The sequence below is a fragment of the Nomascus leucogenys genome, chromosome 1a (genome assembly GCF_006542625.1).
Source record: "Nomascus leucogenys isolate Asia chromosome 1a, Asia_NLE_v1, whole genome shotgun sequence".
Taxonomy (NCBI): domain Eukaryota; kingdom Metazoa; phylum Chordata; class Mammalia; order Primates; family Hylobatidae; genus Nomascus; species Nomascus leucogenys.
The window spans coordinates 58,835,926-59,068,930 of record NC_044381.1 but is presented as its reverse complement, the minus strand read 5'-3'; the positions used below and the strand labels follow the sequence as shown (position 1 = coordinate 59,068,930).

Below are 233,005 nucleotides of genomic sequence, written 5' to 3'. Positions count from 1 at the left end.
CAACTTAATAAACCAAGTTGACTCCCGCTTCCTTCTCCTAGGCATTTTCACTGTCCACAAAGCAGTTCTTTTACTTAGCAGCAGGGACGTGTAAAATGTTAATCATCAATCTGTGGGCCATTAAAGAAGTTGCTTTCCCTTTCTCAAGTTGAAAACCAAGGGGGAAAGATAATAGGTTTGGTTAACAGAGCTGTTCACATAATGGAGACGTGCACAGAAAAGCTTTGATGAAGTCAGCGTGGGAGCCCTTGAGCACTAATCCATTCTGCTCTCGGGACCATGAGTTCAAATCCTAGCTGGGGCTGGGAGGCTCAGGATGGAGGCTGGGGTGAGTGTCTTGATCACAGCTGGACCAGCAGGAGGTTACTGTACCTAAGTGAGGCCAAACATAAGATGAGAAGGCACAGAAGCTTTCTGTGTTAGCAGACAGGGCAAGAGCTTGCTGGTACTGCCTTAACCTTACATGGCCTTCTTCCTCCCAAAGAATGCCAAAGCATTCCTCCCAGGTAGGCAAGTGGCCGTGAGCAGAGCCCTGGGCAGTTAAATCCTGCCTCACCCAGAGAACAGTGCAGAGTTTTTGGCTAATTCACCAAAGCCTATTGAAATATTTTCTCTGGGGACTCAAAAGTACATCAGTCGGAGATACACAATTTTATAATTTAGGAATTGCTTTGAGCAGGATCAGGGGTCAGAGACCTGAGGAAATTCCACTTCCCTGCTTAGAACTTTTAACATTTAGTTGTCTTTCCTTACTCTAAAAAGTATATAGGGGCAAGGCCATTTTCTGTCTTTTAAAATCATGCACACCTGAAGGCCATTGTTTGTTTGTTTGTTTGTTTGTTTGTGAGACAGAGTTTCCCTCTGTCAACCAGGCTGGAGTGCAGTGGTGCAATTTTGGCTCACTGCAGCCTCCGCCTCCGCCTCCCAAGCTTGACTGATTCTCATGCCTCAGCCTCCCGAGTAGCTGGGATTACAGGCATGCACCACCACAACCAGCTAATTTTTGTATTTTTAGTAGAGACGGGGTTTCACTACGTTGGCCAGGCTGGTCTCGAACTCCTTGACCTCAAGTGATCTGCCTACCTCGGCCTCCCAAAGTGCTGGGATTACAGCCGCGAGCCACCACATGTGGCCCTGCAGTCCTTTTTACGTGTTTTTTTCTCAGCATGCTTCTCCTGAATGCTCAGGTTCAGGCCCTATGGTCCAATGAAAATCTGTCACTAATCCAGGCAGTTCATTAAGTCCAAGGGAAACCAAGCAAAGTCAAATATGTGACACTCAAAATCTCAGAAAAGACACAGGTCATATAAGAATTGCCAACAACCTTAAAAAGTAGACTATGGCAGAAGAAATGTTTGGTAGTTTATACTAGGGCCATGATTTTCATTGTTTTATGAGATTTTTTGAAGCAAGAATATGAACTTATGGGAGAGATTTGTTGAGTCAATAAGGGTGTTTCCTTTTTCCCTCTCACATCTCACTTGAATTCACTGGATGGCCATAAAGGAAGAGATGTTGGTCAAATGAGCCTGAGCACTATCTTTAAAACCTTGTATTTATTAAGATGACCACATCATTCTCCCACTCTCAGGCTCTAATCTCTCCTCCATGAAGCAAACAAAACAGTCGTTCCGAAACACTTGATGCTCCAGTCAAAGCAAACCACTCTTTTTTCCCAGACATACCTTCCGCTCAAAATGCCCTTTTCCTATCTTCTTCCACAATATCTTCTCCAGGAAGCCTCCACATGCCACTACCCCCAACCCTGGCTGCACATACTACGTACCTACAGAATAGCTTCTGATGTACCTTGTCTCTCTCTCTGCACTTACCACCTTGTGCCGGAACAATTAATTTGGAGCTGTGTATCTCTCAGTGCACACATAGTTATAGCAACTTGTCTCAGAGTACAGTGAAATCTGTCACTGTTGGCTACTCTAGGCTTCCTTTACGGGACAGGTGTGAGGAGGGGACAATCAGATTGAAAGGGTGGATGAGGGATTTTTTTCCTGCTTGTACATGAAGCACATTGTTTTCACACAGGGTTTACATTATAAATCAATAAGATAGCAGTATTTTCAAAAACGCACTTGACAAAGATTGAGGAAACTTCCATTAGCCACATAAAAGTTAATAATGAGATTAATGGTGAAATGAAATGAATTTGGAAGAGGTTGATGATATGAGCAATTAATCCTCTTCCCAAAAAACCTTAGAACCATCTCTACTGGTTGTAATCATTCACCAAACTATAAGTTCCCATGGGAAGAGTCCCCATCTTATTCACTATTACACTTCTAAGGCCAAGTAGTTTGCACTCAGTGGATGATTCATAAATGTTTGCAGAAGTAATTAATTAGTAAATTGACCTAGAATTGATTATGCTTAAAACATTTGCTAATTTCTCTAACCTGCATGGTAAAACTTAACTCCTTATAATTACATAAAAGGCTTTTAACACATTTACCCATTCTTTCCACCTTCATCTTTTGCTATCTTCTCTACCTTATCCCAATGGAGGCCCCGTGAACTAGCCACACAATTATTCACCATTCCCTAAACATCTCCCCCAGATGTTTCCTCTACCAGGTAAACTGCTTATCATTCTTTGTGAAGCCCTCCCTTCCCACTCGAAAAAGAAAGTCTCTCCTTAGCTAAACTCCAATAGCATTTTGCAAATGCCTCAACTGTAGCTCTTGGTGCAAGGAGATTATTTTATGTCTGTCTTCTCATGAACCTATGAGTGCCCACCTTACTAATCGGGGCACAGTGCCTTGCAAATACTAGGCACGAAATTGATCTTAGTTAAATCATAAGTCAATGATTGAACAAATAAAAACCAAGCAGCCGGTTTCAAAACTGGGGAGTTATGAAAAGATCACATGCTCTGTCTTAGCTATGTTCTGTCATCTGTGGTTCTTGGGGCTTAAAAAAAAGGTAGATCATAAATTTTCACAATAGTACTCTAGAAATGTCTTCAATTTTAAAATTTGATGAATTATAACATTTCATTACAAGATTTCAATTCCCCACCCATTGTCCTTCAAGAAATAATCCAAGGTTAAAAATCATTTTCAAGCTATAAATACAGCCTTTAAAGTTGGAGCACTCTTTAAGGTCTTCTACTGTGTGGAAAAGGTACATGATAATTAACTCTCTTTGGCAGGGTGTGATGGCTCACACCTGTAATCCCAGCACTTTGAGGGGACGAGGCAGGCAGATCACCTGAGGTCAGGAGTTCAAGACCAGCCTGGCCAACATGGTGAAACCCCGTCTCTACTAAAAATACAAAAATTAGCTGGGTATGGTGGCGTATACCTGTGATTCCAACTACTTGGGAGGCTGAGGCAGGAGGATCACTTGAACCCAGGAAGCAGAGGTTGAAGTGAGCTGAGATGACACTACTGCACTCCAGCCTGGGCAAGAGAGTGAGACTCCATCTCAAAAAAACCTCAAAAAACAAAAAAACTCTCTTTATAAAATTTAGTCAATTCCCATCTCTTATGTATATCCAAGCTTTCCACTTCCATATTAGGTCTTGCCATGGTGAAAATTTACAGGGATCATGGCCATTCAACATAGGAAATGAATTAACATTCTCCATGGGACCCTCATTTGTATGGTATATTAATAGGATCCTTATGTAAATTTCTGCTTTTACCTCACTGCCTATTTGCCTGCTAGCTGGTTGTATGCAATTTAGAAAGGAGGACAAGAAATGTTTGATTTCACATGATGTTGCTTAGAGGAATGGGGAGGCAGAGGGAACAGATAGGGGTCAAGCAGCAACAGGAGAGTTACGATGGGAATATTTTATAGCTGTCAAAAACCAACAGTGCTCAATAAAGCCACTCTCATTACAATTAGATTTTACTTCCTGGATGCAACAGATTTGGCCATTATAAATGAATTATGAGAAAATAAAAGGGAATATGTCTGATGAGATTTTGAAGATGCCTGGTCCAAGAAGACACGGAGAGCTAGTCGAAAAGTTACCATGTTCTAAATAAAAAAAACTCTGTATTAGGTACTTCTGTATAAAGAAAAAACCCACTTGGAAAAGCCATACCAAAGAACACTCCAACTTCCAGGGCCACACACAATTAAATGAAGAATTAGACCAAGATAGATAATCCTTAATTTGACAGAGATTGCCAACTGTTCATTGAAATTATTTTTCTCTTTTTCTTGGACATACTGCTAGACTGCATTTTTTGTGGGTGGACATGGCCTTGAGTTCTAGCCAGTGGTATGTGAACAAAAGGATGTGTACCACTTCTAGGGCTGGCCCCGAAAATTTCCCGTGTGTGTTCCTCATGTTCTTTTCCTCTTCAGATGACTGGGCTGAGAAACCCCAGGGCTACTTTGAGATCCATCTGTTGAAGATGACAGAACCCTGTCAGCCTGGATCCCAGAAAGACTGTGTGGAGCAGAGAACCCAATGACTTGCCACTGCCCTGGACTTTTCAGTAGGCAAGAAATAACTATTCACTGTGTTAAGTCTTCACATTTTGGTGCCTATTTACTATTGTTGCCTAGCCCACATCATAGAGAACCATTTCAATACTGACATTCTAATATCTATGTCATGAAATATTTAGTCTTTGAAAAAAAGAAGCAGCTCCAGCTTTACCAATCTTGGATTTGAGATAGCTTTGGTGATTAAAAAATAACTTAAATAATAATTCATAATTTGGAAATAAAATTATTCATAATATGACATTTTAATAATTTCCCATCATGCCTATTTGTGTGCCAGACACTGTACCAAGTGCCTTATGTACATCATCTCTAATTCTAGCAATAATCCTGCTTGTTAGACATTAGGTTACAGAGATGAATTTGCTTTATAACACTCGGTCACAAGAAATGGCACACTACCCTATTTTTCTAAATCTAGACATAGGTCCCCTCTCTAAATGATGAGAGAGTTACTGCCAGTCAAACTTGGGTATTCTAAAATATGTGAGGACAAAGGTAGTTCACAGGAGGCCTGAAAGATATGGGAGGGCTTCTCACCTTTAAGTCATCAGGTCCACGGTTCAGGGCTCTGTAGTTGATTCCCAGGCAAGTGACTCCATCTGCTCCATGATTGGCATGGACATTATTGCTTGCTATGACTTCTTAGGCTATAACTATAGTCAGTCCTCCTGATATCTATGAACTATCCTACACTTCTTACCAAAAACATCACCATCTTCCCTATCTCCGTAAATGAATCTCTCTTCTCTTTCCCACAGGAAGGCACCTTCTGCCTCAGCAACTCCAATAACAGCTGCCATTCATTTCCAGAAGTCTTGGAGGGAGGTTGCCATACTGGGGTCTTGCCACCTCTGTGGTGTGCCATTAACGTCCTGAGGCATGACCATCCACCTACCTTGTTGGGAGAGAAAACAGCAAGAAGGAATAACAATTCGGTATATTTACAGATTTTCCTGCCATGTTCAGATAACAGATTGAGGTTCAGAAAGGTCAAACGAGTTGCCCAAGGCCACAAACTACTCAGCGGCAGAGCTTCATTTCAAACCCAAATCCATCTGGCTCCAAGGCCTAGAGAATTTTCTATAATCCCAGTTTTTCCCTAGAAAAACCCAAGGCACCACAGGCCTAAGAGGTTTTTTTTAATGACAATGGAAAATGATTATAAATGATTTAAATGAGATGAAATATTTGAAATCCAAATCTTACAGGGTTTTTTCACTTCAAAAATCACCCAAATAGCTTACCTTTTATTTACACACCACACATACACACACACACACACACGCAGACACAGAGGCACATACAAATAAGTGAAAAGAATTGGTAAAAATCATTAATTTGTAATATCATTTTGCAACTAGAGTTCTGAAATCACGTATCTAATTAATTATCTTCACTAAAACACACAGACAATTAAAATCTCACTTGGCCCATCTTAATGACAGTCTTACAAAGATTTCCAAGTTTAAAATTTAACTATATACGTATCTGGATATTTTTCAGGAAAACAAAAATTTTAACACAACAAGAGAAAATTATTTGCTTTAACATACAAATGAGGCCATTATTAGACTAAATAAGGGTGACTTAGGAGGCCTGAGTTATAGTCTCTCTTCTAACAATAGTTACACAAATTAACTTCGGGTGAAGCACAATTTCTTTGGATTTAATTGTTCTTATTTATCCTTTTAGCTCTCACATTTTCTAATTTTACATTTCTCGGAAAATTGGTATCTCTTAAAATCAGTGATGTTTATTGATCCACATTTGTAGCCAATGTAGTGTAAAAAGAGGTAACATAAACAGGGCATCAGAGAAAGAAAAAAGGAATAAAGAAAGAAGGAGGAGAAAGAGACAAAAAACAGAGAGAAAGAGTGAGAGAGAGGGAGAAAGGTGAGAGAGGGTAGAAAAAGAGAAAATAAATATTTTCTCATCATGGTCCATGTTTCTCAAGGCTGGTCTAAGAGTTGCTTGAAATTCTGTTGCATCCTTTGGAATCAGTCTGAAGCATTTCAAACTTTGAGTATTCCACTCCCACTGGCAGGCCTATCCCTCCAGAGAAGATGAGATGAAACAGGATGTCTTAGCCTGACACCATTAAAAATTTGCTTTATCTACCTCTCTTTGTTCTGATTCCATGCACTTCAAGCAACCTCTTGATTATAATCCAGCTTCCGTGGTCTCCAGGGACACCGTGTGATGGTCAGGCTGATAAAAGTTTTGCAACTTGCATAGGTTCTATTTCTCACTACTAAATGCTTTCAAATGGTAAGTATTGTTGTGTTGACCAGCAAATTGTCTAAGGAGCCAAAAAAAGGAGGGGAGGGGCAGACATGCAAATGGAGGCACAGATATTCACCGGCTGACAGTGTCAGACTCAAAAGGACCCACCCATTCCCTCATGACATGCCAAGAGGAGCTGGCTTTCCTAGGGACTCACGGGGTCCACAGATGGCCATTAACTGTGCAAGAAAGATTTTCCTGACATGACAGGAGCAGAGAAGACATCGGGAAACATTCTATAGACTTCATTTTGGTTTTTCTCTTCTGATGGCCTAAGTTAGGTCCCGATTTTCAAATCTATCTTTGAAACCATCATAGGGATTCATGTTCTAGTACTTTTAAGTGTGCTGGCTAGCATTGCATAGAATTCTACGTCATTGATTTGATCTAGCTTCAAATCCCAGCTCTCCCTTTGGTAGCTGATTTAGTCAAGTTACTTGATTCATAAGCAGTATTTTAAAATATTTATAATGGGAATAATAGACCTAGCCCATTAAGTCATTATTCAGATTAAATGAAATTATGCACAATGCCTAAGACATAATGACTGCTCGATACGTATTACCTACAGTCATAACAAGTTATCATTATAATGATCATGGCTGAGCAATGCTGAATCAGCATGTTGTAAACTCCTTATTTGTTTTAGAGATCCTTAAAGACAGAAATGGATCTTATCTAATAAATTTAATCTTAGTGTCAGTGCATAACATGTGGTAATGCTCTAAAAATATGTCTTAAGTAGGATATACAGTGAACAGTTGCACAAAACTAAAGACCCAACCACAACTTTCTTTCCACTCTACCTTCTAAGACATCCCCAGAAGCCCTTTCGTGGTAGGCAAACATCCCATCCCATGAAGCCCAGCCCATATTTGTTTTCATCTGCAAGATACATGTGATCTTCCAGAACACACCACTCCCTACTTTCTCAGTAAAATAATTCACCAATCCTGCCACCATCCAGGACATTCTGTAACCTCACCCATAGCAGACATACACATCTGATGATCGTTTCTCCTCCTCCTCTCCATTGTTTTTACCAGCACTTCTGCTCCCCAAGTCCTTATCAACAAAATTTCCAGGGTGACTAGGGAATTCTAAAACACGGCAACATACCAAGGATTTCTTTTGGTTACCAAAGCATCCTGAAGTCCTGTGACCTGTTGGGGGATGACCATTAGGATACAGAGCAAAAGATTTATTCAAAGCCAAAGTGCAGTCACATGACATCATTGGTGATTTCCCCAAATCCTTCCAACCAAAGGCAATTATTATGTCCATATTGGGATAGCCATTAGCAAAAGAGTCTTCCATAATATTTCGAAGAACTTTGTGACTAATTTAGCAGATGGAATTTTTTAAAGTTACAATAAAAAAATTCACTATAAGACAAAAATCCTAAAGAAAGTCAGTTGCTAAAAGCAGATGCTGGCAAGTTATAGGCCAGAATTTTCTTATTCCTAAACAGCCCAATACTGACAAAATTTAAATCATCATTAATTAATTTTTTTTTTTTTTTTTTTTTTAGAGAGAGTCTCACTCTGTCGCCCAGGCTGGAGTGCAGTGGTGCAATCTCGGCTCACTGCAACCTCCACCTCCTGGGTTCAAGCAATTCTCCCACCTCAGCCTCCCAAGTAGCTGGGATTACAGGCGCCCGCCACCACATCCAGCTAATTTTTGTATTTTTGGTGGAGACCAGGTTTCACCGTGTTGGCCAGGATGGTCTCAATCTGACCTCGTGATCTGCCCACCTCGGCCTCCCAAAGTGGTGTGTGCCACCACACCCAGCCAAATTTTTTTAAACCTTCAAGTTTTATAAGTATCAAGATTCTAAACCTACTCTCTTTTCATGCCTTAAAATGCCACCAATGATGGTGCCAGCTTGGCGCTTTACTTTTTCTCCTGGAACCCTTTCTTTGGGCAAAGGATGGCAAAATAAATTAGCTGAGTAAACCCAAATCCATCAAAAAGCAAAATAAATAAGACAAACTGTGAAATAGTGAGTTTTCTCATCTTGAACTATTTAATTAAGTTTTAAAACAAAAAGGCAGCAATGAGCTCTTTCCCCTTGGAAAGGGAGAAATAGCAGAAATCACTTGTGTTCATGCTGAAACAGGTCCACTGAGCATCCTCTGTAAACATTAAATAACTATCACATAATATCAAAAATGAATACCCCTGGCCGTGCGCGGTGGCTCAAGCTTGTAATCCCAGCACTTTGGGAGGCCGAGGCGGGCGGATCACAAGGTCAGAAGATCGAGACCATCCTGGCTAACATGGTGAAACCCTGTCTCTACTAAAAATACAAAAAAAAAAAATTAGCCGGGCGTGGTGGCGGACGCCTGTAGTCCCAGCTACTCGGGAGGCTGAGGCAGGAGAATGGCATGAACCCGGGAGGCGGAGCTTGCAGTGAGCCGAGATTGCGCCACTGCACTCCAGCCTGGGGGACAGAGCAAGACTCCGTCTCAAAAAAACAAAACAAAAAAAAAAAAAAAAAAATGAATACCCCTTATTATTTATTTATTCAACTGAATTCCATGCTCACAAGAAGCCTTTTAAATGAGAGTCTCAGAGAATATCATAAATAATCTCTCATTATCACTCACCTTCATTTGAAAAGGTAAGTATTTTCATCCTCGTTTCAGCATTAGGGGTTAACAGAAAGGTTAAATGAATTATATAAAGTTGTATTAAATGCCTGCGAACAATAGAGACCAAGGTTTATTATCCCTTGAGAACTAAAAGTCTTTCTTTGAAAAATTAAGCAACTTATCTAATTATTTTTAGGAGGGTGTTTCACAAAAATACAATATTTTATGTCTACATCACGGTCTATAAAGAAAAGTCACAAAATAATAACCATGCTAAATAAAACATCAGTGTGGTTTCCAGAACCCTTTCTGTTCTGTGTACCCACCCATGTGGCTGGAGATTTGAAATGCTATTTAAGTCTCATTTTCCTTCAGAAGCTAACCTCTGTGGAATAAAATGCTGTTAAGGGGAAAAAATCTTTTCTGTCATTTGACTTTAACTTATGATAAATTAGCTTCAACTAGTTTCTTAGAAAATTGCCCAAGAAATGACTACAGAAAATTAAATACCAAGACTTCAAAGAGGCAAACACACAGCCTTCAAATTCCGACCTTAGAGAATAATCCTCCCTTTCTCATGCTTTAGAGAGATGTGAGTAAAGAAATCGTACTAGGGCATGGTAATGAACCATCTTTCAAATGACTTTTCTATCAATCTTCTTTTCAAAGGGTAATAAAGTGATGATTATTTCTAGGCAGTTTCTGGGAAGTTATCATCTCATTTCAATAGTCACCAGTGAAGGACTGCACTCTGGTATTCTCACCAATGGTGATAAGGGCAAGAACTGGGTGAGAATTCAATAGACAAGGTATAGGTTGTTAAAAGCTATTTCCTAGAAAATTAAAACAGAGAAAGATCAAAAGAATTGTGTTGGGTCTTAAGGAATTGGTAATTATTTCCTTCTAGATTAAAAGTTCAAATCTGATTTATTACCTAGTGAATGAAATCCACTATTATGTGAAGATTTTTTTCTTTCAACAAATATTGTTGAAAACATATTATGTGCCTTCCTTTGTGTCAGATGTTGGTGACTAATTGAGAAGGACAACGAGAGACAACAAGGGAATCTGTGTCATGATTTCCAGAACCAGAGCAATAGGTCTCATCTAAAACAACAGTAACAAACAACAACTCAAAAAAACTCTTTGAAAGCATTGACTAAATGTTTGCTGGGAATTCTTAGTCACCCGGTATTTGTTTTGCAAAACTGCAGAAAATAACAAGAGGGCAAAAATATCCAAAATTATATCTGATTCCATTCCCCAGAGCTCTAAGAAGCTTTAAGATAGCATAGGGCAGGAGTCACTCCAGGATCATATGGCCTTGAGCAAAGAAAATCCTATGCACTGGATGCCTTGCAGGAGAGGTCTCTCTGGAATGTGGCTGCTTCTCTGGTTGCCAAAGTCAAATTCAGATCCCGTCTGTGATATGGTCTTTGTGCTCAGACAAGGATTATGCGGTCTGCTTTTCCTCAGTAGATCCTAAAACCAGCCCCAGCCATGGCTTCTTATTTGTCCTAATTCTCTTACCCAGTCCAAACCTACTGCCCACTGGCAGATAGGATATGAAACACATTTCTTTATTTGACATTTGGCCAGAAGTTAAATTTCTTTAGCATTAGCTAGAAATCCAAATGTGGAACAAAACAAACAAACAAAAAGAAACATGAGACAAAGCTTTCTGAGGGCAAAAATATGCCATGTGCACCACTACATCCTCATCACTAACACAGTTCAGAGAAGGCACTTAATATCTGTTGAATAAAATCAACCGACTGAATGAACACCCCACCCTTTTGTGGTCATGGATCACTCAAAGTCAAGACTGCCACACTGGTATTTGCATGCAAGTATTCCCACAATGACTTTTGCTCAGCAGTTCATCTTTTTAAAATGTTATTCTGTTGATTTTTCTTAAAACAAACAAAAGAAAAGGCACACCACAGAAATTTGAAATCCAAATGTATTTGCTTTCAAGTTCCATTCCAGGTAACAAATATTTGACCAATGAACTGATGTCTTTAGTTTGGCCATTGGGCAAGCAAATTCTGCCTCTTTCCATAGTTGACTGCAGCACTGAGGTGAGTACCAATTGCTCCTTTACTGATTTGTAGAATAGGATAAAGTTGTTAAGCCCCCAAAAAAGTATTAACATTTTATCCTCATTGCCAATCAACAAATCACCCAAATTTCCCACCTTCCACCATCCCAAAACCCAAAGGGGTATAAATTAGCCCTTGTGGAACTCAAACTTACAAGAATCAGAGGCAATCATTGGCAAACTAAATTCTTGGTTTTCCACCTTCCTATTCAACATTTCCCCTGTATACCTAAGAATGCGAGGGTGTAGGTTTTTAAAGCAAGCTCAGTAGCAAGTCAGTTAATGTCAGGATTAAAGATAAAAATAAGTTGGAATTTTTCAAACCCAAGAGGTTTGCTGCCAGTGAACTGGAGCACCTTATAATAAGAAAGGGGATGCAATAGCACGGGGAGAGGACTCCCAGCCCCCCATCTCTCCTTGTGTGAAAACCTGGTGCTTGTTCGAGGTAGGGCGACCAGGCCCAGCATACAAGAGGGATGACTGATCCCTCAAATACACTACACAGTGTGGCTTCCAGGAGTCCTTCACCTTAGGCCTCACAAACCAATGACATGTTCTCAGCCATATTTCAAAATATATATACATTCTTTATGCCAGGGGAATAGGGAACTCTGCCCTGAAAGGAAGCAAACACCTGTGAAACATGTTTTCAGTCTGAAACCATATCTTTCTTCATAGGACCTGACATAAAGTAATTTAACCTGCAATATTATATATACAACTTTGGAAAGAGGAGTGGTGTTTTACAGGCTGAGTTAGTCAACTCCTAACTAATAGTACCCCTGAGCTTTAAGGAAGGGAAACCCTTTCTTAATGATTTCCAGTTCTTCATATCTTGTTCTCTTGTTAAAAAAAAAAAAAAAAGGCCAGGCGCAGTGGCTCACACCTGTAATCCCAGCACTTTGGGAAGCCAAGGCAGGTGGATCACCTGAGGTCAGGAGTTTGAGACCAGCCTGGCCAACATGGTGAAACCCCATCTCTACTAAAAATACAAAATTAGCCAGGCACAGTGGTGCACACCTGTAGTCCCAGCTACCTGGGAGGCTGAGATACAAGAATCGCTCAAGCCTGGGAGGCAGAGGTTGCAGTGAGCCAGGATCGCATCATTGCACTCCAGCCTGGGCAAAAAGAGTGAAACTCCACCTCTATATATATTCCATATATACTGCATATATTATATATGGAAGGGTATTTGTTTTAGATTTCCCTTTCTTTTACAGAAACCTGAAATATCCAGGCATCATATGATTCACTGACAATATCTGAAACCCATCTAGATTTCGCCAATATACTTGGTAGTTTGTGCAGGAATGTGCTCCAATCTGTGCAAATCCACCCTCATTCCATTGTTTCTCCTATCATTGCTATTCAAGGTCCTATGCTGTGGAAAAGACAGAGGAAGAAATCACATAACTTTTTATGAACATATATATAGACATAAATATAATCTGTGGGTGATAGTAGTAGGGGGTCCAGTCTGCACACATAGTGAGAAAATAAAATAAATGTATCCCCCCCAACCCCATCCTTTAATGTGCAGGATTCTGCTCCAAGGTTCCAAGTGAGCAGCTAAAGCAATGAGGTATACAAGAACAATATTCCCAGCTGACTCATCCAAGTGTCTTCATGTGGAACTTGAAGATGGAGCTGCAAAGTGCCCTGGACAGAGGTCAGTGTCTAGGAGAACCCATTGATCATATACCAATGAGGCCTTTGAACAGAAGGAGATGTGAGGCTCAGAAGGCGTGTCCCAAGGAGATGCTGATGTAATCAACATCACGTTGACCAATCTATGTTATCACAGAGTTCCTGGCAGGCAGGGCAAGCACTGGGATCTTCTTGCTCCTCCCTTTTTATAGTTGCATATCATCTTCTGGGGAATTTCTACCCCTCTCCCTTGCTGGAGGCTCCTCAGCTGATTCTATTTTTATCTCAAGTCCAAAGGTGGAATTTATCCTTTCAGGGGAATAGTCATTTCTTTTTAAATCTGCAAGGAGGACAAGTAAAAAGGTTATAGTGGATCCCCAAGAACCTACTGTTCATGAAGGCAAATGGGACTTTAGGCTTTGCCAAGTGTTCAGAGAGATCTCCTCTTCCTCAGACCATAGATATGTGGAACTCAAACCCTCAACCATGTCTAAATTAAGCCTCCTTTCCCACCCCAATACCCCCTCTCCCTTCCCTATGCTGTTTGGGTGCTGTTTATGGGGGCAGGGAAGAAAGACTTGGTTGCTTGCTTCAATACACAGTGCCCTATAAAGCACAATCTGGCCAGAGTTAAGTAAGACCAAATGGGAAATGGGGCATTTTACTGTTGAATGACAAGCAGAGGCAGAGAGGTCAGTCAAGAAGGCTGACTCTTCATCTCAGTGGTCAGTTTTCTGTGACAAAAGCTCCACCTCAGGTTTGGTACAGCCAATAAAAGCTCCATCCAGTTATCAGATCTTATGCTTCCTAAGCCCTCCTTCCATTTGAAAAGAAAAAAGTTAAAAGAAAATATTAATAGGCATAACCTTTGTAAGACACGTATGGAGGAAAATGGAGTTAAAATGTTTGTGAACTTTTTGTGCTGTACTGATTGCATTTGCTAGCCTAAAACATGTATTTCTTATTTTTTTAATGCTAAATGAGGATTATGTGGAAATAAAACTAACACATTATATATTAATAATAAAACAATCAACATTTATTGAACATGTAAATTTATATGGTTTGGCTGTGTCTCCACCCCAAATTTCATCTTGACTTATAACTCCCACAATTTCCACGTGTCATGGGGGGAATCCAGTGGGAGGTGACTGAATTATGGGGGTGGATCTTTCCTGCACTGTTCTTGTGACCGTGAATGAGTCTCACAAGATCTGATAGTTTTAAAAACGAGAGTTTCCCTACACAAGCTCTCTCTTTGCCTGCTGCCATCCAGGTAAGACGTGACTTGCTCCTCTTTGCCTTTTGCCATGATTGTGAGGCCTCCCCAGCCATGTGGAACTGTAAGCTCATTAAACCTCTTTTTTTAATAAATTGCCCAGCCTCAGGTATTTTCTTTATCAGCAGCATGAAAACAGACTAATGCATATACTACATAATTCCATCTTCACACAAACTTTATGAAACAGGTGCTATTATGCCTGGTTTACAGACAAGGAAACTGAAGCCCAAGGTCATATAGCTGGTAAAAAGCAGAATTGAAATGTGAATTCAGCCTCTCTGGCTACAGAGCCTATGCCCTTTATATTATCCTAAACTGCCTCTCATATAAAAAAAATGAAGGGAAACATAATCAAACAAAAATGAAAAATCACCTCTAATCCTATTTTCCAGACAAAACTCTTTTTTTATTTAGATTACCAAATGTCTGAATAAACAAGGATATTTCTTATTTCCACTTAAATGTTGGTCAAAAACTAAGGTTTTGAAAGAAAACATGAATTAGGACTAGAGATGGTGGAATTATTGAATTACTCAAAACCTACCAGTGTATCACGCCTGTAATCCCAGCACTTTGGGAGACCAAGGCAGGTGGATAACCTGAGGTCAAGAGTTCGAGACCAGGCTGGCAGATGTGGTGAAACCCCATCTCTACTAAAAATACAAAAATTAGCTGGGTGTGGTGGCAGGCGCCTGTAATCCCAGCTACTAGGGAGGCTGAGGCAGGAGAATCACTTGAACCAAGGAGACGGAGGTTGCAGTGAGCCAAGATTGCCCCACTACACTCCAGCCTGGGTGACAAGAGCAAAACTCTGTCTCAAAAAAACAAACAAACAAACACCTACCAGTGTAGTGTAAAAAAATTATCTCACCCTTAATCACACAGGACCACTAACTGAGCTCAAGGATTGGAAGCAGTGAGTTCTGTCTCAAGTCTCCCTGTGTCCTGGCTCCTTAGATGTAGTCCTTGTATCTTCAAGAATGCAGGCTGCCCTTCCAGGGTAAGAATGAATCAGACCTGGGAAAAGGACAGTATCGGAGGATGTTGAGTGAATGAGCCGGACTCCAGCCTGCCATCATGGAATGACTCTGATCGTTGTCAGCTCCTGCCTTCCAGAGGGCACTTACCTGGAGGTCTTGATGACTCTCAGTCCAGTCCCAGCCCCTTCCTGAGCTCCTTTTGACCAGAGAAGCCAGTGGGCAGCTTGGCTGTGCACTAATCTCTTTGCTTACATCAGGTATGTGATTTGTGACAGTGAGTCCTGGCCAGTTGTAAGAGTTATGGCCCTCCCCTCTCTGACTGCTGCATTTTGATCTCCCCACCCCTGGCTGACCACTATACTCCCAGTGGAACTGGAAGCCTGCTCCAACTCTGTCTTTCTATGCCTTCACCACAAGAGCTCCCCCTACCTCTAACTCCAACCTGTAATCCCAGCACTTTGGGGAGGCCGAGGTGGGTGGATCACGAGGTCAGGAGATCAAGACCATCCTGGCCAACATGGTGAAACCCCGTCTCTACAAAAAATACAAAAAATTAGCTGGGCGTGGTGGTGAGCACCTGTAATCCCAGCTACTCAGGAGGCTGAGGCAGGAGAATCGCTTGAACCCGGCAGGCGGAGGTTGTAGTGAGCCGAAATTGCACCACTGCACTCCAGCCTGGGCAACAGAGTGAGACTTCGTCTCAAAAAAAAAAAAAAAAGAAATCTCCTTCATTTGTTATAAATTTACACCTGTCCCATCCCAGGTAACAATGGATGGTGCTCTTTTACTGACTTCAAATTCAGGGTATGATCATTTATTATAAGGCAAGAAGAGCTACTCAGCTTAAGATATGTGAAATCCCACTGTAAGGACAAGTTCGGTGTGACCAAAAGTAGTGGGCAAGCTGAGGCACACACGATGCTTCCCTTCTGGGACAAAAGAAAGGAACGAAACAGAGCCAGGACTGCCCATTTGGAGGGCACAGGCCTCCAGCTGCTTGCTTTTATAGTAGGAATTTTTAAGTATGTCATATTATCAAATCAGATTTAAAAAATATATGTTGCAATGTGTGTTTAAAGTAGCAGATTTTTACAGTGAAAAGCACTACTTTAATTGAGGGTGTCATTTGTCTCCATACCACACTCTCCCAAGTACCCAATGGGGAAATTAGAATAGAATAGAAATGCTGTGGGCAACACCCTGTGGCCATCAGCAGCTGGCAGGACCCAAATGTGGGGGGTGGGGCAGGGGCAAAGACCTGCCTCGGTCAGATTTCATCCCATTTAAGTCGGTGGAACTTTTCCTTTGGAGTGACTGTGACAAGTATTGGGCCCCATGTTGTTTTATCACATTTTGGCAGAACCTAAAGTAAATCCCTGTCCTTTTAATCCCTTTAGAGACTTGAAAATTTTGCAGTCAGAAAGTCAGTCTCTGCGAATGACTGTGAATGAGATAAAAATGTGATTACGATTTTCTACTTTATCCCAGGTTACAAAGGATGTTGTTCTATGAGAGATTTACTTAGAGAAAAATAGAACTGTTAGTGGCATACCCGGGAGTTTGAGCTTCCGGCAGCAGGAGTTACAATGATGTTTTGCAATGAAGTTTCTAATTGCATCTTCCCCCAAATTGGCCGGTCCAAACACCATTCCTCTTGATCTAGAGGAAATATCAGAATATCAATTAGATCACAGCTAAGAAAAAGGAGCTCAACTAGGATTCTCCAAGATACCGAACAGTATCCCATAGTAACCCAGTAAACTTGAAGGAGCCAACAAAGAACAGAGCACTTTGGGGAAACAACAATGGTAGGTTTGCAAATTTAAAATTCAAATGCACTTAAATCTTTGTTCCCAACTCCAAGACCTACTGTGAAACGCATTTCAACGCTAATCTGATAGAGGAGTGAATTTTCTATGTACCACATTAAAACAAAATACAGCAAAATCCTTTTTAATACATATGGGGTGAAAGAGTGACATTCATCACCAAATGTTCTACTGGAATACCCCAAAGGTAAGATATAAAGTAAAATACATTTGCTTTTGGGACACGCCTTCTAAAACGATGCATAGACATTGTTTCAAACCCAAATACTTTTCTGAAAATAACCGTCCTCAAAAACAAATTCCTGACTAAACCCTAGATCCTTACTCATGGCTCTTTCAAAGCCACTTGCTCTCCTGCAAACTGCTAGAGCTGGGCTTTTTGTGGAAAGACAAGACTATGACACAATGTGTTGGTGGAAGTAAAGTACATATGCTCGATGTAGGTGACAGAGTTACAAATAGAATCAGTATATATAAGGCACCTTTTGAATACTCTATAATCATAACAAATCCCTAGCAGATTCTAAGATCAGTGTTCATCCGTTATCATATCAAAGGCGACCATCATTCTTTGGATTTTGACACTGCACACCACAGAGCAGAGCACACCAGAAACATTTCCCAAGAAACTTTATGAAAGCTAATATTTTATTTTAATGACATGCAGAGTGGAAACAGCACATTTTAAAATCTGAACTCAATTACCGCTCTTAAATACAACGTCTTAAGAAAAAAGAAAAGCAAACTATCACAAAAGGAAACAATAAACTTCGCTTCTAAGGAATGCGGTTTTTCAAAAGGGACGTGGTGTAAAAATGGACTTTTTTCCATCCAGGGATTGAAACATTTATCTCAATTTCCACTTCCTTTTGGCAGAATAACAGTAGCTGCTCTGAAGATGTGCCAAGCTCAGAATGAGGGCTGATGTCAGTTTGATCTCAGATTGCCTCTTTGCTCCGAGGCGAGTAGGTGGAGGAAATCTCTTGGGAAGACAAAGTGAACAGACACCCAGGATTAACTTTCCTGGTCACTCAATCGCTCTTACAGAGTACAGCTCTGGGGGTATTTACCCGGCTGCATAAGCTGCCTCTTGTTAACTATTCCTCTCTCTCTGTCCATCTGGTAAGGAACCACTTCAATAAGGTGAAACTGAAGGTGGCAAAAAAAGGTCGAAGCACTCAGCATTTAGACCAGGATTCTACGATGCCAATAAAGTGAAACACAGTGTTATTTTAGTCGTTTAAATTGAAGAATGCCTTTTCATAGTCTCTCCAACATGACCCTGTTAGAATATTTCACTCATTTGCTTTCCATACCTGCCATGTCTTTCTCCCAGTAAAACATAAAAACCCCCAACTTAGAGATGCAACACTGAATCTCAGATAAAACCTGTAAGTTAAATAATTTCCCTCTATGAGCTTTGGGAAAGTTAAGACAAAAGAATCAAAATTAATACCAAATGCATATAGCAGGAGTTCGACCACTCCCAGTGTAGGGGAGAATGAAGGAGAGTTGTAGGGAAATTCATTTGCATCTACCCCCTACAGCACGCCTAGAGCCTTGCAGTCTTAGATAACCAGGTTTTAAAAAACATACAAGTAGCTGTTTTCCAGATTTTTCACAACACAGGAAAAGCAGGTGGTAGCTTGGTTCCACATGCGAGGAAACGCTAATTAGTGCCATCTATACATAGATTTACTAAAGAACATCTCATCATCATTTCATACTTGTCAAATGCCCAAAACTATCAAAGCAGCAAGCTAAAAAACTGTAATCCCAAATGACCAATAACCAAGGCAGAAAGTTAGGGAAAGTTAAGAGACAACAAGCATTAGAAACAATATGAGAATTTATACCACAAGAATATCTTTTCTTTTGATAAAGGGTTATCCTTTCATTGACCCCTTCTCCTCATAGGAAAGTTACCATCTTCACTGAGCCTAAGTTTTCTCATTTTTGAACTGGGATTGAAAATGCTTCCTTTCATTGTTGTTGCAAAGGCTAAAGTAAATAACCCGTGAAAGCACTTGCTTAAATCAGTGCTTCCCAAACTTTAGTTTACACTGGATCACCTGAGGATCCTGTGGAAATTCAGATTTTGGTTCAGTATTTCTGGGGAGGGTCCTGAGATTTTGCATGTCTAACCATCTTCCCAGTGATGCTGACCTTGTTGGTCCATGTCCCATGCTTCGTGTAGCAAGTGCTTCAGACACGTAAGGCATTCGAAATGTGAGCCCCATTGAACTAATCAGACGTAATTCCCCATGATCATGAGAAAATAGTGCTTCTTGTTATCTTGACCATGAAGGCCAACTGCATCCAAAATTGGGTAACCCCACAAAACCAGGAAGGCCACAATGAAGCCATCCTATCAGTTTCCAGAGCTCCTGTCCTTAAGTCATAAAAAAATAAAGTTGCCATAAGACAGTTCCTCAACCCTGGTTGCCCATAGAATCACATGAGGAACTTCTAAAAAATACAGATATCAGGGCCCTATCTTCAGAGATTCTAATTTGATGCCAATCCTTGGCATTTTTTTTTAAGTTCCCTAGGTGACTTTAATAGAAATTGAGGCCCACTGGCCTACAGCATGCAATTTAATACCTACCTGTCAAGTGGGATAATATAATATTAGAATTCTAAATGATAGAATATTCAGGTCATATTAAGTGACATATGCCAAGGTCAAAATTTAATAAATGATAGATGGGATATACATAAACTTGGTTCATTATATATGCAAAAAATTTCCACTGCAAAATTATAAAGTACTTTTAGTACAAGATTCCTACTACTAACCCTTAGGTACACAGGGCTACTGAAGAAATAATATTCTTAGCTAAAAATACTATAGCAGAGCTAAAGTGAAAAATAGTAAAGTCTTTATGTATACGAGAGTGGTAACATGGACTCCACAGTCAAATAAATATCATAGGAATTAGATGTGTATGTTCAATATGGATCACCTTTATTTTCTCTAGTTCACCTAGTCCATATATATCTAACTACCACCCAGGTGCCAAGTATAGACAATTATGACAATTAAGAAGTAAAAATGTATGCTGGCAGTTCTCAAGAGTGGTCTCTGGACCAGCAGCATCATAATTCCCTGGGAACTTGTAAGAAATGCAGATTATCTGGCCCTACCCCAAACCTAATGAAGCAGAAACTCTGGCAGTGGGGCCCAGCAATCTGTGTTTTAACAGGCTCTCCTGATGATTGTGATGTAAGCTCTTATTTGAGAACCATTGTTGCCTGCCATATTGATCAGTGTTTAACCCTCACCATCACTTCTTTCTACTCCACCTTTAATAGAAGAATATAACCTGAGATCCTTTACTGCCAAGTCTTCCCAAAAGCCTGCTTCTGGGACAAAATATCCATGGGAATTCAAGGGACAGGTTGATGAGTCATCTCTCTATAGAATTTAAACTTCAGCTCTTATTTAAGTCAGATAATCTGATGCTTCATATTTAAGCTCCATTGTTTTGTCCTCTCATAAGATTTGCTGTTACTAAATAGCACACTTTATGCCCCTAGCTTTCATTTTATCAGCATATGATGGAAGATGCTGCCCATGATAAGATGCAATGACTTCATTGTGAAGACAACAAAGGAAACTGTGCTTCTCCTATGACATTGTTCTCATATCAAAGCCACCGAGGCTAAATTACACATTGGAAACTCAGTCAAATTTGCATTAGTCCTTATAATTTCCATTTATGTGTACAAATCTAACTGCAGATTTAATATCATTTTACATATTTCCATATTTTTCCCCCCATTTCCTAACCTATGCTTTTTTATAATCTTATTGTTTTTGGTCTATATACATAAGCTACCTAAAAACCTTTCTAGGATCTAGGCAGGGAACATATATGTTTATAAATTATTTTTAAAACCATTTACTATGTGTTAAATGCAATTTTCTAAATGATAACACATAAATTAACTTACTGTTTGACTTCGGGTTTTATAACAGATGGATCTGTCAAATTTTCTCCAACACCTCAAAAAAAGAAACAAAATTCGTTTAGCAAATGGAGATTTCATTTTCTTAGAAATTCAAGAAAATAATAATTAAATTCTAATTTCTTAATTTAAAACTCACAGTCACTCTGTAGTAAATTAAACGTCATGAGCCCATACTTCACCATTAAGCAATACTGGCAAGTAAAAAATCTGGCTGGGTGCTGTGGCTCACGCCTGTAATCCTAGCTCTTTGGGAGGTGGAGGTGGGCAGATGACCTGAGATTAAGAGTTCGAGACCAGCCTGGCCAACACAGTGAAACCCCATCTCTACTAAAAATACGAAAATTAGCCGGGTTTGGTGGCGCATGCCTGTAATCTCAGCTACTCGGGAGGCTGAGGCAGAAGAATCATTTGAACCTGAGAGGCAGAGGTTGCAGTGAGCCGAGATCACACCACTGCACTCAAGCCTGGGCAACAGAGCTTAACTCCATCTCAAAGAAAAGGAAAAAAAGGCATGTAAAAAAAATCTATACTTGTACCCCCAAATATATAAAGATATATAAAAACCAAATATAAAAAAATTAAATATTTTAATTCTCAAAAAATCATGTAAATTAAATGCACTATAAAAATTGTTCAGAAATGTTTGAAAATTTTAGTTAATGCACTGTTTCCCACAAACCCTCTGTTATAATAAACTTCTAGGCCTCAAATGATTGTTTTAGTGGTGTGTTCACAGTTACTGATAGTGGCATCTGTCATTCATTTACCACTTGTATATACCAGATATTCTAATTTTATTTTCTGTAATTCTCAGCAATTATAAAAGAAAAGTGTTATCCTTGTAGCCTCATTTTACATTTTATCCTCATTTACATCAATGAGTACACTGATGTTCAAACCAATTATGTCATCTATCAGAGTTTGCACAGTCCATACATGGTCAAAACAGGATTAATGCTGAGCCAAAGTTTGTGTTCCTAGTAGCTGGACTACAGGCATGTGCCAACACACCCGGCTAATTTTGCACTTTTAGTAGAGACTGGGTTTCCCCATGTTGGTCAGGCTGGTCTCGATCTCCCGACCTTAGATGATCTGCCCACCTCGGCCTCCCAAAGTGCTGGGATTACAGGCGTCAGCCACCACACCCAGCCACATACTTATACTTTTATTCTACTTATAAACAGTAGAATAGAAACCACCAAATTCTTGATCTGGGTGATGGTTACACCTGTGTATTCAGTTGTGAAAATTCTTTGAGATGTATGCTTATGCTATGTAAATTTTCTAAATGTATATAAGTCTTCAATAAAATTTACCTTTGAAAAAAAGATGACACTAAAGCCTAAAAAGGTAACATAGGTGCAATGTAAAGCTAAAATTTATCAAAACAGGAATCAGCACCTAAAGTGAATCTCTTTTAAAATACAAGCGGTGAGGAGGCTGACTTCCATTGGTGGAAATGTTCCAGGCCAGCCAGTAAGATTTGGGCACAATCCAGCAATTTCTGAGATCATTCTCTAATCAACCCTGCTTCTCTTTGCTTGAAAGCAACAAACCTTGTGGGAAGATTATTTTAAAATTATACAAAATTTGTAAATTTTAGTGTATTTCTACTTGTTGAGAAAACTCATGTTTTCCAGCCAGTATGTTTTAAAAAGATTTTTGCTATCGTCTGTAGGTTTTACAATATGCTAAACCTTTCATAAGAAAATGTAATCCTTATAGACTTTCACCCTATGAAACTGACTTCCTTAGAAAAATAACCTAGAGCTTGAAATTGGGTGACCTGGATACCTCCCTTAATCTCTTTGAAACTCAGTTTTATCATCTGCAATTGTGAATAATAATGGGCCTAATCTTACAGGGTTACTGGGAGGATTAAATTAACTACTGGACACAAACCACTTAGCAAAGTGTCTGCCCCCTAGGAAGCTGAAAAAAATGTTCACTGTTACTTGTATTATTTTTCTTCTATCAAGAACTTCTTGTGAAGTGAAATTTTATTTCCTTACCACTAGTAAAATCATGTTTCTGATTGATTATCTCATTTCCCTAAAGTACTATGTTCCCTAAGGAACAGAACTCCTTATAAGAATGAGGGTAAAGAGTATCCACAAAACTTTATACCCCTAAACCCAATCTGACAGTCCAAAGATTAATAAATACATATTTTGGGGCACACAAATGGCAGAAGGACCTTTCAATGTGTGAAAATAGAGAATAGGCCAGGAACGGTGGCTCACACCTGTAATCCCAGCACTTTGGGAGGCCGAGGCAGGCAGATCTCTTGAGTCCAGGAGTTTGAGACTGGCCTGGCCAACATGGTAAAACCCCATCACTACAGACAAATACAAAAATTAGCCAGGTGTGGTGGTGTGTGCCTGTGGTCCCAGTTAACTCAGGAAGCTGAGGTAGGAGGATCGTTAGAGCCCAGGAGGTTGAAGCTGCAGTGAGCCATTACTGTGCTACTGCACTCCAGCCAGCCTTGGCTACACAGTGAGACCTCATCTCAAAAAAAAACCAAAAAAGAAAGAAGAGGAGAGGAGAGGAATGGAGAGCAGAGGAGAGGGAAAAGAAAAGAAAAGAAAAGGAGAAAAGAGCAGCCCCAAGTACTAATCTGACTTCAAGAGAGTAAATGCTCATGTCAGGTAATATGCAGCATGCCTTTATGAGGAACTCAAGATTGACATTCTGATCCCAACCACCGGTGAGTACATCAATGAACTTGTACATTGGTGGAAAGAAGCTACCTTTTTTGGCGTAGCAGAATTTATGATGATGATGATGTCGATGCCAATGCTGACATTCTGGAAACTGCTTTGTTGAATAAAAAAATTAGTATCTCTAAAAATTAATATTAATATCTCCAAATTAATGTTGAAAAATACAATGAGCTAAAAAAATGCTATAAACCACTGTAATTTGAAATATAATTGTTTTTAATTTCTGTTGCTGGGAACTAAAGGTTGGATTTTAATGATGATGATTCAGGCCCTCACATGTAGGATTTTTTAAGTGGAAAGAGAGCAAAAAACTTCAGCATAATTACAAGTGATTGGAAATTGATCAAGTCTCTCCTTAGAGTACAGTTTCTGACCTGGTGTGGCAGCTTCTGGGGTTAGTTATTGGCACTCCCTTGGAAGAAAGCAAAGAGGAGAAGAAAAGAAACTGAAAGAATAAACTGCTCGAGTGTTTCACACTCCTTTCTCTCAAAGCAGTAGGGAACCACAGCACACTGAGCAGGGCCTTCTTCTATAGAAGCTGAAGCTGCAGTCTCTCTGCAGCACCAACAGGACCACACAGCTGAGGGTGGACTCCCTGCAACTGCAGATTAAACTCCATATTAAAGAGTCACACAGAGATTAATGCTTACAGCAACAATTACTAACATTTACTGAAGGCGGTGTATCAGGAACTTGCCTCAATTCTTGCCCTTAACAACTCTATGGCTTAAGTGCCTAATACTATTTTCCCCATTTACAAATGAGGGAAGTGGGACTCAAGGTGGTTGCTCCTCCATCTTATGCAGCTAATTCACAGTGGAGCCAGAAGTCAGACTCCGGCATTGCAACTCCAGAGCTCCTCCTCCTAACTGCTGCTGGTGAGCCTCTGTCTCCACTTCCACCACCCAGACAATGTGCATTATCTCTCCAAAGACTAGAAATACAAATAAATTAAATACAATATAAAACTGAACCAAAAACCATTAAGAGATTTTAAAAATACATTCTATTTTCCCTTTCCAACATGGTTTGGATTAAATATAATAATGCACATAAACCTTTAGCCAAGTGCCTGGCACAAACGTAGTAAATGTCAGCTAGTAGTAGTAGTGTAACTGTTCATAATTACTATTATAGGATTCACATTCTTCCATAAATCCAGGTCTAACCAATTGGCCAAAACTCTCTGATAAGTATCTCAAATTTCATCACATTCATTCTATGATGTCCACTCTTCCCTTCTTTGAAGGTCAATGTTTTGACATTGTTTATTTGGAGTGGCCTATTTCTGCAATTCACATAATTGCCCATTAAAAGAATAAAGTTAATTCTCTTTTTCCCTCAAGACTGTCAACGCAGCATTTGTCCTGTTTAATGTTACTTTGGATTACTAAGGGACATAAAAATCCCCAAACATAAACATCATTAAACAAAAACCTATTCAAGTGGAATACAAAACACACTGAAGAGTCATCATTAATTCCTTAAAGTTTTTCTTTGGTTGTTTTTTTGTGTGTGTGTGTTTCTGTTTTTCCTTTTTAAACAACTCCACCCAAAACTCAAAGCACAGTCAAATACAGATGAAAACAATCAACCTCTCTCCAATTTGAGCTACAAAAATAGATGCCTTGGGCATCGATGCTCTGGGTTTATATGGATCAGGTACTTGCTGGTTTAAAAGCTGAATCAACTTGGTCATTTTAACTTTGTTTATATTGCTTCCTAAAATATTGAGTTTGAATTGAATTAGAAATATAATTTAACTCTGTGAGCAGCATAAATCTGAAAGGACAGAAGCACCTATATGTCATTTAAAAAATGCACTTACATGTAGTTTAAAAATTTGTGTCACATCCTTGAGCATGTGACACAAGTTTCAATCAAAGTGACTTTGCAGTCTTACCGGACATTGCTCATGATGCCCCAGGACTGTCTGCTTATCTCTACATTCTCCAACCTCCAAGCCTGGCTTTCAGCATAGACTCCCAGAACCAGAGAGTTGGGAAAGTCAGACAGGACAAGAAAAAGGCCCAAGTTGTTTAAACAAACCGTAAGATGGTTATACCCTCTACATATGAAACTCTTAAAAGAAATAAAAGAACAGTGAAAAGAGAAGAACAGGGATGTCTTAAGAACAGCTTAAGTCTGCATCCTGGCACCCCTTAAGTAGCTGTGCAACTCTGGGCAAGTTACTAAACTTTCTGGGCCTAAATTCCCATAATATTTACCTCAAGGTGCTGCTTCTAGGATTAAATGAGGTAACTTCTATGAACTTCCTGGACTAAATCTCTTCTTTAAAACCAAAGCCCTAGTCAGTGAGCCTAAGGACTAAACGTTGACCTCAATACATATTTTGTTCTGTCCCTGCAAGGAAAGCCTGCTGGAGATACTCTGTTTTGTGCCGCAGGATTATAAGTCACACGTGAGGTGTTGATAGCCAGGAGATGTGTTGATCAAAGGCTTCCATTAAATAAGAGTGTGCTGCGTTGCCTCTCTCAGTCTGTGTATTTTCATGAACAGTTATAACAAGGGACACAGCAAAGAGAGCAAGCTAAATTATAAATTGCTAAAGCAATGAGCTCAAAATCATGAAAAACACCCAGAATTTAAATGTTCCTATGCGTATAAATGCATGCCTAAGTATTAACATAAGGCTAAGGTGAAGTCATAAAACTGAAAAATTTGTTACAAAAATCATTCCCCATTTTGCTCAAAAATTTAGATGTCTTTACATTTTAAATAAATAATCATCTGCCTACATTTTTCCCTCTACCTAAGTGGGTAATAACATAGCAGATTCCATGATTATCACTGTACAATGTCTCTGAAATAAATATGCCCACCTCCCTTCAAAGCTAAACAGAGGAACTCCATATATTACCCATCCTGGTTCTTGCAAGATCTCTGTATACTTTGCCTCATGCTTGTTTTATCAAATCCTACATCATCAATCACCTTGCAAATCTAAAACCAGCAGCTCTCCCCGAGTGTACTCATAGGTCCAGTGAGAGAAAGCCAACATCAGCTCCTCCAAGGTGTTGGTGGGGGTGATTTCATCACCATTGTTGTTGTTGTACTTCCGGAACTCCCCTGTCATATACTTCTCAATGGTCAACCACTGGTTGGCTGAATGGCAGTAGATTAAGAAAACTTCCAGGAACCTGTTAGGGAAAAAGAGGCCATTGATCCCCCACAATACAGCAAAAGTGGGACTTACCTTACTGAACGGTCATCAGCAGGAAAGATTACCTAATTCTGGTATGATGCAGCCTCAATGCACATGCCCTTGCCCTTTCTATGGAAGTGATAGGATGCAAATATTGGGAATTTTTCTTTCCATGCTTACCCACCTCCCTTTGCTTTGAGGCAACTTTTCAACTCTTTTATGAGTACCAGACCCAACTCTTCGTGCTGTGCTCTATAAAGTTCCTTGTAAATGAAAGAATGAAGCTTTACTCTAAGTCCAGCACCAAATTATGATCTGTGTCTCAATAAATGAATGCAAGTGTTCATGAAGACACTGAAGTGAAAGTAACAAGAGTTTATTCTTACAATATTCCTACTTTCTATAAGATATTGGGGGGAAGAGACCATGCTTACAATAAGAATAATTTTTCTACCATAATGCCCCTGGACATTAATAACACCCAAGATCTGTCTGTTTCCCATAACTGAAATCGTAGTTACACAGCCTCTGAACCTCTTTTTTCCACTCATGTTTAAGTCCAGTGATCAACACCAAGGTATCTCTGGGGTCTCTAATTCTCCTTTTGCCAGTCTCCGAAATTATGGAAGGAAGAATCCGAAAATAAGATCATGGGGAATTTCCCCATGGATAAGATTTCTCATGAGTAATGGGCTGAGAAGACATAGATAGAAATTCCTACTTGAAATAAAGGGCCAAGGTGTGAAGATTTTCTTACCTTGGTGTGTAGGGAATGGTTTGTGGTTTCACTTGGTTGAAGGTATAGATCAATTTTTGAGCAGCTCTTTGTTGTTGAATTTCCTACAAAATAGGGAGCACTGATAAAAATACTGATTTACTGTTGTACAGCTATGATCATGAAATTACTATAGGCTACCCGAATGTGATTTTTAGCCTTATTCAACTCCCACCACTGCCTGCCCCAAAAGCAAAAGTCCTACAAAGCAATACTACCTCTAAAAAATAATAGGCTCCCCTTTGGGTTGAAGATGGGCCTTAGATAAGGATGTAGCCAGATCTCTTTTCTTTGACTTGTCCCTCTGGGCTATGGGTCTCTGAGTTTCCGACTTACCCTGAGGCAAAGATGAAGCACAGTGCTCTCCTGGAAGATTTTATGCCATGTCAGCACAACCTCAGGAAGAAAGGACTTGACAATGAAAACTTGTCCCGGCTTGAGAATGTCATCCTCTGACCAAGTGCTGACGACTCTCATAGCTTTACGGAGGCCCCCATCCATCTCCTCTCGGGACAATACCTGGATCATTGCCGCTCTCCCACGCTGAGACCAAGAGGACATGCTTTTATCAAGGTTTAAAGGGGAACTCTCCTCCAACCTGTAGACAGTTATTTCTTCTCCTGCTGCAAAGAGAAGTGAAGGCTAGGAATTCAATAAGATCCCCATGTCTGTGATATGGATAGTATCCTAAATATCAATGCAGAATCAGTTCAGTTACCCAAATGACCAGAGGAGAATGGGATTAGCAGGGAACAGAACAGAATAAGGACATGTATCTGGCCATGTTTCCATGTTATTTATTGTCTAGTAGATGTGGGGAAGGGGAGAAGGGACAAGTATCAGAGGATACAAAAGAATTAAGCTGTTCTTACTGTAGACTATAACTGGACAAAAACAAAGTGGTAAGGATATGCTTCTTTTGTTAAAGACAAATACTTCTAAAGAGACGGTTTAACCTGATGGTGTTGTTCATTATCATCCTCCTAAGGAGCCTAATTAGACATTCTTTTCTAATTGTTCTTCTCATGACGTATTAATACAGGTTGCATATCCCTTATCCAAAATGCTTAGGACCAGAAGTGTTTCAAACTTTAGATTTTTTCAGATATTTTGAATATATGCATATACATAATGACATATCTCGGGGATGGGACCCAAGCCCAAACACAAAATTCATTTGTTTCATATACACCTTATACATATAGCCTCACAGTAATTGTATACAATATTTTTAATAATCTTGTGCACAAAACAAAGTTTTGAAAGTGTCTTGACTCTGACCTGTCACATGAGGTCAGGTGTGGGAGTTTTCCACTTGTGGCATCACATTAGCACTCAAAAAGTTTCAGACTTTGGAGCATTTTGGATTTCAGATGGATTTCAGCTTGAATTTAATACAAGCTCAACTTGTATTAAAAATATTCTGTATATCTGCTTATGTGTACTCTATGTAGATCTGTGCTTTATATCATTAAAAAAACTTATTTTTTTTTAGGGGTGATATTACTTCATTGAAAATGCATGGTCTAACTCAGCTGGAGTCAAACAGTACCAATGTCATATCCCAGAGCCTCTCCTTCCTTCCTTTGTGCCTTTGGACAAGTTACTTAAAGCCTCAATTTCCCCATCAGAAAAATGGGGATGAAAATACTGTTTTCACTGGGCTGTTGTAAAGGTTAAATAGGCTAACATGTCTAAAGTGAATTACAACCTCAGATACAAACTCAATCCCACTTAAAGGATTTTAGACACAAAATACTACTTAACTGCTACATAGCTTCCACTTTTAGGCTGCTGAAGTGGAAAAAATTCCTGTTGAACCTAAACACTACCAAGTCAGTGTTTAATGTTTCCTAACAGAGCAACATAATTTATATACAACTTCTGTCCAGCCCCAGCTGGTGTTTCATTTCCCCCTTATACCTTTGCTTCATTATATATATATATATATATAATATCTATATAATATATATATAATATCTATATAATATATATATATAATATAGATATTATATATATATATATAAACATGGTACTGGTTTACCAAGAAAAGGAATCCATTCTCTCACTCTTGCATCTAATTCCTCACCAATAAACACATCTAGGTAATGCTCAGTAACAACTTTTCAAACCTTTCAAATATTTATTCTTGGTGCCCAGATAAATGCCACTGAAGATCTCTTTGGAGTTCTAAATCCCTAGAGGCTTTAAAGCAGAGCTATTGATTTACAAAGCCAGCCATGGGGCCAAATGGAAGGGGAAGGCATCTGCATTAACAATCAGAAGCCCGGCCCGTGCGGTGACTCACGCCTGTAATCCCAGCACTTTGGGAGGCTGGGGCGGTTAGACCACCTGAGGTTAGGGGTTTGAGACCAGCCTTACTAACATGGTGAAACCCCTCCTCTACTAAAAATACAAAAATTAGCCAGGCATGGTGGTGCACGCCTGTAATCCCAGCTGCATGGGAGGCTGAGGCAAGAGAATCACTTGAACCCAGGAGGCAGAGGTTACAGTGAGCCCAGATCCCGCCATTGCACTCCAGCCTGGGCAATGAGAGCAAAACTCCATCTCAGAAAAATATAAAAATAAAAATAAAAATAAATAAATAAAAACAATCAGAAGCCAATCTGGTCTGTTCCCATGTGAACAGTGTGAGAAGAATCAAGATCAAGGACAGTTTGGGGACCCTTGCTATATTGTCAACTTGCTCATGCCTTATCCTGCCAGACAGAGAAATTTTGGTAGCTTTAGCCAGGGTGAGATTGTTTTTCTTTACTACTCCAGACTTTTAAAATGACATTTGCAGTCTGAGGTAAGAGCAATTAGTGTACACAAAACAAAACAAACAAAAAACAATACACAAAGCATTTCTCTTCAGATGCCTGTTGGCTTTCACCATATTGACATTTATCGCTTTCTCCTGTGCTTATTATAAATGGTTGGTTTGTTCTTTTCTTTCCTACTTACTTCCAGCCTTGAGTCAGTGAATGCCAGGTGCAATATTATTGCTTTCTTCCCAACTGCTGCTCATTACAGGTCTTATTCCCATAGTATTAGCTTTTGTCACTGAATGCTGGCCATGACAGTTCACAAGAATTTCCATTTTAGGAAATGAATCTCACTAAACTACAACTATCAACAAAACAAAATTTTCAACTAAAATAATGCAATGTGGTTTCTCCTTTGATTCACTCAGATTTTATGCCTCTGTCCTGGCATAAACTCAAGAAGGTAGAAATGCTACTCACCAAACAGTTGGATTGGTGTAAACGGTATGGTCTGAGAAAGCCTCATTAAATTATTCCTTTCAATGGCTGCAAACAAAAACAGATTTTCTATTTTAAGTATGCATCAGTGGGCTGAATTTACAGAAAGCCTCTCCACATCAATATATTCATATAATGCTATTTAATTTCAAAGACCTCTTACTTTTGCCATTATCAAAAATATAATCTATAATACAGTCTTAAAAATAAATTATGCCTTAAACAGGAAAGAAATCCCAATTTTAGAGGCATTTAATATGAGATTATGTCACACGGTCTGAGGTAGGACTATCACCTCCACTCTCCTGAATACCAAATCACATCCTAATCCATACATATGTGGAACTTTCTTTTAAATGGCATTTTAATCTGTGGACTTTGGTTTTCCTTTCCAAAGCAAATCCAAAGCACAGTGGACTGTGGGGACACCTACTGTTCACTTTGCACAGTTCATCTTCTTTTTCCAGAGAGAGCTGAAGACCGATTTTAATTAGAAGCAAGTGATCTGCGTTTTCCTGTTAAGAGCTATAGCCTAAAAGATCAGAGTCAAAATGAGTTACAGTATTCCTCACTAGAGACTTTCTTAAGTTGACAGCTGGAGTCAAAATAATAGATTACTGCCGAGCTGAAAAACTCAGTTGTAAGAGCCTGGATTGAGGAGTCTGGAATCCACTGCAACTCTATTCACTACCAAGGAGAATTCAGGATAAGGCAATCTATTACTAGACCCTGAACAAACAACCTCATATAATTATAATGGTAATTATCGCACCAATAAGCTCTTGCTCATGTATTGAGCTTTAGATTTGTAAAAGGCTTGCCCATGTATTATCTCATCCAACGCTGAGAGCAATGACTCCCAAGAAACCATCCAACGGCACAAGTCCAGTTGGTTTTTATATTGCTTTGCATTTCAAAGTGTTTTCCTCTTAATTCTCAACTAGCCCTTTGGCAGACTGTTCCTCAGGAAGGGCAAGTACAATTATTCCCACTTTGAAAGAAAGACAACTGAAGTACTGTGAAGTGATGTTGCTTAAGAGAGTCAAGACCCTTGACATCTTTGTTTAATAACATCTCTGTTGAACTCACTCTGTGGGGTTGGCCTTCATTCAGTGATCATACTCACTGAGGCCCCATTGAGGGTACAAAACCCTCCCTCAAGGAACTACTTTCAGGTCTGCCTTTTCCCCAGTCCAAAACATTGAGATCTCTGGTTTGGGGCTGCTTTGAGCTTGCAAAGAATTTTTAGATCTCAAAGTCATCTTTCTACTTTGCTATCTGGAACTTGAGAATGCAAACATTTTGCAAAAATCCAAATTCTCTTAAATTCTGAAAACTTGTTTTCCCAAGTCAATGGCAAAGTTAGAAATTGGAATGTTCTTCCCATCAAAGTGAACAATAACTTTTCAAGTTGCGAGCCATGTCAGTAACACGGAATTTGTCAATGTTTCTGTTTACAAATGCAGAAGCACAGACGTTTAGTTCAGCTGACATGTCTATGTGCACGTGCATCCTACCTGAATAATGATGGTGAGGCTCTTGAGGGCTTTTTAAGGAGGCTGAGATCTCTGAAATTAGATAGGAGATTGGCATTTTAATTACATGGCTGGAGATAAATACATGCTTATGAATATATTGCCTTCAAAGTTATTATTGAACAGGTTAATCTGAATGGCTTCTCAGTATTCGAAAAAGCTTGCCTAATATTTTTTAACCACATTATTGCGCATGGTATCCTGACAGCTTCCAATCATCAATGTAATATCTCCAAACATATTTATATAGGGAATTGAAGAAAGGCAGGTAATATTAGCCTCAAAGATGTATTTCCTCTGAACCAATTACACCTCTGGGTTGCAGAAGGCACTCAGCTGCCCATCATACTTCACGACATCCCAGAAGCATGATTCTCCGAGCTCCCTACCAAGATGCAGTACCCGTAGAAAGACAGTATTAATACCAAGTTATTAACAGACTACTTTGCTGACCTAAAATAACAACAAAATGCTGAAAACACATTAAGAGCTATATACTGGAAACAAAGAAGAGGGTGGATAATATAGCACCAAGAGATTTGTTTGGTTACACAAGGACTATGTGTTGGGAACACCTCTTCCAAGTTTAACTCATTCTCTTCTGTCTGCTCCAGTCCTAAATTACAAGGCTCTAGAGAAACCCCTTGCAAAAGTTTTGCTATTTCATAAAATCAAAATTAAAGTGGAGAACTTTGGTCTCATGATGGCAACTGCTTTATACCTCGTACAGTAAGCAGCATAATGAGCCCAATTTCGCAGATCTCTCTGGGTTTCTGTTGCTGGATAAGGAGAGGAACGAGAATCACTTCCTTTAGGGAGTGTTGGCAAAAAAGTAAGATCAGCAGAAAAGACTGTTTCTTTCTGAAGTCATCAATAAAAACAAAAAGTATTCCTCTCCCACTATGGATCATACTAGGCATGAGAGATATGGGTAAGACGTGGTTCCCACCCTACCGAAAAGCAAATGTATTAGGAGAGAGAGACAGGTAACTATAATCACAATACAGTTAAAGTAATATACGTAATAAAGGTATGTACAGAGGTATATGGAACACATTAATTCCACCTGGAAGGTAGGGCCTTCATAAACAGTGTGAAATGCTTAAAGTGTATGGGCATCTGAGTCTGATAAAACTGAGTTTCAGTCCTGGCTTCACTGCTTAAGGAGCTGTGAGACCATATTCGTATTTATTCAATATACATTTATTGAGTACCTACTATGTGCCAGGCACTGGTCTATGCTCAAGAGGAAGAGCAGTAATCAAAACAGATAAAGTCTCTAGTTACATTCTAGTAAAAGGAAGTAGAAAATAAATATATAGTGGATATAGTATAGTGTGTGTGTGTGTGTGTGTGTGTGTGTGTGTGTGTGTGTGTATGTGTGTATGCATCAACTTAAGAGAGTTAGAAAGCATGGGGATAGCAAAGTTGCTGTTTTATACAGGGTGGTTAGGCAAAGCCTCTCTCATAAGGTGAAATTTGAGCACAGAGTTGAAGGAAGAGAGGGGCAGCAATATGAATAAATGAAGAATATTCCATTGATAAGTAACAGCAAGTGCGAATGCCCTGGGGCAGGTCCATGCTTGTCATGTTTAAGGAGAGTCTAGTAGCCACAGTGAAATGCACTGACAGAAATGAGGTTGGGGAGTGGCTGGAAAGCAGACAGGGTATTGTAGACTCCGCTTGGACTTTGCTTTTGCAAAGTGAGGAGGAATGCCATTTGAGCAAGAGTGACTCAGTTCAACTTTCAGTTTAAAAGGATTATTCTGGCTGTTTCTGGAAAAAGACTACTAGAGAGCAATAGTTTGGAGGCCATACTATAATCCAAGGAAGAGATTATGATTGCTTAAAAATGGTGTTATGGCCGGGCGCCGTGGCTCACACCTGTAATCTCAGCACACTGGGAGGCCGAGGCAGGTGGATCACGAGGTCAGGAGATTGAGACCATCCTAGCTAACACAGTGAAACCCTATCTCCACTAAAAATACAAAAAATTAGCCGGGCTTGGTGGGCGCCTGTAGTCCCAGCTACTCAGGAGGCTGAGGTGGGAGAATGGCATGAACCCAGGAGGCAGAGCTTGCAGTGAGCCGAGATCGCGCCACTGCACTGCAGCCTGGGCGACAAAGCAAGACTCTGTCTCAAAAAAAAAAATGGTGTTATGTGGAAATAGCAAAACGTGATCAGAGTCTTGATATATTTTGAAAGATTTAGTGATAGATGGAATGTAAGGATGTGAAAAAATGGAAGACAAGTATTGCAAGACTTTGGCCTCAGGAACTGGGAGGATGGAGTTGCCATTTCCTGAGATGAGAGAGGACAGTGTTGGAACATTTTGTTTGAGACACCTTTTAGACCTCCACATGGAGGTGTTACTATGTGGTCAGTCATATTCTGCAAGGCAGAAGTAATGAATGAAAGGGATCATGCCTATGGGCCTGGAAATTTGAATTGAGATCCAGCTTTCAAGAGCATTGAGGAAAAACTCAGGGGTTTGCAGTCTACCTTTGGGTAACAGGGAGTCATTGAAGGCTTCTACCCGAGTGATGATTTAGCATTCATAAAGATAATTCTGATAGAAACATAGGAAAGTTTAAAAGGAGACAAACCAATCAGACTGCTAAGACAAACTCAAGGGCAAATGAAAGTATACACTTTTGTTTTGGAAAATAAATAATGGTGGTTTTAAGGCAGGAGCAGTAGGGTAGACCAAACAGATCATTTTGAAGATGTGGGGGTGGGGAGTGGCAGGGGAGGGACAGAGTTAGAAGGCAAGGTTAATAGCTAAGAGCAATGGGGTAGGAAGGAGATTGTAAATGACTAAGATTTCCAGCTTGCATGAAGGAACAAGAGACTCTCAGAAAGATCAAAATAAGTCGACAAAGAAGTAGAACAGCCAAAGAAGAAGAGCCTCAAGGAAACACAGAAAAGAGAGGGTGCCATGAAGGAAAAATGGTCAATATCAAATGCCACGAGTTCAACAAGAACTGAGAAGAGTCAAGTGAGTTAGCAGCTGTAGTGGAGTTTCAGGAAAGTGATGGGGCACACCCCATGGGCTGAAGATCAAATGTTAATTGCTCTTTCAATTAATTTGGAGGTGAAGGGTTGGAGTGGCAGCTTGAAAGCTAGGTAAACCAAGAAAAAGACTATTTGTTTCTTTTGTATAGAAAACAACCTAAATTTTTTAGTAGGCTGAGGAGAGGGAATCAACTGTAAAGGAGATGGGGGAGTACTGGAAACCCAAGAAAGTGTGATGGAACAAGAAGACAGAAGACGAAGGTGCCTTTACATCAAGGAGTCAAGAATATGGAAAGGAGTTTGTAAATTGTAGTCAAGTTTGAGAGTAGCTGTAGTGGCTTTACCAGGGAGCTGTCTCACATGACCTAATCCTATTTAGCCATTTGGGGCCCCGGATCTTACTAAAACCCTACAGGAAAAGGCACCCATATAACAATGGCTCTTAATGAGTAATGTGTGAAAAAACAAAAGGACAGTAAGAGTTGGTGAGCAAAATGAGCTCAGTGGTTATACTCTCATTCACGCAGAAAATGGGGAAATAACAGTCAGAAACAGTCATTCAAAAAGTTTTAAACCAGACATCAATCCCAATTTGTCTGAAGAAAGATATTCAACTTTCTACTCTTCTACTGAACTTTCTACATTGCATGACAGACAAAAATCACAAATACAATTTCAAGAATGACAAAAATATCAGCAGGACAGTGAACCTCATTATTAAAAAGATGAAAAAATAAAAAAAGAAAATGTTTAAATAGAAAAACTTACTGTCAACTCCATTTGAACTTTTCAGCCTGTTTGAAAAAAAAATGAAGTTGTTTAGATAATGCTGCCTTAAATCTTACAGTTATCAAAAAAAAGGAAACAGCACGTGAAACAGTGACATCACAAAGTATATATTTTATATACATGTGAAATACATATACAGTCATGCACTGCCTAATGATGTTTTGCTCAACGACAGACAGCATATATTACAATGGTCCCATAGATTATAACAGAGCTGAAAAACTCCCAACACCTAGTGATGTCTTAGCCATCATAATGTCACAGCGCAATGCATTACTTATGTGTTTGTAATTATGCTGGCATAAGTAAGCCTACTGTGCTGCCAGTCATATAAAAATATAGTACATACAACTATGTACAGCACCTAATACTTGATGATCATGATGAATGATTATGTTACTGGTTTATGTATTTATTATATTATGCTCTTTTTCATTCTTTTAGCATGTACTCCTTATGTTTTCTTTTAAGTTAACTGTAAACAGCCTCTGGCAGGTCATTCAGGAGGTATCCGGAAGAAGGCATTGTTATCATAGGAGGTGATAGCTCCATGCGTGTTATTGCCCTTGAAGACCTTCCAGTCGGACAAGATGAGGAGGCAGGAGACAGTGATATTGATGATCCCGATCCTGTGTAGGTCTAGGCTAATGAGTGTATTTGTGTCTTCATATTTTTAAAAAGTTTAAGAAGTGAAAATAAATAAATAATTTAAAAACAGAAAATGGCTTCTAGAATAAGGATATAAAGAAAGAACATATTTTTGTACAGCCATACAATGTATTTGTGTTTTAAGTGTCATTGTAAAAGAGTCAAAAAGATTTTTAAATGTTTTACAGTTTATCAAGTTAAAAAGTTACAGTAAAGCTAAGGTTAATTGATTATTTAAAAAAGAAAAAAATTATATAAATTTAGTGTAGCCTAAATGTACACATAAAGTCTCCAGTCGTGTAGAGTAATGTCCTGGGCCTTCACATTCTTTCACCACTCACTCACTCTGACACCCAGAGCAAGCTTCCAGTCCGGCAAGCTCCATTCATTGTAAGCATCCTATACAGGTGTACCATTTTTTATCTTTTATACTGTATTTATACGGTACTTTTTGTGTGTTTAGATACACAAATACCATAGCTTACAGTAGTCAGTACAGTAACATACTGTACAGGTTTGTAGCTTAGGAACAATAAGCTAGACCATATAGCCTAGGTGTGTAGTAGGTTAGACCATCTAGGTGTGTGTAAATGCACTCTACGATGCTTGTACAACGATGAAATCACCTAATGACACATTTCTCAGAATGTATCCTGTCGTTAATTGATGCATGACTGTATATATATTTGAAAGAGAAGTATTAGTTACATCTAATCCCTATCGTATCAATAAAGAAGTAACTTTCCAGCGCTGCAAGTGTTTTTATAGAAAAATGAGCACCAGATATGTATGTAAGTCATTTATTGTGTACATCTGAAGCTAATTGAAAAGCAGTTGTTGTTTTTTAATTAGCTTTGTGATCACACAATATATATAAGATGTAACTGTGTTTGTGTTCTTCTGGATCAGTTCAACTAAAGGGTGCCTGAACTATGCAAAGCAGATGGCTACAAATGAGTCTGTGAATGTCTCTGGACAAGCCTACAAATCAGTTTCATTAGCCCACGTGGCCCCTAAATGTTCACAGGCTGAAATTAGTTCTCTTTAAACTGTTACTTGCCCTGCTCAAATGCACAAGTGGCCACAGGCAAGTCTGAATAAATACATTCAAATAATATCTTCAGTATTTAAGGTCCTTAAGAAAGAAAGTACAATTAAGATTATTGTTCAATTTCATGCTGCAATAAACCCCTACTCTGCATGAGCACAAACTACTGAACCTTTGGGAGAAGAAAGTCATGTGTCCTTTAAGTCTGGAGGCAGGCTTGCACAAGGTCCATGATGGGAGCCCTAGAGAAAGACCATCTCTAAACAGAGCTGACTGCAAACTGAAAGTCACCTTCTACCTGCTGGGTATCAACTGGCACTTCCATAGAGTAGATGGTTTTGAATTCTACCTGCATGAATAGTTAATGTGATGATGCAACTAGGAAAGTCCAGAAAATACTACAAATAAAATAGGATAATCTTTGCTTGGTTGATTTACAACTTTTATTTCTCTAGATATATACTAATAAAATTCCAGGAAGATACTCAAGTGAGTTCTCTATCTTCTTTCTCTCTCCAACCCGTCTTCCTCTCCCTCTCTGTCTCAATATTTCTCAGTTATTGCTTTGATGATTAGGATGCGACTGAGAAACCAAAAACAAAAAAGATACACCTTATAAACTAAAAGGAAAAAATAATTATTTTTAAAATTAAAGAACAAACGTAATCAGGTGTTCAGTCTAAGTCTGTTTCTTTAAGCAAGACAGATTTATTTCTACTCTTTTATGCAAATTCACAATCTTATCTATCCAAAAAGATATGATAATCATTATTCCATGTGTGTTTTGACACTGAAAAGGCAAATGTTTAATTTGTTGTAGGAGTATGGGTTTCGTTATATTCTTAAAAGGAACTCAGGTGAGATCTTGTTGCCAGAAACAGGAAAACTTGGAGAAGAAATCATTTGCATTCTGCTAACAAGAGAAAAATACTGTCATTTGACACACACTTCTTTTTTCTCCCTTTCTGACTAAATTAAACCTTTGTTTCTAACCAAGTTAAAAAAAATAGAAGCCAAAGACTCTTAAAGATAAACATTTAGAAATACTCACAGGGAGTTCCTATTGAGGTTGGTGCTCCTGGAATTCCACAAAGAGTTTTTGCTGAGATCCTGAGCAGAAGGGAAAGGCCGTTACACGTGTGCTCAACATAGTCCCACTCTAAGTTTCTAGGAATGATCTGCCAAACACGCTCCTTGGAGAATCTTTCTTTTCTCTTCATCTACCTGAATATTTTTCTTTTAAAAAACATACTAAACTCAAGCTAGAAAGATGCATAATGTTAGGGCAATGTCAGAGTAACTCAGTGTGTTGATGGACTTTAAAAGGATGAAATTACCTTTAAGGAGATCTCAAACAGAAAATGTAATATATGAAATTTTTTACAGACTGAACATAGAAAATCAGGACTAAACATACACAATCAGTTAATCAGGACTGAGCATACACAATCAGCTAATGACATGGAGAGAAATGAAAGTACAAGTTGACAGACAACACGGATCATCACATTGTTACGTCTTATGAAAAGATTCTCATCTCAGGTCATGATGATTATTTAAAATAACATTACCTTGGATTTACCTCATTTGATTTCCTACTCAAATTCAATTATTTCCTGAGACTTAGTATACTCCAGGCATTAGTCTAGGTAGGCCTTTTCATAGTTGTTATTTTTGCTGTCCATTAGCAATAATCTTATAAGGATGGCATTAGTCCCACTTTAGGGATACAGCTAATGAAGTGCGTAGGTTAACTGATGTACATAGCTTTGAAACGTAGAAAGTGGCAGAGCCAGAATTTGAACACACGTCCCTGCTTCCAATTACCCTCAAGTAGTCTGACACTTTACTTTGAAAATCTTTCACAGATCCTATTCCTACAAGAATATCTAAGGTTGTTAGCCATAAAGGTCATGTCTCAACACTTCTCAAGTTCAAACAGGTAATATTCAAACAAAGATTTAAAATTAGGTTTCTTGGGTTAAGCTAACTATTCACACTTCCCACATGGCGGATGGCACAAAACAAGGCCCATATTTTTAGACAGCAAGAAAAACAGACCGCAAAACCAGAGAATCTCAGCATTGAAGAAACACTAAGGGTCTTTACCCTGCAAGGCTTGAATCCCCTCCATCATGCCTGCAAAGAGGTTTGTTCAGCCTATGCTTGACTGATTGCACTAGTGAGGGACTCACTACTTCCAGAAATAAATCATTCCATGCTTGGAAAGCTCCAATTGCTAAAAATTTCTCCTCAGATTGGGCTGAAATCTGTCTCCCAGTAGCTTCTATATGTTGATTCTAGATCTACCTCTTAAAAGTGTATAGAAAATAGCTTATTTTTCTTCCACATGACAACTTTCATATATTTGAAAACAATTACAAAAACTCCTGAATTCTTTCTCTCTCATGCTGAACATCCCCAGGATAAATTATTGAGTGGATAGGTAAATTGCATAAAGAAGAATATCAAAGAAAGAATAATGTGGAGGGGATTGAAAAAATAGAACAGGAATTCAACTGAGCATAGCTTCAAAACAAAAGATTAAACAGACTGTCAATAAAAAGTAGAAGCCAATTAAGGGACATAAAGGTAAAATGGGCATAGTCAAGAGTAGCACTGCATGCTCGAATGTTTTTTTTTTTTAACTCCTAAAATATTTTTACCTCTTGAGACTGCTTTAGGTAATCACTGACTTGTACAGCACATTGTCCAATTTCTTTAGTTTTCATTTTCTGATGTATATAAGGTTCTACACCTTGTAAAGAGGAAGAGAAAGATTAGAAAATACATGAAAATGTGTTACATTCAAATCACAGTTCCCAAATAGAAAAATCTGAACACAGTACATTCATTTAAACTTGGATATCGTTTTCCCTTTCTGTTTTTAGCAAGTTTTACCAAGTTTCCTTTATCCTTTTTTTCTCAAGAGGTTGAAAACTATATATTCTATTTCTATTCTTCTATACTTTCACATTTATAACAACTTACACTTCTCTATTAAAGTCAAGAATTAAATGATCTATAAACTGTCCTCTTACAAGACAACACCTTTAGTAATTTTTTATATCTACCTTATCCTGCACACTATTGCACATGCTTTATTTAAAATATGTGAAATTTAATTCCATTCCTAGTCTAGTTAGGAATCCTTCCTTAGCAACTGCATCAAACATCATAGTAGACTACTTAAAAAGAACAACAACAAAAGAATGATAGAGGCCGGGCGCCGTGGCTCACATCTGTAATCCCAACACTTTGGGAGGCCAAGGCGGGTGGATAACCCAAGGTCAGGAGTTCAAAACCAACCTGACCAACATGGAGAAACTGTGTCTCTACTAAAAATATAAAAATGAGCCAGGTGTGGTGGCGCATACCTGTAATCCCAGCTACTCAGGAAGCTGAGGCAAGAGAATCGCTTGAAACCCGGAGGCAGAGGTTGCAGTGAGCCAAGATTGTGCCACTGCACTCCAGCCTGGGCAACAGAGTGAGACTGTCTCAAAAAAAAAAAAAGAAAAGAAAAGAAAGGAATGCCATCAAATAAATAGATTTAATTTTTAGCCTTTTATTAAAAAGGATGATGAGGCTCATTACTGTTATTCTTTTTGTAGCTGGTACCTACAGAGTTGCTACATATAGTAGATGCATAATAAATATTTAATGAATACTTGGTTGGATTAATTCTGAGAATAATACTTATTAGGAGTCCTGACTAAAAATAGGAGATAATGGTTGCATTTTTCCCTAATGATTTTGTGCTGGAAAAAGAAAAAGTACACAAGAAGTATAAAAGATACTATTGGAAGGCCAAGTGGAGTAGCTGGCTCATGCCTGTAATCCTAGCACTTTAGGAGGCCGAGACAGGAGCATCACTTGAGGACAGGAGTTTGAGACCAGCCTGGGTAACATAGTGAGACCCCCGTCTCTACAAAAAATAAACAAAATTAGCCAAGCATGGTGGCACATGCTATAGTCCCAGCTACTCAGGAGGCTGAGGTGGAAGGATCACTTGAGCCCAGGAGGTCAAGGCTGCAGTGAGCTGTGATCACGTAACTATACTCCAGCTTGGGTGATGGAGCCAGATGCTGTATTTAAAAAAAAAAAAAATACAGAGAGAGAGAATGCTACCTGACAGGGCATCTGCCTATCCACAGACTTTTATTTTTTTAATTTTTTTTCAATTAATTATTAACTCAGACACATTTCATAAAAACAAGCTTCTCAACTCTGGATGTGGTTCAAGGAAGACAGTGGGCCTCATTACTCACTCAGATTAGCCGGGCACTCGGATCAACCTATTTCCCTAGCCTTACCTCCCCCTCTGATCATCTGACTTAATGAGATTCTTTCCCAGAAAACTCCTGCCACTTGCATCTCTCGATGTTTGAAATTCATTGGAAAGAACTTAAATGATTTAAGAATTATATATAATATCCTAAACATAAATTATACTATTTATAAAAAATATAATACCTAATATATAATATAAATATATGACATTTATAAATAAAATGAATCTATTTATAATTGGTCCTGGAGTCATGTCTTTAGGTGTGGGATTTAATTTATTCAAATTTATGGTCTCTAGTAAATGGTATGATTAAAGTCAAGGCAAATTAAGCTCTCAAGCTATATCTATAAATTGAGGAGGTGCTGACTAATTTAATTGCTAAATGTCTCTTTCAGCTTAGAGACCACTTGATTCTCAGTGATTTAACAGACAACTGAGTATTTTTAAACATAAAGTCAGGGTTTCTCCACCTTAGCAATGACATTTTGGTCTGGATAATTGTCATGAGGATCTAGCTATCCCGTTCATTTTAAGATGTTTAACAGCATCCCTGGCCTCTACTCACTAGGTGGCAAGAGCATTCCCCCCACTTTAGTTATGACAACAAAAATATCTCCAGATATTCCCAAGTGTCCCATTGGGAAAGTGAGGGGAACGTGTAAAATCACCCCTTGGTTGAGAACCATTTACCATATGAACAAGCAGATTTTTAGAAAAGTCTGACAGCATAAATTTCAATACAATGTCTACTTGTACCTTAAACTTAGTATTTTAAATATTTTTAAAACCTTATGACTACTTAATCACTTAGTCCTTTCTGTTTAAAAATTGGTAAATGTCTCTTATCTAATACAAGAAGTCCAAAGTTCTTATCATTGCTATCTTTTCTGCTCACAATCTGCCCTCATCTTACCTGTCCGGACCTATTTCACCATCCAGGACTAGCCCATAGTCATTCCTAGCTGGTTGATCCATCTTCTCTCCTCTACAAACACCATTATTAAGCTTATTAAGAGATAATTGCCCACAGAATAAACACTAAATGTAGACAGTAGTAAATAACCAAATATAACTTAACCCACTGAATCCTGTGTAGCGGTCCATATCAATGTCACATGTACTTTAAGAATTTATAAAATTAGACAATCCCCTATCCATAAATCAGACTAAATGAATGCTGTCTGGATAAAACATTCTGAGTCAGGTTCAACAGCTTTGAATACAAGAGACTATCTAAATCTTAATTTTTCTTTCCTGGAGTCCTTTAGACAAACAAAATTTTGTCCCTTTCATAAAAATGAGAAATAGAAAAATGCTATTTTCCTTACAGAGTGTAGCCACCTTCTCTTTCCCTTATCTCCATGTGAAAGAACAGGAGGGACTGCCAATGGTCTAAAGACTGTACCCTGAGAAAACTCCACCAGGGTTTTTGGGATCCAAGACTGCAGATGTTACATACCTGTGTGACTAAATTTGGACACTGTGAACCAGTTCTTGCTGTACTCCTCTTCAGAGATGCTGTTTCCTCCTGGCTCTGGATTCAATTGGTCACTCTGAGAGCAGGCATTGACCGTTATGATCTGGAGAGAAAGACACTTGTTGGAACACAGTGACATTAATTCAAAAGCACTGTGAGTCACACTAATAGAAGCACCATGGTGAGGGGCAGTGTCTGTTAACACTGGCTGCATATGACAATTGCCTGGGAGGTGCTGACAAATCCCATCACTTAGGCTGGCAGGACACAAGCATCCATGTGATTTCTCTTTGCAGTCATGACTGAGAACCCCTGCTCCACACCTCGGTTCTTAATCTTGAGTGCACATCAGAATCACCAAGGGCTTGGGGGCTGGTTTAAGCCACAGGTCACTGGGTCCCACCTCTGGAATCTCTAATGCAGCAGGTCTGGAAGGAGGAAGAATTTGAATCGCTAATAAGTTCCCAGGTGATGCTCATGCTGCTAATAGGAGATCATATTTTGAGAAAACATTAGAATCCAAGGAATTTGTGTTGGAATTCTAGCTCTGTCATTTAGAAGCCATGTGAATTTGGGAAAAATCACTTAATGTCTCTGAGCCCCTTTTCCTTCATTACTAAAATAATAGCCAATAATATGACTGTCCTATATACTTCCGAGCTGCAGAACAAATGCGGTAACTCAAGTGCTGGGATTACAAGGGTGAGCCACCATGCCCGGCTGGCCCGTTCCTAACATTTTAAATTTGGATTTTCCCCTTCTCTTCCCCTCCTTTTTTTTTTTTTTTTTTTTTTTTTTGACAGGGTCTCTCTCTGTCGCCCAGGCTGGAGTGCAGTGGTGCAATCTCAACTCACTGCAAACTCTACTTCCCAGGGTCATGTGATTCTCCTTACTCAAATTGGTAACTCAAAAGCAATAAATAAATGCAAGCTTGAATTATTGAACCCAGTTGCAACTTCTAGTTGAACTCTGGACATTTGAACTATTCCAAAAATAAATCTACTTAAGTGCATATTTCTTGGGATTCCAGAAACTCATGGCATTTTTCCTGAAAGAACAGCTTTCCGTATCTCTCCCCTAAAAGGTTCTTTTACATAATTGTCTCAATACTAATCTCTTTGCTTCTGCTTCTCATTCTAAAAAAAAAGGCTGAGGTTTTTTTTTTAATTCATCCAGATTATTATTTGGAAAAATAAGTGTAAAAATTTTTTAAATAAGGCAGAGCATTAGATCATGAAAGGTGAATTCTTACAGAATTGCTACTTGAGATATAAAACTTCCTAATGAAATATAAAAAGTCTCACTGAATGAAAATAAAAACAACATATCAAAATTTGTAGGAAAGAGCTAAAACAGTGCTTAGAGGGAATTTTATAGCACTAAATGGCTACATTAGAAAAGAAGGCCGGGCACAGTGGTTCACACTTGTAATCCCAGCACTTTGGGGAGTCTGAGGCAGGTGAATTGCTTGAGCTTAGGAGTTTAAGAACCAGCCTGGGCAACATGAAGAAACCCCATCTCTACAAAAAAAAAAAAAAATACAAAATACAAAAATTAGCCAGGTGTGGTGGCACACCTGTGGTCCCAGGTACTCAAGGGGCTGAGGTGGGAGGATCACTTGAGACTGGGAGACAGAGGTTGCAATAAGTTGAAATGACAACTGCACTCCAGCCTGTGTGACAGAGTGAAACCCTGTCTCAAGAAAAAAAAAAATTAAGAAGGAAGTCTGAAATCAATGACCAAAGTTTCTACCTTAACAAACTAGAGGCTGGGTGCGGTGGTTCACACCTGTAATCTCAGTACTTTGGGAGGCCGAGGTGGGCAGATCACCTGAGGTCAGGAGTTCAAGACTAGCCTGGCCAAAACTGAAAATACAAAAGTTAGCTGGGTGTGGTGGCATGTGCCTATAGTCCCAGCTACTTGGGAGGCTGAGGCAGGAGAATCACTTGAACCCAGGAGGCGGAGGATGCAGTGAGCCAACATCGTGCCACTGCACTCCAGCCAACACGACAGAGAGAGACTTTGTCTAAAAAAACAAACAAACAAACAAACAAACAAAAAAACCTAGAAAGAGAAGAGCAAAGTTAAACCCAAAGTAAATAGAAGAAAAGAAATAATAAAGATAAGAGCAAGCATGAACGAAACAGAAATCAGAGGCTGGGCGTGGTGGCTCATGCCTGTAATCCCAGCACTTTGGGAGGCTGAGGCAGGCAGATCAATTGAGGCCAGCCTGGCCAACATATCGAAACCCTGTCTCTACTAAAAATACAAAAATCAACTGGACGGGGTGGCACAGGCCTGTAATCCTAGCTACTCAGGAGGCTGAGGCAGGAGAATCACTTGACCCTGGGAAGTAGAGTTTGCAGTGAGCTGAGATTGCACCACTGCACTCCAGCCTGGGCGACAGAGAGAGACCTTGTCAAAAAAAAAAAAAAAAAGGAGGGGAAGAGAAGGGGAAAATCCAAATTTAAAATGTTAGGAACGGGCCAGCCGGGCATGGTGGCTCACCCCTGTAATCCCAGCACCTGGGAAACCGAGGTGGGTGGGTCACCTGAGGTCAGGAGTTCGAGATCAGCCTGGTCAACATGGTCAAACTCCATCTCTATTAAAAATACAAAAATTAGCCAGGCATGGTGGTGGGCGCCTGTAATCCCAGCTACTCGGGAGGCTGAGGTGGGAGAATCGCTTGAACCTGGGAGGCAGAGGTTGCAGTGATCCAAGATCAAGCCACTGCACTCCAGCCTAGGTGACAGAGCAACAATCCATCTCAAAAATAAATAAGTGAATAAATAAAATAAAATGTTAGGAACAAAAGTAGTGATGTCACTAACCACAGATCTCAAAGACAATAAATGAATAATAAAAGATTATGAACATTATGCCAATAAATTAAACAACTTAAACAAAATGAAGGCTGGGCGCGGTGGCTCACGCTTGTAATCCCAGCACTTTGGGAGGCCGAGGCGGGCGGATCACGAGGTCAGGAGATCGAGACCACGGTGAAACCCCATCTCTACTAAAAATACAAAAAATTAGCCGGGTGCGGTGGCGGGCGCCTGTAGTCCCAGCTACTCAGAGAGGCTGAGGCAGGAGAATGGCGTGAACCCGGGAGGCGGAGCTTGCAGTGAGCCGAGATAGCGCCACTGCACTCCAGCCTGGGCGACAGAGCGAGACTCCGTCTCAAAAAAAAAAAAAAAAAAAGAATAAATTCTTTGACATACACAAAAAAAGCTCATTCAAGACGAATTACATAACCTAAATAGCTCTATATCTATTACAGAAATTGAAAAGCTTTCCCACAAAGATGGTTTCATTGGTTAATTCTTCCGAATACTTCAGACTGAAATAATATCAATTCCTTACAAATTCACCCAGAAAACTGAAGAGGAGGGAATACTTCCCAGCTCACTAAATAAACCAAGCATCATCCTGATACCAAAACCAGACAAAGATATTACAATAAAAGTGAACTAAAGACAACTATCCCTCGATAATTCTGATGCAAAAAAACTAATGAAAAGTTTAGCAAAATGAATACAATATGAAAAAAAATACATCATGACCAAGTGGGGTTCATCCCAGCAAGGTAATTTAATATTCTAAGAATTCTAACATTATAAAATTAACGAATGAAATTCACTGTAGAATAACAAAATCAAAAGGAGAAATATCTGATCACCTACGTAGATACAGAAAAAGCATTTGACAGAGGCTAATATCCATGAATGATAAAAATTCTCTGAAAACTAAAAACAGAAGGAAAGTTTTCACCCTGATAAAGGGCATCTATAGAAAAACCTATAGCTAATCTCATTCTTAATGGTAAAGGATTAAATGCTTTTCCCCTAAGAACGGACACAGGAAGAGATATCTGCTTTTATCACTTCTAGTCAATATTATACCAGAAGTTCTGTTCAGTGTAATCAGGCAAGAAAAGGAAATACAACATGTCCAGATTGAAAGGAAGAAGTAAAACTATCTATGTTTGTAGATGACATGGTCATGTATATAGAAAATTCTTAAAAAGCTACACAAAATCTACTCAAGTAAAGAAGTTTAGCAAGGTTGCAAAATATAGGACCAGTATCAAAAAACTTCTATATACCATAAACAAATAATCAGATATTAAAATTGTTAACTAATGGCAGTTATAATAAAATTCAAAAATATGAAGTAGGGATACATTTAACAAAATATGTGCAAGATCAGTACTACTCTAAAAGCTATAAAACATTACTTCAAGAAGTCAAAGAAGACCTAAATGGAGAAATACATCATGTTCGTGAATCCGAAGACTCATTATTGTTAAGATGTCAACTTTCCCCACATCGACATATAGATCTATGGCAATTCCATTCATAATCCTAGTCCACTTCTCTGTAAAAATTGACAAGCTGATTCAAAATTTATATGGAAATGCAAAGAACACAAAACAGCCAAACTTTTTGAAAAAGAAAGAAAATTGACCTTTAATATATGACTCAAAATTTATTATAAAGTTGTATTCAAGATCGCATAATATTGGCATAGAGATAGAAACTGATCCATACATATTGTGATCTATATGGTCAATTAATTTTTCACAAAGATGTCAAGGCAACAACAGAAAAAAGATATCTTCTATTATTGTTAATATGGTCAAGAATAGAATCGAAAAAGATATCTTTTTACCAAAAAATGGTAGAAAATTTTGATATTCATATTCAAGAAAGAAAGAGAAGGGCAGAAGAAACTCAATTCTTAGCTATCTTCATATACAAAAATTACCTCAAAATGGATTATAGACCTACATGCAAGAGCTAAAACTATAAAATTCCTAGAAGAAAACATGGGCTTAGTGATCTTGACAAAAATATTTTAAATGTGATACAAAAAATCATAGACTATAAAAGAATCAAACACTTCATCAAAAAAAATTATGGTTTCAAAGGACATTCATGAAAATTAAAAGGCAAACCACTGAGACAAAATATTTGCAAAAACATCTACTCAAAAAAGGATTTATATCTAACATATATTTTTAAACGCTCACAACTTTATAACAAGACAACAACCAATTTTTTAAATGGGCAAAGATCTGAACAAACATGTCACCAAAAAAGATATACCGTCATGCACCGCATAACACTATTTCAGTCAATGACAGACCACTAATACAACGGTGGTCCCATAAGATTATAACGGAACTGAAAAATGCCTGTCACCTAGTGACATTACAGCTGTGATAACATCGTAGCACATTTTGTTTTTTATAAATTTAGTGTAGCCTAAGTGTGCAGTGTTTATAAAGTCTACAGTAGTATACAGTAATGTCCTAGGCCTTTGCATTCACTCACTGCTCACTCACTGACACTCCCAGAACAACTTCCAAGTCCTGCAAATAAGTGCCCTACACAGATGTACCAATTTTTATCTTTTATACTGTACTTTTACTGACCCTTTCTATGTTTAGATATGCTTAGATACACAAATGCCATTGTGTTACAATTACCTAAAGTGTTCAGTACAGTAACATGCTGTACAAGTTTATAGCCTAGGAGCAACAGGCTACATCATACAGACTAGGGATGTGGTAGGTTAGACCATCTAGGTTTGTGTAAGTATATTCCATGATGTTTGTGCCATGATGAAATCACCTAATGACACATTTCTCAGAAAGTATCCCCATCATTAAGCAATGCATGACTGTACAGATGGCAAATAAACATATGAAAAGATGCCTAGTAGCATTCGTCACTATGGAAATACAAACGAAATTGTACCATGAGATACCACTACACATTCACTAATATGGCTAAAATTTAAAAGATTGAGTATACTGAATTGGTGAGTGCTATGATTTGAATGTTTGTTCCTTCCAAAACTCATGTTAAAACTTAATTCTCAGTGCAATCATATTAAGAGATGGAGCCTTTAAGAGGTGACTGGATCATGAGGGCTCTGGCTCATGAATAGATTAATTCGTTCATGAGTTAACGGACTAATGGATTATGGAGGGGATAGTTATTTATCATGAGAGTGGATCTGTTATAAAAGCCTGTTTGGCTCTCTCAGGAGCCTCCCTTGCCATGTGACGCCCTGTGCCACCTAGGATTCTGCAGAGAGTCTCTACCAGCAAGAAGTCCCTATCAGATATGTTCCCTCCACCCTGGACTTCCCAGCCTCCAGAACTGTAAGAAATAAACTTCTTTTCTTTATTAATCACCAAGTCTTAGGTTTCTATTACAGCAACACAAAACAAACTAAGACAGTGAGGATGTGGCACAGCTGAAATGCTCATAAATTACTGATGGGCATGTAAAATGTTACGACTACCTTGGAAAGCAGTTTGGAAGTTTCTTCAAAAATTAAAAAACACTTACCATATGACTCTGACATTCCATTCCTAAGTATTTACCAAGGAGAAATTAAAACATATGTCCACAAAAAGACTTGTTCATAACAGCTTTTTTGGAATAGCCAAAAACTGAAAACAACCCAAATGTCCTTCAACATGTTAGCAGATAAATAAATTGCAGTATATCCACTCTAATGAGTCTTAAATTTATATCTGGGTGTGGTTGTGTATGCCTGTAGTCCCAGCTACTTGGGAGGCTGAGGTGGTAGGACTACATGTGCCCAGAGGTTCAAGATCAGCCTGAACAACATAGCAAGACCCCATCTCTTAAAAAGAGGAACAAATTATATCTTCAGTCCTTTCAATACAATGATATTTTGTGCAGATGGCACTTTACAATAAAGATAAATCAAACTAAGATAGGCCACTATCTTGACTGCTCAAAACCTAAAAGACAGAATAACAGTACACTTACTGGCACCTGGAGTCCTTGAGTATTCTTCTTTTTCTTTGACAGTCTCCTGTCTTTGGTTAGCATTTTTGCTTTGACCCATGCTCCCTGCCCTACTTCTGAAGAGCCTGAAAGATCTGTAAGGGAAATGGTCTACATGAGAAAGTTGACAACAGTAAGGGGGGACCATTTTGTTTTACAGAAAAAGCTGAGAGAATGGGGAGAATGACAATGTGGTTAAGAGTCATAGATTTAAAAAAAAAAAAAAAAAAACAAAACCAGTAGCAATGCAAAGGACTTAATGTTGATTTTTTAAATGTTTATTCCTTACTTTTAATCTTACAGATCTTCATCAATTTCTCCTCCTTATGGAATCTAAAACTATGACTCCTAGCAAACGGCCTGTTTCCGCGGAGAGGATTGATCCAAAAGGATGTGTTTGGCTGAAGCCATGGTCCCATCTCTGAGCATTCACTACTCTGGGCCGATCTTGTTGAGTTATCAGATAGGGAGCTATCCTGGGCCTGCTTCTGGTGCTGTTCACTCCGAGTGGAATCACTGTCACAAGTGGAGGGCAAGCAGGTTTGCCATTTTTTCTTGATGCTAAACACACCAGTTTCATCACCTTCTGAAAATGCCCAGTTTATATATCCACCTCCAGTTTGCATGATCTTGGCTTGGGAAAGAGGGGAGGTCATTGTCATGGGTTCAGGTGTGCAACTCAAAGTGGGTAGCACTTGCTCCGCCTTGCCTTGTCCATCCGGTAAGTGAGCAATTGGCTCGTGCTGTTCCTTGGTTTCATCCACTGATGCCCGGTCAGAGACAATTGGGGTCTGCCCAGTCAGATGAACAAGAACCTCAGTCTGGATGTCCTGTTCAGTTGCCAGCACATCTGGCATAGAGGGTCTGGACAGAGGCAAGACAGTTTCTGCTGAAAAAGGAACTCGCTTTAGATTAGAAGGGACCAGAAGAAACCGGCCATACTTTGAGTGTGCTTGCCTGTTAGGAGACACCCCAGAAACCACTATACTACTTTCTGTTTGTTGCTTTTCCTGGTCATTTCTTACATTTGTAGCCTCTCTTTTACTGTCTGTAATCTCAAGAAGCGCCCCCCTCTGCACTCTTGGGGGATGCCGGCCTCCAGCCAGGCTCCTCAGCAAAGAAGAGGGCATGCTATAATACTGGTATTTCTTCTCTCCAGCGATCTCCATGCTGCCTAGAACCTCTGCACAGATGACATTGCTCCAGCTGTGGGGAAGTTTTTTGCAAGTAGAATGCTTTCTCTTGGCCAGGAGAGCCTCATCCTCTTGCAAGGTGTCAACAGCAGAAAGGACTTTTAGGGTATCCACAGTCAGGGCAGAGAGATCCTGCAGGTGTCCCACCTGGCTGTCCAAAGACAGTAAGGAGTCCTTTATAAAAGACACCTTTTCATTCATTTCTTTCAGCTGGAAGTACATCTCTGTAACCCTAGTGGCGAAGGAAGGGAGAAAACCAACAAGCACATTAAGCCAGTGAGAATTTGCTCTCTTCCTACCCTACTTCCATCCTTAAATGGCTCCTGAGCCTCAGCTGCTTCCCTAGGTTAATCTGTCTTTTGCCTTCTTCTTCGCCCAATACATAACTCTCAACTCAGGTGATCTCATCCACTCCTATAATGCCCACTACTACCCATAGGAGAGGAAAAACTTATAAATCTACATTTCTAGCCCTTATTTCTTTTTAATATTTCAGAACCACATTTCCAGTTCCAGCTAATGATTCCTTCAATTGTGTGATCAATCATCCCATTTTCATTCATTAATATATTTCTTCATTTACATGACAAACACTTGAATACTTCCTAATAGCAAGCACTGTACAATTTTAATGCATGTAGGAGATCCTGAGGAAGAAATAAGAATGACAGAAATGGAATCAATAATCAAATACGTAATTAAGAAAAAGAAAAAAACACAGATCTTTAAAATTAAAAAAAAAATCTCTAACTCTACTGTTCAAACATGCTTCCCAAGTTTCAAACAAAATCCATTTTAGAAGACTTATATTCAGAAAAAGCCTAATGCAAATTTTTTAAGTTGTTTTGAATACTTTAACCCAAGATTATGATGTTCAGTCATTGATTCATGTAAAAGCAACACAACACATGTTCACCTATTCAAATGTAAATGTAAGTTGCAAGTAAATTGAATTAAATGTAACAATTAGTCCAGGTGCAATGGCTCAGGCCTGTAATCCCAGCACTGTGGGAGGCAGGTGGATCACTTGAAGTCAAGAGTTTGTGACCAACCTGGCCAACATGGTGAAACCCCATCTCTACTAAAAAATACAAAAATTAGCTGGGCATAGTGGCAGGCACCTGTAATCCCTGCTACTCAGGAGACTGAGGCAGAGGTTGCAGTGAGCCAAGATCACACCACTGCACTCCAGCCTGGGCAACAGAGTAAGACTCCATGTCAAAAAAAAAAAAAATAAAAAAAATAAAAATTAATTTAATTGAGAGATGGTTACTATTTGTCTGTACATTTCTTTGTAATTATCTCTGTATGTGGATGAGGTTGGTTTTGTATCCCCCAAAAAGGATACGTTGAAGCCTTAACCCCAGAACCATAGAATGTGACCTGATTTGGAAATCAGATATTGATAGAGTAATCAAGTTAAAATGTGATCATCAGGCTGAACTCTAATCCAATATGACTGGTGTCCTTATAATGTGAAATCCTGACACAGACACAAAGAGGGAAGACGATGTGAAGACACACAGGGACAAAATGGCCATTGGCTAGAATGATGCATCTACAAGCCAAGGAACACCGACGGTTGCCAGCAAACACCAGAAGCTAGACCAGAAGCTAGAAGAGGCAAGGAAGGATAGCAACATCGAAGAAAGCATGGCCCTGCCAACACCTTGATTTTGGACTTCTAGCTTCCAGAAGTGTGAGACAATGAAGTACTGTTAGAAGACACACAGTTTTTGGTATTTTGCTGCAGCAGCCCTGGGAAACTAATGCAGCTATCTAAACTTCATGAGCGATGGAATAAATTACAACATGTATGAGTTGATTACACAAAAAGAAACTTGTATGCAAAAATAGAATACAAAGGTTTAAAACAAAAGTAAATTGGAAAACTAGTATTCTAATAAATTTGATGAGGCATTGATATCTCTTGATTAAGCAAAAACTTTCACAACTTATTGAGGAAAAAAAATTACAAAGACTCCCAAAGACATGAACAGATGAAAAGATACAATACAAAAGGTAAGGAAACCCAGTAAAATAGCCTCATTAGGTAATCAGAGATGAAAATTAAGATAATAATGAGTTCATCTATATCATAACGGCATTTGTTTTAACCTAGCAAATTAAAAAAAGAAAAAGTGAAACAACTCGGTAGCAAGGATGGAACATAGGGACACAATAATTGTAAAGGAAACATAATCTCACTATGCTAAAGCAGACAGATATGCTAAATTATGAGATAGAATATTATGCATCCATTAAAAATCATACTCGCATTGTTGATAATTATTTTCTTGGGCTATTTCTGATGGTAGAGGCAGGGCTGGGGATGTCTATTATGTTTGGCATTATGTTTTTAAATTTGGTATAAAATTTTAAGTTCAGAAACAATAGTTAAAATATATTTACAAAGTATATGTAATTAATTGGAGAAAATATTTTTGATGCGTAAGAGCAAAAAAAAAAAAAAACAGGATACAAAATAGTATCATTTTAACTGGAAATATGTAGAAGACTAAATTTTAAAAAGCCAAAATTTTCACATGAACTCTGGCATATCACATTGTTTTTTCTTTCTTTTCTTCCCTTGTTTTGTTCTATTATTTGGGGGAGAGGAGATATAGTTTCAGTTTCTCAATAATGAAAATCTTCAATAAACAAGATTCAGATAAAAAAAAACAGCATGGGAGAGAACCTAACCGATTGTGTCATGGCTGACGTGACCATTGCAGAAATGAAAAATGATTCCCGCTCTTATCTGGGGACAGGGAGAAGTCGTGATTATGCCTTGAAGAGTTTAACACTCAGCTGTAACAAGTACTTCCCAAAATAGTGTTAGACTTCCCATCTTTAGAACACATCTCAAGTCACAGGGATTGAAAGAAAGATCTTCCACTTCCTTTTTCTGGGACCTTTGTCAATAGAAATTAAAGATAAAAAGAGTGGCACCTTCCATCTTTATTATATTCTATGTGAGTAGAAACGTCTCTTTCTTGCTTCTGCTATAGAATTCAACTTCTATAACTCAACAGAGGCTTAACAAATGCTTCCTGACCTTCTGGAATCTGCAAAATTAGAACTGGCAAGGATGATGTGGGAAACAGCACAAAATATATGTATACTCCCTTCCAAATATGCTTAATTAGAGCCTCTCCATCCAGTGCACTGTTTCATCTAATTCAAAAACAGTACAGTCTGAACACCAGTAATGGAGCCTCATTAAGTTCCATTAGCAGCAGTCACATCGAATGGATACAATAGAAACCAGCAACTATTCACAGCCACAGGTAACATGCTACAATAGAAACCTGTTAGATAAACAACCTGGTCACCCTCAAATCAGGTCCCTTGCTTTTATAGACTTATTTTCTAAAACTTGATGTCCAGTGAAACATATTTTAATTATATTGCTGGACCACTGATATTAATTTAGCCTTTCAGTCATTCTGACACATAAAATTTATAATTTTAGTTTCCTCCACGCAAGATACGAGGATGGAAGAAAGATGAGAATGGTAATTGTTTTATTATGGGCCTTTAGGCAAGATGCCTTAAAATGAGATAACAGCAAGTATAATTACAATCACCATGAAAATCACCATATTCACTGAGTGTCACTATGTGCCAAGCATTTTATAAAGGTTCTACCTGTACTATTTTATTTAATCCATGTAACAACCCTATAAGGTAGGCATTACTATTATCCTTTCATAGAAAAGAGCCTGGGTTGGCCGTGCATGGTGGCTCATGCCTGTAATCCCAGCACTTTTTGGGAGGCTGAGGCAGGTGGATCATCTAAGGTCAGGAGTTCAAGACCAGCATGGCCAATATGGTGAAACCCCAACTCTACTAAAAAAAAAAAAAAAAAAAAAATAGCTGGAGGTGGTGGCAGGCACCTGTAATCCCAGCTACTGGGAAGGCTGAGGCAGGGGAATCACCTGAACCCAGGGAGCGGAGGTTGCAGTGAGCTGACACCATGCCATTGCACTCTAGCCTAGGCAACAAGAGCGACACTCCATCTCAAAAAAAAAGAGAGGTTAGGTCACATAGCCAGAGTCACATGGCCCGTGAAAACGTCAGGCATCAAACCTAGACAGGCTGACTCCATATTGAGTGGCATTGACCACTGCCTTCTGGTACCCCTCAGCAACTCACCTAGGATCTAGGCAATTTCTTTTGGGGGTTCCTGGAGTACCATGAAGTACTACATGAACTACACCAACAATTCTCATGCTGGGAGGTGTCACAGATGTTCCTCAGTAAGGTTTCATGGTCAAATAGTGGTGGGACCTGCTTAAGCTATAACAGTACTGATGAATTACAATGCACATTATGTTAAATATTTTTTAAAACCACAGTATTTCCCAAATACAATGTACCAAAACATGCTTAATGTGGAAAAATACCTAAAAGCATCTTACTCCACAGAACAGAGAAGGGAAAAGCTGACTTACACTACTAGAATCAAAAAAGAAGTTAGAGTCCCAAATAGGGAAAGTAAGATTTAAAACAGCCTTGCTATGTTTTCTTTTTCCACTGTCACAACTCACTTGATTTGAGAAGGATATAGCAATCTCTTCTTCAGAAGTAGGCTAACGTGCAAAATCCTCTGAATCTCCTTCCCTTCCCTCTTCAAACTATTGCTCAGTTACCTCAGGAAATATTCTCCTCTCTTTCCCATACCTCATTTATGAGGTCCCCACAAATGACCTCAACAAAGATGACAGTATAAGAACAGTGCCACTGAGATAGCTCCATCAAGAGGGAAAATAGATTCTATTTTGAAGTTTAATTAGAGCTGCAGGCTCAGATGCGGTAACTCATGCCTGTAATCCCAGCACTTTGGGAGACTGAGGCAGAAGGGTTGCTTGAGGCCAGGAGTCCAAGACCAGCCTGGGCAACATTAGCAAGACCCTGCCTCTACAAAAATGAAAAAAATAAAAGTTAGCTCAGCATGGTAGCATGTGCCTGTAGTCCTAGCTACTTGGAAGGCTGAGGCAAGAGGATCGCTTGAGCCCAGGATTTCAAGGGTGCATGAGCCCTGATCACTCTATCTAAATAATAATAATAATAAATTAGAGCTTCATAACCAAATTCTAAACCTCTTGGAAGTCCCCATAATTTTCAGAAGGTACATATCCATTTAATTTCTAACCCTCTACTCAAATCCCAAGAAAAGAATCCAAGAGAAACACAATGCTTTATGATGGTTAATGTTTTTAGGATTTTATCATTGAATTACTTGTTTATAAATGTCTGGTTCTCAATTTTCACTCTATGTTCCCTTAGTTTATGATACTGCCTTCTTCTAGTTCTCTTTATACTCCTCTGAATGGTTATTTATGGTCTTCTCCATGAGTTTCTCTTTCTTTGCCCATTACAGGTGTTGGCACCTCGCAGGATTTAACTCTCAGCTCACTAGTTTCCCTCACTCTTGCTTCCTGGGCATAATCGCTTCCTCTGTCATACTTTTAGTTTCCTACAATAGGCAGATGACTCCTACAGTTGACTGTCCCAATAAGCAGATGATCTCCTCCACCAGTTCAAATGCTCCCTGGGGGCTTCAGATGCACACATCCAAAGCCTCCTGAACATCTCTGGCTAAATATACTACAAGAATCTCAATCTCAAGAAATCTAAAACTTATTGCTTTCTCTTCACACCTCTTGTGCCTTCTTTATTTCGGTGGTGCCACCTTTCACCTGATTACCCCACTCTTTTCTGAAAGTCGTGCTGGACTCTATGCTCTCCCTTAGCTCCACATCTGATCCTTAACATGCCTAATGAATTGTTCTTTCTAAATGTCATATTCACCCCTTCCTTTCAATCCCACCACCACCAACCTTGGCAAGGCTGTGGTCACATCAGTGCTCTGCACTATTCTCTCAAATGGTCTTCCTGGTTCTTATTCTGACCCCCTCAAATCCACACCATTACTGAAGGTAAATCTGTCCATATCTTTGGCCACCTAAAATCCTTCCTTCTTTTATAGTTTAGAGTAAACGGCTCTTCATAAACTTATCCCAGGTCATAATCTTGGGGAGGCAGGGAGGCTATCCTGTCCGCATCTCATCTGTTCATTCCCCTTTCCTTAAGGGTTGGAGGGGAATTTGTATTTAAAAAGAAATTATACTAACAATTTTGAGGGGCCCGTTTTTACTTAGTAATAGATAACTTTCATTGTACTCTTACTGTGAGTCAGCACTCTGCCACACAGTTCATCTATATTATGTCATTTAATCCTCACAACACCTCTAAGAGGTAGGGCTATTTCCAGGGTTTTGTTTGTTTGTTTGTTTGTTTGTTTGAGACACAGTCTCATTCTCTTGCCCAGGCTGGAGTGCAGTGGTGCGATTTCAGCTCACTGCAACCTCCGCCTCCTGGATTCAGGCGATTCTTCTGCCTCAGCATCCTGAGTAGCTGGGACTACAGGCATGTGCCACCACACCCAGCTAATTTTCTTGGTATTTTTAGTAGAGACGGAGTTTTGCCATGTTGGCCAGGCTAGTATTGAGCTCCTGATGTCAAGTGATCCACCTGCCTCGGCCTCCAAAAGTGTTGGGATTACAGGAGTGAGCCACCTTGCCCGGCCTCCATGTTTATTTTACAAATAAGAAAACAGCCTGGCATGGTGGCTCACGCCTGTAATCCCAGCATTGTGGGAGGTCGAGGGGGCCAGATCACGAGATCAGGAGATCCAGAGCATCCTGGCTAACACGGTGAAACCCCGTCTCTACTAAAATTACAAAAAATTAGCCAGGTGTGGTGGCACACACCTGTAATCCCAGCTACTCAGGAGGCTGAGGCAGGAGAATCACTTGAACCCGGGAGGCAGAAGCTGCAGTGAGCCGAGATCACGCTGTGGCACTCCAGCCTGGTGACAGAGTGAGACTCCATCAAAAGGAAGGAAAGAAGGAAGAAAAGAAGGAAGGAAGGAAGGAAGGAAGGAAGGAAGGAAGGAAGGAAGGAAGGAAGGAAACCAAGGAGGTTCAGTAAATTTGCCCATGTCCATATAACTAGTAAGTGCCTGAAGCAGGACTTCATCCCAGCTCCGTAAGCTCCTAATATGGGTCTATGCTTCATACAAAACAGAGAACCACGCTTGCCCGTCAGACTCAATGAGCATAGCTATAAAGGGGGGCAGAATGCGTAGAAGAAGGAAACAGAAATTCATATAACTATAGACTAAAGATATTATGTAGGTGAAATCAATTTTTGTGGACTCAATCTTCGATATTCGATTTTTTCTCCATATTAAATTTGATCTGAAATTCAATCAGGCACAGAAACACAGATTTATATAAATATGGTACCAATAGAGATTTATATAAACATGACTTATGCCCATAGTGAACCATTTAGAAAGTTCTTCATGTGATTCAGTTTAAGTAAAGCCATATTTAAGGATTCACATCTCTCTATCTGATATTTGCACATCAGAAAAAAAATGCATAATTAGATATAATACATCATAGTTCCATGTATGTTCAAAAATAAAGGAACACATTTAACGTCTGTCAATTTGCTTCCATTTACAAGAACAATTCTGTGTTTTAAACAAATGCATTTCATCACATATAGCCTTCCATATGTTCACACGATGCCATGCACCCACCATGAGTAATAAATCCACAGTAACTCAGACCACATTATAGCTTCCTAATATGTTCAATCTCTCCAATACGTCTCCTCCTCTTTCCTCAAACCTCTGAATGTCCCCCATACCGCCTGCCTCCCTCAAAATCCCACACACAGGCACACCTAGCCGACGACTTTGCCTCAAGATCTGGGTCCCCCCCCCAACCCCGTCTGCCTTCCCATCTACTCTGGCCATATCCTGTCCCGTTCCCCTGCTTCGGGGAAAAGGTCAGACCCTCCATTTTCCCAGCTTCTCAGGGACTTCTCTTCAGCAAATGGCCTCCTCCCTCCCGCTCCTGAGTTTCTCCCTTGCTGGTGGATCATTTCCAGGACCATGCTGTTTTATTTATCGCCACATGAAGCAAAATCCAACAAAAAAACTTCACCGTGTCCCCATACCTCATCATGCTTCCCTGCACAGTAACACTTCTCCCAAAAGCCACCTGTAATTGCAGTCTCTGCTTCTCCTATGCTCTCTTCACCCACTTCAGTGAAGCAGCCGCCAACTCCACTGCACAACAACCACCGGTCAGACGCCCTGAGAACCCCACGACTCCCCATCCAACCAGCACCCTCCATCTACCTCTTCCTCCCCTCTGGCTGCTGCCAGACACACTGTGTGGCCTCAGGTGGCTGCGCTTGCTGTTCCTTCCGCCAGGGGCGCTATTCCACCAGACGCCCCTGCCTCGCCCACTGCCTCACTTCCTTCAGGCCTCCACTCAATGCCCTCAGAGCGACCTTCTAGGACCAGACCATCTAAACAGTCCACTCAACCCCCAGCTCCGCTAGATTTCACGCCACCATCATTTCCTATTCTCTCCAACTACTTTATTTTTCTTCATAGCTCTTTTACTGCCTGATATTAAATTACAAATCTATTTGTGTGGTTCCTTGCTTAGGTTTTGTTCTCCATCCACTTCATTTCTCTCACCACCTACACCCATGCACACACACACACACACACACACACACACACACACACGTGCGCGCATGAATGTAAGTCCCATGAGGACAAGGATTCTTATGTCTTATTAACCACTTACTCCTAGTAACTAAAAGAGTTACTTTTAGATGCTTAATAAATATACTTTCATTACATGAATATTATATGTTATTAAATGTTTCAAATTATAAAGAACTCAAACTTCTGGGATTTGAAAGTAGATCTTTCTACTCCTTTAGATATTCTAGTAGAATCACGTTTTGTTAGTGGTTTCAGAATGGAAAAGATTTATATCTTTTACCTTTCTGATGTCACTCGGATTCGTTCCTCACAACTACAATTCACATCTTCCATCTTCTCATGGAAGTATTTTTCCACGCACTGCTCCTCAAAATCATGAAGCTTTTTCAGATCCTCCTTACTCAGGTAGAGTTCTATAGAAATAAGTATGAAACACAGAAAGAATCATTATTCACCTCAGGGCATGAGTGGCTTTTCTTCCACTTGTATTGAAAATGAGAAACCGTAGCCTGTTGTGATAAGTTTGTCACCTTATCAAACTATTTCTAATATTAATGCAGAAACAGCACCAAAAAACAACTGGAAGCCAGGTGCAGTGGCTCACGCTTGTAATCCCAGCACTTTTGGAGGCTGACAGGGGGTGGATCGCTTGAGCTCAGGAATTAGAAACCAGCCTGGGAAACATAGGCAGACCTTCTCTCTACAAAAAAAATTTAAAAATTAGCTAGGCGCCTGTGGTCCCAGCTATGCAGGAAACTGAGGCAGAAGGATGGCTTGAGTCTGGGAGGTCAAGGCTGCAGGAGCCGTGATCACGCCACTACACTCCAGCATGGGCTACAAAGGGAGAACCTGTGTCAAAAAAGGAAAAGAAAAGAAAAGAAAGAACTGGAAACACCCGCCTGGGTCTCTCCTACTCACTCTCTGAAAATGACTCATATATAGAATTCTTTCTCTTTAATATTTTTACAGGTTAGAATGCTTTCACATTTAACAAAAATTCACTGCGTTTATATGAAAATGGGGAATCTGATTGTCTTTTCTCTCTGCCAACACTTTCTAAAATTAATTAAATTTTAATTGATTCATATTAGATTCACATATTTTTGAGATACATGTGATACTTTGATACATTCATATAATCAAATCCGGGCAATTGGTGGCTCAAGCCTGTAGTCACAGCTACTCAGGAGGCTGAGGTAGATCACCTTAAATATTTACCTGTCCTATAAGATAGAAACATTTGAATTATTCTCTTCTAGCTATTTTGAAATGTATAATCAATTAATTTTAACTGTAGTCAACCTACTGACGGCAGGGCATGGTGGCTCACACCTGTAATCCCAGCACTTTGGGAGGCCGAGGCAGGTGGATAACCTGAGATCAGGAGTTCAAGACCACCCTGGCCAACATGGTGAAACCCCACCTCTAGTAAAAATACAAAAATTGGGGGCTTCCTCTCTCGACTTTGGAGCCCCCCTCCCTCTGTCTCTGTATGAGGGAGCTTCTTCTTTCTTATTTGCCTATTAAACTCTCCACTCCTTAAAACAAACAAATAACAAAATTAGCTGGGTGTGGTGGTCCATGCCTATAATCCCAGCTACTCAGGAGGCTAAGGTAGGAGAAACATTCGAACCCAGGAGGCAGAGGTTACAGTGAGCCGAGATCACTCCACTGCACTCCAGCCTGGGCAACAGAGCGAGACTCCATCTCAAACAACAACAACAAAAACCCTACCGATCTATTGAACACTAGGTCTTATTTCTTCTACCAAAGTGTATATTTGTACTCATTAATCAACCACTCTTCCAACTCTTTTAGCTATTACAATGACAGTAAATAACCAATAGGTTAAATGCAAGATTAGAAGAAGGCAGTCTGTTGAAATTAATCCAGTAAGTATAAGAAAGTTTTACCTTGTTACACAGAGTTTGTGCATACTAAGTCCTTCTACTGAAGAATGAGATGTTATTATTACCATTCAATGGCCAGTCATGGCTGTATACCTTCTCTGACACAATTATAAATAATTCATTAAATAGACACATCACTAAGTAATATTATAAGGCTAACACAATTCTTCATCAAACTCCAGCATTCACATTTGGTCTATTACCTTGGCTTTCACTCCTGCCTAATAGAATAATATACTATCTTTTAAGCAAGTTTATAATACTTAGAAAATATATAAATGAAGTGATGCTGCTAAAAGGATTAAATTGGAAAGTTCTCTTTCTTGAATGATTTTGCTTACATTAGGAGAAAAAGAACTAACACGGTTCTCCAGAATTTATTTAAAATGCAATTGTTACATTATTTTCTGATAAAATTAATGATAAAAAATCTTAATTTTAAATTGAAAACATGGCTAAAAGGATTATTCAGCTGTAAAATGTATTCACAACTCAGGTATACAGTGCTTTCTGATTTAAATGGCAGGAAAAAATTTTTCAGACACTGAAAAGATTCGGTATCTCCCATCCCCTACCCAACTCTAATGTCTTCTTTCACTAAAGAATCTCCTATGAGCAAGAAACTTTACAGGTGTCATCATGTGAACCTTAGGTGGATCCCTGAGAGCAAACAATCCAGAGTTAATTCCAATGACAGGTGCAGCTTGCAGTATGTGGCGCTTTCCTGTAATTGTCCGCAAGGTGGCACTGCTGCCCCTTTTGTAAATGTCTTTCTCCTCAATATAAAGGATCAGAAGCAATGTTATGAAAATTCAAGAACGTTCCAGAAAGCTCCGGGTGAATTCATTTTAAACTTTACTTGAGTTTTATATGAATCATCCTATAAGCACAGACCAAGGTGAACCCAGGAAACGTTCTTTCATGTGGTACTAGGAAGTCTGGGCAAATCCTAGTCAATTCCAGGATTTATCAAGCGATTCACACTCTGCTATTAGGTTGCAATGGTTCTGCAGCCAAAGCCTGGGACGTCTCTCTATTAGCAGCCTGAAATTTACAGTATAATTATAAGCCTTCAAGTTAACTTCAGTTATGCTTTGGCTTTCGTACAGGCTGAATCTCTTGGTCAGGGAGCGGGGTATGAAAAAGAAAAAAAAATCTTCAAAGTGACTTAGGAGGAGAAAAAATACTTCACAGAGTCACCTACCACCAGCAAAAGCATATCACCCTGTCAACCCCATAATATACTGCAGGGGATGATCTGTCCCCCTAAGGACCTACCTAAACACATAAATAGCCCACTGTCCCTTAGCTGAAACTCCCAGAGTCCAGAGTATTTTAGAATTCAGAACTGTTCTTTTGTAGTTTCAGAAAGTTAATATAGTGAATATATCGTAAATGAAGGGAAATCCCTAATTAAGATTAAAGCCATCCCTAAAATCAAACATATTACTATTTTCTGCAGCAACATCAATGAATATTCATACTACAAGAAATAAAGAGAATAAATGGCTTCACATCAATTCTCATCAGCCTTTTTTGGCCAAATGAGCCTTTCCCCAAATTTTTGATGAAAAAAGGCTTTCAGTTTTCAGAGGTATTTTAGATTTAGGAATTGGGAAAAGGATTGTGCATTTATGCCCCCTGCTTCCTGTATTTCTGGGAACTATCTAGAAATGGGCCTGGTACCAATTGTGGAATTGCTTGACAGGAACTACAGAAGATCTGTAAAACCACCAAACGCAATGTTCTCTGACAACAATTAGTACGATAGTCATATCATGCAGTGAAGATCTGGCTAAACAAGATGAATTAGGAAAACCTCAAAATATATAAGCTTATGCTTTGAAAAAACACAAGTGAGAATCCCTATTTCCGCATCCTGACTCACAGTGTTGCCCAGGCTGAAGTGGCTATTCACAGGCATGATCATGGTGCACCCCAGCTTTAATCTTCTGAGCTCAAGCAATTCTTGTGCCTCAGCCTCCTGAGCTAGGACTACAGGCATGCACTACCGCACCCAGTTTCTGAGTTGAAGTTCTTGAAAATAAGAAACATCCATTTCAGAATCACCTCCATGCTCAGTAGATTAGAGAACCAGAGGATCGTGACTCTGGTTAATAAGCCCAGCTTTGCTTATCTTTTCTCTTAGACCCCAAGGCCTTCTGTAACTCCATTCTGTCTGAATTCCATCTTCCACAACAAGGAGAACAGTACAGGTCACATGACTACTCTAGGAGTTATTCTGATGAGTTCTCCGGTCAGCAGAGAAAACACAGGTTTTCCATGTGACATAAAGCCTTTACACAATCAAGCAGAGACTCTCTTCCTACCTATTCCTTTCTAAGTATCCGTTCATCTTGGCAAAAGGCATTGCGACCTCATAATGAGGTCAATATATTTACTGAGACCCAGAACATCAGCTGATAGTCTATTGTCAGGGAACTCCTAGAGCCCCACAGCGCCCTGAACTTCTGATACTCCAGTGCATCTTTGCCTTGAATCCTACTTTTTGCTCTCTTTCTCCTGCCTCACATAGAACAACTTACTTAATCCAACGTCACCATCTTCTTGGTCGTGAGGAGCTCGATGACTGCACAGGCGGCGGAGGAGAAGGCCCACGTGGCTCAGCAGGATGAGAGGTGGGGGCAGCCAGGGCTTCTCGTGGTAGGTCATGATGTAGCGATAGCGGTTGTATTTCCACAGGTTATTTGAAATGGATTCCATATCTAAGTAAACGTTGCTGTAAGATGAAGTAAGAGAGGGACAATGTTTTAATAAGAAATCCTGAAAGGTAACAGATTCTATATCTTCCAACATTTATGACTGGCTCACCTGACATTACCGGCAGTTACCCAATACAAATACTATCCATGTGTTTATGATTTTTCTTCCACCAAACAAAATATATTAGCTACCTTCTACAATGAAACATGCTAATCAGAATAACAAGCAAAAGGCAGACATTACAATCAGAGAAAATAAAATGCCAACATTTTCAGTGCAACGAACAGAAAATCCATTCTGGAACTCAACACTATTCTCAAGTCACCATCTCTTCTCACGTAAGAAGGTCTTTTTCAGTCCATAATTCATCGTTTATGGGAAACAGCTTTAATGTTCCTCTGTATCATCTACCTAATGTCAAATGGGAGAACTGCTAGAAAAATCCCAGTTAAAACGTGCAAACAGAACAGTGTTAATGGAGAAATGGAAGAAGAATCAATTCATCTTAAATCAAAAAGCAGAGCTTCTATTAAAATCCAGACAAATTATTTAGATTAACTTTACAATAAAAGTAACTCCTTATTGGTAGGTCACTTTGTAGTTGTAACATGGAGATAGGATGGTGAATGTTGATACTATAGAACTTGCCATGGGGGTAATGATTGGAAGTACAGTTATTCTGAAACAATATATCATCCTTAACTACTTAGCTTTAAGTATATAATATGATATAAGAGGAACACAATAAAATGTCCATCTTAATATTTTGCATAGACTAACAAAATTTAGTTTCTTTTTAAAACAATTCTTCTTCTTGGAGTGTCAAAATTTTAGTTTCTTTAGAGGAAGATGGCAGAGTAGAACTTGAGGAAGGTAGCCAAATTTAGCAAATAAAAACACAGATAACCCTAAACCTGAACAGTGATAAAGAAAAGGAATCAGGATTATCCTGGAGAAAGCCATCTTTGGGTAAGAATAGAAGTTTCTCAGAATCCATACAGAAGGTGATTGAAACATAGATGACTTGGTTATATCAGTAGTTCTCAAGCATGTTTTCTGAACCAGCAGCAGCAACATCACCTGAGAACATGTCAGAAACGCACATTTTTGGGGCCTGGTCAATGAGTGAGAAACTCTAGGGTTGCACATGCTATTAATAGTAGTTTCACTCCAACGTGACAACAGCCTTCCACCAGCAGGTGGCGACCTTCACAGTGTATTTAATTTTTTTTGGTTGGTTGGTTTTTGTTTTTTTCAATTATTTTATAAAGAGTTGTCTGTAACCGGCTCCTGGACAAGTAGTCAGATCTGGGGTTTGTCAGTTTGTATGGTCTTCAGCGTGTTCACCTCTAACATGAGAAATTTGTCCTACGCGAGGATTTCTCAACTTCTTTTTTGACACTGGACATTTGTTGCTGTTGTTGTTGTTGTTGTTTTTGGCCAGGAGGCTCACAAAGAGGCCTTTATTTATCTAGCTCAAAGTATACACTATCACAGTCTTGTCTGTTACTCCTTCTACTAAAATAGTTCAAATCAATGTTTCTACCACACTATCAAAAAGTTATAGTTCTTTTTGTCTCCCCACATCAGAGTGGTTGAATAGAAGGTAGAAACAGGCTGAGAGTCCATAGGCTCCCAGCTCTAAACAGTGCCAGGGCAGGAAGGGGTGGCTCCGGATCTCACTGTGACACCTTCTACAGAAAATAGACGTAGCTGCCAGGCCTGGGGACAGAAACCAGACATCCCAGTCCATCTCCAAAAAGGCAGCACAAATACTTTCCCCCCACAGTAGGAAAAATACACACCTCTAGCACTCAGCAGTCATGCATTTAGTTTTCTTTAAGAAAAAACAAATCAGTAGTTATGTATCCTGTTTCCTCAAGTTTCAAGAAAAAAAAATGAAAGGTCACTTTTTTCTCTTTAAACACTGATGTGTAGCTAGTAACTTGGATAAAAAGGTGCCACTCTACAAAATGTGCTCAGCATGTTCTGATGCCAGGATGGGCTTGGCCTAGAAAGGAGACCTCCATCTGTCCCAGTGGAAACTGAAGCCGAGTGTTCGTGCCGCATTTGGCTTCAAGATCGAGAATCAGAGCCTTTGAAATGGAAAGGGGGCATCGAAAGGGCACCTCCACCAGGGGCTTTCAGAGCTAAGGCTCCAGAAGGAAGGGGTCGCTCTGCTAGTGACAGAGCTGGGAGTCACTCTGAGCTGCAGCCCCCACAGGATCCCCCTGTGGGAGGCCCCATCTGACCCTCTCCAGCCCATGGCTCTCCGCAACTGCCACCTGTACTCAGGTATGTGGCTTTGCTGCTGCTGGCTTTTAAAATCAGTTACTATGTTTGAGATGTGACTGTCACCTACAGAATTGTCCTAAAATGCCATCCCAGTGCCATGTTGGCTCAGGGGGCACCAGCTTTGTACTGCCTCCATAACAGGCAGGAGAGTTCTCAAAGCAACGTTCCACTGATCCTTAGATGCCACTGCAGCATTAGGGCAGGGTCAGTCCCCTGGAGGGGAAAGGTGGCTTCAAGCCTGTTCTCTGGGCCATTTGCAGGAGATCTGCAGGTACCAGGAGCCCGTACTTATCTCTTCTTTCAGTGGTGGCCAAGCCAACCAGACCCAAACATGACGCACATGGGCTCCCAGACTTGGCTCCCATTCAAAATTGACCCACACCTTGGGCTGCTCTGCAGTTCTTTGGATTCCAAGACCCAGAAGGGCCTCTGCCCAGCTGCCTGCTTGGGCAAGACTCACTGGGTACCATGACCAGCAGGTGTTCACCCAACCTCGAGTGTACACCCCTAGTGATGGGGAGCGCACCACCTGACTGAGAGACACTCCTTCCCAAAGAGTCCAAAGAGCCCACAGCAGGAGCATCACGCCATCCCATCACCAGCCCCCACTTACCTTCCTGGGGCTAAGATGCGGGGTGTGAGCCTTTCCCTTGAGAGCAAACGGGCAGTGAGACACTGGACATTTTTAATAAACAAAAATCTCAGACTACCATCCTGGGCAACATGGCGAAACCCCATCTCTACCAAAAATACAAAATTTAGCTGGGCATGGTGGCATGCACCTGTAGTCCCAGCTACTCGGGAGGCTGAGGTGGGCTGACCACTTGAACCAGGGAGGCGGAGGTTGCAGTGAACTGAGATCACACCACTGCACCACTCCAGCCTGAGTGACAGAGCGAATCCCTGTCTCCCCCAAAGCCCCCCCCAAAAAACTCAGACCCTTTTATTATTTGATATATAAAAATAGCTATTATAACTAAACACCAGCAAATATTCCAAGTTCCTAAAATGGTTGGGCTAAGAGAGATGATGACTATCATATAAGAAGCAGGAAGGTATGTCTTCCCCATATATAGGTAACAACAAAGCAGTCACTTTTTTTTTTTAAGAATTTTGATTTACTTTGCTGACTCTCAACCCGTCTTCCCTACTTTCGTTACTTATACTGCACAAATTGATTTTCCCTTTTCTTATCTTTTCCTCTTCAGTAAGATAAGCAAGGAATCAAATACCTAGCACAGTGCCTGATAGTTAAAAGGCATCTAGAAAATATGAGTTTCTTCCTATTACTTCACTTGGTTTCTTTTGTCTAGGAAACAAATACGTGTCAGGCACTCTTTTCAGTGTTTGAGGTAAATTGCTTGCTTCTGAGCAAGAAGAGAAGAGGTGAGGAAGTGGGCCATACTGGTAGCTGCAGGAAGAGCATTCTAGGCAGAGGGAATAGCAAGTGCAAAGGCACCTGTGTGGTCTGAAAAACTGAGGGGCCAACGTGGTTGGAGAGGAATGGGTCAGGGAAGAGTAGTGTGATGCATGATTTAAGAAGTGACGGCTGAGCGCAGTGGCTCACACCTGTAATCCCAGCACTTTGGGAGGCCAAGGCAGGCGGATCACGAAGTCAGGAGTTCAAGACGAGCCTGGCCAATATGGTGAAACCCTGTCTCAACTAAAAATACAAAAATTAGCTGGGTGTGGTGGCACGCACCTGTAGTCCCAGCTACTCGGGAGGCTGAGGCAGAAGAATCACTTGAACCGGGGAGGCAAAGGTTGTAGTGAGCCGAGATCACACCACTGCATTCCAGCCTGGGCAACAGAGACAGACTCAAAAAAAAAAAAAAAAAGTGACAGGGGCCAGGCATGGTGGCTCACACCTGTAATCCCAGCACTTTGGGAGGCCAAGGCGGGTGCAGGAATTTGAGACCAGCCTGGCCAACAGGGTGAAACCCTGTCTCTACTAAAAATACAAAAATTAGCCAAGTGTGTGGCACACACCTGCAATGCCAGCTACTCGGGAGGCTGAGGTAGGACACCTGCTTGAACCTGGGAGGCAGAGGTTGCAGTGAGCTGAGATCGCGCCATTGCACTCTAGCCTGGGTGACAAAAGTGAAACTCCGTCTCAAAAAAAAAAAAAAAAAAAAAAGAAGTGACAGGAAAGCCAACTCACATGGGGCCATATAAGTCATTGTAGCGACTTACCCAGAAGTAAAATGGGAGCCACTGAAGAGTTTGGAGCAGTAGAGTAATATCCTCTGATGTCTGCTTTTAAAGGGTCATTTGGACTACTGTGTTGAGAAAAGATTATAGGGAGTCAAAGACAGAAGCAGAGAGATAAATTAGAGGCTCTGTGGTAACAGTGGGGTAGTGAGAGGTCGTTAAATCAGTTACCTATTTGAAGGTTGAGTTAACAGAAGTGCCTGAGAGTTTAGAGGTAGAGGTTCAAGAGACCTTAAGAATGACTCCATGTACAGAATCACGGTGTAGAGTAGAGAAAATGTAAGAATGACTACTTAGTTTTTGGTGTAAACAACTGAAAAGCTGGAACATCAACAAAAACTCATGTTCTTCCTCGCAGATTTGGGAAAGACTACATTAAACAGCATAAATAGGCCGGGCGCGGTGGCTCACGCTTGTAATCCCAGCACTTTGGGAGGCCGAGGCGGGCGGATCACGAGGTCAGGAGATTGAGACCACGGTGAAACCCCGTCTCTAGTAAAAATACAAAAAATTAGCCGGGCATGGTGGCGGGCGCCTGTAGTCCCAGCTACTCGGAGAGGCTGAGGCAGGAGAATGGCGTGAACCCGGGAGGCGGAGCTTGCAGTGAGCCGAGATTGCGCCACTGCACTCCAGCCTGGGCGACAGAGCGAGACTCCGTCTCAAAAAAAAAAAAAAAAAAAAAAAAAAAAGAAAGGAAGCGTGGCTGGAGATATAAATTGGGTGTGCTCAGGATATACAGGAAACTGAAAGAGATCACAAAAAAACATAAATAAAGAGGCAGGTCCGGGCTCAGGGACATTCCAATGTTAAAAGGTTGGGGAGAAGATGATCCAGAACAGAAGACTGAGAAGTAGTGAGAAGTGACAGAGAAGAAAACAGAGGGTCTGGCACAGTGGCTTATTCCTATAATCCCAGCACTTAGGGAGGCAGAGGCAGGTGGATCACTTGCAGTCAGGAGTTTGAGACCAGCCTGGTCAACATGGTGAAACCCCATTTCTACTAAAAATACAAAAATTAGCCAGGCGTGGTGGCAGGCGCCTGTAATCCCATCTACTTGGGAGGCTGAGGCAGGAGAATTGCTTGAACCCAGGAGGCAGAGGTTGCGGTGAGCCGGGATCACACCCACTGCACTCCAGCCTGGGTAACACAGCGAGACTCTATCTCAAAAAAAAAAAAAAAGAAAAAGAAAGAAAGAAAGGAAAAGAAAAGAAGAGGAAAGGAGAGGAGAGGAGAGGAGAGGAAAGGAAAGGAAAGGAAAAGAAAAGAAAGGAGAGGAGAGGAGAGGAAAGGAAGAAAGAGAGAGAGAGAGAAAGAGAGAGAACAGAACAGGGGAAGCTGGGAGCAAGTGAAGAAAGCATATCAAGAACTCCTTAGCCAACTTGCAATTCCATCACTTGCTATCCTTTCATAATTCGAACTTACTGCCTAATCAAAACTCAAGATCTCCTTGCATTCTGATGTTGTTACATTGTACTTTCCCTCCACAGTCAGTCCTCCATATCTGTGGGTTCTGCATCTGTGGATTCAAACAACCACAGATTGAAAATATTTGGGGAAAAGAAAAGGATGATTGTGTCTGTGCTGAACATGCAGGGAAAAGAAAAGGATGATTGTGTCTGTGCTGAACATGCAAAGACATTTTATCTTTGTCATTATTCCCTCAACAACACAGTATAGCAACCATTTACATTGCATTAATACTATATTAGGTATTATAGAGAATTTAGAGATGTTTTAAAGTATACAGGAGGATGTGCACAGGTTATATGAAATACTACACCATTTTCTATAAGGGACTGGAGCATCCACAGAGTTTGGTATCTGCAGGGTGTCCTAGAACAAGTCCTCCGCAGATAACGATGGATGACTACATTTATTATTTCACTGTTTCCCATGCTCCACATCCTTCTTACCAGTAGTTTTATGAGCATATTTCAAAACAATAATAATAAAACATAGAACACACAAATATCAAAGGTTACATACTCAAAGTACATGTGAATCTACTCAACATATCTGCCCACATTTCTTATTTAAATAAAATAATCATACTTAATTGAAATAACCTACTTGAAGAAAGCAATCAACAGGTTCACCATGATGATATATTGCACGAAGAGGTAGACAGCTTGCAAGAATGGAGTAAGAAAAGAACCAGGAGGGCAGGATGGCTGGCTTGAACAAACTACAAATAAAGAATTTTAAAAGAATGAAAGATAAGATGAATCACAGTCCTGCCACTCTAGACAAACATTTAGCAAATTAACTGCACAGAATACCATAAATTCAAACATTCTTAAGATTTAGATGATTGTTTTTCAGATTTATTTTACTCTTGTTAACTATGAAGGCACAATTTCTGCATGATGGTAAAATCCCATACACACCATCTATGTCTCCAGCATAGACTTCTCCGTATATCATCCAGTATGGCTCAAATACAATATCTCGAGCTAGACTCCAAGATGGTGGTTCCTTTGGCGAAAGGATGGCCTTGCGTGCCACTCCAAAGCTCAGCAGGACTATGGCCATGATGATCACAATATAGAACATGTTTGCTGTCTGCAAAAGAGCATAGCGCAACCAGAATTTTACCACAGATTTGAAGTTCAAAAGAAACCAAACACCAGCAGCCATCATAATTATACCTGCAAATAATAAGATTGTCTAGTCATTGACTAAAACACCCTTGTCCATGAACAGCTAGATTTTCTTTGGCTAAACTCTTTTGTTTTCTCACACAGTATGCATTTCAAGTCAACGTGGTCTATGGAATAATATAAATGTGCTGAGAGGAGAGAATTTGTGCTTCTTTGTTTAAGCAGTAATGAATTGTGGACACTTTTTGATTAGCTAATATCCAACTTTGCCCCCAGTTGGACCAGAAGTTAGGAAAATAAAAAATAAAAAAATAGGGTATTGTTGAATTAGTCCAATGGCACCTTATTCCCATAATTGTCTTCAGGAATTGATTAGGGTCTAAGAAACTGATCAAGCCAGTTTAATTCCATCTACTAAATGTACATCAACTCAATCCATTAGTTTACTGTAACAGAGAGAGCATTCACCACAATTCCCATCAGTATTTCAAGAGCTACTCTACATCTCTTAGCTTTCCTTCCACTAGGCTGGGGCTGTGAAACCTATTCCAGCCAGTGGGCTGTGGTTTGATGGTGACTTGGGCACTTCTTGTCCAGAGCAATTAAAAGCCATTAGACTTTCTCCATCCCACTCACTCTCTGCCATAGACCTTAGGAGCTAAATGTTCACATAGCTATGTCACAAGACAAAGGGATCCCAGATCCCTGAGTCACTGCATAGAGGACAGCCGCCATGAGCACTCACCAAACCTTGCACTAGGCAGAAATACCCTTGTGCTAAGTCACTGAAATATATTGGTTATCTCGGCATAGCCTATCTCATAAATACTAACGTCACCAAGACAAGAGAAAACATTTCTGGTCTAAGAGAAAAATGTCAAATAGGAAAAACCTTTGGAGTCTTGGAGGCTGTCTCTTTTCTGTCCCCTTTGTTTGTCTTAGCACTACCCTTCATTCTCCAGAACTTGCCCCTTCACTGCCAGTAAGTATTCTAGAAAGAAAAGCCGAAGATGATCTTGAGACACTGTACTTATTAAAGCGTAGGTCTTAGGTCCTTCTGAACAGCTAGATGGAAAAAGCTGGCCGCGCTCAGTAGCTCACGCCTGTAATGCCAGCACTTTGGGAGGCTGAGGCAAGCAGATCACTTGAGGTCAAGAGTTTGAGACTAGCCTGGCCAACATGGTGAAACCCTGTCTCTACTAAAATATAAAAAAATTAGCCGGGCATAGTGGCAAGCACCTGTAGTCCCTACTATAGGCTACTCGGGAAGCTGAGGCAGGAGAATCGCTTGAATGCAGGAAGCAGAGGCTGCAGTGAGTGGAGATCGTGCCACTGCACTCCAGCCTGGACAACAGAGCAAGACTCCATCTCAGAAAAAAAAAAAAAAAGAAAGAAAAAGAAAAAAAGAAAAAGCTGACACAACTGTACGGCAAGCTCAGATGACAGACTAGAGCTAGGTGGCCCAATTTTGAATCCTGCCTCCCCTTATATTCCTTTGAGGAATTTACTTAACCTCCATTTCCTTGTATGTAAATGTGTGTAACACTACCTATCTCCTGAAGTTGTTGCTAAGATTAAACGAGTTAATATATACCAAGTACCTAGAACAGTGTGTGGCCTATAGTAAGCACACTTTAAGAGTGTGCTGGTAGGGGAGAGTCAGTGAGTGATATAAAAATAAACGGATATTTTAGCAGAAAATATCATTGGTGGTAGCCTCACATGAATCTGGTCCTCGGAAATTACTGTGCTCAGAGAGAGATTTGACTCAATCCCATAACATCTGGTCCTAATCAAAAGGGTAAGCTGAGTGTCCCAATCAACTAACTATGCAATATACTATCCAAGGTCATTTGCTAATACTAGTTTGTGGTTATATGGAAGGCAGTGGTGACATGATCTTGCTCGCTGTGCTTCTATAAATAATTCCAAAATGGCAAGGCACAATGGCTCATGCCTGTAATCCCAGCACTTTGGGAGGCTGAGGCAGGAGGATCATTTGAGGTCAGGAGTTTCAGACCAGCCTGGGCAACCTAGTGGGACCCTGTCTATATAAATAACAAAAAATAATTAGCTTGGCATAATGGTGTGTGCCTGTGGTCCCAGTTACTCAGGTGGTTGAAGATTTCTTGAGCCTGGGAGGGTGAGGCTGCAGTGAGCCGTGATCGCACCACTGCACTCCAGCCTAGGTGACAGAGCGAGACCCTGTCTCACATAATGATGATAATAATAATAATAATAATTTCAAAGTTAAACTATTGGATATAAACCACGAAGAACCATTAAAAAGAAGCCAGGCATGGTGGTGCATGCCTATAGTCCCAGCTACTCAGGAGGCTGAGATGGGAGGATCCCTTGAGCCCAACAGTTCAGATCTAGCCTGCACAACATAGCATCTTTACAAAGAACACTAGAACAACAGGGTTACTATAGTTAATAATAATTAATTGTACATTTAAAAATAACTGAAAGAGTATAAGTGAGTTGTGTGTAACACAAAAGATTAATGCTCAAGGTGATGAATACCCCATTTACCCTGATGTGATTATTATGCATTGTACGCCTGTATCAAAATATTCCATATACCCCATAAATACATACACTTACTTATGTACCCACAAGAATTATTTTTTTTTTTTGAGACAGAGTCTCACTCTGTCGCCCAGGCTGGAGTGCAGTGGCGCGATCTCAGCTCACTGCAAGCTCCGCCTTCTGGGTTCACACTATTCTCCCGCCTCAGCCTCCCAAGTAGCTGGGACTACAGGTGCCCACCACCACGCCCGGCTAATTTTTTGTATTTTTAATAGAGACGGGGTTTCACCGTGTTAGCCAGGATGGTCTTGATCTCCTGACCTTGTGATCCGCCCGCCTCGGCCTCCCGAAGTGCTGGGATTACATGTGTGAGCCACCACGCCCGGCTAAAAATAATTTTAAAAAAGAATACCAGGATATAAAACTAGACTGTACTCACCATTTTTGCAATCATGGTCACATATGGACCTGCATGTTGATTCACAGCAAAGAAGTCCAGGAGCCGTGAGAACCAGAATATGATGTCTATGCAGTAGATCAGTCTTCCCGCTGTGTGAAAAGGAGGGTCACCCCATCGAAGGACGAAGCCAACTGAAAACAGGCCAATGGCCACAGTTTCTGTTAAGTTCCAGTACTCACTAATCCATACCTTCACCTTTTGAGTAAACTTCCCAGGTTCTGAAATACAGATCTAAAAGATGGAAGAAGGAAACTTTAAAAAGGAGGTACAACCAAAGAATTCCATCAATATGATCTTCTTAAATACACAAACCATTCACTGAAAGAGTAATCTAAAACCAGCCAAACCTTAAATCACTCGCAGATTTCAGAGACTTAAGTTATCATCAGTAATGAACTATTTAAACAATGCTGTAAAGATATAATTTAATTCATTTGATAATACTAGATTGTCACTTGAAACTCCAACTAGAAGTCAAAAAAAATAGAAAGCACTTTTTCTAGCTTTCAATAATCCTGAAATAGCATGAGAAAACACCAAGACATTTTAAAACTCAATACTGCAGTGGATCTGTATAGCTACGATTTCATTTCAGGAGGCACAGCAGGGTGCAAAGAACACTGGATGGAGCAAGGAATCCTGTAATCCAGTCCGACTACTGCTATTTAGTGAGTTGTTGACAAACTACTAAGAATATGATATCAGGCCGGGTGCAGTGGCTCACGCCTGTAATCCCAACACTTTGGGAGGCTGAGGCAGGCAGATCACTTGAGGTCAGGAGTTCGAGACCAGCCTGGCCAACATGGTGAAACCCCGTCTCTACTAAAAATACAAAAATTAGGCCGGGTGCAATGGCTCAAGCCTGTAATCCCAACACTTTGGGAGGCCGAGGCAGGTGGATCACTTGAGATCAGGAGTTCAAGACCAGCCTGGCCAACATGGTGAAAACCTGTCTTTGCTAAAAATACAAAAATTAGCTGGGTGTGGTGGCGGGCACCTGTAATCCCAGCTACTCCGGAGGCTAAGGCAGGAGAATTGCCTGAACCTGGGAGGCAGAGGTTGCAGTGAGCCAAGATCTCACCACTGCACTCCAGCCTGGGTGACAGAGCAAGACTCCATCTCAAAAGAAAAAAAAAAAGAAAAAAAAGAATGTGATATTGGAACTCACTAAAATAAGAAAATACCCCTGAAACACCACATCAGACAAACAGAAATGTAAAATAGTACACTAATTTTCCCTGAAGCATTAAAAAAAAAATGGTACAATTCAGATAACTATCTGTTTCTCTCCTGAGTTACTTTCTATAATCTATAAACTCCACATAGGAATTAGCAGGCAACATAGATATAATTACAAAGAATATAAGTATATAATGTTGGTTATATTACCTCTAGGACAAAATAAATATAGGTAAATACACAGACACAGAGACATACATTGACATCTAAAACAGTCTGAGTCACAAATATTTATGATTGCAGTTATAACTGATAGGAATGCTAGTTTTTGTTTTTGTTTTTGTTTGAGATGGAGTCTCGCTCTGTCACACAGGCTGGAGTGCAGTGGCACGATCTTGGCTCACTGCAACCTCCACCGCCTGGATTCAAGCAATTCTCCTGCTTTAACCTCCCAAGTAGCTGGGATTACAGGTGCGTGCCACCATGTCTGGCTAATTTTTTGTATTTTTAGTAGAGACAGGTTTTCACCATGTTAGCCAAGATGGTCTTGATCTCCTGACCTCGTGATCTGCCTGCCTCGGCCTCCCAAAGTGCTGGGATTACAAGCATAAGCCACCATGCCCGGCCCCCTTTTTTTTTTTAAAGTAACTCATTATGAACTAGAAATTTTTTAAAAGTTTTGTTTTTTTGCTTCTTGGATTATTTGCCTCAGAGAGATTTCCAGCTTCAATTTTCAAAGTGTTTGGTAGGAGCTTTCAAAAGCTATAAACGTATTCCTTACATATTGCACAACTTTGCCATTTATGCCACTCATTAGATGAAACTGATAATATGAAAATAATGCAAGGCAACAAAAATCAACCCCACCAAAAAAAAAAAAAAAAAAACACTCAGGGAAATCAAATAGTTGGAGGGTTTAATACAATTCTATGGCATCATCTATCCTTTAGGATTGGTAAACACACCAAGACATCCAATTCAAAGATAACTGCTTCCAAAGTGCACCAACCAGCAGAAAGCAGCTGATAAGGATAAAGGGCTGGAATCAAGGATTCTCCCCCAAATAACCTTTATGCAGCATGTAAGTCAAGGTCAGTGTGTCCTGTCTTCCCCCGCCCTTGATATGTCCATTTTCATCACCAGAGCCAAGGAGTCTTTTAGTGGATACCTACAGAAGCTGAGGACATATGCAGAAGATAAAGGTAGATGGCATAACTCACCTCCCTGACCACCTCAATAGCACTGGTGAAGATGTAAATGCTAACAAGCCACTCCTGCACGCTGGGCTGGGGCTGCATCTCCACCAACACGGTGTAAGTGAACAGCATGAGGAATGCCAAATACGCCATCTGTGAAGGGGACACACATTCCCCAGATGTGAGTGAGAGCAAGCATGCAGCATGCCAAGGAGACGCAGATGGAGCAGAAACCCAGGCATGAACTTCAACACGATAACACGAACACAGAACTAGGACCACCTTCGGGTTATTGATGACCTACTATTAAGGAAAGCACAACAATCCATGGTGTTCTAGTCTAGGATTTAGAGGCAGGAATGAAATCACTGTTCTCAGATGCATGGAAGGACACATTGTGTCGTTCTGCTGGCTCGTGACTGGCATTTCCAGGACCCTGCACAACCAACAGGGGCACTGGCAAGCTAACAGCAAGCCCAGGAGGAATCACAGGTCTTCCCCTCCATCTTAAACACAGAAAGAAAACATGTGTGAAGCATGCCAGATCCGCAGTGGCAGTAGATGCTTATTTTCAAATACAATGAACTGTGGCCTTTACCACTGCTGGGAGTTCTATTTTATGTTGATTAAAATAATCTGTTTAATAGAAAAGTTGTGTCCAACTGTGAGCCCTTTTAATTAAGGACTGTTTGTCAATATTTATATCTTCAGCACTCAGCACTCAGCACTCTGCCTGACACATGATAGACATTCAATAAATGTTTGTCTAATTACTGTGTATATATATGTATGCCTAGATTTCCAAAGTCTTGAAAGAATTAAGACATAGTAATCACACATATAGATACATAGTGATTAATAGCTTTGTAATCTTATGTAATATTCTTATCTTCTTAAGATATAGTCCCAGAAGCAGAATATCTGTCCACGCACATTGAAAACTGTGACAAATATTACTAAATTTTCTGACAGAAAGGTTTTACCAATTTACACTACTATCAACAATGTATGAGACTGCAGTCCTCTAAATCGCTTCAGAGACAACATGCTCACTGATCAATACTTGCATTTAAAAGCCTTGTATCGGCTGGATGCGGTGGCTCATGCCTATAATCCCAGCCCTTTGGGAGGCCAGGTCAGGCGGATCACCTGAGGTTAGGAGTTCGAGACCGACCTGGCCAACATGGTGAAACCCCGTCTCTACTAAAAATACAAAAAATTAGCTGGGCATGGTGGTGTGCACCTGTAATCCCAGTTACTCAGGAGGATAAGGCAAGAGAATCTCTTGAACCCAGAAGGCCGAGGTTGCAGTGAGCTGAGATCGCACCATTGCACCCCAGCCTGGGTGACAGAGCAAGACTCCATTTCAAAAAAAAAAAAAAAAAAATCAGTTGAGAGAAAAATGTGTGTGTGTGTGTGTGTGTGTGTATGTTCATTCTCACAAAAGTCATATTATTTTAACCTTGATCCCTATTTCTCATATATTTTTATCTACCTAAATGGATAAGTCTGCTTCTAACTTTAGTTCTGCACAGATAACATAGAGAATAGCTTAAACCATTTCTAACTATATAAGAATGGTATTACTGACAATAGGTGGTCTTTTAGGCAGTCATAATGGATATTACTGCCTATGATTTAAGGAGGTGTAGAAGAGAAGCATATAAGAAAGTAAACGTAAATTTCAATAATTCTATACTTCTCTTGGTCTATATCTCAAAGTCTGAGTTTTTTTGATGACTCCTTAGGGACACACTTTAACTTAATTTGTTCTATCAAGCATTTAAGTTTTTTGTCATTGGTTTCAGCAAGGCTAGACAATTTACTCCTTAACTTTTACTCTGAGGTTCAGACCTTAGCCCATTTGTCTGTATATATTTTATTATTTGTATTTTGTTATCTCCTTATACTGATTCCTTATACTGGACTCATTTACATACATTAATGGTCTCCCCTACATAACTGTAAGCTGTTTGAGGTCAATATTGGTGTTTGGCAATGTCTTCTTCTCACTGCCCCCTCTGCTGCCTAGTATACTATGTCTTAAAGACAGCAGTTAGCTCTCAGTAAAATTGAATTGAATGACCTGAACCTTAGGTTACCCTCAGCCATAACTTTCTTTCTAATATGTATAGTGTACGACTATACGAATCTGGAAGATTTATAAGCAAAAGACTACAAACATATTCGATAAGTAGATATTCAGATTGAGAAAGCAGCACAATTCCTCTACTTGAGAACAGGTTGGATTCCTAAAGGCTATGTTAAGTCCACTTACTCTTTAGTCCAAAGTGGCATCACACAAAGGCTACAAGCAACAAAAGTACTCACACCTAGGTAAAATTAGGCACTAAACACTCTGGACATTGGCAGTATTGCTTCTGACTCTTTTTGTTTCGTTCCAATTATTAAAAACACATGGTGGGCAGATCTAGCTGGTTTTGTGCTACTGCTTAGCTTTGTTCCTGTTTCTTAAAGCTCCTGAGCTAGAAATTTCCAAGGGAAGAAATGCCTAAATACACTTTTCCCAATGGTATGACGATGGTTAAAACTCTCCCAGCACTCCTGTCAAAGTCTTTCGTATATGTTGTTGCACATTACAAAAATAGCAAAACCTCATTGTTTGAAAGCAGATGTGATTTTTGGAAACAGATAAAAATCATACACAGCTGTGTACTTATTCAATAAGTATAGGAAATAAGTGTGTGGTTGGCCAGGTAAATATTTGGAAATACAACACATTTAGATAAATATCCTTTTATAGTCACACTTCAAATGTTTTAGACATACAAACTCTTGGCCATGAGCTATTTAAGTATAGATAAGCATTAGAAAAATAAATGCTATGGGAGCACATGTTCTCAGATCTCCTGAGGGCTGTGTCATGGAAAAAAATATTAAAAAAAAAAAGAAAAGAAAATTCTATGAAATAAATGTGAAAAGCACCAAACACATCTAAAGCACAGTTCATGCTTTCTCTGTAGCTCTGACATCCATAATAGATTTAGTATTTGTTCACACAGTTCAGCTTCTAAAGTTTTTCATTTTCTCTCTGTATTTATAAACATATACTACTGAAGGCAAAAAAAAAAAAACTTACATCATTTTCTATCTATATAACACATTCTTACAAAGAAAAAGCTGATTCAATTGCTGATTTTCTAAGAAGAATCCACCCACCTATTGCTTAATTCTACAAACACTGCTATTAATTTGGTTGTTCCACAAATCTTTGAACGCTTAGCCTCCCTTCAAATGGTGAGGTTTTACCACTTTTGTGAATGTGCAACAACATACTTGAGGGACTCTGATAGGAGCACCGAGAGAGTTTTAACCACAGTCACACTGTTAAGAAAAGAATATTCCAGTGTTTCTTTCTGTGGAAATTTCTAGCTCAGGAGTTTTTAGAGACAGGAGCAAAGCTAAGCAACAGGGCAAAGCCAGTTAGATCTTCCCACAATAACAGTGCTAACTCTTAGCACTCAAAGAGAGAAGAAAATGCTTGTTCTCAAACTCCAAACAGTAGGCGAGCTCCACCCTAACCTCTCCCTGCCTTCCTCCAGTCCTCTTTGCTACCTACTTTGTCATGCCCTCACTTTTTTTTAACTAGGTTTCTACATTTTTATTGCAAAGTGGCACATCAGGCATATTATCAACATCATCACTAGCTATCAACCATCATTAATCCGACATATATTGTTGTAATGAGACCAACCGTATAAAACCAAAACTTGACAATTGGAGCACTGTAGAACTCATAGACTTTCCTGGTCCATGGAAGGTGTTGGTGGCCACTTTCCAAACCAAAATGCTGATTTTCATCCAGTTTCTCATCATGGCCCTTTTCCAAATCATACTCTTTCTGTAAAACAAACAATCATTTTCTTGTCAGCAGCTTAACTAAAATAGTGACAAGCATGAACATCCAAAAAATATCATAAATAATATATTAGAAATTAATTAGCCGTAATCCCAGCACTTTGGGAGGCCAAGGTGGGCAGATCACCTGAGGTCAAGAGTTCAAGACCAGCCTGGCCAACATGGAGAAACCCTGCCTCTACTAAAAATACAAAAATGAGTAGAGTGTGGTGGCACATACCTGTAATCCCAACTACTTGGGAGGCTGAGGCAAAAGAATCGCTTGAACCCGGGAGGCAGAGGTTACAGTGAGCCGATATCATGCCACCGCACTCCAGCCTGGGTGACAGAGTGAGACTCTGTCTCAAAAAATAATAATAATAATAATAATAATTGGGCACCTACATGCCAAATTATAATCTTACCTTTGAAGGGAGAGAAAACTGCATGTATTGTATAAATTATTGACCAGGTAAAACGCATGAGGTATTTCTGAAATGCAAGCTGTCTCTGTAGTAATCAAACCCAAAGTAAGAATAGTTTCAAGGATTTAAAAATTGATCTCTTTCCCAATATCCTTTTTTTTTTTTTTTTGAGATGAAGTCTTGCTCTTGTCGCCCAGGCTGGAGTGCACTGGCCCGGTCTCTGCTCACTGCAACCAACCTCCGCCTCCGAGGTTCAAGAGATTCTCATACCTCAGCCTCCCAAGTAGCTGGGCTCACAGTCACCTGCCACCACACCTGGCTAATTTTTGTACGTTTTTAAATTTTGGAACCTAAGGATACTCATAAAATCCCTGTGAAATCAGTAATGAACAATACAATTATTTCCTTAACACATAAGAAATTGAGCATACATTGATGATGCATGGCCATTCCTTGTCATAGGAAATTCAGACACTGCATTAGTTTTAGGATTCTGACCTTCGATAGCATCCCCACTGATTTATAGCAGAGGGTCTGTTTGTCTGCAGTTCATGTGCTCTCTGAGCTTCTAGAGTTCCTTGAACACCCTGCAACCATGTGCAAGTATTTGTGTTGTACATGCATTTTTCTGGGGAAAGGATCAGATTTTCATCAACTACCAAAAAGGTATGTGTCAGTCCAAGGGAATTAACTCATGTAGAGAATTAGCAATGAGTATATGTAAGGCAGAGCAGGAGTTGCCTGAATGTGACTACACAAACACCCACACAGAACGAACTTTGAAAAGAGGAAGGAAAGAAAGAGAAAAGAAAAGAGAGAAAGGAAAAGAAAAGACAAGACAAGACAAGAAAAGAAAAGAAAAGAAGCACTTATAGCCTGGCTACCTTTAAGAAGCAGCAATACAAGGGTAGCGAAAGGAAAGCAAAAGCGATGTCACTCTACTGTGTAGATTTCTAGGTGGTTTTAGTTTTTTAATAGGAAACACATGTAATTTTTAATTTTTTTAAGTAATATTGAAAGAAAGGAATGTTCTCTGCTGCCTCTCAACCTAGTCCATTCTTGCAACCTAGCCACAAAAGTTATCTCTTTAATGTCAGACCTGCAAGATTAGCAAAATTTTTTAAGCCAAGGAATGAGTCAAATTTTGCTTGAGTTGTCCATATAATTGCAGAAAAAATGTGATGTTTAAGGCCTCGGGCATCTAGATGGGTTATCATCAGTGCCTGATTAATTATTCAGTCATTTATTTCACTTTGGGCAGTGGGGTTAGGATTATGACTTAGAAATGTAGGAATTGGCCCAATTCCTAGCAGGTTTGAACCAGCCTAGAATTAAAATGGCGTAAAACCAATTAGAAAAGTGATCATTTATGAGCTTTTAATGACGTCAATACCACATCAGAAAGACCCCAGAAAGCAATTTAAGTAATGACTTTATTATTAAATAACTTCTCTTATTATTTTTCTAGGAGTGTTTCATTAGCTCTTAATTGCTCTTGACAGTTTGGAGTGGATTATAAAGTGCTGATCGGGCCTGTCTCTGAGTTGAATGCAAAGACACCAATTGCTATGATGAAGACAACCTGAGAATGTAAATTCAGATTTTTTTTTTTTTACTGAGAAGAAGGTAAAGACAAAAACATTTGGCTTGAAAAACTTTTATTACATATATATAGCTCCCCTCACCCCCCACACCCCCTGACCACCCCACACTCCTTTTTTCTCTCTAATTGTAATCTGATACCAGCAGGTACACAGATTAAAATTATAACTACAACAATAAGTCTTCCCCCATATCTGTTTTGCAGTCATCATTCCCACTTAATGATGTTCTGATAGAATAGATTTTGTTATACAACTTTCTTAGTATTATTTCACTGTGTCTAAGACCGAGCTCATCTTTCCCCTTCTGAACCCATTCCTTCTCCAGTTATCCTTGTGTCCCTTCAATATGGCCTTGTTTAAAAGGCCCTCTTCCTCTCCATGTCCATTGCTACTGACTCTCAATAAAGGATTTATCATTTCTCACCTGGATGGCTATGCTACCCTGGCCTATGTTCACCCTGCTTCCAGCCAGTCTTCTTGATAAACCATCCTATGCCCTGGAGGCAGAATAATTTCTCTAATAGTCAGATCATCTCACTACTCTGGCATACACATTCACTGGCTGTCCGTAACTTACACAATAAAAATCATACTCCTTCACAGGATATACAAGAATCTACATGATCTAGCCTCAATCTACTTTCCAGCCATTCCTACAAGTACTCCCAGCTTGTCACCTAACCCTCATAACTTCGATTCCAGCCAAACCATACCATTTGCGATGCTTTACATATGCCTTGCCACTTCCCAACTCCATGACCCTGCTTATTGTCCCCTTCCCACTGACATGCTCTTTTCCCTCTCCACATCCTCAAGTCAAGCTCAAACACCACCTCAATCATAAAACTGTCACCAACCCCTAATCCTCACCTACTGACTCCTAATGGGAAGGGTCTTCTTCTGCTGTTGGTTAACCCATTCTGCCATCTTACTATAATTTAGTCCTAAGAAAACTCATGTCATCAGAGGTCAAGTTTTTAAGAGGTTATCAGCTAAAAAGATCTAAATTTCACATGGCAAAGTTATTTTGCCTGTAGGAATTTCAATAAGGAGTTTTATAAAACCTCAGTGAGCAAATGCAGTATTTGATGCTATACAGCTTCAGCTCCAGAATAATGGCTTTCCTTCTCCAATTACCAGAAGTGCCTTCTTTATATTCATTATTACCCACTATTACCACAAGATACAACACAGTGATACTCTAAAGAGCATCTATGTATCACCTGCCTTCAGTTTCCTGCCACAATACATAATGCAAATTATGTTCCTCAACTAATAAATTGCATTACTTAGTGTTATGAAATCTTATCTACCCCATCAAAAGTGCTGCCTCCACCCCTTACACCATGCCTAGCAAAATTCTAAAAACATAGCAGCTTATTAATAATTACTGCTTAAGTTAAATTCAAAGGCAAAAGAATGATTGTGGTTATGATTATAAGCCATTTATAGTGAACAGACTTGAAACACTTTTTCAATACCTGTTTTAATTGAACAATGGTGAGATATTGTGGATATTCTGTCTGATAAGCCCCACAGTGGAAAAGGCTGCATCTGTCTTAATTAATTCAGAGTCCACAGAACCTCTAGCACATGTAAAGTGGCCACTAACGAGTCATTGAATTAATAAATTGGTATATGGCTATGTCCAAACCACGTCTTTGATTTTGGCTTTGAAGTAGAAATAGGATATTTTGCTTAACTGTATATGGGGGTTAATTAGGTCTATTGTACATAGTATACCTGACCATAGCATAATATGATTAAGATTATACAAAAGAACTAAATGCTTGACTGATTAGTCAGAGGCATTTTAAAATAATGTATAACCCCAGGAACATCTGTCATCACGGGCCTGAAATAGAGGCAACATAACTTTTGTTTAATAGATGGCTATATAAATAAACATTAAGGATGTGTATGTTTGCGTGCAGTCAATACAATGAAAATTCAGGTCCTTATGATTTTGCACTAACCACAGAAGCACTTTCTTTGGAACTGCTGGCATTCTGGTCACTGTAATACCACATAAATTGGTAGTCCTGGGACTGGGGAACATGTGACATCTCAGCTTTGCTTTTAAATTCCAATGTAAAAATGGTGGGTGGTAAAATAATGCTTATAATAATCTGTAAAAGAAAAAGAAAGCAAAACAAAGTATTAGGGACTACAAAAGCACATACTAGACAAATAACGAAATTAAGAATTTCAGTGTATATAAAATGCCATCCCCATCCCAGTTCAATTTTCATCCCGTTTCTATAAATAATTTTTTGACTCAGCAACTTCAGTTCTAGTGTCTCGCTCAGAAATATTCATGAGTACAAGCATTTGCGGATAAGAATGTTCATTGCAGGACTATTTGTAAAAGCAAAGCACTGGTGTCAACCTAAATGTCTATCTAGAGAGGGACAGCTGGTCTGGAATAACCTAATAGTGGAATACTGTGCAACCATTAAAAAGACAAAGGCAATGTTGAATATAATGAAAAGGTAGCTACGCTATATTGTGAAGGGAAAAAATCAAATTACAGTTATCTCTTGGTATCCAAGAGGGATTGGTGCCAGGACACCCCTGACCCCCGACCCCAAGGATACCAAAATCTGAGCCTGCTCAAGTCCCTGATATAAAATGGTGTTGTATTTCCATATAACCTATGCACATCCTACCCTTACTTTAAACCACCTCTAAATTACTTATAATACCTAATACAATGTAAATGCTATATAAATAGTTGTTCTGTACTGATTTTTCATTTGTATGACTTTTATTGTATTGTTATTTATTTGGGGCTGGTTTTCCAAATATTTTTTATCTGAAGTTGATTAAATCGGCAGATGTGGAACCCATGGATATGAAGAGCCAACTGTATAGAACACAGAGTGATCCCATTTTTGTTAAAAAACAAAATTAAAAATCTTAGCTATTTAAATGCATATACATATGCATTTAAAAGTTTGAAAATATGTATACCACCCTGTAATTATTTATCTCTAGGAATAGCAGGACAGGGCAGTGACAAGTATTATTTTTCAATGAGCACACTGCTTTAATAATATTTTAAAGCCATTAAGTAGCTATTACCACATAAAACACATTAAAATTTGTTGATATTATAAAATCAAGAATCTAAAAGTATACCGTCACCTTCTGTTAGATCCATCTCCCATCCTACACGTATCTTTTCTCTACTAGTAAAACTCAAGGAGGGTATATATCCAGACATCCACAAGTTTTTTTCATTATACTGCTATTATTTATTAATTACTAACAGTCTTTTCAAAAAAAAATTTTAAATTCAACTTGTATGACCTTCCAAGGTAAAGAGTTTAAAAGATTTACTAAATGCTCTGATATCAACTTGATGAACACCACCTCTTTCAAGCTAAAAGTAGGCCTTAATATTCTGGTATTCAGTGACCAAAAAGAGGATTTAAATTGACTATTTGACATTCATTATTAAGTATGGTAAACTGAAGTCATATCCTTGTCAACCTTCTTTTTTTTTCATGATGAAATTATCTTTTGTCATCCTGTTTTAAAGCTTGATCTCCTATGAAGACTCTCTGGACTTTCTACAGTTCTAATAGGATTTTATTTGTGTGTTTGTTTTTTGTCCAGATGTAGAATCCAAAATACATGTGATCTTCTAGGTCTGGAAAAATCGCAGTTACCATACCCAGTGGTAATATTGTACTAATTAATCTCCAGTCAACTTCCTGAAGAGGCCCCACATTCTGTTGCCCTTGTGCATTGCAGAACAACTGGCTTATGAAATAGTATTTGACAACATCAGTATCCCATCTCTAAGGGATAGGATGGAGAATTACAATGAGTTTTCCCATCCACATCTCCCTACATGGTTTTCCTACAGTCTTTTTCTACTTGGAATTAGCCTAGCCAGGACATCTCACAATTATTTGCAAATGTGTTTCTAAAATTCACCAACTAAGCACTGATAAAGTAAGATCTAAACACTGGAGAAGAATGTTTACTGCAGCTTAGAGACTTTAAGTAGCTAACTCAGCCTTTTTTATTAAGTCACTCTATGTTTTGGGGCAAAACATTTAGTCTTACTTCACAAGTCTCCTTTTTGGTATGAAGTATATGAAGAACAAGAATTCATTAAGTTCTCAGAAATAAGGATTTCTAGTAAACTAGAGTATATACAGGACACAAACATGAGGAAAATTATTTCTCAAACTACCAGCTATCTATATCTTATCTCACTCCCTGAACGTTGAACTTATGTAGCTACAGTTGAACCCATTCACGTCACTTATTCCTCAGTTCCAAGGGTGCAGTCAAAGCAGATCATTGGAGAACTTCTGAAAACAATTACTGTTTCTGGTATTTTCTTTAAAAGGATTTATGTTGAGATCCTTTTTGGTTGACATTTCTCTTATTTCTATAATTTCATCAGTGGAAAAATAGTCATGTTTGGGATGCATCATATTTTTAAGAACTCTAGGAAAAATAAAATTAAAATATAAAATACAGACTTATGTAGTTCTTAATACTCACTCTTTGTCTCCTTTTATTTATTTGGTTTCATAAGTATATGTACTCTTTAAGCTTGGCCATAACCTAAAGCCTTTAGACTTAGGTTTGATGTCAAAAGTTAAATGTCCTTAGCAGTCAACTAAATTAGTCTTGATAATTTAAGATAATAGATGAGGCTGAGAATTTTGAGATGGTTAGTTATATGAACAAATGTATTGGAGGGTAGCCTTATGAAAGAGTCACTTATTCTCTCAAAAAAAAAACACACACATACACACACACACACACACACACACACACATTGGGTGAGCAGAACAACAGAAGTTATTAATTTTATTTAGTTTATTATCTGTTAGTATTCTTACACTGAGAAAAAAATTCACTAAAAAGTCTCATTTACTTTTGTTGTAAGTATTGGAGGCAATAGCAACTAATAATAATGAAATCTTGCATGTTTGTCTATGCTTTTAACTTCTAACCACCCTCACCTTTGTGGTGGACAGGGCAGGTAAAATTATACCCATTTTTCAAAAGGAAACTGTGGCCATGGGAGATAAAAGTCGTCTTCACAGATTCCTCTGGGAAGACCCCAGATCTTCTGTGAGAATCAGTTATATTAACTGGGATGTGAGGGCGATCTGGCTGTGACATCTGTCACTCCATTGATTGCTAGTGTTGATTCAGCTGATCTGGCCGGCTAGGCGGGTGTCCCCTTCTTCCCTCACCACTCCATGTGCATCCCTCCCAAAGCTGCGCGCTCTGTCGCTCAGTCGCAGAAGATGACCATCCCCGATAGAGGAGGACCAATCTTCCATCAAGGGTATATGAGTAGCTGCACTCCCCTGCTAGAACCTCGAAATGAGCTCTCAAAGATATTAACTGGTTTTCCTGAAGACACAATTCTGGAACAAAATGTAACTCGAGTACAGAATTTTATACAAAACTAACATTAAACTCCATAAGACAAGTAAAGTAAATTTACCTTTAACCAAGAGTTTTTCCTCATTTTCAGCCGCCCCATCCACATGTCCGTCAGTAGCATCTGGGTACAAGTATGTGAAACAAAGGGTCGTAATCCTCCCGACACGGCCAGTTTCAGGCAGGTCGAATTGCTCCAGTTCCTGAGTTCATACGTCAACAGCGTCATGGCCATGCGCTCATTCTGCTTGAATGCCTTCTCCAACAAGTCCAGAGCCAGCTGGCCAAACTGTCTGCCATGACGGTGGCCAATTAAGAAAACAAAGGCAGGTGAGAGAGCTGCATTATTAGAAACATTTTAGAACATTTAGAAACATTGTAAAAGATTGGATGTGAGGCTCAGAAAATATCAATTCATAAGGCTTCCTTTAAAAAAAAAAAAAAAAAGCCAACAACACCAAACAGCAACTTAATAATCTTAGTTTCCAGAAACTATTTGAAAGGAATTACTGCTCAGGAAAGGGATTTTTCTCCCTTTCCTGAAGGAACGCAACTAGGAGGTTTACACTGTAGCATACAGAATTTAATTTACACCTGAGCTATTCATGGGGAGTAGCCACTCCACACTATTGGACAGAGCTTGGTTTGTTTGGGACTCCCTGATAAGACCTAATAAAGTGGTTGGTTTTTTTTTTTGGACAAAAAAGACTATTCAGAGCCCAACTAGCAAGTAAGGAAAGATGTGGAGTCACTTTTTTTTTTTTTAAGATTTTATAAAATATCTACATGACTTAAGAAAGCTATAGACCTAGACCTAGAGATACCCTCATGTGATTTTCGAGGAGAATGTTTCCTCTGAAAGGTAGACATTGTCATTCTCTGGAATTTGTCTTTTAGGTAGAGACAGGGTCTTGCTATGTTGCCCAGGCTGGTCTTGAACTCCTGGCCTCAATCAATCCTCCAACCTTGGTGTCCCAAAGTGCTGAGATTAAAGGTGTGAGCCACTGCACCCAGCCTGGGAATTTTTTATTTATTTTTTTGACGGAGTCTCGCTCTGTCACCAGGCTAGAGTGCAGTGGCACGATCTCGGTTCACTGCAACCTCTGCCTCCAGCCTGGGAATTTTTAAATCAAAATTATAAATTAGTTTCCACTGATTCTAGCTTTCATTCTTTCCTCACTACTATAACACTTTAGTAACTTAAAAACCAAAAGCATTTTTAACTTCTATTTTCCACCATTACTCTCTGGCTCTTTAAGACAATGCATTTATTTGTTTTCCCACCTAAGAGATACTTAATGAAAACAATGTCTTAATTTAATTTAGCATCAAAGAGTTCTAGAGTTAGGGGGAACTTTCAAAATCATTAATTAACATTTCACAGTTAGGAAACTAAAGCCCCAAAATCTGGTCAACTGTCTTGTCTAATTAGTCAACAGCTGGACTAGAACCCAAGTCCCCTGACTTGAAGGCCACTTCTCTTTCCTTTACTTCACAAAGCTCCTTAGAATACCTGAAGACCCTTTTAATAGGAGAGTCCATAAAATGCATGGCAGTAAGTCCATTTGTCCTACAAGTTAAAGATGAGAGAGATAAAAGTGTCTAACCATTCTAAGTGTTGATGTTTAGTATGAAGTGAAGAGAGAACACTTACTTTGAGTAATTCTTCAACTCTTCTGAGGCATCATCCACCATGTGACTCTCCTTAGCTTCATGGGCCATTGCCTGGTAGAGGATACACGCAATCACGGCTTTAACCGTGGCCTCCTCTCCATGCTGCCAGAAGAACATGGCCATCTTCTGCCTTTTCATCAGCACAGCCCAAACCAGCAGGTCATTGTAAGGGTAAAGAAAGCCAGTAGACTCAGGGTCATCTGATACATTTTGTTCTTTTGACTTCTTCCTTGATTTATGAAGGACTATAGACTTTTCCTGTTGGAAAATAAAATAGGAATGAGTTTTCAAATACTCAGATGCATGATGTTTTACCTAATTCAACACAGCAGATGTCCTAGAGATTTTTTGTAATCACTACTAAAAAAAAGATGGAAATAATAAGATTTTATAAGCCAACAAGCAAAATTTAGACCATAAAAGGTAATCTACGTCTTGTTGCATTTAACAGATCCAGAGTCCCTGAACTGATATATCTTAAGGTCATTTAGCATAACTTAAAGCAGTGCCTCTTTAGGATATACCCAGAGTGCTTAATTGAATTTGAAAGATGGGTGGGTAGGGGAAGATATAACAATGCCTGAGAAATGGTTCCATCTTCCTCAAAGTAATAACCACAGAGCAGTATGATGAGTGCTGAAATAGAGACTACATGACAACTTTTAATTTCTCAAGGAAATGGGTCGAAATAGCATATTGGATACATGAGAGTGACGTATTTTTAAAAAGCTCTAACCTCACTTAGCAAATAGATTCATTATCTTCCCTTTGGGAAAACATCCCTAGTGTAGCCAACATGCATCCAAATAGATTGATTTGAAGTTTCTTTTCCTTTATTCTGATTATATTTATCAGCAAAGGTAATAGGTGATCATGAAATACCATTCTCCACCTGATACATCCCCATTCATCATGCCACCCTACCTCCTCACGTACTCCTGTATCACTTTGTGTGTCTCTATCTCTGGGCTCATCATACTGCACTACAGTTATGACTTTGAGGAAGATGAGACGATTTCTCAGACACGATTATATCCTCCCCTCCCCACCCACCTTCCAAGTTCAACCAAGCACTCAGTATAATGCCTGGCAAATACTAAAGATTCAATAATTACTCCTTTTAATTTGAGAGGTCATAGCAAAAAACTATAATCCATTTCCTCTATTTCTATAAATAAAAGGAATTCATGTTCATTGATTATGACCAAGGGTAATTTTATAAAATACCTCTTTCATACCAGGAGCTATGGAAAGCAAACCTCTTTCAGCTAACATAATAACCATTTGCATGGAAATTCTTGAGCAAAAGCATTTATTCTCAGAGTAAAGTAGGACTGGAGGAGTATGAGACTAGGAGGAATAACAATGTTGCGCGCACACACACACACACACACACTCATCATCATTGTCATACTGTAATATTAGATTCATATTAATTTCAAGAAAGCCTCAAAAAGGAAAAAATAAAAAAAAAAAGAAGATGCAAAAAGTCAGTGCGACAGAGAAGTGAAGGAAAAGAAGGAAACAGACTTCACATCCAACTGGCCTTAGGGAACAGGATATAAGAGTATGGTGTTGGGTTAATGATCACATTTTTTAAGTACCATCCCATAGATCACCTGACTGAGTCACTGTCTAGACACAGCAGGGATAGCAGCAAGGAAGAGAGGCTAAAGTGCGAGTCCAGAGAATCACTGTGCCTTTGCTCACTGTTGTTACCAGACAGCTGTGATATGCTTTTGACTTGTACCATCTGTTTATGGCACTTACAAATGGTCCCTCCATTTGCACCTCCCTTTCTTTGATATAAATGAAGAAACAGTCTCAAGCTGCAAAAAACATTTTCCTTTTAAGTTTAAAAACAAGTAAATGGTACCTTGAATTTGTATGGCTGTGCAGTTCTAATGAACTGGGAGTGCAACGTACTTTCTGCAGACTCATTTCTATTCCCTGAGGAGTGTCTCTGGTGCTGGGAAAGGTTTTGAACAAAGCTGGTCACTCTCTGGCACATGTTATTATTTTATTTTTAAAACAAAACAAAAGGAGGGTAGATTATAGTGGTAACAATATTTTATTTCTAGACAATAATGAAAACCAAATATAATGTTGTGTCCTACCAAATATCCATGCCTCTGTCTCTCATTCATGATTAGCACCCAACAAGAGCCTCTAATGATCTCATTGTGCATTTTGTTATTTCCTAACATCTTAGAGAACACACTTTTTCGTTCCCTATTATATATCTGCATTCCTTCACTATGTGGAAATTCCATTAGAATGAATGGGTGTTCTCTACCTGGAACAAGTTCAGAATAGGCAATAAAGATTTACAGTTCTGATAAGAAAAAATTCCCATTCACAAGCAGTTCCAAGGTTACGTCAGAAAGTTATGGAATTTCTCAGGTATTATATAACATCTCCACTGGAACTCCAGTGGCCAGGCCCAATAACAACACAACTCATTGCCATTAGCATGAAGTTTTCATCAACGAGAAACAAAAACAAAAAGAAGCATTCTTAAAGGGACTAACATAAAACATGATAAAAATCATAGGCTTGCCTGATCTCTACTTCTACAGAGATCCTGAAGAGATTGAAAAAGAAGAGTAGGCTGCTGCTGAAAAGGCTGTGACCAAGGAGGAATTTCAGGGTGAATGGACTGCTTCAGCTCCTGAGTTCACTGCTACTCAGCCTGAGGTTACAGACGTCTGAAAGCATGCAGGTGCCCTCTGTGACTATTCAGCAGTTCCCTACTGAAGACTGGAGTGCTCAGCCTGCCACAGAAGACTGGTCTGCAGCTTCCAGTCTCAGGCCACTGAATGGGTAGAAGCAACCACTGAATGGTCTTAAGCTGCCCTTGCACAGGCTCGTAAGCAACACGGAAATAAGGTTAATGTAAAATAAACATCAGTTTCTGAAAAAAGAAAAGTCTGAAGCACAAAAAATCCCAAAATATGCACATAGCAAATGAATGATTATAAATATTTACGGAAATAAAGTTTAAAGAGGGATAACTTTTTAATAGAAAAATAATAAAAATTTTGTTTGAAATGTCATCTTAAACAATTAAAAACTAACTAAAATTAGTTTAATTTTACATTAGCTATAATAAAGGTCAGATGATCATTGCAACTGAGCACAACTCCTTCAACTGAGCAAAGACTGAATCAAGTAATTTTTTCACATAATTGGATAAAATCTCCGATCCTAATTTCTGGTTAACTTTAGTGGCAAAACCATAAACAGGATGCTTTTGGCATGAACGTTTCCATTTTTCCAAAGGCCTCTGTTAGTTTTTGATACTTAAATCATTCTCCTAGGAAGAAATATAGATTCATTTTCACCGTGCTACTGATTTGGAAGATCATCCGCAAACCTATGCTCCCTAATGCAATTTCTTAAAAAGGAATGTCTTCACTTGTTGAGGGAGAACATTTACCGCTAGATAATCCGCCCACACTAAGAGCCCACAGGTTCAGTAAAGAGTGGATCTGGCCACTAATCCCAGAAATTACTCCCTCATTACTGAGGAAACTTATAAAGAAAATAGAAACAATCTTCAGACAATGCTACTCCAGAACCAAATGAGGAGGCCGCAGAACTGAGATATTGCTTAAGTAACATGTCTCAGAATGTGACAAATACGTGCTATCTGTGAATGTGAATTTTTCACATTTTCACCTGGACGCAAATTCGAAAGTTGTTTAAAATCACTGGTGTTCTTAAAGCAAACTATACATGGGTGACTGTGGCAGGGATGCCCAGGAGCCCTAGGCAGGCAGGTGGTATAATGACTTGGGGATGAGGAGGAGGTGAGGAGAGCCCTAGTTGGTTTTTCTTAAGTATCGAAAAGACGACTGGAAAAAAAACAAGTGCCTGCCTATTTTGAGGTTGGAAATCTTAATACAGAAAACACAGAGTCAAATGCAAGCAAACGCTAGTTAGATCAGTTCAGAAAAGCTGGAACTGCTTAAATTGAAACCCTCACAGCTGAATCAGAAAGCATAGTGAATATTGACTGGATATTTGATTATATTAAGGAATTATTCATTTTTTATGTATGATAATGGCATCATAATTACATTTTCCTAAGTACATTTCATTTAGAGATATTCACAAGAATTTATGAATGAAATGATATGATGCATAAGATTTGATCTTAAATAATCTGGGGGCAGGAGGTTGGCCATTGTTGCTATTACTGAAACTGAGTGATAGGTACATGTGGATTCATTATACTATTCTCTATTTTTGTATGTTTAAAATTTTCCATTAAAAAATACAACTGAGAAAAAAAAATAGGCTTTGTTTTTTAAAATTTATTTATTTATTTATTTATTTATTTAGTGACTGGATCTCACTGTGTTGCCCAGGCTGGTCTCGAATTCCTGGGCTCAAGCAATCCTCCTGCCTTGGCCTCCCAAAGTCTAGGGATTACAGGCATGAGCCACCATGCCCAGCCCAAACTACAGGCTTTGAACTGCTGTATTTAAGTTTCTGTTTTGTTGATAAAAATTGAACATAGAAATGATGAGGTGAAGACTTTTTAAAGGCAACACCCAAATTATTATTACTCTTGTAATATAGAATAGTGTCATTATAGTAATTATCATAATGACCATTATTACTAACGATAACTGCACCCTCTGTGTACCAGGAACATGGATTTTTCATATATTATTTTATTTAATCCTTCTGACAAATTTATAAAAGGGGCATTACTATTCCCATTTATAGATGAGAAAACATGCACAGAGAAGTTAAGCTTATTGTTCAAGATTACACAGCTACTAAAGAGCAAAATTGGAGGCAGTCCTAGCCAGACGTCTCTGACTCCAAAATCATGTGCTTGTAACTACTACAATTTAGTTTTGTATGACACACAATAAACTCTGCACTCCACTGGAAGGCAATCCAAGAAACAGGTGACTTCATACTGGCAGGCCATTTAAAGAAAGGGCACTAAGGGAACTTCCCTACCAAGCTCCACACTGGGCTGCACCAGCGCCACAGTCAGTCCTCCTACTTGCCACTGGGAACCTCACAGCAATGTCTGTTCTGTTTAAATGAAGTAGCTGATACCTCCTTAAGTGTATCCTTATGCCTTTGAAATCTTAATAAAGAACATTTTTCTGTGTCGGATTTGGCTTTCCTGTTTTGCTTTTTCATTTCTGAAAGCCAAGCTGGGCTTTCACGTCACTTGATTCTTTATAAAGGATCCCAAGTAGCTTCATATTCTAGGCTGTTTATGGAATCTTACCCCAAACTGCCTTTCCAGTCTCCTCCCTTAAAACCATATGACACTGATTCTCCAGCAACAAAGGTCTCCTTGTCACAGCAGAAACATACCTGAATATCCAAAGGCTGTGCCCTTTACTGCTCCTTCTCTTCTCTCAACAAAAATACCCAAAACTACATTTTCTAATCCTCCCTCATCTTCTAATAAGAATAAGTCTCCTCAGGTTGCTAATCCATAATGGCAATTTCAAGAAATAGGCAATGTTTCCCCTGCTAACTACTAACCAACAACTCTAATTTTACATTCCTAGACTCTCAAAACTATCATGGAAAATAAAATATGTGTCACTTGTGTTTTTAAGGATATTCTACACGCATCTTTCAATATAATCACTACATGCTTATATCAAGTTTGTTATCTCCAGACTATGGACTATGATGAGTTTACATATCTAATCTGATTAAGCTTTTGATATCAGTATTTTCGGAAGAACAAAAAGAAAAGAAAAGAACTAGTCATCTCTCACTCTAACCTGCCTCATCACATTACTTCTATGTCACTATAGCATGTATTATATACTGTTTTGTATTATGGCTAGTTACTCATAAATCTGTTTAAGAGTTTCTACACTTCTGATCCTTATGCATCCCAAGCCAACACTGCAACACTTAGTACAGTATACTTCACATACAGCAGATAACAAATGTCCATAAATAAAATGATCATTTTAGGAGCTATTTTTGTCTGAACTTCCAAGGCCATTTTTCTAAAACAACAATTCCTAATCATTCTCAATTTTACTTGGGCACTTTTCAATTACTCTACCTTGGGTTTTCTGTAGAGGTTGTTGTAGAGGGCTCTGAAATGTTTTCTAGTGTAGTTGCTGCGATATGCTCTACCAATGAGGTATTCTACTACTAATCCAATGTCAATCAAGGTTATTCGGTAGCCTGAGAGAAGAGTATGCTGCAACAAAAACATGCAACGACTTTTAACTTTTAGTTATCTTCTTCCATTTCTCTTGCCATGCCATTAGAACATAATCAAATTAATCGCAAAGAGGTAGACATACCTTTTAAATATCTTTACAACCTGATTAATTTAAGTGACCAGCCATTGATACAATCCGCTAGTTCAGAAGGAAAAATATCTTAGCCTTAATATGTTTTCTCATTTCATAGACATTAAATGTGTGCTTCCATCTATGCGTGCTCTCTCTCTCTTACTCTTGCTCTCACTCTCCTTATCATGCACACAAACATATATACACACAAGTTTGAGTAAAATACATTTAAATATTTTTTATTCTATATTGAGTTCCTAATTGGAAGTAAGATAAAAATATTAAACAAGTAGAAGAACAAACAAATATGTATATAATACAGCTACTCCAACAGAAGTGAAATCATAAAGTCTACACTGAATGTGTGTGATCCAAAATTAACATTGGGTTAGCTTTTCAGCTTCTCTCTTTGTTGAAATGGATATAACACTTTGCACTGCGTTGACTACATCATATTTAAAACAAGAATATGGGAGGAAGTAGAACAAATGAAAACAAGGAATATAGAATGACAGAGTCAAATTCGATACCAAAACATGAGGCTTATGCAGCCACGTTCTTCCTTGAATTGAACTTAATCCAGTATAGACAGTATAGTGTTTTCTATATTTCCGGGCATATTTGGGGGTCTTTGTTTCTATAATCCATTTTCCCTATGGTCCAAAATCCCACAGGATATATTACAAGGGTATTGAAGTTGTCAGCTTGCATGTCTGTCTTCCTTTACAGACTGTATCAAAGGGTCTGTCTTTCTCTACCCAGAGTTTAGCATATGCACTTGGCCAAGCTGAGTAACTATCTGAAACTCTATACAGGCATACCTTAGAGACATTGTGAGTTCAGTTTGAGAAAACCACAATAAAGAGAATATTGCAATAAAGCAAAACAAACAAACGAACAAACAAAACCATGAGGCTGTGCCAAGACAAGTGTTATGGTTGGTTGGCAGGAGGGCTGAGTGGTAGATTTCCAAGTATGTGGGTCTTAGTCTAAATGAAAATTATTTTGACTCCTTAAATCGCACCTTACTACCTCTTCATAACTGTTCACTTTTAAACTGCCCATTTATAGTAAATTTTTAAAGGCACACAGAGTGTTGAACAAGGTCTCTGAAATGAAGATTGTGACTAATATTCACAAAGCTTGGAACAATAAATAAGGTTATATATGAATGAATGTAAATAATTTAATTTTTCTTTTTCACATTCATAATTTACTTTTTTCAAGGAATGCCAAAAGTAATGCTCTTATTGCTGCTAGTTAGAACATATTTAACCTAGTCCATCACTTTTTTTCAGTTTACTGTGGCAGAGTTTAAGAAAAAAAATAAAGAAAATCATTTTTATATTGCATAAATCAATACAAACTAAATTTACATGAGCATGGACACTTTTGCTTACTGCTAATTTGCCAAGGAATAGGCGGGGCACAGTGGCTCACGCCTGTAATCCCAGCACTTTGGGAGACCAAAGCAGGTGGATCACCTGAGGTCAGGAGTTCGAGACCAGCCTGACCAACATGGTGAAACCCCATCTCTACCAAAAATACAAAAAAGTAGCCGGGTGTGGTGGCAGGCACCTGTAGTCCCAGCTATTCAGGAGGGTGAGGCAGGAGAATCACTTGAACCAAGAGGCGGAGGTTGCAGTGAGCCAAGATCGTGTCATTGCACTCCAGCGTGGGCAAGAGCAAAACCATCTCAAAAAAAAAAAAAAAAAAAGAAAAAAAAAAAACAAGGATATATCTTCCTTTCACTCTGGCTCTCTCTCCACGTCAACATAACCTGAAAGCTCACATTCCTTCTAACAAGATATCAGACTTTGGAAAAACAGGAGAATTTTAAAAATCTGCCTTGGATTTTAACCATAGTGACAAATAAATAAAAAGTACTCCCAATTTTCAGGTGATGTGGATAAAAGTCATTGGTAATGGAAAGAGAAGAAACTGAGGCATAAATGTTTGTTAAAGTTGGAAGGTTTTGGTAACTAATGAGAAATCAAATACTTTAAGTTTGACCTAACTCACAGTTCAGTGAGAACACCATGAGCAAAACATGACCAAGAGTATAGAACAGGGAGGGGAGCCACCTGACTGCCGAGAACAATGCAGACTCACAAAAGCAGCAAGAGAGTGTCGGAACTATCACTGATACCAAAAACAATGGAAATCACATATTAGTCCTCCAATAAGGATAACACAACCACAAAGGTCTTTATTTCCAGCTGGTATCATCATCATAGGCACCACCATGTTATCGTGGTAAGCTGAAGTTCTGATTAGAAGCATTGCATGTCTCTGATTCATGGCTTTTTATTAGCAAATATCACCTAACTGGTGGATCAAGTCTTTTAAAACATAAAGTAAATTAAGGAAAAAAGTGTACGAGTGTGGTTTGTTGATGAACTTGTTCAAATCAAGGTAAAGAAGATAGGTAATTAACAAAACAATCCAAATCTGCATTTTACAAAGCAAAATTCAGTGACTTCTCCAACACAAAGCTAAGGCAATATACAAAGACACATTCACACCTTCTTAATTAGGTTACCTGTTTCACATCTTGGACAAGATGATGCAAGAGTGTATTAGTAGGTCCTTGTTTCTGAAATAAAGAACAAAAGGAAGAATTATTCTCTTTAATTACCATGTGCTGGGGGGTACAACCTTTACTTCAGAATGCATAAGTAACTCAGAATACTGAAAATTTTGTTCAACATTTTCAGTAACAAAGCTTAAGCCAATTAATTGTAAAGAAGGTGTTTTCGAAGAGAAGATGTAATTATATGAAATATTTTTCAAAGCAAGATGCAAATATGTAGATAGTAAAGACTTTACATGATAAGAGACAGAAATTAATCTTAGGTAATTTATTACTATACTTTATCATACAATTACAAATCCTATCACACGAGCACATTCCAGCAACAAATATTTATTGAAAACTTACTATATTCAATCAGGGATTCAATGACAAATACAAGCACTATTTTCCTGGAGTGTTTACAATAATAGAAAAGAGTGGCTACTTTCACTAAAAAATAACCAACAATATGTGTAGGCTCAAAAAGAGTTACAAATAATTGGTACTCTAGGAACAAATCACTGTGAACTAACTGTAGTAATCAAGAAGACAAGGCTTGAATAAATCATTGAAGAAAGAATAAGATTTAAAGGACAAGGAAGGCTATTTCAAGAAGTGTGCATGGTTTCAGCAATTGGTGTTTTCAGTGTGTAAGCCAGGCTAGTTTCAACAAAGGGTTTACATGGGAAAGGTACAGGAACGGTATTTTAATAGTGGCCTTAGGTTGAGATATTTCCAATAACTCAATAAAAGGTAATTTGTTCTTATTCACATTTTAGTCTTTAACTATGTTCTTACTAGGATAAAATAGAATTGGTAAGAATGTTTCTCCATTGGTTGAAGAGTCTATCTATAAACTATCTTTGTACAAGAACATTCAAGGAGATAAATAAGTCTTAAGCTGATCAATAAATAATTACCAGGCAAGGTGTCAGACCCCTGGCAACAGAAAGTGACTGGCTTGCAGGTAGTAAGAAGAATTTACTGACAACAGTATAGGTTTTGAATAAGGAACGTTTTATTAGAAGGAAAGAACGCTGGAGAAGAGTGCAGAAGGGAGCTTCAGCAAGAGAGAACTGAGCTTACAGCAGTGGATTTTCCTCAGGAGTATTTATGGACCTTAAAGTGGGAGCTTAAGGGTAATTTGAACCATGTTAGCCATGTAGGTCATGATAAATTATTGCATTTGTAGATATTTTGGTGCCTTCATGTCAGGAAGGGTTGCACAATGAGTTTTAACATGCACGCATTTTGAAGATGTACAGAAATTCCAGTTACTTATAAATGTTGGGGAAAGAAGCCTGGAACTAGATCCAGCTTCAGATAATAGGGAAGTCCAATTACTTCTAACTTCCTCAGATAAGGAGCTTTGCTTCTGCATGGTCTGCTTGATGATCTTTGCTCTTCTCAAATCTGGAGGGAAATGACTGATGAAATGTTCCATACTCACTGTATTATAGAGCTCTTCCAGTCGAGGGATGGTAAGAAAGCGATGGAGGTTCACTCCATAGTCTATTAAGAGCTTCACAAAATCCACCCGATCCATTACTAAAGCATCTAACATTGCTTGTTCCAGGGCATCAGGCTTCAGAAGCACAAATAAGAAATGCAAAGACAATTAAGAAAGTAGAAATAACTAAAGAATTACATGTTTTTGAACTCAAAATTACACAAACACAATAATTTTAAAATAAAATCCTGCCATCAGTGGGTACAGAAGAAAAAAATTTAAATACAGTCTTATTAGGCCAGGCTCAGTGGTGCACACCTGTAATCCTAGCACTCTTGGAGGCTGAGGCAGGTGGATTGCTTGAGTTTAGGTGTTCCAAACCAGCCTTGGCAACATGGCAAAACCCTGTCTCTACCAAAAATACAAAAATTAACCAGTCATAGTGACATGCACCTGTGGTCCCAGCTAATCGGGAGGCTGAGGTGGGAGGACCAGCTGAGCCCAAGGGGTCAAGGCTGCAGTGAGCCATGAATGCACCACTACACTCCAGCCTGGGCAACAGGGCAAGACCCTGTCTTGAATGAATGAATGAATAAATAAATAAATAAATAGTCTTACTAAGAAATGTGCAGGACTTAAGTGAAGGTACCTTGAATAAATCAAAGAACATCCCCTGTACTTGGATGGGAAAACTGATTATTGTAAAGATCTCAAAGCTTCCCAAATGAATGTACAGGTATAATGCAATTCTGATAGACATTCAAGGTTTCTTCTTCTTCTTTTGTTTTTGTTACTTGTCATGTGTCCATTTAAACTCTACCTGGCTTCTGGGTACAAATGGCAAATTGAACACGCTCATCTAATTTTTCTCCCACTCAAAACTTCATTGAAACTACAGTAAAGGGATTTTTGTTATGAAATAAATCTACAAGGACAAGGAGGACAAGAGTGGAGACAACAGTGCAACATTTTGGAAGCTGGAAAGCAGATGGTCAAGTTGTAATTGACTGAGCAGTCACCAGAAAGCCAAATAGTAGAAGTGGAAAATGTCAAGAGACAAACAGATTTATACTACAGAATTCCAACAGCAACAAAATACATGTATACATGCTGAATCCCTAACGTTGGGGTCTTTCCAGTCATCTTTCCCCTTTGAGTCCCATAACACTAGCAACAAGGCTTACACCTTCCAGTCAGGGAACTAGAGGATTCTTTTCTGGTAATGTCACCAATACAAAAGAAAAGACATGAATATGTTGGTATCTGGGGGCCCCTGAACTAGTGGCAGTCAGATCACCCTACTGTGAAACTCAAACCTATAGGCAACCTCCAACTGCAGGCTCAGAATTTCCAAAGAGCTTTTTATCCCCTACACTTAAACAAAAAGACCAAAACAAACAGATCGAAAAACATCAACCAGCAGGAAGCAGATAATGCAAGAAGAAGAAAACTTCAAAAGAGCTCTCATTCATATCCTCAAAAAGGTAAAAGAAGATATTGTATTCTGGGCTGGGCACAGAGGCTTACGCCTATAATCCCAGCACTTTGGGAGGCTGAGGCAGGCATATCACCTGAGGTCAGGAGTTCAAAACCAGCCTGGCCAACATGGTAAAACTCCATCTCTACTAAAAATACAAAAATTAGCCAGGTGTGGTGGCAGGAACCTGTAATCCCAGCTACTCGGGAAGCTGAGGCAGGATAATTGCTTGAATCTGGGAGGTGGACATTGCAATAAGCCAAGATTGCACCACTGCACTCCAGCCTGAGCCACAGAGTGAGACTCCATCTCAAAAAAAAAGAAAATATTGGATTCTGGATGCTAATGAAAAACATAGGGGAGGGTGCAATCAGGGAGCAAGTTTGCTGTCACAAATTAATAGACTGCCAGGCATAGAAAGACAAATTTACATGTGCTCAATAATTTGTAGGAGCTGAAAATTAAAACAATTGAATCCATGGAGATGGAGAGCAGAAGGATGGTTACCGGAAGCTGGGAAGAGTACTGAGGCTGATAAGGGGGATAATTAATGGGTACCAAAAAATAGTTAGAAAGAATAAGATCTAGTATGTGATAGCACAACAGAATGACTATAGTCAATAATAATTTAATTGTACATTTTAAAATAATTAAGGATTATAATTGGATTGTTTGCAACACAAAGGATAAATGCTTGAGGGGATGGATACCTCATTTACCTTGATGTGATTATTACACATTGTATGCCTGTATCAAAACATCCCAGACACCCCATAAATATACACACCCACTATGAGCACACAAAAATTAAAAACTAAAAAAAAGAAGAAATTAATAGATTCATAGTATGCTACCAGAAAAGAAAAGCTTCGTAGAAGGCTTGAAAATTAAAGTTGAGGCTCAGCCTGTAATCCCAGCACTTTGGGAGGCTGAGGCAGGTGGATTGCTTGAGCCTAGGAGTTCGAGACCAGCCTGGCCAACATGGCAAACCCCCGTCTCTACTAAAGACACAAAAATTAGCCTGGCGTAGTGGCACACACCTGTGGTCCCAGCTACTCAGGAGGTTGAGGTGGGAGGATTGCTTGTGTGTGGGAGGTGGAGGTTGAAGTGAGCCGAGATCATGCCACTGCACTCCAGTATAGGTGACAGAGTGAGACCCTATCTCAAAAATAAATAAATAAATAAATAAATTATTAAAATTAAAATAAGAAAATAAAGTCAAGCAAAGCTACCAAAGGAAAGATAGGGAACATGGGAGGAAAAAGATAAGAATATTAGAGGAGCAGTCCATAAGGTCCAATATTCAAATAATAGGAATTACAAAAGAGAACAAAGGTGGGGGGTGTTATGGAACAGAACGGAATGGAATGCAATGAAAACATAATGATTGCCAAGTTGAAATCATGTGCCCAACAAAATGGATACACAGACTCACAAAAACACATAACACTGGAAAAGAAGGATTTTTTTAACTTCCAGATAGGAAAAAATAATGGTGACAAAGAATCTGAAAACAAAAAAAAAAGTGTTTACTTCTCAATAGAAATTCTGGGTGCTGGAAGCTAGGCATTCAGATTTCTGTAGGAAAAAATAGTTTAAATCATGAATTAAAATACACCCAAACATGTAAGTCCTCAAAATATGTATCTCTCATACTCCCTTTCTCAGGAACTTACTGAAACATGTATACCGTCAAAACAAATGAGTAAACAAAGAGGAAGACAAGGGACATAGAAGACATGCCCTCTAACATGGGAAAGAGGCAAGGGAACCCCCAAGATGATGAGGGTGTGTGCCGGGATGACAGCTGTGCACCAGGAGGAGAAGGCAACTGGTCCACATTGCAGCCGTGAGGCCCACAAGACAGAAGTGTTGAAAAATTTCTGAAACTGATGAACCAAAATACAGCAATATGACATTATTTAGAAATACGGAGATTTATAAGTGTTAGAAAAATCAAAAACGTCTTAAGTACTAGCTCTTGTGATTAGCAGGGCAGAAAACTACCATCTTTTAAAATTGCCTTTTAATATCATTTGATATTTTAAACAATGTGCATGTATTAGCTTAGCCCAAAAATAATACACCTGTAATATAGCCACAACTATAATCTTTTAAAATGAATGTTAATAGTGATTATCATTAGTATTATGGGTAATCTTTCTTCTTTTTTATGTTTTCACTAATCTCTAATGTGAGCACTTACTACATTTTAAAGCAAAAAGTAAACTTGGAGTTTTAAATAACAAGATAGAAATCTACCCAAAAATAAATTAAAAATCGTACGCCAGGCACAGTGGTTCATGCCTGTAATTCTGGCACTTTGGGAAACCAAGGTAGCAAGATCATTTGAGGCCAGGAGTTCAAGACCAGCCTGGGCAATATATCAAGTCGTTGTCTCAAATAATAAAATAAAATACATTTTCCAAAGAAATTAGTTGGGCATTGTGGCACGCGCCTGTGGTCCCAGATACTCAGGAGGCTGATGGGGGAGGATTAACTGACCCCAGGAGTTAAAGGTTACAGTGAGCTATGATTGTACCATTGCATGACATCCTGGGCAACAGAGTGAGACCTTGTGTCTAAAAATAAAATAACATACACAAAATAAAATAAAATAAAAACCTTCCATTCTGTCTTTCCCTCAACTTCCCTTTTCAGCTTCAGTTAGATTGCAGAGCCAGGAAAAAAAAAAAAAAAGATGGTTTTCAGGAAGGCAAAGTCAATGGGAAAAGTGTCTTAGTTATCCCAGCTACAGAGATGCTACCCCACACTTCTACCAAACCAATCAATATCTCCTCTCATTTTCTCTTTTGCCCCTTCCTAACAGACCATCACACAAAATATTTTTTCCAAATAACTTCATTTTCACTATACCTTCCAGTGTTGTTCATAAATTAGGATGTGTTTCTTGGCAATGTCCACCCTGTCCCAAGCCATTGCCAGATTTAATTGCTCTGACGCTGATAAATTTGTGCCTAGGGTAAAAGAAAGGAACGATCATATATTCTTTTCAAGATATCTACGCAAGAAGCACAAAGTACTGTGGAACATGAGAAGCGTAAGTGAGGAACAATTGCAACCCCATCCAGATACTCACCCTTCAGCAAAGCTGTTAGGATTGCTAAGTCAAGGTCTTGCTGCTCTTCAGAGTCAGCATCAAATATGGTAATCTACAACAGTGAAAAACAGAGAGCCATACATTTGGGGAACTACCAAATAAATGCTTTCAAAGAGTACCCACAAAATTCAGACTGGAGCTAATGAATTGAGGAAAACATTCATCTTTAAAACCTTTTTTCACTTATAGGAGAGAAAACTTTTAAATACGGTAACAAAGAATTATGGGCACTTGGGGGAAACAAAACTAAAAATTCCACATATACAGAGGAAACATGAAGAAATGTTATTACATGAATTTACTATGTACATGCTACAACAAAAAGAACCTCGATGTTAATTTCTGATGTAAATAAAATCATGTCTCCTTTCAAAGAGACAACGAATGAAATCCTTCATTCACCTAGCCTTGGAAACTAAGACTTTTGCTTTTTTTTCTCTTTTCTTAATTTTTTTGTAGAAACAAGGTCTCACTATATTGCCCAGGCTGGTCTTGAATTCCTGGGCTCAGGTGATCCTCCGGTCTCAGCCTCCCAAAGTGCTGGGATTACAGGCGAGTCACCATGCCCAGGCAGACTTGCTTTTTCATGAGAAATGAATCCTCAAGGGTTTGTCATAAAATAACTGAGGTAATTACAGTGGACCCAATGAGCAAGTACCCTGGGCAACACAGACGGTCTTTGACTCTTTTAAAGGCAAGTAAGTTCGTTACTTATGGTTCCAAAGGGTCACCTGGGGGCCCTTGAGGCACTTGCTCACCTGTTCCCACCCTGTGGTGTGTGCTTTCATTTTCAATAAATCTCTGCTTTTGTTGCTTCAAAAAAAGGAGGAGGGGAGTCACCTGCTATTAATGACTATATCTCAGTCTTTTTAAATTAAAATACATTTCATATAGTAGAAGGAGCTATTTTAATGAAAAAGCCAAGATTGGCAAGACCTAGTTCCAAGTATGCCACTAACAAGCTAGTCCTAGGTAAATATCTTGAGGCTGCTGAATCTCAGGCTCCTCATCCATAAAATGAGAGGAACCTGCTGAATAATCTCTAAGGTATCATAAAGATAAAAAACTATGCTTCTATAACTTCACACATCGTTTCCTTTCACCTGACACGCCCTCTATGTGCATGAATAAAATCAGCACTCAATTGTACAACCCAATTCCTATCATCTGCAAGCCCTTTGCTGCCTTCTCTTGTCCCTCTTGGTCATTACATTGCTTATTAATTATTCTGCTTGATGGCAGGAAGAGGCAAACATAAGGGCAATCTCTTTTACCTGTCCTTTTCTTAACTTACTGATTACTGTGGCAAATAGAAAGTGTAATAGACTAAGAAGATTTCAACTCTTCTGAAACTCAAGTTTCAGATTTATCATTTCTTTTTTTTTTTTTTTTTTTTGAGACAGGGTTTTGCTCTTGTTGCCCAGGCTGGAGTGCAATGGTGCGATCTCGGCTCACTGCAACCTCTGCCTCCCGGGTTCAAGTGATTCTCCTGCCTAAGCCTCCCAAGTAGCTGGGATTATAGGCACCCGCCACCATGCCTGGCTAATTTTTGCATTTTTGGCAGAGACAGGGTTTCACCATGTTGGCCAGGCTGGTCTCTAACTCCTGATCTCAGGTGATCCACCCACTTCGGCCTCCCAAAGTGCTGGGATTATAGGCATGAGCCAACACATCCGAGCATATCTGTCATTTCTTAACTGCATGACTGCAAACCCCTTAAATTCTCTAGCCTTCTGCTTCATCATTTCCAAACTGGAAATAACCACTGCCATACTGAACTCACTCACAGGTCTATTTCAAATGAAAAGAATGTGTTTAGAAGCACACTGCTAATTAGAAACATGGTTGCTATTATTGTTGTTATTGGGCCAACTAAAACCCCAAAGAGTTTTCCACATAGATTTTGTCATGCTTCCTCTAGCCAGAACATTTCAGCTGGTTTTTTTTTTTTTTTTTTGAGGGCAGGTAATTAAATATTACCAAAATTCCTATACAATTTGGTCCAGCCTTCAGATTCTAGAAAGATCACCTTGAATCATGACATATCTGTATATTTACTGTAATCGTCAGCTTCATATCATCTGAGTCACTGATATTAATTGATAATTCGGCCGGGCACAGTGGTTTACACCTGCAATCCCAGCACTTTGTGAGGCTGAGACAGGCAGATTGCTTGAGGCCAGGAGTTCGAGACCAGCTTGGCCAACATGGTGAAACCCCATCTCTACGAAAAAATACAAAAATTAGCCAGGCATGGTGGCATGCACCTGTAGTCCAAGCTACTGAGGAGGCTGAGGCATGAGAATCACTTAAGCCTAGGAGGTGGAGGTTGCAGCAAGCCAAGAGCTCATCTCACCACTGCACTCCAGCCTAGGTGACAGACTGAGGCCCTGTCTCAAAAAAAAAAAAAAAAGAATTGATAATTCATATCATCCAAGTCATTTTGTTCATAGGCTGGCCATGGTGGCTCATGCCTATAATCCCAGCACTTTGGGAGGCCAAGGCAAGAGGATTACTTCAGCCCAGGAATTCAAGGCTGCAGTGAGCTACAACTGCACCACTGCACTCCAGCCTGGGCAAAAGAGCAAGACCTTGTCTTTACCAAATAAATTAATTAATTAAATAAATTAATCTTTTTATCACAGTACCCTAAAACACTAAAAACTTTTCCTGAGTCTACATTATGGTAATAGCCCATAGTTTGTGGGCTCCATTTTTTATCCCAGAGTTTATTCTCACTTTTCCCATTGTCCAGTACATTCCCAATTATTTCCTGCAGGATTTACTCAGGATGCTGTGAGGCAGTCATGTAACTCAGCACCATGAAGCTGTGTTCATTGAAGACACGGAGCTGTTCCTTTACCCTCTGAAAATACTTCTGCATAATTTTTGCTAAATCTGATAACCTTTCTGGAACACTGTTATACTAAGTGCTTTTTCTGTAGTAGAGTCTAGTATTTGAAGTATGGGGAGTGCGGACAGCAGTGACAGTAAGAAGTCAAGTTTACTCAACTAAGAATCAAATTCTGTAGAGCTAGATACACTCAAAATCAAAATGAAAAATCCATATTTTTTATTTTTAATTATTTTAATTTTAAAAAATTTTACTTTAAGTTCTGGGTTACATGTGCAGGATGTGCAGGTTTGTTACACAGGTAAATGTTTGCCATGGTGGTTTGCTGCACCTATCAACCCATCACTTAGGTATTAAGACCTGCATGCATTAGCTATTTATCCTGATTTTCTCCCTCCCCCTTCCCCCCTGACAGGCCCCTGTATGTTGTTCCCCTTCCTGTGTCCATCATGTTTTTTTTTAATTGTGAAAATAAATATTACAATTTTTATAAATGAGCAGTTCTTAAGTCAGTTGAATCATCAACTTGTCATACTCACACAATCCCCATGAACCATACACTCCATTAGAATTTGGAGAAGGTGCTTGGACTGTTTAAGACTAAAGTTGAAAGTGTTCTGAATCATGCAGATGATCTCCTCTTTCACCTGAGGTCGCAGCATTCTGGAAGAGAAATAAATGGTCTTGACACAACCCAGAGAGGGGAATGAGCCGACAACATCAGTACAAGAAAACACCCCATCAGCTCCCCAGACTGAAAACGTGTCTATGGACAATTCTACCAGGACAGCAAATGAGGGGGAGCAAATGGAAGCAGGAGCTCAAGAAGAAGGCTGAATTTGAAAGTGGGAATGGAGCCAGGCATGGTGGCTCACACCTGTAATCCCAGCACTTTGGGAGGCCCAGGTGGAGGATCACTTGAGGCCAGGAGTTCGAGGCCAGCCTGGGCAACATAGCAAGACGCTGCCTCCATTTTTACATTTATAAAAGAAGAAAGAAAGTGAGAATGGGTTGATCTGCCACATCCTGAAAAGAATATACTCTGAAGTGGAGTTCTGAAGCTGGTAGATTTCCAGAGGGCTGGGAATCTCCAGAAATTATAGGTATTATATTCTCTAAAGGATCTGAAACCCTAAAAGGTTTAATAACCACACATCCAGGGTGATTTTAGAAAAGGGAGAGGAGTGAAAGCAGAGGGAGATGGTAGAGGGCGGAAGTGGAGGCAGGAGGGATGAACAGGGAGAGCAATCATAAGCAAAGGCACTCCCGAGAGCTGTTACAGCGTAAGCAGTGAATAATTGTTTACTAAATAAATTAGTGGGGTCAACATTTTAGTTCTTAGGCACTGTACTTATTTATACAGTAGAAGTATCATGCTTCTGAAATTGGAAGAATCACACTGGCTAGAGGGATGGCAAGAGAAAAATTATCTTCTTATTTGAAAAGGGGAAAGAATTAAAGCCTGAAATAAGCACAACATATGCTATGAAAATGTCAGGATATAGACCTTCCCAATTTCTGCTATTTCCATTAAAGGCAAATGAATTTGAAGGTGCTCTGGGCCCAACACTGGCCACCTCCCTTACAAGGTCCTTACAGCTGTAATGGCCAATTGCTCAAGCCACACCACCCTCACTCCCCATGCAAACACCTTTTCCCCAAAGTTCAAGCAAGACTCAAGCTTTCCTTTAAAGGCAGGCCATTCTTCAGCTAAGAAAATAGCAACTCTCATGGATGAAGGGCATTTTGATGTTGAACAACAAACACAAAGTCACTGAGAAATGAAATCCAGTCTCAACTTCTATAATCCAAGAATATCTGGCCCACATAAATGCACAGTCAAAATAACTAAAATGGAGGAATAAATAGCCCCTATAGTTTCAAAAAAGAAGAGCCAACAACTCACCCTTCATCTGCCAGGTGTTTGTGTGTGAAGGCCAGGAGGTCGGCCGCCCTGCCTGTGCCCTCACACACCACCACCGGGTCCTTGTCCTTGACAGTCTCCCACACTGACAGGATGACGTTGGGACCGCCTTCCACCACCAGCCCCACCACCGGCACGCCTTGTCTTGAGCCTATTCCAGACCACAAACAATACCACACTGTTAGAGAATCCCTAGATCAGCCAGTCGGCCATTTTGACTTCCAGACACAAGTCTCTCAATTACCACCTATGTTCATTCCTCGCACTGGCCCCTCCCTCATTTTACCCTGGTTTGCTTAGATCAAGACCAAGCCAGAAACTTGGACTTCAAATAAAATGTGGCATAAATATGGTGACAGCATCTTCAAGCTTTTACCAGGTAAAAAGGCTTTCAACAATTTTTTTAAAAAATAAGTATTCCTTAAGAAATAAGTATTCCATCATGGGAAACTCCCAAAGTATCTAAAAGTAAACAGAACAATATAATAGATCCCAATGTGTTCATCACTCATCTCCAAAAATGAGCAACCTTAACCAGTTCAATAAACATTTTAATTATTACTTATTTATTTATTTTATATAAGACAAGGTCTCACTCTGTCACCTAGGCTGGAATGCAGTGGTGTGATCACAGCTCACTGCAGCCTCAACTTACCGGGCTCAGGCAATCCTCCTGTCTCAGCCTCCTGAGTAGATGGGACCACAGGTATGTACCACCACACCTAGCTTTTTTTTTTTTTTTTCAGTTATTTATAGAGATGGGGTCTCCCTGTGTTGCTCAGGCCGATCTCAAGCTCCTTGTCTCAAGTGATCTTCCTGCCTCAGCCTCCCAAAGTCTTGGAATTACAGGTGTGAGCCACCACACCTAGACTCTATAAACTTTTAATGGTGGTTATTTCTAGGAACAAGGTAGGATGACAACCTTCAAAGACTTTTTTGCATTGCCGTTTATTTCATTTTTTATTGTTTGCATTTTTTATCATGACTATATATTACCTTTTTTTCTTGCAGACTATGTGACCCAAGCCTATATATATATTACTTTATTAAAGTAAGGGAGAAAGAACAGAAAGGAATAACTGCAGTCATTCTTTTAAAAAAGATGTAAGCAAAAAAGCTTACAGAATAATATGCACAGTATTATCCTATGTATATTTTTAAAACAATATACATATATACGTATTTTATATGTATATATGCACATACCTGTATGTATAGCATGTTATATAAATGACCAGAAAATTCTGGAAGGATACACATCACACTATGAACAGTGGAAAAGAGAAGGGAAGGTTTAGGAAAATATTGAAAAGGGACCTTGACTATTTATTCTATAGATTTTTTATTTGCTTTATGTTTTCACACCACACATATATTGATATACTACATTTAAATCACTATATTTTATTTTATTTTCCAAAAGAAGAAAATTTGGCAAGCAATGCCACACTCACCCCTGAGCAAAAGAGGACTTTACTCTGGGCCCCATGTTTTCAGGGGCACACACTGGCCTTCCTCTGGCCACACCCCTGCCCTCATGGTGAGATATCTACAGGGTCAAGGGTCAGGGGAAGCCTGTGCTCCCTCCCCAGCTTACTAGGATGCCCAAGGAACACCATGTTGCCCAGTACTTCCAAAAATCCAAGGTTTCCAAACTCAAGTCTGGCCTTCCAGCTATATGTGTCAAGATAAAAGGCTAGGACATATTTTATACAGTTATCTAGATTTAAGGCATTTAAATATCTAGACATACAGTATGTGGTCTTCTATGTGTATCCTGTGTCAGGCTCTCAAATGTTAGGGATGGGTCAGTTAGCAACCATCCAAAAACTTCACTCCATCAGTTTAGTTGCTTTGACATTCTACTCCTTTTCCATACACCTCCACCTCATTATTTTCTCCATATCACTAAAAAGCATATCTATGATGTACCAACTAATAGACATAGGGTTTCTCTAAATAGATAGTCTTATAAAAGCCAAATGAAGTGGCAAAAATAGTATAAGGCACAAAAGTAATAGAAAAAAATTTCGATTAATATTTTATTGATTTTGGAATAAAAACACTTGTAAGTGAATTTTTTGTATCTTGTGTAATAAAATGTTATTCAGCCACTAAAATGTACTAAATTATACTCATTAACATGGAAATAGGACCGTGTTTAGTGGGGCAGGGGAAAAACTACCATAGAAGCATTATGAAATCACCCCAGTTTTTGCTTAAAAGATGTTGCTTGTGTGTGTGTGCGTCTGCATGTGTGTGTAGAAAATTTGTGAAAATATACATATGAGAAGGTTAAGAATGGTTAGTTTTGATAGTGAGATTATGGAAAACTGTCCCTTTCTTCTGTTATATGCTTTCTTTGCGTTACCTGAATGTGGAAGTATATAATACTTTTACCATCCGAAAAAGAAAAAGAAATTAATATGGGCATTTTTGTGGAAGAGGAAGAGAATTCAATTTCTGTTAGATACACTTTTTTTTTTTTTATGGAGTCTCACTTTGTTGCCCAGGCTGGAGTGCAGTGGCACCATCTTAGCTCACTGCAACCTCTGCCTCCTGGGTTCAAGTGATTCTCCTGCCTCAGCCTCCTGAGTAGCTGGGATTGCAGGCACACGCCACCATGCCTGGCTACTTTTTTGTATTTTTAGTAGAGACGGGGTTTCACCATGTTGGCCAGGCTGGTCTTGAACTCCTGACCTCAGGTGATCCAACCACCTCAGCCTCCCAAAGTGCCAGGACTACAGGCATGAGCCACCACGCCTGGCCCACTTTTCTTGAAGTAATAACTTATTCCCACAAAATCAAATATATTTATGGCTTTTTCCGAAAAAAAAAAATCTTACTGATACACTAATACAAATTGGTTTAAAAAGAAAAAAATGTAAAATTCTTGCTGAGAAATCTCAGTAGAGAGCTGCTTCTACTGTAAGGTCCCAGGGTGAGGCAGGAATACAATATTAGACCTCCAAATTAGAAGTTCCTAGAACAGACATTACGGGAAAGAGCACTCTTCTCCCTTGAGACTTGGATTATGAAAATATACAGAGGCATCAGAGCCTATGTTTCCTATCTTGAAATCACATCCTTAGAGTCTTACAAAACAGAAGCTAACATTGGCCACATTTCAAATGGCTGAAAGCCAGGGATTCCTACAGCAACTTATAATGTGAGTCTTTTTTTTTTTTTTTTTTTAAGTATTCTCTGCCAACAACACGGGTTTGCCAGAGTCGCCAACAAGACTGGCTGAAAAGCAATAAAATAAATCAACCACAGGCTGGGCACAGTGGCTCACACCTGTAATTCCAGCACTTTGGGAGGCCAAGGCAGGTGGATTACTTGAGGTCAGGAGTTTGAGACCAGCCTGGCTAACATGGTAAAATCCCATCACTACTAAAAATAGAAAAAAATTAGCCGGGTGTGGTGGCAGGCACCTGTAATCCCAGCTACTCAGGAGGCTGGGGCAGGAGAATTGTTTGAACCAGGGAAGCAGAGGTTGCAGTGAACTGAGATCATGCCACTGCACTCCAGCCTGGGTGACAGAGCGAGACTCAGTCTCCAGAAAAAACAAAAAAGTCAAATAAATCAACCACTATTTAAGTATTTTCATGCCATCAAAAATAAATCCCTTTTTGATCATATCAACAACAAATACAAATACGGTAGCCAACCTCCCTCATAAGTATTAGGTATGAAGATCAGCTTGATACATAAGAATTTTGAGTTTCTTGAGGGCATATCTTCTCTTTCTTCGGTGTGTATGGGCATGTGTGTGTATGTGTGTGTGTGTGTGTGTGTCTGTGTGTGTGTATAGGTGGCTTCTTGTTTTTGCTGTTTTTATATGGGTTCTCCTTAGAATAACAAATGTTACCAGTCCACTGGAATTGACTCCACAGTCAGCAAAAGCCTCTAGATAAATCCTAGGTTTCAAGGTCTTTGAAAGTAGAAATGTCATCTGCTACTATAAGCAAGCTCAGGGTTGTTGCATTCATACTAAAATGGGCAATCAGCAGGGAGTAAGAAAGACAAAGACTCTCATACCTCCCATGGAACATACATTATAGCGCTGCACAGAACCCCACGCAATTTAGGTGGTGGGCAAAGGTCAACAGAGGCAACGGGACATTTCAGGTAATATTTCAGGCCCCTCATGGATCCCTCTCTATACGGATTCTTCTTCAAGGTCCTTCTCTGACCTCTCTTCCTTTCCTCTGTTCTGCTGGTCTCCCTTCTCCCAGCCATTCCTACCCCGCAGAAGACCACATACCTGATCCTCTCTCCCCTTTTCCTGTCCTGCATAAGCCTCAGAATCCTTATTCACACTAAGAGTTAAGCGAACGACCACAATTCCCAGAGTCCCTCCCCTCCTCCTACCCCACAACCATGAGATGATCACTGTACCAAAGGAGGGAAAAAGGAAGGAAAAAAACAGACATTTATGAAAGACATACCGTGCACCCAACACAATTCTAGACATCCCTAACATACATCTTCTCAATTAATTGTCACAACAGACGTTAGAAGTAGATAGTTCTTTCCATCTTATAATAAGAAAACAGTTTGACAGATGTTAATGCCATCTGGCCAAGGTCACAGGCACAAAATGACAGAGCTTCAATCTGTCTGACCTACTAGATTCTGCTGCCTCCAGGGATCAAGGCCAAAAACTAAATGGACTTCCAGCCTTTCATTTTTTCAGCCCAACACTCAAAGGCTGAAGAGGACTTGAGCCTCCTGAAGGCATTCCCACTCCCTGGCCCTTTGTCCTGAAGAAGTATTTTGTGGAAGATTTAATTTCAGCACAAGAGGCAGGGGTCCGCTTTCTGGTGCCTTGAACCAAAAGTCTCCAATTTTCCAGGCAGCACTCAGCCCTCTTGCTCTCTGTAAAAGATTCACATTTCCCTGCCCAGTGGTGCATGCTGATTCTGGCCCTCCCTTCTCCTTGCCCTCCTCCAGATAAAACTACCAAAATGGCCCTCTTGAAGCACCACTGTGAGCATGACACAGACTTGACACTTTCCAAGGTCCCTATTTCTTTTTCTTTTTTTTTTTTTTTTTGAGACAGAGTCCTGCTCTGTCACCCAGGCTGAAGTGCAGTGGTGCGATCTCAGCTCACTGTAACCTCTACCTCCCAGGTTCAAGCCATTCTCCTGCCTCAGCCTCCTGAGTAGCTGGGATTACAGGCATGCACAACCACACCTGGCTAATTTTTGTATTTTTAGCAGAGACGGGGTTTCACCATGTTGGCCAGGCTGGTCTCGACTACTGACTTCAGGTGATCCACCCGCCTCAGCCTCCCAACGTGCTGGGATTACAGGCGTGAGCCACCACACCCAGCCCCAAGGTCCCTATTTCTAAAACTCCTGTCTGGTCTTAACACCTTCCCCGCCTAGGGCCACCCCACCCACACATGAAATGTCATCTTCCCTGACCATCAAAGCTCACATCCCTAGTCCCCTCAAGCTAGTCTCTTTCATGCTCTTCAGCCACCCCCTTCCCACATGGGTATCTCCCCTCCTCTCTCCCTCCATCTATCCAACCCAAATGACTCTTTGAGGATCCACTGAAGTCTTCATCCCTCCGTCATCTCCCAAGCATTTCTTCCTCTCTCTCAACTGTCACCCACAAGTCTGCACTGTCTTATATCCTGCTTTCTTCTGGCTGCGGGTTCACTATGTTAACTTAATCCCTCCGGCTGCTCTAAGGCAGGGGCCAACTTGGGCCTCTCTATTCTGTGCAGGTGATAAGTGAGCACCTTGACCACGGTGAACCCACAGCCAGAAGAACACAGGATATCAGACGGTGCAGACTTGTGGTGACAGTTGAGAGAGAGGAAGAAATCTTTGGGGGGATCATGGAAGGATGAAGACTTTAGTGGATCCTCGAAGTGTCAATTGGGTTGGATAGATGGAGGGAGAGAGGAGGGGGGATACCCACGTGGGAAGGGCGGTGGCTGAAGATCATTAAGGAGGCTAGCTTGAGGGGACTAGGGGTGTGAGCTTTGATGGTCAGGGAAGACCATGAAAGATCTCAGCAGGCCTGCAACCAGACCGGGTGACTGAGCCCCTGTGATACTCACGGCAGTGTATTTTCTGCAGAGAGAGGTACTTCTCCAGGTTCCTTCTGAGCTTCATTTCATTTCCATACTTGCCCACGGTCCCGTCATCAGACAGGATGAAGTGTGAGTGCATGCTGTTGAGTGTCGTGAGCTTGCTGAGGGGGTTATCCAGAGTCTGGTACAGGCACACCACCTGAGAGACAGCAAGGACAAGGGAGGGTCAGAGCTCTAGATCCTTCCCCAGGCTCACCTGCTCCAAAGGCCTATCTTTATGTGCTAACAGAGTTCCTGTCTAGTTTAAAAAGTATTACTTGTGGCCAGGCATGGTGGCTCATGCCTGTAATCCCAGCACTTTGGGGGGCCAAGGTGGGCGGATCACAAGGTCAGGAGATAGAGACCATTCTTGCTAACACGGTGAAACCCCGTCTCTACTAAAAATATACAAAAAAATTGGCCAGGCATGGTGGCGGGTGCCTGTAGTCCCAGCTACTTGGGAGGCTGAGGCAGAATTGCTTGAACCTGGGGTTGCAGCGAGGTGAGATCGTGCCACAGCATTCCAGTGCAACAGAGTGAGACTCCGTCCCAAAAAGAAAAAAAAAAAAAGTATTACTTGCAATTTGGAGCAGTGCTTCTCAAACTATCTGCGGTATCAATTTTTTAAATTTCCCATGTTTTAATGGACCAATATGTGATCCTACTATGAATAACTAGTAAGCAGCTTGTGGTACATGAGATTCACAACACAAGTTCAACAATATTGAAACATACCCTGTTCAGCAAGATTAGCCTGCTTTCCATGTGCTTGAATGACACAGCATGGTCACATTGCTGGCAGTGGTTCTAAATATTTTTTTTCCTTTCTTTCTTTTTTTTTTTTTTTTTTTGAGACAGAGTCTTGCTCTGTCGCCCAGGCTGGATTGCAGTGGCGTGATCTCGGCTCACTGCAACCTTAGCCTCCCAGGTTCAAGTGATTCTCTTGCTTCAGCCTCCCGAGTAGCTGGGACTACAGGCACACATCTCCACGCTTTGCTAATTTTTGTATTTTTAGTAGAGACGGGGTTTCACACCCAGCCTTCTTTTTCATTTCTGTGCTTACCTTGTTTCAAACCATTAAAAAACAGTTCAAGGACTAGCACCAGTACATAGACCACACCATTATTCAAAAATACTGTCTTTTAATAGATTTATTCCAGAATAATATTTTGACACTGACTTTTCTCTAGTATTTCAAACAAAATAAAGAGTAACAGCCGGCCAGGAGCAGTGGCTCATGCCTGTAATACCAGCACTTTAGGAGGCCGAGGCTGGCAGATCAGTTGAGGTTAGGAGTTCGAGACCAGCCTGGCCAACATGGTAAAACCCTATCTCTACCAAAAATACAAAAATTAGCCAGGCATGGTGGCATGTGCCTGTAGTCCCAGCTACCTGGGAGGCTGAAGCACAAGAATCACTTGAACCTGGGAGGTGGAGGTTGCAGTGAGCCAAGATCTCACCACTGCACTCCAGCCTGGGCGACATAGTGAGACCACGTCTCAAAAATAAATAAATAAATAAAACAGTGGAACAGCCAACCAGCCAAATAGCATTTCATTCATTATAAAACATCAAAATCTTTATTACATTAATGGACATTTTCTTAAGCTGCTCCACTTCATATTTGCTTTTAGAGGCAAGAGCACAATATTTAGAGTAAGAAAGCCCAAGTTTAAGTCAAGGCTCTTCTACTTACTAACCTTAACTCTGAGTAATTCTTGCCTTCTTTCTCAGGCTTATTTCCCTCAAGTGTAAGTAAGGATGATGATAATGATACTTTTTATTCAGAGGGTTGTTGTGAGGCTTCAAAGAAATAATGGATGCAAAAGGCACTATGAACTTTATAAACATTAGACTTTAAATGTTACCTTTATAATTTCGAAGCATGACACACTGAGGCAAGAAACCAAAAGGAAAATAATTGAGAGATTTAATACATATTTTGTATTTATTTTAAAAAGATAAGAAATAATATAAAATAAAAACTACGAGAAATGCAGCATACTTGACAAACAAAATTGTTACTAGGCTGAATTATAGGATCTTTCAAGGCTAGGCACAGAGAGAGACTCATTCCTATAATCCCAACACTTTGGGAGGCTAAGGCAGGAAGATCACTTGAGGCCAAGGGTTCAAGACCAGCCTGAGCAACACAGCAAGGCCCCATCTCTAAAATAAAAAAATTTTTAAGAATTAGTTGGGTGTGGCAGTGTATGCATGTAGTACCAACTACTCTAGAGGCTGACATGGGAGGATCACTTGAGCCCAAGAGTTCAAGGCTGCAGTGAGCTATGATCATGCCATTGTACTCCAGCCTTGGCAACAGAGCAAATTTTATCTTAAAAAAAAAGAAAAACAAAACTTGAAGGTTAAGAAGTCTAAAATCCCTCCTTGAAAATGTACAAAAACCATATGAAGAGATGTTGAAGCTCACTAGCAATCAGGGAAATGTAAAGAAGAAAAATTAGGTATTATTTTATACCTTAACAGAATGGTATAGCTTGAAAAAAAACAGAATACTCAGAACTCAATGGGCATCCACATACCCCATTGAAAATAATATGAATTGTTTTGTTTTGGGGTTTTGTTTGTTTGTTTGTTCGTTTTGTTTTCTTCTTTTAGACAGGGTCTAATTCTGTCGCCCAGGCTGGAGTGCAGTAGTGCCCATCTGGGATCACTGCAACCTCTGCCTCCCAGGCTCAAGCGATCCTCCCACCTCAGCCTCCTGAGTAGCTAAAATCACAGGGACATGCTGCCATGCTGGCTATTTTTGTTTTTGTTGTTATTTGGTTTGTTTGTTTGAGACAGGATCTCACTCTGTTGCCCAGGCTGGAGTGCAGTGGTGCAATCACAGCTCACCACAACTTCAACTTCCCAGGTTCAAGCAATCCTTCCACCTCAGCCCCCCAAGTAGCTGAGACTATAGGTGCACACCACCATGCCCGGATAATTTTTTTTTTTTTTTTTGTAGACACAGGGTTTCACCATGTTACTCAGGCTAGTCTCAAACTCGTGGGCTCAAGCAATCCGCCGGCCTCGGCCTCGGCCTCCCAAAGTACTGGAATTATACGCATGAGCCACCACGCCCAGCCAAGAATGTGAATTGTTACCACCTTTCCAGAAGGCAATGTGTCACATTTTAAACGGTTATACAGACTGGTCCAAGCATTCCACTTTGAGAATTAATTCTAGGGAAGCTAGTATCAAAGATTTACATATCTTATCACAATATTATTATTATTATCCTCAAAAGTGAAAAACAGAACATGACCTAAATGGACAATAATAGAGGAATCATTGATTCAATACAGTACAGTATGATACTAGCTGGCATGAAAAATCAAAATGTTTCCTGGCCCTCCAGATGTGCTCTGCTAATACTATGTCCCACTGGCCAGGCACAGTGGCTCACGCCCGTAATCCCAGCACTTTGGGAGGCCGACGTGGGTGGATCACGAGGTCATGAATTCAAGACCAGCCTGGCCAACGTGGTGAAACCCCATCTTTACCAAAAATAAAAAAATTAGCCGGGTGTGGTGGCTGGTGCCTGTTATCCCAGCTACTTGGGAGGCTGAGGCAAGAGAATCGCTTGAACCCGGGAGGCGGAGGCTGCAGTGAGCCGAGATCGCACCACCACGCTCCAGCCTGGGCAACATAGCAAGACTCCATCTCTGGGAAAAAAAAAAAAAAACTATGTCCCACTAAAAGCAAACAGCCTTTACTCTGGGAAACAAAAAATATACACAATGAGCCTGGAATATTTTTTCATACTAAAAAGCAAGGAAGTCATGATAGACAATGGAATTGTATGAAAAGACAAGGAGACATCTTGAAAACACTCCACTGGCCAAAATGGGATAATTTGAACATTATTAATAATAATAACTGTATTGATTAATGGATTGAAATATGACAAATATGTTTAAATTTATGAGTTAAGAAAACTCATCATTCACCTTTCATTATTTTGAAAACTGGCAAATAAAAAGAAAGAGTCAAGCATTTATTCAGCCCTTCCTATACAACTGTACCACAAGGTAAACCAAGTGATTGGTGAGAAAACATTTCTCTATATGGGGTATTTAAGTATTAGAGTGTTAAGTACATAGAGCATGTAAACTAATAAACAAAGGACATTATAATTAAATGTCAGCATGTTGGAACGCTGTTGAAATAATGAATCTATGCAATGACTGCGAACATTATAAAAAGAGAGACCACCATATATTACAAGGGAAAGACATACCTCCTCCTATGGCATAAACTTACACAGAAAACCTGAACCTGATCATACCTCTCAATCAAACTACCAATTTACAGAAAAGAAGCAAAGAAACATGCTAAACACTACTACAAAAGATTAAATCTGGAAAATCCAAGTTGGAGGAAGAAACTCTTCAGAGCAAATGACCCAGTTTCCTCAATAAATAAATTACACACACATAAAATAATGAGATGGAGGTAAAATCCATAGATTAAAAGTGACAAAAATAAAAGCAAGTCAAGAGATATATCAACCCATCACAATATATGAAACTTTTTTGGATAATGAAATCAAATCATTAAATAATGAAGACTTAAGAAATCCTGTTTTTGAAAAAAACATTATGAGGCAATGAAAAACTTGACTAGACTGGATAGTCAGTGATACTCAGAAATTCCTGGTAATTTTTTAGATATAATAACTTCATTGTGATCACATATTTTTCATTGTCCATATATTTTAGAAAGAACTACTGAAATATTTATAGAGGAAATTATTTGATGTTTCAAATTTGCTTCAAAATAACAGAGGGCGTCGGATGAATGGATAACGAAAGAGGGGAAACAAAATTGGCTATGAGCTGGTAACTGTTGAAGCTGGAGATAGGTACATAGAAAAGAGTTCATTTTTCTAATTTCTCTACTGCCTAATATGTTGGAAGTTTTCCAAAATAAAAGTTAAAACAGGCTGGGTGTGGTGGCTCACGCCTGTAATCCCAGCACTTTGGGAAGCCGAGGCAGGCAGATCATCTGAGGTCAGGAATTTGAGACCAGCCCAGCCAACATGGTGAAACCCTGTCTCTACTAAAAATACAAAAATTAGCCAGGCCTGTTGGTGGGCGCCTGTAATCCCAGCTACTTGGGAGGCTGAGGCAAGAGAACTGCTTGAACCCAGGAAGTGGAGATTGCAGTGAGCCGAGATTGCGCCGCTACACTCCAGCCTGGGCAACAGAGCGAGACTCCGTCTCAGAAAAAAAAAAAAGTTAAAACAACCCATAAGCATGTCTGTATTAATCGACATGGAGAAATAATTATGGCAAATAGGTAAGCTAAAAAAAAGCAGATTTATAGCAATCAGTTCTGTTACTATTTTTAAATACACACTTTTTTTACTGTACATATACACACATACATAGAAAAAATTCTGAAATGATCCTGACAGAAATATTAACAGTAGTCATCTTTCTTCTTTAGAACATTTTCTTATATCTGATATTTTACCAAAAAATTACATTAGTCTTACAAAGAGACTGAGACAAGTCCATTCCCTTTAAAAGAATACATAGGATCAAAGAATCAATACACAAGAAGGAACGAAGCGGAGTAATACAAGATAACAAATGAGAACTAGGAGGGCCAAATTAAGAATGTCGCTTGTTTCACTACAGGCAAACCACTTCAAGAACCTTGGCTACTACCTTAAGTGAGACAGAAGTCTTTGAAGGGTTTTACACAGAAGAATAGCATGATCTGATTTGTATATTTTAAAAGAATCATTCTGGCTACTATGTTGAGACTACGCTGTTAGGAGACAAAGGTAAGAATAAAGATGGCTATTGCAATCATTCAGGTGACAGATAATGGTGGCTCAGATTCACTCAGTAACAGTAAGGGTAGTGAGAAGAAGAAATCAGATTTTAGATATATTTTTAAAGTGAAACTGATAGATCAAGTTTGAGTGTGAGACAAAGAGATCATTCCAGGATTAGTCCAAGGCTTTTGACTTGAGCAACTGCAAGGGTGAGACTGTCATCTTCTAATATAGGGTGAGGGAAGCAGCAGAAAGTCAGGAGTTGGTTGTGATATATTACATCTGTGATGTGCATTCATTAGACATCCAGGTACAGTGTTAAGCTGCTTTTGCTATGAAAGGATTGTCTACTTACATCTTTTCCAATAAGGTCTCTCTGGTTCTCGATGACACCCCAAGGAGGAATTCCAACTGTCCAGATTTTTCTCAAGGAATGAGAGGAATGGGATTTCAAGGCATCCCCAACATGCTTGGACACTCCTATGAACAACCAGTTTAGAAGTCAAACTTTAATTCACAAATCGTGCAAAACAAAGAGACTGCCAGAAAGAGACAAATAAATAGGCAAGTATGTGCAAAGGGATATTCTTAGGGAGAGTTTCTGATACCTTGGCTTCCTCTATTCTTTCTAGACACATCTTCCTCTTATCATTACCTCTCTCTACCTGAACAATGTTCCTCTGAGCCCTTTGGGCAATTTCTGCCTACAACTTCAGATCTGATCCTACTCTTGCCTAGGCAAAATGCTGTGCGCTGTGCTTCCTCAGCAAGCCCAGCGCTAACATTATGAATGCTTATCATTATTATTATACTTTAAGTTCTAGGGTACATGTGCACAACGAGTGGGTTTGTTACATATGTATACATGTGCCATGTTGGTTTGCTGCGCCCATTAACTCGTCCTTTAAGTATTTCTCCTAATGCTAGCCCTCCCCCAGCCCCCCACCCCGACAGGCCCTGGTGTGTGATGTTCGCTGCCCTATGTCCAAGTGTTCTCATTGTTCAATTCCCACCTATGAGTGAGAACATGCGGTGTCTGATTTTCTGTCCTTGCAATAGTTTGCTCATCTATGTCCCTACAAAGGACATGAACTCATCCCTTTTTATGGCTGCATAGTATTCCATGGTGTATATGTGCCACATTTTCTTAATCCAATCTATCACTGATGGACATTTGGGTTGGTTCCAAGTCTTTGCTATTGTGAATAGTGCCACAATAAACATATATGTGCATGTGTCTTTATAGTAGCATGATTTATAATCCTTTGGGTATATACCCAGTAATGGGATCACTGGGTCAAATGGTATTTCTAGTTCTAGATCCTTGAGGAATCGCCACACTGTCTTCCACAATGGTTGAACTAGTTTACACTCCCACCAACAGTGTAAAAGTGTTCCTATATCTCCACGTACTCTCCAGCACCTGTTGTTTCCTGACTTTTTAATAATCACCATTCTAACTGGTATGAGATGGTATCTCATTGTGGTTTTGATTTGCATTTCTCTGATGGCCAGTGCTGATGAGCATTTTTTCATGTGTCTGTTGGCTGCATAAATGTCTTCTAATGAAAAGTGTCTGTTCATATCCTTTGCCCACTTTTTGATGGCGTTGTTTGATTTTTTCTTGTAAATTTGTTTAAGTTCTTTGTAGAGTTTGGATATTAGCCCTTTGACAGACGGGTAGATTGCAAAAATTTTCTCCTATTATGAATGTTTTTTTATCCCTAATCTTACCCAATGTCCCAGCACAACATCCTGCAGATATGTCCCTTGCTCATTAAGGCAAACTAACTTAATAGCTTTATATCCACAAATATTTCAAAGCTAATACATTGAGAAGTAATATGTTAATGTTTGCCCTTCTGGAATTAATACTAGTAATTAGTACAGTAGCCAACACTTACTGGCCCACAGTAAGATTTCAGTAAGTGTTGGCTACCTTTGTATGTATTTACACTTTAAGTAGGAATGTTTTTGGTCCACTTTATAGGCAAAAAATTGTGGCAATGAGAGTTTAAATAAATTGTCCAAGGTTTGTAGAGCTTTGGACAATTTATTTAGAGCTTGGATTTTGTAGAGATTGGATTCCAATTTAGGCAATTGACCTTTTTCAAGAATAGACTTTATTTTTTGGAGTAGTTTTGAGTTCACAGCAAAATTGAATGAAAAGTACAGGAAGTTCCCATGCCACGCCCTGCCCCCACACAAACACAGCCTCCCCAACTAGCAGCATCCCCCACTAGACTGGTACATCTGTTACAATTGATGACCCTACATTATAGGGTCATGACAATAGAATATCACTATTCTCCATAGTCCACAGTTTACATTACAGTTCACTCTTGCTGCTGTCCATTCTACGAGTTTTGACAAAGATACAATGATGTATATCCACCATGTTAGTATCACTGCCCTGAAAATATTTTATGCTCTGCCTACTCATCCCTCTCTCCCCTCAGCTCCTGGCAACTGCTGATCTTTCCACTGTCTCCATAGATTTGCCTTTTCCAGAATGTCATATACTGTAGTTGGAATCATACAGTAAGTAGCCTTTGAGATTGGCTTGATCTGACCTTTAAATCACAATACTGCATTGTAAGACTTATTCTTCCTATGTGTGGTACTGACCTTATATGTGTCATTAGCACAGAAGGAAAAATAACCTGCATATGGCATGGATCTGATGCTTAGCAGCTAAATCACTTCCTCGTTCCTGGCATCTTCCCTTCCAACTCATTTTCTGACCCTCTCCCAGAGCCATCTCTAGAATCTGGGATCTGGATTGCCGGCACACATCAATATCAAGTGTGGAGCCATCCACCCCAGTAGAGATTCTGATTCCATAGTTTGGCATGGTGTGCCAATATTGTTGTTGTTTTAAGCACCTTACATGTGATCCTAATACATATCGTTGGTTAAGACTCTCGGTAAAACCCAATTTGACCATGTTATTCCCCTATTCATCCTGCTGTTCAAATTCCTTTCAGGGCTCCTTGCTATGTAGAGAATAAGACTTCAGCATGGCACCCAATCTGCCTCCCATCTCCTTCGCAGTCCCTGTCCCCTGCCACATGGCACACACTCCAGCCAGGAGCTTTATCACTTCTTTCTAGACATGCCTTCATCTCTAGCTGTGTGCCTAACCCTGAGCTGCCACTTCTTACTAATGCCACTTCCTACCTTTCCCACAAGACCAATGCCAAGTGCTATATCCTTCCCAAGGCTTCCAAGGTGCCCTCAATTGAAACTAGAATTCATCTCCCTCTTCCTTGTATTCGCAAAACACTTCCTTTGAATCTCAACTATAACCCAGTCAGCATCAGTTTCTCACTAGTTGCTTTTTGTCTGTCACAGCCCAACCCATCACTAAATTCAGGGTCCATGTTACTCCTCTTTCATTCCTAACACCTATCCAAATGCTTTTCACAGAGTAGATTCTTAAGGCTTGTGGCATTCAATTTAAGTAAATGTCAAAGATTCATGCCAAATTATGTTCAACTATGGTTGAGAAGCCTGTCAAGAATAGACAGGAGCTCATAAGCAGAGTTCAAATTTAAACCTGCACGGGAATCACCTAGGGATGTTGTTAAAATGCAGGCTCTGATTCTGCAGGTCTGGGATGGGGCCTGAAATAGGCACTTTAGCAAGCTCTCAGTTGATGCTGATGCTGCTGGTCCAGGGACTAATCCTTAAGTAGCCAGGCCATAAAGGAGCTGTGGTTGAATCAGGTTAGACTGATTGTTTTATGTTGTTGTTGTTTTCTTTTTTTTTTGAGACGGAGTCTCGCTTGTCGCCCAGGCTGGAGTGCAGTGGCACGATCTTGGCTCACTGCAACCTCCACCTCCCAGGTTCACGCCATTCTCTTGCCTCAGCCTCCTGAGTAGCTGGGACTACAGGCGCCCGCCACGACACCTGGCTAATTTTTTGTATTTTTAGTAGAGACAGGGTTTCACCGTGTTAGCCAGGTTGGTCTTGATCTCCTGACCTTGTGATCCACCCACCTCGGCCTCCCAAAGTGTTGGGATTACAGGCATGAGCCACCACGCCTGGCCCTTTTTTATTTTTATTTTTTTTTTAAGACAGGGTCTTGCTTTGCCACCCAGACTGGGTGCAGTGACATGATCATAACTCACTGTGGCCTTGACTTCCCAGGCTCAAGTAAGCCTCCCACCTCAGCCTCCCCAGTAGCTGGTCTACAGGTGCACACCACCACGTCCAGCTAATTTTTGTAATTTTTTAGAGATAGAGTTTTGCCACATTGCCCAGGCTGGTCTCGAACTCCTGACCTCAGGCAATTCACCAGCCCTCAGCTTCCCAAAACACTGGGATTATAGGCATGAACCACTGCATCTGGCCTGACTGTTGTTTAGTGGAGATCCAAGTATTTCTCATTTCCCATTTCTTTTGTTTATATGAAGTATTTCAATCATCTCCACACTACTCTATTTGTGTTCCTTTAGGTTAACTGGCCATAAACTCAATGATCTTTTTAAGGCATTGAGTAAAATGAAGCATGACATGCAGTTAGTTATTCAAAGAAAAAGCCTTGCCCAAGCCTGTCTTTTTAATGAACGATGTGAAACTTCCCTACCCACCCACTTTTTTACTGGAAATCAAATAAGAACTATACAATGGACTTAGAACTCTGCCAACTTCAGTTTCTTCCAAGAAAGTGAAACAATCTCTATAAAATATGTATGATAAAGTATGCGTTACCTATTTGTGATGGGCCAAATTCCTTGGTTTTATTTTGCTTTGTTTTTTCAGTAATTCACTTCCTTCATTCCTTTTCAGTCAAAAGGAACTTTGTTATGTCAGTACAAGGTGCTAAATGCTTAGGCAGATGTTCAGGCCCTTGCCTCTAGTACACAACCAGAAGGAGAGCTAACACACTGACTCATCCTAGCCTGTAAAGCAAAATACCAACATTCTACAAGTGCTACAGGCTGTAAATGCTGTAGAAATTAAAAGACAAAAGTGAGTAGCTCTAGTTGAGATATTCAAGAGGCTGTTTGATGAGTGCATTGGAATCTCGTGTAGATCTTAAAACATGGGCAAAATTTGATAGGAGACACTGGGCAGAGCATACCAAATCAAAAGAGAGAAAAGTAAAGGGAAGATAGAAAACCACAGGTTAGGCCAGACACGGTGGCTCATGCCTGTAATCCCAGCACTTTGGGAGGCCAAGGTGGACAGATCGCCTGAGGTCAGGAGTTCGAGGCCAGCCTGGCCAATATGGTGAAACCCCGTCTCTACTAAAAATACAAAAATTAGCCGGGCGTGGTGACAGGCGCCTGTAATCCCAGCTACTTGGGAGGCTGAGGCAGGAGAATCACTTGAACCTGGGAGGCGGAGGTTGCAGTGGGCCAAGGTTGCACCATTGCACTCCAGCCTGGGTGACAAGAGCGAGACTTCGTCTCAAAAAAAAAGAAAAAAGAAAAAAGAAGAAAACCACAGGTTAATAACAAATTGGTAAGAGACAAGAGTTTATGGAATCACTAATTCTCAATCCTGGCTGACATACTTCAGAAGCTCCAGACTAAAAGCCTCTAATTCATCTGGGGTTAGAGCCTGTACATCTGTATTTTTAAAGCTCCCCAGGTTGTCCTTATGTGCAGACAATTCACAAACACTGAAGCAAAGAAATAAGGTCAGAGCCCACCATATAAAATTCTTGAATTTCAGATTTTGAGAAGTATAAAAGAGTCAGTGATTGAGACGGTGAGTGTTTTGGCAATCATGTAGTTAAAAAAAAAAAGTATCTACTCATGCCCAAAACACGCAATGCAAGTTTTACCCACATCACTGATTTCCCAAATCTGAGAAACTGACAATGATTATATGAGTTTAGTGAAAGTCCAGGCCCACACACACTACACACTTGCATGGATTCGATGTCCCTTCTAGCCTTACTGTAGTTGGGAGCTCAGGAAAGGCTATTTTCTTTTCCAGAGGTTTATCTGAAGTTACATTAAAATAGTATATTCTGACAATGGTAAAAACACATTCCAGGAAAAACCTGTGATTCTTCTGGGTTTATTTTCTAGTCACTAGGATTTTCATCTTTCTTCCTCACAGCACCACATATCCTAGGAGTGCTACAGAGCAGAGATTATGTGGCACACTACCTGATTCACAGTTAGAAAGAAGAAAGAAGAAAGAAAAAAGAGAAAGAGAAGAGAGAGAGGAAGGAAGGAAGGAAGGAAGGAAGGAAGGAAGGAAGGAAGGAAGGAAGGAAGGAAGGAAGGAGGGAGGGAGGGAGGGAGGGAGGGAAGAAAAGAAAAGAGAAAAGAAAAGAAAGAGAAAGAGAAAGGAAAAAAGAAAAGAGGGAGGGAGAGAGGGAGGGTGGGAGAGAGGGTGGGAGAAATGGAGAGAGGGAGCTTTACCTGTATTGATGCCTTCAGTTATTATCCACGCTCCTGTTGTCTCTGCAGCTTTAACCAAACCTTGGCTGAAAATCTCTTTAAATTTAGAGGGCATAGTAAAGTTCTGGATGCCCCCATGGACTGAGATCACAAGCTTGGGCAGTTCCATTTTCCACTCTTTCAACATTAAATGTAACAGATGATCCAATTTTGTATCATAAGAAGTTCTAATATACTGCAAGAAAAGCACATGTAGGTGAACAGAACATTGTAAAAAAGATATGCCAGGCACAGAAACAATGAGCACACAGCAGGGCAACTGAAATGGCCAAAATCTAAAAGGAAGTATGTGGGATCTCTTTAAAGTTCATCTTCATGTAATGGAAATATTTACTTTTAAAAGATTCCACACTCCCATTAAGTTCCTTCTTGGAATTACAAGTCACTGTAGGAAAGCTTCCTCTGGTTTTCAAGGCTGGCCCACCAATGCTCTCCAGAGAACCTGGGGTGAGGCAGAAATACTTCAAACAGGCAGGGTGCAGTGACTCACGCCTGTAATTCCAGCACTTCGGGAGGCCGAGGCGGGCGGAACACCTGAGGTCAGGAGTTCAAGACCAGCCTGGCCAACATGGTGACACCCCATCTCTACTAAAAATACAAAAAAATTAGCCAGGCATGGTGGCACACGTCTGTAATCCCAGCTACCCGGGTGACTGAGGCAGGAGAATTGCTTGAGCCCAGGAGGCGGAGGTTGCAGTGAGCTGAGATCACTCACTTCACTCACGCCACTGCACTCCACTCTGGGTGACAGAGCAGGACTCTGTCTCAAAAAAAAAAAAAAAGAAAGGAAGAAAGAAAAAAAAGAAAAGAAAAAGAAATACTTCGAACAACTGGCCAAAATCACTATGTCAGCAAACCTTTTCATCAGAAGCTATAACAAACAGGTGAAATGGGATTTTTCATAAATGCTATGGCTTTCCATTTACTTAATCATTTCACAGATTTGCATAATTTAAATTAAGATTCTAGAGCATGGACATTTAATTTATTGTAAATTTTACCTTCTAATCATTCCATTAAAATTGTAAATTTTACCTTCTAACCATTATCCCTCTGAAAACACTTTTGTTCTGAAATAAATACTTTTCACAAAACAGTCATCTCTTTAATTGTCAATGTAAGCAAAAGAAAAGATGAGGGAAATCAAAGCCAGCAGGTTGCCCCAGAAACATGTTTTATTTTACCTAATATTGTATTGCACGGCTGGCTTGCTTTTTCCAGCAAATGCAGATCACTCAAAGGATATTGAGATGAATTTGCCTCCCTCAAACTTATGCGAACCAACAGCAAGAATAAGCCAGATTTATAGGAAGAAGTAAGGACAATAAGAAACCATGAATTATGAAACAAAAACAACCACAGGCAAAGATCTCCATACATGCAAATAGGAATTAACACATGATCCTCCAGAACGTGACAGTAATTTAAAACAATTTCCGATTCATCTTTGAACTTCTTTTTTTTTTTTTGAGATGAAGTCTCGTGCTGTCGCCCAGGCTGGAGTGCAGTGGTGCAATCTTGGCTCACTGCAACCTCCGCCTCCCAGGTTCAAGTGATTCTCCAGCCTCAGCCTCCTGAGTAGCTGGGATTACAGGCCTGTGCCACCACACCCAGCTAAATTTTGTATTTTTTAGCAGAGACGGGGTTTCACCATGTTGGCCAGGCTGGTCTCAAACTCCTGACCTCAGGTGATCCACCTGCCTTGGCCTCCCAGAGTTCTGGGGTTACAGGCATGAGCCAACGTGCACAGCCTGAACTTCTTGATACATAATTCCTTTATTCCAAAATTAAAATATTAAAATTTCTGAACATCAGGAATGGTGCAGCTATTGAAAAATGTGAAGGCACAAATACTTCAAACAGGCAGAAACCTGTTAGTAGAAACCCCTACTAAAAATACAAAATTAGCCAGGAGTGGTGGCCCATGCCTGTAGTCCCAGCTACTCGGGAGGCTGAGGCAGGAGAATCACTTGAACCCGGGAGGCAGAGTTTGCAGTGCGCTGAGATCGCGCCATTGCACTCCAGCCTGGGCAACAAGAGCAAAACTCCATCTCAAAAAAAAAAAAAAAGAAGAAAGAAAGAAACCAGCAAAACAATTTGGGTTATTAGCAAACCTTGGCATGGTGGGTGTGCTCTCCATCTTGGAAATTAATCGTGCCAAAAGTATCTGTTGGGCTTTTCGTTGTGTGCTTTTCAACAGACCATTGTTCACTTTCTTTACCCTTGGCAGCTGAGATGGTCCAGGAATAATCTATCCCAGCATGGTCTCCAATCAGTCGGCCACAGTAACACCTTAAATTCAAGACCAAAAAAAAATTCAACTTCAAAATAGAAAATAGATGCAATATGTCTACCTTTTTCTAAAGTAATGTATAGATGCCATATACTATTTCTTAAAACTTCACATTAAGGTTTATATTAGATTTCTAACATAGGAATGTCTTCTAAGTTTAGAAACACTATTAGTGGTTCTCTCTCTTGGCTGCACATTAGGATAATTTGGAGAATTTTTTTTTTTTTAATTATACTTTAGGTTTTAGGGTACACGTGCACAATGTGCAGGTTTGTTACATATGTATCCATGTGCCATGTTGATTTCCTGCACCCATTAACTCGTCATTTAGCATTAGGTATATCTCCTAATGCTGTCCCTCCCCCCTCCCTCAACCCCACAACAGTCCCCAGAGTGAGATGTTCCCCTTCCTGTGTCCATGAGTTCTCACTGTTCAATTCCCACCTATGAGTGAGAACATGCGGTGTTTGGTTTTTTGTCCTTGTGATAGTTTACTGAGAATGATGTTTTCCAGTTTCATCCATGTCCCTACAAAGGACAGGAACTCATCATTTTTTATGGCTGCATAGTATTCCATGGTGTATATGTGCCACATTTTCTTAATCCAGTCTATCGTTGTTGGACATTTGGGTTGGTTCCAACTCTTTGCTATTGTGAATAGTGCCACAATAAACATACGTGTGCATGTGTCTTTATAGCAGCATGATTTATAGTTCTTTGGGTATATACCCAGTAATGGGATGGCTGGGTCAAATGGTATTTCTAGTTCTAGATCCCTGAGGAATCGCCACACTGACTTCCACAATGGTTGAACTTTTTTTTAAAGGCAGGAATATCTTGGAGACATTGAAAGTTTGGTTCCAGTCCACTGCAATAAAGTGAATATGGCAATAAAGCTAGTCACACAAATAGTTTGGTTTCCTAGTGCATATAGTAGTTATGCTGACACTATACTGTAGTCTATTAAGTGTTCAATAGCATTACATCTAAAAAACAATGTACATAACTTAATTAAAATAATTTATTGCTAAAAAACGCTACCAACCATCTGAGCCTTCAGTGAGTTGTAATCTATGTGCTGATGAAGGGTTTTCTCTCAATGTTGATGGTTGCTAACTGATCAGAATGGTGGTTGCTGAAGATTAAGGTGGCTGGGGCTATGTCTTAAAATAAGACAACAGTGAAGTTTGCCACATTGATTGACTCTTCCTTTCACAAAAGATTTCTCTGTAGCATGTGATGCTATTTGATAGCATTTTACCCACAGTAGAACTTCTTTCAAAACTGGAGTCAATCCTCTCAAACTCTGTCACTGTTTTATCAACTAGATTCATGTCATATTCTAAATCCTTTGTTGTCATTTCTACAATGGTCAATCTTCACCAGTAGATTCCGTTTCAATGAACCATTTTCTTTGTTCATCCATAAGAAGCAACTCCTCATCTAATCAAGTTTTTTAATGAGATTCAGTCACACCCTTCAAGCTCCAGTTTTAATCGTAGATGTCTTGCTATTTCCAGCACCTTCTACAGTGACTTTCTCCACTGAAGTCTTGAACCCCTCAAAGTCATCCATGAAAGTTGGGATCAACGTCTCCAAAACTCTCATTAATGTTGCATGTTGACCTCCTCCCATGAATCACGAATGTTCTTAATGGCATCTAGAGTGGTGAATCCTTTCCAGAAAGTTTTCAATTTACTTTGTCCAGATCCATCAGAGGAATCACTATCTATAGCAGCTAAAGCCATACAAAATGTATTTCTTAAATAATAAGAGTCGAAATTTAAAATTATTTCTTGATGCATGGGCTGCAGAAGGGATGTTGTGTTAGCAGGCATGAAAACAACATTCATCTCCTTGTAATATTTCCATAAGAGCTCTTGGGTGACCAGGTGCGTGGTCAATAAGCAGAAATATGTTTAAAGGAATCCTTCTTTTTTAAAACAGTAGATCTCAACAGTGGGCTTAAAATATTCAGTAAACCATACTAAAAACAAATGTACTGACATTCAGGCTTTGTTGTTCCATTTATAGAGCACAAGCTGAGTAAATTTAGCATAATTATTAAGGGGCCTAAAATTTTGGCATGGTAAATGAGGGCTGGCTTTAACACAAAGTCACCAGCACTGATACTGATGGACTTGCTCGATCCAAGGTTCCCACAAACCTCCAATTGTCTCGTAAAAAGAGAGTCAGCCTGTTCTTTGAAGCTTTGAAGCCAGACATTGACTTCTCTCTAGCTATGAAAGTCTCAGATGGCATCTTCTTCCAACATAAGGCTGTTGGTCTACACTGAAAATCTTTGTTTAGTGTAGGTACCTCATCAATAATCTTAGCTAGATCTTCTAAATAACTTGCTGCAGCTCCTCTGTTAGCATTTATTGCTTCACCCTGAACTTTTATATTACGGAGACTGCTTCTTTCTTTAAACCTCATGAACCAACATCTGCTAGGTTCAAACTTCTCTTTCAAAGCTTTCTCACCTCTCTCAGACTTCATAGAATTGAAAAGAATTAGGACCTTATTCTGGATTAGTCTTTCATTTAGGGGAATGCTGTGGCTGGTTTGATCTTCTATCCAGACCACTCAAACTTTCTTCATATCAGCAATAAAGCTGTTTCTTTTCTTATCATTTGTGTGTTCACTGGAGTAGCACTTATAATTTCCATCAAGCACCTTTCCTTTGCATTCACAACTTGGCTAACTGTTTGGCACAAGAGGCCTAGATTTCAACATATCTCAGCTTTCAACATGCCTTCCTCACTAAGCTTAATTATTTCTAGCTTTTGATTTAAACTGAGATATGCGAGACTCTTTATTTCATTTTGTTTCACTAAGTGGCCATTATAGGATTATTAATTGGCCTAATTTCAACATTGTGGCATCTCAAGGTAGAGGGAGGCACAAGGAGAGGGAGAGAGACAGGATCGGTCAGTGGAACAGTCAGAACATATACAACATTTATCTAATTGGTTTGCCCCATCTTATATGGGTGCAGTTCATGACACTCCAAAACAATTACAACAGTGACATCAAAGATCGCCGATTAAAAATTGTCATAACAGATACAATAATGATAAAATAAAAAAGTTTGAAATATTGTGAGAATTATTAAAATGTGATGCAGAGACAAGAAATGAGCATGTGCCATTGGAAAAATGGCACTGAGAGACTTGCTCAATGCAAGGTTCTCACAAACCTCCACATTATAAAAAATGCAATATCAGTAAAGCACAATAAAGTAATAGACATGAGGTACGCCTGTACTAAAAATCTCTTGCATACTCATGTTCATAGCAGCATTATTCTGAATATCCACAAAGTGGAAGCAACCCAAATGTCCATCAGTGGAGAAGTGGACAAACAATATGTGGTATATAAATACCATGGTATATGATTCAGCCTTAAAAAGGAAGAAAATTCTGACATATGCTATAATATGGAAAAACCTTGAAGACATTATGCTAATTAAAAGAAGCCAATCACAAAAAGATAAACAGGCCAAGTGTAGTGGCTCACACCCGTAATTCCAGCACGTTGGATGGGTGAGGTGGGAGGATCGCTTAAGGCCAACAGTTCACGACCAGCCTGGGCAACATAGCAAAACCCTGTCTCTACAAAAAAATATAACAATTAGCCCCATGTGGTGGAGCAAGTCTATAATCTCAGCTACTAGGGAGGCAGGAAAATCACTTGAGCCTGGGAGGCAGAGGCTGCAGTGAGCTGAGATTACATCACTGCACTCCAGCCTGAGCAACAAAGCCAGACTCTGTCTCAAAACAAAATAAAAAGTAAGAATAACTTATCATTTTATGCATTATCTACAACATGTTGAATAAAACTAACAAAAATACAAATGTAGAGGGAAAGAGTTATAATTTAGATGAGTAAAATGAGCCTCTCTGACATTTTGGGATGGATGATTTAAAAAAAATTTACGTAAAAAATAAAAAGAGCCTCTCTAGGAAATCAATTTGACATCAAGAGAGTTCTTACCTCTTCAAAATGAATATCAAGAAGCAGAGAAAATTTGTCATTTATTGTAAATAATTGAGTACAGTTCCTACTGTGACTTTCACCTCACCTTGATTAATCAACAGATAAGTTCATTAGATAAGTTGATTAATCAACAGATAAGTTGAGTCTGCTTAGCTGCCTGGATATTAAATTTCTGTTTTCTTTAGATTTCTTGTCAATACAAACAAGTCAATTTATGGCCCAGTACATGAATAGACATTTAAGGTGCAAATTGTTTGCTTCTTTTTTTTCCCTATAATTAAAGCTCATTCTCTTCTTAAAGGGAAATTCATATTTCTACATTTATGTACCTCCTTTGCAAGAAGGGCCCTATTATATTATTTTAAAGTTCTTGCTGTACCTAATTCTCATTTAAAACAATTATATTGTTTTCTGGTATGAACTTCAGTGACAAATTTTTAAATGAGAATTAGATAGGTATAGCAGGAACTTTAAAAACTGAAAACATTTTTCTTATCGATATTTTAGATAGTCTTTTTTTTTTTTTTTTGAGACAGAGTCTCGCTCTGTTGCCCAGGCTGGAATACAGTGGCATGATCTCTGCTCACTGCCACCTCCACCTCCTGGATTCAAGCAATTCTCCTGCCTCAGCCTCCCAAGTAGCTGGGATTACAGCGGTGTGTCACCACACCTGGATAACTTGTTTGTATTTTTAGTAGAGACGGGGTTTCACCATGTTGCCCAGGCTGGCCTTGAACTGTTGACCTCAGGTGATCCACCCACTTCGGCCTTCCAAAGTGCTGGGATTACAGTCGTGAGCCACTGCTGCCGGCTATTTTACAATATTTTTCTAAAATGCACACTTTTAAGAAATTATCTTCATCTATTAAAATCTTCAGACCTGGGTTTGTTTATAAGTCCCAAAAAGCCTAGTCATTGATCCTATGAGTCTACAAATCACACATGGCTCCATGCACTAATCCACCATGACATTATTCCTTTCCTACCTTGAGTATACAGACGAGGTGTTGTTCTGCAAGCCAACAATGGTCTTTTCACAATTAGGTGCTGCTATTCACGCACCATCAAGTTTTAACTGAAAATGGTTGCCAATGTCAAGTATTAGCAAGGACACATTTCCTTTGTAAAAAAAAATTTTTTAATTATTATTAGTTTTAACATTCTCACTTTTTAAAATTTTCAATTTTTAGTTTGAGATAAGGTCTTACTCTGTCACCCAGGCTGGAGTGCAGTGGTGTGACCATGGCTCACTGCAACCTCGACTTCCCGTGCTCAATCAATCCTCCCACTTCAGCCTCCCATGCAGCTGGAATTATAGGCATGGACTATCACGTCCGGCTAATTTGGGGTTTTGCCATGTTGCCCAAGCTGGTCTTGAACTCCTGGGCTCCAGCAATCCTTCTCCCTCAGTCTCCCAAAGTGCTGGGATTTTTAATCATTATTTTAAGATGTTAATTTGCATTCAATATTGTCAAAGGCAGGCTGCTCTGATGGTAGTAGGTTATCAGAACTTACTAACATTAGTGTCACTAAAGTTGGTATACAACCCCCCACTGCTAAATTTGACTGGCTTTAAAAATATATATATATATATATAGTCAAAGACAAAGTATACTCTAAACCATTGTCATTCTTGATTTTAAGGGCCATAAGTAACTTTGTGTCTCTGATTAAAGTTATGAAGCCTACACTCAGGAATTCTGAAAAATAGATAAATAATGAAGTTATGAAGCCCGTCTCAAGAAAAAATATATATGTAGTAGTAGTTCTTCCTTATCTTCAGGGCATATGTTCCAAGACCTCCAGTGGGTGCCCAAAACCGCGGATAGTACCAAACCTAATTGCTGTCAATCAGAACAGGTTTCTGTTCATGTCTTCCACCCACAAATGCAATGACTGTTTCATTTTAACTAAGCACTTATCAAAATCATGGCCCTGTGGCAGGGCCACAGGTACAGCAGTAAAACTAGCACGAATTTTTTTTTCCTTCTTCACAATTTCATGGATAGAAGATGGATTTGTACCACAGATCTTAGCAACCTCAGCTAACTTTTATTCTTACCTTATTAAGCTGAGAACTTTCACCTTTTCACTTAAAGAAAGCACTTTATGGCTTTTTGGCATGTCCAAATTGCCTGCATCACTACTCTTGCACTTTGGAGCCATTATGAAGGGTTACTTGGATTCAAGTACTGCAATACCAAGACAGTCAATCTGATAACCCTGACAGCTACTAAGCCACTAACAGGTGGGGAGCGTCTGTAGCATGGCTAGGCTGGACAAAGGAATGATTCATGTCCTAGGTTGGACAAAGCAAATGGCAAGAGATTTTATCATGCCACTCAGAATGGCACGCAATTTTAAACTCATAAATTGTTTTTTTTCTGGGATTTTCTATTTAATATTTTTGGCCCATGAGAAACTGAAACAATGGAAAGCAAAATGGCAGAAAAGGGGGGACTACTCCTTCCAAATTTCTAAACCTTCTTTGATTAAAAATCGCAACCTGGTCCACAGTTTTCCCCAACTGCCCTGCCTCCAGCTAGATAGTAATGCCTACAATGCCCTGCCTGAAAGAGTCAATATTCTTCTTGACAGCTTTTCATTCTAAATTTCAGTGTCTATATTCTGATGCACAATTAATTCCATGGACTACGTAAGGTGCAGTATACATTAGTAAATGTTATATTTAACTTCTATATATCTGCTTATCTGATGACAAATATGTACAGTGAGAAGAAAAAAACCTAACGAAATCTAGACAGAGCCAGAGCTCAATTTCCAAAATGTTCCAAAGAGACAGTAGAGACAAATACATTTGAGTACCTGGTGGAGAAATGTGGCTAGCTGTTATGGACTGAACTGTGTTCCAACAAAATTCATATGCTGAAGCTCTGACCCCTAATGTGACTGTATTAATTACCTCCTTAAAGTTAAATTAAGTTAAATTCAGCACGGCATGGTGTCTCACGCCTTTCATCCCAGCACTTTGGGAGGCCGAGGGGGGCAGATCACTTGAGGTCAGGAGTTCTAGACCAGCCTGGCCAACATGGTGAAACCTCATCTGTACTAAAAATACAAAAAATTAGCCAGGTGTGGTGGCAGGTGCCTGTAATCCCAGCTATTCAGGAGGCTAACACAGGAGAATCGCTTGAACCTGGGAGGCGGAGGTTGCAGTGGACTGAGATTGCACCATTGCACTCCAGCCTGGGCAATAAAAGTAAAACTTTGTCTCAAAAAAAAAAAAAAAAAAAAGTTAAGTTAAATTAAGTCATAAGGATGGAGGATTAATTTGATAGAAATGATGTCCTTAGAAGAAGAGGGAGAGATCCCCAGGATGTGTGCACACAGAGAAAAACCATCTGAAGACACAATAAGAAGGTGGCCATCTGCAAGCCAAGGAGAGATCACAAGAGAAACCAACCCTGCAAACAACTTGGTCTTGGATTTCTGACCTCCAGAACTGTGAAAAGTTCATTTCTGTTGTTTAAGCCACCTAGTTTGTGGTATTTTGTTATGGCAGCTCTAGATGACTAAAATCCTGGCTATAGAACAGTGGGTTGTACCTGACAAGCAGGGGTACCCAAAAACAAGAGCTGAAGTGCAGGCAGCCTAGGCCATAAACAGTAAGCATCTAGGAAGCGATGTGTCCTGGAGCAAAAGCACTGGACCAGGAGATGGCCAATGCTGTGCAAATCTCTGCTCTCCCAAACCCTCTATTTCTTCAACTGCAGTAATGTTAAGCATTGGTTGGACAAGGTGGTCTCTGATGTCTTTCCTTTCCTTTCATTGTGTAACTGAGAACCTGTAGCAATGCTCAGTGTTCAGGACCCTGCTCTGAAAGAGGTGATCAGTGGGCTAAGGATACTTATTGTGCAGCTACTGTATTGAGCAGCATGTCAGGTAGCACATGGTGAGAAGTTACAGGGGAAACAGAAGTGTCTACAACTTACAATCTCTTCAGAGAACTAGAACAGGGCTGGGCGCAGCGGCTCACGCCTGTAATGCCAGCACTTTGGGAGGCCGAGGCAGGCTGATCACTTGAAGTCAGGCATTCAAGACCAGCCTGGCCAACATGGTGAAACCCCGTCTCTACTAAAAATACAAAAATCAGCTAAGCGTGGTGGCACGTGCTTGTAATCTCACTCAGGAGGCTGAAGCACGAGAATCGCTTGAACCTGGGAAGCGGAAGTTATAGTGAGGTGAGGTTGGGCCATTGCACTCCAGCCTGGGCGACAGAGGGAGACTCTGTCTCAAAAAAAAGATAACCAGAACAAGTGCAGGTGATGAAAACTTCAGTTTATGTAAAAACCAACATAAGACCGGGAACGGTGGCTCACGCCTATAATCCCACCACTTTGGGAGGCTGAGGTGGGTGGATCACATGAGGTCAGGAGTTTAAGACCAGCCTGGCCAACATGGTGAAACCCTGTCTCCACTAAAAATACAAAAATCATGCAGGTGTGGTGGCAAGTGCCTGTAATCCCAGCTTCTCAGGAGGCTGAGGCAGGAGAATTGCTTGAACCTAGGAGGCAGAGGTTGCTGTGAGCCGAGATCACACCATTGCACTTCAGCCTGGGTAACAAGAGAGAAACTTCGTCTCAAAAAAAACAAAAAAACAAAAAGGCAAAGTAAGAATATTGGGGTTTCAAATGGAAAGGTTCTTAATGTAAAGGGAGGCACAGTAATCCCAAATGTACAGAATATACATAATCAGGATCTACTAGTTAGAATGGTGTCATCTGACCATCTTTTGGAACAAGGGTCACCCTTCAAAATGAAGCAGCATCTATTAAAACACAAGACAAATAATGATTTATCTGCCTGGCTTTTTCTACACAGAACATAAATTGAAGTAACCACATCTGGAGAGATAACTCATTATGCTTTTACAAGGCAGTTCTTTAGTGCAAACCAGCTTTCAGATTAAGTATATCTCTATTCTGATTATCTATTTGATTTGAGTTGACATTTTATTCTTTTTTTTTCAGTTCATTAAATTGTAGCAAGATCCCATAGAAGAAACAGATCTCCAAAATTAAAACATATATATTCATGTTTGTCCCTTTAATTACAACTTTGGAAGTCTCAAAGAACCTACCACCAACAAGTACTAAAAGCTCACTTTATATAAATGTCAATTCCAGGAGGGGGGTAAAAAAAGTCAATTCCCTCTCAAATTGTTTTATAAATTCAGTAAAATACCCATCACTCAGAGCATTTCATAGCCATGTTAAAAACAAAAAATAAAATAAATTTAAAAAGAAAAAAAGACATCAAAATCTCAAAATATTTTTCAGGGAACATGACAAGGTAATTCTAAAATTTATATTATATCGGCTGGGCATGGTGGCTCACGCCTGTAATCCCAGCACTTTGGGAGGCCAAGGAGGGTAGACCATTTAAGGTCGGGAGTTCGAGATCACCCTGGCCAACATTGTGAAACCCCATCTCTGCTAAAAATACAAAAAATTAGCCAGGCGTGGTGGTGGGTGCCTGTAATCCCAGCTACTCGGGAGGCTGAGGCATGAGAATTGCTCGAACCTGAGAGGTGGAGGTTGCGGTGAGCCAAGATTGCACCACTGCGCTCCAGCTTGGGTGACAGAGCAAGACTCTGTCTCAAATATATATATATATTTTATATATATATATATATTTTATATATATATATATTTTATATATATATATATTTTATTTATATATATATATATATATATATATATAAAACAATCACTTATTGACAAGAAGATTTAGGATTGTTTTTAAGTATTGCAATATAGTCCAGGTGTGGTGGCTCCCAGCACTTTGGGAGGGCGAGGCAGGAGGATCACTCAAGGCCAAGAGTTGTAGAAGAGCCTGGGCAACATAGCAAGAACCCATCTCTATAAAAAATAAAAAACAAAAAAAATCAGCCAGACACAGTGGTACATGCCAGGAGGGGGGTAGCTACTCAGGAGGCTGAGGAGTGGGGATCACTTGAACCCAAGAGTTTGAGGTTGCAATGAGCTATGACTGTACCACCGCACTTCAGCCTGGGAGACAGAGCAAGACCTTGCCTTTAAAAATTAGATTTTTTTTTTTAATGATAGTATCGCAATGTAGTGGAACTGCTTTTTAAAACATACTATTTTAAAGAAAATGTTTACTTTTTCTTTTTCTTTTTGAGACAGGATCTTGCTGTGTTGCCCAGGCTGAATGTGAACTCCTTGGCTCAAGCTATCCCCCATCCTCAGTCTCCTGAGTAGCTAGGACTACAAGCATGTGCCCACCACACTTGGCTAAAATTTTCTTTCAATAAAAAAAAAATCTGTATAAATGCATAAAAGTGTTTTGAAAAGTAAAAACAATTTTTAAAAGATAAATAAAGTATAGGAAACTTTCCCTATCAGATATCAAGACATATATTACAAAACTATAATAATGAAACAGAGTGGCATTTGACAAGCATAGAAGTAGATCAAAATACTGAAAAGAAAGCTCAGAAACAAAGCCACAGATGGATGGAAATGTGGTATATAACACAGACAGCATCAGAAATGAGTGAGACTAGGAGAGACTGCTCAGTAACTCGTATTAGCACATTTGGCTCTCCCTATCAAAAAAATAAAACTAGTCTCAGCTAGGTGCAAAAATGACTAGTTTTTAACCATTTTTAATTTCTAAGAGGTATAAAAGTAGATGCTTTTCCAATATTTTCACATTAGTTGTCTCTGAAGGTTGTGGGGTTGAGGTTTTGGAGGACATTGAGAAGGAGAGTCTCTAAAGAATATAGTAGAAACTAGGTAGAATAAATGAGGTCGTTTCTTTTTATTATATTCTTATTTTGCTTTGCATTTTATTAGGTTTATGCAAAAGTAATTGTGGTTTTCACCATTACTTTCAATAGCAAACACTGCAATTACGTCTGCACCAACCTAAGAGCAAAATTTTAAATAATTACTAAAAGGAAAGAAAAAAATTGAGGAAAAAGTGAGAGGTCAGCCAAGTAGAAATTCTTCCTCCAGCAACCTCCTCCTTCTTCTCGTTCCATATCTGTGGTTGCTGGTTTCCTTTCCCCATGATTTGCTAAACTGAGGGTTCCAATATTATTTTATTTTATTTTATTCTATTTATTTTATTTTATTTTATTTTATTTTATTTTTTATTTGAGACAGGGTCTCACTCTGCCACCCAGGTAGGAGTGCAGTGGTGTGATCACAGCTCACTGAAGCCTTGACCTCCCAAGCTCAAGCAATCCTCTCACCTCAGCCTTCCGTGTAGCTGGGTATACAGGCACACACCAACAGGTCCCGCTACAATTTTGGGGGTTTTGGTTTTGCTTTTGCACGTCGAGACAGGGTTTTACCACATTTTCCAAACTGGTCTCAAATCAGAGCTCAAGCAGTCCACCTGCCTTGGACTCCCAAAATCCTGGCATAACGGGTGTGAGTGAACGTGCCTAGCCCCAAATGTTTTTTTCCAAGAATAAATTTAACTTTGGTTCAATCCATTATATACACTTCGGGCTATGATCAGAATTAAGAAAATTTCATTCCCTTCCACTTACAAAAGAGAAAGGTAAAAACGGTCACATCGTTTAAAATGCAAATCACTGTTAAAATTTGTATTGCACTAAAGAGCTGTTTTTGCCCATAAGCTTAGTATGCATACACGGCACCTGCAAGTCATACATCAATTACAGTCCCGTATGTGCATGCAGCATCTTCATTATCCAAATGTGATCATAAAACTAAAATGTAATGCTTTACAAGTGTTTCCCTTGGTAGAAATTCTTGTCGAAGGCCCTTAGCCAATTTACATGTCTCAGTGATTCAAGTAGTCTATTACGTTTGAATACTCACTCTCCATCAAAAACATCTTTTTAAAACTTCCCTTGGAAAGGTAAATTGCATGCACCATTTACTGAATCCATTCAAGATATGAGGAAACTGTCCCAGTGAATTTTAAATAGGGTGCCTAAAAGCTAAAAGGAATCTTGCTTATCTAAGTCTTACCTGATTAAATTCTGGCAGACCTGGCATACTGGAGTACATCTAAATTAAAGAAATAAAACCTCTGTTAGTTTGTTGGTGTATTTGAAAATACATTTAATGCTTGTACAGTAAATATCTATCATTTTCCGTGATCTAGAAATCAAGGTTTGCTGAAATTCATATATCACGTTCCAAATATTCCATTATGGCATTTACTACATATAATTACTGCAGCAACTATGATCTAATTAATACAACATTCAGTTTAGAACCAAAATACCTCAATTTAAATCTCATTGATTTAACAATTACTCTAAGCCCCAGTTTCTACATCTGAAAATAATATCTGCTTCATAAGGTTATTAAAATAATTATCGGAGATAATAATATGTAATGTGTCTTATGGTACCTGGTAAAGACAGTTTGTACAATAATGGTAGCTATTATTATTATTAAACTATGAAGATAACACAGATTTCTTGAGAATCAAGAAAATAGATATATGTAAACCACTTTAAAACCATAAAGCACTATCAAAAAAGGGACATTTGGTATAATTATAAATTATCCTTTATTAATCTTTCTTTTTTATTATTCAGAAGAACCTTATAGATTTAGGGGTTAGCACTGTGGTCATCAATTATATTTTTGGGCCAGGCACAGTGGTTTATGCCTGTAATCCCAGCACTTTGTGAGGCTGAGGTGGGAGGATTGCTTGAGTTCAGGAGTCCAAGACCAGCCTGGGCAACATAATGAGACCTTGACTCTTATAAAAATTCACAAAATTAGCCCTGTGTGCTGATATGTGCCTGTGGTCCCAGCTACTTGGGAGGCTAAGATGGGAGGATTGCTTGAGTCCAGGAGGTTGAGGCTTCAGTAAGCCAAGATCATGCCACTGTACTGCAACGTGGGGCACACAGAAAGATCCTCTCTCAAAATATGTGTGCGTATGTGTGCCTGTGTGAATGTGTGTGTGTATGTGTATGTGTGTGAAGAAGTATTAACAGGGAATTCTAGTTAAAATAATGGAAGAAAAGGTAATGTTCACAAAATAAGGGCTGCTCTAAGTTATTCAGAAACTAATATTCAGGACTTTTATTTCTTCCTGTCCCAGCCTTTTGGGAATGCCTTTTCTCAGAAGCTTTCCTTCAACAGTAAATTGAAAATGAGAAGGAAAAAGATGTTATAATCAAGTGTATCAGATTTGTTTCTTATTGGGAGCTACAAAAAGAATAAAACAAAGAAACTTTTATTGATATTTTAAAAAGTGAATTATCACCCTCTTTCTGTGCACCAATAGTGAAGAAAACTGCATAAAAGCTACAATTCTGAGAATTTTACTAGGATCTAAAAAAAAGGCTGGCATAGAAGAAATAGCCATAATCATCCATTAACTTTTATCTACAATCCCACAATATAGAGACTGTTTTTTCACTTGCTAAAGTATACTACGCCTTGGAACATTCATGGAATTACAATCATTGATATTCTTCTTGAGTCTATGGGCTAGTAAAGGACTTAGTAATTTCATCACTTTTTTTTGAGATTCAAGATTATTGTAAAAATGATTTTTTTATTCACAGATACAAAATGAGCCACCTGAATCAACTTGCATTCCATTACAGTCACCACCACATAATGTCATAAAAAATGAAGGGGAAAAACAAGGTTATCTTGGCATACTATAAACCTTTCTTAAGCAGGTAAAATGAGAATTTCCAATCACAAGACTTACAAATCATAGGTAATTCAATAAGGGTGGGACTAGTAAATATTTAACGAAGGCAAGGAACACTATTTCAGTCATCTCCAAAGAACTAGAATTTCAAAAACCTTACCATGCTACCCTTCATAACACATAGTTATGAGTTCTAAACCTTAAAGGCATATAAGGACAAATGCTCAAAAAAATCTAAAAATAGAGTGGTTCCCTTACTTAAAATATTACTCTTCTATTTTCCTTTTAATTTATTTTTCCAAGGGCAATGTCAATCTTAATTTCACAGACCTGATTACCCAGAGGAATTTTCCATAGCCCTTTCTTCCCCTGTCTTTCACTAGTTGCTTTTTTGACCTTTGTTCTACAAGTAGAGCTTCCAAAGCATTGTCAAGAACTCAGTAGTCAAACTCAAATTATTCCATTCTGCTGCCGATTATCTGCTCAATCAAAAAGCCTATGGGCGCTCACTTCGGCAGCACACATACTAAAATTGGAATGATACAGAGAAGATTAGCACGGCCCCTGCTCAAGGATGACGTGCAAATTCATAAAGCGTTCCATAAAAATAAAGTCTATGGAAGGAAAATGGAACTGAAATTACCTGTTCATCTAATCTGGGCACAGTGTACTGAAATATACCAGTCACTATTTTCCACAGATACTTATTTGGGGATAAGAAACATTCACAATATTTTGAATATTCAGTATTCAGAAAATGTAAATTATTGATTCCAACCCAGTGAAATGGATGTAACACTAGATATTTCTGTAACGTCTATCCCCCCATCAAGAGGAACAGAAGAATCAAGTAGAATGAAATCCACGACAATATTAACAGTGACAGCATTAAGAATAACTTCTTTATACTTCATTAAATTCCTTAAACAGATATTTATCACCGGGCTCGGTGGCTCACGCCTGTAATCCCAGCACTTTGGGAGGCCGAGGTGGGTGGATCACGAGGTCAGGAGAATGAGACCATCCTGGCTAACACGGTGAAACCCTGTCTCTACTAAAAGTACTAAAATTAGCCGGACGTGGTGGCAGGTGCCTGTAATCCCAGCTACTCGGGAGGCTGAGGCAGGAGAATCGCTCGAACCTGGGAGGTGGAGGTTGCAGTGAGCTGACATCGCACCATTGCACTCCAGCCTGGAGGACAAGAGCGACTTCGTCTCAACAAAAAAACAAAAACACAGATATTTATCAAGAGCCTACTATGTGGCAGGCACTGTCACAGACACTGGAGTAAGAGTAAGGTACAAATTGACAAGGTCCCTGTTCTTCCCAGATTTTCTACAATAATCATGTATTATTTTTATAAAGTGAAAGAAATAAACATTGAAAATTCTAACTTTATAGATATGATCAAATCTTCTAAACAAGTCATATTTCTAAGTTTCTATAAATAGTCCTCCAGGTAGTGTTGCTTTTAAAAGAAGAATGTAATTGAAAATTTTACCTGTGAGGATTTTTTGAGCTGGGAATGATTGTGCTACATTCTCTCTTGTCAAATACTCCTTTAATCCAGGATTTCTGGGACTAAAAAGAAAGTGTCATTATTTTATACTCTAATTATGTGACAAAACAACGTAACCATAGTAGTTCCCGCAGGTAAGAAATACTCAAGTATCATGAATGCTAATTAAAATGCCAAGACTAACCCCACACAGGCTAAGCATTTACCAGTTTCTATTACAGATAACATAGGCACAAATAAGCCAAATGTGAACATTAAACGACACGCAAAGTGAATATGCCCATAATCTCACTTTGAGTAACAAAAGCCCTACATGAACAAACCCCTAGCAAGGAAGTAAAGATGTAACTGATATATCCTCTTAAATCTGCCAAAAGCCACTTTTATATCTTGTACCATAATCCTATGGAATAAATACCAAGCTCCCAAAACTTCAAAATTTTTACCCATCAAGTCCCACTTTGGCTAAGATTTCACAGGAAGCTGGAAAGAGTGTCAGAGGAGAGATGTGACTCAGCAAGATTCGATACACATTCTGCAAGCATAGTTTACCACTGGGTGTGTTGTTTCAGGTTGCACAGCCCATAACTGTCCCTAAATCCAGTGAGACGTTGATACTCACTCTTCCTCCTAATAAACTCTCTCCCATTTTACAGAATCCATGTCATAGCCAAGCTCCTCCATAAGCTGTATTACAAGCCCAGTGGCAGAGGACACTGGACCGACTATACATCCCAGCTACTTATGAATAGTTCTAATATAAAAGTATTTTGGCTGTAAATCGTACAAGAATATGTGTCCTAGCCGGGCGCGGTGGTTCATGCCTGTAATCCAAACACTTTGGGAGGCCGAGGCGGGCGGATCACTTTAAGTCAGGAGTTCGAGACCAGCCTGGTCAATATGGTGAAACCCCATCTCTACTAAAAATACAAAAAATTAGCTGGGCATGGTGGCAGGCAACTATAATCCCAGCTACGCGGGAGGCTGAAGCATGAGAATCACTTGAACCTGGCAGGCAGAGATTGCAGTGAGCCAAGATTGCACCACTGCACTCTGGCCTGGGTGGCAGAGTGAGACTCTGCCTCAAAAAAAAAAAAGGAATATGTGTCCGTATTACTTTATACATACATAGATATTCGAACAGCGATGAAAGGAAGGCTTTCTAAAAGGGAGCTTTTTCAAACTCCACGTCAGTGCAGTCCCCACTGCACTCTTATATCTATATCTATTCCCATTCTACTGTGGAAGGAAATGCACTGGGTCAGAAAATATGCTACAAATCCAGCTGTGGTACCTCATTATCACACTATCCTCAAAAAAAGTTCAGTGGATCTTGTCCAATATGCACCAATCCTAAACGTAAGTGTTCACCACTGAACAGAACTGTAGATAATGGAAGTCCAGACTTTTTAAGTAAAATAGAAAGGAGAAAAACAGAGATTAGTTGATGGGTTTCTGTGTATTTAAATCTTATCTATAAACAAGGAAAACTTCCCAGATCAAGGCCAGAGTCATCTTAAATCATTTTACTCTCTTATTCTTTTTGCGTGGTCAGCAGCATTTTCTATGTATTAAAAGACATTCACTAAATTGGCAAAACACGAAAAAACTTGGGAAAATCCAGAGTCATACAATTTATTTATTTATTTATTTTTCTTTTTTTTTTTTTTTTTGAGACGGAGTCTTGCTCTGTCGCCCAGGCTGGAATGCAATGGTGCAATCTCGGCTCACTGCAACCTCTGCCTCTCGGTTTCAAGCGATTCTCTTGCCTCAGCTTCCTGAGTAGCTGGGGTGATAGGCGTGCACCAGCATGCCTAGCTAATTTTTGTATTTTTAGTAGCAACAGGGTTTCACCATGTTGGTCAGACTGGTCTCAAACTCCTGAACTCAAGTTGTCTGCCTGCCTTGGCCTCCCGAAGTGCTGGGATAACAGGCATGAGCCACCGCACCCAGCCCAGAATCATAGAATTTAAAAGGAACTAAATGAACAGGGAATTCAAAATCTATATTTCAACAAGAAATGACACAATCTGGCTGAGTGCAGTGGCCCACACCTGTAATCCCAGCACTTTGTGAGGCCGAGGCAGGTGGATCACTTGAGCCCAGAAGTTCCAGACCAGCCTGGGCAACATGGTGAAACCCTGTCTCTACAAAATACAGGAATAAAAACAGCCATGCATGGTGGCATGTGCCTATAATTCCCAGCAACCCAGAAGGCTGAGGTGGGAGGATTGCTTAAGCCCAGGGAAGTCGAGGCTGCAGTGAGCCATAATTATGCCACTGCACTCTAGCCTGGGCGACAGAGTGAGACCTTGTCACAAAAAAAAGAAAAAGAAAGAAATGACACAATCTTTTTCAATCAGTCAGCCCTGTCCCCTATTCAAAAACGTTAACAATTTCATTTGTTCATTCTCCAAACATTTATTAAATACCTAAATTTTGCAAAGCACTGACAAACATGTTACAAAAAGTCAGTATGTCCTCAAAGAATTCTTCATTCTGAATTTCAAAATACCTGAATCTATGAATTCATTCAACAAATATTTTGATAGGCCTCCACGCTGCATGCTGGGACTTCTATTGCAAACCAGACAAAGTTCCTGCTCTCAGTTAGAATAAAAAGGAGGAAACAGATAAGAAACTGATAACATTAAACTTTATGTGCACCAATTAACTATTTTTTAAAAATGCTTTGTATTTTTCATGCCTCTGAGACAAGTTCAAGGCCAATTAACTATTAAAACCAGATGCTAAAAGGGTATCCAATGTAGAAGCCTATATAGACAAAATAGGCAAGCTGTGCTCAACCATTCACTTCTTTCAAAATGCTGAATGGCAGCTTTGTAGTAGGACTACCTGAACAAATTATTCAACTTCTTCATGCCTGTTTGTCTATCAAAATGGGGATAATAATAGTACCTCAGAGAACTATTGAAAGGATTAGATAAAGGTTTAGAATTCTTTCTGGGACTTATTAAGTCTGAATAAAGCTTAGTTATTATTATTAGCAATATCGAAAGTAAAAATTGGCTTTGGGTTAACGCTCTGGGAACTTAACTTTGATGTATTTTTTTTTTTTTTTCATAGAAAAATGCCTCCTGACCTCCAAATTTCCCTCACAGTTCCTCTCATACTATGATTTAATGACCTTTACAGGCTCACATCTTCCCTGGACTCCAGCTCCTATAGGCCCCATGCCAGTCATTTCTATTGCCCCAGGGCCTAACCCAATGATTGTTGAATGAGCAACAAACATGCTGAAAATAGAACTTCAGGAACCCATGTATACCATTTTCCCTCCAAAGGTGTAAACAGGAAGCCTGTGCCATAACAAGAATGTGGAAACTTTCCTCCTTCAACTCCAGTTATCTTTTCTCAAAACTACCAGAAAAAAAAAAAAAAAGCAGCCTTAGCTTGAAAATGTTTCAAATAATTCTCAATTTAGAACGTTACTTCCCACCCTGCCAACCTCGTAATAGTTCCTTTGCAATATACTCTCCAGCACACTTCGCAGAGGCCTCCATGTTCAGTTCAACAGAGAACCAAATGTTTGTTGGTTCTGATGGGACAAACACCCAGTGTGCTAGCTTCTGCCACTAGAGCAGCAAATTTATTGTGGCCGTGGTAGTTGAGAGTAAGGATTTTGACATTTCTGCAGCTATCATGGCAGTCTTCATCGACTGGATGTTCTTTTGCTTTTTAATTGTTGTAATTTAGGAGAGGGAAAGGCAAAGGAGAAAGAAGGGAAATAGTGTGTTGGTCTCAATTTGTGCCATCCTAAAACATAATCAGATTTTATATCTAATCTTTGGCCTGAGGTCAGGCTGGGGAATTACAAAGAAATGTTCAAAGACTAACATAGTGAGATATCTTGGGGAGGGATCCAAGTCTGAATGTGAAATTCATTTATGTTTCATATACATCTTATATGCACAAACAAAAGGTAATTTTACACAATATTTTTTAAAAATTTATACATAAAATTGTCCGGGTGTGGTGGCTCACGCCTGTAATCCCAGCATTTTGGGAGGCCAAGGCGGGCAAGTCACTTGAGGTCAGGAGTTCGAGACCAGCCTGGACAACATGGCAAAACCCCATCTCTACTAAAGATACAAAAATTAGCTGGACGTGGTGACAGGCGCCTATAGTCCCAGTTACTCAGGAGGCTGAGGCATGAGAATCACTTGAACCCAGGAGGCAGAGGTTGCAGTGAGCTGAGATCATGCCACTGCATTCCAGCCTGGGTGACAGAACAGGACTCTGTCTCCAAATAAATAAATAAATAGTTTTATGCGTGAAACAAAGTGTTTTTGTTTTGTTTTGTTTTGTTTTTTGTTTTGTTTTGTTTTTTTGAGACGGAGTTTCTCTCGCTGCCCAGACTGGAGTGCAATGGCACGATCTCGGCTCACTGCAACCTCTGCCTCCTGGGTTCAAGTGATTCTCCTGCCTCAGTCTCCCAAGTAGCTGGGATTACAGGTTCCTGCCACCACATCCAGCTAATTTTTGTATTTTTAGTAGAGATGGGGTTTCACCATGTTGGCCAGGCTGGTCTCAAACTCCTGACCTCAAGTGATCCACCCGCCTCGGCCTCCCAAAGTGCTAGGATTACAGGAATGAGCCACTGTGCCTGGCTGAAACAAAGTTTTAACTGCATTTCAACTGCCACCTGCCACATGAGGTCAGATGTGAAATTTCCCGCTCATGGCCCTCAAAGTTTCAGATTTTAGAGCATTTCACATTTCAGATTTTCAGATTAGGGATGTTTAACCTGTATTTCCACTTTAAGGCTTTTTAGGGTTCCCAGATAAATTATCTTGGGATATTCTCTGAGAAGGCATAATTTCACAGATGTTCCTTAATTTTCAAAAAAGTGACTTTTTTTTTAAAAAAAAACATCCACAAGGTTGCATGATTGGAGGTAAAGGGAGACAAAGATAACAGGTCATCTGTTTTCTTTCTACAACTTTTTTGCACCTTAAAAAAAATCTATCATCTAACAACTACTTCTTCAGTGGAACTGATAACTGACTCCCATTTTTATTTCCTGCATTCTCTCTTACACACATCACAGCACTAACAATGTTTACTTGCATTCACTGGGCCATCTCTCTCTCTCTCTCTCTTAACCTTATTGTAATCCACTTCAAAAGAGGGCATTATTTTATTTATCTTGGAATCCACAACACTAGAATGGGTCAAATAGACAATATTTTCAGACTCCAGATCAACACTTGTTATTTTTTCTTCAGAGCGCCTCCCTTGAAGGAAGAACCCCTTCAAAGTGCCAGGTAGATGGACTTCAGGATATACCATCAATCAATCTGTTGGCTCAGGGAATCCATCAGTGCAAAGCCAGCCCATCTACTTTCAAGTGTCAGCTCAGGGCCTTCTATCAGGTTCTGTCCAAATTCTGCAAGGATACCTACCTGACACTTGATCCAAGAGGGACAGTCTCAGAAAAACAGCATCCAAGCTCAAAATATCTAACAACCAAGTTCCTGTTCCACCAACACTACCACAAAGTGTGTTGACTGATTTTCCACTAAATACTCTGTCCAGGAGGCAGAGAACACAAAGTAACCTTACACCTTCATCTCACTTTGGTGGTAAAAGGTGAGCACTATTTAGCTGGTAGTGATTTATTTTTGGTAACATCTCTAAAAATTGAATGTCAACTAAATAATTCACAATTCCCTAAAATGCCATTTCTCCTGAGTAGGTGAGAAATGTTACTAACATTTTCACATAGTGCTTTGCTAAGCAAAGGCATTTAGAACTTTGGAATGAGGCCCGGTGCAGTGGTTCACGCCTGAATCCCTGTACTTTGAAGGCCGAGGTGGGTGGATCACCTAAGGTCAGGAGTTCAAGACCAGCCTGGCCAACATGATGAAACCCTGTCACTACTAAAAATACAAAAAATTAGCCATGCATGGTGGTGGGTGCCTGTAATCCCAGCTACTCAGGAGGCTGAAGCAAGAGAATCGCTTGAACCCAGGAGGTGGAGGTTGCAGTGAGCTGAGATCATGCCACTGCACTCCAGCCTGGGCAACAAGAGAGAAATTCCGTCTCAAAAAAAAAAAAAAAAAAATAGAACCTCAGAATGAATTTCTAGATTGTATAAACTCATGAGTAAAGGAGTAAAACATTTATAAATCTTCCTGGAGCCAAATAGGGGATTAGAGGAACTCAACAGTAACCTTCCAAGTAAAGTGTATCAGAAAGGTGAAAAGTGAAATGATATCATACCCCTTCCTTCCTCTTTCCAAATTGGTTAAAGCACTGATTATTTCAGCCCCAAAACCCAATTTCAAAATAGCAGTGAAAGACATCCTTTTCCTCAGTTGTCACTCACGCTTCAGGGTTTAACCAGTCTCCTGGAGAATAAAACATGCAAATGAAACATTTGTAATTTCAGATCTTGTTAAATCATTCTGATAAAAAGGAAAGAGGAAATGGAAGGCTCCTTTATGAGTGTACTTTACAACTGTCCCTTGATAGTCAAATACAGAGATTTTGTATTTTAGGCCAAATGCTGGGCCTATTTGTAGTACAACCACTCTAATCTGGTTAGATTTTCCACCTATATGCACTCAATTCTCTCCAATTTCCAAGCTCCAAAATGCTCACAAATTTGTTATCTATGTTCACAGATGGTCTTCATTTATGCTCCAAATATCTTGTTAAATTATCCAAAATTTTACTAGTACTACATGCAAATGAACTACATGGTCTAAAAACAAGTCTTTTTTGGAGTGGCTCATGAAACTATGCTTTTATTTTTGTTTTAATACAGAGTCTTGCTATGTTGCCCAGGCTGAAGTGCAGTGGCTATTCACGGGTGTGATCACAGCACACTGTGGCCTCGAACTCCTAGGATCAAGTGATACTCCTGCCTCAGCCCCCTGAGAATCTGGGACTACAGATATGTACCACCATGACTGGGAAAAATATACTGTTAAATAATTGACTTTTAGGAAACTTACCAACCTCTCAGACAATAAAGCCTTTATTAGAAGTTACATGTTTGGCCAGGCATGGTGGCTCATGCCTAGAATCCCAGCACTTTGGGAGGCCATGGCCTGAGAATCATTGAGCCCAGGAGATCAAGGCCAGCCTGGGCAACATATCGAGAACCCATGTCTACTTCCAATAATATAAAAAATAGAAACATTTTTAAAAAGAAGTTAAATTTTATTTATGACATTCATAGTAAGGTTTATATAGACAATGGAGATTATTTGTCTTATTTTTTTCAGTATAGCACAGCAGAAAGAAAACACAACTGGATTTTGCTCCTTAAAATTTGGTGTACACTCATACCACATGTGTAACTTAGACAAATCCAAAAGCTTTGCTAAAAGAATGAGAGAAGGCTAGAAGGTGAAAAATAAGACAGAGAGAGAAAAAATTTTAATAGTGTGGGCAGTTTCACTGTCATTCCACAATCAGTAGGTTTGATTTTTTTTTTGGTTTTTTTTTTCTTTATTTGAGACAGAGTTTCACTCTTGTTGCCCAGGCTAGAGTGCAATGGCGTGATCTCGGCTCACTGCAACTTCCGCCTCCCAGATTCAAGCGATTCTCCTGCCTCAGCCTCTTGAGTAGCTGGGATTATAGGCATGCCCCACCACACCCGGCTAATTTTGTATTTTCAGTAGAGACGGGGTTTCACCATGTTGGCCAGGCTGGTCTTGAACTCCTGACCTCAGGTGATACACCCACCTCAGTCTCCCAAAGTGCAGGGATTACAGGCGTGAGCCACCACGCCCAGCCTCAGGAGTATCTTATATCCAAAAGCAGCAGTTTTGAAACTTCTTGAGCTTAGGATCCTTTCATAATCATAAAAACTACCAAGCACTCCAAAAAATATTTTATTTAAATTATGTCTACCAATATTTACCACATATGAAATTAAAACTGAGACATTTAAATATATTTACTCATTAGTTCATTTTAATCTGTTACATGCTAACAAAAAAATTTTCCAAAAAAGTTCATAAACAGAGCATTGTCCTATATTTTTGCAAATCTCTTTCATGTCTGGCTAAAGATGGCTAGATTCTCATGTTTGCTTCTGCGCTCAATCCTTTGCAATAAGTGGTTTTGCTTGAAGTATACAAAGAAAATCTGCCTCACAGAGACATGTAGTTGAAAAGGGAGAGTATTTTAATGGCTTTTTTAGATCATTGTGTATTCATCATGTACCCTTGGGAAAACTCCAGTGTACGCTCATGAGAGAATATGTCAAAAGGGCAAACAGCCTCTTAGTACCATTATGAAAATAATTTTGACTCTGAGGACCCTCTCAAAAGGTCTTAGAGACCTCTAGGAGTCCTTGGACCACATACAGAGAACTACTGCACACAAGTGACTGTGTATAAACACTAGAGTGGAGTCTGTGAGAGCAAGAATATACCATTCCCAAGATGGTCTCAGTTCCCACATGCATATCTTAGTCTGCATACCTCATCTTAATGAGTAGATTCTAGTACTTCAAGATCCCCTGTTTAATCTGGTACTCAACTGAAGAAAGTTCCAACACAAGATAAAATCTTCATGTACTGTATTTTATGATCAATGAAAGGGACTTTTCAAGGGTAGTTTGGAATGCATTCAATTTCTAAACTTACAGCCAACTTTAATGCCTACCACACCCACCCTCCGGAAGATGTCGTTAAATTCAGTGACCTTGGGAAGCTTGTGAAGTGTGGAACCAGCCCTTTACAATCCATAGGCAGGATACATCCTATCAGTTTATCCACCTCTTTTAAAACATTGAAACCTCGAAAGGAAGAAACAAATGAAAAGAAAAATTGATATCTCTAAGAATAATAGGTTTATTCATTCATTTAAAAAAAAAATACGTTGACAGCCAGATGCAGTGGCTCACGCCTGTAATCCCAGCACTTTGGGAGGCCGATGTGCGGGGTCACGTGAGGTCAGGAGTTCCAGACCAGCCTGGCCAACATGGCGAAACCCCAACTCTATTAAAAACAAAAAAAATTAACTGGGCATGGTGGCACAGACCTGTAATCCCAGCTACTCAGGAGGCTGAGGCAGGAGAATCACTTGAACCCAGGAGACAGAGGTTGCAGTGGGCTGAGATTGCACCCCTGTACTCCAGCCTGACAGAGCAAGACTCCGCCAAAAAAAAAAAACTTTGACACCTCATGTTATTCTGAATAAAATAAAAAAAATAAAAAAGTGTCCCGCCGGGTGGGGTTGCTCACGCCTGTAATCCCAACACTTAGGGAGGCCGAGGCAGGTGGATCACCTGAGGTCAGGAGTTTGAGACCAGCCTGGCCAACACAATAAAACCTCATCTCTACTAAACACAAAAATTAGCTGGGCGTGGTGGTGCATGCCTGTAATCCCAGCTACTCGGGAGGCTGAGGCAGGAGAATCATTTGAACCCAGGAGGCGGAGGTTGCAGTGAGCCAAGATCATGCCACTGCACTCCAGCCGGGTCGACAGAGCAAGACTCCATCTCAAAAAATAAAAGAAAATAAAGTGTCCCAAATGCCACCAGCAAATGAGAAGCACTTATGTTAACAAATGGGCACTAAGTAAGGAAGTAGGTCATGTCACAAACATAGGCAACAGGACACTGGTGAAGGAGAAATTCCTTCTGCCTGTAGATACTTGAGATGTTTTCATGGAAGACACGGAATTTATGAAAGTTCTTGAAAGACAACAAAGGTTTTAAAAGGTGGTGGGGCAGTCCATGGTGGTTAGAAAAGCAGAGATTTCAGCCTAGAAGAAAATTTAGAAGAGGTTCACTTTAAGGTGATGATAAAAGCCATGAGGTCACTGAAGGACAGACAATAGAGAAGATCAAAGGGTCAAGAACTTTCAGAAACATCTAAACAAGGATGCAGAAGAAAGAGTTTGGGGGATAGAGAATAGAGACTTACTAGCCAGGATGGTGGTTTGATACCTGAATTAGGGAAGGGAGAAAGTTTCTCACTTTAGTAAAATGTTTGCATCATTACCAAAGTAGAAAATTTCAAAGAAAAACTGATAAGACATATTTAATACTAAAAAGAAGATAAGAAGAATGGCAATTTTGTCCATGATGAACAAACCGATTTCAAGAGATTCAGGAAAAAGGTTGTAAAACAGAGGAGATAGGTAGTTAGTGCAAGATTCTCTTGGGAGAAACAATACTAAAAACAACAGTCAGGGCCAGCCTGTAATCCCAGCACTTTGGGAGGCCAAGGCAGGAAGATCACGAGGTCAGGAGATCAAGACCATCCTGACTAACATGGTGAAACCCCGTCACTACTAAAAATACAAAAAATTAGCCAGGCATGGTGGCATGCACCTGTAGTCCCAGCTACTTGGGAGGCTGAGGAAGGAGAACCGCTTGAACCCGGGAGGCAGGATCCAGTGAGCCGAGATCACGCCACTGCACTCCAGCCTGGGCGACAGAGCGAGACTCCCTCTCAAAAAAAAAAAAAAAAAAAAAAAAAAAAAAAAAAAAAAAAAAAAAAAAAAAAAAACAGTCATAAATGGACGATATAAAGCAAAAGCCAACACTAAAGTAGTCTGTCATATCTGCCAAAGGCTGGGTGGGCTAAATGTCTTAGGTGCTTTAGCTAAAGCAATATTCACAATTCTGTGGCTCATCACAGTACTATTTATTGCCTCTTCACCGAGGAGGAGCAGGTTCTAATGCTAGTGCCAGAGATCTTTTACATGATGTTTCATAGGCACAGTTTATTTTATGTTGAGAAAACAGGACTCTGTAGACTAAAGGAGAAGTCAACAAAAAGAGAGAGAGTGAAGACTCAATGAGAGAATGGAAATGACTGTAGAGATCTCAGAGACGGGTGAGGAGGGAAGGAAGGAAGGAAGGAAATGCTATGGACAGCTGAAGAGGAAGGTTCTGCCTTGAAGTAATCTTATATGTCTGATAGATATCAGAAAGAATGACAAATTTTCCTTCTTGGTAAATTTGCCCAAGACCTTATTATCCATGTTCTATAAAAACTGATAGCCCGTTTAGGTCTGAAGGTTGCAAACTTCAGCATTTATTTTTGCCCCTCTTACTCAGAGGGAGAAAGGATGGTAGGAAACACCCATGTGCATTCACAGACCCCCTTTTCATTACCCGCACTTTACAGTATAGCAGCACAGTATAGGACATTTCCCAAAGTAGGTTCTACAGATCACAAAGCATATGAAATCCTCTCTCAGCAAAGTATCTGCCAAATTTAAAATAGTTGAAAAAAATAATGAATTCAGTTAAATACCTAGGGAACACCTATAGTATCCCATTGGATGCCCCATGGGGAATATAATATTCCTGAAACACAACATTGCAGGAATTTCTCTAATAATCTAATAACCTAAAAACATGTACCTTTGAATACGTGGGTCTGCAGACATCTACACTAAGGGAATAGGAGTTTGGGATAAAGGATAAGAGTAAATGTAATTGGGAATCATGGACATTCAATAAATCATGTCAAGCTATAATGAAAGGAAAAAAGAAAGGGAGGAAAAACAAGATAACACTGTTTTCTTCTGTAGCCTGTAGGTAATCTCTACCAGCAAACTAGAGAAATCTTGTTCTCCCTGGGTAAGTGACCCCAGGAATTAATTTCCAGCTGTCCAGCTATAAAGTTTCATGAACATTCCTTTAGTTGCACTTAGAAATAGGCACTCCACGGGCTGGGCGCTGTGCCTCATGCCTGTAATCCCAGCACTTTGGAAGGCCGAGGCGGGTGGATCACCTAAGGTCAGGAGTTCAAGACAAGCCTGGCCAACATGGTGAAACCCCGTCTCTACTAAAACTACAAAAATTAGCCAGGCATGGTGGTGTGTGCCTGTAATCCCAGCTACTCAGGAGGCTGAGGCAGGAGAATCGCTTGAGTTCGGGAGGCTCGAATTCGGGAGGTTGCAGTGAGCCAAGATCATGCCACGGCAGTCCAGCCTAGGTGACAGAGATACTCCGTCTCAAAAAAAAAGCATTCCACTTCTATTTTTAAAAAATAAAAATAATTACAATTGCTTCAAGTAAACCCTCTATAACTGTGTGCCTAAATTGCCACATAGCAAAAAACAACCAAAACAGATAGTTACAGTGTTATAACTGTGAGAAAGCTGCGCTTAGTTCTTATCTAAGTCCTCACTATATCATCCATGGGATATGCTAAACCAGCTCCTGGCAATTTTTTTCTAATAGATAATATTGCAAATTGTATAAAATCCAGGAAGTACATCAGGTGATACAGGGAAAAGTTAAATTTCCCTCCCACCCCTGATCTCCAGCCATCCAGTTTCCCTCTCAAAAGTTAACCTCTATTACAGTTTGTTGTGCGTTCCTCTAAAGATAGTCAATGTGTTTACAGGTATACCCCCCAAAAAGTTCTTACACAGATACAGGCAAATTATACATGCTCTTCTGCACCTTGTTTTTTTCCTGATTAATAATGATATGTAATAACCTTATATATAGAATTGCTTCATTTTATGAGGCTGACCAGTATTCCCTAATATGGAAGTCCCATAATTGACTTAGCTAAGCACCTGGTCATGTATATATATGTTATTTTTCATCTTACACAACATACATACAGCATAGCTTTCATGTTCATGTATATCTTCAGAATATACACCTGCAAGTAAAATTTCTAAGTCAACTCAGATTTCCACATTCCCCTCCATAGAGAGGTACCAATTTATAAGCACAATAGATGACTTACAAGCAACTGTTTTTTTGAGAGGGGGTCTCACTATATTACCCAGGTTGGCCTTGAACTCCTGGGCTCAAGCAGTCCTCCCACCTTCACCTCCCGAGTATCTGGGATTACAGGCACGTGCGACCATACCCAAATCAGTAGTAACTTTTTTTTTTTTTTTTTTTTTTTGAGACAGAGTTTCGCTCTTTTGCCCAGACTGGAGTGAAGTGGCACAATCTCGGCTCACTGCAACCTCCACCTCCTGGATTCCAGCAATTCTCCTGCCTTAGCCTCCTGAGTAGCTGGGATTACTGGTGTGCGCCACCATGCCCAGCTAATTTTTCTATTTTTAGTAGAGACAGAGTTTCGCTATGTTGGCCAGGCTGGTCTCAAACTCCTGACCTCAAGTGATCCACCCACCCCAGACTCCTAAAGTGCTAGGATTACAGGTGTCAGCCACCATGCCTGGCTGCAACTTTTTTAAAATAGTGACAGGGTCTTGTTATGTTGGCCAGGGTAGCCTTGAACTCCTGGCCTCAAGCAATCATCCTGCCTTGTCCTCCCAAAGTGCTGGAATTACAGGCATGAGCCACCACACTCAGCCAACAGTAGCAGTTTTTAAGCATTAAGGAATCCACTGAGATGGGATCTTGCTTTGTTGGCCAGGCTGGTCTCAAACTCCTGGCCTCAAGCAATCCTCCCACTGCAGCCTCCCAAGTAGCTGGGATTGCAGGCATGAGCTGCCATGCCTGTGAGCTTTTTTCAGACAGGGTTTCTCATTCCTGTGCCCAAGCTGGAGTGCAGTGGCACAATCTTGGCTAACTGCAACCTCCGCCTCGCAGCGCTCAAGCAATTCTCCTGCCTTATCCTCCCAAGTAGCTGGGACCACAGGTGTACACCACCACACCCGGCAAATTTTGTGTGTGTGTGTGTGCACACGTGTGTACGTGTTTTGTAGAGACAGGGTTTCCCTGTGTTGGCCAGGCTGATTTCAAACTCCTGAGCTCAAGTGATCCGCCAGTCTCAGCCTCTCAAAGTGCTGGGATTACAGGCGTGAGCCACTGCGCGGGGCCTGATTTTATCTCTTAAACATCTCTTGTATCTGCCTACCTTTCCGCATCTATATTGCCACTGCCCTAGTTAAAGTCACCATAAACTTTTGCCTACATTGCCTCCCAGGCCTTTCTGCCTCTAATTTTCTCTTCAATCCATTCTCCATAATAAAGCTTATAATCTTTTAAAATAAATAAAGTGAACAAGTCATTATCACATAAAACCTTCCAAGGGCTCGTCATTATCCTCAAGATAAAGTTGTAAAGTCCTTCACATGCTTTACAGAGCACCGCCTGCCACATCTAGGGTGCTCCAGCTCCTACCTGATCTCTTGCTCCTCCCTGCCTCCATCTCTACATTCTAAATATACTGAGCAACTTTGAATTGTCTGAATTCACCTACAGGTATTCTCTACACACTGTTCTCTCCACCTAGAATACTCTCCACTCCCTTCCTTTCTCCGCCAACTTAGACATCATGCCTCCTAGAAAACTTCTGGAAACTCTCAAGTCTGAATCAGGACCTCCTTCCCCATGATCTCTGAGCCTGAGCCTTCTGTGCTTATCCCCTGCACTGTATTATCATGACCTAGTTAGACCCACTGTACTCTATGTCTCCAAAGACGGGGAACTGTCTGAAGTACAGCCTGAAGAAGATACTATATTTCATGGAAGAAAAAGAAAATGTGCTCTCCTGGGCAGCACGTATACTAAAATTGGAAAGGAAAATGTTTTGTGGCTGTATAAGCACATATGAGAATTATGATTGTCCAGAAGGGATACACTGTTTCCCAAAATATATTTGATCAAGGATTTTCTCTGAGGGTATTTCAGACTTGTTTCCACAGGATGCAATTTCAGGAGACTCTTTTCTAAGAGATTTTCCAACAATTATCAGTTAAGAATATCCCCTCCCCTAAATCATTTACCTTAAGATTCTTATTTTAATCTTTGAGGGACTCATCTTAAATTATAAAGATTTTTTATCTTAACATTTAGAATTTTTAACTTTTTAACAGAAAAAAATATTTTAATTTAAAAGATCTTAAAAATATTTGAGACTTTTATTGTAACTTAAAGATTTAGGGTAGAGTGCAGACAAGTTTTTTATTCAGAAAAAAAAAAAAACCCTCACATTCAAAATAACTGATTCCCCTAAAATTTGTAGGAGGAAAAAGATGTTTTAATAGAATTAGGGCAGTCCAGGCTGGGCATGGTGGCTTACAACTGTAATCCTAGCACGTTGGGAGGCCGAGGCAGGCAGATCACCTGAGGTCAGGAGTTCAAGACCAGCCTGGACAACATGACGAAACCCTGTCTCTACTAAAAATACAAAAATTAGCCAGGCATGGTGGTACATGCCTGTAATTCCAGCTACTCAGAAGGCTAAGGGAGGAGAATCACTTGAACCTAGGAGGCAGAGATTGCCATTAGCCGAGATTGTGTCACTGCACTCCAGCCTGGGCGACAGAGTGAGAATCTGTCTAAAAAAAAAAACAAGAATTAGAGTTGTCCAGGAAATTGAGACTCAGAAGTCTGTCAGTGGGATACCAAGAATCCTATGAGTTAACAGGGGTTGGCAGATAGGACACTATCATTTGCTAGGCCGAAATTTCCCAACTTCTCTTTCTTGCTGGAACACATGATATTCAAAGTTCCAGTGTTGTTGTTTAGAGACTGCCTGTACTTTCAGTGCAATTCAGGAAGGAAAGGAGAGCACAGCTACCCACATAATGCCTTTCTTTAAGTCACTGAGGAGCGCAACTCCAGAACAGGTTTCCATTTTCACTGGGTTTTGATGCTGAAGATGTTTCTTTGGTATTTAATTTCTTCTGATATTGTAAAGTGAGAAGAAATATATTTTATCCATAAGAAAGAGACTTTGAAATGACCCAAAAAGGCAATCATAAAAGAGGGATTAAACAAAAGCAAAGCAGTTTTTCTTTTTCTTTTTTTTTTTTTAAGAATGTGTCACTGAAATGCTCCTAACATTTTGTAATTGTATTTTTTTTTTTTTTTTTTTTTGAGACAGTGTCTCGCTCTGTCACCCATGCTGGAGTGTAGTGGTGCAATCTTAGCTCACTGCAACCTCCACCTCCCGAGTTCAAGTGATTCTCCTGCCTCAGCCTCCAGAGTAGCTGGGATTACAGGCATGCACCACCATGCCCAGCTAATTTTTTTTTTTTTTTTTTTGCTACTTTTAGTAGAGACGAGTTTCGCCATGTTGGCCAGGCTGGTCTCAAACTCCTGACCTTGGGTGATCTGCCCACCTCGGCTTCCCAAAATGCTGCGATTACAGGCATAAGCCACCACGCCTGGCCTGTAATTGTATTATAAGAAGGAATATTTTATCTTAGCCTCTTCCAGTTGTAAACCCAGGCCACCAAATAAGTAAATAATTTTTCAAACCACCATCATCTTCTGTAGGTCAGAGAACAAAACTGATAAAACACTGGAATTCAGAGTTGTTGGCCTGCACCTTACAGTAACTCTTCCCTTCCATTAAACTTGAAGGAGGGCCGGGTGTGGTGGCTCACGCCTGTTATCCCAGCAGTTTGGGAGACCAAGGTGGGTGGATCGCCTGAGGTCAGGGGTTCAAGACCAGCCTGGCCAACATGGTAAAACCCTGTCTCTACTAAAAATACAAAAATTAGCCAGACGTGGTGGCGCATGCCTATAGTTACAACTACTCAGAAGGCTGAGGCAGGAGAATTGCTCAAAACTGGGAAGTGGAGGTTGCAGTGAGCCAAGATTGTGCCACTGCACTCCAGCCTGGGTGACAGAGCTTGACTCCATCTCAAAAAATTTAAAAATAATAATAATAAAGATGCAGTCTATAAGGCCTTATGTCACTTCATTATTCCCTCCTAGTTTGCCTTTCTTAAGGCTGTCCTAAAAATGATAGTTAATTTTAGAAACATTTTAAAATTTGAAGACTTTGGACCCCATTCTCTCTACTTGCTTGACCTTGGGGTGAAAGAGCAAAAACTGCTTATTTGGAAGGTTGTTTCTATGGGCCAGATAAGGACAAAGGCTAAAATATGTTTTCTTTTGTTTTAAAATCCCTCTAAAGCAGACACTAACAGTGGTGACAAAGGTTAGAAAGGATTAACTTAAACAGGCCAAGGATCTGTAAAGTACCCTGTAAACTTAAGCTTATCTAAGAAGAAAATTCTCTTTCCTGAGAAGATTACAAGATTCAATTTGCAGAAACTTCTTGGCCCTTTTAAAGTTCAATAGAAGATATCTACATCCCCCAAGAAAAGAAAGAGGTTTTCATATTCAAAGGTCAACCTGGTCTGTCATATAATATTAACTGCAGGGTAACAATTTATTTATTTACTTATTTTTGGAGATGGATTTTCGCTCTTGTCGCCCAGGCTGAAATGCAATGGCATGATCACGGCTCATTGCAACCTCTGCCTCTCAGGTTCAAGCAATTCTCCTGCCTCAGCTTCCCAAGTAGTTGGAATTACAGGCATGCGCCACCATGCCCGGTCAAATTTTATATTTTTAGTAGAGATGGGGTTTCATCACGCTGGTTAGGCTGGTCTCAAACTCCTGACCTCACGTGATCCACCCACCTCGGCCTCCCAAGTGCTGGGATTACAGGCGTGAGCCACCGTGCCCAGCCAGGGTAACAATTTATTCAGCACTTTCTATGGGCCCACCTGGAAAATGCAAAACATTTTGTTTATTAACTCACTTAAATTGCTCAAGAGTACCTGGGTGCAGTTATTAAACTCATTTTATGAAAGAGGATACTGAATCTTAGAGAGGTTGAGTAATTTCCCTAAGGAACACAACAGCTCATAAAAGTGACACTAGGATTCATATATAGGCAGTCTGATTTGAGTTCATTCCCTTAGCAACTTCACTTTACCATCGTTTACCCACAACACTTGTGCTAATACCAATCCCTGAAGCACTATAGTGTTTTAGGGTCGGCCAATCACTTTCCTGAATATCTGATCATCACACAAATCTGGTACATAATAATTATGGGTGAGACCAACCATATAAAATGCCCTGAAAAACATCTGCCACACAGCATGTTCTCTGTGAGAAGCCTCAGGCCCTTACAGATACTGGGAAGGTCATGAACCCTTAGAAACTGTATACTAACTTTTGTGTGGATGTGCACATTTTCCGGAAGAAAATCTGAAGCACTGGATCAAAAATAAGTGCCACACAAAGGATCTAAACAGTTCTCCAAAGAACAAATGTCGAATAAACCCATGAAAAGATGCTCAAAATCATTAGTCATAAGGGAAATGCAAAACCACGCAGTCTTCATACCCGCTAGGATGGCTATAATCAAAAAGTCAGACAATACAAAAAAACAGGGAGAAACTTGAATTATCATGGATTGCTGGTGATTATGTAAAATGATACAGCTGCTTTGAAACAAATTCTGGCAGTTCCTCAAAAGGCCAAACACAAGAGTTATCATATGACCCAGAAATTCCACTCCTAGGTATCGCCCCCCAAAAAATGAAAACATATGTCTATACAAAAACTTGTATACAAATGTTCATACCAGCATTATTCATAATTGTCAAAAAGTAGAAACAACACAAATATCCATCAACTGATTAATGGACAAATAATATACAATGCAGCCACAGGAAAAAAGCACCTGGACTCCAGTGGGCCCTGAGACTAACAGGGAGCTGCCTGGAGACCATGTGATGGCATTTCTCCAGGGAGGGAGCTCACACTGAGTCCCACACACACTATGAATTCTAAGCAGCTACAGCAAGGTGCGATTTTTAGAGCACAGCCCCCACTAGACTGCATCCAGTCCTGGGGCCCAACAGCCCTACATCTCCATATCCCTGAAGTCCCATTGATATCCCCTGCCCACAGCCCACCTCCACTGTTTGCTGCTGCCTACGGGGCCAAACCATGAGCCATTGGCACTGACACCATCATGCTCCGTATTGGGGTCACCACACATTTAAAAGTGCCCTGAGGAAAGGCAGCCTCGTTTAAAGCCACAAGCTGGAGCCAAGCTAGCTTTCCCCTGCTGCCTGTTTACAGCTTCTGCCACTGAAACATCTCTGCCCTCCCCAGCAGCAGGGCCACAATGCAGCCGCTGCCACTCCAACTCAGGCATTCCACCAGGGGCCTGGGGATCACCTCACCCCTCCTACCACAGCCAGTGGCTACATGCACCATGAGGGGCCTGAGGAGAAGCCCACCCTGCCCAACTCCATCCCACCCAGTGCTGGAGCACACCATCCAGGGGCCTAGGGATCACCTGCCCCACCCACCACAGTTGGCACCTGAGCACTCCTCCCAGAAACCTGAGAATGGGCTCACCCAGCCTGCCACCACCACCACAGCTGGCACCCACATGCACACCACCTGCAGGCCTGGGGACTGACCCACCTAGTCCATCACAGCCAATTTCAACACCAGCATGGATCACTTGGGAACCAGAGGATTGTCTCACCACTGCTACTGTCATCATTCACACCACACCCACTGTCCAGGGGCTCAAGGACACACCTGCCTGCCCATCCCACCTTTGCCACTGCCAGCACCCAAGAAAGTCACCTGCAGGCCCAAGAATCAGCTCACCTGGTCCTACTAACACCAGTGTCAGCATATGCCACCCAGGGGCCCAAGGACTGGCACATTCAGCTCACTGCTATCACCACTAGGGCCCAAGGACTCGCCCATCTTATGTCCCCATCTCCAGCAAAACCTCACCAAAGCCTCCACTAACAATCACACCCGAAGCCACTGAGCAAATCTCAGACACTACTGACACTGTTTATAGCTGAAGAAATCATACCGAGACTATACTATTGCACACACCCAGAATCAAAGCCAAAATGCCCTACTTAAACACCACCACATAAACATCTTCAGAATACAATCCTCCCCTGTGCAAGCAAATTCAAAAGATTGGAAGAAGCAATGGTTATGCCAGATGCACAGGTATCAATGTAAGGACAAAAGAAACATGAAAAAGCAAGGAAATATAATATCTCCAAAGGAACATAATAATTCTCCAGCAATAGATTTCAATGAAGAAATTCATAAAACCCAGGAAAAAGAATTCAAACTAATGACATTAAAGAAGCTCAGCCAGGTGTGGTGGCTCATTCCTATAATCTTAGTTACTTGAGAAGCTTGATGCAGGAGGACCACTCAACCTCAGGAGTTCAGGAGTTCAATCTGCCATTGAGCTATGATTGTACCACTGGAATCCAGCCTGGGCAACAGAGTGAAACCTCATCTCAAAAAAAATTTCTTTTTAATTTTAAAAAAGTTTTATTTAGAAAGTTCAGTGAGATACAATAGAACTTGGAAATACAATACAAAGAAATCAGAAAATTCAGGATACAAATGAAAAATTGACCAAAGACATAAATATCATTAAAAAAGAACCAAAATAAATTCTAGAATTAAAGAATTCTCTGAATGAAATGCAAAATCTATGAGAAAGCTTCAACAATAGACTCAATCAAGCAGAAAGAATTTGAGAACTTGAAAACAAGTGTGATGAAATAACCCAGTCAACGTGGTGTAATGATTTAAATACATATTTATGTATATGATTTTTATATATATGATTTATATACATATATATATAAAACAAGGAACCATTTTATATATATAAAGGAACCATGGATATATATAAGGTTTTACCCATGGTTCCTTGTTAATAACTCTCATATCCTTTCTTTGAGTCTTTTGTTATAATGTCGGGTGTGTTAGGCCTCAGGGGAAGGTCTGAGGAAACAGAATTTCTCTCCTGCCTTTCTTATACCTGGCCCAATGCAGGATTCTAATCTTTCTGCCCCTTTCTGATTGTGGGCCTTAAGTCCCTTCCCAGAGAGGGTCCCACCCTATACCCTGGGAGAAGAAATTCTGACATCATGAAGCTTCCATAAAAACCCAAGAGGACAAGGTTTGGTGAGTTCCTGAATAGCTGAACACACAGAGGTTCCTGAAGGGTGATATGCCCAGGGAGGGCATGGAAACTGTGCACCCCTTTCCCCATACCTAGCCCTATGCATCTCTTCATCTATATCCTTTGTAGTATCCTTTATAATTAACCAGCAAATGTGTTTCCCTAAGTTCTGTGAGCTGCCCCAGCAAATTAAAATCCAAAAGAAATCCAAAGAGCAGGTCATGGGAACCCCAACTTGAAGCCAGTCAGTTAGAAGTTCCATCTGAAGGAGGCAGGTGTAGTCTTGGGGAATGAGTCCCCAACTTGTGTGATCTGGCACTATCTTCAGGTAGATAGCGTCAGAACTGAATTGGAAGAAACCTACCTGGCATCCGCTGCTTGATGTGTGGGGAAAACTCCCACACACATATTTGTCACAGAAGTCCTCTGTGCCGATTGTTGTGGTGTAAAAGTAGAGGAGAAATGAGGATTTTTCCTGACACAGACAAAAATAAAGAAAAAATAATTTAAAAGAATAAAGTCTACGTGACATATGAGGCACCATAAAGAAGCCAAATATTCAAAATCTTGGTGCTCTGGAAGGTGAAGAGAAAACAAAAGGAACAGAAAACCTATTTAATGAAATAATAGCTGAAAACTTCCCAGGTCTAGCAAGAGATTTGGACATCCGGAAACAGGAAGCTCAGAGATTGCCAAAAAAGATACAATTCAAAAAGATCTTTTCCAGAGCACATTATAGTCAAACTGAAAGAATTCTAAATTCTAAAAACAGCAAAAGAAAAATGTCCAGTGATTTATACAGGAACCTCCATCAGACTAACAGCAAATTTCTCAACAGAAACTTTACAAGCCAGGAGAGAATGCAATGATATATTCAAAATACCGAAAAAAAAAAAAAAAAAAAAAGCACTGCCATCCAAGGATACTATTCCTAGCAATGCAATCCTTCATAAATAAATGAGAAGTGAAGTCTTTGCCAGATAAGCAAAAGCTGAAGAATTCATCACCACTAAACCAGCCCTGTAAGAAATGTTTAAGCAAGCCCTGCACATAGAAGCAAAAAGACAATATCTACCATCATGAAAATACACAAAAGTATAAAACCCACTAATAGGGCAAACACACAAATAAGGAAGTAAAAGTGCTTAAATGTTACCACTACAGAATACCACCAAACCACAATGATAAACAATAAGAAAGAAAGAAAAGAACCAAGGATATACAAAACAACCAGACATCAATTAATAAAATGTCAAGAATAAGTGCTCCCAGATCAATAATAACTGTGAAAGTAAATGGATTAAATTTTCCACTTAAAACATAGAGATTGGCTGAATGGATTGGAAAAAAACAATGACCCTGGCTGGGCGTGGTAGCTTGCACCTGTAATCCTAGCACTTTGGGAGGCCCAAATGGGAGGATCACTTGAGGCCAGGAGTTCAAGACCAGCCTGGTCAACATAGCAAGACCCCATCTCTATAAAAAAAATTTTTTAATTAAAAAAAAAGACCCAACTATATGCTACCTGTAAGAAACTCATCTCACCTATAAAGACAGACATAGACTGAAAGTAAAGGAATGGAAAAAGATATTCCATGCAAACAGAAACCAAACGCAAGCATAAATAACTATACTTATATCAGATGAAACAAACTTTAAGTAAAAAAAAGTTAAAAGAGACAAAAAATGTAATTATATAATTATAATTATATAAGGCAATCAATTCAGCAAGAAAGTAAAACAATTCTAAACATATATGCACCTAACAAAGCATGCACCCCAATATATAAAGCAAATATTATTCTATCAAACGGGACAAATAGACTCCAACACAGTAACGGTTGGGGACTTCAACACCCCACTCTTAGCATTAGACAGATTATCTAAACAGAAAATTAAAATAATATTTAAATTGTACTTTAGATCAAATGGACCTAATAAATATTGACAGAACATCTCATCCAACAGTTCCAGAATACACATTTTTATCAGCATGTGGGACATTCTCCAGAATAGACTATATGGTAAAACACAAAACACATCTCAACTAATTTTTAAAAATCAAAATCATATCATGTATCTTCTCAGACCACAAGATAAAGTAAAACTAGAAATCAATAATAAGAGGAACTTTGGAAACTGTACAAAAGTATTCTTATAGCTATAGTAACCAAAATAGCATGCTATTGGTATAAAAAGACACATAGACCAATGGAACAAAATAGAGAACACAGAAGTAAATCCACATTTTTACAGCTAACTGAATTTTGACAAAGGCATCAAGAATATACATTGGTTACAGGACACCCTCTTCAATAAATCATGCTGGGAAAACTGGATATTTATATGCAGAAGAATGAAACTGAACTCCTATCTTTCACCATATACAAAAATCAACTCAAGATGCATTAAAGACTTAAATGTAAGACTTCAAATATAAAGATACTAGAAGAAAATATAAGGCAAACACTTCAGGACATTGATCTAAGCAAAGATTTTGCAGCTAAGACCTCATAAGCACAGACAACAAAAACAAAAGTACACAACTGATTCAGTGCTTCTTGGTTGGTTAAAAGGAAGAAAGAGAAACAAAAATACACAAATGAGACCATGTTACACTAAAAAGTTTCTGCACAGTGAAGGAAACAATCAACAAAATGAAGCGACAATCTGTTGAGTTGGAGAAAATATTTGCAAACTATTTGACAGGGGACTAATATCCAGAATATAAAAAGAACTCAAACAACTCAATAGTAAACACAAAACAAATAAGCCCACTAAAGAGTGGGCAAAGGACATGAATCAACGTTTCTCAAACAAATACATACAAACAGCCAACATGCATATGAAAATATGCTCAACATCACTAATCATCAGTAAAATGCAAATCAAAACCACAATGAGATATCATCTCGCTCCAGTTAAAATGGTTATCATAAAGAAGACAAAAATTAACAAATACTGGCAAGGATGCAGAGAAAGGGGACCCTTGTACACTGTTGATAGGAATGTAATTTAGTACAGCCATTATGGAAAACAGTAATGGAGGTTCCTCCAAAAACTAAAAATGGAATTACCATTCAATCCTGCAATCCCACTACTGAGTATTCATCCAGCTGAAAGCAGATTCAACCACCTATTCAGAGTATAAGACAAAGCCCACTACCAAGGAGTCTGTGTGAGAATCTCTTTTTCCGTTTTTGTTTTAATCGTGGTAAAATATGTAATGTAAAATTTACCATCCTAACCATTTTTAAGTGTGTAGCTCAGTTTTGCTAAGTATAATTCACATTGTTGTGCAGCCAATCTCCAGAACTTTTTCATCTCGAGAAACTGAAACTCTATACCCATTAAACAATTAAAGATTTCCCCTCCCCTAGCCCTGCCAACCATAATTCCATTTTTTGTTTGTATGAATTTGATTTCTATAGATGGCTCATAAGTGGAATCACACAGTATTTATCTTTTTGTGACTGGTTTATTTCACTTAGCATTATGTCCTCAAGGTTCATCCATGTTGTAGCATGTGTCAGAATTTCCCTCCATTTTAAGGCTGAATAATATTCCCTTGTGTATATGTGCCATATTTTGTTTATCCATCCAGAAAATCTATTTATTTATCAGTGGTATTGTTCTGTTGGTCTGGTGGCTCAACAGGTATTTAGCTCAATTTTTAATGATTGTGATTTTATACCAAGAGAAAAAGACATGTGATTGTATATTTGCACTCTAGGAAAGGAAAAACAAATTAAAGCTTAAACTGAGCTCAGTTTCTTCGAGAAGCATCTCACTATCCCTTTCTATCTCAAAAATAAAAGTTTTGTTCACTGTATATTCCCAGATTCTGGAACACAGTTTGGGACGTAACACTCAGTCAGTATTTGTGACTGATCGTGAAGAGAAAATGCTATACCTATGATCTTGATCACTCCAGTTCATCTGAACATACTATTCAAGAAGGCACTAATGTGTACTGACATGGAAAAATCTTCAGGAACTACTGTTAAGTGAAACAAGTTACAGATCAATATAAACAATATGATTCAATTTATTTAAAAACATATGCGGCTGGGCGCGGTGGCTCACCCTTGTAATCCCAGCACTTTGGGAGGCCGAGGCGGGCAGATCACGAGGTCAGGAGACCGAGACCACGGTGAAACCCCGTCTCCACTAAAACTACAAAAAATTAGCTGGGCGTGGTGGCGGGTGCCTGTAGTCCCAGCTACTCGGAGAGGCTGAGCCAGGAGAATGGCGTGAACCCGGGAGGCGGAGCTTGCAGTGAGCCGAGATCGCGCCACTGCACTCCAGCCTGGGCGACAGAGAGAGATTCCGTCTCAAAAAAAAAACAAAAAACACATGCAAAGTCAGGCACGGTGCCATGTGCCTGTAATCCCAGATACTTGAGAGGTTGAGGTAAGAGGATCCTTTGAGCTCAGGAATTCAAGACTAGCGTGGGCAACATAGTAAGACACCATCTCAATAAAATTAAATTAAATTAAAATAAATAGATCGGGTGCAGTGGCTTATGCCTGTAATCCCAGAACTTTGGAAGGTCGAGGCGGGTGGATCACCTGAGGTCAGGAGTTCGAGACCATCCTGACCAACATGGAGAAACCCTGTCTCTACTAAAAGTACAAAATTAGCTGGGCATGGTGGCACATGCCTGTAATCCCAGCTACTCGGGAGGCTGAGGAAGGAGAATCACTTGAACCTGGGAGGCAGAGGTTGTGGTGAGCCAAGATTGTGCCATTGCACTCCAGCCTGGGCAACAAGAGCAAAACTCCATCTCAAAAAATAAAGTAAATAAATAAATAAATGCACAAATCAAAATAATAAATACATATGTATGGCCAGGCGCAGTGGCTCACGCCTGTAATCCCAGCACTCTGGGCAGATCGAGGTCAGGAAATCAAGACCATCCTGCATAACATGGTGAAACCCCATCTCTATTAAAAATACAAAAAATGAGCTGGGTGTGATGGCTTGTGCCTGTAGTCCCAGCTACTCGGGAGGCTGAGGCAGGAGAACGGTGTGAACCCGGGAGGTGGAGCTTGCAGCGAGCTGAGATCGTGCCACTGCACTCCAGCCTGGGCAACAGAGCGAGACTCCATCTCAAAAATACATACATACATACATACATACATATATAAAAGCATATCTAAATAATATGCTCCAAATCAACAGTTTGATTACCTCTGGGTCAGAGGGGGAGTAGTTGAGGGGTAGAAAGGGAACTTTCTATTTGGATTTCTATTTGTAGTATTTGAATTATTTACAATAAGAAATTATTTTTATATTGTTAGTGACAAAGTTTTTAAGGGAAAAACATCTGGACAATTATTTTCTGTGACACACAATCAAGGAAAAAAATATATTCAGTTCTGTTTACCTTACATGTACCTTTTCTTAGAAAGCTACTGGAGAATGTGCTCCATCAAAATGATAGAAGAAATCAAAACAGACTAAGGTGTGGGATACAGGAAACAGGAGCCAGAATAACAGAGATGCAAAGTGAATCAATCCCCAAATCATGGTGAAGAGAGAGCCCAAGGTAATGGCTGTGCATCAAACATCAAGAGCAACCAGTCTGGACTGGCAAAGCAGGTAAGAAAGCTGTGCTAGAAATAAAATTGGTTCAAATAGCTGTTGCATTGGACATCTTGAGGGAAGATTTAGACAACCGGCAAAGAACTTGTGGTTAAATTGGTGAAAACTTTGCAAACACAGAGAGACAACTCTGGAAAAAAAAAAAGAAGGAAGCTCTTAATAGCATGTAGGGAGGCATAATAATGTTGACCTAACTAAATATTGACCTAACCAAAAATTATGAGATAACTATATTCACAGGATCTATGGAACAAACAGGTGGGATGCATGTAAGTGGTAGTGGCAAGAAAGCAGAAAAGAGTTAAATCCACACACTTCTTGCAGGAAAGCCAATGCATGATGACTAAACCTGAAAAACCAAGAAGGAGCAATTATAAGGAATATCTAGAGACACAGACAAATAGTAACTAGTTAAAGGAGATGAACATGATTACTTCTCTTAAAAAGCAGGAAATGATGGAGGGTTCTACTGTTTTTAGATATCGACTCTATGGAATTAATTGATTCTGAACAATGAGAATGTAAAACTTCAATAAAACTAAGAAGTAAAGAAAAAAAGGCACTAGTGAGACTCATATCATAATATCTTACCTAACAGTGATGGATTTTACAGAAAATAGTTGCCATGTAGACTTCTGATGTGTCACAAAGAAATAACTGAGTTATAGGTAGGAGGGTCACTTTCAGTTCCAGCATGGTATGATTCTACCAGATGTATAATGAAAATCACTCAGATTATTTGGGCTGTTTATACTGAAAACTCACAATTTAAAACACAGTGAGGCCAGGCACGGTGGCTCAGGCCTGTAATCTTGGCACTTTGGGAGGCCAAAGAGGATTGCTTGAGCCCAGGAGTTCAAGACCAGTCTGGGCAACATAGCGAGACCCTGTCTCAAAAAAATAAAATTAAACAAAAAACGAGAAATTTGAAAAAGAAGGAAAAAGAGAGAAGCCATATTTCAGGCACAGTATTTACCAAATGCTTGATAGTTTTGGCATAGATGTCCTATCCAAAAAATTAGCTATGATAGAGAATTGTAAATAGGCAAGATAAGACCGAAATTTGTGACAAATTGCAACATATTGCAAGATTCTTTCCCTTCACCTCTGGTATAATCATCTCAAATGCTATTCATGCCCTTGTCTGTCAAGACAAGTTTAACACTACCAAAGGGTACTAGTCTCCAGTTTTGGCCCAAAAAACAAAACTCATGCTAACTCCTACCCTAGATGGTTACCACTCGTGGTGGGAAACATAAGAAACAACCAGATTCTTAAAGTCAAGCCCAGATTCCAGTCTGGCCAAAATAGCTAACGCTTTATCAGTCCTGTAAGAACGCAAAGCAGATGACAGTGAAACATCAAAATCTGTATACAGGGGGAAAGAAATTGAATAACTCGTTTCCCACTTTAACAATTAAAGGTGATCATTTCTCCCTAGAACAAATAATCACAATGATGTGTATGACTAGAACATCCATGTTCTCAGTGTCTTTTTTCTCCCTCTCTTTTTTTTCTTTTTTATGTTCTCAGTGTCTTAAAGCACTGACCTGAGTTCAAATCTCAAATCTGCTTTTCTCCCTTGGTTTCATTTTCCTCACCTGTAAACCGGTGGTGATGGGAGAGAAAGGATACTTGGACTTTATAGGATTACTGCCAGGATGAAATAGTTAAGCATCCCAAATTCTAAATACGTCAGGCATTATTCTAAGTGCAAATGGCATGTAGCATTTCATTTCATCTTGAAACTACAAATCGTATTATCCCATTTTCCAGATGAGAAAGCCGAAGAACAGATGTTAACTCGCGCAAGATCACAGGTAGTGATGCAGCTGGGATGCTAATTCAGGCTACCTGGCTCCAGAGCATATGTTCTTATCAGAGCAGGCTGAAATGAGCTAACGTTTGCTAAGCTGCCTGGACTATTCCTGAAATACAATGTGCTCAATGATACTTATTTTTCATACACAGTGTGAGAAAGCCCAGACAAAATAGGCGAGACCAAGGAATTACCAGGATCTCCACTACTCTCCCAAGCGTCTCCAGCGCTCTCCCAACAGCCAGGAGCACCCTCCCTCTCCAAGCCCCCAGAACTTCCTGTTGCGCCACTAGCCAGCGGTGGAGAGGAGCCAGCGGGGACTCCTGAGGTTGCAAGTCCGGGCGGCGCCGCGTTGGGGAAGGAAGCGGACTGCGGCGGGGCGGGCGTTTACCGTAACAGGCGCTGTCATCGCTCCGGGACTCCGGCACGGGGCGCGCTGGGCGCACTGGGCGCACGGGGACGCGCAGGGGCGCGGAGGGACGGCGGTCTGGACACTTCTCCAGCCGCCTCGGAAAGCCGCGACCCCCGGCTCGTCAGCCTCCCGGTCTGCGATCCGTGCCTGTGGCAGCTCAAAATGGGCCTTCTCTCCTCCAGGTTCTCAGCTCAAGCCACCTCCGAACTCCTCTCCCTCTGGCCCGGAGCGGAACCACAGAGCTGCCTCCTCTCCCGGAGTGTTTCCCACTGCCCCAAGCTGAAACCCGGACCCCCGCTAGGTTTCCGCTCTGACACCACCTCCGCTATGGCCGCATCCCAGCTCTTGAAACGGGGGCTGCGGGACCTGCCCTGTAGTAGCGTACACTACCTCAGGATAATCATCTTTGGGTGGAGACCAGAGAACTTGAAAGCCGGTATTTCGTAAATCCTAGCTATTCTAGATCCTCGTTAGATGTAGTGTCCTTGGCCCCACCCACTTCTATCTAAGGCCGGGGGCGCAGATCTAGCGAATCGCCTAAGGTCCTTGTTCCCCGCCAGTCGAGCAGCCTGAACTTACCTGCAAGCGCTCCAAGACAGGTTGTTCTTTCATCTTTGATTTGCAGGCCCTGCTCCCAAAGCCCTGTCTGAGCTTTTAACTGTGGAGGCAGAAACTCTGGGCTCCACCTCCACACGCTGCCTTTTACAGCCCAGTGGATTTGTCACAATACCTTTTGGCTTCAGTTACCTAACTGCCTAGAAAAGAAGGTGACTCCCACCTTCCTTCGATTAAAGAATAATGAGGATCAAATGGGATGGCCTGTCATCACAGACATCCTTTGTAGTAATGTATTGTTATTGTTGAGTCAGTGTGGGGCGTGAGGACATCAGAGAGTTAAGCTAACGCACTGCTTTTACTACCCGTGACTTATTGGGCATGTCAAGCCTCAGTTTATTTATCTATGCAATGGGAATAATAGGGACAAAAATCCAGTTCCCTCACGAGGTTACAATGAACAAAGGAAATCACTTAATGCGCTTCATGTATAACATACAATACAAATGTTTTGTTATTTCTGGCTTTTTTTTCATTTTTTTGTTTGTTTTGTTTTGTTTTGGTGGATTCCTCTAGATAGGCGTCTTCTTTCTTTCTCTTTCTTTCTCTCTCTCTTTCTTCTTTTTTTAGAGATGGGGTCTTGCTCTGTTGCCCAGGCTGGAGTGCAGTGACAGGATCATGGCTCACTGCATCCTTGACCTCCCAGGCTCAAGTGATCCTTCCACTTCAGGCTCCAGAGAGTAGCTGGGACTACAGGCACACACCACAGTGCCTGGCTAATTTTATTTATTTATTTATTTATTTATTTATTTATTTTAGAAATGGGGTCTCACTATGTTGCCCAGGCTGGTCTCAAACTCCTGGACTCAAGCGATCTTCGTGCCTCAGCCTTCCAGAGTGCTAGGATTACAGGCGTGAGCCACCATGCCTGGCCTAGGCAGTCTTGATTAAGGTTGTGGTCATGATTTGGGGTGGATCCCAGTGTGTTGGCAGAGGTGGCACAAAGCACACAGGCAAAATGATGCTCACATTATTACAAGTGTAATTAACAATGCTAGTCATTCATCCCTGACAACAACTTAAAATTAGGGACACCTACTCATTTAGTTTATTATGAATTTTTGCCTGGTGAATTCACATTTGCAGACAGTTTACAGGCTTTTTTCCCTCATTTCTCAATGTGGTTTTAATGAGCATTTCTTTGTTTATTGGAAAATTGTAACCTCTCATATGTGTATTGGCATTTTGTTGTTTTTCTTTTTGTTGTTGTTGCTGTTGTTGTTGAGCCAGGGTCACTCTGTCACCCAGACTGGAGTGCAGTGGCACTATTCGGCTCACTGCAACCTCCGCCTCCTGGGCTCAAGCAATCCTTCAGCCTCAGCCCCCACAAGTAGCTGGGACTACAGGTGCAAGCCACTACACCCGGCTAATTTTTGTAGATACAGAGTTTCACCATGTTGCCCAGGCTGGTCTCGAACTTCTGAACCCAAACAATCAACCCACTTCAGCCTCCCTAAGTGCTAGGCATTTGTTATTCTTCTATAAACACATTTAATCTCCTTTCCTCTCCTTAACCCATCTCCTTTAAAGAGTTAATCTGTAAACAGTTAACAGGTTCTGAAAGCTCTTCTAAGGCAAGTAAATCCTTCTCGATCTATGTCATCCATACAATTTCTTTGTTAGGTCTCTTACAGTGCCCGGTCAGAGAGTTCTCAGAAATCTTCTGACCCACCAAGAAGAGTAGCCATTTGGAACCCAAGATTCTTAGGAAGTCTACCATCTTCTAGTTTACCATCTTTGGTAAATCTACATGTTAGGATGATAATATATTCTTTTCAGATCAAGCTTCAAGGCATTTAGAGCCTGAAATACAAGGGCAATTCAAAGTGCTTAAAGCATTGGATGTACTAGTTTACAAGCTGCCTTTGGTTCCCAAGCTGTATCAGAAACATCTGAGGCATTTGTCAAAAGTGCAGATTCCCAGGCTCCAACCACCCTACCCAGATCTCTTGTATCAGGATTTCTAGAGTGGGGCCCAGGAATCTGTATCTTTCACAAGCACTTTAATCAACTGTCAAACTTGTATATAAAATTTTTCTTGTCCGGGCATGGTAGCTCATGCCTGTAATCCCAGCATCTAGGGAGGCCGAGGCAGGAGAATCACTTGAACTCATGATTTCGAGACCAGCCTGGGCAGCATGGCAAAACCCCATCTCTACAAAAAAATACAAAAATTAGCCAGGCGTGGTGGCTCACACTTGTGGTCCCAGCTACTTGGATGGCTGAGGTGAGAGGATTGCTTGAGCCCAGGAGGTCGGGGCTGCAGTGAACTACGATGGCACCACTGCACTCCAGACTAGGCAACAGAGTAAGACCATATCTCAAAAAATAAATAAATAAAAATAAAACTATTCTGGGCATAAACATACCTATGCCCAGGGTAGCTGTGAAAATTAAATTTTAAAAATTCATTAGTAGTCTAGTGTGGTTTGATTCAGGCCAACAAATACTTCCTGAACATAGACTGTTTGTCAGGCATCATGCTGGGCACCAGGAAAACAAAGATGAATAAGACATTGTCCAGTCTACGAGTAGCTCAAGTTTATAAGAGGAAGATGAACAATCAAAAATGAAACTGGGAAGAGGTGGAGCAAAGGTGGAATAGAAGGCCCCGATCATCCCCTTTGCTGGAAAACCAAATTCAACAACTATGTACACACAAAAAAAGCACCTTTCTAAGAACCAAAAATCAGGTGAGCACTCACAGTACCTGGTTTTAACTTCATATCACTGGAAGAGGCACTGAAGAGGTTGGAAACAGTCTTTTTTATTTTTAACTTTTATTTTAGGTTCAGGGGTACAGTGCAGGTTTGTTTTATAGGTAAAGTCATGTCACGGGGGTTTATTGTACAGATGATTTTGTCACCCAGGTACTAAGCCTAGTACCCAATAGTTATTTTTTCTGATCCTCTCCCTCATCCCATCCTCCACTCTCAAGGAGGCCCTAGTGTCTGTTCTTCCCTCTTTGTGCCCATGTGTTCTCATCATTTAGCTCACAGTGAGCTTGTGAGAACATGCAGTATCTGGTTTTCTGTTCCTGCACTTGCTAAGGATAATGGCCTCCAGCTCCATCCATTTCTTGCAAAATATATTATCTTGTTCTTTTTTATGACTGTATAGTATTCCACGGTGTAAATGTACCACACTTTTTAAATCCAATCTGCCATTGATGAGATTTAAGTTGATTCTATGTCTTTGCTATTGTGAATAATGCTCGAGTGAACATACGTGTGCACATGTCTTTATGGTACAACAGTTTATGTTTCTTTGGGTATATACCCAGTAATGGGATTGCTGGGTTTAGTGGTTGTTCTGTTTTTAGCTCTTTGAGGAACCACCACACTGCTTTCCACAATGGTTGAACTAATTTACACTCCCACCAACAGTCTGTAAGAGGAAAGACAGTATTGAATTGCGGATGCCACCCCTTCCCCACCCATCCACAGCAGCCACTTGGCATGGAGAAATCTGTGTGATAGGGAGAGGGAGAAAGCAGCGGTTGTGAGGCTTTGCGTTGAAGTCAGTGCTGCCTTGTCACAGCAGAGAGCAAAACCAGGCTGAATTCAGCCAACGCCGGCCCACTGAGAGAACATTTAGACCAGCTCTAGACAGAGAGGAATCATCCATCCCAGCAGTCAGAACTCAAGTTCCAGCAAGCCTCGCCACACCACAGACTGGAGTGCTCTGAGGCTCTAAATATTCTTGAAAGGCAGTTTAGGCCACAGGAACTATAAATCCTAGTGCTGAGCTGGGCTCAGACCAAGTGAACTTGGGGCGCATGTCACCTACTGAGACACAAGCTAGGACAGCTAAGGGGGTGCTTGCGCCACCCCTCCCCCAGCCCCAGGCAACACAGCTCCTGCCAAAAGAGACCCCCTTCTTCCACTTGAGGAGAGGAGAAGGAAGAGTAAAGAGGGCTTTGTCTTGCACCTTGGATACCAGCTCAACCACAGTAAGACAGGGCACCGGTCAGAGTCATGAGGCCCCCATTCCAGGCCCTAGGTCCCAGATGACATTTCCAGACACATGCTGGGCCAGAAAGGAACCCACTCCCTTGAAGGGAGGGACCCATTCCTGGCAGGAACCATCACCTGCTGGCTAAAGAGTATTTGGGTCCTGAGTAACCAGCAGTGATACCCAGGCAGTATGCCATGGACCTTGGGTGAGACTCTGAGAGGTGCTGGCTTCAGGTGAGATCCAGCACATTCCCAGCTCTGGTGGCTACAGTGAGAGACTCCATCTACTTGAGAAAAGCAGACAGAAAAGTAAAGGGGACTTTGTCTTGCACCTTAGGCACCAGCTAGCCACAGTATGGTAGAGCACCAGGCAGGCTCTCGGGGTCCCTAATTCCAGACCTTGACTCTCGGACAGCATTTCTGGACCTGCCCTGGACCAGAGGAGAGCCCACTGCCCTGAAGTATGAGTCCCAGGCCTGGCGGCGTTCACCACAAGCTGACTTCAGAGACCTTGGGCCTTAAGTGAACATCAGCAGTAACGTGGCAATACTTCTCATGGGCCTGTGGCGGTGGTCGCCATGGGATGAAGCTCCTCTGCCTGTGGCAAGGTGAAGGAAGAATGAGAAGGACTGTGTCTCATGGTTTGAGGCCCAGCTCAGCCACAGTAGAATACAACACCAGGTAAACTTCTAAGGTTTTCGACTCTAGTCTCTAGCTGCCAGACAGCATCTCTGGACCCACCCAAGGCCTGGGGGAATTCACCACCCTGAAAGGAAGGACACAACCCTTGCTGGCTTCCCCACCTGCTGATTGTATAGCCCTAGGACCATGAGTAAACATAAGCAGTAGCCAGGTAGTGGTTACAGTGGGACTTGGGCAAGACCCAGTGCTGTGCTGGCTTCAGGTCTGACCCAGAGCAGTCCCAGTGGTGGTGGCCACAGAGGTGCTTACATCTCTCCACATCCAGCTCCAGGTAGCTCAGCACAGAGATAGAAAGACTCCATTTGTTTGGGAGAAAGCAAGAGAAGCTAACAGGAATCTCTACCTGGTAATCCAGAGAATTCTTCCAGATCTTATCCAAGACCACCAAGGCAGTACTCTTAGGAGTCTGCAAGAACCACAGCATTACTGGGCTTTGAGTGCCCCCTAATGCAAATACAGCTTAGATTATAACACCCAAATCCTTTTGAATACCTGGAAAGCCTTCCCAAGGACAAATAGAAACAAGCCCAGACTGTGAAGACTACAATAAATACCTAACTCTTGTGGGTGGAGGGGGGAGGGACAGCATTAGGAGATATACCTAATGCTAAATGACGAGTTAATGGGTGCAGGAAATCAACATGGCACATGGATACATATGTAACAAACCTGCACATTGTGCACATGTACCCTAAAACCTAAAGTATAAAAAACAAAAACAAAAAAAAAAAAACCTAACTCTTCAATGCCCAGACACTGACAAATATCATCCACAGGCATCAAGACCATCCAGGAAAACATGACCTCATCAAATTAACTAAGGCACCAGCAACCAATCCTGGGAAAACAGAGATATGTGAGTTTTCAGACAGAGAATTCAAAATAGCTGTTCTGAGAAACTCAAAGAAATTCAAGATAACACAGAGAAGTAATTTAGAATTCTGTCAGATAAATTTAACAAAGAGATTGAAATAATTTTTTAAAAAATCACTGAGTGCAGTAGCTCATGCCTGTAATTCTAGCACTTCGAGAGGCCAAGATGGACATATTGCTTGAGCTCAGGAGTTGGAGACTAGCCTGGGCAACATAACAAAACCCTGTCTCTACAATAAATGCAAGTAATTAGCCAGACATAGTGTGCATGCCTGTAGTCCCAGCTACCCAGGAGGCTGAGGTGGGAGATCGCCTGAGCCTGGGAAGTCAAGGCTGCAGTGAGCTGTGATCATACCACGACACTCCAGCCTGAATGACAACATGACACCTTGCCTCAAAAAAAGCAGAAATCGTGGAGTTGAAAATGCAATTGACATACTGAAGAATGCATGAAAATCACTTAATAGCAGAATTGATTAAGCAGAAGAATTAGTGAGCTTGAAGACAGACTACTTGAAAATACACAGTCAGAGAAGACAAAAGAAATAAGAATAAAAAACAATGAAGCATGCCTACAAGATCTAGAAAATAGCCTCAAAAGGGTAAATCTAAGAGTTACTTGACTTGAAGGGAAGGTAGAGAAAGAGATGGGGGTAAAAAGTTTATTAAAAGAAATAATATTAGAGAACTTCCCAAATCTAGAGAAAGATATCAATATCCAAGTACAAGAAGGTTATAGAGCACCAAGCAAATTTAACCCAAACACGACTACCACAAGGCATTTAATAGGCAAACTCCCAAAAGTGAAAGATAAAGAAAGGACCCTAAAAGCAGCCAGAGAAAAGAAACAAATAACATACTATGGAGCTCCAATAAATCGGGCAGTAGACTTTTTAGTGGAAACCTTAGAGATCGGGAAAGAGAGTCATGACATATTGAAAGTGCTGAAGGAAAAACACTTTTACTCTACAATCGTATATCTAGCAAAAAGGAGAAATGAAAACATTCCCAAACAATAGCAGAGGAATTTCATCAACATCAGGCTTGTCCTACAAGAAATGCTAAAAGAAGTACTTCAATCAGAAAGAAAAGGACATTAACATGCAATAAGACATCAACTGAAGGTACAAAACTCATTGGCAATAGAAAGTATACAGAAAAACACAGAATATTATATCACTGTAATTGTGGTGTATAAACTACCCTTTCTTAAGTAGAAACACTGAAAGTGAACCCATTCAAAATATTAACTACAACAACTTTTCAAGACATAGTCAGTACAATAAGATGTAAACAGAAACAACAAACAGTGTAAAAGCAGGCCAGGCACGGTGGCGCATGCCTGTAATCCCAGCGCTTTTGGAGGCCAAGGTGGGTTGATCACCTGAGGTCAGAAGTACCAGGCCAGCCTGGCCAACATAGCGAAACCCAATCTCTACAAAAATACAAAAATTAGCCAGACATGGTGGTACATGCCTGTAATCCCAGCTACTTGGAAGGCTGAGCCATGAGAATTGCTTGAACCTGGCAGATGGAAGTTGCAGTAAGCCAAGATTGCACCATTGCACTCCAGCCTGGGCAACAGAGTGAGACGATGTCTCAAAAAAAAAAAAGTGTATATATATATATATATATATGTGGTACACAAAAAACAAAAGCAAGAAATTAAATTATACCACCAGAGAAAATTACCTTCACTAAAAGGAGGACAGGAAGGAAGGAAAAGAAGACCAGAAAATAAATAACAAAATGGAAGAAGTAAGTCCTTACATATCAACAATAACATTGGCTGTAAATGGACTAAACTCCCCAATTAAAAGACTTAGAGTGGCTGAATGGATAAAACAAAAAGACTCAGGGATTTGTTGCCTCCAAGAAGCAAACTTCACCCATAAAGACACACATAGACTGAAAATAAAGGGATGGAAAAAGATATCCCATGCCAATGGAAACAAAAAAAGAGCAAGAGTAGCTATACTTATATTAGACCAAATAGATTTCAAGAAAAAAACTACAAGAAGATACAAAGAAAGTATTATATAATAATAAAAGAGTCAACTCAGCAAGAGGATATAACAGTTGTAAATATATATGCACTCAACACTGGAGCATCCAGATATATAAAGCAATATTATTAGAGCTAATGAAAGACTTAGACTCCAATACAATAATAGCTGGAGACTTTAACACCCCACTTTCAGCATTGGAAAGATATTCCAGACAGAAATTCAACAAGGAAACATCAGACTTAATCCGCAGTATAGACCAAATGGACCTAGTAGATATTTACAGAACATTTCATCCAACAGCTACACAATACGCATTCTTTTCCTCAGCATATGGATTATTCTCAGGGATAGATCATATGTTCAGTCACAGAGCAAGTCTAAAAACATTCAAAAAACTGAAATAATATCAAGCATCTTCTCTGGGCCACAGTGGAATAAAACTAGGAATCAATAAATGAGGAATTTTGGAAACTATACAAACACATGGAGATTAAACAATATGCTCCTGAATGACCAGTGAGTCAATGAAAACATTAAGAAAAACGATTGAAAAATTTCTTGAAACAAATGATAATGGAAACATAACATACCAAAACCTATGGGATACAGCACAAGAGGTACTAAGAGGGAAGTTTATACCTATAAGCTTGTATATCAGAAAAGAGAAACACTTCAAATAAACAGCCTGATGATGCATCTAAAGAACTAGAAAAGTAAGAGCAAACCAAACCCAAAATTAGTAGAAGAAAAGAAATAATAAAGATCACAGCAGAGATAAATGAGTTAGATTGAAATTTACAGACATGGAAAGGGGAAAATAGCAACTAGTAAAAGTAAATACAATCCCATTTTTAAAAATTTACATATGTAGGATGGAATATTCACAGGAAGGTTGTAGAAGAAAATATGCAGAATTGAACTGTTAACAAGGGAAGACATACTTATAATAAATAAATTATTTGTTGCTTATCCGCAATTAAAATTTAACTGAGCATCTTGTCTTTTTTTTTTTAATCCAGCCCCAAATTTCACATGCCGGTCACACAAGATTGTTATGCAAGCCTAGATTGGTAGCTTCAGACAGCTGTGGGTGCTTTGCTTTAAAAGTATGCATTACAAACTTGACACCAAACCTAAGCTTCTTTTCTTTTTTTTTTTTTTTTTGAGACAGAGTCTCGCTCTGTCGGCCAGGCTGGAGTGCTCACCGCAATCTTCGCCTCCCAGGTTCAAGCAATTCTCCTGCCTCAGCCTCCCAAACTGCTGGGATTACAGGCATGAGCCACCGTGCCCAGCCTATATTCAGCTTTGAATGATTCCTAAAGGGCAGAAAGGAGGGTCATTAAAATTAGATAACTGCCACCAACAAAGTGCTAGACAAGCTGATAGATAACCATCTTCTTCAGCTCTTTTAAATCAAAATTGACAATGTGGATTGTTTAATGGCCACAAACTTTTCCCATGCCAGTTGGCACACGAATTTGCAACAGCCCTCCCATGCAAAGGCAGAGTTTCTATTCACTCACTTGAACCTGAGCTGGATTTGTGTCCAATAAAAGTGGCAAAAGTGACATGGTTTAAGTTTCTGAGCCTAAACCTCAGGCGGCCCCTGAAGCTTCAGCCTTCCTTCCATTTCCCATTTTTGCCTTGACCAGCATTTACAAGGTCCAGCATGCAAGAAATGTTTACTTAGCCCAATTAAATTGAAGTAGTAGCCTTATTGTCTTTATATTTTTCTCCCCAAATTCTAAAAATCTTGGTATCTTTATTCTTTAACAAACTATCATACCTGTTCAAAATTATAATCTCTTACTTTAAAAGTTACCAAAAATGGGTCGGGCATGGTGGCTCATGCCTGTAATCCCAGGACTTTGGGAGGCCAAGGCGGGCAGACCATGAGGTCAGGAGTTCAAGACCAGCCTGGCCGATATGGTGAAATCCCATCTCTACTAAAAAAAAAATACAAAAATATAAAAATTAGCCAGGCGTGGTGGTGCTTGCCTGTAGTCTGAGCGACTCAGGAGGCTGAGGCAGAAGAATCACTTGAACCTGGGAGGCAGAGGTTGCAGCGAGCTGAGATCATGCCACTGCACTCCAGCCTGGGTGACAGAGTGAGACTCCATCTCAAAAAAAAAAAATTAAAATAAAAAAAAGTTACCAAAAATGGAGGCAAAGTGCTAAGCATTTATATTTAATAGAGCTCAGGAATTTATTTATTTATTTATTTCGAGACAAGGTCTTGCTCTGTCACCAAGGCTGGAGTGCAGAGGTGTGAACACAGGTCACGGCAGCTTCAGCTTCCTGGGCTCATATGATCCCCCGACCTCAGCCTCCCAAGTAGCTGGTACTACAGGCACTCACCACCATGCCTGGCTAATTTTCCTTTTTTTGTAGAGATGAGGGGTCTCACCATGTTCCCCAGTGTGGTCTGGAACTCCTATGCTCAAATGATCCTCTCGCCTCAGCCTCTCCAAGTGCTGGGATACAGGCACGAGCCACGATGCCCTGCCAGAAATTCTTACTTAAAAAAAAAAAAAAAAAAGCATGAAGAATAAGCAATCTGAAGCATTATAGTTTTCTATGGCATTAGTATGCTTAGGCCAGCATGATTGTATCTACAGGGAGAAAAAGGACATATTGCACATGTATTCATATCAAATTTCTCTAAAGTATTTTACAAAGTTGTATAACAAGGGGAAATCAAAAATCACAAAAGGAGAAAATGATTACTGTAAGTATTTATAGTCTTATAGATATATACTGTATATATATATAATATACTATATATACTGTATATATATACTATATATATAATATACTGTGTATATATATACTTTTTTAAGTAAGAATATACATATATATATATATATACTGTAAGTATTTATAGTATTGTAAGTATTTATAGTCTTAAAGTCCCATCTAGAACAACATAGGACCCAGAAAGCCAAGTCACTGCTGTGTCAAGCTCAGGACAGAAATGTAAATGGTTCTGTGATTATGATCACGGGACCAAGTTCACAATCAGGACCACCAGGAAAGCAAATGTATTTCAGGAAGACATTATTCAGAGATATCCGGATACTTCCCTTCTTTTTCCCCTTGTTGAGAATGAGCATTTAATACCAGATCTGGTTCAAGAAGTAGAACTGGGTGTTTGTCATCATTCCCTTAACAGAGGGCAAAGTTTTCAGTATAACTTCTTCTGGAATAGTAATATAATCCCAGAGTTTAAAGGATTTGTGGTCCATAAGGAATTGGGTTCTTTTTTTGACTCTGGCAAGATACTGTCTGAGGGTGTCAATGGTGACTTTGCATCCCATTGAGGGAAACAAGGAAAGGGCAGAATTGGTTCTGTCTCAACATAGATGCTCCTTCTCTGTGAAGTTCTGAATGTGTGCATGTGTGTCTGCTGCACTCAAAAGGTTCTCCTATGATGCTGCTGGACCCAGCAACAACCTCACCTCTACCGTAAAGGAGCACACTGCTCCATATTCCACCTCCCCGCCTTCAACTAGTACTAGAAACTGCTTCCAAAAAGTTGCAAAGTTGCATGTGTCTCCTTCATTCCAGAAGCATTCTTATTTTTCTTTTTTTGTTTTTTGTTTGTTTGTTTGTTTGTTTTGAGACAGAGTCTCACTCTGTCACCCAGGCTGGAGTGCAGTGGCATCATCTCGGCTCACTGCAACCTCTGCCTCCCAGGAGGTTCAAGCGATTCTCCTGCCTCAGCCTCCCAGGTGGCTGGGATTACAGGGGGCCGCCACCACACTGGGCTAATTTTTCTATTTTTAGTAGAGAAGGGGTTTCACCATGTCGGCCAGGCTGGTCTTGAACTCCTGACTTCAGGTAATCCACCCGCCTCAGTCTCCCAAAGTGCTGGGATTACAGGCGTGGGCCACCACTCCCAGCCAGCATTCTTATTTTTCTGATTATAAAAGCAAAATGGGCCAGCAAAAAGCAAAAAGTAACAAGAGTGAAACTCCATCTCAAAAAAAAAAAAAAAAGCAAAATGCCCCTACGTGATAGATCATGCCTGTAATGCCAACATTTTACAAGGCTGAGGCAGGAGGATTGCTTGAGGCCAGGAGTTCAAGACCAGGGCAACAGTTCAGCCTGGGCAACATAGCAAGACTCCCATCTCTGAAAAAAAAAAATAGGTGGAATGGTGGTAGGCACCTGTAGTCCTAGCTACTCAGGAGGATGAAGCAGGAGGATTTTAGGAGCCCAGGAGTTCGAGGCTGCAGAGAGCTATGATCATGGCATTGCACACCAGCCTGGACAACAAAGCAAGACTCTGCCTCTAAAAGAATAAATAAATAAGTACACCTTGGTTGTAGAGAACTGGGGAAATTCAAAAGGGTACATGGGAAAGGGAGAAAGAGTGGTCTCCCACCATAGAGGGAGACAGAGAGAAAGTGAATCACTGGTAATTCTACCTCTTTCAGATAACAACTGTCATTATTCTAGTGTATTTCCTTCTAGAAGCCCTCTTTTCAGTATTTCTTTGCCCACTTCTCATCGGCTCCCCTGTCTTGCACTTTTAATGTCATGTTTTTAATAGAATTGATAGTTAAATGTGTAAATGCTTTAATTGGGAGAAATTTTATTTTGCGATGTTAAATGAAATTTACAGGAGGCCATTGGTTTGGACTGAGCTCCTGCACTAGACCTAACAGACCAAACCAAAATCGAGTCACTCATGCTAAAGTTCCATACCAGCAAGCTGAAACTAAGTTGTTTATCCTTCCTTCCAAGAAATTAGGACAGTGAAAGATAATAGCCAAATCCCCAAACAAGCCAGTTTTAGTGGGCATGATAAGGATGTTTCTTCTGCTTTAACTTTACAAGGAAAGTCACTTTGTTTTTTAGGTTTTTTGTTTGTTTGTTTGTTTGTTTGTTTTTGAAACAGAGTCTCTGTCACTCAGTCTGGAGTGCAGTGGCATGGTCTTGGTTTACTACAGCCTCTGCCTCCTGGGTTCAAGCAATTCTCGTGCCTCAGCCTCCCAAGTAGCTGGGATTAAAGGCATGGGAGGTCTCGCCAAGGCTGGTATATTTATATATATATATTGCATATGTCAGTAAATGTTGTTGTTGTTTTTTCCATAGGCTTTTGGGGGAACAGGTGGTATTTGGTTACACGAGTAAGTTCTTTTTTTTTTGAGACAGAGTTTCACTCTTGTTGCCCAGGCTGGAGTGCAATGGCGCTATCTTGGCTCACCACAACCTCCATCTCCCAGGTTCAAGCGATTCTCCTGCCTCAGCCTCCCAAGGAGCTGGGATTACAGGCATGTGCCACCATGCCCGGCTAATTTTGTATTTTTAGTAGAGATGGAGTTTCTCCATATTGGTCAGGCTGGTCTCAAACTCCCAACATCAGGTGATCTGCCTGCCTGGGCCTCCCAAAGTGCTGGGATTACAGGTGTGAGCCATTGCGCCCAACTGAGTAAATTCTTTAGTGGTGATTTGTGAGGTTTTGGTGCACCCATCACCCAAGCAGTATACACTGAACCCGACTGGTAGTCTTTTATCCCTCACCCCCAGTCAATATATGTTCTACATACATTGTGACTTCAACCCACAGACATATATAATACTGTCTTGTTTTCTAACTGTGTGATATGGGTACATATGTTGAATCTCATAAGACTGTAAGCACTAAGTCTTTGTACTTCCTTCCTTTGTATCCCAGGGCACTGAGCATTGCTAACTCCTGGTAGGTACTCAGAAAATACTATTCAGGTACCTGAAAAAGTAAGAAATACTAAAGGAAATAAAGAGATAGTTAAAACACTTGGCCAAGTTGGTTTTTTAAAAAAAACTCAATATAATCTGGTGCCTAGAAAATATTTACTGGCCCAAGATTACAGTTTAAAGGCTGTAGAAGCCTGTACATCTGTCTCCTTTAATCCTAATTATTATCAGAAACAGGCCATTATCAACAAAGAAGCACAAAGGTTAGTCACCAGTGTGTTGTTTTAACACTTGCCATAAAATATCTCTGAGAGTTCATCCAGGGAAATGCTGAAAAAGCAGTTTACTAACTCTACCATCCACCCTTCCCCCAGGTAATCTTGTCTGAATCAAAGTGTGAGCTGAGAACTTCGGGAGGAAAAAGAACAGGTAAATTTTAAACTTTATGAGAAATGCATACCTTCCAAATGGATGTGCATGCTACCTCTATATTGAGACATCTGACTTAATGGAATATATTCTTAGGAAAAAGTCCCCACTTATTTAAACTGTTATATATAAGTTAAAATATATTGGTTCTAGCCTAGAAATTGAGACTGAATTCTTATCCCATTTGGCCCTATTTGATACAGAATGATCTACAAAATAAAATATTCAGTAAAATAAGCAAAGAACAGAATATATGCATGGTATTGTAATTCTACCATTTATGCTTTTAAAATGAGAGAGAATTTTATACACACACACCTTGAATATTTTACTACATTCATGTATTATCTTCAGATATGTTGTTTTTTATTTTTTATTGTAAAACTAAAACACAGATCAAAAAAAATCCCGTAACTCAAATTAATGTCTTAGTGAATTATTGCCAGGTAAATGCTCTTGTAGTTATCTACCAGGTCAAGAAATAAAACTGCCAGCCACCCAGAAGCCTCTCTCCATGTGCCACATCTTAATCACTGTCTTATCCATCCCTCAAAAAGTAACCATGATCTTGACTTTTATAGAAATAATTTCCTTCCACTATTTAGACTTTTATACCTTCCTTGCATTTCTTTATAATTTTATCAACCAAGTGTACACTCCTCGCTTCTGGAGTTAGTCTTGACTATTTTTTTTTTTTTAAATTGGGGCCAGGCACAGTGGTTCACGCCTGTAATCCCAGCACTTTGGGAAGCCAAGGCAGGTGGATCACAAGTTCAGGAGTTCAAGACCAGCCTGGCCAAGATGGTGAAACCCCTTCTCTGTTAAAAACTGCAAAAATTAGCCAGGCACAGTGGCAGGCACCTGTAATCCCGGCTACCCGGGAGGCTGAGGCAGGAGAATTGCTTGAACCTCGGCAGCAGAGGTTCCATTGAGCCGAGATAGCGCCACTGCACTTCAGCCTGGGCAACAGAGTGAGACTCTGTCTAAAAAAAAAAAAAAAAACCTGGTCTGTTCTGTTTCTTTTAATGCCCTGGTTTCCCTCCATCTCTTTTCCTTACACTTTTTCTATTGAATAACCCAAGCGATTTGGCCTATAGAGATTCTCTCCAGTATGGATTTTGCTGATTGCACATTTGGGGAATAGTGCAATACATTCCTCCTACCTCTCTTCTTGCAAGTTGACAACTGAATCCAGAGGATTCATCAGACCAGTCTGTTTGGCAGGATCTAGTGGGTGATCTGTTCTTTCATCAGATGGCACTTAATGTCTGGTTTCTGTTCCTTATCAACAACATTTGATGCTTAGTACCTAGATTCATTAATTTATAGGTGGCTTGTAACAGGAAATTCTAATACTGTTATTTAATTTTCATTAGCTGAAATAATTTTTTTTTTTTGAGATGGAGTCTCGCTCTGTCGCCCAGGCCGGCTCACTGCAAGCTCCGCCTCCCAGGTTCACACCATTCTCCTGCCCCAGTCTCACGAGTAACTGGGACTACAGGCGCCTGCCACCACGCCCAGCTAATTTTTTTTTGTATTTTTATTAGAGACGGGTTTCACCATGTTAGCCAGGATGGTCTCGATCTCCTGACCTCGTGATCCACCCACCTCAGCCTCCCAAAGTGCTGGGATTACAGACTTGAGCCACCGTGCCTGGCCAAACATTATTAGCCTCCCCGTCGGGGAATCGAACCCCAGTCTCCCGCGTGACAGGCAGGGATACTCACCGCTATACTAATGAGGATCGCCTTTTTTTTTTTTTTTTTTAAATTTTTTATTTTGAGACGGAATCTCACTCTGTCACCCAGGCTGGAGTGCAGTGGTGCAATCTCGGCTCACTGCAACCTCCTCCTCCCGGGTTCAAGCGATTTTCCTGCCTCAGCCTCCCGGGTAGCTGGGACTACAGGTGCATGCCACCATGCCCAGCTAATTTTTTTGTTGTTGTTATTTTTTTTAGTAGAGATGGGGTTTCACCATGTTAGCCAGGATGATCTCAATCTCCTGACCTCGTGATCTGCCCACCTCGGCCTCCCGAAGTGTTGAGATTACAGGCGTGAGCCACCGTGCCTGGCCCAGCTGAGATAATTTTATAATGAGAAACATTTACTCATCTATTATTTGGTTTTTGCTATTATTGTTTTGTTTTTTGTTTTTTTTTAGATGAAGTCTCACTCTGTTGCCCAGGCTGGAGTGCAATGGCACAATCTTGGCTCACTGCAACCTCCGCCTCCCAGGTTCATGCAATTCTCTTGCCTCAGCCTCCCGAGGAGCTGGGATTACAGGTGCGCGCCATCATGCCTGGCTAATTTTTTGTATCTTTACTACAGATGGGATTTCACCATGTTGGTCAGGCTGGTCTTGAACTCCTGACCCCATGATCTGCCCGCCCAAAGTGCTGAGATTATGGGCATGAGCCACTGCACCCAGCCTATTTCCCCAGGTTTTTGTTTGTTTGTTTTTGTTTTGTTTTGTTTTGTTTTTGAGACAGAGTCTTGCCCTGTCGCCCAGGCTGGAGTGCAGTGGCACGATCTCGTCTCACTGCAAGCTCTGCCTCCCGGGTTCACGCCATTCTCCTGCCTCAGCCTCCCGAGTAGCTGGGACTACAGGCGCCCGCCACAATGCCCGGCTAATTTTTTTGTATTTTTAGTAGAGACGGGGTTTCACCGTGTTAGCCAGGATGGTCTCATTCTCCTGACCTCGTGATCCGCCCGCCTCGGCCTCCGAAAGTGCTGGGATTACAGGCGTGAGCCACCGCGCCCAGCTATTTCCCCAGTTTTTAAGATAACATGGTTCTCTGTCATCTTTGGAAGAACAACTTTGTTTGTTTGTTTGTTTTTAGAGATGGAGTCTGCTATATTGCCCAGGCGGGAATGCAATGGCTATTTACAGGCACCGTCATAGCACACTACAGCCCCAAACCCCTGGGCTCAAAGAATCCTCCTTCCTCAACCTCCTGAATGGCTGGGACTATAGGCGCTGGCCACCGTGCCCAGCTGTTTGTTTTAAATATTATTGTGAACTCACAGATTAAAGCATATCTGAAGGGTTTCAGACTGTGAGAGTCAGTTTCCAAGACAGTCCCCAGTGACCCCTGTCTTATAATATTCACAGTTGTAGAGTTCCCTCCCACATTGTACAAGCATTGGTCTGTATAACCAATAAAATATAGCAGACATGATGGCGTATCACTTCTGAGATTAGGTGCGCACTCGCTGGACAACTCCCACTTTCTCTCTATACTCACTCTGCGGGGAACCATGTTATAAACAGCCATGTGAAGAAGCACACATTGTAAGGAACCAAAGTCTCCTGCCAAAACCTACATAAGTGAGTTTGAAAGCAGATCTTTCAGACCCAGATTCAGATTAATGTATCCCCAGCTGGCAGCCTAACTGCAGTGTCATTAGAGACCTTGAGACAGAACCACCAGTTAAGCTGCTCCTGGGTTCCTGATTCTCAGAAACTGTGTGATACAATAAACGTGTTGTTGGCTTTAAGCAAAGCCCTGCAGTAATTTGCTGTACAGTAATAGATAACTAATTGACAGTCTGTTGCAATTCTCATTGTTACTGAAATGTGATTTGTCCCATCTCTGGTCAGTGGGAGCCTTTTCAAATTGTCTTCTGAGGCTGGGCGAGGTGGCTGGCCCTGGAGGCCCAGTGGTACCGAGGTCTCAGGAATACAACTTGATGGTGCCTCTTGCCATCCCGAATGGCAGAGCAGCTCCCCTCAAGGGAGCATGGAGAGGTTCACTGTGGCAAGTACTTCTCCGAGGTCAAAGAATATGGCGCCATGACATTGACACAGTCAAGAGCTCAGTTCTCAGCAATAAACAACAAGCGAGGTCAACAGGTCACCAGCCTTAGGGTCTTACCAGAAGACCTGGCCTGGTTCTGGATGTCAGTGACAAAGAGGGCTTCCCCAGGACCCAGAGAGCTGGAGAAGTGGGTGGGGCTGAGCACAAAGGTCTGAGCTGGGTTTGGATGCAGGCTGGGAGTGAACAGATTCCGAAATGGGGGCAAGATGGTGCCCCATGGAGAATCTGGGGAGGTGGCCCTGCCTGGACTTCCCTCCAGTTCCCTTGCAATCTATTCTAATTCTGGTAGTCTCTGTATCACCAGGTTAGGGGAGGAGCTGTGTAAGGGAGACAAAGGGACCTGGAGAGAGGAGGGTCCCACTAGGCCAACATGGATAAGAAGAGCAGGAGGCAGCCACTGGGCAGCAGGATACCCTGGAAGGCAGCCGGGTCAGCACTGGTAAGTGCAGGCAGTGAGGAAAGCACACCTGTTGGGTGTCTGAGCCACGGCTCAGGTAAGCTCCCATGGTCAGGTCTGGGGTCTCCTGCTGCACAGCCCTGGCCCACCCTTACCTTGCAAAGCCAGAGCCTCCAGCCTCTCAGATTCCACTCCAGGGTGCAGGAGGAGCTGGCCACCTGTTGGCCCCTTTGAGTCTCTCCTGTTCTCAGTCCACCTGACACCCCATTGCTTCCTTCTGCTGTGTCCCAAATAGATGATAATAACACTGAGCCTGTGATCGTTGGTGATTGTAGTTTACAGGCACTCTTTGGTTGGTTGCAGGGGCTGGGGAGCAGAGAAGGAACATATGTGTGTAGACTAGCACTTCCATTCAGCAGAGGAACATGGTACCTCTTGCTCGTAGTAAACAAACATATGCTTTGTGATCCAGCAATGCCATTCCTGGATCTAGAGTCCAAATAAATTCTCACACTAGATCTATGAAAAGACAGTATAAGGAAGTTCATCATAGTTTGTAGTACAGAGAATTGAAGGTAATATTAATTTCCATCACTGGAGGTGTAAATAGGTACAATGAATGAATTCACACCGTGGAGTGTATACATTATGTAGCAATTCGAAATAATAGATCTATACCACAGCAATATGTATAGATCCTAAAATCCTTAATGTTTAGTGAAAAAAGTAAAAAGCAGATTAAGATCCATAACATATGAACATATTTATACAAATTGTACAATACCTGCTAAAAAAACAAAGCTGCAGATTTTACAAAACCACATACACGAAGAGGATGCACATTAACCATATTAGAATGGTTGCTGTGGGAATAAGAGGGAATGACAATAGAGAACAGAGATAAAGTGGATTATATAAACAAATGAACAAACAGATACACAAATAAAAACAAGAAGAGAAATTGCAAAGATCAATGAACATGAAGTGCCCTAAACTCAGAAGTAGTTAACTCACTTGTCCACATCTGAGTTCCTACTTCAAATATTTTTCCTTAAAACAACTTTTTGGAATATCTCTAACTGCAAAGTGAAAATTATCTTCCCTGTCCTATTAGCATCTTCTCTATTTACTTTCCATTTTCTGACTTCCTTTTTCAGCAGCGTTTTCAATCTTATAACATTTTATTCATCTGACTCATTCATTCATTTATTCAATAAGTGTTTAAATGTTTACTCAAATATTAAGTGTACATAAAGTATTATTCTGGGGCCTAAGAGGATATGAGGGAAATGTCTTATGATCCCTATTTCCAGGAACCTACAATGTAACGGTGGATGCAAAGCATTAACCCAGGAAACATTTCAAAATCGTCCGAGGCAGCATCGATTCCATGTCTAAAAGAAGTGGATGGGCCAGGCTCAGTGGCTCACAACTGTAATCCCAGCACTTTGGGAGGCCGAGGCAGGCAGATCACCTAAGGTCACGAGTTCGAGACCATCCTGGCCAACATGGTGAAACCCCGTCTCTACTAAAAATACAAAAATTAGCCGGGCATGGTGGCAAGTGCCTGTAATCCCAGCTACTCGGGAGGCTGAGGCAGAAGAGTTGCTTGAACCCGGGAGGCAGAGGTTGCAGTGAGCCGTGGGCAACAGAGTGAGACTCCGTCTCAAAAATAAATTAATTTTTTAAAACAATAAGCGGTTGATGATTACAGGGGAAGGAATCCAAAAAAAAAGAACTGGTTGATGGTTACAAGTAAAGGAATCCAAAAAAAAAAAAAAAAGACATCAGTGAAGATTGATGTGGGTAGGAGAGACCTGTCAGAAAGGTCACAATTACATCAGATCTTATCTAATGGGTAATGTAGATTAGAGAGAGAGAGGAATGGGCATCCCAAGGAGGGGAAATATCTTTTTAAAGACACCAGATTGAAAAAAAGCACCATCGGGAAGCCTAAAACCTGATGGCAGGAGCTGAGTAAGGAAGTAAGGGAAGTAAGATTGAATCAGGCTGGGTGTGGTGGCTCGTGCCTATAATCCCAGCACTTTGGGAGGCCAAGGCAGGAGTTCAAGACCAGCCTGGGCAACACAGTGAGACCCCCATCTCTATTTAAACTTGAAAATATAAATTTAGAAAAGAAGATTGAATCAACCTAGAATAAATCATAGAGGACTTGGCAGCTTCACCAAGAAGTCTTGATTTAATCCTGTCAGCAGCAGAAAGCCTCTGGAGGTTCTTCAATTGGGAACTGAATAATTTTCTGTTATATCCCACATCAAATCTCCTACCAAATATGGCTGAAGACCTTAGTCCTCTTTTCCTCCAGCCACACAGGGGTACACCTTGTCCCAAGAGGGTCCACTGAACTCCTACTACAAACCCTATCTCTTTGCTGGCCACCTCACTTTCAGCCTTTTCTCCTTTCATTTCTACACTTCTTCAACTTCGCAGCCTGACTTCATCCCATCATAGTCTAGGTTATGTTTGTTCCCTTGGCATCCTGTGCTTACCTGTACCACATTGATTCATTAGTTCACTCATCAAATATTTATTATATGATCCCCTACTGCCTTCTAGGCCCTCTGCCAAGGGTTAAGCTCACAACCAAAACCAAAGCCCGCCTTCACGAAGCCTAGAGGCAGAGAGAACAGTTATCATATTTTTAGTATCCTATTTTTCACTGTAGCATTTATTGCACTATATTCCAACTGTCTTCTCCTTTTTTTTTTTTTTTTTTTTTTTTTTTGAGACAGAGTCTCACTCTGTCGCCCAGGCTGGAGTGCGATGGAGCGATCTCGTCTCACCACAACCTCCACCGCCCAGATTCAAGCAATTCTCCTGTCTCACCCCTCAGGTAGCTGGGATTACAGGCACGCACTACCTGTAATCACCCGGCTACTTTTTTGTATTTTTAGTAGAAGTGGGGTTTCACCATGTTAGCCAGGCTGGTCTCAAACTCCTGACCTAAGGTGATCTGCCCGCCTCAGCCTCCAAAAATGCTGGGATTACAGGCGTAAGCCACCGCGCCTGGCCTCCAACTGTCTTCTGTAATCTTCACAATACAGTATGAGCTCATAGTGTCCAACACATTGTAGGTGCTCAATAAAGGTTTATTCAATAGATGAATGTATTGATGCTTGGGAGAATGCTACACATATAGCCATAAGAATTGTCAACAGTCCTGGATTGATAACGGCAATCTCATCCCTTCTGAGCATAACTGATCACATAAAAATGTAAATGCTGGGTTATAAGTTGACACACTTTTTCTGTGAAGTGCCAGATAGTAAATATTTAGTGTTCACAGGCCATATGGTGCCTGTTGCAACTACTCAGCTACAGGGATACTCAGCTGTATCTTTGTAATGCAAAAGCAGCCATAGACAATAGTAAACAAACTAATGTGGCTGTGTTCCAATGAAATTATATTTACAAAAACATGCAGTAGGTTGGATTTGGCCCACAGGCCCTAGCTTGCCATCCCCTGTCCTGAATGATGCTACTTTTTGTCAATTTTCAGGACTAGCTTTGTGCCTAGTCCGTACTCTATTCTTTAGTCAGGTAAATTGAGTTGCCACAGCCAATATCTGAGTTTATCTTTCAACTCATATCTGATTTTTACAATTGTGGTATTGTGAAACGGTATGTAATGCAGAGCACAACAGACTTGTTTTACTCATTAGTTGACTTTTTGGCAAGTTATTTAGCTTTTTTGAACCTCTATCTCGTGACTGTAAATGAAGATTTTTTTTTTAATCCTGTGAAGATTGAGACGTATATATCGAGAGCTGAAATATGATGCCTAGTACGCAGTAGGCTGAAAACAAATATCCCTTCCCCTTTGCCCAGTCATGTTCTTTTCCTCCTTTAAATAAATCAGCAGATATTAATTAGGAATCTACTATATCCAAAGTACAATTTCAGGTACCTTTGAAACTGATATATATCCTCTCTGATATCTCTTTTGACAGCAGGTTCTTTCCATCTGCCTCCTCTTTAACAGTTAGTACCAGGCCGGGTGCGGTGGCTCAAGCCTGTAATCCCAGCACTTTGGGAGGCTGAGGCGGGCGGATCACGAGGTCAGGAGATCGAGACCATCCTGGCTAACACGGTGAAACTCCGTCTCTACTAAAAATACAAAAAATTAGCCGAGCGTGTTGGCGGGCGCCTGCAGAACCAGCTACTCAGGAGGCTGAGGCAGGAGAATGGCGTGAACCCAGGAGGCAGAGCTTGCAATGAGCCGAGATAGCGCCACTGCACTCCAGCCTGGGCGACAGAGCAAGACTCCGTCTCAAAAAAAAAAAAAAAAAAAAAACAGTACCTATATGTACCTCTTTATAGAGCTAGAGGTGATTAGGTTCTTGCATATGTGAATCACTCATGTTTGAATGCACTTAGGGAGAGCAGAATAGAAGAGAATGAAATAACCATCTTTATGCTTCACATTTATTGTTTAATGTCATTGATTTATTGTTAAGTGTCATTGACATTTATTACTTAACTTCCAGATATCCATTCCTGATATGGCAACTTATGGCAACTGCCTTGATTTTTATTTGGAGATCCACCTCTCTCCCACCCTTCATCCAGTGTTAAAGCTTGAGGCTTGAGTCCTAGAAGCTCATAAAACCAGTACATTGACTTCTCTGGCCATAGTTAGTGTTGATTACAGTTCATTCACTCCGAGTAAGTGTAATGATTTTGTTTCCTAGGAATGCTGAACAAAGACGTCCTCTTTTTACTGCTGGATTGGAAACAACAAATATGGCTTCTGGAGATTCTGGCAGCTATTTTACAAGGAGAAAGCTTGTCTGAGAACAGAATAACAGGTAACAGACAGACAAAGAGAGAGATCATTTTGAGCCAATGTTTAGCTATTTTTCAAGCCAGGTGTACCACTGAACTGCTATTTGAGCCAATAAATTCTCTTTTGTTTCTGCTTCTGCCAGACCTAATCAAGTGTTCTGTTACTGGCAATCAAAAAAATCCAAGTCAATACAGCCTCCTTCTGTCTCCTTCAGAACTAAATCTAACCACTCATGTACACAGAAACTATGTGCCAGAGTCAAGCATCAACCATTCATTCGACAAACATATATTCAGTGCCTACTGGACACAATACATGGTCTCGGAGAGTTACAGCAGTATACCATCATTAAGAACAACACAAATGTTTGTAAAAAGAATATCCAGCAAAAAAATAAAAACACATACTCCTACTGTGAATGAGGCCGTCTGCTAGGCATTGGGGACAGAAAGGGTCACAAGACAGTCTGTATTCTCCACGGTTGGCCATGATATTGGAAAGATGTCATGCACATAAAAAGATATGCAGAAATTGCCCAGGCGTGGTGGCTCATGCCTGTAATCCCAGCACTTTGGGAGGCCGAGGTGGGCAGATCACCTGAGGTTGGGAGTTGGAGACCAACCTGACCAACATGGAGAAACCCCGTCTCTACTAAAAATACAAAATTAGCCAGACGTGTTGGCACATGCCTGTAATCCCAGGTACTCAGGAGGCTAATGCAGGAGAATTGCTTGAACCCAGGAGGCGGAGGTTGCGGTTAGCCGAGATTGTACCATTGCACTCCAGCCTGGGCAACAAGAGCAAAACTCTATCTCAAAAAAAAAAAAAAAAAAAAAAAGCCGGGCGCGGTGGCTCACGCCTGTAATCCCAGCACTTTGGGAGGCTAAGGCGGGCGGATCACGAGCTCAGGAGATCTAGACCATCCTGGCTAACGTCTCTACTAAAAATACAAAAAATTAGCCGGGCGTGGTGGCGGGCGCCTGTAGTCCCAGCTACTCGGGAGACTGAGGCAGGAGAATAGCGTGAAACCGGGAGGCGGAGCTTGCAGTGAGCAGAGATCGCACCACTGCACTCCAGCCTGGGCAACTGAGCGGGACTCCGTCTCAAAAAAAAAAAAAAAAAGATAAGCAGAAATCTGGGACGTTAGATGTATGAGTTCCTAAGGATGGACATCAAAGCCAAAGTAAGAAGCCTAGGCAGAAAATCTTAAGTGAACACAGTCACCATAATATTTTTATTTCCCTTTGAACTAAAATTAGCTAGAAAAGGGAGGGAACGGCTGGGCATGGTGGTTCACACCTATAATCTCAGCACTTTGGAAGGCCAAGGCGGGTGGATCACCTGAGGTCAGGAGTTCGAGACTAGACTGGTCAAAACAGCGAAACCTCATCTCTATTAAAAATGGAAACATTAGGCAGGCATGGTGGCAGGTGCCTGTAATCTCAGCTACTCAAGAGGCTGAGACAAGAGAATCACCTGAACCTGGGAGGTGAGGTTGCAGTGAGCTGAGATTGCACCACTGCACTCCAGCCTGGGCGACAGAGTGAGACTCTGCCTCAAAAAAAAGAAAGAACGAAAGAACGAAGGAACGAAAGAACAAAAGAAAGAAAGAAAGAAAAAGAAAGAAGAAAGAAAAGGGAGGGAACATGTTGCAAAAAGTAGAGATGGGGTTTCACCATGTTGGCCAGGCTAGTCTCAAACCCCTGACCTCAGGTGATCCATCTGCCTTGCAAAGTGCTGGGATTACAGGCGTGAGCCAACGTGCCCAGGATTACGGGCGTGAGCCACCTCGCCTGAGGTCAGGAGTTTGAGACCAGCCTGGCCAACATGGTGAAACTCCATCTCTACTAAAAATACCAAAAAATTTGCCAGGTGTGGTGGTAAGCACCTGTAGTCCCAGCTATTTGGGAGGCTGAAGCAGGAGAATCGCTTGAACCCAGGAGGTGGAGGTTGCAGTGAGCCAAGATTGTGCCACTGCACTCGAGCCTGAGCAACAGTGTGAGACTCCATCTCAAATAAATAAATAAATAAATAAATAAATATCTGAATTTGAGAACTGACTTTAGGATTCATGCAACCTTTAGCACATTCCTAACCTTCTTGAATGTCAGTATCCATCCCTGCCAAGCAGGAACAACAATTCCCATTTCACCAAACAACACCTTCACCTCACGTGGTGCTCATGTGTTGCAGAGTATTTTGTTATAAAATGTTCTATTTTTACCTTTCATTTCTGAGCCCCACATTGAAAGAAAGATTATCACTTACACACTTTCTTAAAATTCCAGAGGTTTATAAGTAACATTAGCAGGATCTCTGTGTTCCCTCAGCCTTGTCTTCCCAGCTACGCTCATTTCTAAAAACTTCAATGCTCTTTTGAATTGCGAGTAAGTACTCTTCTGGAGACCAACGGTATGAAAAAAAGGGGAAGAACAAATTAATGGGTATACATAACTTGGAGGCACTAGAAAGTCATCAAAGGATTATTATTTTTTCTTTAAATGGTTGTTATGAATAGCAGTTATTATACTACACCATCAGTTCTTCATAAATGCATCTCAAAGAAAAAAAAACTCACCCAGGACAGAGGAATGGCAGATTTATTGTATTTAGATAAATTTCTGTCTAGCATCCTGTGAACAGGAGCTTGAGATGGTATTGTAAATACATGGCTTCTCTTAGGATGTACCGTGGCGTTCCACACCATCAATAGGGTGAAGTGGATTGTGCATTTCCTGCCAAGCGGCCAATGAGAGTCAAAACTGGGTCTAAAATATTGTGCTGTAAAAAGAACTTAAGAGCTAGTTGTCAGTTGTGTTTATTATGCTATAAACTTTTAAACATCACTTTCCTGATCGCCCTTAGATTGCTGGTTTAGAAGTAGATTGATGATTCAGAGTTCTTATCATCCTTCCTGAAATATTCACCATGAATTGCCAAGTTAATTTTAAGAAATCAACAAGTGGCAGGCGCGGTGGCTCATGCCTGTATTCCTAGCACTTTGGGGCACTTTGGGAGGCCAGTGCAGGCAAATCACTTGAGGCCAGGAGTTCAAGACTATCCTGGCCAACATGGTGAAACCCCGTCTCAACTGAAAATACAAAAATTAGCTGGGCATGGTGGTATGTGCCTTTAATCCCAACTACTCAGGAGGCTGAGACATGAGAATCGCTTGAACCTGGAAGGCAGAGGTTGCAGTGAGCTGAGATCATGCCACTGCACTCCAGCCTGTGCAATAAAGCAAGATTCTGTCTCCCCAAAAAAAAGAAGAAGAAAAAGAAAAAAATCAATGGATCTTTCTTTCCCTACCTCACCTCCCCTCATCAAAGAAAACAAATTTTAACTATTTTAGTGGTGTAAAACTATTTTAAGTAAATTCAGCTAGTTCCTCTCTCTACACCCATGTACTGCTTTTGACTGTAAAATATAACAAGTGTTCTGGGTCAGTTTCCAATGTTCTACGCAGTACCTAAAACGGTGGGCACTAGAAGGAGAAACTGAGTGATATAACTGGCTAGAAGCCCCTAGCATTCATTCCTTCCACAAAGAGAGACAAAACAACAAATGAACAACTACATTTTAAGAAAAATAATCAAAGGAGCATGCTGGAATATGTCAAAACAGCAACAGAAACCTTGGTGAGCACAGAAGCTCATGATATCCACATAGAGAATGGAAGGATGCACTGGACCCCACCACCCCATTCTCCAGCCAGGATCAGCCAGGAATCAGGAGGAACTTCTCCCTACAGCAAAAAGGGAGACAAGAGGATCCCAGTAGCTCTCACCAATATCTTGTATGCCTACAGTTTTCCCTGTTGGGATCCCCTACAGCCCTCACAGGCCCAGCTGAGGGAGCTGCCTAGAGGCCACATAGCGGCACTCCCCCAGAAAAGGAGCCAAAACTGTGCCCCACCCCCTGTGGCCTGCACAGCTACTGCACTGTGCCATCTTGAAACTAGAAATACTGCTGGAGTGTGTCTTGCTCCAGAGTTGAGTAGCCGTGGCTCCTTTTCATCCTTGAGTCTAAGGAGCCACTGAATCACCTCAGCCTGGTGGCCTGACATCCCCGAGCCAAGCTGTGAGCAACTGCTATACCCTTCCTCATGGGGCCATTGCAGTGACAGAACTGTTCCATTATCCCTCTGCCTACCCTCTGGACTGAGCTGAATCTGTATAGTCCCTCCTGAGGAAATGGTACTTTGGCAGAACAGCTCCATCTTCTGAATTCCAGAACCTGAGCTGCTGGGGAAGAGGGCGTGCCTCAAAGACATAGATCCTGATGCTGTGAGTTACCTACATCCAACCTTGCACAGAACACAAACCTACTAAGACCCAGGTGACACAATAGGTTCATGAGACCCTGAGTCTAGGACCTTGGCCCCACAGCCACCCTAAGTACCTTGCACCTAGAACAGAGAGCCACAGCAGCTGCTTGTAAACAATGGCAGACCTAACACCAAGAGGGATCCCCTTAGCTAAATCTCCCTATTGTGGGGAAAATGAGAATAGGAGAATCCCAAAAGTCCTTGCCGCCAAGGACATTAACTACCTATAGTGATGATAATGATTACCCTACGAAAACTTCTGCAGCCTAGTCTTCGGAGGCACCCATCGTTGTTAGTGACATTGAATGCAGCTGAAAATCTGCATGGAGACTATACCACTGCACCTACCCAAAAACAGAGTCACCATACCCTTCCCAACTGACACACTAAGACCCAATTGCAGGTGAAACTCTTCCTCTACAAAAGCCACTCTGGAAAGTTGGGAAGAAGTAATTCTTCCGCCAGATGCACAGGCATCAATTCAGGAACATAAGAAACATAAAAAAGCAAGGAAATGTGACATTACCAAGGGAACATAATAACTCTCTAGTAACAGATCCCAATGAAAAGGAAATCAACAAATTGCTATAAAAGGAACTCAAAGTAATGGTCTTAAGGAAAATCAATGTAATACAAGGAAATACAGATAGACAATTCAATGAAATCTGGAAAACAATTCATGGGTATGAATGAGAAATTCAGCAAAGAGATAGATATCATTAAAAAAAAAAACCTCAGAAATCCTGCAACTGAAGAATTCAATGAATGAAATAAAAATACAATACAGAGCTCCAATAGCAGACCTAATCAAGGAGAAGAATCTCTGAATCTGAAGATGGGTTGTTTAAAATTACCAGGTGCAGTGGTTCACATCTGTAATACCAGCACTTTGGGAGACCGAGGTGAGAGGACTGCTTGAGCCCAGGAGTTCAAGATCAGCCTGGGCAATATAATAAGACCTCATCTGTAAAAAATAAATAAATAAAATAAAATTATCCAGTTAGAGAATCAAAAAAGAAATAAGAGAAAAAGAGAGTGAAGAAAGGCTACTTATAGGACTTATAGGACACTATTATTAAGTGAACAAATATTCAAATTTTGTGTATTCCAGAGGGAGAAAATATGGGAAAAGCCATAGAAAACCAATTTAAAGAACTAATAGCTGAATACTTCCCAAGTTTAGGGAACAATATGGGTGTCTACATCCAGAAATCTAAAAAGTCTCAAATAAATTCAACTCAAAGGGTCCCCCAACTTCAGACATATTAATATTCAGTGGTTAAAAGTCAAAGACAAGGAGGTAATTCTAAAAACAGCAATAGAAAAGTGTTAAATCACATATGAGAGAATTCCCATTCGACTAACAGCAGAATTCTCAGCAGAAACCTTCAGGCCAGGCAAAAAAGAGATATATTCAAAGTATTGAAAGAAAAAAATTGCTAGTCATGAATACTATACCCAGCAAAGCTACTCTTCAGAAATTGGGGAGAAATACTCTTTACCAGATAAGCAAAACTGAGGGAATTCATCACCACTAGATTGGTCTTATGACAAATGTTCAAGGGAGGCCTGCATCTAGAAGTAAAAAGATAATAACCATCATAAAAATGTGAAAAAGTATAAAACTCACTGGTAGAGTCGATATACAAAGGAGAAAGAGAAAAGAATCAAAACTTATCACTGTAGAAAACTACCAAACTGAAATTATAAAAATTAAGAAAGGAAGAAAGAAACAAAGAATATACAAAACAACTAGAAAACAATTAACAAAATGAAATAAGTATTTACCTCTCAATAATAACCTTGGGCCAGGTGCGGTGGCTCACGCCTGTAATCCCAGCACTTTGGGAAGCCAAGGTGGGTGAATAGCTTGAGCCTAAGAGTTTGAGACCAGCCTGGAAACATGGCAAAACCCCATTTGTACTAAAAATACAAAAATTAGCCAGGTGTGGTAGTGTGTGCCTGTAGTCCCAGCTACACAGGAGGCTGAAATGGGAGGATCAATTGAGCCTGAGAGGCAGAGGTTGCAGTGAGCCAAGACTGCACCACTGCACTTCAGCCTGAGTGACAGACTGAGATCCTATCTCAAAATAATAATAATAATAAACAACTTTGAATGGAAGTGGATTAAATTCTCCATTTAAAAGACATAGCCTAAACAAGGTACAGTATTGCATGCCTGTAGTCCCAGCTACTTGGGAGACTGAGGCAGGAAGATCTCTTGAGCCCAGGAGTTTGAGGCCAGCTTGGGCAACATAGCAAGATCCTGTCTCTAAATTAATCAATCAATTAATTAATTTAATAAAAAGATATAGACTGGCTGAATAGATTTTTTTTAAATGACCCAACTACTTGCTGTCTAAAAGAAACTAATTTTTCACTTTTAAAGACATATAGACTGAAAGTGGAGGGATGGGAAAAAGAAATTCCACACAAACAGAAACCAAAAGCAAGCAGGAATAACTATATTTATATCAGATAAAACAGACTTTAAGTCAAAAATTGTAAATAGAGACAAATAAGGCCATTATAATGATAAAGGCATAAATTCAGCAATAGGATATAACAATTGTAAATATATATGACCCAATATTGGAGCACCCACATATAGAAAAGCCAATATTATTATATTTAAAGGGAGGTATAGACTCTAATACACCAATAGTTGGACACTTTAACACCCTACTCTCAACATTTAACAGATTATCTAGACAGAAAAATCAGCAAAAACCATTGGATCTAAACTGCACTTTAGAACAAATGACCTAACAAACATTTATAGAACATTTCATCTGACAGCTGCAGAATACACATTCTTTTCAGTAGCACATGAGACATTCTCTGGGATAGATCATGTTAGGCCACAAAATAAGACTCACCAAATTTAATATAAGTAGTATCACATCAAGTATTTTTTCTGACTAGAAAAGAATTTTTATTCTTACTGGAATAATGCTAGAAATAAACAACAAGAAAAAGTGTTGAAATGGTACAAACATATAAAAATTAAACATCATGTTTTTGAACAACCAATGGATCAATGAAAACATTAAAAAGGAAATTTTGGCCAGGTGTGGTGGCTCACACTTGTAATCCCAGCACTTTGGGAGGCCAAGGCAAGAAAATTGCTCGAGCTCAGATGTTCGAGAATAGCCTAGGAAACATAATGAGACCTCATCTGTACTAAAATTCAGAAAAATTTAGCCAAGTGTGGTGGTGCATGCCTGTGGTCCCAGCTACTTGAAGGGCTGAAGTGGGAGGATCACTTGAGCCTAGGAGGTTGAGGCCACAGTGAGCCCTGATCATGCCACAGCACTACAGCATGGGTGACAGGGTGCACCTCTGACTCAAAAATAAAAATAAAAATAAGAAGGAGATTTAAAAATTTCTTAAACAAAAATAGAAACACAGCCTACCAAAAGTTATGGGATACAGCAAAAGCAGTATTAGAGAGAAGTTTATAGCAATAAACACCTACATTAAAAATATTCAAGTCTGGGCATAGTGGCTTACACCTGTAATCCCAGCACTTTGGGAGACCAAGGCAGGCAGATCTCCTGAGGTCAGGAGTTCGAGACCAGCCTGACCAACACGAAGAAACCCCATCTCTACTAAAAATACAAAAATTAGTCGGGCGTGGTAGCACACGCCTGTAATCCCAGCTACTCGGGAGGCTGAGGCAGGAGAATCGCTTGAACCCTGGAGGCGGAGGTTGCAGTGAGCTGAGACCACACCACTGTACTCCAGCGTGGGCAACGAGAGTGAAACTCCATCTCAAAAAAAAAAAAAAGATGTCAAATAAGCAACATAAAAATGCCTCTCAAGGATCTAGGAAAGCAAGAACAAATCAAACCCATAATCAGTAGAAGGAAAGAAATAAGAAAGATAAGAGCAGAAAAAAAAACAATGAAATGAAAAGTTAGTTTTTTGAAAAGATAATCAAAACAAACCATTAGCTGGACTAACCAAGAAAAAAATCCAAATAAATAAAATCAGATATGAAAAAGCAGACAGTGCAACTCATACCACAGACATACAAATATTCATTAGAGACTATTATAAACAACTATATACCAACAAATTGGAAAATTTAGTGGTAATAGATGAATTCCCAGACATACACAACCTACCAAGATTGAACCAAGAAAAAGTAGAAAACCAGAACAAATAATGAGTAAAAAAATTGAATCGGTAATGAAAAGTCTCCCATAATTTTTTTTAAAAACCCAGGACCTGATGGTTTAACTGCCAAACATTTTAAAAATAACTAACTATTAATACCAATTATTCTCAAACTCCCCCAGGAAATTGAAGAAGAGAGAATTCTTTTTTTTTTTTTTTTTTTTTTTTTTTTGAGAGAGAGTCTTGCTCTGTCGCCCAGGCTGGAGTGCAATGGCGCGATCTCGGCTCACTGCAAGCTCCGCCTCCTGGGTTCACGCCATTCTTCTTCCTCAGCCTCCTGGGTAGCTAGGACTACAGGCGCCGGCCATCACACCCGGCTTATATTTTGTATTTTTAGTAGAGACGGGGTTTCACCGTGTTAGCCAGGATGGTCTCGATCTCTTGGCCTCGTGATCTGCCCGCCTCGGCCTCCCAGAGTGCTGGGATTACAGGCGTGAGCCACCGCGCCCGGCGGGAATTCTTCTATACTCATTCTACAAGGCCAGCATAACCCTGATACTGAAACCAGATAAGGACATAACAAAAAGAGAAATCTATAGGACAATATTCCTGGTGAACACAGAAGGAAATCAAATCCAGCAGCACATTAAAAAGATCACTCACCATGGTCAAGTGGGATTTATCTCAGAGATGCAAGAATGGTCCAACATACACAAATCAAAAAATGTGATACATCACAACAACAGAATGAAGGACAAAAACCACATGATCATCTCAACAAACACAGAAAAAGCATCTGATAAAATTCAACATACCTTCCTGATAAAATGTCTTCACCAACTAGGTATAGAAGGAACATACCTCAACACAATAAAAGCCATATAGGACAAACCCTCAGCTAGATAGCATTACACGAAATGCGGGAAGGCTAAAAGCTTTTCCTCTAAGAACTGGAACAAGAGAACGATGCCCACTTCCACCACTTTTATTCAACATAGTACTGGAAGTTCTAGCCAGAGCAATTAGGCAAGAGAAAGAAAAAAAGGGGCTCCAAACTGGATAGGAAGAAGTCATATTTGCATATGTCCCTATTTGCATATGGCATGCTCTTACATATAGAAAACTCTAAAAGCACCATCAAAAAAAAACTCTTAGAACTGATAAAGAAATTTAGTAAAGTTTCAGGGTACAAAATAAACATGCAAAAATTAGTAGCATTTGGCTGGGCACAGTGGCTTACTTATGTAACCCCAGTACTTTGGGAGGCCTGGGGGAGGAGGATCACTTGAGGCCAGAAGTTTGAGACTAGGCTGGGCAACATAGTGAGATCACATCTCTACAAACAAATTGAAAAATCAGCAGCATATTTATACATCAACAATGAACTACTGGAAAAATAAATCAAGAAAGCAATCCCATTTGTGATAGCTTAAAAAAAAATACCTAGGAATAAATTTAACCAAGGAGGTGAAAAATCTCTATGAGGAAAACTATAAGACACTGATGAAAGAAATTGAAGAGTTCACAAAAAAAATGAAGACGTTCCATGTTCACAGATTGAAAGAATTAATGTTATGAAAGTGACCATACTACCAAAAGTGATCTACGGATTCAATGTAATTCCTATCAAAATACCAGTGATATTCTTCACAAGAATAGAAAAAAAAGATCCTGAAATTCAAATGGAATTATAGAAGACCCCTGAATAACTAAAGAAATACTGAGCAAAAGAACAAATCTGGGAGCATCACGCTACTTGACTTCAAAATACATTACAAAGGTATAGTAGCCAAAACAGCATCATACTGGCGTAAAAACAGACACATAGACCAGTGGAACAAGATAAAAGACACATAAATAAATTCACATATTTACAGCCAACTGATCTTCGACAAAGGTGCCAAGAACATTCAGTGGTAAGGGATAGTTTCTTCAATAAATGGTGCCAGGAAAACTGGATGCCCACATGCAGAAAAATGAAACTAGATTCCTATTTCTCACCATATATAAAAATGAAATAAAAATTGATTAAACACTTATATGTAAGACCTGAAACTGTGAAACTACTAGAAGAAAACATCGAGGAAATGCTTCAAGACTTTGATCTGGGCAAAGCTTTTTGGGTAATAGCTGAAAAGCATGGCAACAAAAGCAAAAATAGACAAATGGGATTACATCAGGCTAAAAAGCTTATGCACCGCAAAGGAGAGTGAAGAGACAACCTACAAAATGGGAGAAAATGTATGTAAACTATCTATCCAACAAGGGATTAATAACCAGAAAATATAAAGAACTCAACTCATTAGGAAAACAATCCAATTTAAAAATAGGCAAAAGGTCAGTCTCACTGGCTCACACCTGTGATCCCAAGAATTTGGGAGGCCAAAGAGGGAAGACTGTTTGAGCCCAGGGGTTTGAGCCTAGGCAACATAATGAGGCTTTATCTCTACTAAACATTAAAATTAAAAAATTAGCCAGGCATGGTGGCAAGTGCCTGTAGTCCCAGCTACTCAGGAGGCTGAGGTGGGAGGATCACTTGAGCCAATGAGTTCGAGGTTGCAGTGAGCCGTGATCACACCACTGCACTCCAACGTAGGCAACAGAGCAAGACCCTGTCTTTTAAATAAATTTTTAAAATTAAAAAAAATTAATGGGCAAATGATCTCAACAGACATTTCTCAAAAGACATACAAATGGCCAATAGGCCTATGAAAAAATGCTCAACATCAATAATCATCAGGGAAATGCAAATCAAAACCACAATGAGATATTGTCTCACTCCGGTTAAAATAGCTATCATCAAAAAGACAAAAAGTATGCATTCACTGCAATATCTAAATAAATAAACTAAAACCAAACAAAAATGACAAAAAATAAATACTGCAGAGAAAGGGGAGCCCCCATTCACTGCTGATGGGAAGATAAATTAGTACAGCCACTATGGAAAATAGTATGGAGGTTCCCAAAAAAACTAAAAATAGGGCCGGGGGCGATGGCTTATGCCTGTAATCCCAGCACTCTGGGAGGCAGAGGCAGACGGATCATCTGAGGTTGGGAGTTCGAAACCAGCCTGGCCAACATGGTGAAACCTTGTCTCTACTAAATATAGAAAAAAAAAAAAAAGTTAGCTGGGTGTTGTGGTGCATGCCTGTGATCCCAGCTACTCAGGAGGCTGAGGCAGGGGAATCACTTGAACCTGGGAGGCGGGAGGTTGCGGTGAGCCAAGATCACGCCACTGGACTACAGCCTGGGCGATAGAGCAAGACTCAGTCTCGGAAAAACAAAACAAAACAAAACAAAACTGACAATACATCTATTACATGATCTAGCAATCCACTACTGGGTTATATCCAAAAGAATGGAAATCAGTATATTGAAGAGATATCTGCACAACCATGTTTATTGCAGCACCATTCACAATAGCCAAATCAAACTAAGTTTAATTGTAAATTAACAGATTAATTGTCATGAATTAATTTGCAAAAATGAAATCCTGTCATTTGCCACAATGTGGATGGAATCAGGGGTCATTATATAGTGAAATAAGCCAGGCGACTATCACATGTTCTCACTCACATCAATTTCATTAAAAAGCTGATCTCATGGAGACAGAGAGTAGAATGGTGGTTATCAGAGGCTTGGAAAGGTAGGTGGAGAGTGGGTGAAGAGAGGCTGGTTGGCTGGAAGCAGTGGCTAACGCCTGTAATCCCAGCACTTTTTGAGACCAAGGTGGGTGGATCACTTGAGCTCAGGAGTTTGAGACCAGCCTAGGCAACATGGCGAAACCCTATGTCTACCAAAAAATACAAAAATTAGCTTGGCATGGTAGTGTGTACATGTAGTCCCGGCTACTTGGCAGGCTGAGGTAAGAGAATCACTTGAGCCCAGGAGGTGGAGGTTCCAGTGAGCCAAGATGGCGCCACTGCATTCCACCCTGGGTGACAGAGGGAGACCCTGTCTCAAACAAAAAAGAAACAAAAAAAAAAGAGAGAGAGTGAGAGAGAGGGAAGTTGGTTAATGGGTACAAAAATACGGTTAAATAGAAGAAATACATTCTGGCATTTGTTAACACAGTAAGATGACGAAAGTAATTTATTGTGTAGATTAAAAGAACAACAAAAAATATTTGAAATGTTCCTAATACAAAAAAAGTAATAGATATTTGAGGTGATATCCTAATTACTCTGATTTGAGCAATACACATCAGATGCATGTATCAAAATATCATATGGACCCCAAAATATGTACAATTATTATGTATCAATAAAAATGGGGGTACTTTATAGATGTAACTATGTTCTCATTTCTTTTTGTTGGGCTACGTCAATTAGCTAAAAAGTTTGAGTAAAGTCACACACACACACACACACACACACAGGAGCTTTAAGTCAACCTCACTGTTCAACGTTTTAAGTGTCTGGCACATTGTAGGCACTGAATAATCAGTTTCCATTACAGTTGTCCCTCCAAATCTACAAGGGATAAGTTACAGGAACTCCCACGGATACCAAAATCCTTTTACGTTAAGGTCCCCTATATAAAATGGCATTGTATTTGCATAAAATCCATGCACATTTGCCCATATACTTTAAATTATCTCTAGATTACTTATAATACTTTATACAATTTAAGTTCTATGTAATAGTTGTTATACTGTGTTATCTGTACTTTTTTTGTCTTATTTTTTCTTTTTTTAACATTTTCAGTCTGTGGTTGGTTGAATCAATGAACAAGGATCCTGTGGATACGGAGGGCCAATTTAATTATTCAGTTATCTAAAGGTTGGTGTCTACATAAGCACATGAAAAAAAGCAAAAAAATAAAATTTTCTGGAAAGGGAGTTTTCAATCTAGATTTTAAGGGGACCAAGGGTTCTGTGAACACCCCGAAATTGTATGTAAAATATGTGCTTGTGGCCAAGCACGGTGGCTCACACCTGTAATCCCAACACTTTCAGAGGCCAAGGTGGGCAGATCACTTGAGGCCAGGAGTTCCAGATCAGCCTGGCCAACATGGTGGAACCCTGTCTCTACTAAAAATATAAAAATTAGCTGGATGTGGTGGTGCAAGCCTGTAGTCCCAGCTACTTGGGAGGCTGAGGCAGAAGAATGTCTGGAACCTGGGAGGTGGAGGTTGCAGTGAGCTGAGATTGAGCCACTGCACTCCAGTCTGGGTGACAGAGTGAGACTCCGTCTCAAGAAAAAAAAATTTAAAAATTTTAAAAAAATTACGTAGTTCCCGGGGATAAGCTTGGGAAGTACACTCTAGACTTGGATTGTAACTTTCAGGGAAAGATTATATATTATCTCCATAATATGGCAAAGATCAATATTAACTATTTTGAGTGCAATATTACTCTTCTGCGTTTTGTTTTGTTTTGTTTTGTTTTGAGACGGAGTTTCACTCTTGTTGCCCAGGCTGGAGTGCAATGGCGCGATCTCGGCTCACTGCAACCTCTGCCTCCAGGGTTCAAGCGATTCTCCTGCCTCAGCCTCTGGAATAGCTGGGATTACAGGCTTGCGCCACCAAGCCCAGCTAATTTTGTATTTTTAGTAGAGACAGGGTTTCACCATGTTGGTCAGGCTGGTCTTGAACTCCTGACCTCAGGTGATCTGGCCACCTCGGCCTCCCAAAGTGCTGGGATTACAGGCGTGAGCCACCGCCCCGGCCTGTTTTTTTTTTTTTTTTTTTTTTTTCAATTACAAACATTATAAGGTGACTAGTGTTATAGCATAATAAACAAACATGAACAGATGATTGTGGTGCATGTTAAACTGAATCAGTCAATTAATGATAGCCATACTCACAGTGTTACAAGGTAATTAGACAGAGAGGATAATAAAATGTAAATGCCCGAAACCTCTGTTACTTTTACATGGTCAAATCAAATATCGCTCTTCACACTTTAATTTTTTTAGTAGCTGCAGGGAACCCTAATGCCAACAGTCCTACCTAAGATGATGTTGTCCTCACCCAGACAGGGAAATTGGTGTCAGGGAGCAGAGAAGTCCCAAAGAAAAGAACTCTACATACCTGGTATTTAAGGAGAGAGAAGGAATTCCTTCCGGGTCCAAAAGATTATCCAGGGAGGGCAGAACATCAGGACAGGGAAGAGAAGCCTGGAGCTGGCAGACAAAACTTAAGCAGGGAATGTCTTGTGCTAGAACAAACACTGCTCCATGTACCCCTGCAGCGGCTGGGTAACCACAGATCCTTGTGAGAGGTGACAGCATGCTGGCAGTCCTCACAGCCCTCGGTCGCTCTCGGCGCCTCCTCTGCCTGGGCTCCCACTTTGGTGGCACTTGAGGAGCCCTTCAGCCCACCGCTGCACTGTGGGAGCTCCTTTCTGGGCTGGCCAAGGCGGGAGCCGGCTCCCTCAGCTTGCCGGGAGTGTGGAGGGAGAGGCGCGAGCGTGAACCGGGGCTGCGCACGGCGCTTGCCGGCCAGCCGGACTTCCGGGTGGGCGTGGGCTTGGCGGGCCCCTCACTCAGAGCAGCCCGCAGGCCCTGCCGGCCCCAGGCAATGAGGGGCTTAGCACCCAGGCCAGCAGCTGCAGAGGGTGTACTGGGTCCCCCAGCAGTGCCAGCCCACCGGCGCTGCGCTGGATTTCTCACCAGCCCTTAGCTGCCTTCCCATGGGGCAGGACTTGGGACCTGCAGCCCGCCATGCCTGAGCCTCCCACCCCCTCCATGGGCTCCTGTGCGGCCCAAGCCTCCCTGACGAGCGCCACTCCCTGCTCCACGGCGCCCAGTCCCATCGACCACCCAAGGGCTGAGGAGTGCGAGCTCACGGCGCGGGACTAGCAGGCAGCTCCACCTGCAGCCCTGGTGCGGGATCCACTGGGTGAAGCCAGCTGGGCTCCTGAGTCTGGCGGAGATGTGGAGAACCTTTATGTCTAGCTCAGGGATTGTAAACACACCAATCAGCACCCTGTGTCTAGCTCGAGGTTTGTGGATGCACCAATCCACACTCTGTGTCTGGCTGCTCTGGTGGGGCCTTGGAGAACCTTTGTGTTGATACTCTGTATCTAACTGATCTGATGGGGAGGTGGAGAACCTTTATGTCTAGCTCAGGGATTGTAAATGCACCAATCAGCGCCCTGTCAAAACGGACCACTCGGCTCTACCAATCAGCAGGACGTGGGTGGGGCCAGATAAGAGAATAAAAGCAGGCTGCCCAAGCCCGCAGTGGCAACCTGCTGGGGTCCCCTTCCACGCTGTGGAAGCTTTGTTCTTTCGCTCTTTGCAATAAATCTTGCTACTGCTCACTCTTTGGGTCCACACTGCTTTTATGAGCTGTAACACTCCCCGCAAAGGTCTGCAGCTTCACTTCTGAAGCCAGCGAGACCACGAGCCCAGCGGGAGAAACGCACAACTCCAGACGCGCTGCTTTAAGAGCTGTAACACTCACCACGAAGGTCTGCAGCTTCACTCCTGAGCCAGCGAGACCACGAACCCACCAGAAGGAAGAAACTCCGAACACATCCGAACGTCAGAAGGAACAAACTCCGTACACACCGCCTTTAGAACTGTAACACTCACCGCGAGGGTCCGCGGCTTCATTCTTGAAGTCAGTGAGACCAAGAACCCACCAATTCCAGACATACTTGCGGAACGGGGTGTCTGGAAGAGGGTAGGGAGTGTTTCTTCTCTTATATCCTCCCTGCCTTCCTAGAGAGACTTCATCAGGTTTATCAGCTTCCACTGACCCGCACACACCCAAAACTCCTCCAACAGAAAAGAAAGCAGGTGTGGTCCTCCCCAGCACATGCTGCAAAGGGGAGAATCTGTATGAAGAGCCTAATCACCATCATTTATTGAGCAGCTATTAAACATAGGGCACTTGCTTTACCTTCATTTTCTTATTTAATCCTCACAACAACACTATAAGGTAGGTACTACGATTATTCCCATTTAATGGGCTGTATCTTCTCAGGCTCAAAGTAGTGCAGTTTGAAGAGAACTACACCAGAACTCTGTAATTTTTATTTCAATGGCTCATCTATAATTTCTTATTTATTATCCTTTGGTGTAAATCTTTATTTCTTCACTTCTGAACTACTAGACTCTGCCTACCTGGTCTCCTATCCTCCATCGTGTACATCCAATTCATCCTCATCCTCCACACAGAGCCACTGAAGGATAAGGTGAGCAGTCTAGAGGCCTCACCACTGCTGCAAGGGGTTGGAGTAGCCAAAAACAAACACTTCTCTAGCTTAATACAAAAAACTGGGATTGTGAACACTCTAATACTCATGCTTCATTCATATTTTCAGTCAAATTTTCAGGTTTTTAAAAGGGAAAATGTGTTTTGGCATATTTAATCTTTAGAACACATTGAATATTGTCAACTACTTACTTAGAATAACTTAAATCTACTATGATTGTGATTATGGTTGAATGTAACACGAGTAATTTTTCCTGCCAGGAAGACTGCTCTAGAAGCCTTCGTATGACTTGGCATCACTGAGTGACATTTGGTCCAATGAGGCCATAAACACGGTCACATGATGACCATTTTCTGAGGGTTAGTTTGTTTCATAGCACTATCAGTACTCCACAGTAATGGAGTCATAGGTGGAGTAACACTTGATAAACAGCAAAGATGAGCTTTAAAAAAATTCTGTTACACTTAATGACCAGCAATTAAAATAATAAAACAAGATCCGTAGCAACATTGTGCACAGGTCAGAGAAAATGTGACAAATAAAATTCTCATAATATTTTGTGAAAAAAACAAATAGGACTATATCTGGTCTCAAGTTTGACTTTTCTCTAGAATTTTCAAATCCTAGAACCATGCATATATCAATATAATATGTTGATGGGTTAAAAACAAAAACTAATATGAATCATACATATTAGTATATAACTGCGCAGTTGTCAACAAGTGCATGTTCTCAGATAATTACCTAATAGGGTTATCTTGTCTGTCTATATGGTGGTTGAGACATACCTAAGAGTGAGGATTCTGTTTCCTAATCACCTATCTCTATGAACCTCTGGCTTTCATTCTAGAAAAAAAAAAAAATCATTCCTTTTTTTCTTGGAGAAATAAGCCAATAAAAACAAATAAAGAAAAAAGAAAAAAATCATTATTGAAATACAGAAAAATCATCCTTGAAATCAATAGCTTGACTTTTGCTAAGACAAATCTTTCCAATCTTCCTTGATTTCTCTTGACCTCTATGACATGTGTCCAAGTAGAAATTATCTCCGTGCACGCCCCCACCATGGTTTTAGAGATGCTGCCCTCTCTGCTTTCCTCTCTGACCACTCTTCTGCCTCCTACCATTTCTGTAACTTAAATGAGGTATTGGTCCTAGGTATGTGATAATAGTTTTCTTTCTGTCTTCTACTTTAATATCTCAAAAACTCCCCTTGCTTCAGTGGACACGTCCAGGCTAATAACTCTAAAATAAATCTATTATTTCAGCCCCAAGACTTCTCCAGCCTGAGAGTCCTATGTGCTAAACATTTGCAACAATCACTGAGTCCAGTTCAATAATTCTAAGCTTGCCTATGATTATTCTCACCAAATTATCTTCCCATTCTTGTGTCCCTATTTCTAGCAATGATCCAATTACCCACCGTCTTACCAAAACTTGAAACTTCAATATCATATTTTATTCATCTCTCTGTCTCATGGCCCCTTCCCACTCACTAGTATACTTTTTCTTTTTTTTTTAGACAGAGTCTCACTCTGTCGCCCAGGCTGGAGTGCAATGGCACGATCTCGGCTCACTGTAACCTCCACCTCCCAGGTTCAAGCAATTCCCCTGCCTCAGCCTCCCAAGTAGGTGGAATTACAGGTGCCCACCACCATGCCTGGCTAATTTTTACGTTTTTAGTAGAGATGGGTTTTCACCATGTTGGTCAGGCTGGTCTCGAACTCCTGACCTCAGGTGATCCGCCCACCTCGACCTCCCAAAGTGCTGGGATTACAGGCGAGAGCCACCACACCCGGCCTAGTATATCTACTAATAATCATTGCCAAACTTCAATGGATTTTTTTTTCCTGCATTAGAAAGCCTTTTCTTGCCAGGCATGGTGATTCACACCCGCAATCCCAGCACTTTGGGAGGGAGAAGCAGGAGGATCTCTTGAGCCCAAGAGTTCAAGATACAGCCTGGGCAATATAGTGAGACCTCGTCTCCACAAAAACCTTAAAAAATTAGCAAAGCGTGGTGTTATGTGCCCGTGGTCCCAGCTACTGGGGAGGCTGAGACACAAGGATCACTTAAGCTTGGGAGGTGGAGGTTACAGTGAGCCAAGATTGCACGACTGCACTCCAGCCCAAGTGACATAGACCCTGCCAGAGAAGGAGAAGAAGATGGAGAAACAAAAACAAGAAAAAAATAGCCTTTCCTTGCATTCCTTCATTTTCAATTTTTTTTTTCATTCCTATTCCAGTTATCCTACTTCTGCCATTCAGCCCAAAATTTCTGGATTACCATTATTTTCTCATAGATGGTATCCTTTGCTTTCCTCTATTTTTTTTTTTTGTTTGTTGTTACCAAATGCAATTTCCTTAGAGCACCACTTTGACAGTATCCTTCCTCTGATCCATAAGCTTCAACGACAGTATTATCATAGAGGTTTAGACTGAGGCTTCTCACATTTTAACATGTATACAAGTCAGCTGGGGCTCTTCCTAAAATGCAGATTGGAATTCCACTGGCCTGTGGTGAGTCTTGAGGGTCTGCATATCCAGCCCCATGGGGGTGGGGGCGGGGGGTGATGTTGATACTGCTGGCTCATGGGCCACGTGTTGAAGATTTATGACCTTGGTCATGTTCAAGTCTCGTTTTCCTCATCTATCAAATGGGGAGAACAATAGCTGATAACAGGCCTCCTGCCCTCACCTTTGTTGTCATTCAATCTATTCTCAATATAGCAGATAGAATGATTTTGTTAATATGTAAGTCTGGTCCTGTCCCTCCTCTGATCAAAGACTCCCAGTGCCTTCATTCTCATTCAAGTAAAGCAAAGTACTTACTTTGGCCTGCAAGGCCTGTATGATCTGATCTATCCTTTACCTCCCTGACTGCAACTCCTAACATCCTCCTTCTTGCTTATTCCACTCCACCCTCGCTGCCTTCTTTGTTGTTTTTAAAACAAGAAGCTTCTTCCTTCAGGGTTTCCTCTTGCCTTTTATTATGTCTAAAATGCTCTTCCTCCAGATAGTTGCATGGTATGCTCCCTCACTTCCTTTAAACTTGGACTTGAAGGTCATTTTCTCAATCATATCTTCCTTAGCCATGCTATCTAAAATTGCAAACATCCCTCCTTCACCACCACGTCCTCACATCCTCTTCCTTGCTTTATTTTTCTTGGTAACATTTATCCATATATAATATAGCAAATATTTTGCTTAGAGAATGTAAGCTCCAGGAGGGTACAGATTCTTGTTTCATTTAATTGTTCATACATTTCTATTTGTTTTATTTAGCTGATCCCTTAAGAACTAGAAAAGTGCCTGGTACATAAATAAATGTTTGTTAACTGAGAAATAAATGAAGAATAATACCTACCTCAAATGATTATTATGAGGATAATAAGATAGCACACATAAAGCATTTAACGCAGTACTTTAAATAAAGTACCAAAATTATTTGATTCTAATTTAGTTATCTTTCAATAATAAGACGAATGAATACATTGTGGTAAATTCATACTGTAGAATTCTATGAAGCCATGGAAATAAATACTTATATGAATTAATATGGATACATCTCAGTAACATAATGTTGGGTAAAAGAAGCAATGCAAAACAAAATTATATATATATATATTTGTGTATGTGTGTGAGTATATGTATATATTTAACTCACAAAAACTAATCTAGACCAATGGACATCAGAATATTAGTTACCTTTGTAGGTGGGAAGAGAGTGAGAGAATGCACGAAGCCGGCATCTGGGGTGCTGAAATGTTCAATTACTTAACCTGGGTGGTGCTTACAAAACATTTTCACTGCTTAAGAATTCATTGAATTATATACCCATGATTTGTATGCTTTTTGTGTATATGTTATATTTCAATTAAAATGTTTTCTTTAAAAATGAGAAAATGGTCTTTATGCTAGGAAACACTAAGCAAATTGAGGAGAGAGAAATTAATTGAAAGTTTATGTAATAAATGTCAAAACTACCAGTCTTCCTTTTTTTTTTTTTAAACGGAGTCTCACTCTGTCACCCAGGCTGGAGTGCAGTGGTGCAATCTTGGCTCACTGCAACCTCCGCCTCCCAGGTTCAAGAGATCCTCCTGCTTCAGCCTCCTGAGTAGCTGGGACACAGGCGTGTGCCACCATGCCCAGCTAATTTTTTGTATTTTTAGTGGAGACGAGGTTTCACCATGTTAGTCAGGATGGTCTTGATTTCCTGACCTCATGATCTGCCCGCCTCAGCCTCCCAAAGTGCAGAGATTACAGGCGTGAGCCACCGCGCCCGGCCCAGGCTTCCTTTTACTTGAATCCCAGAACTTAGTCAGCCAGGGCTTTCCCCTCCAGACAGGTTAGGTGATTCTTCTCTGGAGACTTTGACAAACTAGGAGAAAAGACTTGCTATTACGGTTGGGTGCTGTGGCTCACGCCTGTAATGCCAGTGCTTTGGAGACCGAGGTGGGCGGATCACCTGAGGTCAGGAGTTTGAGACCAACTCAGCCAACATGGTGAAACCCTATCTCTACTAAAAATACTAAAATTAGTCAGGCATGGTGGCAGGCGCCTGTAATCCCAGCTACTCGGGAGGCTGAGGCAGGAGAATCACTTGAACCCGGGAGGCAGAGGTTGCAGTGAGCTGAGATTGCGCCATTGCATTCCAGCCTGGGCAACAAGAGCAAGACTCCGTCTCAAAAAAAAAAAAAAGAAAAGACTTGATATTAGGAGTTCTCCAACATAAGGCTTAGCAGATCACTCCGTAATGAAGGCTCCAGCTCACAAGCCTCACACATGCACACAGCATTAATTAGCTTTTGTTTTTTGTTTTCTGTTTTTGTTTTTTGACACAGATTCACTCTGTTGCCCAGGCTTCAGTGCTCAAGTGGTGTGATCTCAGCTCAATGCAACCTCCATCTCCCAGGTCCAGGCGAGTGCCTCAGCCTCCTGAGTAGCTAGGACCACAGGCATGCACCACCACGCCCGGCTAATTCTTTTTTTTTTTTTTTTTTGTATTTTTAGTAGAGACGGGGTTTTGCAATGTTGGCCAGGCTGGTCTCGAACTCCTGGCCTCAAGTGATCCACCCACCTTGGCCTCCCAAATAAGTCGCCTTTTAGTGTGCAAATCTTAAATATGCTCAGATAGCCAAAGGCTACTGGATGTTTTAGAAAAAAATTAATATGAAGTAAAGAAAACAAACCAGGGAGGAAAAAATTGTCAAAAAATACATCATTCCTGTGAGACTACATCAAACAAAAAGCTTCTGCAGAGCAAAGGAAACAATCAACAAAATGAAAAGGTAACATATCGATCAGGAGAAAATATGTGTGAACCATATATCTGATGAGTTAATATCCAAAATATATAAGGAACCCACACGACTCAATAGCAAAATAATAATAATCATAACCTAATTTAAAAATGGGCAAAGACCTGAATAGACATTTCTCCAATGTAGACATATAAATGTCCAACAGGTAGGAAAATGTAAATCAAAACCACAATGAGATATCCCTTCACACCTGTTAAGATGGCCATTACCAAAAAGACAAAAGATAACAAGTGTTGGTGAGGATGTGGAAGTAAGGGAATGCTTCCACACTGTTGATAAGAATGTAAACTGGTGCATTCATTATAAAAAAAATACATGAAGGTTTCTCAAGGAATTAAAAATAAAATTACCATATGAAACCAGTAATCTCACTTCTAGGTATATATCCAAAGGAAATAAAATCAGCATCTCATAGAGATATTTACACTCCTGTGTTCATTGCAGCATTATTCACAATAGTCAAGATATAGGGTCGGGCGTGGTGGCTCATGCCTGTAAGCCCAGCACTTTGGGAGGCCGAGGCAGGTGGATCACGAGGTCAGGAGTTCGAGACCAGCCTGACCAATATGGTGAAATCCCGTTTCTACTAAAAATACAAAAATTAGCCGGGCGTGGTGGTGCGTGCCTATAATCCCATCTACTCGGGAAGCTGTGGCAGGAGAATCGCTTGAACCCGGGAGGTGGAGGTTACAGCGAGCTGAGATCGCGCCACTGCACTCCAGCCTGGGTGACAGTGAGACTCCAACTCCAAAAAAAAAAAAAAAAAAAAAAAAAAAGATATAGAAATGACTTAAGTATCCATCAATGGATGAATGGTTAAAGAAATTGTGGAATACATACACAATGAAATATTATTCAACCTTTAAAAAAAGATCCTGTCATTTATGACAACGGGGATAAATCTGGAGGACGTTACGCTAAGTGAAATAAGCAGGAGACAGAAAAATATTGCATGATCTCACTTATATGTGGAATCGTTTTTTTTTATTTTTATTTTTTATTTTGTTAAAGACAGGATCTCGCTCTGTCACCCAGGCTGGAGTGCAGTGGCCTAATCAACGCTCACTGCAGCTTTGAATTCCTGGGCTCAAGTGACCCTCTAGCCTCTCAAGTAGCTGGAACTACAAGAATGCCCCACTACGCCCCACTTATTTTTAAGTAGTTTTGTAGAGACTCGGTCTCACTATGTTGCCCAGGCTTGTTTCAAACTCCAGTCCTCAAGGGATCCTCTCACTTCTGCACCCCAAAGTGCTAGGATTAGAGGCGTGAGCCACGTGCTCAGCCTATGTGGAATCTTAAAAGAGTTGAATACATAGGAACACAGAGTAGAATGGTGGTTCCCAGGGGCAGAGGAGGTAGAGTGGAAATAGGGTGATGTCGATTGTTTTGAAAAAACCTCCGAACCTGTTTTTCCTCTGCTCTCCCCCGACAACAATCAACACAGATGAGTTCTGTGACCCCAAAACATGTGGAGATTTCTCCCCGCAAGCAAGGAAGGCAGGCAGGCAGGCAAGCAATCATTTCAGCAGCAGACACCAGCTGGGTGTCCTCCAATTGAGTTCTGACACGGTCTTCCTGGAGATAGCGTCAGATCCCACAGGTTGAGGGCTCTCCCCGCAAGACTGTCCCCTCCATGGCCGGGCGCGGTGGCTCACGCTTGTAATCCCAGCACTTTGGGAGGCCGAGGGGGGCGGATCACAAGGTCAGGAGATCGAGACCACGGTGAAACTCCGTCTCTACTAAAAATACAAAAAATTAGCTGGGCGTGGTGGCGGGCGCCTGTAGTCCCAGCTACTTGGAGAGGCTGAGGCAGGAGAATGGCGTGAACCCGGGAGGCAGAGCTTGCAGTGAGCCGAGATCGCGCCACTGCACTCCAGCCTGGGCGACAGAGCGAGACTCCGTCTCAAAAAAAAAAAAAAAAAAAAGACTGTCCCCTCCTTCCCTCCAGTTACAAGTCCAGGCCTTCGGAACTTCTGACTGACTAGGTTCAAGCTGGAGTTCCTATGAGTCCCTCTTTGGGTTAATTTGCTAGAGCGACTCAGAACTCAGGGAAACACTTACCTTCACCAATTTATTACAAAGAAGATTTTAAAAGATACAAATAAACAGCCAGATGACGAGATACACAGGGCCAAGTCTGAAAGGGTCCTGAGTGCAAGAGCTTCTGTCCCTGTGGAGTTGGGGTGTGCCACCCTCCCAGCACATGAATGAGTTCTTGTTCACCTTCCTGTTGGCCTCCAAGTGTTCAGCTCCCCGGAAGCTCTCTGAGCTCCCTCGTTTGGGCCTATTATAGAGACTTCATTGGTTGTTCACGGTTGAAGCACAAACAATCGTGGCGAAATGTGATTGGACAGCCAGGCGCGGTGGCTCAGACCTGTAATCCCAGCACTTTAGGAGGCCGAGGCGGGTGGATTGCTTGAGGTGAGTAGTTTGAAACCGGCCTAACATGGTGAAACCCTGTCTCAACTAAAAATACAAAAATTAGCTGGGCATAGTGGCTGGCGCCTGTAATCCCAGTTACTCGGGAGGCTGAGGCAGAAGAATTGCTTGAACCCGGGAGGCAGAGGTTATCGTGAGCTGAGACCACTCTACTGCACTCCAGCCCGGCAACAAAGCCAGATTTCGTCTAAAAAAAAATTAAAAAATAAAAATATGTGATTGCACAAAAAGGGTATGATCTAACCCAGCAAGGTCTGTCTGTTCAGTTCAGATTCTTCTGGCTCTCCGTGCAGCATTCCTTCCTCCAGAGCATGTAGCAAGACTGTATCTGGAATGAGGGTCTTACGACCCACAATCAGATTCGAGTGCTGCCTTGGGACTCTAATGAAAAGAGGGCAGGAGAAGGTCAGAGGGAGTGATTCTGTCACTTGAGGCCTACTTCTGAGTCTTAACAAAAGACTAACAAGGGCTATGGGAGTTATGAGCCAGGAACTGTGGATGAAAACATATATACGTATTAGGCTGGTGCAAAAGCAATTGCAGTGTTTGAGTTCTGTGAGCTGCACAGTGGCTTGCACCTGTATTCCCAGTGCTTTGGGAGGCCAAGGTGAAAGGCTTACTTGAGGCCAGGAATTCGAAACTAGCCTGGGCAACATAGCAAGACTCCTGTCTCCACAGATAATGAAAAAATTAGCCAGACATGGTGGTTTACACCTGTAGTCCTAGCTACTTGGCAGGCTGAGGCAGGAGGACTGCTTGAGTCCAGGAGTTCAAGGTTGCAGTGATCTATGATTGTGCCATTGCACTTTAGCCTGAGTGATGGCGTGACCCTGTCTTAAAAAAAACAATTAATTAATTAATCTTCCAGAAAATAGGGCGAAAGACAATAATTTGAAAAATAGATGGGAAAGCTATGAAAACTTGTAGAGCAGCCCAAGAGTCCTAAGACAGACAGAAGGGAAAAAACAGAGTCAAGGATATTATCAATAAATTGATTCAAGAAAATTTCCCAGCATATAAGTCTAAATTCTAAATTGAGCATCCATCACAATGGATGAAAAGGAATTCAAATTATTGTGAAAGTCTACAACAGTGGCAAAAAAATAAAAGTCCCTATAAGCTTTTGTGATTAAAATGTCATACAAAACTGAAGAATCAGAAAAGCATTGGATAACTCAACGGCAATATTGGAAACTAGGAGACAATGGTCCAATGGCATCAAAAGTTTGAGGAAAAATTATTTCCAATGTAGAGTAACACATTCAGCTAGACAATAAAATGCAAAAGTAAATAAAAATATTTTCAGGTGTTCAGAACCTGAGATTTTCCTAACATGCTCACCTCTTAAGAGCTACTAGAGGATTGGCTCCACAAAAACAATGGAATAAACTGAAAATGGAAAGTATGGTGTTCAGGGAACAGGGGAGCCAATATGAGAAAAAGTAAAAAGAATCCACAGGGTGAGAGGGAAAGGAGGCCCCAAAACAAGGGCTGTGCAGTAGGCCCAATGAGCAGCTAGACAGAATTGAGCAGGCATGGAGAATGTGGGGAGATTTTCTTCAATAAGTTGCAAATGATAAAATACCTAGAACATACTGAAAATAATTTACTAATTGGGGCAGGGGGAGATTGGGTGTGAAATACTAGAAAATACATAGACAACTAAGCAAATAAAAAAATAAAAAAAAAAACTAATTCCAGGAAAGGAATAATCATGGTGATATGGGTTAGCTGTGTCCCCACCCAAATCTCATCTTGAATTGTAGTTCCCATAATCCCCAGTGGGAGATAATTGAATCACAAGGGCAGTTACCTCCATGGTGTTCTTGTGAGAGTGAGTGGGTTCTCACAAGATCTGATGGTTTTATAAGGGTTTTTCCCCCCTTTGGCTTGGCACTTCTTGCTGCCGCCATGTGAAGAAGTACATGTTTGCTTCCCGTTCCACCATGATTGTAAGTTTCCTGAGACCTCCCCAGCTCTGTGGAACTGTGAGTCAATTAAACCTCTTTCTTTTATAAATTACCCAGCCTCAGGTATGTCTATAACAGCATGATAACAGACTAATACACATAGTATATTACAGTTTCCTATTCTGTGCAGATAAGGAATCTTAGTATACTATGTATTCTCCTGTGAGTAGCATTTTCATAATACTGAAAATCCTGAATACAGAACTAGCCAAGGTTACAATATATCTATATGGAGAAATATATGTGTGCATATGTGTGGTGGGGGTGGCAAAAGGAGCTAAATTCTCAGCTTCCATGGTGAGTTATCAAAACATAATACCTAAAGCTAACCAAGAAATAACAATAAAAACATGTTATTGAGGGATATAGAGCCATAAAATAAAATAATCAGCTGAAGGAATTGAACCTTGAACAAGCCAAGCAACTCATATAAAAATGAACTTCAAAAATAGCAATGGGCTGGGTGCAGTGGCTCACGCCTGTAATCCCAGCACTTTGGGAGGCTGAGGCAGGTGGATCACGAGGTGAAGAGATCGAGACCATCCTGGCCAAAATGGTGAAACCCCGTCTCTACTAAAAATACAAAAATTAGCCAGGCGTGGTGACAAGTGCCTATAGTCCCAGCTACTCGGGAAGCTGAGGCAGGAGAATCACTTGAACCTGGGGAGGCAGAGGTTGCAGTGAGCCGAGATTGCACCACTGCACTCCAGCCTGGTGACAGAGTGAGACTCCATCTCAAAAAACAAAACAAAACAAAACAAAACAAAAAACTGCATAGCAATGAAATCAGCCAGCCAGGAGATGAATTTTTTAACATTGTGGGCCAGGTGTGGTGGCTCACGCCTGTAATCCCAGCACTTTGGGAGGCCAAGGCGGGTGGATCATCTGAGATCAGGAGTTCAAGACCAGTCTGACCAACATGGAGAAACCCTGTCTTTACTAAAAATACAAAATTAGCCGGGCATGGTAGCACATGCCTGTAATCCCAGCTACTTCGGAGGCTGAGGCAGGAGAACTGCTTGAACCCAGGAGGCGGAGGTTGCAGTGAGCTGAGATCATGCCATTGCACTCCAGGCTAGACAACAAGAGCGAAACTCCTTCTCAAAACATAAATAAAATAAAATTGCCTAGAATAAATGGGATATGGTAAAAACATGTTAATAAGCATTTAATCTATTTAAATATAAGAATTATAACTACAGTGGCATTTAAATGTTTTTAAATTAACACAGTAAAAATAAGTAACAAAAAATTGGAGAAGGGAAATAGAAAAAAGTATAAGAATGTTAATGTCCTTGTCTTTTACTGAAGGAAATTAGTCAACATGGTCTAAAACGGAAACACCTAGGTCACAGAGTATCCCTCATGATCATTACTTTTTAACTTCGGAATAATCTTTTATTAATTAAAATATGTAGTGGTGAAAAAAAACACTTTTCTCTGGTGGGGGATGTTGATAATGGGGGATACAATGCATGTGTGGGGTTAGGGAGTCCATAGGAAATATCTGTACCTTCCTCTCAATTTTGTGTAGGAGTTTGAGACCAGCCTGGCCAACATGGTGAAACCCTGTCTCTACTAAAAATACAAAAAATTAGCCAGGTATGGTGGCATGGTCCTATAATCCCAGCTACTTGGGAGGCTGAAGCAGGAGAATGATTTGAACCCAGGAGGAGGAGGTTGCAGTGAGCTGAGATCACGCCACTGCACTCCAGCCTGGGCAACAGAGTAAGACTCTGTCTCAAAAAAAAAAAAAAAAAAGTGTTTAAAAAAGAGACATCCTAGGAACACTAGAGGGCATTGGAAAATAAGAAATAAATACAAATTTAAAAGAGAAACATCTTGAGGTTTAGCAGTTTCTTCTATTTTACTTCAATTTCTTACCTTCTATTAAATTCAAGTAAAATTGCATGTAATACCTTTTATTTTAAGTGGCTTATTGGATGATAAGCCAACAAGCATTTTATAAAATTCTTTCTATCTACTTTCCTCTATGCATCTATATATTTCAATTCACCGATCCCTCTGTCCATCAAGAAGTTCTAGATGTGATGTTCACCTGGTGTTACTAAACATTACTTCTAAATTACAGTGATATCATAAAATTCTTTTTTGTATTTATCTGTATTGCTTAAGTTTTTACAAGTATATTTCTTTTCAGCAAAGTCAAAGCCATTCTATTCTAAAATATTAAGAGATTTCAAGCTCACAAAAGGTCACAAGAGTATGTTAAAACAATACAAGAGTGTTCTAAACAACGTCATACTGAACAGGCAAAAACTGGAAGCATTCCACTTGAGAACTGGAACAAGGCAAGGATGCCCACTCTCATCACTCCTATTTCAAGTAGTACTAGAAGTGCTAGCCAGAGCAATAAGGCAAGAGAAAGATAAAACGCATTCAAATAGGAAAAGAAGTCGAACCACCTCTCTTTATGGAAAATGTGATCCTATAGCTAGAAAATCCTGAAGATTCTGCCAAAAGGCTCCTGGAACTGATAAAAACTTCAGTAAAGTTTCAGGATACAAAATCAATGTACAAAATAAATAGCATTTCTATATGCCAGTCACGTTCAAGCTGAGAGCCAGATGAAGAATGCAATCCCATTTAAAATAGCCACACACACAAAATAAAATACCTAGGGACACATCTAACCAAGGAGGTGAAAGATCTCTCCAAAGAGAACTAGAAAACACTGCTGAAAGATGTAAAACGTGACATAAACAAATGGAAAAATGCTTCATTTCTAATGAATTGGAAGAATTAGTATCATTCAAATAGCTGTATTGCCCAAAGCAATCTACAAATTCAACACTATTCCTGTCAAACTACCAACATCTTTTTGCAGAACTAGAAAAAACTATTCTAAAATTCACAAGGAACCAAAAAAGGCCCCAAATAACCATAGCAATCCTAAGCAAAAAGAACAAAGCTGGAGGCATCACATTACCCATCTTTAAACTACACTATAAGGATTAGGTAAACAAAAAAGCATGGTACTGGTACAAAAACAGACACATAGACCAATTGAACAGCATAGACAACCTAGAAATAAAGCCACAACCATTGGATCTTCGATAAAGCTGACCAAAATAAGCAATGGGAAAAGGACTTCCTATTTAATAAATGGTGCTGGGATAGTGGGCTAGCTACATGTAGAATGAAACTGGACCCCTACCTTTTACCAGATACAAAAATTAACTCAAGAGAGATTAAGATTTAAATGTAAGACCTCAAACTATAAGAATCCTAGAAAAAAACATAGGAAACACCATTCTAGACATCAGCCTTGGGAAATAATTTATGATGACTAAGTCTTCAAAAGCAATTGCAAGAAAAACAAAAATTGACAAGTGGAACCTAATTAAACTAAAGAGCTTCTGCAGAGCAAAAGAAACTATCAACAGAGTAAACAGACAACCTACAGAATGGGACAAAATATTCACAAACTATGCATCCAACAAAGGTGTAATATCCAGAATCTATAAGGAACTTAAACAATTGAACAAACAAAAAACAAATAACCCCATTTAAAAATGTGCAAAAGACATGAACAGATGCTTCTCAAAAGAAGACACACAAGTGGCCAACAAACATGGAAAAATGCTGCACATCACTAATAATCAGAGAAATTCAAATCAAAACCACAATGAGATACCATCTCCTGCCAGTCAGTATGGCTATTATTAAAAAGTCAAGGTCAAGTTCAGTGGCTCACACCTGTAGTCCCAGCACTTTGGGAGGCCAAGGCAGGCGGATCACGAGGTCAAGAGATCGAGACCATCCTGGCCAACATGGTAAAACCCCGCCTCTACTAAAAATACAAAAATTAACTGGGTGTGGTGGCGTGCAGTTGTAGTCCCAGCTACTTGGGAGGCTGAAGCAGGAGAATCGCTTGAAGCTGGGAGGCATAGGTTGCAGAGAGCCAAGATCGTGCCACTGCACTCCAGCCTGGCCACACACAGACTCCATCTCAAAAAAAACAAACAAAAAAAACCTCAAAAAACGACCTGGCACAGTGGCTCATGCCTGTAATCCTAGCACTTCAGGAGGCCAAGGTTGGTGGATTGCCTGAGCTCAGGAGTTTGAGACCAGCCTGGGCAAGATGGCGAAACCCTGTCTCTACTAAAAATACAAAAAATTAGCCAGGCATAGTGGCACATGCCTGTAGTCCCAGCTACTTGGAGGCTGAGGCACAAGAACTGCTTGAACCTGGGAGGTTACGGTGAGCTGAGATTGTGCCACTGCACTCCAGCCTGGTCAACAGAGTGAGACTCTGTCTCCACACAAAAAAAAAACAAGTCAAAAAACAACAGATGCTTAGCAAGGCTGCAGAGAAAAGGGAACACATATACATTGCTGGTGGGAATGTAAATTAGTTCAGCCAGTGTAGAAAGCAGTTTGGAGATTTCTCAAAGAACTTGGAACTACCAATCAGCCGAGTAATCTCATTAGGGTATATATCCAAAAGAAAACAAATCTGTCTACCAAACACACACATGCACTTGCATGTTCTTTGCAGGACTATTCACAATAGCAAGGACACAGAATCAACATAGGTGCCCATCAATAGTGAATTGGATAAAGAAAATGTGGTACATATACACCATGGAATACCATGCAGCCATAAAAAAGAATGAAATCATATCCTTTTCAGCAACATGAATGCAGCTGGAGGCCATTATTCTAAGGGAATTAATGTAGGAACAGAAAACCAAATACCACATTTTCACTTATAAGTGGGAGCTAAACACTGGGTACTTATGGATATAAAGATGGCACAATGGAAACTGAGGACTTCTTGGGGGGAGGGTGGGCAAGGGTCAAGGGGCAAGAGTTGAATAACTGTTGGGTTATATGTTCAGTACCTGGGCGATGGACTCATTTGCACCCCAAACCTCAGCATCATGCAATATTCCCAGGTTACCTGCACATGTAGCCCCTGAATCTAAAAAAAAGTTAAAGAAAAAAAAAGGAGTGCCCTAAAACTCACGTGAATTTGGAAAAAAATAAATATAGGTTTAGCCATGTTCAAATATTAGTTTTATTTAACAAAAAAAATGATGAATTCAAATATATGTGTATAACTGTAAGTAAGAAGCAATAAGCCAAAATATTAACTGTGGTTGTCTCTGGGAAATGAAATTTTGATTTTTTCTATATCTTTTTGTGCCTTTGTAAATTTCCACAATGGGCACATATCATTTAAATAATCATAAAAACAGTATTCATTATATAAAAAATTAATAAATAGATTAGTTAAGTACAGACAGAGAGTTACGTACTAGGTTAACAGCTTTGCCTGTTAGACTTTACAACTGCTTGTTTAACAATGGAACACAGTAATCAAAGAATACCCAGAAAGCTTAGGGTGGGAATGCTTTTAGACACTATTGAATACACCCACACTTTTGCACCTGCAGTTTTACAAGCTCAAATTAGAAAACCTATCATGTCAATAAAAATAAAAATATTGGAGGGAGCGCCCTTCCAGGAGAGGGGGTGGCTGCAGTAGTGAGAGGCTGGTGCTGCGGCTCTTTCCCTGCAGTTCTGCCGAGGAAGCGTGCATCCCTGGCGCTTCCTTCTTCTCTTTGGGCGTTGAGCTTGGGATGTGGTAATGCCAGCCACACTTCTCAGAGCCGTGGCCAGATCTCATCGTATATTATCAAAAGCACATCAGTGCAGAAGAATTGGTCATCTTATGTTTTAATGTTATGGTTTTAATGTTAAAACCACTTAAGGAATTTGAAAATACCACATGCAGCACACTGACAATATGTCAAAACTTGGATTTGTTCCTTCCTGATAAAACAGCTGGTGGTTTGAATAAATCTCAGATCCTCGAAATGAACCAAAAAAAAAAAAAAAAAAGATCAAATACTAGCATGCTCTCTCCATTAAATGCTGCTCGTTGCCAAGATGAAAAGGCACACCTTCCAACCAGGAAATCCTTTGGTACTCACAGGAGAGTGACCCACAAACCAAATCTATTGGGTTCTAAATGGTTTATTAAAATATTAAAGAGGCATTTCTTATCTATATCAATGGAAACATTTGTTCCAAAACAAGACTTTCCACAGATCAAGAGACCACTAAAAGCACCCAGGACCAGGCAGCCATCCAGGACCAACCTTCCAGTTCTGTCTGTGAACCAGGTAAAGTGCAGGTGGCCGTGGCTCTTGTGCTTAGTGATCATTGCCCACGCTAAACCAGTGTGCGTTGCACCCCAGCCTTACCACCAACATAAGAGAAATGGCAGTCAACTCAGACTTATTCATCAAGATCTTTGAAGCCTAATAAATATTCAAAGGGATTCAAAATCTTAATTTTTAAGAATTAATGATACATATAAAAACAAAATACAGGCAATAAAACATGAAAATATGGTTTATAAAAGATTTAGCTATTGGTCTAAGGAAACTGAAAAAGAGGACTAGTATTAAGTCCAGTCTAAGAATGGAACTGTAAAAACAAAACAAAACAGAACAAAAAACCCATTAGAAAAAAAACAAGCTAGAAATTCTTCATCAAATTAAAAAAAAAATTGTAACTCTGCAGACAGATAAGCCTTTATTAGCCTGTGGCAACTGTGCATGGGGCAGTGAAATGACACACTAGGGTAGGCTCCAAAAGCAGCAGGGGAAGAGGGCCTTGCTTTTTTGTCTTCTTAAGGTTTAAGGGGATATTTTTTATTCATCCTTAAGGGGTTGATGGGAATTTTTCTGCTACAATTTGCATTTCTCCTTTAATAACAATTTAAGGTTCAAAATCAAGCCCTTGGTAACCTTTGTATCTTGCATAATACCTAGAACTGTGCCTTGTACTTAAATGTTTATTAAATTGGAAAGGATCAAAAAGAGGCAAGAGGATCTTTAATGTCGATAGTCATCAACATTAAAGATATTTTAAACTTGATGAAGACTTCTGAATCTGTCAGAAAACAGGTTAGAATGTCTGTCTTCAAGTCTTGATTCTGAAACGTAACCCCTGAGCCTGTTTAATTTTGGCTGTGTTTTTATTAAGGTATAGCTGGCACCCCTTGGAAAGGTATACATACCTTTACTCATCCTCAGATCCTGAAGCTAGGAATTAACAAACGGTCTTTGTGTTGGATTCTGGAATGGTTTCAATTCGTGTATGGTTTCTGTGAACCCAGGATGTGAGGGATGGATGCGTTGTGCAGGTACTGTTCCCCCTTTCCTTTTGCTGGAGCTTTGGGGTAACCTGGGAAATTCAGTATTTAAGTGTCCAAGATGACATTAAGTGTAAAAACCTGAATTCATGGCAGATCCAAAAAAGAGAAAGCTCAACTAATTTTGTTCTTTTGTTACATCTAGCAGCACAGTGCATCAGGTTTCTTAGGAAGGAACTGATACAGCCAGAGAATTCCCTAGGCTCTGTTTCTTTGGGCCATCCTTAGACTTGGAAGCAATTTTCCTGAATACCATTTCTTATTTTTCTTTAGGATTTTTTTTTCTACTTCCTTCCAGGAAAGGATTTGAAGTAATTTTCTTTCTTTTTTTTTTTTTTTTTTTTTTTGCATTCAAAATCTTTTTAATAAGAAGGTAGGATCCAGGGTTAGTTTTTGTAGCCTCAGCTGGCCCGTCGGCCTCTGGCACGCTCGAAATTCCGGCCCTTGGAGCGGACGTAGGGTTTGGTGTGGCTGTGCGGGGTTCCTGGGGCCTTGCCGAAATGCCGGCACACCTCTCGGCCCTTGCGAGGACCGGAGAGCAGGACAGTGCCGCAGCCCTTGGGGGAGTCCAGGGCCAGCTGGTCGAAAGTGAGGATCTTGCCCCCTGCCCTGAGGATGCGGCTACGGGCCCGGCTGGTCACGCGTAGTGCACGTACCTTCAGTTTGGGCACCTCCTGATCCCGCACGTCATCCATTATGGTCCCCACAACCACGGCCGTTTTGTTTTCCCGGCCAGGAAGCTTCATCTTCCGGACCATCCGGGAAAGGGACAGAGGCGGCCGGTTGGTGCGACTCATAAACAACCTGTTCAACACAACCTGGTTGAACGTGGAGTTGGTTCTTCTGGCCAGAAACCTGTACAACTTGACCAACAGCCTCAGGTAGATATCCTGGCTCTTGGGCTCCTTGCGCCGAACTTTTCGGTCGTTGTTGTGGCGGATGTCGACTCCCATGATGGCGCCTCCTGCTCGGCCAGGTCCGGAAAGAGTTGGAGTAATTTTCAACATTCAACATAGTTTCAAATGAGATAATAAATACTGTCACATATTAGTCAAAGCAAATAGTTGACATGAACAGAGAAATAAAGTTATAAAGTACCTGAAATGAATAATCTAGTTGAACGTTTTGTTTTGAGAGGCCCAGTAATTAAAAGAGGAAATCCTCCTGGGAATTATTGTTTGCTGTTTATTGTTGTGGGGGACGTCAGAGTAAAAACATAAAAATATCTTAAGAGAAGTAACTTTTTCAGGCATTGAAATTAAGGAGTCAGTTACTTCATGGGTCCTGTTATAGAAGACATTGAATAACACGATAGACAATGACTTCAGTTGGAGTTTGGCAAAAAGAAGCCTATGCTGTCTTTCTGAAAGCACGGGAAAATAATAGAAAATCATATGTTTCTGGCTGGGTGGTGGCTCACGCCTGTAATCCCAACACTTTGGGAGGCTGAGGCAGATTACTTGAGGTCAGGAGTTCAAGACTAGCCTGGCCAACATGGTGAAACCCTATCTCCACAAAAATACAAAAATTAGCCAGGCGTGGTGGTGGCGTGTGCCTGTAATCCCAGCTGTTTGGG

The 233,005-nt window shown here is 40.3% G+C and overlaps 2 protein-coding genes, 1 non-coding gene and 1 pseudogene across 3 annotated transcripts; 2 read left to right on the top strand and 2 right to left on the bottom strand.

Moving 5' to 3' along the window:
- Window positions 1-12,864: 12,864 nt before the first annotated feature.
- TRPM6 (transient receptor potential cation channel subfamily M member 6) lies at window positions 12,865-130,852 on the bottom strand. The gene is made up of 36 exons (XM_030809828.1): window positions 130,751-130,852; window positions 128,598-128,811; window positions 122,567-122,691; window positions 116,406-116,577; window positions 110,309-110,477; window positions 108,942-109,065; window positions 105,528-105,600; window positions 105,305-105,405; window positions 100,951-101,085; window positions 99,468-99,521; window positions 96,688-96,828; window positions 92,500-92,592; window positions 90,604-90,881; window positions 89,014-89,242; window positions 85,505-85,657; window positions 81,357-81,503; window positions 77,666-77,794; window positions 75,246-75,497; window positions 72,062-72,236; window positions 71,745-71,859; window positions 64,991-65,184; window positions 60,815-60,947; window positions 51,026-52,161; window positions 50,719-50,831; window positions 43,889-44,009; window positions 40,805-40,896; window positions 39,190-39,248; window positions 36,422-36,447; window positions 32,621-32,671; window positions 31,086-31,151; window positions 28,174-28,460; window positions 27,820-27,902; window positions 26,852-27,057; window positions 21,156-21,207; window positions 16,922-17,028; window positions 12,865-13,447 (listed from the first exon to the last, which is right to left on the bottom strand). The coding sequence occupies exons 2-36, from the start codon at window positions 128,761-128,763 to the stop codon at window positions 13,314-13,316; spliced, it is 5,691 nt and encodes a 1,896-aa protein (XP_030665688.1). The 5' UTR covers window positions 128,764-128,811; window positions 130,751-130,852; the 3' UTR covers window positions 12,865-13,313.
- Window positions 130,853-145,081: 14,229 nt separating this feature from the next.
- On the top strand, window positions 145,082-145,188 carry LOC115836262. Its single transcript, XR_004031224.1, has one exon. It is a non-coding gene; the product is annotated as a U6 spliceosomal RNA (small nuclear RNA).
- Window positions 145,189-229,854: 84,666 nt separating this feature from the next.
- Window positions 229,855-230,527, top strand: LOC115835459 (annotated as a pseudogene).
- A 1,254-nt stretch (window positions 230,528-231,781) lies between these two features.
- Window positions 231,782-232,413, bottom strand: LOC100587519 (60S ribosomal protein L18). Its single transcript, XM_030809819.1, has one exon. It carries the CDS (start codon window positions 232,380-232,382, stop codon window positions 231,831-231,833), a length of 552 nt encoding a protein of 183 aa, XP_030665679.1. The 5' UTR covers window positions 232,383-232,413; the 3' UTR covers window positions 231,782-231,830.
- Between the last annotated feature and the right edge of the window lie 592 nt (window positions 232,414-233,005).

Bases quoted from the DNA above. Each gene is read 5' to 3' on its own strand.
- TRPM6 (XM_030809828.1), bottom strand. From the start codon at position 128,763: ATGTTGAAAGAGTGGAAAATGGAACTGCCCAAGCTTGTGATCTCAGTC. The intron at 36,448-39,189 runs GTGAGTATTTCT...TTTTTCAAACAG, and splicing joins AACCTCAATAGGAACTCCCT to GCTGAAAAGTTCAAATGGAG. The intron at 28,461-31,085 runs GTGAGTAGCATT...TTCTCTTTGCAG, and splicing joins TACACCAATCCAACTGTTTG to CAGGAGAAGAAATAACTGTC.
- LOC100587519 (XM_030809819.1), bottom strand. From the start codon at position 232,382: ATGGGAGTCGACATCCGCCACAACAACGACCGAAAAGTTCGGCGCAAG.